This window comes from Sarcophilus harrisii, chromosome 4 (assembly GCF_902635505.1).
Source record: "Sarcophilus harrisii chromosome 4, mSarHar1.11, whole genome shotgun sequence".
NCBI lineage: Eukaryota > Metazoa > Chordata > Mammalia > Dasyuromorphia > Dasyuridae > Sarcophilus > Sarcophilus harrisii.
Genome location: NC_045429.1, coordinates 456,296,050 through 456,584,407, shown reverse-complemented (window position 1 = coordinate 456,584,407; position 288,358 = coordinate 456,296,050). Strand labels below are relative to the sequence as shown.

The window sequence follows — 288,358 nt, the reverse complement described above, 5'->3', positions numbered from 1 at the left end:
AACCAGGGAAACAAAGCATTCCATCCTAATCTGCCTATGGCACCAATGTTTAATCTTCCATTAAGGGAGAGGGCACCTATTTCTCAGTGCTCCCCAATTTATGATGTAATCCTTTATAACAAAACCTATAAAAACTGTATATCTTTACTAAATCTTTAGCCCTCCTACCATGAGTTTTCTTTCTTATGTTGTGATGGGATGGCTCATCCTCCAGAGGTTTTAATAAACAATTTTTCTGCTTTCTATTGAATGATCTCTGAGTAGTCATTTTGGGTAAGGGTCTTCTACATTCCTCACAGTTGGGGGCTCGTCCAGGATGGGGTCTTTGGGAGAGACAACTGTGTGCACCCCCGACAGGAACAGATGCCCACGGAGTAGTTTTCTCCATGGTCTCTGGCTCTGGGTGAGCAGCCTCCCTCCTCTCTTAGACAACGACCCAAGGCAGGGATACTCAGTGGAAAGCAGAATTGAAGATTGAAGGAAGTAGAGTCCTGATAGCCGCCTTTTGCAGCCTGAAAGATATGTACACATATAAACTCAAGGTAATGCTCTCGGGGGTCTGGAGGTCCATTGGCTGGGTGGGGGGAGACCCCAAGGGATTAGCCCTCCTAAATTTGTTTTTGGTATGGATTGCTGTGGACCCCAATGATAAAGGACTTTCCTGAGGAGGTTCTCAGATGGCTGTGGGGCATGAGGCAACGAAGGGCCTTGCCAACACTTGGACTGGGTCCAAGGTGGTAAAATGGGATAGAAGCAGTCCAGGAATTTGTATCAGGACGTTGGCTAGGGAATTCAAGACTGAGATGAACTTCCCAGATATAAAAGGGAAGAAAACTGGGAGAATGTATATCCCAGGACTATTTGGGTATATCAGACTTAAATCTGTATGTAAAAGGTGAAAATAGAGTTTTGTGTGTGTGTGTGTGTGTGTGTGTGTGTGTGTGTGTGTGTGTGTATCTGCTTTGCATTTTTGTTCTGTGTTAAAAGTTAGCAAACTCATAAGAGATAAAAATTCAGCCTCTGTGTTATAGGTTTAGAAAAATACCAGGCTGAATTGTGGGAATTAGAATTCATTCAGAGTAGTAATTCTTTCAGAGTGGCTCAGAATGTATTGCTCTTACTTCTCAAGAAAAGAAAATCTTTTTTTCTCTTTCTCTCCCTCTGCCTCTGGCAGCGGCTTTGCAGGAAGGGGGAAAGAAGGGGAAAAATAAAAACATAGATTGAAAGTTTGGAAAGTTTTGAGAAAATAGAACAGTGGCTATCACTCCTGTAAACAAGAGGCCCTGTTACTGATAACTCAGGCTTGTGGATTACTGCCAGAGGAAAAAAATTTTCAAGGTAAAGCAAGGATTAGTGCTTAACTCTTTCCTGGCTTACTAAAGAAAAGAAGTTTGAATGGAATATCTAGGTAGATTTTAGGAAATTTCACAAACTAAAGTACTGGTTAACTTTAAATAACTTTAAACTGGTATGTGTGTTAAGATTGGAAACTTAAGATTGGAAATAAGAAATTGCAGATATTGGAAGGGAGGAATAAAAATAGAGTAAGGGAGCTGAACTCAGGGGCTCTCTGACCTGTTGGACCTGTGGGAAAACTAGACATACTTCTAAAAAGAAAAAAACTGTCCCAAGAGGAGAAAGAAAAATCATTATTAGCAAGTTTGCTTTCACGGAATTAGAGAGCAGAAAGTTTAAGAAGGCTAAACTGGGTAAGTGTTTGTTTGCAACATTTGATTAAAAGTTTGGGAACTTACTATATTTTAAAGAGGTACCATAATTTTGAAATTGAAATAATTTTGAAATAATTTTACTGTTGCCTTGCACATGTTAGATTTATTCTGGGTAAAAATCTTAAGAATTATTTGAATATTGAGGCCTTTACAGCTGAAGAGAAAAACTTTTCTTTTTTTATTATTTGGTTGGGCTTCAAATTGAAATATAGGTTATTAAACAAAATGCCAGTAGCTTACCTTAAGGGAGGTCGTGTTTGTATCTCCCTACTTAAATGGTATATTGCTTTTTAAAAGTAAGGGATAATTTGTAAACTATATTATAAGGTTTATGAAATTTGTTTCAAAATTAATTGTGAATCTTGAATTTTAAAAACGGTGACTTAAAGAAAAGGGAAACAAGAAATTGATTTACAAAAGCAATTACTAGTTTAAATGGAGCATCTAGTCAGAAGGGTTATTGGTTTGGGAGTGTTAAAAGTATGTCAGAGAAGGTTTGAGCAAGTAGGCATTGGGAGGAAAGAGAGACAGAGAGATGCGACAGGAGAATGAAGGTGATTTAAGAAGGATTGATTAGTAGGAGCAAATGATTTCAAGAAGAAATCAGTGGGAAAAAGAAGGGACTGGTTGGAAAGGATAGTCACAGAGAGAAGGTTGTGAGATGGGATGTGTTTAAAGGGACAGGCTGCTCTTACAAGATGTTAATTGATTGAATATTTATTTCTTTAGATACATAATAGTTATGAATATTAAAGAATATGATCAGAAATGTGATAGACAGATTGAAAGGGTTATTTCAAAAAGTTTAATTGATGTTTTCAAGAACTTTTCAGATTCTTTTTGTGTGAAAATAGGAAGTTTTAATTAACTGTATTGATGCCAATTATCTGAAAGGGATGCCAAGAATAATAGTTTTTGCCTTTGTCCTTTTGAAAATATTTTTGCTGTGGACAACATGTAGTTTAGGATTTTTCTGTGTATTGGGTATTTTAAAAAGCAAAACGATTAGTATGATATTCAACTTATTCAAGATTCAACATCTACTTGGGTATGTAAGAATTGTGTGAATTTTCTGGGATAAATTTCTTATTGTTGCTGATATAAGGTTATGGTAAATATCTGTTTAGGATATGGCTGAAACTTGGTTAATAGAATTTGTTATTAGAAGTAAAATTCTTTGGACTTATAATTAATGCTATTTGGGAGTTTTAAAGCTCCACTCTTATGAGCTGAAGGTTGTTTTAATTGCTTATATTATGTTATAGTTATGTTCTTGCATTTTTTCCTCCTGTGACTGATTTCTATGATCAGAACAATAATTAATAATTAACTGTTAATGCAATTCAATTATGCCATACTTTGCTGTTGCCAATCTGGTTCTATGTAATCATTATATCCTAAATACTTAGGCAAATGAGTATTTACGCTAGTCATCTATCTGTTACTGAATATTTGTGTTTTGTTTTTTAAATGTTTATAAATGATAAGAGGACAATTAACAATGGTCTGTGAAACCTAACTGCTATTTATTGGAACTATAGTCGTCTGCCTGTCCTGTGAAGCAAACTTGTTCCTTCACATAGGAACTGCTGGCCAATCTATACTGGCCTCCATACATATTGTAGCAGTTCCAGACTGTTCTAATCTTTATCTGTTAGATTTGTTTTTTTGTTCCAGATTTTGATCACATTACAGCTATATTGACCTGCTTTGGGGACCTGATTCAGCCCATTAATAGTTGTCAGCACACCATCCCCATCCCCCTGCTTGGACTGAGACCCAGTTCTCCACCCCTTATCAGTATGAAGCAGTTTTTGAATGAGAGACCATCGCCCGTGTTCCTGATGTAATTTGGACGATATGGGGGAAGTGGAAAAGTGGTTAATGAATTTTTTTTAATTACAACTATATTACTATGTGTTTAAGATTTGAGATGGAAATTGTTAAAATTGGTAACTGTTGCTGTTAAGGAATTTATAATATGTTTATAATATCTATATTCACTTCAGAATATGTTATTGTTTGAGGGATTTTTTTTTTTTTAGGAAACTCCTATACTAGTCTGTTATGTATAGGAACTTTAATGCACTCTTGGGATTTATATGTGGGGTGGTTATTTGACTATTTACTCTTTTTTGGATGATTGCTTTCCATGAGAAAAAAAGGAGAGGAAGAGATAGGGAACCCTCAAAACACCTAAAAGAGTGGGAACCCTTAGTTTTCTGTTCACGTTGCCTTAGGTACTTCTACCCCACCCCCTATCTCACCAGTTCAGATTGAATTGGAAGTCCTTAAGCAGTCCTTTTTTGTTTTTACTATGCTTCAGCTTTGAAATCCCTTGTTCTGTTGGAATTACTCTGGCAGACTGTTCTCTGATTGCCTATTTTTAGGAAATCTCCAAGATATAGACACTCATTTTGGGACTGGCAGTCTCCAGCCCTGGAACCCCAGTTTCTTAATTGGTATCTCAGAATTTTCAGAGAACACTGCAGTTTTGAGATCAAGTCTCTAAAGTTCGGGGTTTGCCTTCATGGTCTAACTGTGCATATTCTGCTCAGAAATCCTTTCTGGATCCTGGAAGCAGCCTCCTGTTCCATCAGAGGGGACAGGTGGAGCTACTCTAGGCCCCACTCTTTCCCTCCTTTGGAATCCCCGACAGACTTGGAGAGTCCCTCCTAGCATGGGGCTTTCTTGAGCACCACTACTACTTATATAAGCAGAAGCTAAGTGCTCAAATGACTAAAGACCACGTAACACAGTGAACCGTCCATCTCAAACTGGATTCTTTGGCTGAGATGAAGGCCTTTGTACTGTTGATAACCCTGGGGTTGTCAGCAAGAGACTTGTCCTTGCCATAAGTCCTTGCATTTTCTAGTTTCATTTTGATTTATTTGCTTCACATGGGGTTGGCCGAAATTATGGTGCTGAGACCTCTCCGGTATCCAGGGGGAGGTGATTCAATAATTCAAATATTCAGAAGGAGAGTGTGTAATGTTGTGCCTCAGTTTCCCTAGATTGTCAGCTTTGTTGATTTATCTTTATATTTTTATGTCTGCCAAATGCCAATCTGTTCTGTGATAACTGTTTCCAAGCAATTTTTACAGTATGGGCTTATTGCAATCAGTGATATTAACTTGTTGCCACTATGTATACCCTGAATAATTACATTAGTAACCAAAATAGCTCAACTGTCCTTATCGAAATATTGCATACAGAAGATGCTATTCAAATGATGATTCTTCAGAGAAAAGGCTGGAATATATTAGAGAGGGATGATCTCGATGGTGAACTTGATAATGTTTAGATATGTTAACTGATTTTGAACAGTGTGTAAGTTCATAGAAATATGATAAAATCATTTATATATTACAAGGGGGAAATTGTGTGGAATAGAGAGATAAGGTGAAGGACTTACAGGAATGTATGAATTCTTTTTCTGTATTTTATTTTCATTATTTCTGTGTTTCCCCTATGACCTGTATAATATGTGCAGACCTATATTTACTTGAGCCTTGGCCAACTAGAAACATATTTACTTAGAGATGATGACATTTATCCTTGTTCAATGTTATCAATATTTAGACTATTAGTTTAAATGCCATCAGCTCAGTAATCTGAAGTTTGAAGGTCTGATGATTCCTCTCAGAACGAGGGAAACAAAGCATTCTGTTCTAATCTGCCTTTGGCACCAATGTTTAACCTTCTATTAGGAGAGAGGGCACCTATTTCTCAATGCTCCCCAACTTGTGATATAATCCTTTGTAACAGAACCTATAAAAGCTGTATATCTTTACTAATTCTTCAGCCTTCCTACCACGAGCTTTCTTTTCCCCTTATCTCATGATGGGATGGCTCATCCTCCAGAGGTTTTAATAAACAATTTTTCTGCTTTCTACTGAATCATCTCTGAGTAGTCATTTTGGGTAAGGGTCTTCTACATCCCTCACAGTAGCATAGTGAGCCACATATAAAATGTAGGTAGAATTCCTTTAAAGTTGAAAATGATTTTTTTTTTGGCTGAAGCAATTGGGGTTAAGTGACTTGACCAAGGTCACCAGCTAGGAAGTATTAAATGACTGAGATCAGATTTAAACTCAGGTCCTCCTGACTTCAGGGCTGGTGCTCTATCCACTGTACCCCCTAGCTGCCCTGAAAACGATATTTAATAGTGGGAGTATGAAAAGAAAAGTGGTCTGGAGATGCTCTATTGCTTCTGAAACATCGACTTTTTACAAATTAAAATAATTGAGAGTAAAAAGGTAGTTAAAAGCTTCTGTTTCTAATACAAATTAGTGGGTATATGGTGTTTTTTTAAGAAGCTCTTTTGCTGAATTATTTTTAGTAGCCATGTTTCAAACAGATTCCAGGCTGCGAACTTGTTAAATTTTATAATTCTTTTGCTTCTCAAGATGAAACTCAGAAATAATTTGGGTAATTGTGACCTTTGAAAGGTTATAAAAGGTTGTTTTTATTCCAGTTTGTATTTTTAGGGTGAAATAATAGCTTTTCCCGGTGATCTGGATAGAGAAAGAGAAGAAGTCTGTGCTTGGTTAGCTGGAGCCTGGCTATGTTCGCACCTGAGCCAGATCCATTAACCTCCCTCCAGCTTCCTTCTCTGTGAAGTGAGGGAGTCACACCGAGTGATCTCTCAAGGTCTTGCAGCCCAGCTTGGCTATGACGCTAATTAAAAGGCTCTTCAAAACATGGCTTGGGGGAGGAGGGAAGACTTCTAAGACTTTCCTATGAGCTAAAGCCGTGATGTTGGCTGGATACTGGCTCCTGGCTGCCCACGTTCAGGTTCTGGGATCCAGACCATGCAGAGAAGACCCCCCTAATCTCCCCAAAATAAGTGCTGTCCTCGTGTCCACCTTCCTCCCAACCATCAATCTCCTCTCCTGGCCAGTGAGATTGCTTCAGGCCACAGGAGAATAGAGCCAGAGCTGAGAGACTTTAAAGGTTGCCCAGTGAAGCCTCTTCATTTTATAGATGGGAAAACTGAGGCTTGGGGCACTTAAGGGACCCAGGATGACAGTGTCAGATTCAAATCTGGGAGGGGCCTTTAGAGGTTAGTTATTGCAGCTCCCTCATGGGTGGGGGGGAAACTGAGGCATGGGGATTTTAAGTGCCTTGGGATCATAGGGCTAACCCTGGAAGGGTCTTAGATACTGTCAGGTCTGGCTCCTTCCTTATCCAGGAATCTTTCCAGCAGCCCTCACATTAGTATCACCTGAGCCAAATGAGTGGGACCTGGGCCCCTCAAGCTTACCAGGAGCCCAGCTGCCAAGGGGAGCAACAAGAGCAGTGGCCCTGGGGTTTTCTGTCCCACAGAAGTCACTTAAAATGAGCAGAGGGCAAGCCCCATTTGCTGGGTAACAAAAGTTCCGATTACACGGGGGCCCTCCTTGCCCCCCAAGTTTTCAGAGACCCTCTCAGGAGTGCAGCCCTTACAGGAAAAGGTAGCCCCCCCCCCAGTTATGGGGAACATGCTTCCTTATGTGGCAATATGCCTAGATTTGAAGTCAGGGAATCAGGGTTCAAATCTTGGCTTTTTCCATGTTACTTCTTATGTGATCCTGGGAATCCCATCACCGCCCTGGGTCTCAGTCCCCTTATCTATCATACTGGGAGGTTGGCTGGCAAGCTGCTCTTCCCAGGGCCCTTCTTGCTCTAAGTCAGCAGTCCCAGAGGCAGCGCTTTCAGCTTTAGGACAATTGTCACTGTTAGGACTTGTGTCTCCTGCCATTAGTCCGGGTCTGCCCGGCTCTGCCCAGTTCTGCCTGGCTCTGCCCTCTGGGGCCATCTCCATGCCAGGCTGGTCTGAGCTGAAAGGCGCCCTCCTCTCAGTTAACACGAGCCCCTAATCCTTGGGTTTTTCAGCTCAGGAATATTTTCCGGGCCATGATCTGAGAATTCCAGGGAGCTACTGTGGCCCTTCCTGGTAGTGTATCCCAGTGAGTGGCTCTGAGCTCTCTGGGAGCCCCAGACCACTCCTTGAGAAGCTCTGCCATTGGCACAGAGACTGCTCACCCAGACTCTTCACCAAGGCTCTTGTTCTGCTCCCCAAGGGGCACCTCAGAGATGCCGAGACTTACCTCACTCCCAAGACGTCCGGTCAGCTCAGGGGCCGAGAGGTGAGCAGTGCTGACCCGCCAGGATGGCCAGGAATCAGGACGATGCTCCCCAGGGAGTCCTTTCATCCGGCTTAATGAGGCAACGCAAGGCCCGGCCTTGGGCCCCTGCCCTCCTCCACCAGCCTTTCAGGAATCTTTCCACTGGGGCTCCCAGCTTGTCACCCCATTTATCTGCTGGGACCCGGAGAAACAGGCCCAACCCCCTATATGTATTCCTGAGTCATCCAAGGCCCGAGGGCGTGATGCAGCAAGTGCTTCCTTCTGGGGCTGAGAGGATGAGATCCTTATGCAACCGGGGAGTCTCCTTGGTCCAGATCCCCAGGTCCATCCTGACCCCTCACTTCCTGCGGGGTCCTGATGTGATGGCAATCTGGGACCTCCCATATTCCAAGTGGGACGAGTGGGACTGTTCTGTACCATGGTTCCAAGCTGTCACTTACTTGCATTGAGCCCCCCAGAGTTCCCCCCCATAAACACCAATACCCAATAAAGCCAGAGGCTGGGGAGGGATCGCAACCTCTTTGTGAGAAATTTCTTAAACACAAACTTTTAGCCTGGGCTAAAGATTTAAGAGATTTGGGGCAGCTCGATGGCTCAGTGGATAGAACATCAGCCCTGGAATCAGGAGGACCCAAGTTCAAATCTGCCCTCAGACACTTAACACTTCCTGGCTGTGTGACCCAGGGCAAGTCACTTAGCCCCAATTGCCTCAGGGAAAATCTCCTAACTTTCTGGCCTCCCAGGGGCCACCGGGTCTCCCTATCTCAAGCCCATATTGCCAGCCAGCCCAGATATTTGGGCCATAGCTTAACCCCCATTCAAGGCCCTGAGAACTCTCTTTTTGAATGGGCCCCCAACCAGGGGCCAAACTGAAAGCCAAGTCGACTTCTACCCCTGCCCTGGCTCTTCCCTCTGTATAGATGAAAGGCGGGGGCAGCCTTTGGGGGTCTTAACTCAGGTTCCTGGACCCGATCCCAGCTCGGTTGCCTATTTCTCAAGGAAACTGGACTCAGTTTCCCCAGAATGGCTCTAAGTGCCTTAGAGCGGGGCTGCTCCAGCCCTTCTAATTGAAGAAGCTTCCAACCCCCCCCAGGGCACCGGAGCATTTTAGATGCAAAGGGCACCAGGGGCTGCTGGTGGGAGGCTTACAGGATACCAGGCCCTCCTATCAGACTCCCCGAGCTGACTCTCTGGGTGTGTCCCACTCCTCCCTGTGCCCTGCTCCCTGCACCACCCAGCCAGGTGACATCATTCATAATTGAGAGGAAGCTTTGGATTCTCTGCTCCAGCCAACCTGACTTAAGGGACGGTCCCCTTGATAACCCGGAGGGTGAATGGCTCACAGACGGGTCGAGCTTCCTTGAAAATGGGGAGAGAAAGGCAGGATAGTCTGTGGTGACTCTCAATGTGCCCTGGAAGCTGAGCCACGGCCCCCTGGGACTCCTGCCCAGAAGGCTGAGCTCACCGCCCTGACCAGAGCTTTCCCCTGGGGAAGGGAACGAGAGTGAACATCACACGGACTCCACGTCTGCTTTTCATGTGCTCACAGGGCTGGACGGAAAGAAAGGGGGCTTTTGACAGCAAAGAATTCTCCCATCAAACCCGCAGCCCCTACAAGCTGTCCACAAACCCAGAGAGGTTCCGTCACATTTTGTAAGGCACCTGGGAAGGGAGATTCACTTCAGGCCAAGGGGAATTTGCAGATTCAGCCCATTCCCCCTGACTGTGGCGCCTTTGATCCCCCAGCTCCCTGATTCTTGCACCCCTTCCTATAGCTCCCAGGAACAAGCCCCTGCAGAAGAAAGGGGCTACAGCCTTCTCCTCCTGCCTGGTTTCCAACCCCCTCAAGCCGACTCTTAATCCCAGAGGCAAGTCAGTGGAAACCTGTTCTTGGCCTTCGCCAGGCTGCCCACTTGGAAAAAATGCTCTTCAGTCCCTTGTACCACATTTTCACTGGCCACAAGCTGGGAGCAACGATCAGACAGGTCTGCCGGGCCTGCCCAGTTTGTGCCCGGGCAAATCCTGAAGGAGCTGTTGAACCTCCCCATCCCCTGAAGCCGGCTCAGAGAAGGGCACATGCCCAGGGGAAGACTGGCAAATAGACTACACACATGCCCCCTGGCAGGGGTTTCAAGTTGCTTCTGGTCTTTGTTGACACTTTTAAGCTGAGCCCCTTTGAACTTCTGTGTGGGAGGCCTTTCTTAACCACCAACATTCTTGTAGATCCAGAACAGCATCTGGTCACCCAGTTTGCCACACAGCTGGGGCGGTCCCAAAGGCCCTTTCTGAATACAGATGAGCATCTCCCTAAACCTCCAGATGCTCATGCTCAGACAGCCTCCCCTGTGAATCCGGGGGATGTGGTGCGCTTGAAATCTTAGAAGCCTTAAAATGCTGACCCTCTGGGTATAAAATGGAAAGGACCATATCAGGTCATTCTGACCACCCCAACGTCAGTCATACTGGAAGGGTCCCCCAGCTGGACTCATGTTTCCAGAACTAAAAATGCTGCTGCTATTACCTCTCCTTCAGATACCTCAGAATATCCCCATGAGCCCACAGAGGACCTGACGTTTCTGTTCCATAGGACTCCTGAAACACTCTGGAGGATGAAGATGAAATTGTCTGTGTCTTTCTCTCTCTCACTCTAGTCTTCTTCCTTGCCATTTTCCACTCCAAGGATGAGAATGTGGCTCCTAGCATTTTCTCTCCAGCTTTTCTTGATGTCATTTTGTGGCCCCTGCCCGGAAGGTGTTAATTCCTTCTTAGCTTTTCAGCTAGGGAGCTCCAAAAACCCATTTTTGGGTCTCGCCTGTGGGTCAGGACTGTGAATTCTTTCACAAAAATCTGTGACATCGTGTAATGGGCTGAAGCTCGAGTTGATGCACTGAGGTCCCAAGCACGTGAGGCTAAATAGTAATTGGACCATACTCTATTAATATATATGCTTGGAGAAAGAATAGCCCCCACCCACTCTTTGTGCAAGTCCTGATGTGTTGTATAGGAAATGACGATTTTGGTGGGTGGAGGAGACGGGCAGGAAGACAGGCGGGGAAAGACTGCCTGGCTGGCATCTTGTTGCAGCTGCTCACATTGCTATCGTGATCCCCCTTCACCTCTGATCCCCCTTCATCTCCACAAAGAATAAATATTGAAGACTTTCCCTTAACCTGAATTCCTGCCTCCGGCTGATTTTAAAATACGCTGTCATCACAACATCGGCCTGGGGACTCCATTGCTGTCAGGGTAATCTCTCACCCCTCATTTTCCAGACCTCAACATTTGGTGACCCAATACTGGGATCCCCAAAATTTTGGCCAAGTAAGCCTTCTCTTGCTGTTGTCTATTCTATAACTGGGACATCCAACCACCTGGGAATGTTTGGGCTGTGGGGAGCTCTATGCTCAGCACACTTCCTTGACTAGGGAGCCTAGACTAGGAATTCCTGCATTTTCCTTACCAGGGGAACTTCTGTCACCTGTCTCCCTCCCTAGGGATGCCTGAGAGGATGGGGCGCTATAGAATCTGGAAAACCTAAGATTTGTAGCAAAAAAAAAAAAAAAAAAAGGTTTATTATATTGCAAAACAACTTCCCAGAGGGCCAAATCCAGAAAGGAATTAGCAAAGATTTGGGGTACAGCCTTTGATAATAAGTTTCTATGGCTTAGGGACAGGGAGTGATTAAAGGCTATTTTTCAATACAGTAAAGGGTGGTGATTGTTTTCCAGACCAAAGAAATTATCAGATCAATTAGAAGTGGGAGATTCCCGTGGGAACCAGATAGCTTTCCCAAGGGACATTCAGGTGGGTGGGGATCATTTTTAGGAATTTCCCCAGGCCGGGTGGCCCACCCTCCACAAAGATCAGAGGGACACAATTCCCATTGCATCACTTGGGCTCCCAGATGTCCGATCTTAGGAATACTGCATCTTATCTGATATTTCATCTTATGCTTGTAACATACTGACTACAAATGGAACAATGGTTTTATTGGCTCAGTTTATGATCTGGATGCTGGCTCTGAAAGGAAGATACCTAACCCCCTCACTCCAACTGACCTTTAAGCCAGAAAATTAACATATCGGGGCATCTTGGAAGGGAGCCACTGGCATATCAGTAGTTTCCATAAAATTAGTATATCAGAGGGTTTTATTTTTAAACTAATGAGTTTAAGTTTATAATAAGTTATAAGTTCACTTTTGTTCCTCAACCTCTTCGTATTTAGCTCATAGTCATTGCTTAATAATAATAATTTGCTTTTTGATTTGGAGATGGTCCAAGCTACAAATTCTTTTGAGACTTCTTGCAATATTGGCATAGAACCTCAATATTTTGGGGGGGATCCATACCTCAAAACCCCAGCATCCCCTCTCTTGGGGGGAAGTCTACTTCATTTACTCTCAAAGGAGAGCTGGATCAGATGCAATAGAACAGCAGTCCTTGATCTCAAAGAGCACCCATTCTTTTTTTGATTTTAATATTATTTTTTTAAATGGATGTAAAGATAGCTTTCAACATCCATTTTTGTAAGACTATGTTTAATTTTTTTCCCTTCCTCCCTTACCTCTCCCTTCCCAAGAAAGCAATCTGATATGGGTTAAACATGTCTAATTCTTCTAAACGTATTTCCATGTTTGTCATGCTTCATACGCACACACACAAAAAAAAAAGATCAAAAGGGAAAAAAACATGAGAAAGTAAAAAACAAACACAGCAGCAAAAAGGGGAGCACCCGTTCTAATTAGAGGAGATAACAGGAAGATGGCAGGCATTTTCAGGACTAATGGAAAAGCTCAGGAGTCCTGAAGGGAAAATAGTGATTTCCATCAGCTCCATGGGAAAGTCACAACACAAATTTTAAAATTCAATTAAATTGAAAGGAATTAAACTGAACTGAATTGAAGCAAATCCTAGCAATTTTCCTTGGGGATCTTGACTCAGAAGATTCTAGCCTGCAGACTTTCCCATCCCAAAGCTCATTCTCATGGTCCCACAGCTGTCACCAGGGATAGAAGGTGAAATCCCAGAAAGCAAGAACTGCCAGGTGGATCCCACCTACAGACAACTCATCTGAATGAGGGTAGTATGAGTCTGAAGGTAACACTTATTATGATGTAGTTTTTCCTTTGATGTAATTTCCAGGTATGTGTAGGAGGAGGTGGGCAGTGCAGCTTCTGAGCTGCCAACTCATTTAAAGCCCTACAAGTCCAGTTTCCTTATGGGTACAATTGGGGAACGGCCTTGGTGCCCTCTAAGCTCCCCCAGATGTTTTCTCTGGGCCTCAACATTCCCATCTGCAAAATGAGGGGGTTGAAGGAGATGATCTCCGAGGGCAGGATGGGCGAGAGTTGCCAACGAGCCCTCACTTGGTTGCTGTGAGACAGGAAGTCCCTGTGTACAACCTGTTGGTACATACTGACTCTCTTCTTACACTGAGCTCCTTGGGAGCCAAGGCTGGCTCATGTTTTCCTTTGTATCTCAGCACAGCACTGGGCACATAATAGATGCTTAATTAATACTTGTTATATACATCAATTGATTATAATGTTTACATGGAATCTGGACTCTTGGTTTTCAGAGGAAGAAGTCATGTGATATGCAAAAATGTTTGCGGTAGCCCTTTTTGTGGCGGCAAGAAACTGGAACCTGAGTGGCTGCCCATCAACTGGAGAATGGCTGAATAAATTGTGGTCTATGAATGTTATGGAATATTATTGTTCTGTAAGAAATGACCAGCAGGAGGATTTCAGAGTGACCTGGAGAGACTGACGGGAACTGATGCTGAGGGAACTGAGCAGGACCAGGAGCTCATTGTACATGGCAACAAGATTATACAATGACCAGTTCTGATGGATGTGACTCTCTTCAACAATGAGACGATTCCAACCAGTTCCAATGATCTTGAGATGAAGAGAGCCATCTGCATGCAGAGAAAGGACTGTGAGAACTACGTGTAGATCACAACATAGCATTTTCACTCCTTTTGTTGTTGTTTGCTTGCATTTTTTCTCATTTTTTTCTTTTTTGATCTGATTTTTCTTGTACAGCAAGATAATTTTATAAATATGGGCGTATATATATATATATATACATATATATAAATTATATTTAACATATTTTAACATTTAACATATATTGGATTACTAGCCATACTAGAGGAGGGGGATGAAGGGAAGAAGAGGAAAATTTGAAATAGGGGTCAATGTTGAAAAATTATCCATGCATGTTTTGAAAATAAAAAGCTTTAATAATCATTTTTAAAAAGAAGTCATGTGAAGTCAGAAAAAGTGATAAAATTGGAGTGGGGAGAGGTCTGGCTCCATGTCTTCTTAGTTGTTCTCTGGCAGGCACATTTCTTGAATTCTGAGAGCATCTTCTCTCATCTACAAAAATATGACATGACCCCATGACATCTGTCTCCCAGGCTGGCCGCAAGGATCAAGGGGAATGGTGAATACGCAGGACTTGCAGACTTCAAAGTGCAAGGTGGACATCACTGCTTAGCATTATCCTGAGGAAAGACCAGAGAGCAGATGATTGACTTTACTCAATACTTCCCCACCTCTTGGCTTCTGCTCACACTTCCCTACACCTGAAGGCCTTCCTGGCATCCCATCTCTTCCTGTTGACACACTATACCCCTCCTCTGAGCCTGGTTTGAACTGGTGCCACCAGCCAGCAATGATCTCTTCTCTTGCCTTACAATTCTTTGGGCTTCTTCAAAAACAGGGATGGATCATTGGGGTTGGGAATCCAGGGAAGGAGTCGTAAGCATCTGGAGGGGAGGGGATCTGGATTAGAAAGACCCCAGACCAAATCCTGACTCAGACATTACAAGCTGGGCAAGTCTCTTACCCTTTTGTGTGACTTTTCTCATTTGTAAAGTTGGGGGTGATATTAATAAAGCTTTGATCTTGTTTAAGAGACTCAAATATGAGATAAGAGCTGAAAGGACCTTTGCAAATCTTCCAGCATTCTAGAAACACTATTTTAAAAAAAAACTTTTTTTGCTTTTTATTTGCAAAACATATGCATAGTTTTCAACTTTCACCCTTGCAAAATCTTGTGTTCCAAATTGTTCTGCCTTCCTTCCCCCACCCCTTCCCCTAGATGGCAAATAATCTAATATAGTTAGTTGCACAATTTCATGTGCAATTCTATACATATTTCCACATTTATCATGCGGCACAAGAAAAATCAAGAGGGGGAAAATGAGAGAAAAAAAGCAAACAACAAAAAAGAAAAATCAAAAGGAGGAAATGAGAGAAAAAAGCAAACAACAAAAAAGAAAAATCAAAAGGGAGAAAATGAGAGAAAAAAGCAAACAACAAAAAAGAAAAATCCAAAGGGGGAAAAATGAGAAAGAGAACTACAAGCAAACAAACAACAATGTTGTGGTCCATAATCAGTTCCCATAGCCTATGGGGTGGGGGGTGGGGGTGGGGGGCAGACAGCTCTCCATCACAAGTCAACTGGAATTGGCCTGCATAACCTCATTGTGGAAACACTATTGCGATGATGATAACGTCAGCCAATCACCAGGCAGATTCGCTTCCATGGTCCAGTGTAGTGTGGGCCAGGACTTGGGAGGGGAGCGTGGAGGGCTAGCCCACTCTTTCAGATATAAGGCTCAGGAAGGTGAGATAATTGGCCAGGAATCCCGCAGCAGGTCGGTGGAGTAAGGATTCATGGCAGGCACTATAACATGGGCTGCCTTGGAGGAGCTTAGAGGTCTCTCAAAAGCTCCGAGATATCTCGGTAGAGAGATTCAACCTAGAGTTATCCCGGTGTATGCACCCAATTGGAGACTATTCCAAGTGTTTTTGAGTCTAAGAAATGGCTTTTTCCAGGATCAGGGAGAGGCTGTGAGAGGAAAGGATGACTAGCTGCAGTTTAAAAAAACAAACATTTTTCCTTGATGATTTTTGCTTTTTACAGCCTCTCATTTCCAGATGCTTGTTCTCATTCCCCCCCCCCCCCCCACGTCTCTAATCAGCCACACCTTGGCTAGTAAGGAAAACTGAGCTTTTGGTGTCTGACAGAGCATCCACTATTACACATCTGTAGCCCCTCACCTCTCCAGAGAGATGGGAGCATCTTGCTTCACTTTTTAGCTTCCCTTTCTTTCCTTTTGTTTTTTTCCCTTTCCTTTTCCTTCTGTAATGCAATGAGGCAGCAGGGTTGGAAAGAAGTTCCCCTTGGGTACGCTGTGGGAAGCATGGCAGGATGGGCTCAAGGAAGGACAAACAGGCGACTGGTTTCAGATACAGTCTGTAGTTGAAGGCACCAGGTAAGCTCAAAATCCAGGTCTTTGTGGCATGACTAAGTCATTTCATGTCTAAGAAGTGTGGCAGGTTGGGGAGAGCCCTGGATTTTAAGTCAGAGAGAGGCTCTGTGTTTGAATCTTGCATCTTGGGTAAGTTTCCAGTTCTCTGAGCCTTCATTTCTTCATCCATAAGATGAAGGATTTGAAGAGATGGTCTCTGGGGTCCCTTCCAGCCCCCAAACTCAGGAGACATCACTTTCACTCATTCATATCACTCATATCAACTGGCAAGTGACAGGCTTGGCTCAGCTGCTCCCTATAATCCCACCAAAAGGTGGTCACCCAGCCGTGCTTGGCTTCCTCCTCCCAGTAGAATGTGAGCTCTCTGGGGGCAGGGACGTTCTCCTTTTTAGTCTCTGTTTTGCCCCCAGAACACAGGAGGTACTTAATAGATGCCTGTTGAACGATGATCACCTGGAATATGTACAAGTTTGATTAAGCCACCTCACCTCTTGAGCCTCAGTTTTCCTGCACTGTACAGTGGGAATAAGGTGTGTAAAGAGTTTTTGTAAACCATGGAGAGCTGCCTAACAGTAAATTCTTAGTTTTATGGATTTGAATCCCATCTCTTTTACTGCATAACCCTTGGCTAGTAACTTTCTTTCCTGGACCTTGGTTTTCACAACTGTAACATAAGGGAAGGGACCACTGAGCTCCCTCCTGTTTCTGAGCCTGTGTCCCGAGGATCAAGAGCACAAAGTACCATCTACCACCGGCTTGGGAAAGGCCCCGCCCCTTCTTGTCTGAGTCAGCTTGGCCATAAGGTAATGGGTAGAAGATGTCCCCAGCTGGGCCGCTGCACGGTTACCATGGATGTGAGTGTTTGGTCCAGAGCTCTCTTGCCTGACAGCCTCGATCCAGACTGGGCAGGGCATGACTTCACATATCCCGCCTTCTCTGGACACTCTGGCCCAGACCCAGGAAGTGACGCCTTGCATTCGCTGCCCACCCTTGGGTTAAACGTGGTGAGTGCTTCCAAACAGTCGGACCAGCTGGGAGGAGGGGGGCACGAGGAGGGAGGGCACGGGCGAAGCCATCACTGGCCGTGTTTATTTCCATTTCTTTGGGCTTCTCTCAAACTCCAAAGCCAAACTCTTTATACATTTCTCTTCCAAAGACAGGGACCCACCCCTGCAAGGAAGCAAAGAAAAGGTGGAAGCTCTGAGCACATGGATAGTAGTATTAGATCAGTTGTTTTGAAATGGAAATTTATTTCTTTATATTTTGAACCTTCTCATGTTCTGCTGCACACTTGGAAATTTTTTCTTTTCTTATTCCGTATTTAAGTTTAAAATAATAACTTAAAAAAAAAGAGTCAGGGCTCTAATTTTGCCTTCAAAGGAACTGGATGGGAAGGGCCTTAATCTAGGTCAGGTAGAAAGGAAATCTCAAAGAAGAGATTTGAATCCAAGTTCAAATCTCCCAGTTTTTAGCTGCCACGCTCTCCCTCCCCCTCTCCCTCTCAGCTGGAATACCACCTTTTACGGAGGACTTTCTGGTCCTCCTCAGTCACCCGGGGCCTTCCTCGATCCGGTTACTCTCCATCTTCTCCCTTTTTTATTTATTTTTGTTTAAAACACATTGTTTTATGAATCATCTGAGCAAATCTGAGAAAAAAGGAAAAAAAACATGGGAAAGAGAAAAAAACCAGAAAAAAAAGAAGTGAACTCTCCATCTTCTTTTTATGGAGTTTGTGTGTGGGTTGTATCTGTAGATATCCCAGAAGCAGAGGATCTGAGAGGCTGGCCCAGGCTGGCCCGGCACAAAGGGCCGGGACCCTGTAAGAAGTGCCATTGCTCGCACCATATGGTCTCCTTCTTTGGAGCAGAAGCTCCTGGAGGCCAGGCTGGCCTGTCTTTGCTTTTCTTTGTATCCCCAGCACTTAGCAAGTGCCTGGATCCCAGGGAGGGCTGAATAATGGTTACCTGGTGGATTGGCTCCGGGCCCGGAGAGAGTGTGTGACAAATGCAGCCTCAGACCCCTGGGCCTTGAGAAAGAAGGGCAGTGTTAGGGCGCAGGAGCAACTCAGATCCCAGAGGAGGGCATGGCAGCGGTCAGACTGAAGATGATGATAATTATAATAACCAGCATTTCCATAAACTTTGATGTTTGCAAAGCACTTAACAAAAATTGGCATTTTATCTTCACCACAGCCATGGGACTTGGTGCTATTATTATCCTCAGCTTAGAGATGCAGAAACTGAGGCAGATGTTAAGGGACTTGCCTAAAATCACACAGCTGGTGAGCCCCCCAGGCTGGATTTGAGCCTCCAGGCCAGAGCTCTATCCGTGAAGCCCCTTCTAGATACATGGCACCATATTGCAAGTTCAGTGGAACATCAAGGGAGGAAGATGGCTCTCTAATGTTCATCACCCTAGGGTACAGGTCTGGTTACTTCATTTTAGTAATGGTTTGAGCTCAGGCTGAGGGGCAACACCATGTTGTTAGGGCTGATGAGGAAGAACCATTCCATCCACTTTTTCCCTTGTACCTTAAAATTTGGAACAAAAATTAAAAAAAAAAAAAAGACCTGTTCTGACTCCTCTCTCTCTCTCTTTCTCTTTATTTCTGCCTCTTACTTGTTTCCGTCTGTCTCTGTCTCTCCTTCTCACTCTCCATCTATTTCTTTGTATATTGATACTATATCTATCCACCTATCAATCACCTATCACATCTGTCTTATCTATGAATCTATTGAACTTCAAGGATCTATAATTGGACAGGATGGATTTAAGGCCCCAGCTTCCTATGTCTCTGTTTCCCAGAACTGTTTTGGCCCAAAGTTAAGGTCTTGCAGGCAGTTTGATGAGGAGCCAGCCCTTCAGAACTTTCAGATCACAGGCCCATAATTTAAGGCTTTTCAGCTTGCAGACTGTGCCAGAACTTGGCCACCTTTTACTAGCCTAATCTTGGAAAACTTTCCTATCACAAGGAGACATCAAGAAAAGGTTGAAGCAGATCTCTGGCTGCAGCTTCCTTGAACAACAGTCATAAACAAATGTGACCTCAGATGGATCAGTTAATGTCTCTGGGGTTTCCTTATCCATAAAATTAGGGGTTCATCTGATTGATCCATAACGTCTCTTTTCCCCATTACTCTGTGATCCTCCCACCTTTCTCCTCCTGGCAGGAGCTGACATCGCCAACCCCTGCCTTGCCACTAAACGTACATATATGTGCTAGACATGGATGTGGCTTCCCAGGCAGTCCAGAATATGGATGAGGAGGAATTTAGGTTTAGGATTAGGGTTTTAACCTCATTTTCTACAACTCTTAAAACATGGAGCCTTAAAGAAAGGTTGGTTATAGAAAACTTCAAAAGCTTGCCAGTTCCCTTTTTATGATTTTTTTCTCTCCAAGAATGCCCTCAATTATTAAAAAATAGTCCATTCTATTAAAGATTTTGGAGAGATGAGAAGTCAGGCCTAAGAGTCTAAATAACTCCTGTTGTCACTTAGGGGGTGAATAGGATGGGAGGATAAAGTATCATTTTTCCATTCTTTGGAATCTTCCACACTCTAAAATTTTTAGAATTAATCTACAGTCATTTTAAAATTGTATCTTCCCCAGGAACAGTTTCTTTGTATGTTCAGTTCCATTCTCTCTATTTCCTTTAACTTAGGATAGGAGATTGAGGTAACAGAAAAAATTGTTCCCACTATTTTGTCCAAAGAGATTATATTAAGCTAAGAATTTCAGCAGATTTGTTCCATGTTGCAATTGTTTGTTGCCCTGATTTCATCTACAAATTAACTCCTGATGATTTGAAACTGGTTTTCATGTCAAATTCTGGGCTGGTTCATTTCCTCCTTAATTACTTTGGTTCCTGATATAATCTTCTCATTTTTTTTTTCTGTCATCTGCATCCCTAGGGCTTCAGAAATTGCTTTATCCTTACCTCCATTGGTTGCCTTTTCTCCTACAAAATAATCAAATGTTTGGGGATGGAGCTGGTTTGTAAGCTCTTTTGGTCTCATTCACAATAAATATGACAACAGATTTGCATAAATTCAATTTCTTTAAGAAACAATATTAAAGTCAGAGAGTATGGAAGCTCTTTCTGTGTGTGCTGTTTAAAAAAGAATTTGGTGACTTTCAGTAAAGAAGATAACATTCTCTTCAGAAAAACAAAATATAACACATATACACAAATAGTTAAGAAACACACATATAAAGTAATTAAAATTTGCCAAAAGAGAAAATGAACAAAGCAAAAAGGAGTACCAATACATTTAAAACACACACACACACACACACACACACACACACACACACACACCAGCACAACGCAGCTTTCTAAAATACCAGACAGAAAACATATGGGAAAAGAAACAAAACAAGACCACTCAAGAGATGTTCTCAAATAGACAGACAACTTGATTAAAAATAACACAATTAAAGAACTAACTAAAAGAAAATGAAAGAACTAGCAAATATTTAAAATTTCATGAGAGGGGATGATATGAGTGGATATTAGCAAATGTGCAGCAACAGTCTCGTTATTAGTTGTTTTTTGCTTAACCTATATATTATAGGGGAGGATTCAATTCTGGGACAGCTCTTGAGAGTGGTGGGGATGGTCAATTTATATAGAAGTATCCATGAGGTACAAATGAAGAGGTATCAATAAAATTTATTTTTAAAAATCCTGATTGCAGCTAACACTAAAATGAAAAATATTAAAGAGTGGGAGAAAATGACCAATGTGGATAAGAGAAAAGAAAACCTGAAATTCAAGATCAAAAAAAGAAACTAGTAATAAACTTGTGGCAAAATGCAGACAGTACAGATGAAGTAGGGAAAAAAGCTTAGGAAACAATTCACCCCTTAAGAGAGCTGGGAGGAGTGTTCAAGAGCCAGTAATTCCATGATTTCTGGCATCTCATATATTTTGGAAAAGTGAACTAATCTAGCCACCACATTGCTTGGAATTGTTCCATAAAGCTAACCAGAGCTATCAAAATACATAGTTATTTAAAAATAACATTTATAAAGCACTTAAAGTTTGCAAAGTATTTTATATACATTATCTCATTTGATCCTTACAAACCCTCTGTGAGGAAAGTGATATTAATAATTCCAGTTTTACCTATGAAGAAAGTTGCATAGCTGAGAAGTATCTGAGGCAAGACTTGAAACTAGATTTTCTTTACACCAAGTTCAATATCCTCACAAGCTTATTAATTTTTTTAAAAATCCACAGAAGCCTAACAGAGGAAAATCTAAAATTCAACTCTGCTTGATATATTGTTGTTAAACTATGACAACAAACAATCCAATGAACTTCAGGAAGAAAGACTACTATATGGCATGCCAAGGGAGTTTATTAAGAGTTGCAGAATATTTCACAGAAATAATCAGAAAAATTAGAATGTGAATGAGCAAAGGCCATTAACCCAGAAATCATCTCTCCAGCACAACCGAATATACTATTTGAAGGCAAGCAATGCATATCTTTAAATTATATACACTTTGAAAAATTCAAATAAAAATGTAATTCAAATTTTGAATTTTGAGAAATAGCCAAAAAAGATGACTACTTAGAGCAATTCACTCTTCTAAACAAAGATTAAGCCAGCTACTAAAACAAAAACTTTCAGGCTTTTTTTTTTTTTTTTTTACTGTTAAATCACTAAATGTTTTTAAAGAGTATTTCAGAGAGATTCCAAAAATAGGAGGTCACCTTGGAGAAGGGAGTAATCGCACAGGGAAACTTTTATGTTTTAGCTTGTCTTTTATAAAAGGAACAGCTAAAGAAACTTGGTTTTGTTTTGTTTTTTAACAAAGTGATGTCAGAATTTTTTAGAGTGACTTTGTCAAGTTTTAGTTAATAATCAATATGGAAAAGATTGTCGTTCCTAACCAAAAAAAGAGTAATAATTAAAGAAGAAATTAAGTTGATAAATTGTAATGTTAAACATAAATGAACTAAACTTTGCAATAGAAAGGAAAGAGTTTACAAAATGGATTAAAAGTAGAATTCAACATTTTCTTTATAGGAAACTCATTTAATGCAGAAAACTTGACACAAATTTCAACAGAAGGGTTGGTTTAACCTGAAGATGTGGGTTCAAATTCCACCTCTGATGTTTTACTACCTATGGGGAAAGTCACTTAATTCCCTTACCTTGAGCTTCCTTATCTGTAAAATGAGAGATTTGGATAAGATGGCCTCTGAGGTGTCTTCTAGTTTAAGGTCTATGATCCTTAACCTCTGCTATAATACATTTAACTCAGAGAAAGTGAGAGTGATATTGAAAATGTACAAAATCAAATTCAAACCAGAGCTGAACAGAGCATTAAACTAACAGAGATGAAAGAACTCAGTGGGAAAGCCAAGAAAACTATTTTCTAGGACATATAAAATAATTGATCACAAACAAAGGTACAAAGTTGATATAAATTTGAAAAAACAAATGACATATGGTTCATTTATGCATCATAATGAAAGAAATCTAGAAAGGAAGTCCTCCACATGGAAGCTAAATTCAATTTATTAAATAGTGCTTGAGTGAAAAAGAGAATTATAAAAACCATAGTTTATTTCAAAGATAATGACATGACATATACTATGAATAAAAATGTATGGATTTATAATCAAAACATTATTTAGAGACAAATTTGTAGCACTGAATGCCTATATCAGTAAGAAAGGCTTGTTGAGACTTATCATCAAAAATCAATAGGAAATAATCAAGATCAAAGAAGAGTTGAATAAAGTTAAAAGAAACAAAATATAGGGAATTATAGAGAAAGACAAGAACTGGATTTAAAAATCATAAAACTGTTAAGTAGCAAATTAAATTTTAAAAAAAGAAAACCAATATTAGAAATAAAAAAGTTCACAATAAAAACAAAATGAATTGAGAAAATTACCAGAAATTACACCATCCTCTTTCTATGCTAATAAATTTGACAATTTATAAGAAATGGATATTTTTAAAGAATTAAATAACAAAAAGTAAATAAATTAATAAGAATTTATCAAGCATTTACTTTGTTAGGCACTGTGGATACTAATTCTTCTTTTAAAAAAAGAGTTTACATTCAATGGGGGAGAAAGCAAATGTATGTTCTTATGTGTCTGTATGTGTGTGTGCACACACATTATATGTATATATACAGACACGTGTATTAAAATATATATATTCACATAAATGTAAAGTTAATAAAACTGTATCCAGGGGAGCTAAATACAGTGAAATTTGGGAGATAGGGCCTTAACAGTTGCAAGAATTAGAGGGAACTTGATTGGGAGGGAAAGCAGCTGTCTGTACCTTGGAAGGAGATGGTTAGTGCAAAGAGCACTGAATGGGTGTTGCCTCATCAAACCGTTAAAGATCTAAGCTTAAAAAATCCAAGGTCTTTTACTACATTCAGGACCATCTCCATTGGTTCCAATTTATATCCTGCCACTGGATCCAGATGCCTCTGGAGGTGAAAGGCGAGGCCGGTAATCTTGTCCAGTCCTTCCTCACTCAAATCCAATTTACTAGGATGTCATGGCATTGCCTCTCTGATGTCATGGTCCTCTTCAAGGACAAAGGACAAACAATAACAATATGGAGACAGAAGTGAAAGATCCTAGTTAGGCTGGACTGCAGATTATAGAGGGAGAGGAAGTAGGGGAGAAGGAATAATATTTATTGAGAGGCTTTAGACACTAAACACAGAAGCTTTTATTCTACCCTACTGGCAAATGGTCCTCTGAAGTCACAATTACTCGATCCTTGTCTTAGTTAGAGCTCTAAAGTCTAGCAATGTTTCCCATTAATTATGATCATTTTGCAGATTAATCCACTGGGTTTTTGTGACGGTTTTATTAGAAGTGAGTTGCTGTCTTCATTAGACTTGATTTCTGAGTTCTCTGGCTCATCGATCTATTTCTCTGTGCCTTCTCCAGTATCAGCTTTGTAATTCTTATGCTAGAACAGCTTCTGAAATCTGTCTCGGCAAATCACTTCAATATCTTTTTCCTTGTTTGTCCTGTCAATTTTGCTGATCTCTTTTTACACATGAGTTTTGTTATCAATTTATTTAATTTCATGAGGTGGCCTTTAGGTACTTTCACTGATCGTGCTTTGGAGTAGGATGAGCCGTGTAGTAGATAGAAAAGCAGCAGCAGAGTGAGGAAGACTTACCTGAGAAAAAAGGGGATAAGAGATAGACACAGAGACAGAGAGACAGAGTACTCTGGTCAGCTCTTTATAGATGGCAGAGAAGGTGCTAACCTGCTTTAGTAGAGGGAGTTCTATTGAATGGTGAAAACTTAGGTTCAATCTCTATCACCAGTGGTCACATTTAGGGAACTAGGTAGTATTTAAAGTAATCCTAAATAAATAAATAGAAAAATTTTTAAAAATTAAATAAAGTCATCCCAAACTATAACTTATTTTAAGTCAAATATTCTTTCACTGATGCAATGGATGGAGCACCAGGCCTAAAGTTAGGGAGATTCATTATCCTAAGTTCAAATCTGATTTCAGAAACTTACTAAGTGTGAGAGCCTGGGCAAGTCACTTCCCTCTGTTTGCCTCAGTTTCCTCAGCTGGAAAATGAGCTGGAGAAGGAAATGGCAAACCACTCCGGTGTCTCTGCCAAGAAAACCCCAAATGAAGTCAGAGTCCAGTGAACCACAGCTACAATCTTCCATTGGAGAGGTAGCAGATGTTAAGTAGCCAGAACATAAGCCTTGGAGTCAGAGGATCAGAGTTCAAATCTTGCTTCTACTGTTTTCTAGCTGTAGGACCTTGGAAGCCACCTCCATTCCATGGTTGGCTCAGATGGCCTCTGGGTCCTTTCCAGCTAATGAGCTGGAGTGATGGTATCACCTGCAACTGAACTTCTCTTGCCCACGAACCATATCTGACTCTGAGTTACAGGCCATCTGTCAATCTGCAATTGGGAAGGGAGTCTCCATACCAGGAACCAATGACATCACAAGTCACACCCATTTCTCTGCCCAGTTCTTTCCATCATGCTTTAGTGCCTCAGACTTTGGAAAAAAGTGATCTCTAGAGAATCAGTGGTTTGTGGAGTCACAGACCATAAGAGAAGAATCATTGTCATTTAATCATGTTCAAGTCTTTCTGACCCCATCTGGGATTTTCTTGGCAGAGATACTGGACCGGTTTACCATTTCCTTCCCCAGTGCATTTTACAGATGAGGAAACGGAGGCAGACAAGGTTAAGTGACTTGCCCAGGATAACACAGTTAGTAGAGGGATGGGGGTAGATTTGAGCTCCAGTTTTCCTCACTCCGGGCCTGGCTTTATCTCCTGGGCCACTTTGCTGCCCAAATACTGGCCTAACTAATAAATTGACTCTACTCATACCACTGTATCCCAGTTTCCCTTAATAGAAACCTATGTAAAATAGGGTATTAGTAGGCAATTTGGGGGTGCAGAGTGAATAGGGCGATGAGGAAACCAGAGGTCATAGATCTGAAGGAAGGGATGAGTACAGTTTAGCTCGGACTTTGGAAAGAAAAGGAAACTCTGGCTTCGCTCATTGGCCCTACCCAATGGAAGTGCTCCCCTGCTTAGCACTGGGTGTCTGTTGGCAAAGGGCCTCTTCTTCTGTGCTCTCTTTTAGGAAGTTCACTTTGTCCTTTAAAGCCAATCATGGGGTGGAAAGAATGCCAGGCCAGCTCAGCACCAACTTAAGGATGGAGCATGAGGCGCCTTCTCCGCCTTGCTTGACCAGCCTTTTTTGGGCGCCATCTGGCGTCAACACCAAAGCCCGTGGCCTGGCCCCGGGCCACTTGGGAAGGAAGTCAGGACGAGGGATTTAGACTTTTACAGTTGGGGTTCAGAGTGAAGTCATCTCTTCTCTAATCTGAGACAAACAGACTCTACAGACCATGTTTGGAACATTATTAGAGCCGATTTCTATATTTATCCGAGAAAGAACGGCGTGACTGAGTGGAGCTGGTGATGATTCCAGACATCTCAAGCCCACCCTGAGAGAACAGGCCTGGAAACTGGGTCTGTGTGGCCAGGCCATGGAGAAGGAGCCAACCTCTCCCAGGCTTTTAAGCAGCCTTCTTAGAGCTCTTCTCCCATGTTTACCAATAGTTCTGAAGTGAGGAGAGAGAATGGAACAGTAACCTGAGGCACAAAGCAACTAGGCATGCACCTTGGCGTGTTTGAACTCTCACAAGAGGGAGCAGGGGTAGGTGCATAGATGAATAAGGAGATAGATTGAAAATTTACCAACCCACGGATACAAGCAAGCAAACAGCCCCATTCTTGACTCAGAGGGATTTACATTCTAATGGGAAGCTAGTTTGGAAAGGAAAGGGGAAGGGTGTCAATTCAGGTTCAATGCTGCTCAGGAAGAGAAGAAAACCAAGAGACTCTTGAAACATGGCTCAAGTTCTCCCCAAAATGGTAGACCCGGGCAAGAAGTCACCAATGGGGAGAAGAGAATTCCAACTGGAAGTTTCTGAAAGGGTCAATATGGCAGGAAAGAAGGAGGTAAAATTGTGAGATATTTGGGGTAAAGGTGAGGCTGAAGGTCTGTTACAATAAATCCAAGTGGTTAGTTCAGGTTGGGTGAGCTGGGCTTTTAGATACAGTAGCATGTTCATCAGTCACAACCTAGTAAAACCATCTCAACAGACAGACCAAACCAGGTTGAGGATGGTGGATGAGTTAGAGCGTGTGTGAAGACTTCTGCTGGCAAGAATGAGTGACTGAGAACAATTTGTCCCAACGGCCACAAAAGTGACTGAAGCAGGTTCTGTGGAGCATTGAGATACTGATCAGAAGCTAAGATACCAAGGTCACCCACTGTATCCCAGTCCATCACCTGACTTTTGTCTTGTCACTAGACTTGCATGACTGGAAAAAAGAGTGAGGATGAGGACTTTGGGCAACTCTGCCCCACTTAAATCCATTTTACACAGGAGTTAGAATATTATACCACGATATCAGGGGTCCTCTTCAAAAAGAAGGACAAATAACATCAGCAGGGATCTCACTCAGCTTTGTAGGTTCTCTGTGGTTCCTTTCTCACTCCTCCTGGTGAGAGGAACCTTTGGATCCTTCCATCACCTTCATCCCCACTTGAGGCCACCAAAGACCAGCTTTACCACTTCCTGCCTGCATGACTTTGGACACTGTGGACTTCAGCTGGCTTGTCGCTCATCAGCCTTGGTTGGTCTGGATGCCTTGTGAGGTCCCTTCTTGTTCTGATTCCATGATCCCGTGATCCCGTGTATGGCTTCAGACAAAGACCCCAACCTTCCTACATCTGTTTCCTCACTTGTAAAATGAACAGATTAGACTAGATCTAGATCTAGTTCTAAACCTATGATTCAGTGATTTCAGTAAAGCCATGGTTTTTATAGAAAGAGAGCATGCTCTGGCCGTCTGGTGGATTTCTATCTCCAATAAGCCATCGACTACCATGGGATGCAAGGAAAGGATATGGAAGTTTTCAGAAAAGTCACTCTCTTCCACTCTCCCCCCTTTCCAACCCATCCTCCACAAGTCTGACTATTATTCTCCTTCTTGAGAAGCTTCAATGACTTTCATTGCCTCTGGGATGAAACATTAATGTTTATTTGGCACTTTAAATTCTTCATACGCCTTTCTGCCCCTAATATATACGTTACTTCTCCTCAAACACTGAAGTCTAAGTGGCTTGTTTGTTAATAGCGGGGACAATATTAAATCTCCCACCTCTGTGCTTTTGCACAGGATCTCCCCTGAGTCAGAAATGCTCTCCCTTTTCACCTCTGGGACTTAGCAGCCTGAGCTCCCTTCAAAACTCAGCCCAAATGCCACCACTTTTAGGAGGCCTTTCTTCATTCCCCTTTCGGTCTAACCCTTTAAATTTGCAGATGGAGAAACTGAGTCCGGAAGAGGGTAACATGAGCTGCCCATAATCACACAGAAAGGCAGTCCATGGAAGCTTCAGATGATCCCCAGTGGTTAGTACAGGGCTTGTACGCAGCAAGTGCTTAAAAAATATTTGTCTGATGAATGGATGAAGGGGTAGATGATGGATAGATGGAGCAATCCTTTCTTTGGAAGCTTTCCACCTCAAATTGATCATGTCCCTGGTCGGACTAATGGTGTCTGATAAAGCAGACAGGAAAGCGTTGCTCTGGTACATCTATTGCCTTGGGCACCGTGGCAGAACTGCGAGTGACAAAGAATGGATGAGCCCAGCTTGTTATTAAGATCTCCATGAACAAACAGCATATATGTGGCTAAATGTCCAGGTCCCTCTCATTTTAAATGAATATGTGCATGAATGAAGAAAAAGTATCTATTAAATGCTTCTTAGGCACCAGATGCCATGGCTACTAAGACCAAAGGAAAGACAATTCCTGCCCTTCAGGAGCTTATATTCTAATAGAGGAGAAAGCCCAGAAAAAGGCATCTTGATTTGAAAATTCTAGGAATGGTGAATGGAGGTGATGGAGAAGAGATGGACACAACCTGTCCTAGAGTAGAATGGAATTGATTATGGATCCTTCTGGAAAGGGGTGAGGAGAAGCATCCTGGGGATACTGGCTGGGGGATAAAGCGAAGCAGATCCACGGCAACCTGGCACATGAGTCAGGACGACAGGGACTCCAGGAACCCTTTGTCTAGGACTAAGGTGATGACAATCAGAGGATTGTAAGAAGATAGCTTTAGTGCTGAAAAGGAAGGGAGGGGTTAGCCTGAAAAGATCATGGCTGATCCACAGTGACATGGAGTGGGAGCAAAGGCAGGATTTGAACTCAGGCCATGGGATTCCAGATAACATAGTATTTTTGCAGAGCTTCAGAAATGGAACAGGCCTTCTCAAGAGGCATTTGGCTTGCAAACAAGAGATAGAAAATCAGAGGATGTAAAGGGATAATTTTGATTATATCAATTAAAAAAGGTTTTACATAAACAAAACCTAATGTAGCCCAAATTAGAAAGAAAACAGGAAAATGGGGGTGGAGGGGGTTAGAAATTTACAGTAAGTTTCTGTCATAAAGGCATCATTTCTCAAATGGAACTGAGGGAAATTTATGAAAATATGAACCATTCTTCAGATGATAAGTAGCTAGAGAATATGAGCAGGTAGTTTTCAAAAGATGAAATCATAACTATCGATAGTCACATGGAAAATTGCTGTTAGAGCATTAGAAATGCAAATTAAAACAACTCTGAGGCACCGCCTTCATACCTATCACAATGACCATGACGGAAAAGGAAAATGCCAACTGTTGAAGAGGACGGGGAAAAATTGGGGCACTAATACGTCATTGGAAAAGTTGTGAACTGGTCTAACCATTCTAGGGAACCATTTGGAACGACATCCAAAGGGTTATACTAATATGTATAACCTTTGACCCAGCAATACTACTACTATATGTCCAAGGAGATCACAGAAAAAGGAAAAGGATCTCTACGTTTAAAAATTATAACAGCTCTTTTTGTGGGGACAAAGTATTAAAAGTTCATCAGTAAGGGATTGGCTGAAAAAGTTTTGGTGTAAGGGAATTCTATTGTGCTAAGACTTCACAGGTATAATTGATGCTATATTTTTTTGTCTTCTTCTCAAGTGGTGGGAGAGAGGCAGGAAGGGAGGGAGGGAGAGAATTTGGAAATCAAAAAAATTTTTAAATGAATATTAGAATTTTCATGAGGAAGTGGGAAATATTTAATTGAAATAAAAATATATTTTAAGAGAAGAGGTACTTAGTTCCTTGGTCACTGGCCTTGTTTGATGGAAATAGGATGACCATTTATTGGAGATGTTGCAGATTAATAATAACAACAACAACATTAATAATAATAGTACCATGTCCCATGGCTGTGGCGAAGATAAAATGTCGATTTTTGTTAAGTGCTTTGCAAACATCAAAGTTTATGAAAATGTTAGTTATAATTATCATCATCTTCAGTCTGATCGCTCCCATCTCTGATTCTGGCACAAAGGAGCCTTTTAAGTGATTTCAGACTCAGTTTCTGTGATCGGAGAATCTGTGTGATCCCACCCTTCCCCCAATTGATCCCAATCATCCTCCTAAAATCAATTTGATTTCCCTCCTGAGAGCCATGAGCCTAGAGATAGGGGGAAAAGAATAAAAATGAGAAAAAATCATGGTGTTCAACTAAAAAAGTCCCCACAAAAACTATCCAAACAAGTCACCGATACGGATAAATAGGGCACAGACACTGAGTTCAGCAACATCGTATAGCATTGTGACCGATGTGAATCTCTTGACACAAGGAAGACATCAGTGGAGTCTGAATCCCAGCCCTGTCAGCAGACATTTCCTGCTCTCCAAGCCAAGATCATCACCAGTCTCAAATGTAAATTTGGCTCTTCAGTTTTATAGAGGAAGATGGATAACTAGGAACAGAGAAAAGCAGCAGAGATTAAGCTTGGTGCATGCACATAGTAGGTATTAATAAGTGCTCATGAAATTTAAGCCGTTAAGTATAGTGGAAAGAACATTGGCATCTGAGGGTCAGCTTCAAATTCTGCTTTTAGGAGAGTGTTGTAGGGTAATGTAAAGTATAAAATATATATAATGTATAAAAAGTGCGCACGAGTTCCTATTTTATCTCATCTGTAAAATCAGGGTGTGGACTCAGTCGTCTCTGAGGTCCCTTCAGGCTCCGAGATTCTATTAGTCAGAGAGTTAAGGAAAAATGTTGGTGTTGGCTCCGCTGTCTGCCTTTCTGGTGCTGTCCCAGCCCCACTCCATGAAGCCTGTGAGCAGAGAGGCCTCTGGGGGATCAGCTTGGGGATCCTGCTCAACCAGTTCCGTCTCCTTTGGGATTGCTTGAAACCTGAAATCCATCCCAGAATGGAATGTTCCTTTCTACAGGTGAGCTTCAGAGGTCAGAGGTCGACCATCGCACCCTTCTGGAGCGGACAACTTTTGGATCTGGCCCTTCCGTGCCATCTCGAGCGGTTTGGTTACAAACGGGACTGAAAGAAGTAGCCTCTAAGTCCACAAGTCCGGGTTCTGGCTCCAGCCAGCTCTGTGAACCTGCCATGAACGTGACTGCTCCCTATCCCAGGCTCCTTTCTCAGGCAGGGGTCCTTCACCTGGGGGCCATGAATTCAGATGGGCAACAAAATCCCTCTTTATTTCCTGGAACTGAAATTGAGCTTTTCCTTCAATTATTAAAAAAAACAAAACAAAATTAAAAACCCCGTGACTCCAAGAAGGCACCTTTAGGCGTCAGCAGTCCAGGAATCCATGACACAAATTAGGTCCAGAATCCCAAATCTAACGTGAAAAATGACAACGTCACAGTTGGGGTCACTTTTGCCTCGGCTTTCTGCTTGCACATATCCGGGTTTGCCCAGGGACAGATATTCCTGACTTTACGCGAGATGCCAATCTCCTGTTATTGACTGGACGGTCGGGCAGAGATACTGGCCACCTTCCCTGTGGCTCCTTTCTATTTGGACAGAGACAGACTTTGGACTGCCCAGAGACCTGGGCGAGCGGGAGGCCCTCCCAGCCTCTGCTTCCCAGCCAGGCCCAAAAAGAGACTTTTTTTCCCCCCCAATGGCTTATACTGTGTTGACAAAAGGAGGTAAAGGAAAAGAAAGGAGGACTTATGTCTCCTTGGGCAAAGGGCCGGAACCTGGGCAGGAAGCCGATTTCCACTCATCTTTTTCCTCCCCCAGCACACATTGGGGGGGATGGGGAAAGGCCTTCCCAAGACATCTACCCATAAAGACTCTTGTCTGTGCTCTACGGCAGGCTTCTTGGCTGCATCCAATGGGGAGCCCCTGGAGACAAGGCCTAGATTCTGCCAGGCTGAATGGGACAGAGCTGATTAACAGAGTTTCCAAGTGGCCCAAATTTGTTTTCCTTCAGGAGCCTGGTTCACAATCTTTATAGAAACCAGCAGGGAATTTTCCTTCTTTAAGGATGTAGAAATGCCAATCCATCGACTACTCGGCAAGCATTTATTAAGCATGTTTCAGACACTGTGCAAGGTCCTGGGCACACTGGGACAGTCCCTACTTGCAAAGAGCTTATATTCTTTTTCAAAAACAGATTTTTTAACTTTTACTTTGTTCAGCATTTTCCAATTACGTGTAAAAAAAAAATTTAACATTCATTTAAAAAAAAATCTTTCCAAATTCCATCCCATCTCTGGAGGAAGCAAGAAATGGAGCAATATAAGGCCTGCAAAACTTATTTCCATACGAGCCATATTGCAAAAGAAAATACACAAAAACAAGAAAAATAAAGGAAAAAAACATGTGTTCCAATCTGGATTCACCGCTTATCGGTTCTCTCTCTGGAGGTGGAGAGCTTTTTCATCGTGGGTCCTTTGGCATTGTCTTGGATCGTTGTTTTGATCAGAGTCGCCAAGTCTTTCCCAGTCGATCATGATAACATTGCCGTTACTATGGAGAATCTCTTGGTTCTTCTCAGTTCACTTTGCATCAGTTCATACAAGTCTTCCTGGGTTTTTCTTTTCTTGTCATTTCTTATAATACAATAGACTTCCCTCACCTTCATATACCACAAGTCGTACAGCCATTCCCCCGACAATGGGTATATCCCCGATTTCCAATTCTTGTCATCGCAAAATGAGGTGTTAGGAATATTTTTGTACATATAGGTTCTTTTTTTTTTTTCCCCTGAGGCAAGTGACTTGCTTAAGGTCACACAGCTAGGAAGTGTTAAGTGTCTGAGGCTAGATTTGAACTCAGGTCCTCCTGATTTCAGGGCTAGTGCTCTATCCACAATGCCCCTAGCTGCCCTGGTTCTTTTCCTTTTTCAAAGTTCTTACATTCCAATGGGAACAGAAGAGACAGTACAAATAGAAATAAAATCAATGCAAGTAAAGGAACATTTAGCGCCAATTTTGTGTATGTGCAAATGAGGAAGCACAATGGACCGCGCCGTATGCCTCATTGCTTGATGAATTAAGGCAGTAGGATAGCAGAAAGAACACACTTGTTCTGGAGTCAGGCAGAGGACCTGGGTTCACATTTTATACCTCTGACTGCTTACCATAAGACCTTAAATAAGTCAGTGCAGTTTGTCCACCTGTAAAACAAGAGGACTAGACTTGGTGAGTTCTCCAGTCCCTTCCAGCCCCATCTCCAGGATTCTATGATCCTACCCGGAGTGGGCAAATTCAGCTCTGTTGATTTTAACAGCTCTGTCCGGTTCAGCTGGAAAACCACGAGGATCTCATTAATGGTGTCTGAGCCCCATCATGCAAGGGAGCACTGGCACGGTCATTTACTGGATGGAAAAGGCTGAAAGCTGGGAGTTGGCGGTGGTAGCATATACAGCTTGAGGGAAAACAGAGCAGGGAAGGGAAAAAGCCCCACAGGCCAGCCCTCTCTCACTTCCTGGCCCGAGAGTTTGATGATCAGGCTTCCAGGCATCTAATTAAAAATTCAGGGATGATTTCTCACAGGGTTCCCTTAAGCTAGACCCAGTCTGGAATCATGGGGATTCCTGCCCTGTTCCTTATCATAAAACTTCACTTTGGGGCATATTTTGGTCTTCGACCAAAAGAACCTCAGATCCTTTGGGAGCTTGAAGTTCCTTGAGGGCTGAAACTGTTGCTTTTTTGCATTTATCTGCCCAGAGACTATCCCTGTGCCCAGCACACAGTAGGTGATCCATTGTTGATTGATTGGTCCAGAGCTGGAAGGACCAACTCCTTCTAACTACTCCATTCTACACACTGGAAACTGAGGCTCAGAAAGGTGAAATTACTCAGCCAGGATCACATAAGAATTGGCAAAGCTGGAATTTAAAGTGAGGGAATGATCATATTCTTAAATTCTTTGCCTCCAACATAGTCATGCTCTGGACCTCCATTTTGGGACTAGATGATTTTAGGGTGCCTTCCCATTCTAGAATTATGACCCTCTATATGTCATACTACTTCCCCAATTTGTACTCACAGTCAAGGGTCAGTTAGTACCCCAGAAGGTTTATTGACTCCTATTCCCAGGATTCTCTGGGAGCTGAAATTGTGGCTCTCTAGCTCTTGAGCCCCTACCAGTGTGCTTCCCATTAACAATCAGCCGTAGCCCCAATTAGCTTTCAGTGATACCATTTATTAAAATATAGATGGTACAAAAGATTGTCTACCTTTCCCCAAAGCTTCTAGTTACATAAAGCATTCACAGGAAGGATGGGCTCAAACTTTAAACAATAGTAGTGAGGCACATGCCCATGTAGAATACACATATAACAAGGGTAACTTAGTTCCTCGGAGCCTCTCAGGGGTCCTCAAACTATGGCCCTTGGGCCAGATGCGGCAGCTGAGGACGTTTATCCCCCTCCCCCAGGGCTATGAAGTTTCTTTATTTAAAGGCCCACAAAACAAAGTTTTTGTTTTTACTATAGTCTGGCCCTCCGACAGTCTGAGGGACAGTGAACTGGCCCCTAGTTAAAAAGTTTGAGGACCCCTACAGTCTAAATGCTCTTTTATGATAGAATCCTTACATAGCTCCTTGGGAGAAAACATCCCCAATAGCTGGTGCCATGAGGCACCCCTCCCAGGACATTTAGATCTATCAGAACACCATGTCCACCATGGGATCCTTGTTTGTCTAAGATCAGGAAAGAACAAATGCAAAAAAAAGTCAAGGAAGCCTGGTATTCATAGTCATATGGAGGCTGAATGGGAGACAGGCCAACTGCTACCTCCCCCTCCCCCGCATCTGACTCTCAGGACCAGCTCTGAGCATTTCTCATGCCTCATGTCCAGGTGGAAAAAAGAAGAGGTACAAAAGCAAGTCACCTCCTCTATATATTGACTGACTAGCTCAGCTGCCAGTTAGGAAACAGTGCAGGCTCCTAAAATGGCCAGAAGCAGAGTCCCCTGTGTTTCTACATGGTCATTTGGAAGCAGGTAGAATACATGAGCATCCTCTGAAGAACCCACCATTATGGGCAAATCTGAGCCCACCCTTGCTTTGTGTTACACATAAAGGGGAATTTCCCATTGCAAAACACAGAACATTTAGAAATCCTGCTACATCTTTCCCTTGGGGGGGGGGGGGACAGTGATCCCTAGGAATCTTTGGCTTCCACTTTGTGATTTTTTTCCCTCCCTTTCCATCTGAGAGACACCTATAATAAAAGATCTGCTGCTTCTAGTTATTATTGACTGATATGCTTCTTCTGCAGAGTTACCCAAGTCCCCACTCTACCAAGCAGCTGCAATGTGCTGGGCCAGCTTTCTTCTAGGGTTTTCCCACAAGAGAGTTCCTATTGGGATCTCCATGAGGTTCTCCTCTTGTTATCTGGGAACTGGGACACTATCCCTTTTTGCCCCAAATCTGAGCTTCCTCTAAATGATTTTGGAGGGCCATGCTTACTTACCTCCATGCCTTTGAGTCCAAAGGAGATGAACGAAGGAGAAGGTACCTCATCGAGACAATCATGGTCGACATCCTCGCTGACATCCTTGAATTCCATTTTGCCTTTGCAAAATAAATAATAAATGATTAATAAATATTAATAAATGCTGTTTCTCCCCCTTTGCCCATTGGATGTCAGAGCTGGAAGAGGCCTTAGAGTCCAATCCCGCTGTTCTTCAGAGAAAGGAACTAAAGTTCAGACAGATTAAATCATTGTCCCAGGGGCACACAGGAAGTCGCTGACCAGTTGAGGGTTAGAATCCAGACTCCCAATTCCCAAACCAGCCTTAACTGCACCTTCCTGTGCTGCTTCCAGCCCCTTGTTCCACAGATGAGGAACTGAGGTGCATCAAGGACATTCATCTAAGGTCACATCATAACCAAGCAGGGACCAGGCCCTGCCAGGAGTTGCTAAGGATTATGGGATTTTAGAAACGGAAAGAACACTGGATGCCATGAGGTTCAGTCTTTTGCTTTGCCCAGGAGGGTCAATGATTCCCATCATAGATTAGGCAAACACTGCAAGAGTGTCTGCTGAGAAGAACCAAATCTTTCATAGTTGATCATGGCACTTTCTTGCTATTACTGTGCACAATATATTCCTGGTTCTGTTTGTTTCACTCAGCACCAGTTCATGTAAATCTTTCCAGGCCTTCCTAAAAATCAGCCATCCAGCTCTCTGGGATTGAATTAATTTTTTTTTCTTGATCTGAAATGATTGCCAGGAAATACAGATCCTTTTTCTCAGTAAAGATGTGGTTGTTATTGAGTGGAATGTAATACTGGTTTCTTTTCTTTTCTTTTCTTTTGAGACATTTGGCATTAAATGACTCCAGGGTCACACACTAGAAAGTGTGAATTGTGTGAGGCTGAATTTGAACTCAGGTCCTCCTGACTCCAGAGCCAGTGCTTTATACACTATTGTGCCATCAAGTTGCCCCCGGAATGTAATATGTTTTATTATTATTATTATTATTAATTTTTTTTTACATACAAAACAGTTGCATGGGTAATTTTTCAGCATTGACCCTTGCCAAACCTTCTGTTTCAACTTTTCCCCTCCTTCCCCCCCCCCCAGATGGCAGGCTGACCAATACATGTTAAATATATTAAAGTATATATTAAATCCAATATGTGATTACGTATTTATACAGTTAATCAGAATTAGAGAAGAGATCAAGGAGGAGGACGACTACCAAGTACCAAGTACCAAGTACCAAGGCCAGTGGCCACTGTTCAGTCATGTTTGTGTGATTTGGGGTCATTTGGAAGTGATGAGAACCTGAGAAAGAGTAGTGAGGATGGCCTAGAAGAGGAGGCAGCGGTGTGGAACAGTGGAAGGAAGGAAGGGAGGAAGGAAGGAAGGAAGGAAGGAAGGAAGGGAAGGAAGGAAGGAAGGAAGGAAGGAAGGAGGGAGGGAGGAAGGAAGGAGGAAGGAAAGGAAGGAAGGAGGGAGGGAGGGAGGGAAGAAGGAATGAAAGAAGGAAGGAAAGAAGGAAGGAAGGAAGGAAGGAAGAAGGAAGGAAGGAAGGAAGGAAGGAAGGAAGGAGGGAGGGAGAGAGGGAAGAAGGAATGAAAGAAGGAAGGAAAGAAGGAAGGAAGGAAGGAAGGAAAGAAGGAAGGAAGGAAGGAAGGAAGGAAGGAAGGAAGGAAGGAAGGAAGGAAGAGAGGGAGGGAGGGAGGGAGGGAGGGAGGGAGAAAGGAAAGGAAGGAAGGGAGGGAGGTAAATATTGTTCTCTTTTCTGCTCTTAGGCACCTCCCTGTAGGAAAAAGTGGTAGATGAAGTGCATGCTGGCCTGCATGGAGCGCTAAGGAGACGGGAGGGAGAAGGAGGTAGGAGAGTTCGCATCCCTTTTTAGCCAGAGTGTGATTTCCGACTGGGGCCTCGGAGATGAAAGAGAGAGCTGCTAATTCATTTTTTTACAATCTCCAAAGGCAAGAGGGTCCCTCTGGACCAGCAAGAGCAGCTGGGTAGCAGACCTTCCCCAGAGAAGGGTTTGGGGATACCTTCAAAATACTCTAGAGGGGAGAAAATTGAGGGAGCGACCAGAGACAGCCCGCGGAGGTGGGGGGGAGGGGAGGGGTGGCTGCCATCTCTGGCCTGTTTGACCTCACTTACTGTCCTCCAGCTCACAGCGGAGGAGAAAAGGAGGCTCTGGATTTCGCTCCGGAGTTTGGTAATTCCCATCAGGCCCCAGGGACAGTCTAGCCCACTCAATGCCTGAGCTGCCACCGTCGGTCCCTGGCCATGGCACCCCTGCTCCTCTGGCTCTCCAAGTCTTAAAGCTTCCTATAGTCCCCAAGAACAGGTTTCCCATAGAGGGGGGATTGTGCTCCTTCCCCCTGGGGTGGTTTCAGACAGCCTCGGGCCAGCCTCTAATCCCAGAAACCCGTCTGAGGAAACTTCTCTTCAGCCTTTGGGCCTGGAAAGAATGGCCTCCAGTCCCTCGCGAAACCTATTTTCACTGGTCACAAGTAGGAAAAAGCTACTTGTCCAGCTCACCCAAGCTGCGGCCCGAGGGAGTCCCGAAGGGGCCATGGACGGCCCTTCCCTCTTTTAAAACCTGTTGGGAGAAGGGGCCGAAGCCAGCAGGGGATACCCCCTCAGTGCCCCCGTGCAGGGGGGTCCGACGGCTTCCGGCCCAGTCCGGGAGAGGCCTTTGCTTCTAGGACTGAAAAAACTCAGGGGGTATCAAAGTATCCACTAAGAGAGATTCTCCCTCCTTTGGGAGCCCGGCTGCGGCCCAGCCTTTGCTTACAGGTAATTCAGGCCGTGGCAGAGGCACTTAATGGCCTTTCAGCCTCGTTCTGCCCGGCACCCCGAGTCCCAGGGGAAGGTGGGAAAATGACCCCCACCTTCAAGAGAGTTCTTCCCAGGCTGGGATCAGAAACCTGGAGGACTGGCTGGAAAACCTCCTGCTCCCGGGCCCCATCACAACCCAGGAGAGCATGGAGGAGAGCACCGGGAGGCGTGGCTGTTAGCATCCCGTGGCCCCGGACTGTGGTTAGTCTCCCAACTTACAGCCCAGCTTGGAACAGGCCGGATTCCTTAACAGAATGTGCCAAGTGACATCGCCCCAAATCTCGGGATGGGAAAAGGAAAAGTCTGCTCCTCCACGACCAAGAGAACGGGTGTATCTGAAATCCTGGAAAATCCAGGAAGGAGAACACTTGGATGGCAGCTGAAAGGGACTCTACGTACTCACTCCTCCAGTGGCAGTAAAGCTGGAGCATCTCCTCAGTTAGTTGCATAATCTAGCACTAAACCAGCGGCATCTTTTGTTCTCCCCTCCAGATATCGAATATACTCCTATGATCTTGAAGGGGACCCCAGGCTGTAATGTAATTAGTTTCCTGCCTCAGTTTCCCTGAATTATTATGCTATAGTCCTCTCCCCAGATCGTAGCCCAGGGCCTAGAACAGAGTAACTGCTTAATAAATGTTGATTGATTGTATTGGGTTCAAATTCTGTCTTGGTTGCTTCCTGTTATGTGGCCCTTGGTAAGACACTTCACCTTTTCGATGCAGGCTCTCCCCTGCCAAATGGGGATTCTGCTACCGTGGCGTCTACCTCCTGGGGTGGCTCTGAGAATACAGTGAGATGATATGTTTATATATATATATATATATATATATATATATATATATAATATTGATTAATTAATATAAAATATTAAATATGTATCTATTTATATATTAATTTTTATATATTTAATAAATGTTTATATATACACTTGATATGATAAGACTTCATTATTGCTCTCATTATTTTTCAGAGTGGCCCAAATTCAGCAGATCCCCTTCTTAACCCAAAAACCAGAGAAGCACTCGGAGATCAAGTAGCAAAGATTCACAAAAGAAGCTCAGCGAGAGATCCAGTGAGTGGATCTGCTTTATTGTTCTTTCAGTTGGACGTCGTTTAAGGATGTTACTTGCTGGAGAAAGTAGGAGAAGGGGTTAAATTCTCCCCCCTCCCACCCTGGTCATCACCTTAGGCTGAGGGCATGTGATACCCCAAAGGGGTGAGCAGACACTGAAGGGGCGCTCGCACCTCTTCCGGGCGCCCCTTTCCTCTGATGTGTGTAATTGACGCCAACGGGCCTGGCGCTCCCTCGCCAGCCATGCGGCGCTGCCAGCTGCAAATTAAGATCTTAACTTGGGAACAAGGAACAATTGTGGGCTCTGCGTGGGCTGGGGCAGGTGCCCGTGCCAGGATAAGGGCCGTTGCTCTGATAACTGTCAGAGCCCCGTCCGTTTAGCGAGGATGAGTTTTTGATTCTTGGCAATGAGCCGGGATACAAGGCCACGGACTGGGGACTAGAAGGATCCGAGAGGTCAGTTAGTCCAATCCCTCCCCCCCCCCCAATTTCCAGATGAGTAAACTGAGGCCCAGAGAATGAGCGACTTCCCTTTGGTCACCTTGTAGTTGGCACAGAGCAAATTGGCTCTTCCCCAATTCCAGTAGACTTTCCCTGGACTAGCTCTCCATGATTATTCTCCTGATTCTGCAGACAGAGAACTGAGGTTCTGAGTGACCAACAGCATCAGTCAGTCAAGAAGCATTTATTAAGGACTTACCATGTGCTAAACACGGAGGACACAAGGAAAAAGTCCAAGCAGTCCCTGTCCTTGAGGAGCTTATATTGCAAGGAGAAGGGAGACCCATGATAGATAACCAAGTCCCCAAGTTGGTCCTTGCAGCAGCTCTGTAAGATTTAACGTCATAGATATCATTGTGCCCATTCTACAGATAAGGAGAATGAGAGTCAGAGGCTTGTCCAGGCCTTAACTGGGCCTTGCAGCAGTCCTATAAGACTTAATGCCATGGATACCATTGTGCCCATTATACAGATGAGGAAAATGAGACTTGGAGATTTGCCCAGAATCCCGTAGCTGAGAAGGACATGAGGCAGAATCTGAGCTTCGGCTCTTCTGTGATCCGATACAGAGCCCTCCGGTCAGCTTTTACAGCACTTACACAGTCCCAGGCTACCTTTCCAGGTCCATTCTAGTTTGCTCTCCTTTGATGTGATTCTTGCCACAGGAGTTACCTCCCACGTCTGCCCTTCCACAAGCTGCCCCCATGCCTGGACCGCACTTTCGCTTCACCTCTGCCTCTTAAAGCTCACCTCAGATATCACTTCCTACAAACTTTCCCTGATCCCAAATGCTGTGTCCATGCTGAAAAAAAAAAAAATAGAGTTTGTATTGTTTTTATCTAAGAAAGGCTGTGTGATGTAGTGGCCAGAGAACTGGCCTCAGATCCAGGAAGACCCGAGTTCAAATCCCGTCTCTGCCACATACAGACTCGGTCATCCTGACTAATCCATTTAGCCAGTGTTCCTGGCAATTCTCCAATATTACAATCACAGATAATCATAGTCATAGAGCTTCTACAGCATTTCTATAACTCCCTGTAGCCTTTTGAAGATTTTTTTTTTTTTTTTTTGGTAGGCCATGGGGAAGCACTGAAGGCAGCAGCATAACTAAGGTTGGGCAATTGGGATCTTATGCCAGGGCCAGAGAAGTTTAATAACTTTCAATAGCAATAGTTCAAACTCAACTCAGAAGTACCATCTGGTCCTAGAACTCTTTCTGGAGTTTGGAGGGTTCCTAGCAGAATCTCCACTTAAGGAGGTCAGTCATCTCTATTATTCACTGGGCTTCATTCCTCCGGACTTCTCCATCATTTCTCCTCCTCTCCAGACATTCCATCCCTCACTCCACTCCTTACTCCAGATCTTTTTATACATAGATGCCAACACTGACAGAAAAAGATTTCGTGAGGACTCATAGAAAGGTCCAAAGCTCGGGTGCGGGACTTTAGAGATCATAGGTATAAGCCCTCGTTATTCTAGACAGAAAAATAAGAGTTGGAAAAATGAAATTACTTGCCTTGGGCCCAGGGAGCAAGATCCAACCAGAGATTTGTGCATATCAAAAAGTTATCAAGCTGTGCATACCCTTTGATCCAGCAGTGTTACTACTGGGATTATATCCCAAAGAGATTATAAAGAAGGGAAAGGGACCTGTATGTGCACGAATGTTTGTGGCAGCCCTTTTTGTAGTGGCTAAAAACTGGAAACTGAATGGATGTCCATCAGTTGGAGAATGGTTGAATAAATTGTGGTATAGGAATATTATGGAATATTACTCTTCTGTAAGAAATGACCAACAGGATGATTTCAGAAAGGCCTGGAGAGACTTACACGAACTGATGCTGAGTGAAATGAGCAGGACCAGGAATATTAATTTTCAACAATAAACTATAGTGACCAAGCCATCCCAGCAACGAGATCAACCAAATCATTTCCAATGGAGCAGTAATGAACGAACAGCTAGCCCAGAAAAGAACCTGGGAGATGACTAAAACCATTACATTGAATTCCCAATCCCTATTTTATGCACCCTGCAGTTTTGATTTCCCTTCACAACTGTAACAATTTTCAGAGTCGATTCTTTTGTACAGCAAAATAACATTTTTATGTATACTTATTGGGTTATTAATTTATTTAATATTTTAATTATTTCATCCTGCCATCAAGGGGGGGGGGGGTTGGAAAAGATTTTGAATTTTAGGCAAAGTTTTGCAATTTGTTAAAAAAAGGTAAAATAAAAAAAAAAAAAAAAAAAAAAAAAAAAAAGAGAGATTTGTGCATAGGGCCCGCGCTTTCCCCACAGGCCCATTTTTCTAGTCACGGTTTTATTCCCCCCTTTACACAACTGTTAGGGGGAGAAGGGAACCCAGGACCTTGGGACCATAAATGTAGAGAGAATCTCATCCAACTCACTCATTTCATACACATTTATTGACTGTTTTTCTTAGGGTGATCTATTCAACAAATTTTTTTTCTTCTTTTGTCTCTCGTCCAGATCCTTGGTCGGGTCCTACCATCAATAAAGTCAGTCAGTCAACAGTCAATAGACATGTATTAATATAGGGCTGATTTTTTTCTTCTTTTGTCTCTCATCCAGATCCTTGGTCGGGTCCTACCATCAAGGAAGTCAGTCAACAGTCAATAGACATGTATTAATATAGGGCTGCAAAGATCTGAGTCCCACCATCACCTTCTACAATTGAGTAAATGGAGGCACAGTGATTTGCCAAGCAAATCACTTTCTTCACATGGGTTCAATGGGAAGGAACAGCAAATATCATCATACCCATTTTAAAGATGATAAAGTGAGATTCAGAGACAATCGTCTCCATGTTGTCACCCAGCTGATCAGTGTCAGGCTGGTGTTGGATTCCAGTCTTCTGATTCTTGGTAATTAGCAATGCAAAGTTTAAGGGGGGAAATAGCAAAGGCTTTAATGAAGTCTGATGCACAGAGAATATTCTCAGAATCAATGGGATCATTGGATCTGGAGATCTCTTCCCTGCCAGGGAAATCCAAAAGGGGGAGGGAAGAGAGGAAGGGCGGATTAGTAGATAGAAAGGGTGGGGAGAACCAGGGTCTAATCCAGCCTCTAATTAGCTGTATGTGAACCAAGTCACTGAAATATTCCTCCCCTATGGAAAAAAGGAGAGGAGGGGGATGAGATGCTTGAATTAAGGCTAGAGGGCAGAGGGGGGGCTGAAGGTGACTATGGGTGGGAGTGCCATGGGAAGAGAAAACATCGCCCTATTGAGGGCCAAGTTGTGTACTTCTGCAGCCAGACCAAAACAGATTAGGAGCCGGGATGAAGGGCTCCACATCAAATCCTACCTCTGATACTGGCTGTGGGGACCCCCACCCCCTCGCTAATTTCTGTCTGCCTCAGTTTCTTTATAAGCGGCCTATCAGGGATCAGGGATTATCCACAGAATGGCAGAGGCGTGAGGGACTAGGGTTGGCCCAGAGTAGTCCAAACTTTACCTGGAGAACAGTGGAAGAAGACTCGGAAGATGGGGGGGAATGTGCCGACAAGGGAGGGGATCTCACAAAGGAGATGGTGGAGAGGGAGGCTGCTGGGTGAGGAAGACTGAGGGCTCCAGAATTGGAGGGAGCTTTTAAGAGTGTCGGGGGTGCTATTTACCAGCTATGGGGTTGGATTATGGGGGAGGGGAGCCATCCACCTGGGAGTAGATTCATGGGACCCCTTCCCTCCAGAAGTGAAATTGTGTCGTTCCTGTGGCCCAGAGCTTGAGAGAGAATTTGGAAATGTTTTTCTGGCTCAGTGACCCTCTCAGATCCCTTCAGCTTCTTTCCACAGGACTCCCTACCTGAGCCCATGGGACCTGGAGGAGCTCTGCTTCCAAGCTAGAAGAGGGGTGCCAGCTCCCAATCTAATGGTGTCCTAACTTCTCCCAGTTTCTCGTTCTGGTTGTGAGCTCAGCCCTCCTCGGGTTTCCACCTCAGACAGTTAAACAAGGCAGTTTCAAAGCTCAGGCAGGGATAGATGGCCTTGGAGACTCTACCTCCCCCCATGTCCCACCCAGAGTGGACGCTTCACAGGTGCTTTATGTGTCCTTACCATGCTCTGCTCTGGAGCCTGAGGACCTGAGTTCAAATCACCCCTCTCATAGTGACCACCTGTGGGACTGTGGCTGGTTACAAGCTCCTCAGATCTGTGTTTCTTCATTTATAAAAGGAAAGGAGTGGACAAGGCTCCTCCCCTCTCGCTCGGAGACCGAGGAATCACTCTGGGTCTCAATCTTCTCCTTTGGGAGACAGGGGGTTGGACCGCACGGCCCCTGGAGCACGGGATCCTGGGAGCAGAGGCACATCCGGGCCTGGGAGCGCTGTGTACTTCTCTAACCCTGCAGATGCTCCCCTAGGATCACGCACCACTTCCTCTCCCTCAGCATCCCCCCGCCCCCTCCCCTCTGTCTCTCTGCCTCTCTGTGTCTCTGTCTCTCTCTCCCCCTCTCTGGAATATCAAACTACTGTCTTTGCCACGTGTAATCAGCCATTTTTTCCCTCTCACTTTTCTTCCTAACAGAAGACAGACAAACCAGTGTCTCTTCCCTTTCCTCCACAGCATCTTCCACACGTTTGGGGGGCCCCCACCCCATCCTTAAGGGGCCTGAAGGATGGGCTCCCCTCCACAGAAGGCACTGCTGGAGAACCATCTGGAGAGAGGTGGGAACCCCCCCCCCCCATTATTCTGTGCCTTTTAGTAGAGAGCAGTTGAGAGCCCAAGGACACTCTTACCCCTTCACCAACATTTCCTTTTAACTTAACGAGGAAGGCCCTGCTAAGAAAAGGGGACCATCTTCCTCCTCCCTGAATGACAACTGACGAGGCCGGGACCTTCAGAGGGGGGAGAGCAGAGACTGTTGGATCTAGAATCAGGAATCAATCCAGCTCTGAAGCCAGCATGCTGTGACTGTGGGTAGGGATTTAACCTCCCTGGGTTCCAATGTCCGCAAAAATAAGGAGCGTGGATAGAGCGCCTCAGAGTCCCTTCCTTCTCTCCACCGCAAGGGGTATACGTGGGTCTCTCAGGAGCCCAACAGGGCGTTCCAGGAGGGGAGTCTCTTGTGCCCTCTGGAGTCAGAGCTGAACGGAGTTTCAGGAGCCATGGGAGGGTTAGGAGCCACCTGCTCCACGTCCCCCAGGGGGTGTGAGCTGGAGCAGAGGCAAGACCAGTGTTTGTGACTCCTCCAGAATCCCTCCCTTCCGGCTGTTTCCAGAAGGGAAGGATAAAGTAACTCCCTCGAGCTGGAGGTGCAGGGGGAGGGGGTTGGGTTAGTGAGATGGTTCTGTTAAACTGCCCTCCCCTTTCAAGGGACATTGGGGACATTTTCCTGTTCTTCCTAGAGAAGTGAGGGACCTGAAGGAGACTTCTTCCTGCCCCACTTTGGAATCTGATCCACATTCCCCTCGTGGGGCACTTGGGACCAGGCAGCCCCAGCCCCTCCTGCCCGTCTCCTGCAGGAAGGGAGCGGGCATCCAGTGTGACCCAAAGGGCCCTGGCTTTGGAGACTGAGAACCTGGCTTCAGATTCTGCCCCGGAGACTGGCGACTGTGGCCAGGTCTCTTCCCCTCTCGGGTCGATTTCTTCTCCTAAAATGAGGGGTCAGAGCCCAATCCCACTGCGAACCTGAGGAACTGGCTGGGAAAGGGGCTTCCCTTGGAGCCTCGGTTTCCTAATTTGTAAAATTAAGGTGTTGGACTAGAAGACCTTGAGTCCTTCATTGGTGAAGCTAGCTAGGGAAAAGTTTGCTGAGCTGGGTCAGAGCAATCTCAGGCAGGACCTCATGAAAAAAAGCAGCATTTTCAACTAGGCTGGGTGAGCGAGGGTCCTCAGAACTGGACCTCCTATTTGACACCTGTGTAAGCTGGGGAGGGGGCAGCTGTGACCTGCCAGAGATTACAAAGGGGAAGTGGCAAAGCCAGGATTCAGATCCTGGTCATCAAGCTCAAGGGCTCCCTCGAGCTCGCCCAGCCCATCTAGCCTGAGGGGCAGGAAGGGAGACCCTGGCCCAGTCACCCGGCTAAGTGGGAGAGGAACCAAGTGTCACCTGCCAAAGCCAACCCGGTCTTCGTGCGGGGACATCTGTGCTCCCTTGCGGCAGCGCGGTCCTGCTGACCTTCCAGCTGGGGAGTCAGCCCCAGCCCCAGCCCCAGCCCCAGCCCCAGCCCAGGGCTCTGCGCTGCCCTGCCCAGCCCCGAGGCCCTGCTTTGCTGTCCAGCCCAATCCGCCCAGCCCCGCGCTGCCCTGTCCTGCCCTGCGCTGCCCTGCTCTGCGCCGTCCAGCCCAATCTGCCCAGCCCCGCGCCGCCCTGCCCAGCCCAGCCCCGCGCTACGCCGCGCTCCCTCCTCTCGGGGCGCTCCTGCTGCTGCTGTGGGCGCCGCGTCGCAGCCGCTGTGACCGCCGCCTCCCGCCTCCCGCCTCTCCTGTTACCGTGGCAACCCCCAGGAGCCTTCCAGGCAGCAGCAGCAGCAGCAGCAGCTTTGGAGCAGGGGCAGCGGCGGCGGCGGCGGCGGCGGCGGCAGCAGCGGCAGCTCGGGGTCCAGCCCGCGCCCCGCACAGCCCTCCTGGAGCCAGCCCGAGAGCTGCGCTCGCCCGCCCGCCCTCCCTAGCTCCCCGGCTCCCTCCAGCCCGCGCCCGCCCGCCCGCCGGCCCGGGACCCTCATGGAGCTGCTGGCTGCCGCCTTCAGCGCTGCCTGCGCCGTGGACCATGAGGGCTCTTCCTCGGAGAGCGACCCCCGGGACTCGGCGGGGGGGCACCTGGCCAGCAGGTGAGAGGACCCGGCTCCCGGGCCGCACTCCCCTCTCCTCCCCTGCCCGCCCACCCCGTCGGGGCGCCGCTGCCCACGTCCGCCAGAGCCCGCCCGCCGCCTCCCAGAGCTCGGGCTGCCCCCCCCTGCTCGGGGCTCCTCCTTTCGCCCCCCCCCCCGTCACCCGTGCCCGCGCCCCTCTGCTCCCGCTTCAGCCTTAAGTGCTGTCCCCGTAGCTCTCTGCCCATCTCCCGTCCGTGCGCCCCCGCGCCCCCTCCCTTGATTCCTTCTCCCGTCCGTGCGCCCCCGCGCCCCTCTCCTCCCGGAGCCCCTCTCCCCTCTCCTCTCCAGGCGCCTCCTCCCCCCCCCCCCCTCTTGCTTTCTCTCCCCTCTCCTCGCGGCTGTCCCCCTTCTATCCCGGTGCTCCTTCCCCCCTCTCCCCCCCCCCCCCCTCCCCCCCCGCAGCCCGAGTCTTCAGGAGGGCATGCGGCGTTCCCTCCCTCCCGCCGGGCTCGGGCTCCAGCCTCCCTTCCCACGTCCCGCCTTCCGGCTCGGGCCCCGGCCGGGGAGCTGCGCGCGGTCTGGGGACTCCGGCCCCTCGGGACAGGCGAGCAGAGCGGCCGCGGCCGGGGCCCCCTCCCACCCCCGCCCGGAGGCCTCGTCCCTCCGCCCCGCTCCCTCGGAGAAGTGACTTGGTGCGTCTCCCGCCCGTGGGAAGTGGAGGCGGAGGGCAGGACCGGCCGGGAGCGGCTCCCGGTTCTCCCGCCTCGCCTCGCCTCGCCTCGCTCCCAGGCCGACCTGAGTCACTCCTCCCCACCCTTTCACCTCCGAAGCAGCCCCAGCGCCATCCGCTTCCTCCGCCCTCCCCCCGGGGACAGACCCTCCGCACAGCCCTCTCCCTTCCCCGCCTCACCGAGCGGCTCTCACCTCCTCGCGTCCCCTCCGGCTCCGGCCCGGCCCGCAGTCTCCCCACGGGACTATGTCAGGGGGAGGGGGGGGGGCCGGGGGCAGAGGTGACAGCAGGTGAATGGGCTCCCCTTCCATCCCCCCCCGCCCACCCCCACGCGCGCCGCCTCGTCGGGGAGGGTGGCTTAAGTCCGGGGTGCAAAAAACTCTCGGAGGGGCCCACGAAGGGAGGGCCCCACGAAGGGAGGGGCCGAGTTTCCAAACCTGGTTCGCGAGCAGTGAAAAGCCGAAGGTTTGGGACCGGGCCATGTGGGGTTGGCCGGATGAATCACCGTCTATGGCCCTAGTAAATATTCCTCTCCTGGATTCGGAGCTCCTGGCCCGGGGGGAGGGCGGGGGGGCGGGCTTAAAAGTCGGTAACATTCCGCCCTGCCAGATGAGCAGCCCCCTCCCCCCCCGGACTTGCCACTGTGTCCATTCCCCGCTGTTTAAGGAAAGGTCTCTGGTTGCGTCAAAGTCTCTGTGTCTCCGTCTCCTCCTCAGCGACTCGCCGTCCACCCCCGGCACCGTGGCCACGCCGGAGGAGTACCCCGCGCTGGCCGCCGACAGCCCGACCACCCTCACCGAGGCCCTGAAGATGATCCACCCCATCCCCGCCGATTCCTGGAAGATTTTCATCGAACAGATAGGTACTTGGGTGGGGAAAGTTGGCGCGGTATTGGCTGCCGGGCAGGCCCCGGGGATTGTGGGAGCGGCCGGAGGACTTTGGCACGGGGCAGATAACCCTGGCCTGGGGCTGCCGGGGAGTGACTCCGAGGTGCCGTCTCCTGGCCGCTCCGCCCGAGGGGGCGGGGGATCGTGGGGGAGAATCCGGCCGGATTGCAGGACGAGCTCAGGGCCGCGGGGGCTGCCGGGGGGCTGCGGGGAGGCGGCCGTCGCCCAGTGGCTGGAGGTCCCCCCGGGGCCGGGATCCGTGCGCAGCAAGGTCTCCGGAGTCCTCTGGGACTCCCCGGGCGCAGCGCTGGGATAGCCCCGGCCCTTCGGTGGGGAAGCCTCCGGTGTAGACACGTGCATGTGCTTTCAGCCTGAAGCAGATGCTCCTTCCTTGCGGTGCTGCGTCTGCCAGGCCGGCCCAAAGTTCCCCTCTCCCTAGCAACTGTAACTAAGTGCGCTGAGTTTGCGAACCGCCCCCTCCGGGCCCTGGCGCTGGGCCCCTCCGGGCCGAGGCCCCGGGGGCTTGGGGTGGGGGCTGGGCAGGGTCGGGGTCGGTCCCCAGGCGGGCTGGGAGGAGGCCGTCCTCTGGGAGGGGCAGGGGAGGGGAGCGGAGGCAGCTGAGCTGGAAGAAAGGAGAGCTGTTAGGGATGGAAAGTTGGAGCTGAGAGAGGAGGGTGTGTGTGAGGAGCTTGGCTGGGGCTGCGGCCCTCCCCCCTCCCCCAGGCCCTGCTGGGGAGGTGTGCCTGCCCACGGAAGCAGCCCCTGCCGCTTCCCCCGTGGGGCATGAACGGGGGCTTGGCGCTGGACTCGGGGGACCTGGGCCCGATCTTGCCTCAGTTTCCCCCTCTGCCAAAGCAAAGGGCCGGGCTCGGGGAAATCCCTCCCGGCTTTAGGTCTGTGAGGCTGTGAAAGTTGTCAGGTCTGCTGAATGCAGGGAAAGGGGGGGAGGGGCTGGGGATTGCCCCAGGAACCGCCTCCCATCCCTTCTGCTCCCGTATCATGATATTTCAGGCAGAAAGTCCCGGCCCATGACTTAGCATAAATGGCCCCGAGGGCTGCCTTTATGAGCACCTACTATGTGCCGCGCCAAGCTGTTCCCGCTCTGGAGGAGCTCGGCCTCCCCCGGACTTTTAGCTATTGAGGTGAATGAATGACGCTAAGGGACTGCTCTGACCCCTGACCCGGCTTAGTTCCAGTGCAAGCTGCAGATTCCCAGGAGCGCCCCGACTGTGGCCGCCCCTTCCCAGGACAGGCCCCTCAGGCTGCGGCCTCTCCTCCCCAGGACGGCCCACCCATCCCCAGGCTGCCAGGCCGCTCCCCAGGACAGGCCCCCGGGCTGGGGCCGTCCCCTGAGCAGCTGGCTGGGTGACTGGGTGGCTGGGAGCACAGTGAGGGGAGACAGTCCCTGGCAGGGGAAGAGCTCCGCTCGGAGGGAGTCCCAGCTGGGAGCGTCACTCCCTGGGGGGCTTTGGACAAACCCTCCGTTTCTCGGAGCCTTCCTTTCCTCGTCCTCCATGAGGCAGCGGGGACATGAGCCCCGAGTCTCCCAGAGCCAGACCCTCAACCCTCGGCCAGACACATCGGAATCTAAATCTGTTAAAATTTAAATGGAGCCAGAAGCAGCCAGACTCTCCGGACTCTCCTGTCTCCCTCCCCAGAAACAGTGGCTGAGGTGAGCCATTTCCTATGACACAAGTCTTCCCCTGGAGGACGATTCCCTTCAGGCACAAGCTTTCTGCTCTAGGCACCCATTTTACAGATGAGAATGCTAATTACCTCCCCCTGCCATGTCTGTCCCAGCCCCTCTGTAGCTCACAGAGGGTGGAATTATGGGTCGTTGCCTGAGTCTTGAGGGTGGAATCCCCTCGGTCTAGGTGAGAAAGGGCACGGTGGGGAAGCAGCGGTGGTTCCCAGGCCTGTAGGCCCGGTGGGCAGGGGAGGAAGGTTGGAGCGGCTTCCTGAAGAAAGTAAGGAGGCGTCTGAAAGCCCCCAGCCCGCAGGTCCCTTCCCTGGTTTTGGCTGAAACGGCGTTGGGAACCCAGGGTTCCAATTCTGGCGCTGTCACGGAAGCCATGTGGCTTAAAAGTCCCTTCCCTTGTTTTCTTTCTGGGCCTCAGTTTCTCTATCTGTACAGTGAGTGATTTTGACTAGAATATCTCCAAGGTACTGCTAATAACTAGTATTTATATAATGGGCAATGGCCCAGAGGAAAAGCCAGGAAGACCGAGTTCAATCCAGCCTGAGATGTCTCCCAGCAAAGATTTGTGATCCACTTTGTGATCCAGCAGACTTGGAAGGTAGTGACTATAATAATGCCCACTTTACAGATGGGCAAACTGAGGCACAAAGAGATGGGTGATTTGTCTAGGGCCATCTACACTAAGTGTCTGTAGTTGGACTTGTTGTGAAGGTCAAGTGGCCTAGCCGTGAAGCGGTTAGCACAGCGTCTGCCACAAGCAGATGCCACAAACTGGAGCTGTGATTTCGAGTGTGATTGTGACTTTGGGAAGGTACCTTTGCCACCCTGGGCCGGTATTGTTTTTCTGTAAAATGGGTAGATTGCACAAGGTGGCCTTCGACGTCCCCTTCCAGAGGCGGCTTAGGGATGGCCTGGAGTATCCTGGCGGGGGGACGCTTGTCTCGGGGCGATCTGGTTCCGTCCCAGCTCGGCTCCTTACGGCCGGGAGATCCCAACGGTCTCAGGCTGCCCTTTCCAACTCTAAAATGCAAGTGGGGGCCAGTCTTCACTAGCAGAGAGAGCTTCTTCACTGGATTCTCCCACGGGGTGGAAATGGCAGGTGTGGACAAGCTGCCACGCTGACCGAGGTGGGCCCGGGTGGGGTACCCCGCAGCTTCTGAGAGGGAGGGCTTCCCTGGCCCTTCTCCCAGGGTGCCGAGGGCAGGGAGTGATCGAGAGCGCCCCTCCACAGCCCGACAGAGGAAGGAACTTTGCCCACTGGGTTTGGTCGGGCCGGGGCTGGAGGAAGGAGAGGCTGATGGATGCTCTCGGGCCACTCCTGTGCCCTTGGGGAGGCCCCTGGGAGCCAGAAATCCCCCCACATCTTTCCTCCCCCGGGAACTTCCAGGAGGGTGTGGACAGATGTGCTTCAGACATGGGACTGGCTGCGGCTGCTGGGACTCCAAGGCTGAGGGGAGCCGAGGCTGCCCCCAAGAGTCCCCGAGACCGGGGGGCCTGGACACGGCCTCTGGCTTTGGGGTGTGGGGGGCACCGCCCTGCTGCAGGGGTGATGGGAGTCCCACGGACACAGACACAGACGTGCTCCCCCAGACACACAGACCTAGACAGGCAGACACACTCCCACAGACACAAACCCTCTCCTGGGGGCCCAACTCTGCTTTGGAGTCTGAGGCTCTGGGTTCAGATCTCCCCTTGCACCCGACTCCCTGTCACTCCACAGGTTTGGGCTCCAATCCCCTCCCCTGTAAGATGGGACCACCTGGCGGGCGGTTCTGGGTCTCTGACCCTCCGGAAAGGGCACAGGCCCCGACGCTGCGGGACCGGGACTCCAGTCTTGCCTCTGCTGCTTCAGACCTTTGTCGTGCCCCCAGCCCGGTCACTTACTGAGAGAATACGCCATCCATGGCTGCCAATGCTGAGCCGGGGGTCCGCAGCTCCTCCGCTTGTCCCGCCCCGTCCCTGTCCCTTCTCATTATCTGATAAATAATAACAGACCCTGGGGTGCGTGAGGCGTGGCCTTTGGGAACTCTGAAACCAATGGCATTATTTGCCAGGAAACCAGAAATTGTGCTTTTTCTAAGGAAAAAGGTGAAATCTTTGGAAATAAATGAGTTTTCCAATTTTTTAATATATGAGTATTCCAGACAGGGAGTACAGGAAGTGTGACTCTGGAATCAGGACGCCATGTGACCTGGGGAGGGCTGCACATCACTTCTTTGGCCTCAGTTTCCCCCTTTGTAAAATGGGGAGGTTGCACTAGATGGCCCCGAGGTCCAGATCAGGAAACTCCTGACCCCCTGCGCCCCTTTCTGCAAATGGCCGCCTTCCCTGTCAAGGCTCTGAGCATCCAGACACATTTTCCTCCTTTAGCTGCTCGCATTTCAAGAACGCCAGGGAGATAAATATAGATCATTCTTGTTAAGGGCGGGGCTTCGGATGAGAGGGGGAGGGAGGGAGGAAGGGAGGGAGAGAGAGAGAGAGAAAGAGAGAGAGAGAGAGAGAGAGAGAGAGAGAAAGAGGGAAGGAGGGAGGAAGGAAAGGAGAGAGAGAAAGAGAAACACAGAGACAGAGAAAGAAGGAAGGAGAAAGAAACAGATAGAGGGAGGAAAAGAGAGAGAGAAAGAAAGACAGAGAGAGAGGGAAGGAGGGAGAGAGATAGAGAGAAAGAAGGAAGGAAAAAGAAACAGAAAGGGAGGAAAGGAGGGAGAGAAACAGGAGAGAGAGACAGAGAGAGAAAGGGAAGGAGGGAGGAAGGAAGACAGGGACAGAGAGGGGAGGAGGGGGAGAGAGACAGAGAGCAGGGGGAGACAAAGAGAGCCCAAGAAAGATGGGAGAAGTGGGAGAAAGAAAGAGCTGGAAGGAGGGAAAAGGGAAAAAGGGAAAGGGAAAAGAGAAGGGGGAGGAGAGAGAGGTTGAACTTGCAGAAGGGACGCCTGATAACCTGTTTCTAAAGAACTAAATGGCTTTTGAGAAAACATTTTATTGACGATGCTTTTGGAGTCTCTTAAATCCCCAATATTCCCTCTTCCCCCCCCTCCCCCGTTCCCCTCCCCATCCTGTGCCCCGTCGGTTTGAGGGTGCAGCCTTCATTGCTCATCTCTCACCTTTTCTCTGCTGAGATCCCGTCATGGCTGGTAGTGCAATGGCTAGCTCCCTGGCTTCCATTCAGGAAGACCCGAGTTCTGACCCCTTATTTTGTAAGAGCCCGAGCAAGTCATTTAATCTTATATTCTCATCTGTAAAATGGGGCCACCTGACTAGTTGTGAGGATCAGATCTTTATACATCTATTTAAAACTTTAAGTCCCAGAGAACTGGGAATTATTCTAGTGATTCTTGATTGTTGATGTGGCAACATTAAGGAGAGCCTGTGAGGGGGATGGAGCAAATATAATTGTCCCCATTTTTCAGGGAAGGAAACTGAGGCTCCAGGAGGGACAGCTAGTAAGAGCAAGAGCTGGGCTTCCAGGCAGGGGCCCCTGCTTTTCCTTCTCGAAGACCATTTGGCTTATTTTCTAGGTGGCCCGGACAGTGGGAGCGGGGCCCAGTCTCCCGGACTCCGTGTTCCACTGCCCAGAGCGAAGCTCGGTTTGCGTGTTTTACAACGTTTTTTTTACAGCGTTTATTAGAACCGTCAAACTTCTCCATATTAAGTCGGGAGCTGGTGCTCGGTCAAGGGAGAGCATCGTTCTGGCGTCGGCTCCCTGAGAAGGAGGGCCTCGGAGGCTTGCAGGCTGGTCTCCGGCCCAGAGGCCCTGGCTCTCCAGATCCGACCTCTGCCCCGTGGCCGAGTTCCTTCCCTTCTCCAGGAAGGAGGCTCTGGGATCCCTCTCTGGTCTTCCTTGCATCACCAGAATTTTTCTAGAGATCTGCAAATACCCGGCTCTGCGAGGTCCCTCGTTTTATACGGAGAGAGGGAGGAGAAAGCAGAGAAAGGTAACCTGGCTTTCCGGGACTTCCCGAGGAGCTCGTCTTCAAGGCAGACCCACTTTTGGAGGAGAATTTAACGGGAGAGAACACGGCCCAGTTCCCCATTTTCTACCTTAGTCTGGATTTTGAGGCAACTTTAAGATAATTTTTTGTGGATCCAGAGAGTAGCTTCTAGATTGACTTAAACACACACACAGCTGCAATTTAGGAATCGGGCCCTGGGGTGCAGAGCCCAGGGGAAAAGTGTCAGCCCTCAGCAGCTGATAGTCCAAGGGGGAAACAGCCCCGGGGCAGGGGAACATGCACGAATTTGTTCGAGGACTATTTCTTTCTGAACTCAGAAATAAGAGGAGGGATCGATAAGAATGATGGTGTCGGGCGGGCGCTCCTCCGCCTCAGAGGCCTTTTGCTGCTCTGTGCACCCCAGGGCTCAGCCCAACGACTGGGCACTCGATGAGGGTTTGGCTGAGTCGGGCACAAGAGCCGCTTCTGTGACCCCAGACCTGTGGTCGTGTCAGCCCTCCTGGCAGAACGGAGGCGGCCGGCCGGGCCGAGGTCCCGCTCAGCCTTAGGGCTCAGTTCACTCCGTCTCCCTGAGCCAAATTCAGGTTCTCCTCCTATGAAATGGGGCTGAATGACTTCGGAACGCTCCTGCTCTAACCAAAGACCTCTGGCCTCTGTCTGAGTGTGGCCTGGTCAGCTTCAGGGCCATGAACCTGGGGGTAGTCCAGCAGCGTGAGCTGGAAGGACTGGACTCGCTGACCACTGAGGGGCCTTCCAGCTCCAGAGCTGGGGCTGAGTGACCCTGTCGAGTCACCTTCACCCTTCTGGGCCAGGAAACAGCCTCGGTGGCCTGGGGACCTGGGGGCCTCCAATTTAAGGCAGGGGAGGAGCCTGGGAGGCCAATGGCCTCCTACAGTTTCAGGCCCAGAAGCTCAAGGTCCTGCCGGCACTGAGTGGAAAGGCTGGGATCTTGACTCCAAAGCAGGGCATGAAAGGGCTTTCTGGTGCTGGGTGGAGGGAGGGTTACAATCAAAATAAGAAAGGCTTCATTTCTCTAGGAACACCCGCCAGACATGATTTCCTACTTTTGGGCGGCCCTCCTGCCAGCTCCCAGGCTTGTCGGGGGACCTCCCTCAGAACCAGAACGGCCCAATATGGCCCAGTGTGGCCCCTTCTGCCAGCCACCCTCGTAACCAGTCCCAGCTAGGCAGTTGGCCAGGACCTGGATTCAAATTCTGGGCCTCCCACTTGTCAGCTGGGTGATGGGGCAATTCAAGGCCTCCCTCTCCCGCCTGGCCTCGGCAGCCCCCGATACAGGTGAGGGGACCCTTCTCAGCAGGGGGGCCAGTGGGAGCCCAGCCCGGAGGTGGGGAAGGGCCGATTCTCCTTCAGAGAGTGTCCCGGGCAGCGCCCTCAGCAAAAACCCAGACTCTGTGGGTCAGATACAACTTCAGCCACCAGGGAAGCGGGAAATCTCTCAGTTTCCCCCTGTTGGCTATTTCTTTAATAGCGAAGGCCTTGGCAATACTGTGGCCTGGCAGGGCCCAGTCGGGCCAACAGGGAGGTGCCGCCTCCTGGCTCCCAGGCTGGAGACGTGGGCTCTCCTCCTAGCTGGGCTATGTGGTCACACCCTTTGCAGACCATCGCCTCTCAATTCCTCTTCTGTAAGTCTATAAAAAGTGGGACCAGGCAGCCTCTGAGGTGCTTTCCAGGCCTAAACTTAGACAAAGTGAGTTAAATAAGTGAACTTGAATTGGGATTTCTTTGCTCTGTTTACATCGAAAGGTGTGGGGACGCCTTCTCATTCAGGGATTCTTAATTTGGGTTCCCAGAAGAGTCTTTGGGGATATGATTTTATTTTTATTTCATTTCTAAAAATAGTATTTTATTTTTTCCAATTATGTGTAAAGGCAATTTTAAAGATTCATTTTTTAAATGAGAATTTGTTTTTTATTTTGTTTTTTAAATATTTTATTTTTTCCAATTATGTATAAAGGCAATTTTAACATTCATTTTTAAGATGAGAATTTGTTTTTTATTTTGTTTTTTTAAGTAGTATTTTATTTTTTCCAATTACATGTAAAGACAATTTTTTAAATTCATTTTAAAAATGAGAACTTGTTTTTTATTTATTTATTTTTTTAACAGTATTTTCTTTTTTCCAATGCTATGGAAAGGCAATTTTTTTAACATTAATTTTTAAGATGAAAATGTGCTTTTTAAATAGTATTTTATTTTTTCTGATTACATGTAAATGCAATTTTTAACATTCATTTTTAAAATGAGAATTTTTTTTTAAATTATTTTGATAACTACAATTAAGAATTTCAGTGGGTAATAACACAGGACTTAGCGTAAGGAAGACCTGAGTTCAAATTCTGCCTCAGACCCTAGTAGTGTGAACTTGGACAAGTCACTTAACCTATTTGCCTATTTCCTCATCTGTCAAATAGCACCCACTTTATCAGATCATTGTGAGGATCAAACATGCCAAGAGTGTTTTATAACCCTTAAAGAGCTCTATAAATTATTATTATTTCAAAATAATTTGTTTCCTTTGTAATCGCATGGTCTGAGAAGGAGCCCTGGGCCTTCCCCAGATTGCCAAAGAGCTCTCACAGAGAAAGTGTTCCCCACTTCAGAAGGTCCGGGATCCTTGAGAACGAGACTGACAGAGTGTCTCAGGGTGGTTGGAGGTGCCTCATGATCCGGATCTTTACCCAGCACAGGAATCAGGGAGAGAAAACCTTCAGCCAATAAATGATCGGCGTGGGGAGGCGAGGAAGGATGTCTTCACTAGGAGCCCCTCTAAACCCTCCCCACCAGTGAAAACATCATCAGCCTAACTAGGGTTAGCTTGCGCTCACTTGCAGTTACACTGGATATAAATGAACTGTCACTGGTATTTGAAGGGAGAGAATGCCCTTTGTCATTTTATTAACAAGCGTTTATTAAGACTTTATTATGGTAGGGGGGGCATCTGAGAGGCCCAGTGCATAGAATGCTGGGTCGGCATCGGGAAGATCCAAGTTCGAATCCGACCTCAGACACTAGCTGTGTGAACCTGGGCAAGTCACTTCACTTTGCCTCAGTTTCCTCATCTGTCAAAGGAGCTGGAGAAGGAAATGGCAAAGAAAACCCCAAAAGGGGTCACAGAGTCAGACCTGACTGACACATGGCTGCAAATGTGGTAGGCCCTGGGCTTGTTCAGGGTGTAAAAACAGATGTCAAGGGCCTTCCCTTCTAGCAGGGGAAGCACAGGGACCCTAGATAAATAAATCTGAAAGGTTTGTAAAGCTAGAGGTGGGGGAGAAGAGACACTAGTGACTAGAGGAGCCAGGAAAGACTCAGTTCCAGAAGGAATTGGGAACAGCTTGGACAAAGGTGTGGAGGTGGGATATTGAGCGCTGTATGGGAGGGACCCAGTTTGGCTGAATCAAAAAGCATGAAGAGTAACCATGAGCACATTCTCTAAGTCTTGGTTTCCTCTGTGGCCGAGGAGACTAAAGTTCCTTCTGCCCCCGGGGCCTGCGATCTGATTTCAGATTTTCATCTGTCTATATTATGCTTTGGAGCAGATGATCTGACCTCTGGCCTCCCGGAATAAATGGACGCACTGTGCTTCCGACAGGAAGGCCGAAAAGCTGGCTCTTTTGGCAGTTCAGCGTTCCCCTGGTGCCGGGCTTGTTTATGCTGCTCTTTCTCGCGGCCCATCCCTCTTTTCCACTGTTGGTGAGGAAATTGGCCGGAGCGGCCCCTGCCTAAGTCATCACAAAATCTGAATTAGTGACGCTGGGATGAATGAGCCTCTATTCTGCCTGGGATCGGTTTTCTGGAGCTTAAAAGCCAGCCCCACTTCTTGTTCCTGGAATTCGACTAATCCTGATTTCTTGCGCCAGGGGGAAGGCAGTTGGGGATGGGAGATTTATTTCTAGTTCCCATTTCTCACTCACTGGAAGGCTTACGATAGCTTCATGAAACGGCTAATGCGAGTACCCATTTTAGACATGAGCAATTGAGGCTCAAAGGGCAAGAAAAATATTTCTCTTTCTCCACTTAATCCAGTGAGTTTTTATCCTCTTCATCATGTCCTTATGTGTGAAGATCGGGTTAGCCCCTGGGATGCTTTAGAATCAGCCGGAGTCAGGATAAGCAAAAGCCCTTGGTCTTTAGGGGGAGAAGTGAAAGGGTTGGACGCAGGACCTCCACGACCTCCCTTTTCCTCGTCCACCGCCAAAGTGACCCTGGCTAGTCTTATTCCACCCCCTAATCCTTCCCACAATTCTCTGGCTACACCAAAAAATCGAGCCAGCACAGAATAGTGGGAAGGGCCATTTTCCAAGCATAAGCTAATAGAGCATTGTCCAATTCGTAGTTGGCCTTAAGCGCTTGGTTGTCCGACCCCAGTGCATCGACTCAGAGTTTCAGTCCTTTACACTGATGTGTACAGCGCCCTCACTATCCCTAAGCTTCCTTTCCTCACCCAGTAAACATTTGTTAAGTATCCGCTGAATGTAAATCTAGAACCCTGCAGACTCCTGGAAGTGATAAGTCCAAATCAGCCAAGAGTTTGACTTAATCGTCGATATCCTGAAAACAAAATGGCTGAAGACTGTTCAGTGTCCCATTAGGACATGGGTAGCCGATCATCAGCACAGCCCTCTGGGACAGACCTTCCAGCCTGACAAGTCGGGTCCAGAATTAAACAAAGGAGGAGCCTGGGCGAGGCTGCCTTTAGGAGGCTACAAAGCTCCCAAGCTTCTCTGTCCCAGACCCCTCTTTTCCCCCTAGAATTGGGACATGGGGCATAGCTGTTTCTGAGGAATGAAACATGAGGATGGAAAGAGAGGGCAACAGAGAGACAAAGGAGGAGCATAATTAATATGTAGCCTATAGCCAGGGACCCGAATAAAGGAATAAAAATAGGAGGAATGTAGGAATGAACAATGGGTAGGTAGGTATATATTTAACAACCAGCTCCCTAATTAGGGGAGGGGGACATGTACACACAATCTACTTTAAAATTTAATCTACATTATCTCCATCATTTTCTTAAGTCAGACAATTAGCAGAATAATCAAGAGGAAAACGCAAGTCCTGACTTGAAACCTTTGCTGATTTCTAAGATGTAAATATTAATACTGAAAATTTAATAACTGGCTCTCCGGATCGGTCCCTACTGCCTCAAGCATACTCTTAAATGAACAAGGGCATGGGCTTGGCTCTTTTTGGGAGTGAGTGACATCCTGCAGAGTTCATTTGATAAGGAATTGAGAAAGACCCTTAGAACCTTGGACAGATCCCTAGTGCTTCTCTTATGGGAGGCCATGGATGAGCATTGCCCAGGATGGGCCGGCGGGGCTGGGTTGCAACCTGTATTAGCGGAGGGACTAACCACCCCAGTACAGACTAGAGATCCATTGGTGTCCATGCCAGGGATGGGGAATACAGAAACAAAAGTGAAAACGACACCTGCCCTCAAGGAGATTCCATTCAATTGATTGAAACAACATGTCATTGTGTTCAATCATTTCAATTTTGTCCAATTCTTTATGCCCCTGTTGGGGGTTTTCTTGGCAGGAATATTGGAGTGGTTTTCCATTTCTTTCTTCAGCTCATTTGACAGATGAGGAAACTGAGGCAAACAGAGTGAAGTGACTTGCCCAGGGTCACACAGCTGCAAAGTGTCTGAGGCAGGATTTGAACTCGGGATGGTGAGTTTTCCTGACTCCAGATCCAGTCTCTATCCACTGTATCACCTTGCTGCCCTGACATATGTCAATAAATAATCAAGGACAACGTGATTTCAGGCTGAGATGAGGGGGAAGCACAAATCAGGTCAGGATTGTAGGAGTCAGCCCAAGAGATGACTCATAAAGGAAACTCATGCTTTGGAGAGGTAGGTGAGGGGCGAGGGCCTTTCTGGCGGGAACCACAGCCCGTACAGTGGCACAGAAACTGGACACAGGCCACTGTGGGTAAGAGGGAAGCCTGGCTCTTCTGGACCTGATATTTCAGGGGCCGTGCTAGAACGGGGTCTCCTTTCTAACCCACCCGGCCAGCAGACATGGGGTGTCCTTCACCCCTTGGCAAGCGGGCTCAGAGCCGATGGCTTGGCTGGGAGGCGGGAGCTCATTTTTGCTGCTTCCAGACAAAGTGATGGGAATGAATGACCTTGAATTGGGCTTTCTCTCACAAACTGTGTCCTGTTTGCATTAAGTACAAAGCTGGCGGGCGCCTTCTCGTTCGGGGCTTCTTAAGCTGGGCCCATGAAGGTCTTTGGGGCTGTGGTTTTGTTTTTATTTTTGATGGGTGTGGGGGGGAAAGACATGGACTGAATCCCCCACCGCCATCACCATGCCCGCGAGCCCCAGCTCTGGACCTCAGTTTCCTCGTTTGGCAGATGGGACTGAGGAGCCTCCCCTGCCCCTTCTAGCTCTCAGTCCCGCACCTTGGGGTTTCCAGGAATCAGACTGCAGCAGAAATGCATCATGGGGATTTCTGGGTTACTAAAAATGGAAGCTGGCGAGTTGGCATCTGGGGGGAGACTCGTTCCGCACGTGGTGGCTCGGCCCATCTGGTTGGATTTCCAGCCGTCGCGGGTTCTTGGCTGAGCCATTGGCCACAGCTTGCCTAGGTCCGAACCCTCGCTGCTGTGTGGCAGGTCGGAGGGGCTCCAGGCGTTCTGGGCTATCCAGGAAAGGGGTGGGGGGTTTTGTTTGCTGTGTTCCTGGGAGGAGGAGGCTGAGGGGGGAGGTCTTCATGGTCTCGGTAGATTTTTGTGTGCATCCCAGATCCCACAGGGGCCATGGCTGTTCCTCTCAGCTGGGCAGACCCCAGAGCCTTCTCCCAGGGAGCTGACAAGGGCCCGGCAGGGATCCCCAGCCACGAGGCCGTAATGAGTAGTTTCAGGCTGAGATCCAGAACACAGGCGCAGCTTGTGCCGGAGCGACGATGCGTGTGCACATGTGTGTGGGCACGTGTGTGTGGGCACACGCCCTCGTATTCACTTCCACCCACTTTTATCGGATACCTGCCCCAAGTCAGGCACTGAGAGGGCAGAGCCAGGAGCCCGAGAGGCTTCAGCTCCATGTGGTATCATAGATTTAGAACTGAAAGGATTGTAGAGATCAGCTAGTCTTAACTCCCCCATTTTACAGATGAGGAAACTAAGCCCCAGTGAAGGGTTCTATGGGTAGGAAGTAGCAGAGGCAGGATTTGAACTCTGGTCTACGAGCTTCAGAGCTAGCGTTCCTTCCCCAGCGCCTCCCTGATGGAGGCTTGCGATGATCTGTGGGCACACACTGGCCAGTGTGGAGGAAACCGAGACAAAAATGGAGCCATCTCTGCCTTCCAAGAGCTCGCTGGTGACCAAGACAGCGGGACGGTCTCGGGGGCCGGGCCCCTGACCCAAGATTCAGAACTTTTCTGTCTGTCTCTAAGGCCTCTGGTGCTAGGGCGGACCTTCTCAGAGCCACGTCTTCAAATTTAAAAAATAAAATACGGAGGTGTGCAAAGGAAACCAATTATTTTGAAATACAACCATTAAATTTTTTATTTTTAAATTCAGAAACTCTGTTCAAAAACGAGCAAAATGATGAGCTTTACTTCCCCTTCCAAACAAATAAATCTAATGGATGATTGGATTTATGAGTTGGTGAGGTCCCGTATTTCAGGATCCTTGCAGAGCTTGCCAGGTCTCCTGAGAGAAAACTTTCTCAGGCAAAAAAAAAAAAAAGGTCATGAGTGGGAAGAGTTTAAGAAGCCCTGGTCTAGCAGACCCTTTAATCTGGAAATAGAAAAACCCTCAGTAGACTGTAAGCTTCTCAAGGGCAGGGACCCCTTTTTTATTTTTTGATCTTTGTAACTCAAATACAGAACACAGTGCCTGGCACAGAGTAGTGGGTATTTAACAAGTGTTTTCCGAAGCCCAGCTCTGCTCCTTGCTTACTAGACAAGTCACTTAGTCTCCTCAGTCTCAGTTTTCTCATTTGGAAAATGGGGGCAAAACTACTGGTGCAATCGCACAGGATTGTTATGGACCTTGAAGCATATATAAGTAGGAACTGAAGGCGCTGGGGTTAAAGACAAAAATGGAGCAGTACTACCCCAGAAGGAGCTTATATTGTCCTAGCAGTCAGGGAAATAAAAGGAAGGAGCATTTATGCAGCACCTACTATGTGCCTGGCGTTACTCACAGCAACCCTAGGATATAGGTCCTATTATTATTGGCTTCTTTTTGTAGAGGAGGAAACTGAGGCAACCAGGGGTTAAACGACTTGCTCCCGACTTTTCCCAGCCAGAGGGTGACACGGAAGATTCAAAATTCTGACTCAGTCACTTGAAAATGCTGATTTCAAAGTAGCGCCACGGCTCGCTTTCATCTCCTCTCCCTTGTTCCTTTTCCCTCGTGACGATTTCCCCTCCTTTCAGGACTCTTGTATCAGGAATACCGTGACAAGTCCACGCTTCATGAGATTGAGACCAGGAGGCTGCAGGACGCCGAAGTCCAGGTGGACACGGATAAGTCGCCCGACAGCGAGGAGACCCCGCCAGAGGAGGAGCCCGCCAGCTCCCCCGAGAAGAAGCCGCTGCCCCAGATCTGCCTCCTCAACAATGCCAACTCCAGGTTCAACCTCTGGCAGGACCTCCCAGAGATCAGGAGCAGCGGCGTCCTGGACATCCTGCAGCCCGACGAGATCCGGCTCCAGGAGGTGAGTGGGGCCGGCAAGAGCCCCTCAGCCCCGGCCTTGAGCCTTCCCTGGGTGCTGCCGTGGCAGAAAGGGGCCTTAAAGGAACTGGGGGGAAAGGGAGGTACAGAAAGAGGGGGCCCGCCCGAGATCTTCCAGCTACTAGCTGGCAGAACCAGGATTTGAACCTATGTTGGCAGGGGAGCTCAGGGCTCATCTGGGTCACCCTTCTTGCTTTATTTCTTTTTAATTTTGGGGAGACAATTGGGGTAAAGTGCCTTACTCATTGTCATATGTCTATTAAGTATCTGAGACTGGATTTGAACTCTGAACTCCAGAGCCTGTGCTCTGTACACTATGGCACCATCCAGGGACCCCTCTTCTTGTTTTATAGATGAGGAAACTGAAGCCCAGGGAGGGGAAGGGGGAAGTACATGGCATTTGAACCTGGATCCTTGGTCTCCAAGGCCAGAGTCCTTTCCATCGCACCACCCTCATTCAATACTCAATTGTGTTCATTCAGTAGAATAAAAGATAAGTTTCTGATTCTGGCATTCACAAGTGCTGGTCAGGTGAAGGAAAAAAAATATCCCTCTCCTTGGGGGTCTCACATTCTGTTTGGGAAAGTACAATATAAATGCAAATGGTTGTGGGGTGAAGGAACACCAAGGCAGGACTGTGCCATGACAACTGACCGGGATTAGGGAAATCTTTGCAGGGGGCCCAGCCATGGACCAGCCCCTAATGATCTCCTCCTGGGCAGATCCCCCGTGAAGCTTCCTTGGTGCCTTCCCAAGCAAAGTGACTTTCTCCACCATTGGTTTCTCAAAGCATTTGTACTTATTGTGATCTCCCTTGTATAATGGATAGAGTCTAGCTGACAAGGTCAATAGATGGCTAGATGGATGGTTGGAGGGACAGATGGATGATGGATGGATGGACAGATGGATGGATATTTGGATAGATGGATGGATGGATGATCTCCCTCCTTCCCCTCTTACTTTCCTATATTAAATTGTGTCTGGCGCATGTCGTATGTACTTAGTCAATGCTTGTGAAGTGATTGTGAATCTTTTGAGTTCAGAGTTAGTGTTGTATCTATTTTTGTGACCCCTTATTTTCTATGTATGAAATTATATGAAGTAGATACCTGATCAATGTCTTTTTTGGAGGGAGGTTATTCATATTAACAAACTATTATCACTTCATTGGAATATAGAACCACACATCAAGAGCTGGAAGGACCTTAGAGCTTATAAGTGTTGTAATATTCTTCTCTAAAAACATAATGTTCTCTGGGAGCAGCTTTCTTTTCAGTTCAATAATCACTTCAAATGCAGCCAGGAGTTTAAGTCCAAATCCTTTCTTGTCTCCTTCAAAGTCTTGTCTCCTTCACTCGGGGCTCGGCTAGTTTTTCTGGAGGCCTTCCGGAGTCTTGGTTCTGAAAGCTCCCGCTGCCTTCTCTGGCTTTTGAATCTCCTCCATTGAATCCTGGCTGAGGCTCCAAGAGCTTCTAGTGGGCTTGTCCTTCCTGACCTTCACAGCTCCTCCTTATAAGCTCCACACTGAGTATACACCAATCATTACATCACTAGGAAACCATTATTTGTTGTAGGATTAAACCACTGTCTCCTCGATTCCACTGACTTGGCACCTTGTTTCAAGTTCTGGCTCACAACAAAGTGTGACCCATTTTATAGATGAGCAGACTGAGATAGGTCACACAGCTGTCTGCGGTGGGATTTGAACCTTGCTCCGCATCAGCGTTCTGTACATTGGAGCCCGTCTCCCTCATCCCTAGAGGCAAGCTTTCTTCCCAGCCTCATTCACGAGCGAGCATCCTTGCCTGGGATGTTAGGGACTTCCTAGGTCATGGCTCCCTTTCCTTCATGGGGAAGACCTGACTCCACCAGATACACGCCCCTTAAAGGAAGGCCCGTTCCCTTTTCTGTCCCGCGTCCCTGGTGCCTAGCATCGTGCCCGGGGTGTTGAGAACGGAAGAAACGAGGATCCCTAGCATATGGCCTGTTGTGACCTACTTCTGAAATGTTTCTGAAAAGACATTTATAAATATATCATCTCAACGTCTCTATATAATTAGAAACTGCACTTAATACCACAAGGGCACTCGGCTTAAACATGAGAATTTACTGTCTGGGTTTCTTTTCAAAAGAAGCCTGTTGACTCCTTGGGACATTTATCTGTGACCGGCCGAGAGCAGGGGCCTCTTTTGGGACCCTAGAACTTCAGCAGATCCATGGCGTCCGGTCTGTGGGAACGCCGACCTCTGGAAGGCTGGGAGAGGAAGGCTTGCGTCCCAGGATTGCGGGGAGAGCAGGCCCTTGGGTCACCCAAGCTGGCCCCTTCATTAGTGACTGCTCCCCCTCCATGGGGATCCCACTCCCTAAACCCCTTCCCATGGAAGAAACTCTGCCTGCCCATGGGAATGCTTGGATTCTTACCAGCCCATTCCCATGATTCCATGGATCTGGCATTTCATCAGCACAGGCGCTCACTCAAGTGATGGAGAGCACAACCCATCTATCTGCTGCCATTACCTTCCACGTCATCTCGTAAATTCCCCAAGGGAGTCCCCCCAAAAGGTGGGAGGGCCACAAGAACACTAAAGCCCATGGGCTATTCATTGGTCACTCCACTTACTTGCTATTTGGCCACAGTAAGTGGAACCTTAACAATGGCTTAGCGGCCCCTTGTTGCTGGAGGTGCAGACCGCTCCCATCCCACCTGTACCTCTGTGCCCTCCGAGTAATCCCCTTTTCACCCGGCCCACCTTTTCTCCACTATCTGCACTGAGCCCTTCTCTCTCCACCAGCACAAACTTGGGCTTTGAGAGGGAAGCCGTTCCTTTCTCTTGCTGAGAGCCAGGTCTCCATGACTCTCGTCAGCCATCACCCCGCCATGCTGATACATGGGCATCGTCCCTCCTTTCTAGATCTCCTTAGGGACCGTCTTCCCCCATTAGAATATGATAGTGGCTGCTTGCTTGCTTAGATTTGTATCCCTAATGTTTAGTTCCTTGCATGATATACAGTAGGTGCTAAATAAATGCTCTATCTAATTCCTCACAGCCTTCTGTGTTCCATGGCTCCCGGTCGTCCGGTATCATCTACAAAATATCGGTATTAAAAAGAGAACCTTTTTAGGGGTCACTAAAAGAGCTTGGGGCCCCCTACTTCTCATTTACTTTTGAGTTGGGCTCCTGCCCTTGGCAATATTGGTCTTCTGTAGCTGTACACATATGTCTGTGCATATTTATACATCCACGTGCATATTTATACACACCTGCACATGAGATTTGGGGGCCAGGCTGTCGTCTGTGGGTCGTCCATCTTGCCCGACTCAGAAGCTTTCTTAGAGAAATGAGCAATCGAGAAAGAAGTCAGGACGGTCGAATGGAGGGGAGGAGGGAGAGGGAACTGGGAGGTAGCTCCTGGGTGTTCTAATGTGATCCTTGCTGCGTCAAGAGAAAGCGAGAAAAGCACGTGAGTGGAAGCCCCCCATCACAAATAGAATTAGTCCCATGGAATCCAGTATCAGAGCACCCCCATCTGCTCACCCCAGGTGACTCTTTGGGACCTCACGGCTGGGAGAGATCACCCAGGGGGTAGAGTTGGGATCCAAGTGAGAATCCCATGACTTCAAGGTCAACGCTCCCAGTTCAGCTCTCCTTGCTTGGATGGGGGAGGGGGAATGGGCAAGGCTTCCCCCAGCTGGGCACGCAAGAAGGGGCGACAACCTGCCTCCCTGACAGGGGCCATGGGAGTATTATTTATGGACTCTTCACTTCTCTTCTCCAGCCTTCTTCCTGGCCCACCATCTTTGCTGGAGCTTCTCTGGCTCTCATTTAGCCCCTGGAGAGACATACAATAAGCCTAATCTTCCTTCCCATTGCTCTGCAGGTCCTGTAGAGCTTGTAATGAGCTAAACCCTGCTAATTCTTTTACCCAAGAGCCCCTGCCTAAGCAAACCTCCCCCGGCCTCTCCTTATGCAATTGCCTTTTATTTCCCCCACCTGAACGCACAGTTTTACATCTTGCCTCGTGGGGGCTGGCCCAGTCCGACCTTTGGTTATCTTGTTTCTGTGGCTGAGCACATCAGCAGTCTCTCCTAGTTTCCCGGCCTCTGCAGGTTTGATAAGCAAGTTGCTGATGGCTCTGGTCCAATCAGAAATGTTGAGCAGGAATGGGTCAAGGTCGAAGGCCACCAGAGACCGCTTTCCTCCTCACCAGGAATCAGTTGGATCGTTTGCGTCCCGCTGGCCGAGCAGCATGACTCAAGTAACTAACTCTTGATTCACGTCTCCGAGTATTGTCCAGTAAAATGTCATTAGAGCTTTGGTCCAATTTTTATTGGACTCAATATATTCTAGGTCTAAGACAGCGATTCTCCAATGCTTTGATCTCAGGACCCTTTCTACTCATAAACATTATTGTTTATGACCAAAGACCACTTGTTTTTATGACTCGTATCTGTCGGGATTTCCCATTTAGAAATGAAAACCTCCAAGTATTATTGTGAAAATAGTTTTGACCCTGTGTATCCCCTGAAAAGAGACCCATGGGGATCCCCAAGCACATTTGGAGAACCACTGGTCTATAGTATTCCTCTAACCTATGTTCTGGTAACCTGGTCAAAAAAAATAATGAACTGATGTAGCATGACTTCAGTCAACTAATAAGTATTTATTAAGCTCCTACTATATGCCGGGCGCTGTACTGAATGTGGGGATACAAAGAACCCAGTTGTTCCTGCCCTAAGAGACTGTATTCTAATCTGGTCTAGAACTCTGGCTCAAATGGAGATCAATGAATTCATTAGTCTATAATCTGAGAAAGGATCCTAGATCTCGAGCTAGAAGGTGTCTTGGAGACTAATTTTACAGAAAATGAAACTGAGGCTGAAAAGATTAAAGTGATGTGCCTGAGGTCACATGAAAGGAGGATTCGAATCCAAGTTGTCTGACTCAAGCCTCTTTCTGCAGCGTCTTCCCTCTTGAAGATAGGGTCAGTATTTTACCGGTCCCTCTCTTCTGGCATCTCCTCGAGGACTCCCCAGAGATAAACAACCAGAAGTGATCTCAGTGCCCTGGTCTGAAATCTACCTCACCCAGGGGAGCTGAACGGTTATAGAGAACCCATCGAGCTCAGAATATCTATTGCCTTCATTATTCTTAGCTTTGCCTCCCTTAAGCAAACCTCCTTCCCCTTTTCAGTCTGAACATCATTTTCCTTGGCAGAGAAAATGGGAGAGAGAGAAAAAAATAACAACCGATCTTTTCCCTTCTATTCTTGCCCAAACGTGCTTCTGTGTGCTTGTCCCATAAGGCTGGTGGCTTTCTTTTCATACAGGAAAATGCACCTCTGCCCCTACCATCTTGCTTGCTTTTGAACCAAATACTGGTGGCCGGGTTCCATCCTACCTGAACCCAGAGATTCATGTGAAATTAAGCCAACTACATTATGTGAAAATCTCAAATTGGTCATATTTCATATGATTTCAATGACCTTCTTTAGAGTTTCCAGTCTTCTTTGCAATTACTTTTCCCTTCCTTTGCCATTCCCAAACTCTTTTGTGATATTAGATTTACAATCCTCTCTGGACATTTCCCCAACCCTCCATTTTCAGTAGGGATCTTCTTGTGAGAGATGCTCCTTCCAAATGTGTCTCATGAGATTCACTCCATCCCTGGGACGAGAGTCCATCTTTTTGATGTCTTGAGTTGTGGTCCAGAAAGCCAGATCTTATTCTGGGCAGCTAGCTGGCAAGTGGATATAGAGTGTCAGGCCTGGAAGCAGGAAGACTAATCTTCACAAGCTCAAGTGTAGCCCCAGACACTTCCTAGCTGGGTGACTTTGGAAAAGTCACTTAACCCTGTTGATTTCAGTTCCTTTTCTGTAAAATGAGCAAGAGAAGGAAATGGCAAAACCACTCTAGGATCTTTGCCAAGAAAACCCCAAGATGGGTCACAAAGAATCAGATACAATCAAAGTGACTGAACGATGATACCATTTTTCAATGCCAACTTTGTGGCCAGCTGCTCACGTCTCCTAATCTCACAAGGGAAGGGAGGGATGGAAGGCTATATGTGTTCCATAGTCTTCATTTGTGCACCCATAACTCCAGAACTTGTCTAGCTTTCTGCTAGAAGTGCCTTTTGCTCCCAGAGGTCATTGTGTCTTTACAGTCTTGGCTGATTTTCTCTCCCAGTTTGAATGCACATCTCCCAGTTGACCATGGCTGGTCTGCCTCTGGCTGCCATCACAAAGTGCTGAAATCACCACCCTCCACTAGTTTCTCTGCCAAGAAAACCTCAAGAGGGATCCCAAGGAATCAGATACAATTGAAATGGCTGATAGGGGAGATAGTGCCCACCCCCATAAAGCTTGCAGTCCAGTAGAGATGAGGAATGTTCGCCATAACCACGATCCTGGGTGGGGTGGGTTAAGGGTCTGGGAGGTCTGAAGTTGTGTCACTTGAAGGAAGAAGATATTCCCTGTGTCTGGGGAATCTGGCAATTCTCGATTGAAGAGGTAGAATTAGAGCTGGCCCAGAAAGGATGGGTCAGAATTAGAGGGTACCCCTATCCTTCCAGTCCCCCTCCATGTTGTCCTTCACTTTTCACTCTCCCCCATTGTTGACCTCCATTGGGCTGCCCATTCTTATTAGCATTCCCACCCTGCAGCATCTCTAGTATCTATCCCCTTTCCTCTACTCTCATGGCCTCCACTCTAGTCAGGCCTTTGCCACACCCTCCTGGATTGAGCACCAAGGTCAGCTCCATGTGTTGGGCCTCATGAACAGTTCTGTAAATTAACTACCAAGAGGATTATGTGAATGTCTTTGTCCAGTGTACAGAGAAGGGAAAATATGACTCTGCTTCTGACACGATGATGAGAAATCCCAGTCCCCCAAGGGGGTGCTAATGGCTGGTTTTTAATTATCCTGACATCTGTTAAGCATTAAACATATAATGCCTAATAATGACTCATCACCCATGGTCTTAAATGAGCAGATTGCCTCCTTAGTGACTGTTAATGATACAAACAGCAAAACAAGCAAAAAATATCATTCAGCCTTGTTCTTCATCAACTAAACGATGGCTGCAAAAAGAAGGGAGATAATTCAAGGAGTTCTGGGAATCATTCAGAGCCAGTGACCATAGTTTCATTCTTCTTTTTTTTTTTTTAATGTAAAACATGTCTTTATTAGTCATTTGTAAAAAGAAGACTTGAAAAAAAGTGAGGGAAATGAAAGAAAGTGAAAAATGATATGATTCAGTGTGTATTCAATTAATATCAGTTCTTTTTCTAGAAATGAATTGTATGCTTCATCATGAGTCCTTTGGGGTTGTCTTGGGGTGTTGTATTGCTGAGAAAAGCTAAGTCATTCACAGTTCTTTATCGAAAAATCGTGCTCTTACTATGCACAACATTCTCCTGGTTCTGTTCACTTCACTCTGCATCAGTTCATGTTAAGTCTTTCCGATTTTTCTGAAATCATACTGTTTGTCATTTCTTATGGCACAATAATATTCCATTATATTGTATACCACATTAGCCATTCCCCAATTAATGGACATCCCTTTGATTTCCAGTTCTTGGCCACCACGAAACAAGAGTTGCTATAAATATTTTTGTACAAATAGGTCCTATTTCCTTTTCTGCATGTCTTTGGGATAGAGACCTAGCAGTGGTGTTGTTGGCTCAACGGTACGCAGATTTATAGTCCTATGAGCGTACTTCCAAATTGCTCTCCAGCACGATTGGATCCATTCACAACTATGCAATAATGCATATTTTCCTTTTCCCCCCAGCATCGCCTCCAGCATCCCCCATTTTCTTTTTGTTAGGTTAGTCAATGTGATAGGTGTAAAGTGGTACCTCAGATTTGCATTTCTCTGATCAGTAGTGACTTAGAGCATTTTTTTTTCATATGACTACAGATAGCTTTGATTTCTTCATCTGAAACTGCCTGTTCATATCCTTCAACCATTTACCAAATGATTCAGTGACATCTAAGATCCTTTTGCACTTGAAATCCCTGAACTCAGGAAACTTCCCTCACCTCCCTTAAGCCTCTGGCTCTTTCTTAAGACAGTTATCTCCCCTCCATTTTTCATCCTTCTCTGCCCATTTCCTTCTTCTTTCAGAAGAGATTCTGGAAGAATTTTTGAGAATTTTTTTCTTTGGACAAGCTTGATCTAGAATTGGAGTCATGTTGCGGTGGTTGAGTTCAGATATATTTAACCCTGAAGTTTATAATGGAACTATAAAGAATCCTCATGGTACTTAGGCACACAAACTGCTATTTCTCCTAGTCTCAAGACTGGGGATTGAAGGATTTAGAGAGGTATTTTTAGATTTCAAAAGGAAGGCTTGATTTGAAAAATACTTTTAGAGAGCTCACTCAGTAAGCATTTATTGAGTGCTTTGTGTATGCAGGGCACTGTGCAGGGTGTCACAGAAGATACAGAAATGACTAAGAAGAGGTCACAGAATTCCCAAATTAAAAAGGTTTCAGCACCTTCTTCTTCCCATACTTAAGGAGGAGCCCCACGTGTAACTACCCCACAAAGGGACATCTAACCCTTGTTTGAAAAACTTCTCTGGCGACCGTCTTTCACTAGTTTCATCACTGAAACCTTTTTGGCTTGGTAGGAACTGTCCAAATTTGTTCCCTATGTGGTACAACCTTCAAGGACCTGGGTCATCACCTTTTCACAAGAGACTTCAGAGATAAACCTTAGCAGAGACGATAGAAGGTGGTGCTACTTGAGAGCCACCAAAAACCTCTTGAATGGCTAGGGGAGTCGATGCTAATTCATAAAATGTAGATCAGCCTAAATGAGTATGTTTCTAGGATCAGAATTTAGCTCATGCATAAATAATTGGAAGCAGGGGGCTGAAAAAATCCCACTGAATAGAGGCACATACTGGAAAAGAAAAGCAGGGTAGGTATCAGTTAATCAGTGTTATGGCAAAAACAGTCATCGAGAGCTGGGTTTGAAGCAATGAATTTTTGTGGAGAGGGAGTTTGGAAGGAGGGCACCTCAGTGGCACCCTGATTGAGTATGGGGGCAACTGAATCCCTTGCTGTAAGAAGCTATTGATCACTGGGAAACAGCTAGTCGAAAAGCACAGGGAAAAGGATGTGACAAACCATTGCATGTTTACAATGAGAAGTGTTCAGGAAAACTAAGATTTAAGATGACTAATGATCTATAAATAGGTGACAGAGAAGGATGTTTTTGAGCTGAATGCTAGTATCAAAGCTTCAGTCTACTCCTCATCCATCCATCTACCCATCTATCTATTTGTCTGTCTATCCCTCCATCCATCCACCCATCCTTCTATCCAGCCATCCAGTTAATGAGCTCTCCCACTTGGATGCCTGCTGTCTTTCAGAGGCTCTCCTCCCCCTCTCAAAAAATACTGGAAAATCTGTGCCAGGTCCCTGATCCAACTCTAGCTTTGTTCTAATTTTTTCTTTTCTTTTAAAGCATTTTACTGATGTTCCTCTTAGATCATTGTCATTTCCCAATGAACCTTCCTTATGACAATAAGTATAGTTCAGGTGATTATGTCTGCAAACACTGCCTCATTCTTCACCAAAAGTCCACTTCCTGTATCCCAGGAATGATTCACCAAGTCTGGTGGTCATTCCAATGGAATAATCCCTGGGGCTAGAGTCTGAAGACCCTAGTTTCAATCTTAACTCAGCCACTCACCCTGAGCATCACTTAACATCTCTGTGTCTCATTTTCCCCATCTGTAAAATGAAGGCGATTTTAAGGTTCAATGGTTTTTAAGGTCCTTTCCACCTTTAAGTCTATGATCTTATGAGTTTTAAAAAAATTTTTACTAAGTGCCTACTCAGTACAGAGACAAAAATCAAATCATCTCTACCCTCAGAGAGCTTGGATTCCACTGGGGAGAAAAGAACATAATATAAGAGTGTGTATAAAATATGGCACTTTGGGGTGGGGTGGGAGGAAGGGAGGGAATGAGGAGATGGAAGGAAATGAGTTGGAATCAGAGAGGAAATAGTAAATATTCGATGACCACCCCAAATAGAGTGTAAGTTCCTTGAGGGCAGGAGCTGTTAAAATTTGGTTTTTTTCTCTTTAGGTCCTACCTAGCACAGTAATAATAAATGATTTTTGATTGAACAGAATTAACATGAAGGGTAGAGTCAGGGCTGATGTGCTACTGCATTCTCAACCCTGAGCCACCACCATGGAGACATGGCCCAAGTCTTAAATCATGGCCCAAGTCTTGTATCTCACCATTTGACTACAGGGCAGAGGAGAAGGGTCTTTGCCTCCATATTCTCTTCTAGAAGAGAAATATAAAGGAGCCAGCATATGGACAGCAGCCCAGAGCTATGGAAGGGCATAGGGCTTGGGGTCAAAGGCCCTGGATTCAAATCTTGATTGTGACACTTATCTCCTCTGTGACTTGAGATAAGTCAGTATACTTTTCTAGATCTCAGTTTCTTCATCTGAAAATAGAGAAGTTGGATCAGCTGTTCCTTCCAGTTCCAAATTTGTATCCTATGTCCTCTATGGGTCATTTATTTTCAGGGTTTTTTTTCTTCTTTACCTATTTTCCCTGGTATCCTGCTTAGCTTTTTAGATATTGTAGGTTAGGACAAAGGTTGCAGTTAAAGAGAGAAAAGCCACTTTAAAATAATATTTTCACAAGAGAATATTTTTAGAAAAGTTCCAATATATTTTGTACATTTTTTCAACCCTAGGCCACATAGATTTTTATATCAATTATTTGTGTGTGTGTGTATACACACACACACACACACACACACACACAAATATTATGGTTTGTACATTTTTATTGCTTAATGTACAAAATGCACATTAATGTGCATCAAATCTCTCTTCTCCCCAGTCAGACCCAGTCTTCTCTCACATTTATCTGTATGTAGTAGTGAATTTGTTTTCCCACATGCCCTCCAACATTTGCCATTTTTAAGCTAATTTGATGGGTGTGAAATGGTACCTTAAAGTTGTTTGAATTTGTATTCTCTAATTATTAGTGAGAACAACTAGATGGCATTAGATGGAGTGCCAGGATTAGAGTCGGGAAGACTCATCTTCCCGAGTTCAAATCTAGCTTCAGACACTTACTAGCTATGTGACCTGAGCAAATCACTCAACCCTGTTTGTCTCAGTTCCTCATTTGTAAAATGATCTGAAGAAGAAAATACAAATCATTTGAGTATCTTTGCTAAGAAAATTCAAAATAGAGTCATGAAGAATTAAACATATTTGAACAACAAAAAATTATTGGTGATTTAAAGCATTTTTTCTTATAGGTATTGATTTGGTTTTCTCCTCTCAAAACTGCCTATTCAAATACTTTCCCTAATTGTCAATTGGGAAATGGTTCTTACTTTTGTAAATTTGACTTAATTACTTATATATTTCAGAAATGAGACCTTGATCAGAGAAATCTGTTGCAAAGATATTTTCTCAGTTTCCCACTTTTCTTCTAATTTTAGCTACATTGGCTTTGTTTGTGCAAAAATGGTTTTCATTTTATACAAACCCAATTACCCATTTTATCTCCTATGAACCTCTGTGTCATTAAAAAACAATAATAGTTTTTTTTTAATTTTTCAAAAGAGATGCAAAGATAGTTTTCAACATTCACCCTTGCAAAACCTTTTTTCCAAAATTTTCTCCCTCCTTTCTCTCACCCTCTTCCCTAGACAGCAAGCAATCCAATATATGGTAAACATGTGTAATTCTTCTATACATATTTCCGTATTTATCATGCTACACAAGAAAAATTAGATCAAAAATGAGAAAGAAAACAAAAAGCAAGCAAACAGCAACAAAAAAGATGAAAATCCCATATTGTGATTCAGTCCCGACAGTCCTCTCTCTGAATGCAGATGGCTCTTTCCATCACAAATCCATTGGACCTGGCCTGAATCGTCTCATTGAATTTACTTATATCACCCTTTATGTTTTGAGCTTATTTTGGTATATGGTGTGAGATACTGGTTTGACCTTGTTTCTGCCATCAGTTTTTGTCAGCTAGTGAGTTCTTGCTCTAATAGCTGGAATCTTTAGGTTTATCAAACACTAGGTTACTGTGTGCTCATTCGCTTCTATATAACATATACCCAATCTGTTCCACTTATCAACAACTATATTTCTTTCCCAATACCAAATTGTTTTGATGATTGTAGCTTTGTAATATAATTTGAAATCAATTAATGCTTGGGCCCCTTCCTTCCTGTTTTCTTTCAATAATTTTCTTTACATTCTTGGCATTGAATTTCGTTATTTTTTTCTAATTCTATAAAGTAATTTTTTGGTTGATTCTTTCGGCACTAATTGTCGTTTAGTTGTTTGCAGTTGTGTCTGATTCTCCATGACCCACTTGAGGTTTTCTTAGCAGAGATGCTGGAGTGATTTGCCATTTCTTTCTCCAGCTCATTTTACAGAAGAGGAAACTGAGGCAAAAAGGGTTTAAACAGCTTGACCAAGATCATACAGCTAGTAAGTGTCTGAGGCTGGATTTGAATGCAGTTTAGCATTCCTGACTCCAGTTTAGCATTCTATCCACTGTGCCACTTAACTACTCATATAAGTAAGTTAGTTTAGATAGTATCGCCATTTTTATTGTATTAGCATAGCCTATCAATGAGCAATTCATATTTCTCTTGTTATTTGGTTCTGTCATTTGTGAAACTTGTCCTATAATTGGATTCATATAGTTCCTGTGTACATTTCTTGGCAGATAGACTTCCAAGTCTGGTACTATCAATAATTATTATTTATTTGTTTGTTTGTTTTGCTGAGGCAATTGGGGTGAAGTGATTTGCCCAGGGTCACACAGTTAGGAAGTGTTAAGTGTCTGAGGTCAGTTTTGAACTCGGGTCCTCCTGACTTCAGGGAGTCCATAGTTATTTTTTAATGGAATTTATTTTTCTAGCTTTTCTTGCTGGGTTTTGTTGGTAACATACAGAAATGATGATTTGTGTGAGATTTTTTGTTGAGTTTCTAGGGTTCTTTGGGCAAACCATTGTATCATTGGCAAAAAGTGATAATTTTTGTTTCTTCGTTACCTATGCTTATTCCTTCAATTTTTTTCCCTTATTGCTATAGCTAGCATTTCTCTTGAATTAAATTATTCCTTAAATGTTTGGTAGATTTGCTTATAAATCTATTTGGTCTTAGTGATGAGGTTCGAATGATGAGGCTAATGGTGCAAGAATTGGGGTGGGGAATCCCTTCTGGTCGGCCCAGGTCCAATGAGAAAGAATTTGCAAACCAAAAATCTGTTAGTGGCAAAAAGGGATTTTTTACTGGCACTGAGAAGCTAGCTTTGCTAGGAAGACCGACTTCTTAGTGGGTAAAAGGTCCTGTTAGGGAGATAACAAAGGTTAACACTGAGAAGAGAATATCTTCACAGTGGACAAAAGTCCTGGCAGGTAGCCTTGCCAGGCAGAGCTCTTCCTTGGCAAAGCCAATTCCTGTTTCAGACTTCTGCAAAGATTTGAGGTTCAGAATTGTCTTTTATTAGCAGTCTGAGGCTCGGACTTCCATTCAAAATTGAATGAGATTCCTTCAATGTTGTCAATCCCTGGGGCTTAGATTTCCAGTTGAAAAGAGAGTACTTAGCTTAACTTGGAGAGGGTGTTGTCTGAGAAAAATATGCTTTTCCCAGGGGAGAACTTGAGAGCCTGAGTCACCCTTCTTTTACAGATTAAAGGGGATAGTTTTGGGGTTCACCACCATCATCTGGGGTTTTTTTTTCATGGGTTCGTTTATGGCTTGTTCAATTTCTTTTTCTAAAATAGTTAAGTATTCTATTTCCTGTTCTCTTAATCTGAACAATTTATATTTTCATAAATATTAATCCAATAATCACTGAGCAAAATAGCTCCTAATAATTGTTTTTATTTTCTTCTTCATTGGTAGTGAATTTACTTTTTTTTTTCATTTTTGATAATACTAATTTGGCCTTTTTATTTTTAAAAGAATCAAATTAGCCAATGACTAATTTTCCTCATTCCCCCACCCCCTCAACCCCCAGGAAAAAAAAACCCTCCTTGTATTAAGTTTATTGGGGGGGGGGGATTAATTTGTTAATTTTTGTTAATTTGTCCTTTGACTTTTAGGATTTCTGTTTTGATACTTAATTGAGCCTTTTAATTTTGGGGGGGCGTTTCCTAGCTTTTGCCCAATTGTTTGATTTTCTCTTTCTCTCTTTTTTTAATTTTTACTTTTGGGGATGCAATCAGGTTTAAGTGACTTGTCTGGGATCAATTAGTAATTGGTAATTATCTGAGATCAAATTTGAACTCTGCTCCTCTTGACTCCAGGGCTAGTACTTTATCTACTGTATCACCTCACTATCTCTTTTCTCTCTTTTTACTGATATAAGTACTTAGAGATATACAGTTTTTTCTAAGGACTACTTTGGGTGCATCCCACAGATTTTGGTATGTCATCTTATTGTTGTCATTTTTAATTAAGTTATTGTTTCTTTGATTTACCCATTTTTAGGATTATTTAGTTTCACATTAATATTTCATCTATGCTTCAAAAGCTTTTGATTGAACCTAATTTTTATCGCATTATGGTAAAAAATACATTTAATAGTTCTGCTTTTCTGTGTTTATTTTTGATATGTTTCAATACATACTCAGTTTTTGTAAAGGTTCTATGCACAGCTGAAAAAAATGCTATGTTCCTTCCTATTCTTATTCAATATTCTCCAGAGGTCTATACTAGCTAACTTTTCTAAAATTCTATTCATCTCCTTAATTTCCTCTATTTTATAATCAGATCTAAGAGGAGTAAATTGAAGTCCCCTCACTGATTAGTTTTTCCATTTATTTCCACTTATAATTCATTTAACTTTTAAGAATTTGGATGGTTTGCCATTTGGTACATACATTTTCATATTGATATTAGTTAATTTTCTATGGTACCATTTGGTAAAAATATAATTTCTTTGTTTATCTCTTTTAATTAGATCTGTTTTTCCTTTTGCTTTCCTTAAGATCATGATTGTCATCCCTGCCTTTTTTATTTCAACTGAAGTATACTTGATTTTGTTCCAATCCTTTATTTTAACTCTCTGTATATTTTTTTGTCTCTAGTGTGTGTCCTCTTTCATTTTATGAGCGAGTACATTCCATTCACATTCATAGCATTATGATTAAGTATTTTCCTCTAGCCCATTGTCTTATATTTATCCTTCAATTTTTCTAACCCTGTCCCCTCCATAAGAATCTATCTTCTGACCATTGCTTCTGACCTTACTTTACCCTCCTTGTTGTCCCTTGCCTTTCTTATATCTACTTTTTCTTCTACATTCCTGTTGGTAAGATGAATATCTAAGTTCAACTGTGTGTGTGTATTTATATTTTTCTCCTTGAATCAGCTCAGATGAGATGCTCATTCTCCCTTCACCCCACTAACCCTGCTTGTGTGTGAACTGTTCCATTAACTTGTTTCCACAGGGCATGGAATCAGGCCTTTTGCCTTCTTGGTTCTGCATCTCCTTTGTCCGCTTGCCAGCTTTTCAATGTTGAACTGTGTTAATGTGTTAAATGCAATGTGTTAAACTGTGAGACCCTACACAGAGCCCACTATCAATTTGCATCAATTTGCCTCTGTTCCTCCATCTTATCTACATCATAGTACAAAGGTCTTTGTGGATATTTCTTTAAAATTAAGTCATATTGTATTCTGATTTATTTATATGTTGTCTCCTCCATTTGAATATGAACTCCTTGAGGGCAGGGACTATTTTGGCTTTTTCTTTAGATCCATAATACTTTTTTTAAAATGCCCTGAAAAAAAAAAGGCCCTGCACACAGCAAGCAGTAAGCACTGTTGATAAATGCCTATTGATTGGTTTACCAACCAGAGAGTTTAGTATCACTGTCATGAAAAGAAAGAAGGTTAGTCTAGCCACTTCTTCTGGGAATTGTCTCCTCTATGGATTCTGTTCTCGTCTCCCATCTTGATTCATTTATACTGATCATCTCACATTTCTGAAAGACACTTCCTCCTTCCCCTTTATAGAATCCTCTCCCATTAACATACATATCCGGCACCATCTTCTGAAGGACCTTTTCTAATCCACCTCTCCCCAAAAGTCAGTGCCCTCCCTCTCAACGATCTTGTATGTCACTATTCCCTATATTCAGTTATCTCTTCTTCATCACACTTTTCCCCAGTGCAGTTTCAGTGTATCACAGGTTGGCATAAGAAATTAAAAGAGAATTTTTTTTGTGTGAGTTTTGCAGAAGCTGCAGATGATACATGAAGGCCGGTAGATGAGGAAGGAAAAGTTTAGAAACTCACAAGTGCATAAAATATATGAGTGGTATTGTCTAATAACAACATATTTTATATTTAATATCATAACAATTCAGACTAGTCTAGCATGAAGGGAAGGTCATAAAGTTTTATGTGCATTTTCCAGATCATGGAAGCTCTGTGTCCCTATTCCCTGTGATGTGGAAGGAATAATTGTATTTTTACTTCTTGTTCCTACTCTCCCCCATTAGAATCCTTTGTGAAGAGAGATTATTTCATTCTTTGTACTTGTATTTCCATTCCTGGAATTGTGAAGGACACATTTGTTATGCTAAACTCTCAGAATACCAAGGAGAGGGGGTGGGACACTGAGCCTCCCTTGAGGGAGATTATATTGTGATGGTGGAGACCACAAGTAAACAACTAAGTACATACAAGATGGATAACAATAGGCGAAGGTGAGGGGAAGGAGAAGGCTCTAGTACTTGTTAATTGATTGACTGACTGGATTAATAAATCATCCCATACTTCATGTTGACTGCTTCCTTTTCTAGATGTTTACTAGAATAATACCTTGAGTAATACCTGCTAGAATTTTGCCAGGCCCTGTGGTCAAGCTCATTGTCCAACGCTCCATTTTTTCCCCTTTATTGAAAATCAGGCAAACATTTGCCCTTCTTCAGTTCAGACTTACTTTTCCCCTCCTCCAACGGGTCTTTCAGAGATCGTTGATAGCAGTCACTCTCGTCCAGCCAGGATCCTGGGAGGCAGCTTGTCAAGTCAAGTGACTTGAATGCTGACAAGCAGCCAGGAGCTCCTTACTATCTCCTTCCTTATCTTGGGTTTGAGCCGATTTTCTTCTGTCTTTTCTAGCACAAAGATCGTTCTCCTTGAAAGGGCAAAGAGAAACAAAACAGAGTCCAGCAGCTATTCTCTCCGGGTGGAATTAGTTGTCAAAGTCCAGCTTTTTCTAAGAATACCTTTTCTTGGGCCTTCCCCTTGGGTGACTGAAAATACTTTTTTTCTTAGCCTTCATTCCCATTAAGAGTGTTAATATTCCTAATGGTATTTTTATAAGAACGTGCTATTTGGGGGTGGGTGGGAGGGGAGTGTTCATTCTCATGATCACCTGCCTTTGCTTTTATCTTCTGTACAAATCTTTGAAGAACTCAATATGGTGAGTTCCCTGTGCGTCCACATTGGTCCCTTTGCTCATTTTTCCTCAACAAAATTGCTTCTCCTTGTATCTTCAGATATTTCTTTTTTTTTTTTTTTTTCCAGGTCGTTCTTATTATAAGATCATAGATTTCAAGCTGGAAAGGACCTTAGAGACCGTTGAGTCCCATGCCAATGATGGCGTGAAATGGACTTTAGCAAAATACCATGTCCCTGGTAGCAAACCAGTGGCCCAAAGTGAGGAACGAGCTGACCTTGTGGAGATATCTGGACATGTTGAGACACTTCAGCAATGTCAGGGTCCCCAGGGCAGTGTCACAGGAATGGCGAAGAGTTCGCAAGCTCAGTTTGTCTCTGAGCGAAAGGGCAAAGATTGCTGACGCTGCTAAGTTCCGAAAGAATTTCGCAAAGAACCTGGCAGCAAGATACATTTATAGGAAAAAGATAGAAAGATCAGGTGCTTCAAATCCCTGGGATGTAAATTTTAGGGCTTAGATAAGACAGAATTGAGGAATGGTCTTTGTTGAGAGGTGTTGAATTCTAGGGCTCAGATTGTAAACCGACAGGTTATCTGACAGCAGCACTGTTTGTGGCACTCCCAAGGCCAGGGAGCCGTAGGGTTCTTGCTGCACACTCTACCCCAGAGAGAGCTACCCTGCACTGATGCCCATAATTACCAGGTACAATCTGGAGTGCAAGGATAGATGGCGACTCCCAGGGCCATCTGGTATAAACACGATGGCCGGGACTCCACCTGATGCACACAATTAGCACTTAGCACATCTTGGCTCCTTACCCACAGAAAGTCCCATCTTCCCTCTTTTTAATTGTGAGTCCATTAGGAACTTTGCCCACTTATTAAAGTGTCATAGTACAGCTTCGCCCCTTGACCTGGAGATGGTTTGAGCCTGTGAATTCACTCCAGAGGACTCTCCACATCCGAGCATTTTACAAATGAGGAATTTCAATGGCTAAGGACTTGTCCAAGGTCACACGGGTAGCAAGGGGTATGGCTGGGGCTTCAAAGCCTGTTCCTCTGAAGTTCATTCTCACCCCTCAGGAGCCCATCTCCCCTCTAGAATTTCAGTTCACAGTTTCCTATCTATCCTTTCACTTTCTCACGCTGACATCTCTTCTCAGAATCTGGAAGGCAGGGAAACCATTTTCTACTTACTTCTCTTTCACAAATGTAGATGCATCGGGAGCTTTTTGGTCTCCTCAGATTTTTGAATGGCTAGGACAAAAGACCCAAGCCTGCAGAGCCGACACGAGAGGCAATGAGCCGGGGCCCTGAGCACAGTGTTTCGAGAGCCTATGGAGGAAAACAGCCCAACACAAAGTGCTTTTTAAGACCTATCTGGGGGAAAGAGGAGGGTCCAAGAAGGAAGAGAATGGTGGTGGTGTCTGTGGGGGTCGTCATGATGACAGTAGATGAAGGTCAACATGTTATTCGTGCTTTGGTGTGTTTTTTTTTTTTTTTTGTTTTTTGTTTTTTGTTTTTTATCAAGGAGACTGATCCCCTTGTAGTACAGGATCACAATCAGTGTGGTGAGGAGGGACTTGAAACCTGAGATAAGCAAAATATACTGAGAGAGTTTTAGCTGCTCTTGATGACGTAAAACTGAGGATGTGGCAAATTGCAGGCTGCAGTTTAGGGGAAAAACCCCAAAATGTGATGGGTTCAGACCTTGTCAGTAACCTTTGAAATAGTCAATAAATATTTATTAAATGCTACTAAAGTAGAGACCCAAATAAGAAAAAAGAAAGAATCCCTGTCCTCAATCGAGAAGCTTATAGCTAAGGGGGAAGATGATTTGCAAACAGAAGTGGTGATGCTGGAGCCCAGGGGTTAAATCCCCCCCAATATAGTGGGGTTTCAGGCCAGTGGGGTCTCACAGGAATTTGTACCTTTAGCCTATCCCCAAAGCAAGAAGCAAGATTTGTTTTTTTATATTGTTGGCAGTGGGCTAGTGTGAAGGGCTGAAACTCTGAGGAGGTGCATTGCAGTCAGACAACCGGGCACTTAAGGCTAATTACTGATTGGGCAATACTCTGTTAGCATATGCTTGGAAAATGGCCCTTCCCACTCTTATGTGCTGGCTCGATGATTGGTGTATACAGAGAATTGTGGGAGGGATTAGAGGATGGAGTAAGACTAGCCAGGGTCACTTTGGAGGATGACGACAAGAAGGGAGGTGGTGGAGAGTTTGTGGCAGCTTCCTCCATCCCCTTCACTTGTCCCCCTAAAGATCAAGGACTTTTGCTTATCCTGACTCCGGCTGATTCTAGGGCCTCCAGGGGGCTAACCTGGACTTCACAGGCTAGTTCTAAAGGGACTTTAACCATTACCGAGGGGAAAGGCACAGGCCAAGTTCCCTAGTGGAACTCATTATCGAGGGGGGGAGACGCCATAAGGTGGGCTAAGTTCCTAATGAACTAGTGACAGTATAAAGCAGCCAAGTTCCTTATGCAGTACTCGGCCAATGAAGCTCGGAGAGCTCTCAGGATGCCAGGAGAAAGTTTACTCGGTTCTCATGAGCAGCGGCCCTCTCTCTCACCATAGGGAGGGCTGCCAGTGAGGGCCCTGAGTGCAGGCAGAAGTGCAATATATAGGTTCCCTGATGCAACATTAACACCCCCCCACACACACACACACTCCCCAGGCTCATCCTCATTGGCTGAGAATGGATCTTGCATTATCAAAAACCACAGAGCATGGGGAAGCAACACAGAGATTCAAATTTAAACAAAGACATTTCTTTTACTGACTCTGAGCTGGGTTAGGGTTAGAGTTGGGAGACATTTAGGGTAGATAAGGGCTGAGTCTGTCTGCTCTGCACTCTCCCAGAATTGCTCCTGCTCCCCATATCCTGGAAACTATTTGCCAGTGAGGAAAGGCAGGGGAAATAGGAACCTGATCCCATAGTTGGTTAATTTATAATTTTCCTTTTGAAGAAAGATCAAATTTTCCCTTCAGCCATAAGAAGAAGAAAAGCGCCATAAGACAGAGTTCCTAGGAACTTGCTGCCATAAGGCGGGCAGTTCCTAATGAAGCTGCGTGAATTTAGGGTTAGAATTATGTTGTGATGCTTGATAAGTGGCTAAGTTCCTAAAAGAAATGAGTGAAGAAGTGGATACCAGGAGGCTCTTTTATGGAAGAAAAATAACCTCAGCGTTGCCATGTATGGCTCGGCCTTCGGAATGGGAACCAAAATTATGGAATCGAGATAATTTTGTCAGTGCAAAGAATTCACCAAGAATTCCACCTTGGCCCCTGTAACAAAGGCCCGAGGACAATAAAAGGGCCCACTTTTAAGGACAAGATAAATTGCCTTAGGGGTAGCTTCAGCTTCTCCAATGGAATTCATTTTTAATGTCCTTCCTCCTGGTCCACCTGCTATCAGGAATCTGGGTCTTTTGCTGGGGTCTGTTCACCCCATCAGGGCTGGGAAAGGGGGCAACAGGACTGGAAAAGGGTAAATTCTATGCTGATTCTCAAGAAAGGGAAGAGTGGCATTTGTAATGCAGACTTTCCCTCCAGAGTCTGTGACTGGTCAGACCCTGAGAGCCGAGCAGTGGAAGTTCCCATCCCACCTCTGAGCTGAGCCTCCCTCCCTGGGCCTGGTTCCCTGGGCTCCCCATGAGGTTGGAGCCCCAGGACTCTCCCCAGGTGCTGGGTCAGCCCCCTAGCTCCCCCCTCTCCTTTAGGTCCATCTGCTTCCCTCTCTGCTGGCCCTCTAGGGCGGCCCCCTCCCGGGCCCAGGAGGACCCAGATCCCCGATTTCTTGCCCCTAAAACACATACTGGGTGCTTTGACATTCCTGAGTCTTTCACAGCTAATAAGTTCTGCTAGACAGAAGTGGGGGGGAGGGAGGGGCAAAACCAAAGGTAAAGGTGAAAGGTAAAAACCTCCTTTCAGACCGGTTTGGTCCGGACTTCTGGGAGTGAAGGAGATGCCCCCCAGAGGCCCTCCCGCCTTTCCAGATCCCCTTTATTTGTCCTAAACTCCCCAGATCAGGAACTCCTGCTTTTCCTGGTTGCGTTCCCAGGGCCCAGCGCAGAGGAGTGTGGCCTGGCCCAGTCCCTTTCCTTGAGCCCCAGATCAAGTATTAATTATAAACAGGGATGAGCTGAAGTGAAGCTGAATTTCCAGCTGTAGTTCCAGGAGCCTTTGAGGGCGACTGGGGCCACTCCATCTCCGGCTGTGGGGCAGAGACTTGAGTGGAAGGAATTTGAGAGACAAGGGAGGGACAATGAAGAGAAGTGGGGGGGGGGGGGGGGGGGGGGGGTCAGCTAACTGGCCCAGTGGATAGAGGAGGGAGGACCTGAGTTCAAATCCAGCTGAGACACTTAACACTTCCTAGCTGTGTGACCTTGGGCAACTCATAACCCCAACTGCCTCCCCCATACACAGGGACGAGAAGTGAGGGAAGGTGGGGAGCATCCGTCCTCTTCCTCTACCTTTCTCCCCATCCTGGTCCTACCCCTGGAGGCCAAGTCTTGGCCAGGCCCTAAGTAGCCACTGTAGGGAGCCGAGGAACCAGAAGCTGCACCCGCCTCCCCTGAGGAGTCCCTTGGGCGGCGTAACCCCATGGGGAGCATCTGCTATGAGCCGGCCAAGGAAGGATGAGTTTCATGAGTGAAAAAAGGGACAAATTAAAGATCTGGAGGTGAAGGAGATGGAGTTATCAGACTTGACCGTTGGTGGGCAGAGTGGGGAAGAGAACAGGGTCAGGATGACCCCGAGGTCAGGAACACAGACAGGCTGGAAGGATGGGATGACCCCGGACAGAAAAAAGCAAGGTCAGCAAAAGGGTGAGGGAGGGGATGAAACTTCAAAAGGGGGATCGTGGCTGCTGGTAGGGAGGAAATCCTGGCTGAGGGTCAGTGCCGTGGGCAAGCACAGGAGGGAAGCTGCCTGAGATCGTGCATCCCACTGCTGGGGGGCTTTAGGAAGAGGCCGGAGGGCCCTTGTCCTGCAGGATGCGGGAGCTCCCCAAGTGCTTCTGAAGGCCTTCCCTGCTCGGATGCCAGAGTTTAAATTTAGTTGTGTTAATTCCTAAGGATCCCAGCAGCTCCGAGCTGGCCGGGGCCTCTGTGAACATGACACTGTTGTGTGTCACGCGTCAGTACGTGGTCATTCAGGCCCAGGGAGGGGGCGTTGTTGCCTCCCTGGCCGCCCACTGTGACTGTGGGTGCCTGCTGACTGTGGGCTGCCGTGAATCCTGAGAAGTGTTTGCTCCTTCCCCCTGATTCCCCCTTTCATCTGGGGGCCAAGCTGAGTGAGCATGGCCGCTCACAAGCACAGGTGAGGGGCCGTCGAGGGGCACGGAGAGCGTCTCTCCCTGGGCCCCGGCCGTGACTTTGTCCTTTCTTTGTATCCCCCACCTAGGCCATGTTCGAGCTGGTCACTTCCGAGGCCTCGTACTACAAGAGCTTGAGCCTGCTGGTGTCTCACTTCATGGACAACGAGCGCCTGAAGAAGATCCTGCATCCCTCCGAGTCCCACATCCTCTTCTCCAACGTCCTGGACGTCATGGCTGTCAGCGAGCGGTAAGTCCCGGGCGTCCCGCCGCGTCTCCAGCCCACCCGGGCGTTTAACGAGCAACGCTTGAGCACTTGCTGGGTGCCAGGTGGAGGCAGGGAGCAGTCGTAGAGATGGGGCTGGTCTCGGAGTCAGGGAGACCTGGGAGGTGTGGGACCGAGCAGTCTCAGCCTCTCTCCGAGTGGGGTCCTTACTCTGGGCCCCACGGACCCCAAAGAGTCCTAAGTGGGGCTTGAACTTGGATGGGAAAAGCAGTCTTTCTTTCCATTACAATCGTTTATTTATTTATTGTTGCAGCAGCTGGGGGTGAAGTGACTTGCCCAAGATCACACAGCTAATAAGCGTTAAGTGTCTTAGCTCACGTCTAGAGGTGCTCTATCTATCCTAGCGCCACCTGGCAGCCCCTATGCCAATTTCTAAAAGAATATATTACAGAGAAAAGGCTGATCTTACTTAGGTTGGGAAAGGTCGTTTCCACCCTGGGAGTTCCACGGCAATAATTGCCTATGAGAAGGAGAGAGGGGCAGACGACTTAAGACTCCCAGCCTTGAAAGACCACACAACCCAGCAGGAAGGACCCTCGGTTTCAAGTCTGAAGACCTTGGTGCAAGGGTCGATTCTGTCATTGACTAGTTGTGTTTCCTCTCTGAGCCCTTCCGCTCCTCCCTGGGAGAATGAGGTCATGGGCGTAGTTGCCACCAACCCAACCCCGATTCCCCCAAAACACAGTGGAGATCGGCCGGTCGGCCAGCCTGCGTTTGCCCTGAGAGGGCCCTGGGGGCCGTGTTGGGTGGTACAAGAGAAAGCGGTCACGTGGTTCCGTGACACACTGGATCTGGGTTAGAGCCGAGCCCTGCGGGCAGAGTCGGGGACTGCCGGGGCCACGTGACAAAATCCCCGATTGCTTCATCTTCGAATGACATTTATCAAACAGGCTCTTGGGCTCTTCCATCACCGCTCATGGGCCCCAGTCACGGATCGGCCCTGTGTCAGTTACATCACGCCCTTTCCCCTCCCCCTTCCCCATTTTTAGCTTCTTGTAGGCAAATCGCTATTAGATGCCTTTATTTGATCTAAACAGACCAGAGTCAAATGGGCCCTGGTCTGGGACGGCATCTCAGCTGCCTGTGGGGTCCTTGGCCCATAGGTACTAGAATTATGCCCATTTTACAGACCAGGAAAATAGAGGTAAAGTCAGTCACCCAGTGTCTGAGGCAGGGCACGGCGCACATTTATGCAACTCTCTAAGATCTGTCCTTCATTAATATGGAACTAGGTTTGGCATGACTTCTCGGGAAGGGGGTGCTGCCGTTTGCCTTCACGGTGAGTGGGCGCGAGGCCCGATGAAGGAGAGAACTGGGGATTTAAAATCGAAATTGCAAAAGCGAATGTTTAAAAAAAAAAAATTTCCATTTTGCCATCCGGGCAAGGGATGGAAAATTAATCCTTCTTCATTGTTATCCCTGAGAAGTCCTCGGGAATAAGGGATAGAGCTGACCTCCTAGTGGGAAAGATTTGGAGGCGAGTCCCATCTGTGGCGCTTTCTGCCTGGCTGGCACTGCCCGATCCCGCTTCTCAGGGCATTAGGCCACTCATTTAAGAAATGCTCATGCTTTGGTGCAGTGGATAGAGCCCCAGCCCTGAAGTCGGGAGGACCCGAGTTCAAATCTGACCTCAGACACTTAACACTTCCTAGCTGTGTGACCCTGGCCAAGTCACTTAACCCCAATTCCTTTAGCCAAAAAAAAAAAAAGAAAAATGAAGGGAGTTTTCTCATTGGGAGTTCCCTGTACTAATGAAATCTGAAGTTCTGGCCTAGAAAAGCTCTCCAAAGTGCTTTCTCTCCATCGATGCAAAGGAACCAGTGCTAAGAATTATCACCTCCATTTTAACAGTTGAGGAAACTGAGGCTGGTGTGTTTAGGTGATCTTTTCAAGGTCACCATGTAGCAAACGGCAGAGCTGGGAATTCAGGGAATCGGAGAACTTCAGAGTTGGGAGCATAGTCCTTAACCAAGACACCCATCCAGCTATCAGATCACTCGGCCTCCACGGAGGCTGGCAACCTGGTAGGGGAGGGGTTCCTCTGCTCCAGTCTGCTCTTAGGCAGCTGCCCCCCCTGCCAAGAGGTGCTTTTTTTTTATGTTTTTATTTTTTTGCTGAGGCAATTGGAGTTAAGTGACTTGCCTAGGGTCACACAGCTAGGGAATGTTAAGTATCTGAGGCCAGATTTGAACTCAGGTCCTCCTGACTTCAGGGATGGTGCGCTATCCACTGCACCACCCAGCTGCCCCTCCAAGGTGCTTTTAAGGAGGCTGATTGAGGGGGCTTTCATGTTTCTGCTTCCCACCCAATGGCCTCTACATGTGTGACCGTTACATATATACCCAAACATATATATACAATGCCTTACTACTAGTGTGTAGATATGATATAAAGCTTGTGTGTACCCTTGTGTGTGTGTAAGAGGAGAAGCTGGAAAGCAAATAGGAGAGTGTGAAGGAGCCGCCGTCAGGTTCGTTAGATTCACGTGTGCACAGATTTAGAGACGGGAGGGATTTCAGAGATCATCTTTTCTAACACTGTTATTTTTACAGATGGGGAAACTGAGGCCCAGAGGGAAGAAGCGGCACGGAACCTCTGGTCATAGCTCTAGAATGGGAAAGGATCTAGGTCTTCTAGTTCAATATCTTTGCTTTTACAGAAGGGGAAACTGAGACTCCAGAGAGAAAAAGTTCATTAGAACAGAAAAGGATGCTTGGGATCACCCAATCCAACTCCTCCATTTTGCAGGTGGGAAAGTGGAGGCCCACGGCAGGAAGTGACTTGTCCAAAGTCACGCAGGTTACAAATAGCACAACCAGGATTCTAAGCAGTTCTCCTGACGCCCAGTCCTTCCCCACCCCACCCCTCCCATTGTATCCTACCTCCGTCCAACTTGGGCAACCACGGGCACTAAGGGAGCCCGTCTTTTATTCATTGTCTTAGATATTCAATCGTATTTTCCATGGGGCCTGATTTTCTAAATGCGCCTTCTGGCTCGTTTTCACGCTGTGGATTGTTTTAACTTTTGCTGCATCTTGAGAGGTGGGGGGGGGGGGGGGAAGGAGAGGCTGACAGAGGAAAGAACAAAAAACTGTGATTAGCAACTTCCCGGGGAGGCAAAAATTCCCCGCAGCCCCCCAGTGATTAGTCCCCAGGACAACAGAATCCTCTTTTCCGTGGCCTCCTTCCCGATAGTTGCATTCCCAGCTTTCTCCTTGATGGGACCTGTCAGCGGGGGGAGGGGGAGAGGGAGGCTCACGATGAGCAGCCTCCGGTTCCCGGGGCCGCATTAGCAAAAATAGCAGCTGACATTCCGTGTCGACCACGTCTCGTACGTGTGTTCTCTCAGCCGGTCGTCACCACGGCCCCGGCAGGTACCCGCGATTATTATCTCCATTTTACAGATGGGAAAAATAAGCATCAGAGAGAAACGAGCTGGCCAGGAGCACACAGCCGGGAAATTGAGTCTGAGGGAGATGCCCCCACTCCTAAATCAGTTCTGGTCCCGCCACATTTAAGCCTTTAAGTTGCTAAGAATTCCCAGCTCTGTCTGGGCTGGTTCTTGGATCCGGGGATGGGAGTTCAAATCCTGCCTCATCCACTTATCAGCCGCTCGATCGTGGGTCTCTGGGCCAGAAGTGATTGCAAAGCAAAATTTGCTGTTTTTCATCTGATTCTTCTAAGAGCAAGTAGGGGGAAGGAAACTGCCATAAGCCGGCACTGGATGGCCAGGACACATTATGCAACGATGGAAAGAGGTGAAACCCCGAGCTCTGCTCCACGGTACCATTGGGGGCCTCGGTTTCCTCATCTGTTAAAAGAGGAGGAAGACTGGAGAGCCCGGGAGCTCTAAAGCTACAGTTCCATGATCCTACCATCAAACGGGATTATATTGTGAAGTGCTGAGTCAAGAGAGTTTCCAGACCAAGAGTTCCCTACACAGATGATTTTAGATCTAAAACTATGGAAGGGATTAGAGAGATCATTCTAGTTGGACTCCCTCATTTTCTAGATGAGGAAACTAAAGTCCAAAGAATGTAAGTGACTTGGCCAAGAGTAAGATGGCAGATAGGGTATGGACTCTAGTTAGTCCTCTGATGTGGTGTCTTTTTCCGAAACACAGCCAGGTGATAAAAGTGCAGATCTTTTCTTGTGTCCTTCAATAGAGCCTGGTTAGCTCAGGGCCTATCTCTCTGCTTGGTTCCAAGAGCTCCCTCCAAATGGCTCCAAATCCGAAGGTTTGTCCTTCCGACTCCAGCACCAAGGTAGAAGATGCAATGACATCTCTCTTGCCTCGGAGATAGGGCCTGTAGGCTTCCTCCCAGAGTGCTCCTCTCCGACTTCTGGGAATGTTCCCAAGTAACTCTCCAGCTCTAAGAGCTTCCTGTATATATATGATCTTCCAAAGGTTAACTCCTCCTTCTGGGGAGAGAAGGATTCTGGGTTATCTCCCAGAGTGCTCTTTGGCCCTAAGAACTTCAAGGGAGGTGTGAATTCGGATATCTAAACCCTGAAATCTCCCAAACATATGAACTCCATTGAGGACTTAGATACTTATGAGCTCTCTAAAGGTGTGAACACAAGCATCGTTTTCATCAGTTGTACTTAGTACCTTGTTTCAAGTTCTGGCCCAAAATATCTCCTTCCAAGATCAAATCGATCATATTGAACCATGACAAATTAGAGAATTATTGTCTCTATCAACTCTAATGGCTTAACACTTTGTAAAGATTCCAACAGCTGAGCACAACACCTGACACACAGTGGTGCTTAATGAGTGCTTGTTCCCTTCCCCCTCCGGGACCTGCGGGTGTGCTTCTGGACAAGTCAATTAATTTCTCTGAGCCTCAGTTTCCTCACCTATAAAATGAGGCGTTTGAATGAGCTAAGGGTGCACTTCCTGTCCTGGGTCCCAGCCAGGCCTCAGGCTCCCAGTCTGAAATGAGGGAGTTGGATCAGACGGACTCCGAGGTTCCTCTCAGCCCTGGGTCTGTGACTCCACCATAGTGACAGGGAAGGGGAAACAGTCCCGGCCTAACTGGGGACTATTGGTCGGTGATTTCAGGTTCCTCCTGGAGCTGGAGCAACGCATGGAAGAGAACATCGTCATCTCCGACGTGTGCGACATCGTCTACCAGCACGCGGCCAATCACTTTTCTGTCTACATCACCTACGTCTCCAACCAGACCTATCAGGAGAGAGCGTACAAGCAGCTTCTGTGAGTTCCGTGGGGGGACCCCAGAGAGCTGGCTTTTAAAGCAAGTGTGTGTGTGTGTGTGTGTGACAGAGAGACACAGAGAGAGAGACAGATACAGAGACAAAGAGAGAAAAACAAAGCGAGAGAGAGAAACAGATAGACAGACATAGAAGTGGGGAGAGAGAAAGAAAAGAAAGAGATCAAGACAGAGGGAGAAGAAAGAGACAGACAAAGACAGAAATGGAGATAAAAATAACATATAAATATAGAGACAGAGACAGAGTCATAGAAAAAGGGAAAAGAGAGAAAGAGACAGGGACAGACAGGGGAGAGAGGGAGGACAGACAGAGATGGAGACAGAGAAAAAGAGAGAGAGACAGAGTGAGATGGGGGAGAGATAGAGGGAAAAGAGAGTGAGGGAAAGACAAAGAGACAGAGATGGAGACAGAGAAAGAGAAATAGAGATAGAGACGGGGAAGAGAGAAAGGAAGAAAGAAAGAAAGAAAGAGACCAGAGATAAAGAGACAGAAAGATTAGAGAGACAGAATTGGGCATCCTCTGAGAGGGGGTGATTTTTAAAGCCTTAGTAGCCCCTGAGAAACCCAGAGAGACAGAGACAGAGACAGGGATCAGAGAGACAGAGAGAGATCAGAGAGACACTGATGGAGTACAGGTGCTGAGAGCCGGAACACGGGACTAACCGGTTCTGACAGGGTGAGGGGAGGCATGGGGACATCTAATAACTGGGATCATGAAATGGGGAGCGGCACCCAACATTCTGATGATGCCTAAGATAGAAGGTCTTTCTCCTTATCTGGGTCACCATGATTAGGAGCGAGGGATGGTTGAGCAGAACAATTAGAAACCGAGGCAGGACAATTTAGGAAACTGAGTCAGGACAATAAAAGAGAACTATGGCATAACAGATCAGAGAGGCAGAGAGACAGAGGAGCCTGGAGGATAGCCAGGGGGCACATGAATGAGGAAGCCCACCAAAGGAGACTAAGGAAAATGAGAAAGGTGGGAAAAGCAGTTGGGCCGGGGACCCAGGGAAGAAAGCCCCCAGCAGAGAGGGTGATCCAAGCGTCCAAAGCCTCAGCAAGGGTCCGGAGGCCGGGCCTGAGCCCGGCAGAGCTCCTCCTTTCCTTTCGCCTCCTGGGGGCCGAGGGCACTGCCCGGGGTTCAGCCTTGGTGCCCCCGGGCACCCTCCCAGAGCGGGGCGCTCCGCGGCTAGAACTCTGGGCTGGAGGCCGCCTGAGCTTTGATGTTTAAGACTGGGAGCATTGAAGGTCGGAGCTGGGCCTGGACTTTTCCATCAGCCTCGGGAGCAGGAGCCGCGCCTTAGTGAGAAACGGGGGCAACAGGCAAGGGCGCGGCCGGCTTGGGGAGCCCGACTGGTCTCTGTCCGTCCCGGTCACGCCGGCGGCCCGTCCCGCCCTTGGGCCCGTCCCGCCCTTGGGCCCGTCGGGTCTCTGGGTGAAACGGGCCCTTGCTGGAGGGGCCCGCTGCCGGCTGAGCTCCCCTGAGGGGCCTGGGAGGCCCCGCGCCCGGCCTGGAGCCGCCTCTGCACGGACGCGCCCCGTTCCCGTTCCGAAACGAGCGGCTTCCTCTGGGCCTTTTGGACCCAAACGCGGAGCCGCCGGCGCTCTGGCCTCTGGCCTCTGCGAGACAGAATCAGGGAATCCGCGGGGCGGGGCCTGGAACCCACGGGGCGGGGCAGGAATCCGCGGGGCGGGGCCTGGAACCCACGGGGCGGGGCAGGAATCCGCGGGGCGGGGCAGGAATCCGCGGGGCGGGGCCGGGAACCCAGAGCAGCTGTAACGGGCTTAGGCCGGTGAGGGGTAAACGCGATCCCCGGCTGTGGGAGCGGAGGCTGCTGGAGCCGCCGGGGCGGGGCTCGGGGCGGGGCTCGGGGCGGGGCTCAGAGCGGGCTGAGGCGCACTGGCGCCTCCTGCAGGCTGAGAGCGGCCGCACCGCTCAGCTGCCCAGAGCTTTTCTGGCGGCTTCCGATTTCTGGCCAGTGCTCTCCGGGACTGGCACAAGGCGGGGCGGGGGCGGGGGCGGGGGCGGGGGCTGGAGCCCGGGCCTTCCTGGCTCCCCAGCCAGCCCGCAGCCCCAGGGCAGAAACAGGAACGGATTCTAATGTATCCCGGGGGCTTTGGGGCGGGGTCCTACCCACATCATAGGGTAGCCCCAGGGTTCTAGGGAGCTGGAGCTTTGGGGGGCAGGGCCCTCCTACCTCTTGTTTTACATTTAGGGAATACGGGCTCAGAGAGGAGACCCGCCCCCATCCACCGGCTAGGAGTCAGTGAGTCAGTCAACAAGCGTTTATTAAACACCTACTATGTGCCTCACACTGAGGCTATAACGGAAAGTAATTTATATATAAAATTGCCAATAGAGGGAAGGGCCGGGAGGGAGGAGGGGCCGGGAGGCTTCCCGCTGAATTGGGGATTGGAGCTGGGATTTAAAGGTCAGGGAGGGCAGTGGTCCAAGCAGAGGAAGAACAGTGGGGAGGTGGGAGGTGGCGCAGGCCCTGGCCTCTGGATGGGAGAATCCTGGGGAGGAGGTGTAAGAAGTCCGGGAGCACGTGGAAAGGACTCAAGCAAGCCGAGGATGTATGTGGGATCCCAGGAGCAATGGGGAGCCCTGGAGCTCCTTGATCCGGGCTGGGGGAGGCCGAGGTTGGGCCTGGGCTTTGGTGGGTAGGTGGAGGATGGGCTGGAGGCAGATAATGGGGTGGGATGGGGGGGGGCAGTACCGGGTGGGGGCAATACCAGAAGAGAGAAGGGGGCCTACATATGAAGGATGCCCCCCATGGGAAATCTTATTATAGGTGAGGGAGAGGAAGGGATGGTGGAAGTCCCAGATAACGCAGACCCCAAGTCGGGCTTGGAGCAGAGCTCTGACTCCACTTCCCGAACAAGCCATCCCACCATGGCGCTTGAATACCTTCAAAGATGATGTGATCACTACCTCCCAGGACAGCCCAGCCCTCTCTGAGAGATTCTGGTCTTTAAGATGTATTTCCAACTTTGAAACTTCATGGTCCGTTCCACACACACTCCCTCCAGGGATAGAAATCAGCTTTATGTCCTTTTTAGGCCGTCTCTTTCCCTCCCTGCTGGCCCCACACGGAATGGTCTTGGGCCCTCCACCATCCCTTGGCCGGGCTCTGGCTGGGGATCCCCAGCCAGAGGGAACGTGGCCAGGGTCGGGGAGCCAGGCTGACTGTCTCCTTCCCTCCTGAAGCTTGGCCCCCCTCAGGCTGCCTAAGATGGCCTCGGATTTCGGTTCTCCTGCCTCCTGCTCATATTGAATTTGCAGACCCCTAAGACCCCCGGCTTTTTTTCATGAACAAAATACACAAGTGCTAGAAAGACTTGTCCACACACTGACAAACTGACTTGGGATAAATAGCCTGGAGCTCATGACCTTTTTTTAAGTAGAACTGGTTAAGATTTTTTTTTTAATTATATACCAAAATTTCCACCTAAAGTAAAGATATGCTGGGAGAATTGGGGCTCAGTCCCTGGATCTACTACTTCCCAGATGTATGACCTTGAATCAGTCACTGACCTGCTCTAGACCTCAGTTTCCTCATCTATAAGGTGAGGGAAGTAGAGGAGACGGATCCATCAACCAACCTTTAAAAGCTCCTGCTGTGTTCCGGGTGAGCCTCCAAGGCAGGGCTCCTTCAGCGTGTTTGATCGGGTCCCGGACCCCCCCAGGCGGGTAAAACCTAAAGGGCCCTTCTCCGAATCGTGGTTTTTTGCTGCGGAAAAAAATTCAAGGTTATCAAGCGAAGCGATGATAGTGAAACGGGCCCCAAAATGTTCATTACAAAGGCCCCAGCCCCTGAACTGGGTCCCAGGGCTCTGATGCTATGAGATGAGAAGCAAGTCTTGTGGTGGGAGAGAAGTGGGTCTAAGCCCCTTCTTGGCAGGTCCCGTCCGCCCTTGGCGCACGCTCGCATTCTGGGCCCTTCCCGGCCCGGCCCCTGAGGTCGGCACCTTGGCCAGCCTGGGGAGAGCCGCGGCCCCGGGCCCTGGCCCAGCGGGCCTTGCAAGCCTCTCCGAGGCCGCCCCTCCCCTGGCACAGGCAGCTGGGCTCTCTTAGTCATGGGCCTGAGTCAGTGCCCTGTTCCCAGGCCTGCGGCCTCCTGCCCCGCCGGCCTCTAGTGGAGCCTCTGACTCAGGCCTTGGACTCAGCCCCGCTCTCCGCCACCCCCAAGCCCAGCGCCCCCTGCTGGAGTCTGTCCGTGTTCACGTGTGACGGGCTCTGGGGAGCGGACTCAGCCCCTGGAAGTGGTTTCCCATTCCCCCCCCCCCCCCCCCCCCCCACCCGTGAAAGCCACCAGAGTGGAAACTTCTCCCGAGGAGGACAAAGGACCTACCAGGGTTGTGAGGAAAGGCGGGATCTCCTGGAAGGCAGGGGTTCCCTTCGGTCCCCGAGCAGCCCCACGTGACATTCGCCCTCTGCCCCCCAGACAGGAGAAGGCCGCTTTCCGGGAAGTGATCTCCCAGCTGGAGCTGGACCCCAAGTGCAAGGGGCTGCCCTTCTCCTCCTTCCTGATTCTGCCCTTCCAGAGGATCACTCGCCTGAAGTTGCTGGTGCAGGTAAGCCTCTGGCCTCCTTCCGCCCTGCCTCTGTTTCCCCTCGCCGCGGAACTGTTCTCTGTGAACAGCCGAGGAGCTGGGGCTGCTGCACCCTCTCCTCCCAGGACTAGAGCTGTGGCTCTGGGGGGACCTCGGGAGCCCTGGAGTCCAGTTATCCATTTTCCAGGTTCAGCAAAGTTTGGGGGCTTCCCCCAGAGACTCAAAGGCAGGATTCGAACCCAGGCCTCGGGACTTCAAAGTTCTGTCTGCTCGGTTCCTTTCTTAGCTTACATAGGAGCCGTCCTCGCCTGAGAGCCAGAGAAGGGCCCATAGAGTCCATCTGGTCCAAGGCCTTGATGTCAGTCACTAAGTTCACGTTGGGAAGTTCTGGTCAAAATGAAGCGCCTTGGAAACTGAGGCAGAGCCCGCGAGAGGAGCTGCTTTGGAATGGAGGAATGGAGCATTTATTAAGCACTTACTGTGTGCTAAGCACAGGGAACTCAAACAGAAAAGTAAACCTTCCCTGTTTTCAGAGAACTCTCCCAATTCTTTTGACATCGCGGGACCTGGATTCAAATCCCAGAATTTACGGCTTTTAGTGACTCAGTTTCCCCCAATTTGGGCCTCAGTTTCCTTATTTGTAAGATGGGGGGATCGGACCAAATGTTCCCAGCGGTCCCTTCCAGGCCCAGCCTCTCAGTGATGCCATGAAGGAACGAGGCCGGGCTGGGGAATCCGCAGGTTCCGGGGAGGAGATAATTAAGGGCGAGAACTCGGTCAGGGATGGAGGAGCCCACAGGGAGGAGCCTGCCAGTAGGGCCAACGAGGGGGTGGGGCGGGGCCTCGGGAACATCCTTGGCCAAACCCCATTAGTGCCTTTGTCTCCTTTTGTTAGGGAAATGTGCGCAAATGAGAGTTCTCTCTGTCCCCCAAATAAACAATTGGCTCCTCTCTCTTCCCCTCTTTGTTCTATCTTCATCTATTTATTCATCCATTTTTCTATCTCTTTATCCATCATTTTATCTCTCCATCTCTTTATCTCTCCATTTTTCTATCTCTCCAGCTATTGAGCTATGTCTCCATTATCTGTGTCTCCCCCCTCCATCTCCCTGTCTCTCTTTGTCTCTCTGTCTCTCTCTGTCTCTGTCTCTGTCTCTTTTTCTCCCCCTTTCCCTCCCACATCTCACTTCCCCGAGTTTGCTCTGTAAATGACTCTGCAGCCCAATTGTTCTAGATCCCCCCCCCCCCCCCATCCTCCCCTCAGGAGAAGCTGAAGGGGTCCCTGCGGGAGCGGTTGGGGAGGGTAGCGCGCGGTCCCGCTTTGTCCTAACTCGGCTCCATCTTTTCTCCTGCTCAGAATATTCTGAAGAGGGTGGAAGAGAGCTCGGAACGGGAATGCACGGCCCTGGACGCCCACAAGGAGCTGGAGATGGTAAATGGGCCCCGTGGCTCCTCCGAGGCTCACCCGAGCCCTTCCCCATTCTCTGCAGAGCGCGAGGCCCGGAGCCTTCCTGCGGCCCCGCCTGTCCCCCCGCCCCTGGTCTGGGGGGACCTCTGACCTAAGCCTGGCCCCTGAGCCCAGGCTCCTGTCCTGGCACTCTGGGCCAGGGACCCAGGCAGGCGGGCGGGCTCATGGCTCCAGGGGAGAAAATGGTCAAGAGTTCTTGAGATTGGTCAGATGAAAATTCCCGTGTTTCGAGGTGCTTTATCCTCTGGGAAAAATCTTTGTTTAACGAGCTGCAGCTGAGAACTAAGAGTGGCGCCATTTCATCTCTTCCAAAATGGGTTGGGCTTCCTCCGATCCAATAATTTTATTTCTTTCTTCTTCTTCTTTTTTTTTTTTTTTTCCTGAGGCAATTGGGGTTAAGTGACTTGCCCAGGGTCACACAGCCTGGAAGTGTTAAGTGTCAGGTCAGATTTGAACTCAGGTCCTCCTGACTTCAGGGCTGGGGCTCCATCCCCTGAATTTTCTTAACAAGCTACTCCTTCTGAGCTGTGTGTCCAGGAGGCTCTCCGGGATCTGTGAATAATCTCTTTTCTGTCCAAGATGCATCTCCAAATCTCCTTGAAAGTGAGAAAACAAGGGGCCCTGGCCTAGGATGCCACTGAGGCTGCCCGCCTGTCCCAGGACGGTCCCCGGTGACCACAGGGGCAGTGGGGGTAACAGCCCCACTGGGGGAGGGGGGATCCTTGGCACCCTCACTCTCTGGTCTCAGAAAAGCAAAGAAGAAGTTATTTGAGGGGTTCCCATTCCCAGCTGCTCCCAGAAGAGCAGTACTGCCCGGTATTCCCGGCCACATGGAGCCATCAAGGGAAGGGAGAAGGGAGGGAACCATCCCCGGCTGGCCGGCGCTGAGGGACGACTTAGGCAACCAATAATGTTGGCCAGAACACAGAGGGCGCGGCCTCCCTTCTCCACCGTAAACTCCGATTGTGGCGCTGCCCTCCCCCAGATTGCTTCCGGTCTCGTGCTACACAAGTCCTGAATGTGGCCATCCACAGAATGAGAGATGAGTGTTCGCTATGTGTGTAGCGTGTATGCATACAATGCACATGTATGTTCATATGCACATATACACTTTATGTGTGTATACGCTTATATCTTTACATAGGCTGGGAACATGCGTGTGCGTGTGCGTGTGTGTGTGTGTGCGTGTGTGGGCACAGCTTATCTTGTATAGCCTGGAGATGTCATGCTTCAGGAGGTAAGAAAGTTCCTGGAAATGCATTGTGGGAAGCTGTTTTGATGAGCCCTTGAAACATCCTCCTGACTTGTATCCGGCATCTCGTAATTCGTTACAATGCGTTTCTATGTTTCCGTAGACGATCTATATCCATGTTAACCTGTGTAGACATTGGATTGTATACATTGTGTTACATATGCATGAATGAATCAGTACCGAGTGCTCCCCATGTACTAAATATTAAGGATCCGAGGAAAAAGTGAAACAGTAGCCGCTGCCAAGAGCTCCTACCTTAATTGGCGGAGACCTCAAAGGAAGCGGGCTTGACCGCAGAAGGCAGGATCCACGAGGGTCCAGCGGAGAGCGGCTGGTCAGGCAGGGCAGATGTCAGACGCAGGAGACTCTAGAATGAAGAGACAAGAGCAGGCTTAATGGTCCGTCCACCGTCTCCTCTGAAGGAATAAAGCCGTTATTTCCCTCCCATCCAAGCCGTCTGAACTGTCCAATAACCAGAAGATAAGGCCAGGGTTTCTCCAAGGGAATGTCTCCCTACTTCCTCCAACCTGGAATAACTTTGGGACAGGGACAAGGGGAGTGGGAAGGGAAGAAGACAAGAGATGTATGGATATGTGTGTAAATATGAATAATGTATATATATTTGGTGGGCATGCGTGTATGTTCGTGTAGAATATCTATGTGTATGTTATATCTACATGTGTATAACCAGAACTGTGCAGAAAGTGTCAGATATGAGGTCTTTGAATAAGTCTATGGGTATGTGTCTATGTCCCTATATACACATATGTCTATTAACATTTATCTAGCATTTTGCACAGTACTTCATACATGTTATCTCATTTGACCTTGATGACAGTCCTTTAAAGGAAGGTAAGGCAGAGATGAAGTGACTTTCCTATAGGCACACAGCTAGTCAGCAGCTCAGGTGAGATCTAAAATCAGGTTGTTCTGATTTCAAGTCCTGTGTACTTGCTCTGCCCACTGTGCCAAACTGGCTGTGTGTGTGTGTGTGTGTGTGTGTGTGTGTGTGTGTGAATTAATATTCTTGACATCTAGAAAAAAATGGAAGAGGAAACTTGTTTAAGTTAACTCCTACATCGGAAGTGCCCATTTGGCAAAAGTTTTTAGAAATCTCCTGAGTTGTTGGAAGAACGGTTGGTTTGTTGCCTCAGTCCTGGGAATTCTGGGAAGACCTTTGTTGGGAACATGACCTCAATTCTCACTCATCCATCACGGTAGCTGAACCTCAGCAGACTCAGCTCATGTGGGGGTCCTCCATTGTCTGAATAAGGTTTTCCGGCTACTATGAGTGCTCAGCTTTTCTATCTCCCTAGGAAATATGAAGAGCACTGTCTTCTTTTTTAAATCCTAGGATGTATAAGAATGGAATTGAAGTTATATTCAGAGTACTTTATTTCTTGTGTACGATCCACATATTCGCACATCCTCTCATTCACCTATTGAGTTATCTGTTCAACCATCTAGTTATTTACCCATTCACCCACCAAATATTGAGTTGCTAGCACAGTGTCCATTGCATGTGCTTGATATGAGGCCACATGATATATTGGATAGAGAGCTGACCTTGGGGTCAGGAAGAGCTGTGGTCAAGTCTTGCTTCTAACACATAAGGGTGAGATGATCCTGGAGGATTCATTCGAGCTTTCATGGGTGATCTTAAGGACCTTACTAGCTCGAAATCCTGTAGTCCTTGAGTTGTAAAAATTCTACATCGAATCAGGAAGACCTGAGTTCAAATCCTGCCTGTATGACCCTAGGCAATTCACTAACTCTCTTCTTCATCTGTAAAAGAAAGATTATAATAACACCTAAGTCACAGGGAGGATCAAAGCATCTAACACACATAAAGCACTTTATATAGAAATGCCAGCTATTAGACCCCTGGCAACTCCCTAAAGACTAAATTATGGAGGAGGCGCTAAGTGGATCAGTGGAGAGGATTTCTACTCCAGGAGCACTCCTAAACTGATTCAATCAGTTCTAAAAAAAGAAGAAATAAACCCAGCATTGTACCAGGCGCTGGAATAGATACAAACATTCCTCTATCCCCATCCATTTAATAGTCTGATTGAAGTGATAAGAAATAAAATTATACATTGAGAGACCTGAGACAAGCAGAACCCTTTCCCCAGCAGCTGTTATAATGGTCCAGGAATAGGTGATAGGAGTCTGTACCAGGGTTCAGACAATGTCAGAAGAGAGTATATGTTAATGATGTTGCAAAGGGAAAATCAAAGAGAGGTTTGTAAAGGTGAAATTGACCAGAGATGTTGCAGAGGTGAAATTCACAAGAAATGTTGCAGAGATAAAATGACTAGAGATGTTGCAGAGGTGAAATCGACTAGTGATGTTGCAGAGGTGATATTGACCAGAGATGGTGCAGAGGTGAGATTTACCAGAGACAATGCAGAATGGATAGATGTGAAATCGACTAGAAATGTTGCAGAGACAAAATGGCTAGAGGTGTTGCAGAGGTGATATTGACTAGAGGTGTTGCAGAGGTGATATTGACTAGAGGTGTTGCAGAGGTGAAATTGACCAGAGATGGTGCAGAGGTGAGATTTACCAGAGACAATGCAGAATGGATAGATGTGAAATCGACTAGAAATGTTGCAGAGACAAAATGACTAGAGGTGTTGCAGAGGTGATATTGACTAGAGGTGTTGCAGAGGTGAAATTGAGATGAAATCGACTAGAGATGGGGCAGAGGTGAAATCTACATGAGACATTTCAGAGGTGAAATTGACCGGCCTTAGCAAAGCTTGGACATGAGGTGAGAGAGATGAGGAGTCCAGGATGATTCCTAAGTTAGGAATCTGAGGGACTGGGAAGTGGGTAGTTCTAGCTACAGGAATAGGGAATATAGGAGGAGGAGTTCAGAGAAAGACAGTGAATTCTGTTTTGGATATACTGAATTTAAGATGTCTGCACGATGTCCAGTTTGAGATGGCTCAAAGGCAGCTGGAGATGAGATATCAGAGATCAGCAGAGAGATCATGGAAGGAAAGGGAGATGTGAGAATCATCAGCACAGAGACGGTAATTAAATCAATGGGGGCTAGTGAGATCATTGAGTGAGAGTGTAGAAAGAGAAGAGAAGAGGGCCCAGGATAAACTTCTGTGGGAAATCAATGATTAGAAGTTAGAAAGAGGAGGATCTAGCAAAGGAGGCTGAGAAAGAGCAGTCAGAGAGATGGGAGGAGAACCTGGAAGGGAAGTATCCCCCAAATTGCCAATCATTTCACATCTCTGAGCCTCACTTACCTCATCTGTGAATTAAGGGTCTTGGCCCCTCTGAGGACAACAACATCCCAGCCCCAACATTTTATAGTTCTAGATTTCAGGCCATAGTTTTATGATTGCCTTCAATGGGGCTAGAACATTTTCAATTAAACAAATGTCTCGTAAGCACCCGCTTTGTACAAAGCACTGTGCTAGGCACCAAGAATAAAAATGAAAAAAAATTTTTTTTTCTTTCCCCAAGCAGCTTATATTCTACTGGGAAGGCAGGTAGGGGAAAACATGACCTGCATGTAAATAAGATGAAACAAGATGGGTAATAGAGAGCCCCATCTACCAAGGAAGGGACCAGGAGATCTTCCAGGAATGAAATGGAATTAACTCTGCTCTCACACTCTATTTAAGGCATAAGGTCCACGTTTCCCACTTTACTTTCATTATCTTTCCTTGTCTTTCCAGTGACACTTATCATCAAATTGTATTTTTCTTCCAAAATGACAGATTAAATTAGCATTCTTAGCAGTAACTCAGGAATTTGTTATTTTTTTATATTATGAACTTGACAATCATCAACAAACATTTGTGTACAAAAGACAAAAAAAAGAGGAGGATTGTTTAGGAACGTGAGGATCTGTTACATACATTTGTCATTTTAAAAAATATTTATTTAGTTTAAGAAGATAGTGACAAAATTGCCTTTAATTGATAGATTTTTCAGCCTATGTCCTAGAGCAGCCATGGAATTGACTTTGAGGTTAATATCAAAGCCAGGAGCTCCTTCTGTTGGTCATACAGTCGTTCCTCACTATCCTGAGACATTAGAATCCAAATGGCCAAAGGTTGCCGTGACTCGTGATCTCCCTTTGGTGTTTTTTCCAGGTGGTAAAAGCATGCAACGAAGGTGTCAGGAAGATGAGCCGGACAGAGCAGATGATTAGTATTCAGAAGAAAATGGAATTTAAGATCAAGGTACAGTTGCTTCCGATATCCCTTTCCAAGTGCCACGTAGATAATATAATTTGCTTTGCATATGTTGGCCTGCATGTTGTGTCCCCAGTTAGATTATAAACTCCTTGAACACAGGGATTGTCTTTTGCTTCTTTTTTTATTTCCAGGACACAGTGCCTGGCATATAGTAGAACTTAATAAATGTTTATTGATTGAATAATCATACCTCCTAATGTGGTCAGTCTTGAGCACTGACTGTTGAGGATTTCCTAAGTGAACTCCATTCAACGTCTCGCATTATATCAGACTAAGCCGAAGGAATAGTCAGGATGCTAGCTTTGGTATGGTGCCCTAAAGAACCCCTTGCTTCCCTTCCGCTCCCCTAATTAACTGCTTCTCTTTTCATTTGGGCTGCACTGATTTTGTTTGTGTAATGCTTTTCAATTTTGTAAAAGCTTTTCGTAAGCATTATTTCATTTCACAGAAGTGAGGAAACTGAACCCTGGAGATGTCCAGTGGTCTGTACATGGTCACAAATCCCAGATGGAATTCAAATGCAGGTGTCTCCTGATTTTAAGCCTCGTGTTCTTTCCTTGACATTTGAAAGCAGTGAGTGATCATGGACTCCTAGGAACCGAGTTTGATTCTAGTTCTGTCCTTGACTACCTTGTGACTTGAATCAATTCACCATTCACATCATTTCTCTGGGCTCAGTTTTCTCCTCTGTAAAGTGGTCCTTTTCCAGTCTAAGGCCACGATCTCTATAGATGGAATCACTTTTTGATAACCAATCCAAGCTGACCTCAGCATAATGAGGTCATCATCTAGTCCATCTGCCCCCATCCCATGACATAAGGAGTCTGGGGCACCGACCTCTGACAGCACGTTCTAACTGTCCTTTGTCTCCTTTACTCAGTCTGTGCCCATCATCTCTCACTCCCGCTGGCTTCTGAAGCAAGGGGAACTACAGCAGATGTCTGGCCCCAAAACATCCCGGACTCTTCGGACCAAAAAACTCTTCCAAGAAATCTACCTTTTCCTCTTCAATGACCTGCTTGTGATCTGCAGGCAAATTCCTGGGTGAGTCCAAAGTAGGGAAGGAGGAAGACGGTAGATCCTGTAAACTCTAGACCAGTGACTTCAACATCCAACCCCAAGAAAACTATACAAAACGTGGTCAAACCACTGATTTGTAAGCACTTGGGGAAAGGAGCGATCGTTTGGAGCCACTGGGTTCACTGAGAAGAAATCACATCAGACTAAAACACATTTCCTTTTTGACGATCATTCAATAAGTATTTGTTAATCAGCTACGGGGTGCCAGGCATCGTGCTCAGTGCTGAGGACACAAAGAAAAAGATGTCCTTGCTGGAAACTTACCTTCTATTGGGCAATATGATGTGCCTATAGGCATAGGTAGCATGTTATCCATAACTACTCCATTATTTAATTAATTTCACTAGCTTATAACATTTTATTTATTTAATATTATGTCATCAAATTGTTTCTATGTAATATTATCTATAAAATAGGTGCCGCAGTAGGAGAAACCAGGGAGAGTGGACAATCTGGTCTGGGGTGGAGCTTGGACTGCTGGGAAATAAGATGGCGAGAGAAGGCCTTGAGTGCCAGCCTAAAGGATTTGGATTTTATCTAGGAGGAACTAGATCCCGGGTATATGGGAGGACTGCCTCCTTTGTGGGGAAGGGATGCGCACCCCGCTTTGGTGTCCGTCCAGCACCCGATCCTTTCACTGGCCTCCAGATTTGAGCGGCTTGGACAAGGGGAGGCTGGACAAGGGAAGCTCAACCATCAATGGACAAGCACGATTCCTCCCCGTGCACCTGCTCCTCTGTGCTCTTAAGTGTTGTCTACTCCCCTGTGGTTTGTTAGGTGTCTACTGCTCTGTGTACTTAAGTGTCCACTCTTCTATGTGCTTATTAAGTACCTCCTCTCCTGTGCTCTTACTGTGGATTCCTCTGTGCACTAAGTGCCTACTCCCTTGTGCTCTTATTAAGTGCTTCCTCTTCCATGCACTTAAGCACTTCTCTGTGTCTACTCTTCTATGTGCTTATTAAGTACCTCCTTTCCGGTACTTATTGTGTACTCCTCTGTGTTCTCCCTTGTGCACTTAAGTGCCTCCTCTTCTTTGCATTTATTAAGCACTTACTCCCTTGTGCTTTTATCAAGTACCTACTCCTCTGTGCACTTATTAAGCACTTACTCCCTTGTGCTTTTTCATTAAGTACCTACTCCTCTGTGTACTTATTAAGCACTTACTCCCTTGTGCTCTTATTAAGTGCCTCCTCCTCTGTGCATTTATTAAGCACTTACTCCTTTGTGCTCTTATTAAGTGCCTCCTCTGTGCATTTATTAAGCACCTACTCCCTTGTGCTCTTATTAAGTGCCTCCTCCTCTGTGCATTCATTAAGCATTTACTCCTCTGTGCCAGGCACTGGGGATAGAAAGACAACAGCAGAACAAGCCCTTGCCCCCAAGGAACTTGCATTCCCAGGGAGAAGAGGTGGCCATAGGAATGTACTTATGCAGTGGTTGGGGAGGGAGGGACGGCCCAGGGAGGACCGAGGGCACCACAAAAGCTCTCACATGGGAGGTGACCCTCGAGCTGAGTCCTGAAGGAAGCATGGATTTCAAGAGGTGAGGCGAAGAGGAAGAGGATTCTGGGCAGGGGCCCACAGTGCAAAAGCAGGACCTCAGTGAGTGATGGCTGTTATTTCCTGACCTCCCCCCTTCCCCCCCACCCAGGGACAAGTACCAAGTGTTTGACTCGGCTCCCCGGGGCCTCCTGCGGGTGGAGGAGCTGGAGGACCAAGGGCAGACTCTGGCCAACGTCTTCATCCTGAGGCTGCTGGAGAACGCCGACGACCGGGAAGCCACGTACATGCTGAAGGCCTCGTCCCAGTGAGTACCGAGGCCCCCTGGCCCATCTGCAGCTTGCCGCCCCAAGGGGCCTGAAGACCTTTCCCTTCAGACAGGGCTGAGACCCAGGAAATGGCTCAAGAAGTGGTCTGTGCCCCCTCCCCCCCCCCCCCCTTCCGCTCTCCCGACCCCTGAGGACTAGCAGAGCAGGGTAGGGGCTGGGATCAAGAAAGCCGGCGTGTGGTTATGGAATGGCAAGGGGAGGTGGCACCAATGCCTCCCTCTGCCCTCCTTCCATCCCCACCTGGGCTCATTCAGCACAGAACCGGCCTCCTGCCAGCTTCCCTCTAGGAGCGCTCTATTCCAGCCAAACCGGCCTCTTTGCCACCCCCTCCCCCCACCAGTCATTCCCTTCCCAACCTCCCTGCCTTTACCTTAGCCATCCCCTGTGCTGGGAGGCAATCTCTTCCAATCCAGCCGACTTCAAAATCCACTTTCAGGCAAGCCCTGCCTGGGCCCCCGGAGCTGGTGCCCTGTCCTGCCCCCCCCACACCCCCCCATCCTTTTGCAACCGCTGATCTCCACAGATATTGTTTCCTTCCCGGAGAACAAAAGCTTCCCTAGCACAGGAACTGCATCCTTCTTGTAGGCCATGCACAGGAGGAGAACTGGGGCTGGAGTTAGGAAGGCCCGAACTCAGATCCTACCTCAGGCTTTCTAAGAGTTAGTTTACTAATTAGCATGTGGGACACATCAGTCACCTCTTTGCGTAATGACTTAGGGCATCCAGCCTCCATTTCCTCAGCTGTAAAGTGGGAGTAATAATAGCATCTACTTCCAGAGTTTTCGAGATCAGGTGAGATGTAGCAAAGTGCTTTGTGAACTTATAAAGACTAGAGGAACTTTGCTAGTTCTTGTTATCGTCTATGACCCCCAGTGCCTGGGATAATGTTGGCAAAAAGTAGGTGGTTAATAAATGCTCAGTGAACTGAATCAAAGCTAGAAGAGCAGGCCTGCTTCACTTGCCTGCTTCAAATGACCTTAACTCCCCTTTCTTGGATGTGAGTTTGGGGGAGTGGAGAGAGCCTCAGACTTGGGTTTGAGTCTCAGCTTGGCCACTTCCTCCATGTGACTTTGGGCAAGTCCACTTCCTCCTCTGAAAAAGAGAGGGGTTGGGCTGGCTGTGGCCAAGCTCCCTCAGCACCTCTCTACAATCCCCTCCCCCTCCCATCCTCCCGCTCCTGTGGCTGGTCATGCAATGAATACAAGATGTGTCAGCTGGGAGGGACCTAGACCAGAGCTGTCGAGGCTGGGAGGGACCTTAGTCTACAGCTCAGGAAACATAAGAGCCCTTGGAGGCATCTAGTCCAGGGCCCTCACTTTACAGAGAAGGAGACTGAGGCTTTTCCAGATGCAGTGACCTCCCACAGCCCCACAAAGAGGAAGCCGCCGAAGCTGGACTTGAAGCCGGGCCCCATCCCCTTCCTCTCCACTCCCCCTGTTTCTTGGGCCCTCTGTGTGGGCCGCCAGGTGCCAAGGCCGGCAGCTTCAGGCAGCAGCCTCAGTGAGCACCGTGTGGGGGCCCAGTCTGCAGGAGCGCCTCCGCCATCTCCAGTCACTCCACATGGCGTCAGATACTGGGGAGGGCAGCTCCTGCCCCGGTGGGGAGCCCTGGGTGTCCCCCCAGCCCCAGGAGACGGCGGGGTCGGGCCTGACCCCAACAGAAGGCCCAGGGGGCAGGTGGGGGCCACGATCAGGCCGTCCCCTGCCCCCATCCAGAAGCCATGTCAATCTGTGGTGTCTCCGCCCTCACAGGAGCGAGATGAAGCGCTGGATGACCTCCCTGGCCCCGAATCGCAGAACAAAGTTTGTTTCCTTCACATCCAGACTGCTTGGTGAGTGCTCCCAGAGGCCCCTGGGCTCGGGCTCCTCCCATAGCCTTTTCATCTGAGCCCCCAGAAGGGCCCTGTGGGCACCATGTTGGATGTGAGGATTTCCAGAGAGTTTGTTAGGGGCCCTTGTGCTGGACAGCAATTCTCGGACAGCCCCCTTGACTTGGGATGGAGAGGGAGGCCGTTATTTTTCCCTTAAAATTAGTTACATTCATGACTGATTCTCCATCAGAGATGCCCTGGGGTACCCCCGCCCCCCTTCCTGCCAAGCCCCAAAGCCACGAGTCCGCCTTTCCACACCCAGCACCCCCCCCCATGGAAGGAAGGGTGTTTCACTTAGATCGGGGGTCTCCTTTCTGTGTCACACAGCTCTCCCTGGCTCCTAAGTTAAAGGGCATAAACCCGAATCTGGGGGATGACCAAGGAAACAAGTCGGTTTTTCCCAGTCCCAGGAGCTCCCTAATCCCTCCCCCATTCTCAGAGAGTCCAGAGTTCGGCTGAAAGCCCTTTCCCTCTCCCTGCCCTTCCCCCAGCAGACTGCCCCCAGGTGCAGTGCGTCCACCCCTACGTGGCTCAGCAGCCAGACGAGCTGTCCCTGGAGCTGGCCGACATTCTGAACATCCTCGAGAAGACCGAAGATGGTGAGTGGCCGAGCCGCGCTCCGTGGCTGTCTATATTGCCCCCATCCGTCTCTATCACCTGCACCCCGTCTCTACCACCATCTGGACCCCATCCCTAATACCCGCACCCCATCTCTACCACCCCGCGTCCCACATCTGCTCCGCCTTCCGGGAGGGGCCTTGGCCAGCTGATTTTCGTTTGGGTTGAGCTCCTTGCTTTCAGTGGGTAGGGAACTCCTAGTGTGTCCAGTCCCTCCTTCAGTCCCTCTCCGAGAGCTGCCCGGGCACTTACCTTCCATGTCCCTTCTCATTCTTCCTGGCACCGGGGCCGGGGGACTTGTGGGAGGCCAGGGAGTGAGGAAGCTGCCTGGAGGGTCCCCTAGCACCTCCTTGCCTTAGATTTCTTGGCCGGCTTCATCCGGGATGGGCCCCTGGATCCTGGCTTTTTCCAGGCGCCCTCCAAGCTTCTCAAGGTTCTTTCTAAAATGTGCTCCCAGAACTGAGCGCCCCCTCCAGGTGGGGCAGGGGGCCAGGGGACAATCACCGCCCTGTCCCAGCACCTCTGCCGCTCTCGGGCAGCTCCGGATCCACTCACTTTGGGGGCTGCCCTTCACAGGCTGGGCTCGGGCAGCGAGGTCGTTTTGTCACTAGTATCAGTATCAATAACATCAATAACAATCGGCTGCGCCATTCATATCCATGTGTTCTGGCAAACACTACCCCTTCCTGGGTTCAGTTTCCCTAAAAATTCAGAGTCAAACTGGCTGCTTCTGAGCTTCCCCCAGCTCTGGGTCTAGGATCCTATGACTTCTGAGCCTCAGTTTCCTTACCTGTAAAAAGAGGGAACGGTGTCCGAGCTGGCTCCAGCCCTATGAGTCTTTGAATAAATGTTGGTTGAATTAAGTTACCCATTTCTCAACAGGTGAGACCACTTAGTTTAATCCTCTCCTTCCCAATCCCCATCTTCCCTTACTCCTTCTCCTTCCTCCCTCCTATTCCGACTTGTCAGGAACTTGGGGTGAGTTTTGTTTCAAGCTAGGCTTTCCTCTCTGAACCTCAGTCTCCTCATCTGTAAAATGACAGGGTTCAGCTGGTCCCTAAGGTCCCTCCCAGGTCCGTATTTTGGGGGAGAGTGGTCCGGATGACGGCCCCCCCAGGGAGCTGTGAAGGTTCAGGTTTGGGAGGAGTGAAAGAGAGGGTCCCCGGGCAAGGGGCCGCCTGCTGGGTAGAGAGTGAGCTCCCAGCCTGGCTCATTTGCCAGGTGGGTCTGGGTCCCTCTGGGTAGTATTTCTGGGTCACCTGCTCCCTCTGCTGGCCATCTCCGGGAACAGCAGAAAACCTTTGCGCCCCCCCCCCCCCCCCCCCCCCCCCCCCCCAAGCGGCAGGGCCCCATAAGACCCCGGGGCTTTGTTCACTCTTTGCACTTCCCTTAACTTTTTGTTTTTTAATTAAGTTTTAATGGTTAATTAGAGATATCGAGAATTGTTACTATGGGACCCGGGGTTAGTCCAATCCAAAATTTGTAACTTAGGGGAAAGTCCGAGTGCTGGGGACACCTCGAGTCCTTTCTCTGGTCAGATCTCCTCATTTTACAGAGGAGGAACTGAGGCCCGGGACTAACTGGCTTTCCCAAAGCCCCACACGCAGAGGCCAAACATGTCTCCAGGGCCTCCTTTGGCTCGCGGCTGCTCGGCTCCAGGCTTACACCGGGAGCGTCTCAAAGCCCAGGAAACAGTCAGAGCTGGCGGCAAGCAGGGCCTGGGCCTCGCTCTTCCTCCGCCTCGTCGCGGGGCTGCCACAGATTCCCCCTCAGTTCCCTAGGTTTTCATGAAACACTGGTCGCTTTTTCCCTTCTCCTTCCCACCCCCAGGCTGGATTTTTGGGGAGCGCCTTCATGACCAGGAAAGAGGCTGGTTCCCGAGCTCCATGGTGGAGGAGATCATGAACCCCAAGATCCGATCCCAGAACCTCAAGGAGTGTTTCCGGGTACACAAGATGGATGACACCCAACGCAGCCAAAACAAAGACCGGCGGAAGCTGGGCAGCCGCAATCGGCAATGACCTCTCTCCCACCCGCGCCGGACCCCTGACCCAGGGACGCCAGGGCCAGTGAGCAGGACCGAGGGGGCCTGGAGGGAGGGGGAGGTGCAGACTCAGGGTGGGGACTAGAGAGGTCCAAGAGCTGGGGAGGGGAGCGGGGGAGGGTCTGAGCTTTCCAGCGTGGCCCGTGTCCACCCCGACCAAAGGGACGCTGCCGCCTCTGCCCTTCCCCTCCCCCCTTGTTAGAGCTCCTGGTCCCTGGGGTGGCAGAGCGGTGGGGGAGGGGAAGAGCGGAGAGATTCCCTCCTTCCCAGCTCCTGTGAGCCTGGTGGGTTCCTCCCGCTGCTTCACCGCCTTCCTCCCCGCCCCTACCCCTTAATAAGTGTGAGAAACCTTCCACTGCATGGGCATGAGGGCACCCGGATACCCCAAACACCCCCACTCCCATACCGCGTCCTGGGGCTCCCCAGAGGTGGCGGCCCCCGCCCCGAGGCTGGGAGCGCCCCCGGTTCTGGGCCTGGAGGGTTTCTGCCCTCGGCAGTTTGGTACCAGAGGGGAAGCCGGAGGCCCCGAGGGCGGTCCCGGTGAAGAGCAGGGGGAGCCTGGAGGCCTCTGGGGGGTCCCGGAGCAGGTCCCGGGGCTCCGAGTCACCTTGGAAGCTTGGGAAACCTCCCTGGGCCATTATCTGGGCAGAAAGCTGCTTCCTCACCCCACCCCCCACCCCCCACCCCCCGCCCCAGCATGCCATTGCCCCTTCTGCAGAGGGCGGTCCGCGTGTCCTGCCCCCACCCCACCCCGGGACTGCAGGCCCCTTACAGAACAGTCAGCCGAGGGCTTCTCCGGGCCCCCACGGGGGCTGCTGCCGGCATCCAGGAGCAGGGTCCCAGCCCGCTCCTCTGCAGCTCCCGCACTTCCGGCCACCTCGGACATGCAGCGGATGGAGCCCCAGAACTGGAGCCAGGGCGCCCCTCCCCTGTCCCCAGTGCAAAGGGCGGCCTCTGAGCCTCGGCCGGGGCTCCCCCGTCTAAGGAGCCGGGACGCAGGATCGCATGACCACCCTCGCATGTTCTGACCTTGGGGGGGAGGGAGAGACAGCCCCGGCCTGGGCTGCACATCCAGCTGCCAGGGCCCGGGCTCCGGCTGCCACAAGCCAGGCCCGCCCTCCCTCCCCTCCGGCGGTTCCTGCCTCTCTTTGCCCCCATGTATATTTTAAATGCCTTTTTGTTTCATAAAATATATTACATATGGTGAAACGCGTGTGAAGTCGGGAAACTGGGGACCCTTGGGCCCTTTTGGAGGCTGATGGGGGTGGGTGGGCGGAGCGCGGAATAGTGGGGGATTGCGTGAGATCATGGCCCCCGACCTGGGTTTGGTCAGACGGGTAAGGGGGAGGGTCTTTCCAATAAAGGAATCTCATGAGGACAGATTCTGAGGGAGAAAGGGGAGGACCTTGTAGAGGGAAGGGTCTCCCTGTTGGCTGCGCCCTCCAAAGGGGTCCTCCACCTCTACTGGAAGATTTCCAAGGTGGGGGGAGGGGGGGAGGACGGGGACTTCCACCAGCCCAGGGCACCCAGAGCACTTCCCAGCCTGCTCCTGGTCCATCAGGAAAGGCTTCTCCCCTTTGATACTGGGCTCAGGGGGCTCCAGCTTCTCCCCGGGCTTCCCGGTTCTGCCCTCTGAGCCAGTATGGCCAAAGCTCATCTTTCCGCGTTAGGGCGCCCTTCAAACACTGAGACACGTCCCCTGCGCTCAAGGCAAGACCCACAAATCGAGCAAAGAATCAGCATTTATTAAGCACTTTCTGTTTGGCTCATGCTAAGCACTAAAGACTGAAACAAGAACCCAAACCAATCCCTGCCCACAAAGAGCTTACATTCTAATGCGCTCCATTGGCACCTTCTGGATGCAGGCTGAGACTGTGGTCCACCCCCCACCCCACCTCCCAGATCTTTGTCAGACAAACTCTTCCCTAGCCCCATCTCAGCCATTTTTTTTAAACTCAAGGGTAGGAATTTCTATGTCTCCATATTAAAAATTGTATTACCAGGTTCAGCGTCCGATTCTGGCCCATCAGCCTTCTTGGGTCTCTGGTCAACAATAACAGTAATGCGGCTGATAATGACAGAGCGCCCTCCGTCTGGCCCAGCCCTTTCTCACCCCTGCCTGTCTCCCAGCCCTGGGACGGTGTTGGGCTCTCGGGATTCGGGGAACACCGGCTCAGTCCCCGTTGTCACCCACGGGGTCCTGTCGGCTGCAACGGACACGTGCACGCTTTGATCCGGTTCGGCCGGAGCCAGGGAAAGATGGAGGGCGGCTAGATGGCGCAGGGCCGGCCTTGAAGGCCAGGCCAAGGGTTACACTTTTTGCCGAAAGCGTTATGGCCACAAGACAATGTCACCATATTGGGGGCGGATTGCTGGTTTTTGACTTAGAAGTAGGTCCATAAAGCGGGCTGGGGTCGTCCCAGGCGGGTGAGGGTGGTCCGTGGGTACAGGTAAGAAAAGGGGCGGGGAGGCAGGACAGCTTGCTTCCCTCCACACTGTCCCAGGAAGAACTTGCCGCCATTTGTGACACAAGCTCCATTAGGGGCTTCTTCAAGAAATGAAAAAATGGGAAAAGAGCCTTGAAGGATGAACCCCCAGAGAATGGACATTGTCGCTGCTGTTTTAATACGGGTTTTACAAAGTCCTATCCCAGTCTGCTGATTCGATGAAACAATTCGAAAGACATTGACTAAAGTCCTACTCCGTGCAGTGGCTGCCCTGCTGGCGGGGGGTACAAAGACAGCCCGCAGTCAGTCCCTGCCCACCACGGGCTTCCATTCTAGCAGTGGGGAGGCCCTGGCCAGCTTTAACATGGATTCATTCGCATGGAGCAATACACTGAAAGGCTTGAGGACAGAACACCTTAGGGAAACGTTAGGAAGACTTTAAGGCTTTCCCCTTGGGGGGGGGGGGTCAGGGAAGGTTTTGGAAGGAGGAGGCCCCAGGACTGGGGACACCAGAAAGGGGAGGGAGGGCTCGGTAAATTTGGGGAGCAGTTCCTGGTCCATTGGGACTGGGATAGAGAATGTATGAAAAGTGACAGGTGAAAGCCGCTTGGGGAAGGGAGCCCGGAGCCGGCTTGTGGAGGACCGCAGCTTGATCTGAAGGGGACCTGGGCGGGGGTTGCTAGCTTGGGCAGGAATTGGGACTGGGGACATTTTGGACGTCATTGGACGGCCCCCAAAGTCCGGGGCTTCCCACACTCTCCCTCTGTAGCTTCAGGGGGACCAACTCACTCTGGGTCAACCCTTTGGAACTGGACTCCAGCATCAAAAAAAGAAGCTTCCCAGGTGAAAGCCAGTGCAAACCAAAGGCCAGACAGGTCTCCATGTTGGAAGGGTCTGTGGTGGACGGCGGTCCTAAATAGGACTTCTGGGACGCCCAGCCACAAATCTCAGGGGCTCCTGGAATGCCACCATTAGATAGTCATTCCTTTGGACAGCCGAGACTCCAGTCTCTTCAGGGGCATCGGGCAAACCTAGCTGTCTAACCTAGGTCCCCTCCTCACCCCACCCTGTGCCATGGGAGATGGGGCCACGCTATAAGACTGGGGCTCTAAGGGGAAAGGGGGAAACGTGCAGCCGGGGAGCGGGAACAGGAGGTGGGAGAAGGGTGGATTCTAACTCCTCTCTTCACATGAAACTGTGTGTGTGTGATGGAAAGGGCCCTGGCTTGGCAGTCCAAGGTCTGGGTGGAAATCCTGGCTGTGCCGTTTACTCCCTGGGTGATCACGGGCAAGTGGCTTCCCTTCTCTGGGCCCTCAGTTTCCTCATCTGTAAAATAGAGCAGATGCTTAGGGACTGGACCTGCTTTTTCAGATAACCAGAGTCAGTTGAGAGGGATTGTAAAGGTCACCTTGTCCAACCACCTCATTTTATAGTTGAAGAAACTGAGATCGAGGGACTTGAAGTTACTTGTCCAAGATCACATAGGTTTGCATATGACAGGATTTGAACCCAGCTCCTCCGGCTCCAAACCCATCATGCCACCCTATTATTTAAACTCAATGGAAATGTTCCCAGATCTTTTAAAAATCAGGCCACCTGAGGTATATGAAGAAAACAGAATCAAATTTTGAAAAACAAAAGCAAAAGTCTCCTTTTTCTTGTCATTATACCTGGGTGGGAAATCCAGGTGAATCCCCCAGACATGTGTCTCTTAGGTTTTTTGCTCCCCTCTGAAGGAGCCTCCTCTTATCCAGATTCAGGAGAAAACTGCTGAGGAGGGAATGGGTTTTGAGTCCAGCCAGAGCCTGAAGCATGCTGGGAGTTGCATTCTTCCTACTGGGAGCCAGAGGGATATTGCAGAGGCTGAGTAAGGGAAGCAGACATTACCTCTGGAGGCACTGCTCCCTTTCCAAAGTGAACAAGGGGACAAGATGCTCTCTAAGATTCTTTTTGATGGCAGGTCCCCCCAATCATGGACTCTCAGATTTACCAGGGCCACCTAGCCTAACCCACATCATCCCTCACCTCCAGGGCCTCCTCCCAGGCAGCCCATTCCCCTCTGGGGCAGGAGTTTTTCCTTGACAGTTTTGCTTGGGAAATATGGGTCCGGCCGAAGGCAGAGCTCAGTAAGCAAGGTTTCCCTCCACGGTGCTACAATTTAGAGGGCACAGATGATACTTAGGCTGAAGGAATGCCCGGACAACTGAGCTCAGGACGCAACCGGCAAGAACTGAGAATGCCAGGCTAAACAAGAAGCTGGGGGAGTCACTTTGGATGAGGGTCTACTCTGGAAAACGTGCTCTGGCAGTCAGGTTTTCCAGCTGGAGCTCTGCCTGCGGGAACTGGGGTGGAAGCCGGTCAGGGACTCTTATCTGGGGCTCTGCCATTTTTATAAAATAGCGTTATCACTGTATCTCCACAGAATTAGGCTCCTTTGTCACCCCACGCATGCGAAAACCCTCCACCGACAGAGGAGTCGGTGACACCAGAAGGGGAAAAACTAACCCCCCGGCTTCAGACCATGTCTCAGAGAAAAAGCCCATTTCCCTCCGTCTCCGTCCCAGACTGCAGTCTCACAAGAGGGCGCGGCCAGCCAAATATGGCTTCCTTTTTGACAGGCCAGGCCAATGATTATGGGTTATCACATCAATGAACACAATTTGAGGCTAACAGGAGACGGGCTCAGAATTATTAAGAATTATCGTATTTTCTATCTTGCCTTTCTGCTCCCTTTTGAAAGGGACTTTTGGGGGGAAATCCCGAGGTTGTGATCTCTCAGGTGAGTGAAAAAGGAAGCAGGACAAGTTAGGGCAGAACAAGTGGCTTTTTGGCAGCTGAAACAAGAAACAAGGCTTCTGTGTCTCCCCCACACCCCCACAATAATCCAGCCTTTCACTCAAAGCTGCTTCATCCTTGTGTCCAGGACCCCAATATATCTAGTGAAGGCCATGGACCCTTTCTCGGAATAAAATGCTCAATTTCAGTTTTCCCCCATCCAAGGTCATGAGTCCCCCTGAACTCTCTAGGTAAGGATTCTTGTTCTAGGCCAAAGCCAAGAAGAGCCGCATGTAAGAAACAATCCTACCACCAAAGGGTCGCCCATTCTAAGTCTACCCTTCACCCCGGGCAAGCTTGAGGACCCCAGGATGCTCTATGGGGCCAATCTCTCACCCTGGGACTACTGGGACCAGCAGGAGGCAACTAAGAATCTTGGTAAAGGGCCTTTGGGCCTTTCCTTATCTCGGGTTCCAGGGAGCAGCAGAGGAGGAGGAAGAGGAGACAGTTGAGCACAGAAGATAGGGCTGTGCCAAGTGAGCTTAGCCAAATCCAGATGTTAGGAAAAACAAGACCCTTTTTATTTCATTCAGGATGTGGAGAATTTTCGCAGAGTGATGACGATCAATGCCAGGACCACGGAGGTGCCCAGCAGGGCGGCGATCACGATGGCAGCGATGGCTCCGGGGCCCAAGGACCCTAGGGAAGGCAGAGGGAAAAGTGAGAGGTGGAGGATCCAGGCCTAAGCGCGGGATTCAAAATGTGGCCCAAAGGCCTGGGGTGAGGAGGGTGCCAGCACCGTGAACACAGAACTGCAGAGCTGGATGGGAGCTCAGAAGTCAGCCTGGCCCATCCCTTCCCAAATCAACATCTTCCCCACGGGATCATCCCGGAGCAAAATGAATGGAGGAAATACTGATTGAGGCATAAAACTATCGCATTAGGTGTTTCTGTCATTATTCTTCCACTTGGCAATCATTTATGGATGCACAAGTTGCTCTAGATACCTTCTTTCCTGGTCCGGACACTTCTAAGGCCGAGACTGAAAAGTCCGCCTCTTTGGCCAGGCCACTCCCAGCAGCCGGACAGGGCTCCACAAAAGCCGTCTCTCTCCTGTAGTTGTGCGACAGACTGACCTACCTGGTGCATAGGAGCACGGGATCGGAGAGGCGGGGCTGGAAGGGGCTCAGAGTTTATGTAATCCAGCTCCCACATTTTAGTGTGGGGACTGAGGCCAGAGACCGACAGCCAGCATCAAAGGTGCTTGGGGTTCTCTGACTCGAGAGCTAAGGGCTTTCTCACTGCACTTGGCTGCCAGATCAGAAGCTCCAGGATGACAACACTGGGTCTTGCTTCCCTAAGTGCCCAGCAGCGCTTTGGCTGCCCCCAATCACTGTTTGTGGAATGAAGGCAGAGGCGCTGGGGGTGCCAGGAAAGGCTGAATTTGAATCAAAGGAAGCAAGTCTGCACCTTTGTCCACCTATGAACCTTGCACAAGACACTTTCCCATCTCAGTCTCAGTTTTCTTATCTGCAGATTAGACTCAATGATCGCTGGGGTTGAACCTTGGCTCCGCGTCTTGCTGTGACCCGAAGCCTCCTCTGGTGCCCAAACTGGGGTCTAATGAGTAAATGGGTTCGTAAGGACAGCCCTAATCTTCCTCCCACAGACATTTCTTTCCTTCCCCTCCTGACTGGCCCCCGGCGTGGTAACAAGAAATCACACTGGGAAAGGGAGAATCAGGGAGTCAGTTCCTAAGCCTGGAATCCTCTTATCTTTGCAAAGATACAGCAAGGGCTGTGAGTTACCCAGGCCCTTCTCTGTTTCACAACTAGGATTCATGGGCACCCACTACACATGTGTGCCCACACGAGTGCATTTACATACATGCAAATACACATGCAGATGTGCATACATACATGCAAATACACTTGCACACAAGGCTCATGGGAAACTGGGTGACAGTAAAGGGAGTGCTGAAATCAAGAAGACTTGAGTTCAAATTCAGCCTCAGACACTAACTAGCTGTGCAGCGAGTCACTTAATCTGTTTGCCTCAATTTACTCAACTATAAAATGGGGCTAATAGCAGCATCTAGCAAGGGTCCTCAGACATTTTAAGTAAGGGGCCAGTTCACTGTCCCTCAGACTGTTGGAGGCCGTACTGTAGTAAAAACAAAACCTTTGTTTTGTGGGCCTTTAAATAAAGAAACTTCATAGCCCTGGGTGAGGGGGATAAACGTCCTCAGCTGCTGCATCTGGCCCGTGGGCCATAGTTTGAGGACCCCTGATCTACATCATAGGGTTGTTGTGAGAATCAAATAACATTTGTAAAACTCTTAGCATAGAGCCTGGCCCAGAGTGGGTATGTATATATTTATTCCCTTTACTTCCCCCTTCAATAGCCCAAGGTCACATAGGTGGTAAGCGGCTGAGTCAAAATTTGAACCCAGATCCCCTATCTGCTCTGCCAGTCAGCTTTCTCCCAGGCCCCTAATTCTGCTGAGGCTGGAGGAGGAATATTCTGACCTCAGGGGTCATAGCACTCCTCTTTTCTCTTCCTAGTAGCCCCTAAAGTCTCCCTTTTACAGATGAGTAGACTGAGGTAGTGAGGACTTGCTGGAGGCCCTTCCCTCCCTCCGGGGGTACTGGGGGATTTGTTCCTCTTTCAGAATGGGAGGGAAAGGTATGTGTCAGGAGTAAGGAGAAAGAAATTGATTACTCGGGGAGAGACGAACCTCTATTCGCCCCCCACCCCCCAAAGACCCCTGAGAGAATCAATCCCGTACCAGTCTCGTTGTCCAGCCGGTGCAGATGGGTGGTGTCCTCCGGCTCGTACTCGGAGGTGTAGACGGGGAGGTCTGTGGCGTCGGAGGCGTGGGAGTGGGTGGTGCTTTCGAAGGGGCCCACTCCCGATGGCAGCTCCCCCGGGTCGTTCCACAGGGTGGGCACAGGGCCTTGGGGATACTCTGCTGGAAAACAGAACAAAGAAAGATGCCAGGAGACAGGCGGCAGCAAGATCGGCATCGAGGTCAGGCACTGAACACCAGCAGCCCAGCCTGGGACTCACTAACCCCCTTCAGCAGACAATCCACCTTAAGAAGGCACGAATGGCTCGTCCACACGGGCTTGGCAAAGGAACACCACCGACCACTGTAGGCTACTAACAACTTGGCGCTACTGAAACCCTAGGAAGATGCAAACAGGTGGCCAGAATGATAGACCAGAATGCCTCGGATGCATCAGAAACTTGCAGTGGTGAATCCTCGTACAAGTACAAATCAAGCCAACAAGCATTTATTAAGCACCTACTGTGTACCAGGCATGGTCAAAAGTAAAAGCAAAAAAGCAGTTCCTCAAGGAGCCAGTGTTTTAATGGTGGAGATGACATACAAAGTACTACATACAAATAAGATGCAGAGAGGGAAACATAATCTCGAGCCCTGAGACGGGAGAACTGGGACAGGAAAAATGCAGTAAGTAGGACTCTAGCTAAGACTTGCAGAAAGCCAAAGGCAAACTCCAGAATATCAAAATGCCCTCCCAAAGAGTTTGTTTTGCTGAGGCAATTGGAATTAAGTGACTTGCCCAAGGCCACACAACCAGGAAGTGTTGAGTATCTGAGGTCGGATTTGAATTCAGGTCCTCCTGACTTCAGGGCTGGTGCTCTATGCACTGAGCTACCCAGCTGTCTCACCCACAGGCATTTCTTTCCCTTCAGCTACTGCCAAGTGAAACTAAACTAAACTAAAGAAACTAAATGGGGGAAGGAGACACTTGAGAATTTGACAAATGATCTCTATGAGAACTGGACCATTTCATGGATAAAACTGATGCCACAATTGCCTGGACATTCCACTGATCCAGAAAAACTGAAGAACAGCATTGTTACAGGTTTTGCCATAGCGAATACTCACAACCTCCAAGTAGATGCAATGAAAAACTCAAAAGATGGAGTCCTTGTGGAAGAAACTGAAAGGACATGGGAGCAGGACGAGGAATATGGCCTCCCCACCATCCTGTCTACTACTGGATCCGTCCCAAGGATGCTTCCAATGACCCTATGGAAGATGGGTTTCCATCCCACGGCGTTTATTCATCGACAAATAGCGGTTACTTGCCCCCTCCCCCGCCCAGGACAATCTAATGCATATTAAAATAAAGAACTGCAGCACTTTGGGCTGAAAATGCCATCTGCATCCAGAAAAAGAACCAAGGAGCCCGAATGTAAATCAACACATGCTGAGTTCACTTCTTTTTTCGGTGTGTGTGTGTTTTTTTAATCTCTCCCATGCTTTTTCCCTTTTGCTCTGATTTTTCTCTTCCAACATGATTCATAAAGCAATATGAATTAAAAATAAATTTACTAGAAAAAAATTAAAATAGAGCACTTTCAAGCAAAAAAAAAAAAAAAAGAATCGTAGCACTGCAACTGTGAGGTAAGAATAAGATGATGATGATGATGATAATACCTTTCATTTTTACGACTTTTAAAGTCCACAAAGCGCTATCCTCTCAGCTGACCTTTAAGGCAGATTTACAGATGATAAAACCAAGACAGAGACTCGTCCAAGATCACACAGGTGGCAAGTGGCCGAGCCAGACTTTGAAACCCTTTGAACACTCCACCTCCAAAGCCTTTTTTCATTGCATCACAGCGCCTCGATCTAGTAACTACCCTTGGTTATCGGTGTTCTCTTTGCTTCATTTTCATTTACAGATTGACTAGTGACCATGCTGCTCCCATCCCTCCCCTCGAAGAAGAAAGGGGCATTTTTATTTTTGTCTTTGTCTCCATGTCCTAATATAGCACCTAGTACACTTGTCTAGGTTTGGGATTTCATCAGAGAAGGGAACTCTTTAATGAGGAAATTCCTCCACCAGGGGAGAAGGGCTGGGCCACTTACTGGCAAAGGCCTTGCCTCTGGGGTCCGCCGGGACATGTCAGAGGGGACGGAGCTCGGCTTCTCCTGGCCATGATGCTCCTTGCTGGACAGGGATGGAATAGTTCACACAGTTCCTGTCCCCACACTCCCTTCCTTTGCCTTCCTCCCTGCCTCACACCCATAGTCTCTGCAAATTGTGATCAGTCCCCGTCTTCTTGCCCGCTTTCAGCCCTTGTATTATTTCATGTCCATGCTCCTCTTATTTTTTCAGTTTTGGGGGCACAGCAGGAAAAGCCCTCTCGACTTTAAATTCCACCTCCAACCCTTAGCAGCTCATAATCATGAGCTCACCCAAGTCTCAGCTTCTCCGGAATATCATGGGGGCTCCTCTGTCAGATGCTGGTTTGAACTAGCTTTCCCTGAGATGGTTGCTTCTAGCTCAGACTCTGGATCTGTAAAATGGGAGTGAAACTCTCTGCACTACAAAGTCGCTGGGCTGGAGAGGGGCTCCGGTGCGATTGTGCTGATAAAGCACCGGAGCATCAGCAGCCATAGCCGTGATTCCAGCATGCTGCAGTTTTTCTAGTCCAGTTGTACAAGGTTTGTTTCTGGCGTTTTCTTTTTTGCAATGAGAAACTCTGCTGTAAAGGATTCATTTTCCCCTTGTGATAGTTTGTTCTATGATTCTTTACTGATTCCCTCAGTGAGTCTCATTCACTAAAACAGATCGCAGCCCCTTTACATCATGAGTGAGCTTCTAGAGGCGGTGGGCCTGGTTTCCCCTCTTTGAGGGTTTCTGGGTAAACCTTGGTGTGATCTCAGAGGGAAGGCAGCGTTTGCATGTGGGAAATGCAACATGCTGCGTGTGCCGAGGGGCATACTAGAAAAGCTTCTGGCAGAAGATGGGGTTTGAGCTGACCCTGCAGGAAGCCGGGGAGCCAGGAGATAGAGGGGAGGAGCGAGGGCAGCCCAGGCAGGGTCACTGCAGAGGCTATGGGAAGAAGCAGGGTGGGGGGAAACAACACTAAGCCAACATCACTGGAATATTATGCCTTTGGAGGCAAATAAAACAAACAGGAAAGAGCTAAGATGATTTCCTATTTGATTCTGGGGAGAAGAGTGGAGTGAGTAATTTACCGTCTCCGTGTCCCTAAGGCATAGCAGGGTGTCTGGCACACAGTAGGTGCTTAAGAAGTGTTTCTTGTTTGACTCGAGTAGAAAGGTGCAGCACGCCCAGGGCAGTCACAGAGCTTTCTAACAATCTCTTTTGCTTTTCTCCTCTGGAGGATGCGGAGCATAGCAGCCTGGGGCTGCCAGCCCAGGACAATGGCATCCCCGGGCAGATGCTCCATCCTGCCAAGCCATCTGCTCAGAAGCCAGGGCCCTCTCTGGTGGGGCTGTCCATACCACCTCAGAATGGGAGGGGCCCAATCTGCTCCCAAATCTAGCTCCAGCCTGAGTCTTCCCTCCCATCCCTAAGGTGGCTGCCCATCTTTCTGAGCATCTAATGTTTTACGTGGCTGGCGCTCTGGGAGGTGGAAAGAGAGGGACACTGGAGAAAACGACGTAAAAAAAAATAGTTTTCATTTTAGCAAAGAACTGGGAATCTTGGTCTGAGAACTGATGTTGAATCATATTCTTCCTTCCTCTCAATCAAACATTACTTTTTAAAATCCAGTACCTGAGACAGGAATTTTCTCTCTAGGAAACTTGGAAGGTTTTACTATCTCGGAAATCCTGCACAGGGCACCATTCCCATCATGCCCAGCTCTGTTGCGTGCCATGGGAACCCCTACATAGGAGGCAGGGCCCCCGCCTTTAAAGGGCTCCTGTCCCATCAAACCCGCCTGGCTCTATCTCCATACTTGTTCCCAGGGCAACAGACAGATGTGCAATCTCCAGCACCTCCTCCTATCCCCGGGAGTCCTGCCCCCAGCAAAGGCGTCGCGCTGGGAGTCTGAGCAGGACTGATCCGTGTGGATGACGGACAAGAGGCTGACGTGGGTCACTCTCCAATCAGATTCTTAAACCCTCCTCTCGGACTGAGGCAGGCCCCTAGCCGTCCAAGGCTAACCCTTGAATTTTCTACAATGTCATTTGTAGAGTGAGAAATCAGGGCGCTAATACCCCGGTCTATATGTCCTGTGGGCGGCCTGGTGAGTGGCCATCCAACCTTTCCCTGGAGACCTCGAGCAGCCCACTCTGCTTGTCTGGATTTCTCTGAGTGCTGGGAAGCTTCTCGTTAAATCTAGCCCCAGTCTGCCTCTGCCATTCCCTGGCTGTCCCGGCTCCTCCGAGACCAAAGCAAACAAGGCTGATCCCTTTTCCAAAGGGCGCACCTTCCAATACTAGAATACTGTGCCCCCCAAAGCCTTCTTTCTGCGGCTAAACATCCTCAACTCATTCCACATAACCCTTGGGGCATGACTTGAGATTTCTAGCCTTGCTCCCATCCTCTAGACCAGGGTTCATGGACCCCAGGATCCTTGGATGGATTTCAAGGAGCATGTGACCATGGATGGAAAAAATTTTTCTGTATTGCAATAGAATTGGCTTCCTTGGCAACACTTTTTTATTTTATGCTTTTAGAAATCTCTAAGAAAGAGCCCATGGGATCTACCAGGCTGCTAGCCAAGGAGTCCATGGCACAAATACAGTTAAAATCTCTAGACCCCGAGATCACATCAGCTTCGATTGCCAAAATCTCTCATGCTCCGGACTCCTACGGAACATGCTGCTGTGAGCTGGTTGGTTTTCAGTTGCCTTCGACTCTTTGTTAGCCTATTCGGATTTTCTTGGCAAGGATACTGGTGTGCTTTGCCATTTCCAAAGCCGGTCCATTCGACAGATGAGATAACTGAGGCAGACGGGACTGAGGGACCAAGCCACACTGCTAGCTGGTATCTGAGGTTACATTGTCATTGAAGTCTCCCTGATTGCAGGTTTGGCACTCTGTGCCCTCTGGTACCACTCAACTGCTCCGCTACCGAGAATCGGAAACCTCTGCCTCTTTTTCAGACAAACTTTCTTATCCTGTGTCTAGGAAACTGATGTGACATTTGTCCCAATTAAATATAATTTTACTGGGATCCAGAAAGGTGTTACATTTCTTTCCAAGGCTGTTCTATTAGACTAATCGATAAAAGCAGCAGAAGAATTTCTGCTTAGGGTCCTTCCCCAGGACCCTCTAAGAGAGACTTCCTTACCTACTTCCCCGGGACCCTCTAAGAGAGACTTCCTTCCCTGCTTCCCCGGGACCCTCTAAGAGAGACTTCCTTCCCTGCTTCCCGGGGACCCTCTAAGAGAGACTTCCTTCCCTGCTTCCCCAGGACCCTCTAAGAGAGACTTCCTTCCCTGCTTCCCTCCAACTGAAACTTCCTTCCCTGCTGACATCAACATTCATGAACGATGACTTTCTAGGTCTAGTGCAACACGTCTCATACAGCCACTCAGCTCCAGGCTGGCCGAGTCCTAGATACAAGCAATGCAAGAGGCGAGCCCTACCCTCAGGGAGTTTACATCCTCCTGTGCCTGAGACATCACATCAGTACGGTTTTTATAGGTACAAAAGTCCCTTCGCTCTCGTCTTGCCCTTACCCTCTGCCCTGCGCTCTCTGATCCAGCAGCACTGGCTCCCCAGCCAACAAGTATTTAAGCTCCTACTGTGCGCTGAAGGCAGGCAGGGAAGGGATGAGGAAAGGCTGCTTGGGCCGAGCCTCACGGAGCTGGGCCGGGGCCAGGGAAGAGGGAGTGGGAAAAAGACTCTCTGTTGAACAGCAGACACACGGAGGCCACCGAGGCTCCCTCCGGCTCAGGATTGATGTTAAGATCAGAGGCCTCTCCCAGGTATCGGACTCTTCCCGGGGAGGCTGCGAGCAGAGCCTGGCCGGGTGGGGCTGTTTGCCCAGGGAGGAGCCGCCTGGCGGGCCCATCAATGCCTCTGTTGTGCGACTGGGACAAGTGAGAGGCCCCAGCGAGCAGGGGAGACATTCCACAGGTCCCCACTGAAACCACGCGGAATGTCACCCAGGGACGGAAAAGCCTTCGGTATTCAGGCCCCCGCGCCCGGGGCCCAGCACCTGGCTGCCTGGCTGGGCCCGGGCCCTGGGGAGGGGAGGCTGGGCATCTAGGATGGGAAGAAGGGGTCTGAGCGCCCCCCTGCCCTGGGCCTTATACACAGAGAGGCCCCTATCCCCAATTCAGAGATGGGATGACTGGGTAAAGGGCTGCGCTAACTGTCCCGAGCTCTCTCCCCTGGTGATAATCCTTCTGTTCAAAGAACTGGATGCGGCGGTAACGGGAGACCCAAGCCTCTCAGGACCCCGAGACTCGCAGCTGGACCCCAGAGACCTCCACCAACCCCCTTTTACAGATGGAAAACCCGAGGTTCAGAGGGAAGCATCCATCCCAAAGCCACAGCATGTGGCAAAGGCAGGACGAGAATCTGGGCCTCCTGCCTCCTCTTTGCTGGGCTCTTTTCTGAGCCTCAGTTTCCGCTTGCCGCCATGTTGGCCACACTGGACATCTCTAGGTGGGGACAGATGCAGATCTCAGCCACCTAGTGGCACACTCTCAATGGGGAGGCGTGAGGGGAGGCTGGAAGCAAAAGGGCCTTCGTGGTCCTGGGTGGGTGGGTGGGTGGACAGGGGGAGGTGGGAACAGCAAAACATACTAAAAATAGGGCCCAAGCACAAACATTTGGTCAATCAACAACGAGCTAGGGAAAGGCGCGCCAGACAGTTGTCCCCACCCTGGACCAATATTTACCCCTTCCCGCAACCACTTGGCCTGGAGGGGGCCACCCGGGGACAGAGGTCCCTGGGTTGGCCCCTCGCAAACACTGTGGGTCTGGAAGGGCCACGAGATGGGACATCTCGGCTTGGAGAACGGCTCCGGCTTCCCAACCTCCCAGTCCTGACTGTCAGGCTTGCCCCGAGGCTCCCCTCGGAATGAGGCTCAGGGGCTTCCGGCAGCAAGCATTTATCAGGGACCTACTATGTACTACAGGGGTCCTCAAAATTTTTAACTAGGGGGCCAGTTCACTGTCCCTCAGACTGTTGGAGAACTATAGTAAAAACAAAAACTTTGTTTTGTGGGCCTTTAAATAAAGAAACTTCATAGCCCCGGGTGAGGGGGATAATTGTCTTCAGCTGCTGCATCTGGCCCAAGGGCTATAGTTTGAGGACCCCTGTCTACATGCTCAAAGACAAAGGCTAAAACAGCGCCTGCCCCCAACATGCTGACATTCAAATGGGGAGGATGAGGAAATAATCACCTACCCCTAAGACAGAAGGCACCCAGAGGGAGGCAGAAGCTAATCGTGTGATTGACAAGGTCACCTAACCTCTCAGAGCTTCGGTTTCCCCATCTGTAAAAAGAGAAGCTGGATTCCATGGGCTTCACCTTTGCACTGGTTGTGCCCCCCCCAACCTCCCCTGCATTTATAATGTCTCTGATTCCACAAGTCTCTTATTAACGGTCTTAACCTTGAGCCAGAATTATTGGGCCGGTCTAGCTGGTTCATAATAAGCTGGTTCAACAATAGTTATCAATATTTTCTCTTGAACGAGTTTTGGGGGTTGTGTGTGTAGGGCTGCAGGCTACATCAGATCTGGGGGGATAATTAACAGGCTCCAAGCATTTCCCCCCTTTTTCTGGGTGATGAGGGGCAGTGGGAAGCAGGAGGAGGACACGGCAGCAGCCGCCATGAAGCCGACTGGCTCCACTTCCCCCCGACTCTGCATCCTCCCCCTCCCACTGTGATGATCCCGGGGACGCTGCTGGGTCCCACAAAGTGCCCCCTGCTCCAGTTTTCAGGCAAACGCAAGATCAAGAGGGATATGTGGGTTCTGAGGTGTGGGGTTCCCCAGGAGGCACCAGAGCCTCCTCTCCAGGCGGCCCCAAGCCTTGATTCGGTGCCTGGGGAGATGACACGGTCCCACAAAGGTGGTAAAAGCCTCTGGACTGTCATAAAAACTAAAAAAGGAAAAACCCTCTGGGCTGAAACAAGGTCAGAGGAAATACAGATCTGCTTTATCCAGGCCCCTCCTGTGGGAAGGTGTGACTGCCCCGTGTGTACACTGGTGGGCAGCGGGAGGGCGGCTCCCACCCTGATCCCACCTTAGGGAGGGAGGGCTCTGGTGTCCGTACCCCCCCCCCCCAGAGATGGGTTTCAGGGGGGTCAATGGCTTAATTTTATCTCTTGGAGAAAAGCGTTTGATCCTCTCAAGAGACAAGGCCCGAGTGTCCTCCGCGGGCCTGCTTGCCCGCAGCTCCCGGCTTTGGGGGCTAACAGACCTCCAGGCCCTAAAGGTAAACAAACAGCTCGTCCTGGCATACCTGGGAGAGCCCCAGACAAAGGGGCAGATTCACAGCTGCCCCATCTTCTCCTCCCAGTGGCAGCCGCGCAGAGGGAGGCCGGCCAGCCTGAGGACGCCCCTGCACAGGCCCGGCCCTCTCCCCAGGGCCAGTGGGTGGGGCAGGGGAGGACGGCTGCTCCTCCAATGGGACACGGGGGGGAGGGGGGGAAGGGGACACTTGGGGGACAGGGGGGAGGGGGGAAGAGGGAGGACGGCTGCTCTTCCAGTGGGACACTGGGGGGGGGCGGGTAGGAGGGGAGGACGGCTGCTCCTCCAGTGGTGGCTCGGGGAGTTTGCTTCTCAGGGCCCTCATTTGGAGACTGATTCATCTGGGCAAACAACTAGGCCTTTTGGGGTACCCCGCCACTGTCCCTGTAACCATCGCTTGGTCACAGAGGAGGGAACATTTTACAACAGAGTAAACTGAGGCTCGGATCTTGGATGTGGAGTGGGAGGGGAGCCTAGAAGGTTTGGAGCCCAAGGCCCTCATCCTATAGCCGAGGACAACCAGGCCCAGGGAGACCAGGTGACTGGACCAAAGCCACCCTGAGGTGAAGGGGCAGGGTTGGGTTTGACCCCAGAGCATGTGCCTCTCCCCTTCTGTCACCTTTGTACCTCACTAATGACCCCAAGATTCCTCTCGTTCCGGGCACCTTGGTGGTGACTTGGGAGTCAGATCTCACCCTTTCTGCCTCAGTTTCCCCCTCCGTAAAAAGGGGGTCAGCCTCAGTCCCAGGTCCTGGCCGAGTGTTGGATGGGAGTTAGGATCCCCCCTGACCTGATGCTCTGGCCTCTCCTCTGCATCCCTCCCTTCAGAATGGCTCCCCGCGGACAGGGCCTGCACCCCAAGAAACAGCTCGAGAGCAGGCAGAGACCTCGGGACATGCTTCATTCTTCCCGCCGCCCTGGACCACGTTGCTCCCAACTCAGAGGGTGTTAGAGCCAGGAGGTCATCCCTGAGTGACCACCGGGAGGATGCACCTGCCCCACGCCCATCCTCCCCATGGGCTGCGACAGTGCCCTGAGCCCGCGCCAGGACGGATGCCAGGGGCCTCCTTGGGGAGGGCAGGGAGCTCGAGGGAGGTCGGGCCCTCTGCATGAGGCTGCGGGGGAGGCCGGGGTCGGCCTGTCACAGGGAGGCAGAGAAAGCCGCAGGCTCCAGGTCCCCTCTCCCAACCGGACTCAGGCCTTTGGGCCGTCGGCCAGATTCGTCGGGGAAACGATAGCGGCATTTTAGTAAGGACGGTCATGGCCAGAGGCTGGAGAGAGCAGGGGGTGAAAGGGGTGAATGCTGGCTCCCGAGGGTGTGGCCCATGGTACCGGAGCACTGGCTGATGGAACTGGGGGGGGGGGGGGGGGGGGGGGGAGACAGGAGGGCCTTCCACATTTGTGGGGGCTGGGCTGTCCCTGGGACACGGGCCTCGAGGGGGCAACAGCCACTGCCTTTAGACATCTCGTTTAGGACAACGGGCATCAAGTCACTCCTGGAGCACCGGAGAAGAGGGAGGACGGGAGTCGGCTCAGGGACAGACTTTGCTCCCAACCAATCACAGAGGCCAGAGACAATTATCCCGATTATCCCACACCCCTTCGTGCTGGCTCATCCCTTCTCCCAACTCCCCGGGGGAGCACATGTCAAACACAGAAGTGGGAGAGATGAAGAGCCGGGGACGTGCCTGTTGGTGGGGCACTGACAGTGCAAGGGGGAATAAGCCCGACTCCTGCACAAGGACAAGATGGGGAGACACGGCTAGCTCTTCTGAAAAAAGATCTGGGGGTCTGAGGGGACCACAAACTTGATGATGGGGCCCCCAGGATGGTCATTTCCCCTCAGGGCCGGTGCTGAGTTGCAGAAGCCCCACTCTGGGAAGGCCACAGATGCGGGTGCGGGAGGCGTCAGCTCTATGAGGGGCCGATGAGAAACCGGACAGCTGCTGGGGCCGTCTCCAGGCACTTAAAGCTTTCTGGGAGGGGAGGGCGCTTGCTCGGTTCCCACTGGTCGGAGCCGCCACAGGCCAAGCGGGTGTCGGGCAACTGTGTGACGACAAGGCCCCCCAGGAGCAGGGCCGGGGGACCCCTTGCCTGAGCTTTGCCGGGGATCCTTGCTCAGGCTGCTGGGGGCCCAGGCAGAGCCGCCCCCGGGGGGAGCAGGAAGGACCCCCAGTTTGCTCCCTAAAATGGCGCCGTAGCCCCAACTCCCTCCCTCACGCCTGTTAGTTCTGGGGAGCAGGGACCAAGTGAGCCAGGCAGTGAGGAGCAGGCTGTCCGGCCCCAGGTGGGCGAGCGGCCAGGGCAGGGATGAAAGCGCCCTTCATGGCCAGCACAAAGGCCCCTCTGTGAGGGCCGAGCACGAAGGGGCAGGGAGCACCGCGGCCGGGCCCAACGTTAAACAAACTTGTTTACCCAGAGAAAGGGGCTGGGTGTGCAGGGGCGCCCGCCCTCCCCAGCCAGAGGCGGTCACCGGCTCCTCTCCTCCCCTGGCCAACGGAGCCCAGACCCGCCGCGGCCCCTGTCCTCACCTGCCCTGTGCTGCCCTCCCGCCCCCTGCCCTGGCCAGCTCAGGCAGGAGAGCCTAGCGTGGCCAGGGCTTCCAGGCCCCTCCTCCCCAAGCTGGCCCTTCCTCGGTCGCACCGGGGCCAGGGCTGCCTGGACTTCCCCTCTGCCCCTAGGGGCTGAGCTCAGGCCTTGACTCAGTAAAAGCTGGATTTGGCTCCTTCAATCATTCCTAAGGAAACAGACTATAGTAAAGTCATCATCCAACCGTAAAATCAGCTCCCAGGACTCAAGAGGAGAACTCCCGAGCCATGTACAGGAGAAGAAAATGAGACAGCCCCCCCCCCCCCCAAAGCAAACTGGCCGGCCCGTCTCCCAGGGCTGGGGTTTGCCCCCACATTCTCCAATTCCAGCCCCAGCCCTGTGGCCCCGGTGCCGAACCCGGGGGGAGGGCCGGAGGAAAGGGCCGGAAGCCAGGGGGAAGCATGCCCCAGCCCCTGCTCAGCCCGGGCCTCTGCGAGCCTCCAGCTGTGTCGGGAGAGGGAGGGAGGACAGTCTGAGAAGGAGAAATAGGAATTTCCAGCTGTCTACCAGAGGCCCAGTCCCCGGGAGCCCGCCAGGTGCTCCTGCAGAGGAACCTGGTTATCACTGAGCCTGGATACCCGGGAGGGGGAGAGGGGGGGAAAGGATGGAGAAGCCGGAGAAGCCTCCTTCCCTGCCTCTGCCCACAGCCTGGGCACCGAGGCCCACGACTTCCTGGGCTCCTCCTCTGGGCAAGGCCGGGCCTAGCTGCCCCAACGGCTGTCCCGGCAAGAACCCAGTAGGGACAAGTGGAGCCTGGGCCAAGGGGGAGGAGGAAGAGCAACGAGCCAGATGTGGGGAAGGGACCCGACTGCCTGGGTCTCCTTCGGGCACAAGGATACCCTCGACCCCGGCCAACCACCTGCCACATGGGAATACACAGTCGGGTCAAATCTGTTCCTTCCTCTGGAAAAACAGCCCAAAGCATCTGCCATAACCGAGATCAAGAGGGCGTCCTAAAAGGGAAGCCAGCCAGAGACAGGAAGCCCCTTATTGTTACCTGTATCATCAAACACTACATATGTATGGGAGGCCAGTGGGGGGAGGGTGATCTCACTGGGGCAAGAGCTGGTCCCAGAAGCCCCCCAGGGGCCAAATACCCCGCCCCCACCCCTGCATAAGCCCCAGGAACTCCCCAAAGGCCACGCCCTGGGAGTTTTCCTCACCTGGAAGGCTCCAGTGCTAAGGAAACCACCGACCAGCCCCGGGACCCTGGCAGTGTGCCCCGAGGTCCAAGGGACAGCCCTTCAGATCCCTATCAGCAAGACTGGAAGCTCTGAATTCTAATCCTGCCTTAGAGGCTTGGCTGGCTGCCTGGCCCCGAGCCTGGGGCTCTGAGCTGGGAGCCCCACAGGTCACTGTCAGACCTGGAGGTCACAGAAATCCCTCCGCAGCCTCACGTTCCATGAACGCCAGCTGTTAACATGGACAAACGTTGCCAATCTGCGCCAATGGCTTCCCTGCCAGAAACTGCCCAAACCAAAGCAATCACAGAAATGGCCAGAACAAGGCAAAGCTAAATGACAACGAGACCAGTAAAACGCAGATGGCACTTGGAGGGCCACAGTGTCATGGCCGGGAGAGCGTTTCCTTCAGGCTCTAACACTCATAAAGCAGGGACACAGGAGACAGGGGGTGCCCCCCCACCTACAAAGGCCAGTTTGCAGAGGAGAGGAACGTGGCCGGGGAGCGGGGCCTGCACTGCCCAGGTTGCCCCTCTGGGGGTCGTTTTTTGGGTAAACCGTTTCCCCCATTTTTTCATTCTGGGTTGTAAGAGCTTGCTCTCTGATAGGGAGAGACAGGACACGTGGGGAAAGGAGATATAAAAAGAAAAGATAAGTAGCAAAGTGCTTTACAGACGTTTTGAGCCTCATGAATCTCTGGGAGGTGGATGTTTTCTTATGCCCATTTACCGGCTGAGGAAAAGGTGACCCCACGGCCGCCCTATCCCCAGCCGCACATTTCCAGCTGCAGGCACTCGGGGGCTCAGCTGGCGGTCCCCTTGCCCCACCCTGGCCTGGCTGCTGAGGGCTGTGGCAGCGGGTCCCTGGACATAGGTGGGCGCTGTCTGAATAACTGGGAAATGTTTAAGGCTCTATTGGGGGAAGTACATGTGCACCTGACTGACACTGACTATGGCTCCTGCAGCTCCCTGCATGTAAACCTGGGCTCTGGGCGTCCCCGGGCCTTGGGAGCTTAAAAAACGAGGTTCAAGACTTGGGCCAGGTGGCTGGAGGAAGGTGTCCCTGCGGCTGCCACTTTGGGGCCCTTCTGTAGACCTAGGGCTTCTCCACAGACAGACTTTTCCGGTGAATGCTAAGACTGTCACCCTGCTACCCTGAGACCACCGGGGAAACTGACATGCCAGGGGGCTCCCCAGAGGGGGTCTGGGACCTGCCGTCTGGGAGTCGAGGACCTCAAACGATCGGTGCTGGAGGGAAGGAGGAGGAAAAGGCACTCATGGGCAAAGTCAGACAGAAACAAGCAGAGCCCGTCCATGAGCTGGAGAACTAACCACTAACTTCAAACCAATTTTCTGCCCTCCCTGGTCTGTGTGGAGGCTGAGGCGCACCCCCGCCAAGTTAAAAGCACATTTCCTCACATCTACTTAGTGGTCTTGTGACACAGGGTCCCACCTACTCGTACCGACAAAAACTTCTGCACAAACCTGCCTGCTCTCAGCCAATCTGCGATCTGCTCCTGCCCAGATGAGAATGAAAACTCGTGGCCCCGTCCCACGCTCCGGCTGCTCCTCCCGCCGGCCCCTCTTCCCCTTCAGCCAGTGGAGACCTTCTGGCCTCCACTTCTGACAGGCTTCCTACAGTAGTCACCCAGGGGCCATTCACCTCTGCGATGCAGCTGCTGCTCCTTCCCGAAATAATAATGGCAGCCGGCATTTACGTCGCACTTCAACACGTGTGAAGTACTTTCTGCGTGTCTTCTCTCGGGCTAGGAAAACGCCACTAATTACGATCCGACTGTGGAGAGCACAGTCACAAACCCATTAGGAGACACCCTGGAGCACTGCACCCCCATAAGAAGTTGTTGCCCCACCTTTCCCGGGGAGCCCCCCTCAGCTGAGATATTCCGGTCCGTTTCTACACTTTGTAACGTCCTTGTGAAACTTCCAACAGACGAGCCCTGGCCTTTTTCATCGCCCTCCAACATTTCCAGTCATTTCCCAGTCAGTTTTCAATTCGAGGGCCACAGGAGCCCCGGGAGGATCAGTCATCCCCTTGGAGGCTGGTGAAAGATTGGAAATAAAAAAAGTCCTTCTTACCTGTGAGAACAGCAGGGACAAAGGCTCCTGACAGCATGAAGAGGAGCAGGCAAGCCATCCTGGACTGAGCCATCCTTCTCCCTCTTCTGCACGGGGCTGGTCTGGCTTGGACTTCAGGGCAGGGGGAAGAAAGCGTAAGGAAGCTCGAAGAGTTTGCTTCAATGCAAACTCTGTCCAATTGGCTCACCACTGCCCTGCTCAGAGAACACACATGCGCACACACACAGTGCAGACACCCTCAACAGACCCGCTCCCTGACTGACTGACCAAGAAAACCCGTGTTCTTGGAGCCAGGGAGCAGCTCCACCCTTGGGATATTAAAAGGGGGGAGGAAAAACTCACACACACACAAACACAGACACACACACTCACTCCTTGAGCTCCAAGCCAGTTGAGTCATTTTGATGAAAAAACTTTCACAAAGTGATCAATTCAGAAGTCCTGGAATCCCAGGGGATACTATGTCTATTATTGCTTTGCCTCTGGGGAGAGCTCCTGCTAATCCAGTTGAATAGATGAGAACCTCTGACTTTCCCCATCTCCCCAGTCCCATCTCCAAAGTGGCCTGAAGAGGCAGGGAGACGGGGACCAAGCACCAGACCGGGTTAAAATTCCTGGTTCTGATTCTTAACTACGTCACCTCAGCACGACTTTACCCCATCCTTGACCGCGATCAGTCTTTGGCATTTTATTCCACACTACTCTGCTTGGGTCTCAGGTATGAAGATGGAAGGGGCCTGGGAGACATGGTGTCCCAGCTCCTTCCTTTGAAGGAAGCCCAGGAAAGGCGAATGACTCGACTGCAGAGGTCCAGGGGGTAGCTCTCACCCCCATCCTCTGTCCCACAGCACCCCACTGACTTCCCTAATCCACATTCTGCACCACGTAGGACCTCTGCGGGAGAACCGCCGGCTCCCACAGCCGGATCCAGCGCCGGATCAGCTTCTGGCACTCCTGCCCAGCACACAACTGTCGGCATGGCCACAGCGTTGCTTATGGGAGTCACATGCAGCGCCTAGTCTGAGCTCTAGAATTCGTCCTCTGGATGAGCGACTTAGAGATTTCCTTTATTCCTGCCCCAGTCCAACCACTGCTACTCCCCTTAACACGCCTGTCGCTGTCTCCTTATCTCCCACAAGGGTCCTCAAAGGCCCGAGCTCCCTCTTCCCTGCAGTCCCGCCCCTCACAACCCGACATCAGGACCCAAGGACTGGTCTGACAAACCTCTATCCACCTCCAAAGCATGGCCACCTTCCGGAGGCGACCCTTCCAAGCCCGGCTAGTGTCCTCTCCTGGAAATTCCTCCTTGCGGGGTTTGCATTAACTTACTAAAGACAATGTGCTTTTCTGGACAGACTAGGGCCTCGACTCTGCCTTTGGCCAGGAGTCCACCACACCAGTAAAACCATAGTTTGCCCAGCACTCGCGAGAGTTACTGCTAACCAGGTACTTGAGTTTAACTGAATTGAATCCTGGGGACCCCAACAGACCTAGAACTTCCATTCAGCCGAGTCATCTTCATGTCAGAAAACACTCCAACAACTGCCCGAAAAAACCTTTTTCTAACAGTGTGATATTCCTTAGCTTTCCCAAGCCTGCCCGGGTTACGCCAAAGCTGAGACACTCCCTCCCCTCGGTGGTTCCCCTTCAGAGGAAAGGATCACTTTTGTGATCGGTAGCATGAGCAAGCCCAGGACTAGCTGATTGGGCCGAAGAGACCCTCTGGCCAAGACCGTGACCGCCACCCGGGGCTTCTGTAGCTCAGTGATTCTGCTCAAGCCTTGGAGAAGAACATGGGTCTTCGTTGCTTCTGCCAAGAAATTATCGGTTTGAGGTTCCCAACTTAGAGAAGTGACCGCGACCCCGTTCTTAAATCTGAAAACCGTTCCCGACCTGAAGGCCCAAGTAAATCCTCTGTTCTTACTTACTGCGCCTGGAACGAGCGAGTCTGCTCGTCCTTTCTCCTGGGGCAGCAGAGCTGGTCTCACTACAGATTCCACACACAGTGGGTTTTGTACTTTTATTAACTCAACAGCAGAGAGGCGCTTTGTACAAAAATAAATATGTCCATTTCTCACCAGGTTAGAATACATTGCAAGGTAGGTCAAACGATGCATAAATTAACAATGATTTCCTTGAAATGAAAACAAATTGTAAGAACAACCCTGAAACATCCCTAACTGTACTCAAGTAGAAAACTCATTAGCTTACAGTGAATGAAGCTCCTCGACTGAGCCGAATAGACGCCTTTCCGCCCATGCCATGGCAAAGGCAGCGTGGTGTGGAGTACACGGAGAGCTGGCCTTGGAGTCCCAGGACCCACGTCCAAATCCCGGGCCTCCTGCTTTAGTCTCTAATGGGACACTGAGCCAGGCCCGGGACCTCTGATCCTGCTTCTTCATCTGCAAAGGGCTGGACTCAATGGCCCCCTGAGGTCCCTTCCAGCCCAGGTCTTAGGATTTCTGAGAGTTGCATGGGAAGTTTTTCCATTAAAAACACCCCGGGACAAACAGCAAAGAAGACGACAGAATATAAAATGGAAACGGAGAGTACGTTTGAGCTCACAAAGCGAGCGTCCCCCGGGAGAGCATAATTACAGACGCTGTGAGCTGGAGGGCGGGGGTTGTTCCAGACAAACAGAAAGACAGACATGAGCAGATGAGAGGCTGAACAGTCCAAGGTCAGAGTGGTCTTTCTCCAATGTCTGCTAGAAGGCTTTTCAGGTACAAGTGAGTTCGCTTGTTTTCAAGAGTGGAAATAAAGTGTCTGATGAGTTGAGTGACTCATTACTGAAGAACCACGTTTGTTTCCTAATTTTTCATCTGTTACAAAAAGGAGAGATGGGGGAGTCAAGTTTCAGACTTTCTTGGGTGAGTACACGCTGGAATAGGAGAGGCTAGAGGTAGGGGTACACTCACAGGAGTGAAGATGTTTGTTTGGTCAAACATTTCCAATCTGACTTACCAGTGTTTATTTTGAGCTCTCAATCTGCAAGCAGAAAAACCACCAACTTTCCCCAGAAAGGCAGCGAGTGGCGGGTGGTCTCGGGGTGCTGCGTACTGTTTGCGGCTTCTCCGTGAAGCTGAGAGGAGAAAGGGCCTTTTGGATCGACTGTACTCTTGGAAGTGATTGATTGCAAAAGTCAGCCTCGACAAAAGCAAGCACAAAATGCCCTCTGAGATATAATACAACTGTTTTTATTTATTTCTCTTTTTTTCCTCCACACTGGCAAAAGTTCCGAGGGAGCTTAAAGTTTTGTAAACATTTTAACTATCCCTCTTTCCCCCTTTATGAATTTACAAAGCAAAGGAGAACAGGAGCCCAACTGTGGATGGTGCCCTGTCTCCCCATGCCACTGGATCCAAAAACTATATACACGTTTGCAGCAGTCTCTGTAGAATTACTGTACATGTTCAGGAGGGGGCAGGGACAAGAGGAGCGGTGTTCTCAAAGAATAAAAATAAAATAAACCAAATAAAATCATTCAAAGCCAAACTGCTCTCAGAGCAGCTCTGGCCTCTTCTTCAGGCAATGATGGCGGAGAGGGAAGAAGAGAGGGGAGGGTTGGGGGGAGGGAGTGGGACGGGAGGAGAGGGGAGGGAAAGGGAAGAGAGGGAGAAGAAGGTGCCATCTTCCCACAGAGCCACCCCAGCAGCTGCAGCACTTTCTCCCACAGGCACACTCCGACCGTTCCCAAAATGTGGCAAGAAGAAAGGAGAGGTCAGAAACTAAGTGCAATGGGCAATTTCAGGGGGTGGGCCTGGTTCTGGAGGGACGGGCCTTGTGGAACTCTCGGCCGAAGCAAAGCGAGTCCAAGTGATGCCGATTCTCTCTGGGTCGGAAGAGAAGGCCCCACAACCGGCCAGGCTTCCTTCTGCCTGCCCCTCAGTGGTCTCCAGGAGCAGAAGCACTGCAGGCGGTCAAGTCGGGATAAAAATGCCAGTCCAGGATCTTTAACACGCCCTTTCCAGGGCTGGGTTGCAAGCAGACAGACGCACACACTGCCATGAATAACCAGCTAGAGTTTGGGGCTTGTATATTCAAGAGCCAAGGTGAATCCCCACCCAAAATGAAATTAGACAAATACAGACATATGGTAAAGATCCTAGTTATCTCTTAAACGAGACAAATTCTCAGTAGAAGGGCCCAAAACAAACTGGTCCTATTCCTCTGAAGTAAAAATGTTTATGGGAAAAATCAGTTTTTAACAAAGAAAAATTAAGGAAAAAAGTCCCTCTCCCAGATCATAGGTTTTTTTTGTCCAAGGAAGGAAGGAGTGTGCCAGAGGGAGAATTCGGCATGCTTTGATGTCACTGCCTGATGAAGAAAGATTTGAACTTTCCCTCCAAAAGAATGTTCATCAAAGGCAGGCCAAGGGTGTGCAACTTCAAACCAATCCAAGCTAACCCCCTCATCCAAGCCCTTGCTGACGTTATCCAAAAGTTAAGCTTTCCGGATGCCTCTCCTGGATGGGGAGGGCACCGTGTGGCTCTGTCCTGAAGGAACACGGAAGTCACAATCCATGGGGTGTGTTGTTATTGACCAACATCTGTTAACCATAAACTCTCTCCATGATTGCACAAGTTGGGTTCCCCTCCCTTGCCCCAGCCAAAAAAAAAAGAAAAAAAAAAAAAAAAGAAAAAGAAAAAAAAAAAAAAAGAAAAAGTAAAAGAAAAAAGAAAAAAAAAAAAAAAGGGGGAAACAAAAAAAGAAAAAAAGGAAGGGGAGATAGGGAAAAGGAAGCTGCTGTTGGCAAATCCCAACGGGCTTTCCAGGAAACAGCAGGTGGTCTCACAGCCCAGTGAATGCCTGCTGTCTACAGTTATCCTTGTTGGGGAGGAATCCCAACTACCACCCACCCAATAGACAGAGTTCAGTCCACTTGTCTATTGTCCGAGAGGCTCGCCAACAAGGACTGCTCAGAGTCCTGGACAGAAAGGGCTAGAAGATAAAGCCTGAGATGATAGGTTCTGTGATGGTTGCAAGGTGATCAAGAGTAAATGATAAAGAGTGATGTCCAAAGGTGGAGAATCCATGGTTAACAGACATGGGAAATGGCCAGACGGTGTGCAGAAGCTCAGTAGTCATCCAAAGTCTCTATTTCCCCCATATTAAGTCGCTCTGATGATGCATTTACTGAAAAACCTGCAGGGAGAAATAATCGGTGATCAGTGACTGAGACAAAACAAAATGGATCTTTATATGATAAAAGTCTACTTTAAGGAAAGATAAAGTTCTGCTATTCCCTAGAGAATCCCTGAAAAGGGGCTGTCCTATATGAGTTTTTAAGCAGGAGGAGGAGCAAGTAGAGTGTTGGCAGGAGTATCTGCATCAGTGAAATCAACCATCTTTTGAAAGACAAACACAATAGATCCACATCATAAGGAAAATTACAGATATGTAAATGTGTCCCCACAGAATCAGGAGTTAAACCAGGGCCAGGGCTTTCTTCCATTATGCATACTGCCTTCCAGGAAAAACACACACAGAAGCAAACAGATTGGTAAACAGCAAACATCCGATAACAGAATTTGTAGAAACTGGAAGGATATATTATGACCAAGTTTTCATTTTTAAAACTGCAAGGATTCTTCCTGGTAACTAATTTTATTAAAAAAAAAAAAAAAAAAATCCACTATGCACTCAGAGGCAATGCTTTTCATAAAGCAATTTATTGCAGAAGGCCCACATCCTTTTTAGGATGAAGGTTTTCTATTTTATAGTCTATTAATATTTCTTGCTACACATCACAAAACTCAGTCAAGGAGTCAAGTTCCAAATGTGTCTCATTGAGAAATGGAGGAAAAGGAAATAAAGGCTCTACAGCCTCCTGGTCTTTGAGGGGAAGCCAGGAAAGGGCCTTGTCCAAGAACCTCATCCAAGGCCCCTGCGCTCAACAGATTACAGAGTAGTCATGATGAACCTTCTAGGATTCAGAGACGGCATGGAGCAAGTAAGGGGCTGAAGGATTATTGGCCCCAGTCAGGAGCAGGGCTGGAACAGAGGCATTCCTAACTCTGAGGTCAGCTAGGAAGTAGTAACTTATGAGGAAACGGGTGAATGGGGGAAATGACTCCCAGGAAGTAAGCATCTGAGCGCATATGAACTCAGAAGAGGAGTCCCCCCGGCTCCTGGCACTATGGCTCCTAGCCACCCTCTACAAGAAAAGTAACATCATTATCTTCAGGAGTCTTATCGCAGCCTTGCCGCGCCACAATTTCCTGTCTCTCCTCTGACCCTTGTGAGACCCTCCCAGCCAGCACCAAAGAAGGCCCCGTGCTCTATGAGCAAATCCTGATGGAAGCAGCTCCAGAGAACCATGGGGGGCTCCTAAGGACCCTTGGCAGAGCCCACAGTGGTCTGAGCGGGCACTCAGCCCCATGTGGGGATGCCGTTTAGGTTTTCCTTAGGGAAACCACCTGCCTTCCAAGAGCCCCAGCCTGAAATATACACTCTGAAAACACAAAACTTAAGTTTGCAAAGTCAACACATGCCTGGACAAGAATTCTCAGTGCTTATATAGCTTTATCCTCTGGAATTATTCTTGTATCTGCTGTTCCCTAATTCAGCATCAATGGCACCCTCATATTTTGGGGGGTGGACCATGATAGGAAACATGACACTGACTCTGAAAATGTGAAACACTCTATAGAAATAGGCATTTTATTTTACATATTCCTAAGAGCCGTGATCTGTAAAGATCATCTCATGGGCCGTTGTAGGCAGTAGTGTCCATTGGGCATAGTGCGTTTTCCTCTTCTTGAAAAATAGGGACTTCCTCCCCCTTCCACGATCTCTGATCTGTCTCCAGCAGAACACTCACCTAATAAACTGGGGTCCGCTCGGACCATCTTCTGCTTCTTCTTCTTTTTGCCACTCTGCACAGCCTCAAAGTTTGTTTGCTGGTTGTTGCTCTGGTTGGTCTGAAACACCGAGTGCAGTGTGCTGTGGTTCACGGCCCACACAGAGTCCTGCAAAAGAACAATGTGAGCCCAGGATCACAGCACGGCCCAAGCCCATGCTCCACAGGGAGCTACAAGCGGCCTCCGCAGAAGGCAGAGAGAAGGCGGGGCGGGACGCACGGCCCCAACCACCTCCTCCTCCTCATCTGGGATTAAGCTCAGGGCCCAGACTTGGGGGACACGGGTGCCCAGGGAAGTGCTTTCTGGCTAAGTTTGGCTTCCTTACTGCCCTGAGCCAACTCTCCAACTGCTGGGTCATTTTAAATCTTGGTCATGTTTAACTTGGGAGTTAATGCCTTCTCTTCTCCTTGGGTTTCTAGAAGCTAGAGACAAGTCTTTGTGTTCCTTTGCAAAGCCCATGAGATGCAATTCGGTGCTGAATGAGAATTATTATTATTATTATTATTATTATTATTTTATTTATATATTTTGTATTTGTGTTTTGGGGAAATTTATTATAATAATACATTACACATAATACATTATTAGCCTAATAACGTGTTGGCAATAATATTGACAATAATAGCTTATGTTTTATTAGCACCTACTAAGTGCCAGGCACATCTGATCTTCACAGTCCTCAGAGGAAGGGACTATTTTTATCCTTATTTTATACCTAAGAAAACTGAGGCAAAGTGATTTGTCCAGCATTACAAAGTTCCTGTCTGAGGCAGGTTTTGAATCGCCGCCTTTCTTACTCTAACTGGTTCTCTATCCACTTGCTACCCCTACAGAGCCAATATTCAAAATAGCCTCTGCAACCAAATACGAATCTAACACAAGGGAGAAAAGGAGAACTGACCAACTGATTCCTTGCCAAAGACCAAGAAAAGCCTGAACTGCTCCTAGCCCCATGTACGACATTCTGTCTCATTCTCCCCGCTTTGGACCAGGAGCAAATATCTTTAGTAAATTGCTCCCCCATCTAACAAAGATTCGCTCATGTTACTACTGCTCTGCAGAATTATGTCAAATCGCTCCTTATTAATGCAATTCAACAAACCCAAACCGAATTTCTGCACTCCAGGAGCTCCTATCCTACTAGATTACACACTACATACATGGATAAATACAAAGCAGAGTAATTTCAAGGGGGACACAATACTAACACAATGAGGACGAGGGAATAAGCAGTGGGATTGGGAAAGGCCTTCTGGGGAGACCGGCAGGAGCCAGATCGGAGAAGACTTTCACCACCACTCTGAAGAATGTTATAGTAGAGACCACTGAAGAAATATTAATTTGACAGTTATGTGGAGAAGGGATCTGAGAAGAGAAACTCAGAGCAGAGAAAAATCCAGAAGCTTTTCTCTCAGTCTGGGTGAGGTGATGAAAGCTCTAATTGATGCTGGGGCTGTCAAAGAGATGAGGAAGAATCCAGAAAACATGGGAGGGAGGGGGGGAGGGGGGGCCGCGAAGGAGAGCAAAAAGCCAACGAGGAAGACTCGGAGGCAATGAACCTGGATGACCAGGTCTCATTCTCTGAAGAGTGAAGGCAAACTCTTGCAGCTCCTCCAGAAGTCCATCCATTCTTACTCCACAGAATTTGACTACCTCCCAAGCCCTTGAAGCCCAAGCCCATTAGACCATTCTCAGCCTCCTGAACACTGTTTGAGCTGCCCTTTTTCTAGGTCTCTACCTGTCCTTTCCCTTAAAGACCACAAGAACCAGCATGTGTCTAAAGAGGACCCTTTCCTCTTAGGCAGGTCATACACAAAGTAGTCATTAGGTCACGTACCGGCTGCTGCTGTGGCCGCTGCTGGTTTGCTTTCTGTTTGGCACGGCGCTCAAGAAACTGCTTGGCAAACTCCTTGGCCTCCGAAGTATCTCCTAAGTAGGCCCTGATGTAATCATGGACCTCATAAGGAGATTCCACTTCCTTCAGAAAAGAAACAAATGTGGGAACTGCAACACAAAAAGAAAAAAAAATAACAAAAATAAAACAGGTGACCGTGTGTGAGAGGGGGATAGATGCAAATTTGGACTTAAATAAAAATGTGCCTGGTGATTAAAAAAATTTTGTGTCATTACTGAAATGTTTACAAGTGTCTGAATGAGCAAAATATCAAATTACAGAAAACCTAGCTACACCTTCACTTGGGGAATAACTGGATCAGAGCTGACTAAAGTAGATTAAGTTGAGTTTCAGATCTCCCTGTGAATTTTCTAGCATCTGTGTAGTTAATGCTTAGACTATTAAGCAATGACTGTTCTCCAGCTCTGCTTTCCAAAGGAGGCGTCCCTAGCCTGCCTATGGTGTCCTGGTAGAACAACACTCCTTCCCTCCGTCCCAATGCCTCTGCAGTCGCTCCTTACCGTCTAAGTTGTTGGCCGTGTTCAGCGCGTGAAGCATCTGCTCACACCACTGGGTAAATCCATCCTGAGCCTTATTAACTCCCTGGAAGAGCTTTAGAAGCTTCTCTTCTTCCTCCACCTTCTTATTCTGCCTGCTAGAAACACCTATGGACTTACTAGAGCAAAGCAAAGAGAAGTTTGACGTTATATTCCCAGAAAGAGACACTCCCAGGCCCACCACAAAGCTAAGACAACAAAAGCTGGCTGGCTTGGATGGAGGACCACTGGGATGAGCTGAATGACAACCTCATTAGGCCAGGTACCCAGGGGGGCCCTCCTCACAAACAGCAGTCCTGAAGGCTTCAATTCTGAGGTAATTCTTTATGCCCCTTTAAGGTCTAGCTAGCTGATTCAGATTTCTCAAGGAGAAAAACTCCTATTTTAAAGACAACAGAATTCAAATTAGTGCTTCACCCAGGCACCATTTTAACTGGTACAAGTCGAGAGAACAACATAAATGTATTCACTCAATTTACATTCAAGCTGGAGAGAGGTTGTATAATTCATAGATCCGCTAAGGAAAGAAGAGGGAAGAAGGAACACGACACCAACTGATGGAAAAGGCATTACAAAGAACAGGGTCACACAAAAGTGAGCACAGACTTGTTCATCTTGGATAAATCCATCCCCTGACATTTGGGGAACCTGTTAGTTTCAAAGTTGAAACAAGAAAAAGGGAGGGAGGAAGGACATTTTTAAATCAATAGATAGATAAGAGAGAGACACAGATACACACCATACAATAGCAAAAATTTCAGTGAATTTCTTACTAAAGGGCCCACAGCTAGGTGGTGTAGTAGACAGTGGCCTGAGCCTAGAGTCAGGAAGATCTGAATTCAAATCTGCCTCAGACACTGACTGGTTGTATGACTCTGGACAAGTCATTACAGCCCCTATTTGACTCAATTTATCATCTAGGAAATGTGGATGCCCTGAAGGAGAAAAAGAGTCAACTCCAGTATTTTTGCCAAGAAAACCCCATGGACGAGTCCACGGGATCAGGCAGAGTTGGACACATCTGAATGGCTGGACAACAAATTTTATAATAAGAGTAATCAGTGGAACAAACATCTGCAACATTCAAAGACTCCCAATGGGGGAGACCTTGCGATTGTTTCACAATAGACAAGACTTGACTTTGACCTAAGATCAGCTGGGTCACAGGGTGTAATAAGGGTATGGAGAATGTTTTCAAAAATTCTGAAAGATTTATATTTGGAAGAATAACAAAGATCTCTAGTGTAGTAATTTAAAACCCAGAATAATCCAGGGAGCCCATGATTGTTTCTTCAAAAGATGATCGATGAGTTCAAATCCCACCTTGACAAGGCATGTGGGGACTGGATTTCTAATTCACTTGAAAACTAAAAAGGAAACCCATGCTCTGATGAAGTACATTGTGATGAAGAATTATATAACCAATAGCAAGCCACTGAAGAACCTTCCTGAAATGTTATCTTGAAGGTCCTTGGTTTGTTTGGTTTTTTGAAAGAAAAGCTTAGACTAATTTGCCATTAAGAAATACGAATTCACAGTTGGGACCACCAAGAGACGGCCGCTCTAGACAACACAGCCAGGTGGAGAATGCTTTCTTCTGAGATCTGCAAAGCAATCCTGGCAACGAGGGCAAGGACATGAGAAGGAAACCAAGCGTTCCAGGCCACCACCTACCTGAGGCTGGCGTTGCTTTTGCTCTTACTGGAATTCCTCGGGCCCATTTCTTTCACAGCATCGTCCCAGAATCCCATATTGGAGTTTTTGGTGTCGGCATTGCTCCAGATGCTACTAACGAGGTCTGATGCCCACTGGCTAGGGGGACTAGTGTTTAGAGAGCCCCAGACAGAATTCCCGATGCTGGTGTGCAGGTTAGAGTGCTGGGAAGAAACAAGAACAGATAAGGCTGGCGATACGCCAAGGACAGAGAGGGACCCAGAAGGCAGAGACAATGGAAAAAAGGGCCCCGCGAGGCGAGTGTCGAGAAAAGGGTTCTCACCGGGGTGTTTCGGACTCTGTTGGGTTGCTGGTGCTGCTGCTGCTGCTGCTGCTGCTGCTGCTGCTGCTGCTTCTGCATTTGCCGGGCCTCCTCCTGCTGGATTTCTAACAGTGACTTTGCAGTGCCCGCAGGTTTGCTGATGTTGCCCCAACCTGACAGTTTCTGCTGTTGCTGCTGCTGTTGCTGCTGCTGCAGGGCTTTCATCAATTCCCGCTGCTGTCGCCTTTGCTGTTATAAACAGAAACAGGATTCCTTTGGCAATCTGGTCTCTAAAAGATTGTGAACAAATCCCCTTCCCTTCAAAGACACAAATCTTTACCTCAAGTCATTCTTTTATGAGTCATAAAGTGGAACACAGCTTTATTTACTAGAAAAAAAAAGTTTTCTGGACAGAAGTGATCATGGAGGAAGATGGGATTAATATCAAAGTTTATTTTCTTAAAATGCTCACTTGAACAGCTGAAGTCACTACTTTGCTGACTACATTTTTCAACAGTTTTAATTTTTGTCACAATTTATGTGCATTTGTCACAAACGTTAAAAGCTGGAAAACTTTAAGGTATGGGGGCAAGAAGCAACACTCTTACAGGATAACAAAGGAGATAACACAGTGCCTGAGTTTTGCAGTGTATCAATCCGAGTTCCAGGCAGATACCAAGAAACCATTTCAGAACATTTCTGGGAAAAACTAGAAAGATGAAAAACCTCCCTGAAGAGGCCCGTCTGTTTCACTTGCTTTGTGAGTGCGCTTCTTCTGCTGCTTGATCTACTGTTATATTTTTGAAAACTGACAACTGGTGCTCATTACCATTAAGCATAAATTGGTTCTAACCCAGAATCAAGAACTGGTCCACGCCACACAAAAACATCTCTACTAGCATGTCCCCAACAAGAGGCTAGGAACCTTCTTCATGGTAGCCTTAAATCGTATCAGCTTTCTGGGACACTACAGCTGATTCACTCTGAACTTGAAGTCTAAATCCCCTTTCCCCCTCACTCCCTTCATGACTGATCATGCCCTCTTTACCCTATATAAAAGTGATTGAGTCAAAGACTTTTTATCCTTTTTGAATTCATCTTATACTATCAATAACCATAACAATAATCTAAATGCTCCAATCTCTAAAAATTATTGCAAATTTAAAAAAATCCGAGATTCTACCTCATCCCATCAGACTGGCAAAGCTGAGAAAATAGGAAGACAAAAATTGCTGAAGGGGCTTTGGTAGGACAGGTATTGATCCAAGGCTGGAGGGTCTGTGAATGGGTCCAATTCACGGAAAAGCCACTGATTAACACCCTTAAGACACACATTTCAGAGACAAAGGGATAAGAACACATTTTTTACAGTACATATTTTTGTTATAGCAAAGAAGGTAAGCTTCCAAGAACTGGGGAATAGCTGAATGAAGGTGGAAGACAACCATCTTCATGCAGTGTCACCTATATTCTAGCCTCCACCTTCATCATCAAATGATTACTCTGAATCCAATCATTCACTTGGTTTTGACACTGGAGATACAAAAGAAGGCAAAAAACAAACAGTTCCTCCTCTCAGAGAGGTTACAACACGCAAAAGAGATATGGACAGAATTAAGAAGTAATCTCAGAAGAAAGGTGCCAATATTAAAGAGGATTAGGAAAGATGGGGACTATATCAAAAGTGGAGCAAAGAAGATTAACTTGTCAAAAATAGATACAAGTTACTTTGGCACGACCTGTCCCTTTATATCTTGGGTTTGCCCATTTCACCCAGTCTGGAAAGGCAGCAGCCACTCACACGCTCGATCCCACTGATAATCAGCAGAGCCCAGAAGCTCTGACCTAGCCATTTCCAACCTAAGTCAGTCCAGATCCTTCCAAACATTCCAATAAAGTTCTAATGCCTCAAAAAGGATAATGACAAAGAAAACAAAAACGAAATAGTGGTCAAGTTCTCTAACCAGTCTAGGATTGCACAGAAATAATGCCAGAATCCCATGAAAGATCAGAGTTGAAATAAGTTAGGGCAGATGAACAACAAAGAGCTCAAGCAGACAAATGTCACAACGGGACTGAGGGAGTGAACAGTACCAGCAACCAACTGCCCAGAACAAGGCCCACCTCGAGGTTTGTAAGGAAACAAGGCCTGAACAGTGAGCAGAAAAACTCTGGCCTACCACCTACCTCTCATCTAGAGAGTCCATTCCCAATCAAGAGCCAAGTAGTAGCCTGACCTGAACCACAACAGGAGAGCAAGTCCGACCAATGACTGCTGGGCCTTTGCCCAAGACACAGAAAGGGTCAGGCAGTATTAGGAACCTTGCCAGAGGTCCACCAGCATAACCAAGAACATGTCAAGGACACCACAAGGTACTAAGCCAACTTTGGGTTCAAGACTTTGCAAGGACACAAGGAAGGCACCAAAATAAACTCCAAGTTGAGCCATCAGGAAACTCGGTTATAATCTAGGAATTCCTATAGAAGGTGGGATCTAGTCTTGGGCTCTGCATCCATACCATACAATCCAAGAAGGTGAAAGGAACAGAATCAGACCCAAACTTAAAACCCCAATTCAGAAACTGCTGGTGGAGATATGAGCAACAATGAGGAAATACCTTGGACTGAGAGAAGTCCAAGAGGTAAACTCAGAAGAAAAGAGAAAAGACTAACTCCACAAGTCCAAAGAGATGGTCACAGAAAAGAAGATCCTGTCCACAAGGACTACAAAAGTACCTGAAAGAAATGAAACAAGAAATACAAAATGTAACGTTAAAGAAAACGTTAGCCAAGGAGAAAGAATGACAAGGAGAATAAGCATCTTACAAGGAGAACTGTATTCCCTGAAAATGGGAATGAGGTAAACAGAAAGCAACACATCAAAGAAAGCAAGAAATACTATCAAAAAAATAAAAACAGAAGAAAATGTAGAGTATCCATTATCAAAAACAACATATCTAGAAAATGAATCAAGGAGTAATAATCTAAGAATCAAGGACTACTAGAAAATCTTGATTTAAAAAAAAAAGAAGAAGAAATATCCAGGAACATTGTGATAAAAACCAGAACTTTAAAGGTCAAAGAAAAAAATATGGCAAGTAGCCCCCAAAAGAAAATGTTCAAATACCAAGTAACTCCACTCAGAATCATACAGGATGTGTCAGCTGACATTAAAAGGAGGGAGAACTGGGATGAAGATATTCCAAAGGATAAAGATTTACAATCAAGCAGAGCGGTTTAGTTGGGACAATAGCTGGGAGTGCCACAACCAGAGAGAGGAAGACTACATTTAACACAATATTTAACATAACTCTAGGAGGGAGCGACTTCTTCCCCTCTATCCCACAAAAAGTTTCTATTGTTTCTACCTACGTAACTGGTTCCTCCTCTTTTGTTGGTTCTTCCACTTTTGAAGTATAAAATTATAAACCAAGTCAAAAAGCTATTATTTTTGTGTCTCTCTGGAACACATTGGCTGACTTAAGTCTCTCTTCACTACTGTTACCATGTCTCTTTGCAAAGCTTGAGATTTCCCAAACCCAGCTCTATTTCCATTTTCTGCTAAAGTGGTCCATAGTATATATAGGCTGACAGAATCATCTCCATTTCTTCTTCCACTAATCTTCACCAATATGCTCTCCCACCATGTTTCCCCACACTCATCCCCATTTTTACATATCATGTTTTTTCTGAATAAGGTCTACTCATCTAGAGGTTGCTATATTCCAGTCATGGATTTTATCCCAAATGTCAGCCATAAGATCAAATTTGCTTCCCTGTATTTTGGGCTTCCTAGACCCTTATTTAGCCCAAAATCTCTGCACATTTATGTATCTGGGGCCACAGGCTTAACTACTGGTCCCTGTCATGGATTTTGTCTCCTTTGAACTTCTGAGCATTTTAACCACAATTTTTCCTTGAAGCTACTCTCAATGGCTGGTTGTCATCCTTTATTCTCAGAGGATAAAACCTCATCAGTAGGTTGGAATCAGAGAACTTTGTATCCAATGGACCAATAAGACCAACTCAGTAGGCTTTATCACAGGTCGGGCACAGTCCATTTAGAATGGAGATGTCTCTAATCGAACACTTTGCAATCTGCTCTGTTCAACCCCTTTATGTGGACCTGCCACGCTGACCAGTCCTTTGCCAATTTCTCTCATGTGATACAATCGATCTCCAAATTTTTCAGAGGCTTTGAGAGTATTCTTGTCTTGCTTCTTCTGATCACCATGTAAGCTCCTACCTCATGTGCATTACCTGTTAAAAGTCTTTTAGGTATGTGAACAAAGGAGTTGTGCTCTCTGCAGTAGGGTTTGAATGCCTGGCAGCTCTGCTTGAGAGAGGACCTCAGCGTCCAGTGCCCTCTCCCACCAGGTGATCATCAGAATCTTCCTAAGACAATGCAGATAGAAGAGGTTCAGTTTCCTGGCTTAGCGCTGGCAGATTGTCCAAATTTCACAGGGAGGTCAGCACAATGGCTGTAGTACCTCAGGTTGGTAGGCAGTTTAATAACTCTCCTCTCCCAAACTTTCCTGCAGAGCTTCCCAAACGCTGAGCTAGCTCTGGCATCATCTCATGGACATTTCTGCAAAGTATTCTGCCAAGGTAAAGGAACTTATTCACAGCATTCTAAATGTCTCCATTTGCTGGAATCGATGGCACCATGTGTAAATGGGGTGGTGTTGGCTGGAGGAGGTCCTGGGTTTTCTTGGTGTTAATTGTGAGGCCAAAATGAGCACAAATAGCAGAGAATCAATGCAAAATCTGTTGCATTACAGCCTCAGCTCTCTCCACTTTAATCATGGCTTATGGCCATGGATAGTGGCACACTATCAGTGTGGTAGCTGATCTTGATGGTGTTTTTGTCCTTGTTGAAGGTGTCTGACAACAAGGTTGAAAATATGCTAAAAAGCACGCCTTGCTTCTCCTCACTAGTGACTAGGAAAGAGCAAGAACATTGTCTATTATCTATAACTCAGGATCATGATGAACTTCTCCAGTCCATCCATGATGAACTGACATAATTTTCCAAGCCCTCAAGGCTGACAGTATCAATGGCCTTGATCAGATCCATGAACACTGTGTACAATGTTTTGCTTCTGGCATTTCTCCTGAAGTTGTCAAGAAGCAAATGTTTTATCGGCCATTCCTTGGCCCGTTGTGAAGCCACAGGGATGGACTCTCAGGTATAGAAGAACTACCTTCTAGGTGAAGAACCAGCCTGTTGAGGAGAACTCTGGCAAGAATCTTGCAATGACTATGAAAGGACTCCCTCACGCCCCACCTCCTTTTGTCACAGGACAATCTATTTGCCTTTACAGAGATGGACAATAGAGCAATTCTTAAACACATGAGATGTAACCTCTTTTTGCCATATAACCAGAAAATTTCAGTCAGCTTTCATATGAGCAATAGACTCCCTTACCTTATAAATCTCAGCTGGAATAAAATCAGCACCAGGTCCTCCAACACATGACAGGAACCTAACAAAATTCAAAAATCTCTTCTTCAGTTCAAATTTTGGCTTAGAAAAAGGGAATAATTTCAACCTGAGGTTGGAACAGTCAGTGGTGTCGGCCCTGGATGATGATGATGATGTATAGAGAAGACTTATGAAAGTGTTCAGCAGGCTCTCTCCAGGATCATGTCCTCGTCACCAATTTGGTTCTATTAGGACCAAATGGCTGAAATGCACTCTATGTCTTTGGCCCATAAAAAGCCTTCAGGGCACCACAAAAATGCTTTGTATCTTTACTATCAATATACAACTGATTTTTATTTGCCTTCTTATTGAGCCACAAATCCTCATCTATCTAAGGTTTGCTTGCACTTTACTTTTGGTGAAATTAAACATTTTACAGGCATGAATTATCTGGATTTACCCTATGTAGTTCTCATTTTTTATTTAACAGCTTCTGAATTTCCTCACCATTTTTATTAAACCACTCTTGATGTTTGCCAATGTTCTGACCCAGATGAGCAAATGCAGTACTGTATGCCAGATCTCTGAAAGCTGCCCACTCCTTTTCTGTTCCACCATGGCCAACTGTGTGCTGGTTCAGCTTTCCCTCCCAGTGAGCAGCATACTGCTCCTACTCAGAGGAGCATCCTAAGCCATGGACATAAAAGTCTTCTGTCAGCCCCTTGGGGGCTGCTGCTTTTGCTGAATGTGAATGCTTAGCTCGAAGTGGTTAAGTCCACGATCAGTCCAGCATTCTCATATCCTGTCTGTCTCTTCTCCTTATTGGGACATGTCCCATTAAATGCCAATGTTTGCTGCAAGGGGGCACCCATGAAGTTTGTTGCATTTAGGTAAATAGAGGCAGTTGGGCTGATGAGGTCATGAGATGTACACATTTTCATTGGTGCTGTCGGCTCCATTCCTCCCAAGAACATGCTGCTGTTTCTGGTAGTCAGTGCCTACTGTGGCATTAAAGTCGCCCAGAATTATAAGCTGGTCCTCTTCTGGCACAATGTTGAGTCCTCTAAAATCCTTCTTTAATTTCGTCAGGGTTCATCTTAATGAAAGCCCAGACACTAAGGGTGACGCCATGGCTCTTTCCCACAAGTGGCAATGGCACTGCTGAGGCTGTCACTCCCTCCTTTGGGAGGCATACAAGCTTGTTGACCATTTAAATTTTAACTGCAAAGCCTGCACCAGTCTCCAGGGAGACTCCCCTCTTCACTGGGGCCACTCCAGAAAAATGCGCATCCAGGCTTGAGTTTGGAAGGTGACCTTGTTTCCCTCAGGGCTGCTGTCTGGATGAGTTCTCTCCCAACAAGTCTACTTGGCTTATATGTTGTTCCTAAGTGTAGGGGGCATGCATTCCATGGACTGATGGAGAGTGGAGTCACCTTCTGCAGAAGTCTTTGTAACAATTTTTGGTGTTCCCATCACAAGGTGGGATTTCTGCTGACCATGGTAATCAGGCAATTTTTGCAGTCCCTTCCTCCCACCGAAAAAGCTGCTTGGACACCCAGGAGGCTTCCGAATCACACTGCTTCAGTCCAGTGAGATGATTCTATGGCATGGGTTGCCATCATGCAGGAAGGATTATGACCAGGGCTGTGCAAAGTTATTGGCTTTCCTTTCTCCCCCAGTCATCAAAGTCCAATGAGGAACCAAAATCAAGAAGACTGTGGTAGCTCAGGAGGCAGTGGATAACACTCCTGTCCCCCAAACTTTAAGTGCCCCACAGCACCCATTTCAGCCACCTTTCTGGCCATTGGAGCCCCTTCTGCTGGGGGACACTTGGGATAGCCATGCTCCTAATTCAGTTTTTTCCTCTCCCCCCAGTTACCTCCAAATTCACTTAGCTCATCCGCCAAAATGATTTAGCACGGTGTGGCCACTGCATGTGTCACAGCATGTTACAAGAGAGTTGAGGAAGAGAGAGTCAGATGGACACCACGGGTAGAAAAGCAGCCCTCTAGTCTTCCTGAACATACTCTACATTCCAGTATCTCATTTAGGAAAAAAGGCAGCCGAACTAGAGGGGAGCTAGGTGATGTAGTGGATAGGCACTGAGGGGAGAAAGACTCAACTTCCTGAGTTCTAATCAAGCCTAAGACTCTTACTAATTGTATGAAACTTCATGCTGTTTAATTTTGCTTGCCTCAGTTTCCTCATCTGTAAAATGAGGTGGAGAAGGAAATGGCAAACCACTTCAGATTTTTTGTCCAAGAAATCCCCCAAGCCAAAACTAAGCAAAACAACAACAACAAAACAAAAACAAAAAACTCAAATGGCGTCACGAAGAGACACTAGGGAAACAATGAAACAAATTGTAAAGAAAGGCACTTGGCCCAATGTCTTGCACATAGTAAGTACTTTGGAAAAACTTAAGTTTCCTCTGGTATAAAGAGAGAATGTGGTGACTCTGGAATAAGAGAACTGGGGTCCAAACCCAGCGGGAAATAGAGATGATTGGTACTACACAAAGAGCATCAGACACATCAATGTTTTGCTATTGCAAAGATTTTTTAAGATGATATGGGAAGGTAAATATTTAGTATTAATTTTCTAGCAACATACCTTTATTATTATTTTAAATATATGTTTACGGTGTAAAAAAAAAAAAAATAAAGTTCTTAAAACAACATTTTCCCCTATCTGTACATTAACTATTTTTGTTTTTAATCACAAAATCTATAGCAAAATAGAAATTTTTTGAGCAGGTGATCTCAATACTTCTTGATAAGCTATAGTGTCATTTCATCTGCAATATTTATACCTCTAATGCAACTCTATTGTCCCAGGGCTATAATCTAAAGAAGAATGGGTTTAAGGGAGCTGGTTCAAATGTTCACCTGTGTGAATAAACAAACCACTTAGCCTTTACAAGACCCCCAGTTTCCTCCATCTATGAAATCCCGAGTTTAGACCAGAGGACCTCCAAAGTCCCTTCTAGCTATCAATCTTTGAAGCTAGAATCCAGTCCTGAAAAGCAGAATCTTTTTTGTCACTGGGGGTAAATGTAACCTATAAAAGCAAAAACAGGAACATGTCTCTATCTTCCCTAAAAGCAGGACACTATCCCTCTGTCTACTTGCGATTCTTGGTCCCTTCAAGTTTCTTTTGGTCTGAGAGAGGTTAGAAAATTATACCACTACATGAAGTTCCCACCTACAGAAGTCCAAAAATATTGTAATCCCAATGAGACAAGTTACAGCTTCCCAAAAGAACAGCAGAGGCAAGTCCCCACTCCACCTCAAACACTCACTCCCCACCTTTCCCTTGGACTTCCATTTCCTCCTCTGAAAAATGAGGAAACTGACCTGGAAGGTCTCAGAGGTCTCCTCCAACTTGGGCCTAGAAGGCTACAAAGTACCCTAAAGAATCAGGTTCCAAAAGAAGCTGCCATTTTTTAATAAAGAAAACACAGTCATATTTTAATGAGAAAGAAGATGCCCATTTCAAAAGGCAATGTATTAAATGATGTTCTTTGTGGTCTCAAGCTAAGCACAGGGGAGCCAAGACACAAAGGATGTCATATATGCTTCAAGTGCCAGAACTGTTTGAGGGAGGGCCGGCAAACAAGGAAATGTTTTTTCAATGAAAAAACATTTTTTCATGAGCAGAAGCCTTGCCTGGGAGCCAAAAGACCCAGAATAAAATTGTGTGACTTTTCTCAGTGATCCAGGTAGCTCTCTAAACCATGTTGAAGATGGGCAAACAGTCTGCTTAGGTGACAGGGAAAGAGGTCCCACTTCCTGCCCCTTATAAATATGGTCCATATTCCATGGGCATGAACATGTTCTAGACTACCTCCAGGAGCCCCAGATTTGGTTTGAAATGATTATTCCACCTCAGTCTATATCTCCAGGACACCTTATGCTACATAATCAGCCAGCCCACCACATACTGACAAGGAGCATTTTTAGCTTTCTTATGTACAAGTTCTTCCCAGGATCCCAGGTGGGACCATTCTGTATACATTTTCTCATGGAAATAATATAAGTTATGGTAAGTTCTAATTAGATATTATATAACTAGCCACAATTAAGAGACTGTAGTGCTGCCACCCTTGAGGCAAAATGGATTTTTGTGAATCAGAGACTCTAATAACACTGGTTTTATAGGAAATGTGTCTCAAGGTCTAAAGCAATTCCCAAATGCACTTGTGGAATATAACCAGAATAAAAATTCTGGTACAAAGATTAAACATTAATAAAACCATCTGGGAGGTTATAGCATGTGGTTATATGCCACACTGTACCTCAAGGTAAATCTAAATTATACTAATCTACATTCAATCAAGAGGACGTTTTGAAATCATGTAACATTTTTGAGCTCCTAGTTGTTGTGGGACAAATTATGGTAATCCTACCTTTCAGGGCTCTGCCAGTTTATAGCACAAAATCTGGCAGACTGATGGCACTGTCCATATGAAGAACTTACCTCTTCTCGAACCTGCCGCTCTCTTTCTTCTTCTAGCTTTTGAATTTCTGCTAACGATAGTGTTGTCTGAGACTGACAGGCCCCAGAGTTAGACTGCTGGCCCCATGTGGAAGAAGACGGAAGCTGAGCAAAAATGAAACAAGAACTTTTAAGACAGAAAACAAGACACCAAGGCTTAGATCATTCAACATAAGCTTCCTGTCATATCTACTTTATACCTGACACTGATTTAAAAGAGCATTAGAATTTAGTAGTCCAATCTCTCATCATGATAGAATCTCTTATAAGTCATTTTGACAAGTTGTGCCCTAGTCTTTTCTTCTATCCCCAAAGAAATATAATTCATTTTTTGGAAGCATTCTAATTATCAGAAATTATTCTTAATTCTTAGTCAAGATTCCAATGTAACTAAATTTCTCTTCACCGTCTATTCATTGACCTCTGAAGTCTCTTTACCAAGACAGTTTCTACTATTTGAATACAATATTCTCACATCCTCATGGTCACCACCTCTTAATTTTCTTCACATAACATGATTTCTAGTTTCTTTGCCCATCATAACTGTCTTACTATGAAACAGTCCAATTTACCATATGATCTTCCAAAAGTACATAATACAGGACATCTCATTTTTTTACTAAAGATCAAAATGGAGAATTTTTTGACTATCATTTTTTCATCTCAGGTTCAATCTGCAATCAGAGTCTATTAGTCTTTTTAGATATGAAATGCTATCAATGTAAGTCTCCTTAAATACAGAATTTTAGGGCTTTTTGTTCCTGATACTGTTTCATATTATTTCTATCCTGATTTTGTGTCATCTCCAGCTTTCACAAGTAGTATGCCTGTTATCTAGATCACTAAAAAACGCTTAAAAAGACAGAGCACAATAAAGAGTAAGTAAAGGCACCCAAATGGCACCAACTCTGACTCTTCAGTTCAGAAAAAAGTTAATAAGATGACAAGATGTAGAATTTTAACATTTAAAGTTTATAAAGAAATCAATCTTCTGCCAACACCCTGAAAGGTAGCTGTGAGCATATTAACATTTTAGATAAGGTAAACTGAGGCTCAAACAATGGTAGGAACAGCAGCCCACACACCGAGATGGTGTTTGCAAAATAGTTCCAAAATAGCTCAATTTAGCAGCTAAAATTTCATTATACCCCTTTGAAAGATGAAAAAATGGAAAGTCAAACAAATTAAATGACTTTCTTATGGGGAAATCAGAATCTGGGACTGGAAGGTGGGCCTGTGTTCTCCCAGAAAAGAACTTTTCCTACTGCACTTAATGCTACTACTATGGGCAGTCAGTCATGTACTTTTGTTAACTTTCTTTTCAAAAGCTGTACTATGTGGTGAGGGTGAGCAGAAGGGAAAAAATGTGTGAGTAAATGTGGCCATTGCCAAAAAAGTAAAACAGCACTTCATCATCACAAACAGTCCCCAAAACACGTATAAGGCACCTCTCTTCATCAGAAAAAAGTTCCGTGGAAAGCAACTCCAGGGTTTCACAGCAATTTTGCCCTAATTCTCTTCACTTTTCAAACAATCCCCCCTTCCCAAGTCTGTAAATGTACAACAGGTCTCACATTCTTTTCTAAAGATGTCCCTTTCTAAAAAGCCTTCAGATTATCCCTGTCATGTTCTTCCATTGATTCCTCACATCACCCAATCCCTTCTTCTCTTATTTTCTCTGTCTATAAAATGACACATACCATTTTATGATGGATAAAAACAACTTTAAAAAAAAAAAGGTACTTGAGTTCTCTGGAAAAAATGGAACTTTTCCTCCAAGGGGGCTTCAATTCTCCCTCCCACCCCTGAAGAGTTCAACCTAATCATCTCAATTCCCACCTCCATAGAGGTGAATCCAAAAATCAAAATCTGTAACTGTAGAGGGTCACAGTCAGTAGGGAACTCTGAAGGGTCTTTAAGACCCTTCAGGCCAGAGGGAAATGGCTGACAGTGCCTGGTTCGGCTCCCCATCTCCTCTAAGGGCTCCTGGCCTTCCTGAGAAGTCAGGGGGTGGTGACAACCTGTGCTGAGATTGAAGCAGTGATATCAGGTGGAAGAGGGATACCAGGTAGCAAACTACATACAACAGCAAGTTGTTTATGTAGTTTCACGTGCACAGTGTTGTTTTTGTTACATTATATAAAGGGGAGAGCCCATGAAATAAACGGACTCTATTTTTTCACTATCCTCAGGAGTCCCACTTTATCACTTCTCCATTAGGAAGGTATATTTTAATCACCCTGGCGTGGGGGCTCTAGAAAGTAGGACTCAACATGTAACCTTGAATTTCTTTCTGAAACATCAATCCCAAATCTCCTTATTTGTTAGACATGAATTGCAGAAAAACCTTTTTATCAGCTTGAGCATCTTTCCTTCTAAGTCAATGAGACAATAATTCTCCTTGACAATCCGAGGTGGAGAAAGTCTTAAATCCGTGCCCTCTCCCTTCATCTTTACTTATTTAACTGTACTGTTTTTCTGCTCCCTGCCCCAACCCTCCCTCAAATTAGCACCACAATCTTAGTGTAAGTTGAACTGTTCTCCCATTTCCAAACGTGCCACAGAACAGAAGCTGGAAAATCCCCTGCATGCCTCATTACCCTGCTCCAAAAACTTTAATGTTTTTAAACCACTATCAGCAGAATGTGCATGGTCCCTACCTGGCACCAAAGGCTCTCCATGATTTGGCTCTTATCTACTTCTCCCCTCTTTAGATACTACATTAAAAGAAAGCTCCCTTTAACCTATTTAGTTTATACATAGTTCCCTAAAATCCAAATCCCCATGACTTAAAATTATTATTAATTATTATTAAAATTATTTCTCTACTGAGATCACTGTCCCACACCTATCCCAGAGCTCCAAGGACCTAGCATCACTATTCTACTGTATTCTTTGGTACAGAAATGTTTCCTCCTATCTGCTCCCCTACACTGGACACTCTCTGATCACAAAGATGTGGCCCCCCCGACCTCCATCTTTGGGGGAAGCACAACTTACCTTCATCTGGGCAAGCTGCTGCTGCTGTTGCTGCTGCTGCAGGCGCCGCAGGGCCTCCTGCTGCTGCTGCCTCTGCCTCATCAGCTCCTTTTGCCGCTGGAGCTCCATCTCCTTACGTTTCCGCTCCTCTTCTTCATGTCGCAGCCTGGCTGCCTCCTCTTCCATCCGCAATCGGTTCTCCTCAAGCCTACGCTGAGCTTCCTCTTCTTCCCTGGCCCATTTGGCAGCCTCCTCTTCCTTCCCAGAAAGAAAGATAAAGGTATAAAAGCACCAGAAAAAAAAAAAGCCTCAGTCATTTTTAAGGGGTTCGTGTTGTCAAAAACAACTTATCACAAGGTTAAATAAGGCTTGTAAAAGGCTCAACTTGGAAGGTATTTACTCCTGAAAGAAATTTTATTTCAAAAGACTATATTCAGTTATGGCTTGAGTTTGTCTTTTTACCTGCTAGAAAACTGACTTACTGAACCAGCTGCAAACTTAGACTCACTTTCAAGCACTTCAACTTTTGCTCTGTCTTGATACTATGCAATCCATACGCTTATAGAAAAATGACGTCATACAGAATCACAGACCTGGAACAACTTTTAAAAGCCAAGCGACACCAAGCAGTATGTTTCCAAATAATATAAATAATGCAAATAACATCAAGTCAAGTCAGTGGAAGGATTAGATTAGAGCCTCTCTCATTGCTGAGTTGAAAGCATACTATGGTTTACAATTCAAATTTGTCAGGACCCAGGTAAATGCTGGTGATTGCACTAAAGGAATGATTTTATGATTTTAAAAGTTAATTTTACTTAAACTAATTTATAGATTCATTGTCATCCTAACTAAATTACCAAATTTTAAGAAAAAATTTGAATTGGAAAGAGTCATAAAATTAGTTTGGAAGAACAAAAGTCAAGAATATCAAAGGAAATAATGAAAAAAAAGTAAAGGATATTTAGCAGGTACAGATCTTAGACTATATTATAGGAAGTAGTTATCAAAACTATCTGCTACTAGCTTAGTATAAAAAAGTGATCAATGGAATAGCATAGACATATAATTTACAGCAGCAAATAAATCATCTTAGTAACTTTCTATATGACAAGTATAAATAAAGATTTAAGTTTTGGGAATGAGAATTCACTATTTGGTAAACTCGTTGAAGAAACAGTAGAAATAACTGTTAAGCAGTATGGTGGAACTTATCTTAACAAAGATAAGATCAAAATGAATATATGACTTAAGATATGAGATATTATAGAAAATTAGGAGAAGATGGAACATTATCAGATTTATGGACAAGTAAGCAATTTATGCATAAGCAAGAAAGATGGATAATTTTGATTACACTAAATTAAAAAGTTTTACCTAAATAAAATAAATATAGCCAAGATTAGAAGGAAAACAGAAAATTGGGGGGAAATTTTATAAACAGTTCATCAGTTAAAGGTCTCATATCTAAATAAAGAACTCTGTCAAATCTTCAAGAGTATGGGTCATTCCCCATGTGATAAATGGTCAAAGGATATGAACAAGAAGCTTTCCAATAAGACAGCAAAACAATTTATGGTCATATTTTTAAAACTGAACTAAATCATCAAGGGTTAGAGAAATGAAACCTGGCCATCCTCAGCAATGAGATGAACCAAATCGGTTCCAATGGAGCAGTAATGAACTGAACCAGCTACGCCCAGCGAAAGAACTCTGGGAGATGACCATTACATTGAATTCCCAATCCCTATATTTTTGCCACCTGCATTTTTGATTTCCTTCACAGGCTAATTGTGCACTATTTCAGAGTCCTATTCTTTTTGTACAGCAAAATAACGGTTTGGTCATGTATATTTATTGTGTATCTAATTTATATTTTAATATATTTAACATCTTCCTGGTCATCCAGCCATCTGGGGGAAGGGGTGGGAGGAAGGAGGGGAAAAAGTGGAAGAGGTTTGGCAATTGTCAATGCTGTAAATTTACCCATACATATAACCTATAAATAAAAGGCTATTAAAAAAGAGAGAGAGAGAGAGAGATTTTACATTTATCAGATTGGCTAAAATAATTTGAAGGTGAAAATGACAAATATTTCAGGAGAGGAAGGGAAGAGGAGGAGAAATATGGAAAAATTGGGGCATCTTCATTGTTGGTGGGTCTATGAGCCTGATTTTGGAAACAATGTGAAATTATGCCCAAAGAGCTACTAAACTGCCTATACTCTTTGACCTAGTTATATACCACCAGCTAGGTTTCCAATAATGATTAGGGAAAAAGGAAAAGAACCTATGTTATATTTATAGCAGCTCTCTTTGAAGTGGGAAATTGTAGGGATGCCCATCAATTGGGAAATGACTGAAGAAGCTGTGGTATATGATTGTAATGGAATACTACTGTGCTATAAGAAATGAGCACAATGATCTTTAAAAAACATGGATAAACTTAACACAAAATAACACATAATGAAATAAGCAGAACCAAGAGAATACTGTATAAAGTAACAGTGATACAGTTTTAAGAACAACTTTGAGCAACTAAGTAATTTTGACTATTATAAATGCCCAAATAAACTACAAAGAACATATGAAGGAAAATGCTATCTGCATCCACCAGAGAGAGGAATGAGACAAACAGAATTATGTACATAATGACTTTACACAGACATAGACAATTTTGTCTAGTAGTAGCAGTCTCAAGGGTAAAGTTGGGGGAAAGAAAAAAAAAATTTACCTGAAATTATCTTTAATTATACTATGTTATGCTTATTTTATTCCATAAATTTAAAGTAAAATAAAATAAAACCCTAAAATAAAAAAAAATTTTTAAAGTTACTTGCATTGAAAAATTCCTATTACAATATCTCCCAGAAATAATAAGTAAGAGAGGGAATAAATATGGGGTATATTTTTCTGGTCAAAAGAAAGGCAGGTACTGTGGTTGGTAGGGAGAATAGGCATGGAATTGGTCTGTCAATGACTATGAGACAGCTGAGTGGCTTAATGGATAATGCACAGGACCCTGAGTCAGGAAAACCAGAGTTCAAATTCAGCCTCAAGACTCTTCCTAGCTGTGGGACCCTGGGCAGATCAATAAACCTTTGACTGCCTAAAGCCATCACCCAGGGAAATGACAAAACCTCCAGTGTCTTTGCCAAGAAAATCCCATCTAGGATTAGAGTTGGAACAAACATACGTGTCAAGCACTGTGCTGATGTGATCAGAGGAGCCTGGTTCAATTCCTGGTTTTAATGTCAATTCTAAGACCAATGTGATCTTGGACAATTCCCTCCAGTTGTCAATCTACTGCCTTTAAGGAGTGTAATTAGCTACTGGTATGGTTTCCTTAATTGACAGCTTTCATGAGAAACCATTCTACTGATTCCTTCCTTTGAACAACCCTCCATTCCCTGAACTCTCCAAACACACCTGTTTGCGTAACAATTCTTCCCGCTGTCTCCTTTCTTCCTCTTCTCTCCTCCTTTCCTCAAGCCTTCTAAGCGCTTCCTCTTGTTGCTGCCGTTCCTCTTCCTCTCGCTGCCGTCTTAGGGCCAACTCTTGTTCCCTCTGACGTCTGAGGGCTTCTTCCTGAAGGACAAAAGGATGTTGATGGGAAGTCTAAAAGTCCAAGATGAAGTAGACTTTGTATTGGTGTTATGAGAATATGCTGAAGAAGTCTATCAAGTCCTTTAATGAATAACTGTAAATCTCACAGGAGAATTCTTCCCCCAATAAACAAACACGTCACACTACTAAAGAAGATCATAAAATTTACCCAGGGAGAAACTGGAGAAGCTACATCTGCCCTGAAAGTCCTGGTTATCTCCACTTGTGTTTTTGAAGCTCCCATTTTAGACCTAAGCAGTCTGGGATATTGGCACAAATTTGCAATATAAATGTGGCAGGAAGCGAAGGGTGCAGCCTGACTTAGAATGCAGATGGCCTCTGCCACTCATGTAGCCAGGGCACCCCACCTCCCTCCCCATCATTCCTGGCATCAGTGGAGCGTCTGACCTCATCACTCAAATCAGAAGTGCTGGCCCCGAGCTACCAAGTCTCTCCCTCCACAAATCAGATGGTCTTTGTCAGGCCTCAACTTCCTCGATTTCTGCGATGCATCTGACGCTACCACAGACTCTCTGGGATGGGGACAATGCTCTCCTTCGAGCCTCCTTCTCCAGGGATTCCTACTCCGCTGACTGCTGGTTTCACATCTGGGTCCCAACTCCCTTACTCTACGTATTCCCCAGGGCTGCACCTGGGCCACCCTCTCTTCCAATGACCTCATCAGTGACCAAGGGTTTAACTACCACCTTTTTGCCAATGACCAGACCCAGCCATAGTGTCTTTCCTGAGCCCCAGGACCATGGCATCAACTGCTCACTGGACATTTCAATCAGAATATCGCAGACACATCTCAAATGCAACATGTTCAAAGCAGAAGTTCAGAACTTTCTCCCCCAAATATTCCTCCTCTTCCAAACATATTCCTCTCTAAGACACCCCTACCCACCTCATCTCCCAGGTTTATAAGCTCAGTACTGTTCTCGATTCCTCACAAGTTCTCATCAGACGCCACATTATGTCCCCACATCCTAGTCACACAGCTGCGATCTAAGCTCCCCTCCACCCCAATCTGTATTGTTGCCTCTCATTGCCACAGCACCTTCTTTAAGGGCAAGTCTGACCTTATCGCTCTTTAGGGGTTGCCCAATGTCTCTAGGGTCAGATGGGAAGTCACTGGGAATCTGGTCCCAGCCTCTCTGCCTTGCACCATCATATATTATGCCCCTTTCCCACTAAAAGGGTCTTGTGTGTGTCCTTCATCCCCCACCTCAGTGCCCCCCACTCATCTCCCCCTTTTCTCCTCTCTTCCATCCATGCCTGGAAGAAATTTCCTCCTCACCACAAGCTCAGAGAATTGCTAACTTCCTTCAAAATGCAGCTCACACACCTCCAAGTGCTCATGTCCTGCCTTCTTGACAGCTTTTCAACTGTTTGAAATTCACTTGGAATGCAATAATATATACATGCATTCTCTCTCTCTCTCCTCTCTCTCTCTCTCTCTCTCTCTCTCTCTCTCTCTCTCTCTCACACACACACACACACACACACACACACACACACACACACAATTTCTGACAGAAAATGAAATGAGGTTTGTTTTGTTCCTTTGGGGAGTGCCTAGCACATCACAGGGAGTCACTGAATAAACGACTCTCGACTGCTGAGTCTTTATAAGGCATGGAGAAGGGCCCACTGGTGACAAGAGGCAGTTTTGGGTATTTCACTATGAGAAGGCACTCCGAGGCAGCCGGACAGATGAGTCAGTGACCGGAACTATGGAGGTGCTAACATGCAAGATGAGCTCGGGTCAACATGGCAATGTGGTGGAGGAGAAGCAAGGAATGAATCCCAGAATGGAATTATAGGAAGAAGGAGGGGGAACAACAAACATCTAGCAAGTATTTACTGAACCCTTAAAACATGCAGAACACAGAGCTAGGTAATGAAGGCAGGAAGATTCTCCGTACTGCTGATTCTCCATTTGGAAAAAAGACATAGACCAAGTTATGAAAAACATGGGGGAGTATTATGAGTGATCCTATGTCTCCAAGAACAGAAAAAAGTACTACAGAAAAGGGGAAGTCCAAAGTGCTGGCTCATTGGGGCACAGTATTAAAAAAGAAGACTAATTTGAACCAGAAAACATGACCGTGGGGTTTTCATGGCCTGTAAGTTCAACAAGAGCCAACAGGTGGGAGTAGATGCCAAAAAAATAAAGCCATGGTAGGTTCCAGAAAAGGGACACAAGAAAGGACAACACTATGCTTGAAACACAAATAAAGGGTATTCCTTTCTGAGGACCATATGACAAATGAAATATATCCAGAACAGTGTTCAGAACCATCAGACCATCAAAGGACTAGAAATCGTGTTATATGAGCAAAAGTTCAGCACGGGATAGTGAAGCCAGCAAAGAATTGGCTGTTACACAATATCTTAAGGACTCACATGTAAAAAGTGAGTTATCCCGTGGGGCTCTAGAAACCCAACTTACACTGAAGACCAGAAGCTTCAAGGATGTAGTTTTAAAAGAATTTTCTAAGTCACCTACGGTCACAAATGTGATCTGAAAGGTTTGGGAGAAGGTGGCTGACTTGTCCATTGGAGTGACACTGGACAGGGAGTTTATGATGGTTAGCTACAGCTTTAAGTCTGTTCCAGTACTATAATTCTATCAGGAGCTGAAATTGTGAGACAGAATCACTTTCCTTCAGGAGAGAAAGTAGCCATAAGTAAAAAACAGCTACTAAATACATTAGAAGGCTAAAAGGAAAGTCCTTGAGTGACTGCTAAGTTGCTCTTATGATCATGCTCAATGCTCACATGCTCACCCCTTTCACTGCTCTCTCTCAGCTGGCCATGATCCTAACGGTGCATCCTGATTTGTACTATACAAACAAGCCAAACGAATTACTCAATGCCATTCTAAAATGAGCTATGCTCTCCCACCTGCTTGTCTTTACTTATTCTATCTGGAATATCCTCCACTGCCCCTTCCCCCTAAAATTTCATGCATTCCTTGGCTAAATCTGCCCAACCTAAATGCCCACCCTCTTCCAGAAAGTTTTCTCTGATGCCACAGCAATTTGTTCTGTTGCAGTGATTTTTGTTATCCCATGCAGGAAGGACATTATCCAGGTTTGTGTATAATCCCCTTCCTGATCATGAGTTCTATGATAGAAAGGACCTCCTCTTACCCATATTTTGTCATCTTTCCAGCACCTAGCAGAGTCCTCTGGACATAAATATTTAATGATTATTTGTAGAATGGCCAATGTCAGATATATATATATATTTTGTAATAGTTTGCTCTAAAAAAAAAACTAGATTCCTGATATAAAGAATAAAATAATATTTACAAAACTCTCTGAACAATTCTAATGTTATTATTATTATTATTACTAAATCAAATCAACAGTAAAAATTAGTTATATGTAATATTGTTGTATGTCTAACTTAAAAACTTTAATTAAAAAATAATTTTACATCCAAGACAAAGCAAAAATTATCTTTAAAAAGACATACAACTTTAAAGGATATAAGTTTATCTACATAGCATATTTACAATCTAGAAATTAAGTAAGAATTCTTACTTAATTTAAACAGCTATTGAGTTTCTAATGATGCTTCCTCAGTTGTAAGAGGAATAGTCAAATGTGTACTTAATTCTGCCCTTTTGATTTCTAAAGCTGTGTTCTTTTTGGTCATCATTCCCTTTATTCCCCTTGTCTCCCTTAAAAAAAAGACGTAAGAATGGAATAATCAGCCAAACAATAAACGCTTAGTACCTATGATATGCCAGGCACATTGAACTGCTGACACAGATCAGACAGTGGCATAGTCCAAGCTGATTCAAATAACATTTCTGCCATAAATCCCCATTTTTGGAAAATGCAAAATTATAATAATTCAGAATAAACTTTTCTACTCTACAAGTTGGGTCAAAAAAAACTCTAGGTCTGCAAATAAAATGGAAACTTGTCTCTTTCTCATCATATTAATTTAGGAAGTTTCAGCTTTCAGGTGCAAGGACAATAAATGTATTCAACCATGGCCTGGCACCTCAGAGTATCCTGAGAGTGAGCACTGGGGTTCATCAGAGTCTTCTGTGGGTGCTCTCTGAGCACCCTCCTCACCTGCTTCCTGCGGGCCAGCTCCTCCTCTTCCCGCCGCTTCCTCTCCTCCTCCTGCTGCCTTCTAAGGAGCTCTTCCTGCTGCCTCCGGAGCTCCTCTTGCCTCTTCCTCTCCTCCTCTTCTCGCTTGGCCCTCATTTCCACCTCTCTCCGCTCTTGCTCTAGCTGTACACAAATTACATGAAGAAACTATAAAGAACTGAGACAAGAAAGGGTAGGTTCTATAATTCACTAGACAACTTCAAATTGGCACCCTTAGTCAGAATTCTCATGAGCTCTTTTTGGAGCCATAAATGAAAAGCTATAACAGCTTGAAGTTCTCCAACAATAATCGGCTAATCTTTCAACCTCATTTTACCTCCCCATAATTCCTACATCCACTGACTGTTCCAAAAATAATCATTTCCATTGCAATGTAGAGGCAAACTAGTTCCTCTGGGGTACTCTTCTAGAGAGCACAAAGGAACTACTGAGCAGAAAGGACAACTAAGAAGTATCCCAGACACGTATCCAGGCTTACATGGCAACATGCTCGACAACATCTTCGGGCACCAAACAAGACCAAACTTGTCAACAATGACAGTGATCTAAGGGGAATGAATGGGCTCTCTGGGAACCGAGCCATTCCAACACAGGAAGACTGAATGGCCACTTCTCGGCCAGGCCCGCGTTGGACAAGAGGAGTGTGGAAGCACCTTTGAACTCTGAAGTTCTTATCTGTGATGCTGACAACAATCACACTTTGGGAACTGGAGGATGGGACAAGCTAAGTTACTAGCTATGACCAAGCCAGTAGAGGGGTAAGGGAGAAATGGAACCCAGAAAGAGTTTCGGATTAATAGAGGAATACCCAACTTCTGGCAAATCACTACCATAATGTCAAATTTGCCTCTTTTGAGCATGCCCAGGATCCTATTATCAAGTCAAAAACACCATGATCTTCAAATTATTTTAAAGGACAAAGGTTTGTAGAAAACTATTAAAAATAGAGGCTCACTGAGTAATTCTTTTGTATTACTATGGTTTGTGATAATTTTTTCCCCTTGGGGCAAGAACATTTTATTTATATTTACAAAGTGAGAGATGCCAAGTTTCACTAAGATCTCATTAAAAAGTGATTATCTTTAATTCTACCAAGAGTTTTTTTATTGCTTTACTGGCCATAGTAAGCAGCTGGTGGTTAGTGTGTTTAGTTGTTCTTTTTGGTTTTGGTTTTTTGATTTGTTTTGGGGACTGGGGGAGAACCAGATATGTGAACTGAAAGAAGTGGACGAAGCACTAAAGAATGACAGTCTCTGACCTTGGCAGCTTTAGCCTTCTCAAGCTGCTGAAGCTGTTCAAGAGCTGGTCCCTGAGCCGCGGTGTCGAGAGGAAGATCCCAAACACTACTACCTTCCCAGACTGTAAAATGTAGAAAAAATGACAGTGATTACAACACACATAGATCAACTAAATCAAGTCCAGAGAAAAGCTACATGCCCCGTTCATCACACAGATCTGGCCTATATTTTGAGGAAAGGAAACCTATTGGCCAAAGGAGTCACACTTGAAATATTTAAGTAAGCTCCCGGTTTGATTCCGGGAAAGAAAGCTCACAATCCACAGTGGAGGACTCTGAAAAACCAGAACCAGTCTCAAAAAGAACCTGTGCCCTTGTGACTCCATGCTGGGTCACAGTAAGATGCCTCAGAAGGAACTGGGCAGAATCTTTCAGGAAACCAACAAGCACGGCTCTCCTGTTTTCCATCACATGATTTCCCACTGTATCAAATGTGCATCAAGGAACCTGCAGTGTCCCTTTGAGTAGCACAGATTGGTGCTGAGCGAACCTATTCCCAGTCCTTCAGAAAGCCTCCACAGGACCAGAGGCCTTCCACTAGCTGTGTTAAGCCAGTGGGGTTGCCAAGAGGGGTCACGGTCCATTCCATCCAACTTTCTACTCTCAAAAAGCAAGACTCTCCCACCATTCTCACCAGCTGCGGGAGGGTGACTGTTGGGACCCTCCTGGGCTGGTCTTCATTGGAAGATGGTACAGCATGCTCATGGCCACTTCACTGCCCACAACTTCAGGGACAGTGACCAACATTCTATGGCTCCCAACCAAGCAGTACATCATGATGCTAACAAGACAGATGCTTCCTTCAGGTACTTAAAATCACGCTGCATTTTTCCAATGCATCCCAGCTTAGTGTACACTTACAACTATGTGTGTCTGCTGACAATAAAGTAACCATAAGCACAAAGAGTTACCTTAAACTATCAAATGCCAGATGGGGAGAATACTACCTGAATAGTCTAATCTCTCTGAAAAAATAAAGTGGGATCAAGACCCCTTTCCACACTGCCTGTTACCTTTGTTTCCAGAACTGCTGAGCATATGTTACAGAGGTAGACATCCAAGAGCAACAATGTTATTATTACCAAAAGATATTCTTTTCTCATGTAAACACAGAGTTGGCCTTGATCTCATATTTTATTCAACATCAGTTCAACATCATCAAAACTAGCAAAAGGTGACTTATTGTTAAAAAAGAGATGATTTAAACACGTTTTGGAAATTTAAAAAAACTGAATGACCCCCCCCCCCCCAATTCCCCTCTCCCTTTGGCTTTACCAGCCCAGCACAATCCAGAAACAGCAACAACTATTTGGCATCTGCCAAAGACTACCATTTTACCTGTAGGTTGGGAAGTTGTTGACTGAAGCTCCCAAATAGAGCCAGTCTCTGGAACTGAAACAGACCTAGTGACAGATGGAATCAGATTCTGTTCTGATATTCTACAAAAAAGAAAAAAAATTAAACACATCACTGCTGACCATCAAACAAAGGAGTATCTCAATTTTTTCCATGCTCTGTAAAAGCTAGCTCTGACTTTCTCTTGTTTGTGACACTAAATTAAGCCCCTGTGAGAAGAGAAAAGCTTATGTCAATCTCGGGACAGTTTTAGCAGCAGCCCAATTCCAGAAGAAAAATGAGTGAGAGTTATCACTATGTAAAATATTTTCTTCCCACTGACTCCTATGAAGAATAATGGGAATTAAGTAACAGCAGTGTGCACAAGGAGAAACTAAATTTTAGATTGCAAGTTTTTGGTCTGGCTTGATTTAGCACCAAACTAAGGGCTGGCAGCACCTGAAAAGCTACATCTTTGCTTCAGAAGAGGGTTTGGAATTTTTCCAGGGGAAACTCAAAAATACTATCAGTAAATACTCCTCCAGCCAGGCAGGAGGCTGATTTGTGATCTAAATTATCCATCCACTGGCCATCCTAATCCCAAAACACTCATCACATGCTCTCCAAGTAAATTCAGATTCATTCTTTGTGGAAGTCAGTCACTGTTTTATCCCTTGAACCTCCTTTTAAGAAATAAAAGTGATGCTTTTGGATAGCACACTGGCACAAGCACTCACCTCATCTTCAAAGCCTGAAACTGCTGGAGAAGCAGGGCCAACTGCTGCTGCTGCTGGGATGACAGGGCTGCTTTCTGCTGCTGGGCCAACACCTGTGCGTACTGTTGTCTTAAAAAGAAGAGAAAGCTGAACTAGGCTGAACAAGGTTCTCCAGGAGAGGAGACCTGAAGCCCAGACACCCACCACTACCCACAGGGCACCGAGATGGCCCAAGGGGCAGAGTGCAGCACAGGGCTTCGGCACCAGCTCCCAGACCTTCCTGACACCATGCTGCCCAATGTTCTCAGGGTCAGAAACAGATTAGCTACCAACCCTTTTCCTCAGCTACAGGCCCACTTTCTATAAGAAAACTTTCCCAGTGATGCCTAATTTTAATGTCTTTCTTCCAAAGTTATCTCTAGTCTAAATGTTGTCCCCATTCCCTTTGGGGAAGAGACTATCATTTCTTTTTGCCCCTAGTACGTGGAACAAAATAGATATTCAGTAATGTTTGTTGTCCTGATTTGGCATAATATTATCAAGATACATGACAACTTCTGAATTTCTTTCCAAAATGTGGCAACCAGAATTAGACAAAAGAACAGAGTGTGAGCTGAACAGTAGAAAATATCTAATACCCTCTGGGTGTTAAAACTGACTAAATAAAAACTAAAACCACTACTAATTATTTTAGATGAAAACCCCCTGTTTCTTTCTCCTCCACTTTTTTCTGCTTCTTTATCCCAACTCTATTCACGACCCTCTTGCTTCTTTCCCTCTCCATGATGCATAAAAAACTTATTTCTGCTCACTGCTAATGAGGCTAGAAATCTCTAGTCTTGAACTAAAAAGCCTTTTTCTGTCTTGGGAATGCAATGTCTTTTTGGATCAAAATTCAAGCCCAACCAGAGTTTTCACTGAGCCATGGCAGAACTAAGTTCCTTAATTTCTGTAGCAGTATCTTACTGGATCAGGAACTGCTGGTATTGGAGATGCTGCATCTGGTATAAGGCATTGAGCTCCTGTTGCCTGGTCAGTCGTTCCTGGTCCAATTCTCCCTATAGGAAAAAAACTGCTATCAAATATTGGGAAAAGCTACCACCTTCTTTTTTTAATCAGATTGTATTATCCTAGAGAGAAGGCAAATGGTTGAACATAAGTCAGGGGTCAACTTCAAACCTCCCAGCAATAGCATGTAATAGCAGACTTCAATGAATTTTTCTCAAGAGGGAAAAAAAAAAAAACTCATAATTAGCATAGCTTAAGTTCTATTGTGCACTAATGTATGCTAGAAAATTCAACTGTGATTTCAGTTAGTTTTAAAAATTTGCTGGATCTGAGAATTTCTGAAATGAAGTGTCAAATGCAAAAGATAACATATAAAAATAAAAAGAAATAAATATAAAGAATATAAAAATAATCATAAAGAGATAATAAAACGCAACCTTATTTGGAAATAGATTCATAATAGAAGACCAAAAGCACCACATACAAACATGCTATCTTTCTCCCTTGCAAGGTAATACTCAAGAGTAGGTGAGCCTACATTAAGGAGATACAAGCTCTTTATGAAATTCTTATCCTACAACCACCTATTACAGGCCTAACTAGGGGACAAAATTGGTTGTTATACTGTATTCATTGCTCATAAGAGAATCTTAATTAGTAAAGGCAGCAGATTTTAACATGTTTACTACATAATATGCAGTATTCTAAGAGTGACACCAACTAGGAAAATTTGGTGATAGCATAATCCTTATTCTGAAAGGGCTTGTAATGCCCTGGTTAAGAAAAATACCGGGAACAAAACAATTTAAGGGAAGCCTCCCCGAAATGTACCTGAAGAAGCAAGGATAAAAAGAGATGAGGAGGAAGTAAACTAATGAACAGAAGATTTCATGGTAATGTCAGGGAACAGAGAAGCCCAGACTAGCAGGAAAAGCCTATTAAAGAAATGAACAGAAATAATACTTCAAAGATATTCTTTGATCAGACTAGGGAAGCCTGGGATTCCAGGGAACAATAAGCAGAAGATCGACTTTATCCAAGACCATTAAGGAATCATGGGAGATTTCTGATTTGCAAATTACTTGTTCCTCAAGGATGGAAGAGAAGGGACAAAGGGAAGAGTTTAAAACTCAACATCTTAAAATACGAATGTTAAAATCTATTTAGTGTAATTGGGAAATATTTAATGAAATAAAAAGATTTTTGAAGAGATCATGATCAAGATGATAATTTTAACAGCTTTGGGAAGAAAGGATGAAATCTTTTAATACAATAATCACAAAACAGATTCATAAGCTGAATAAACAGGGACATAACATAAAACTTTTAAAAGGGTAAGATCAAGCATTTTTCACAACTATAGTTTGCCCCAGGGTAAAATGAGATCATAAAAGATAAACCAGTTTTATTGCAAAAAAAAAAATAAATAAATAAAAGGTGTTTGTATGAATAATATCAATTTAAAAATCAAACTTATTTAGTTAAATAAGATGTAGCCTTATGCATCTGTGTTGGGATTTCCTTAAAAGCATTTATATTATATTCCACAGAGTGCTCTATACATCTATATTTAAGCAAGATAAGAGTTTAAAAGAAAAATATTTGCATCAAATATCATCAACAAGACTGATAGTGAACGGATAGTAAAAAGAAAATGTCAAAATAATTATAAAATCTAAAAGACATTGAAAATATTTACAATTAATAATAATAATAACCACACACAAAAAAATTAACTCAGATTTCAGCTCACAAAATGAAAATTAACAAAGAAGGAGCCAGTTAAGGAGGAGAAGACTCAGAGGACAGATCATGTCTACCAAGAAAGGAGAAGATAGAGGTACCACAGGATCAACTTATGGCAAAATATTTTTAAAAATACTTTTTGTGGTAGCAAAGAACTGGAAACAAACTAGATACCAACCATGTCAGGAAAGAAGTGGAAAAACTATAGCATAATTGAATATAACAATATTATTCTACAGTAAAAAATGACAAAAACAAAGAATTCAGAGAAAATATAGGAAGATACAATCCCTATATTTTTGCCTGCCTGCATTTTGGATTTCCTTCACAGGCTAATTGTACCATATTTCAGAGTTCGATTCTTTTTGTACAGCAAAATAACGGTTTGGTCATGTATATTTATTGTGTATCTAATTTATACATTAATATATTTAACATCTACTGGTCATCCTGCCATCTAGGGGAGGGGTGGGGGGAAGGAGGGGAAAAATTGGAACAAAAGGTTTGGCAATTGTCAATGCTGTAAAACTACCCATACATCTAACTTGCAAATAAAAGGCTATTAAAAAAAAAAAAAAAAAAAAGAAAGAAAGAAAATGTAGGAAGATAATTGAAATAGTAATGAAGACTCCAAAAGAAGAGTTAATGAAAAAAATGAAAAACAACTCCTTCCTCACTAAAGAATTAACAGCTCCCCCAACACACACACAGATTTCTTTATTTTTTTGGCTTGTTTTTCTTTGCCACAAGAGGGGATTTAATGAGAGGGAAGGGGTACCAGCAGTCAACAAAATGTATTTTTTTCTTAAAGGATGGATTAGACAGAGAAGAGAGTTTGAAGGTAGAGATACCAGTTCAGTAGGCCACTGTGCAGGTATAAAAAAGATGAGGGTCTAAACCAGCGTGGCATCAGTGCGTATAGGTGATGGCTGAGGAAATCTGACAAGATCTGGCCACTGCCAGAACATGAGTGGTAAGAGCAAAAGGAACATCCAAGATGACCAAGCCCAGGGGAATAGAAGGACACCAAGAAGGTTAGATAAGTTGGGAGAAAGAGGGGTTTGAGAGGCTGGAAGACAGGAATGGAGGCATGTACTGTTTGAGATCCTGAAGCTAGGAGACTATTGCCAAGAAACAAATGGCTTAAACACAGTGGGAAATCAGCTACATGGAAACTATAGGGAACAGTGGGATTGGTGAAGACTAAAGCTGAGAGAGAACAAAAGGAAGCCTAAAAACTGTCAGCCCTCCAGACTTAAAGTATACAACGACAATGAACCAGCAAGTTCAATTAAGAAGGAAAGTCAGAAAAATAAGGAGGTAACAAAAGCACAAAAGGCAACATTAAGAAAGTGCTGAGGAAGAGCGTGCATCCAACAATATGGAACAATGCCAAATGTCAAAGAAGGATGAGGGCTGACAAGACTAAGGAGCAAATGAGTAGATTTTTGGTAAATGAGATGAGATGCTAGTGAAGGCCTGAAAAAAGAGGGAGACCAGAATGGAACATATGAGTCAAACACCTGAAAGAGGAAGAGACAAAAAAAGATTCCTTTTTTATTTTTAAAGGAATTTAAAAGGGAGTATTAAAGAGGATATCTTGAGAATTGGGTTGAATATGTCTGATAAACTATATGGAAATAGACTTTTTTAATCTAGAAATTAAAACCTACACAAGAGTATAAATGACAACAACAAAATCCCTATATGAGGATGGTCATAGGGACTCCCTCAAAAGGAAAAACATTAACAGGAAATTTCTCAGCAACTAAAGTAGTTTATGTCAATCAACTATAAATTTAAGAAAAGATCTATTTTAAAACAGATTGACTAAAAATACTCATATTCTAGTGTGGGGGTGGGGGTGAACAATCAGCCAGAGGCTTTGTCCACCAGAGGGCAGCAATGCAGCCACATAACGAAAAAACATCCATGGTGACCTTGGCTAGCACCGCAGGGGGTGCTGGGTGCTAGGAAACCTCCCATCTTCTACCAAGACTGCAGGGCCACTAGGTCACACGTGGTAAGAGGGGAGGAGAAGTTAAGACAACAGGATATGAGGAGGAAGAGATCACGGTCCACTGAGAAGGCTTCTGGGAGGCAATGGAGGAAGAGAGGGATTTAAACTGTTACACAGGCACCGACAGGGGTTGATATGCTGAGACCTGTACATTATTAGGAGAGGTATTTTGACAGCTTTATCAAAGATGGATCCAATAACCTTAACAGAAGATTAAAATGGTATTCCAGGTGAGAATTGAAATCTGAAATGTCAAAGCACTGAAGTTAGTTAATCTAGCTTTTAAAAGCTACAAAGAACTATTACAAAGAACTATAAAGACTATTGAATAATTATCTTGTAAAAACTCAATGAGTATACTCGTTTCCCTTCATCTGATCTACTTTATATTCCAAGGATTCAACTAAATGATGCTCAAAAAAACCTAGTTTCAAAGCCATCATCTTCCAGAGTCAGATCTATTAAAGCTACCAGATGTTGTTTATTAACCAGTCAGTTATATGACACTTTTTTTTGTTGTTGTTATTTTTTTTTTAAAATTATAATAACTTTTTATTTACAGAACCCATGCCAGGGTAATTTTTTTACAACATTATCCCTTGCACTCACTTCTGTTCCGATTTTTCCCTCCCACTCTCCACCCCCTCCTATATGACAGTTTCTTAAAACAAATTCTTTCAAACCAGGATAGAAAGTAACTTTCTTCATTCATAAAATAATTCTAAAAAGGGCAGCTACATGGTACAGTGGATAGAGCACCACCCCTGAAGTTAGGAGGACCTGAGTTTAAATCTGCCCTCAGACACTTAACACTTCCTAGCTGTGTGATCCTGAGCATGTCACTCAACTTCAATTGCCTCAGGAAAAAAAAAAATTTCTAAAAAACTAAATATCCTGCCAGGATTAAACACAGTCAATGCCTTTCCACAAAACATAAGATACTGGTCTCTCAAAAAGGTCTGGACACTGGCAATAAAATGCAATAAAAGAATATGGTATTTAGAATAAAAATAACTGTACAGAGTTTAGTGTGTACAGAAATGTTTTTAAGTACAAAGTGATATTTCCAGATTATAAGCTTCCTTTGTCCATGCTATAAAGAAAATTGTGCCATAGGATCTTAACAAAGATTTTGGGTGAGAATGGGAAGGAATTATAAACCTCCTTTTAAAAAATGACTCTCTAGCTAATCTTGTACTCCTCTTTTCAAGAAACTAATTTCCCAGGCTTCCATTTGGAACCCGGGTAATACTAACATAAAGATTTTGGGTTATCAAAGTATTATGACTTTTCATTTACATGACTGAGATCACTGTATAGCTGTCCTCCTGGTTTTTACACTGTTCTCTATCAGTTCAGATAAGTTTTTGCATGTTGCTCTGAATTCCTTTTGGTCCCATTACATAATATTACATCCTACTTGTACACCACAATTTGCCTTCCCACTTCCAAATTAATGGGTAATCACTTGGTGAGTACTTTAGATGAATTTTAGGCTACTTACCAAATGTGGAGGGGGTGCCGGGCCAGGTGAAAAGGGAACTCTTCCCCACATTTTCATGATATCGCCAAGGGGTTGGAAACTTTCATCACACGCTCTCTTCACCAACAAGGACATAGTGAAATAGCCTGCTTGAAACCACTCTGCCATTTCTTGGTTATTGAAAGGACCTACAACATCACCAAGCAAAACAAAAGGACGTCAGGGATTCCAATACCAGCCATTTCCAGAATCTGACCCTATCGGAGACAAACTTCTTCCTTGATGGGTCACTGAGGTGGCGTCCTCTCCTAGACCTAAGCATAGAAGAGCAGTATAAGCTCAGACACCTGGGCTCAGGTCTAGGTTATTTGACTGTCAACATCTAACCAGCAGCTCAAGGGTTAGGGGCAGAAGGGATCTTCAACAGCATCTACTTAAGGGCCCTGATTTTACAGATGAGAAAACTAAAGGGTTTCAGGGGAGGTGGAGTGGTTAAAGTGATCTGTTAAGATCACACACAGTAGAAACAGTAGAGTGATGATGACAAGTAACTCACCAATGTCCTTTCTTATCAATAATTCCAGGCACAACTGGAAGAATGATAAAATCCAAATGCTCTAAATCTCTCCAAATTTTTTTATTTGTATTTTTTTGTCCCCCAGAAGCAAAGAAACTTAGGAAAATAAAGTATGCAACTTGAGACTTCTAACTCCAATTATTTAACCATTTCTCCATATAGCCAGTGACATTAGGATCCAACTAACAAAGTAAATATGGATAGGCAGCTATACTTTCAGTGATACAATTAGAACAGAAAAACTCTTTGGATAAGATATGAAACATTCAAAGGACAAAGATACTTTGGTGAGCAAAAGTGCACGAAAGAATAATCATTGTGCTCTGGCACCAACATCAGTGGCTGAATACTTCAGACAAAAAATAAGTGTCCATTTAGAGAAACATGTGGCACTCCAAGGCCCTGACAAAGCACAGCTGAGGATACTGCCGAATAACTCCTAAGGGGTGTTGAGGGTTCTGGCAAAGCCCAGCCCTCCAATGTCACAAAACGAGCCTAGCCATCACCATTTCTGCTACCCAGATCATCTATCCCACAGGATAAATGTGAGAGAGATGAGCCTTTCTAAGAGGAAGCCAAAGGACCCCACCATACCCTGAATTTCTCCTTGTGGGTCTTTGTAATACCACTTCTGCATGGCCTCATGCAATAAGGGGATGGAGACTCCTTTGGCTCGATGCTCCTGGAGCTTGGCAGTCAGTCTTTCATCGTCCAAGGCACTGTCCTGTAGGTAGGCCACCATCTTTTCTGCTTGCTGGAAGAGAAGGGGGAAGGGAGGCCTGAGTGAATAATGGTCATAAGACCAAGCAATTAATTAATCAATAAGCATTTATTAAGTATGTGTGCTTGGGGGGGAGAGGCCCAGACACAAACAAGTTCCTGCTATCACAGAACTGACATTCTTTTGGGAAGATCACAAGGACACACCCAACACACACAAAAACATCCAGATAAAGCAAACGGAAGTTAACAAGGAAGAGTGACTTGGCCAGCCAGGAGAAGCCTTCTCAGAGAACAGGGCCATCCAAGGAAAGACAAAAGGGAGAGACTTACAAATGAGGCGGAGTGGAACAGCACCAGGACAGAAGCTGTCTCTCCACAAATTTAAGAAAAAGACCTTTTAACAAAAGATCAATGAAAACTACCACTCTACTAAGTGGGTCAGAAACATAATCAGGGTTCATTGTTCAACTGACAAAACTAAATCGGGCATCTTACCAAACCTTGGAGAGAAAAATAAGTCATTCTGCAGAGAAAAAACTTTAAAAAGTGAATGGTCTCTTTTGAATATGACAAGCACAGCTACACATCTGGATAGAGGTGAAGAGGACTCCAGACCTGGAGTCCAGAAGATGCAAGTTCAAATGCAACCTCAGACATTTCCTAACTGTGTGATCCTGGGAAAGTCACTTAACAATGTTTGCCTCAGTTTCCTCATCTGTAAACTGAGCTCAAGAAAGAAATGGCAAACTTGTCCAAGTATCTTTGGCAAGAAAACCTCAAAGGACTGAATAATGAGATGAATACAATTATGTGGAAATCCATGGTTCCCTCAAAGGGGGATGAGAAGGTTCCCATCCTGACTGTTTAATGGTTAATTGTTTGATTTAACATCCAGCTACACTTAAAATCAAGACAATGGTACCTATTAGTTATTGCTGAAAGGGAGCTTTTTTTTTTTTTTTTTTTTGGCATTCTTAGCATACCAAAAGAAAAAAACAGCCAACGGCAAACTCAAAAGGAGCAAAAAATCCCCTGACACGGATGACCACTGCATAACAGACATTTATAAGCATGAAAGGATTGGAAAGAGAATGATGCTCACACTCACATCTAGAGACACAAAATGCATCTGTCCCTTTTGGCAATTAAACTATAAAAGAACATTCTATTTTAGTTTATTTGTGCAACGTTACTACAGTTTCCAGAAAATTTTTGGTTCTAACATGGCATAACATTTACCTGCTGAAGGTGTTTGAGACCATCTTCATCATCAGGATCTGCAGAAACACTGCTCATGCCAGGAGCACCCAGGGCTGGCGTCTGTGGGGGCCGGAGGGCAGGGCCTGGACTGGCAACGGGAGGGGGGAGAAGAAGACCAGAAGAGGATGGGTCTGAAGCGTTCTGTGACAAAGACTGGACAGCAGGGACCAGTTCTAGAGAAAGAGATGGAAGATATTAAAAGCCTCTGGAATACATACAGAGGCTGCAGGAGAACACACTTCTGTATTTAGGCTGCTGGAGAGTAAGGCCAGAAATTCTGCATTAAATTAGGGCAAACCAATAAAAGAAAAACCAAACATTTAAATGGAAGAAATGGTGAAAACAGTATCCATATTAACTAGTTATAAAAAAATTACAATTTCAAGAAAGTATTTCTAACCCATAAAAAATACACAGACTATTTCTGCATTTTGATACAGAGGGAGATGAAACCAAAGTTATGATTTTACTAGCAGTGAGAAGTCTTAAGGGAAAAAAACTAACAGCTTCAGTTAACACATGCTCCCTACACCTCACAGCCCTAATATTCTGCCTAAGACTAGGAGAAGTAAAAGAACTGACTCAAACATTAAAAGGTCAGAAACCTGTCAAAGACCACCACCCTTATTTTCTTCACCCCGAGATCATTTAACTCTGGCTTCATTCTGGACTCTTTCCATTTTGAGGGGAATATTAAGTGAAGTCAGAGCTCCTCACAAAAGACTACTGGGGACAGTCCAAATTACTACTGTGATAAGAGAATTCCATCACCCCACATTATTATTTTCAAATATCAAGCAACAGTTAATAATTCAATATAATAACTTTCTGATTACAGGAGAATTTGCAGTCTTTGAGTAAGAGGTGACAGGTACATAACAAAATGAACTCTCATTATAGAACTCTACAAATCTCAGAAGAAAATTACTATGGCAAATCCTTCAGATAATAGACATTTAAAGAAGAAAAGAGACATGGAGATTTGAAGACACTGGCCTCCTAATGAGTATCAAAATCCTGTGACAGAGAAGGGAGATATGCATGACAGTCACTGGCATTAGAAGCTTGTTGGGGCAGAACAAGTTCTCCCAGAAGGTTGAGTCTTTCCCCAGCATCCCTTCCTCCTGCCTCTCTAGCCAGAGCCAGTATACCACAGTCAGCTGCTTTATGACCCAAACATTATCAATAAAATGAAGTCTTGCCTGAGATAACTAGAAATAAATACAAAGGTAGCCTCCACTTAAATGTTAGGAATGTTCCCAACTGGAGATTTGAGGCAATTGTGACTGAACTCATACAAGTTTTTGCTTAAAATAAACTCCCAGAAGCTGAAGAAGGAGAGACCTGGTAGAGCAAAGGAGCTGTTATACTGTTCCCCTGGGCTTTCATTCTCTTTAAAAAGATACTATGAAATGGGAGATAGCATGGGGAAATCTAGAGCTTATTAAGTTCAAATTGGACCCTAGGTGTATTTCTTAACCTATGAGAATGAACAGCATCTACTTCACGTGGCTTTTGTAGTGTTGAAATAAGAGAACTACAAAATAAGATAGAAAAATAATGATTATGGTGATTAAGCAAAGTGATGACCAGATTCTAACAAGATCCTTAACTGTGCTTAGGTTATTTTCCCCCAAGTTTCCGTTTCCCAATCAATAATGGACAACATGAGGGAGACCCTGGGGTCTCAACATCTCAGCTTAAGCTGGTCTGCTGAGTTGTGCAAGGCCGAGTACCTTCCCCTCTGCTGGGGCCCTGGGTGGCCAGAGCGCTCTCAGAGCGGCTCTCCTCTTCTGGCTGTTCCACTTTGTTCTCTTCGTTCCTCTCGAAGAGGCTGGGCTGCTGGGCTTCCTGAGATGGCCGCTCTGAAGGACTAGCAGGCTGCGCACATGGAGACGATGGCCCGGCTGTTTCTTCTGAAGATTCTGTGACAGGGAAAGACCTTGAATGAATGATAAATTAATCATTAATGTTTGCAAAAGTTCCAAGGAGGCCTCCTTACCTGCAGCCCCTCGATCCAGTCGATCCCCATCTCTGCTGGCAACCTTATCGGGTTCTTTGGCTTCTTCGTTGTGACTCCCCTCCGAATCAGAGTGCTGCTCCTCCCCCTCCTCCACAGGCCGAAAGTCCATCTCCTGCTCTTCAGGAATGGGCTCTTTCTGTACTTTCTGTGACAAGGAGACATAGCCAAGCTCACTAACTCATCCTATTACCACTCTCCTCAACCACCAAAAAAGACCCACATGGTCACCTTTAAGGAAAGGAAGGCCCCAGAGGAATCAAAGGTCCCCATCTCCTCCTCAGCATCCTCCAGGCACCATTCAGGGAGGCTATCCCTGTCATCATCGATGCTGCCGCTGCCAGATCTCACTCTTCTGTAACCTCGCTCATCATCCCGCTCTCGAAAGTCAAATTCAAACCTCCGTCGCCGTTCCATGTGCTCTCGCCAACCTGCCGAGCGAGGACCATCTAAGACAGAGAAGGGAAAAATCAATGGTTCGGTCAGTCAATAAGTACCTAATATGTGCCAGACCCTTTACTGTGTAAGTGCTGGGATACAAAAAAATGCAAAGGACAGTCCCGGGCATCAAGGAACTCAATGTTTAACTGGAGACACAACAAGCAAAGAGATATGTGCAAAAAGACCTTTAGAGGATAAATAAGAAATAATTAATGGAGAAGCCCTAAAATTCAGAGGGATTGGGAAAGGCTTCCTGTATCAGGTGGGATTTTAGCTGTGACTTAGAGGAAGAGGAGGCAGGGATAAGGAGGGACCCTGGGGAATAGCCAGAGAATGGCTAAAGGCAAGGGTGCAGGTCTTGTTTGTAAACAGCCAAGAGACCAAAGTAACTGGATCAAAGAGTATGGGGTAGGGCATAAGGTACAAGAAGACTAGAAAGGGGGGTGGAGTGTAGGATCCTCTGCCCAAGGAGAGGGTTTTGTATCTGGTCTTAAAGATCACAGGGAGCTTTCAGCATTTATTGCTTGGGGGTTTCAATGGAGAATGAACTGGAGTCGAGAGAGACCAGAGCCAGGAAGATTTCAGAGCCAGCAGCAGGCTTCAGCCATGATCCAGGCCCCGCCAGGGAGTGGCGGTGTCAGAGAAAACTGGATGGGGAGGGAGGGTAAGAGAGAGGGCGGGGCCTCAGGAGGGCAAACTCATGGGGAAGGGGAAAGCCACCAAGAGGATGAATTTGGTTTTCAGCAGCAGTTTAAGACACTAATTACTAAGGTTTGAGGCACACAGGAATCGCTGCAGAATCATCAGCAGAAAGAGGAGATCGCCCAGAAGTCGTACAGAGGGAAAAGAGAAAGCAGCACAGGGCAGGGCAGTCAAAAGGGGGAGAAAGAAGGGACAGGGATGAGCCAGAGAGGGAAGGCAGAGAGCCCATAAGGACTGAGAACAGCCCACCATATCTTGCCATTAGAGAGAATCCTTTTGGTGAATGGTGACATCCGAAGTCAGACTGTAGGGGATGAAGAGGGAAAGGAAGTGGAGGCACAAAGAGCAGACAGCCTTAACCACAAGAAACACAGGAGAACAAGCAGAGGAGACGTAGACATGTTTACAATACATTCATCTTCAGAGAAGCAAAGAGAAATAAAATGGTGCAAATGACAACAGGGACAACCTGTCAGGATGGAAGGGGATCACCTCTTTATGCGAGATGGGGTGGCAGAAGGCACCACTTGAGGGAGGAGACAGGAGGAGGAGAGGCGAGGCAATGGGAGGTTTGGAAAGGTTGGGAAGAACCACTGAGAGCACAATAGGGAGTGCCTAATAAAATTTAGAGGGAAGGAGGGAAAGGAACATTTAAAATTCACAAGCATAGGGTAGACTGTTTGTTACTTCATATCTGAAAATGAAATGAATTATAACAAATGACTGTTAAGAATGTACCGTCATCAAGTGACTCAAGGACATGCTATGAACCATATGACCATTATTTAGTCAAAATGCAGACTCTTAAATATCGAATAAAAATGTTAAAATCAGAGTATCTTAAAGGCACTAAGTTAAAAATATAATTTGAACTACTGTTTATTATCTGGTTATTATTCAGTGTAAATATTTTGGCAATCAACTAACTACTTAACCTGAGGCATCCATTAAAACCAATTTAAAATATGTACATTTTCTCATGTTAAAATCAGCATACTTTTCAAAAACTTGAAATAAACAGTTTTCAGAAATTCTTACCATGAAGAATAAAAAATATGGTATTGGGCTATTAGTTTCACAGAAAAATCAAAATGTTCCAAATAATATTTATGACATATTTTATGAGCTAGATTCTATTGCTCTCAAGTGACAATTCAATACACAAATGACTGTGAACAAACTAGTCAATTCTATTATGGTTAACACAAAATGTAAGCCCATTGTACACTAAGGAAAAGCTTTCAAAAGAGAAAATGAAAGTTTATTGTTGGCCTTTCCCCAGTCTTGGGTGACAGAATACAACTGTATATGAAACAAAGTCAAAAACCTTGCAAATGTACTTTGTTTAATGCCCTTTAACAGAATCAACACTACAAAGACTGAGAAATGCCGTTTCTTATCCAAAACATTGCCTTGTTTGTTTTTAACAGCTGGAATTTATCTTTTCTCAACTCAGATCAGATCCATTCTTTCACAAAGTACTCACTTGCTGAGAACACATTCTACAAGCCCTCCATCACTCAGTTGGCAAATATAGCACCAATGCCATGATACCTCAAACTAGAACAATACTGTTTGGATGCCATAGGCAGACCAATATTGGTGAGAATATGAACAGAAGAGAACAAGATTTCGGGTGCCCAAGGATCTTAAGGAATAGCCCCAAAGACAATGTCAAAAACATCTACCCTAAAGAGAATTTAAATGATCAAAAATTTCTTAAAGTTTGTTTCATTTCTAATAATGTCAACAAAATAATTTAAATCCCAGCTAAACTGTTTAAGTTCTGGATAGCTATATAGGTCTAATATAACTTGGCTTTATATACTAAAACAAAGTTCAAATAACAAGTGAAAAAATCTTTACAATAAGTATTCCCCCAAAAAACATAAAATAAAAAGTATTCCATGTGACCTGAAAAATATTGGTCACACCATTAAAAAAAAAAATTCAGAATAGAACTATCCCTAAGGTTCTCTTAATCAAACCAGATATAGACACAATTAACAAGGACAAAAGAGATGATATTTCAAGTATAAGAAACAGAAAAACTTTTGAATAAACAAACTTAATGCAAGTTAGTAAGTAGTTGACTGGAAGGGAAAATCTGCCAAACCTCTCTGATAAGAGTCTGATATCAAAAATATTAAGGGAACTCGTCTCCCCAGTAAATAAATGATTATGAACAAACCACCAAAAAAGATCTATACTCTTTAAAACTACATGAAAGAATTCTTCAAATCATTAATAGTAAAAAGGTAAATCAAAACAACTGAGTTTTCATCTCACATGGAGAAAATTGACAAGATATGACTTACGGTAAATCAAGGTTGAAGGAGTTGTAGGAAGGTGGGCACACAGATGAACTGAATGGTGTGAACTGATAGTAATTGTGTGTTGCTCCAGCCACTTTGAAAAGTGATTTGAAGAATCAAGAAAACCTTTAGCAGAGAGATTCCAAATCTAGCCCTATATTCCAAGGAGGTCACTAATTTTAAAAAGGCCCCAAAGACACCAAATTATTTACAGACGCACTTTCCATAGAAGGAAAGAGTTAGAGGTGATATAGGTGTTCCTAGTCAAGGGTTAAACAAATACCAGTTCATTAATATAATGGAATATGACTATGCTACAAGAAACAATGAATAGGATGAACAGAGGGACTATGGTAAACCAAGTGAATTTATGGAAAGTAAAAGGAAGCAGAACTAGGGAAATATATACATAATGACTACAGTAATGCAAATAGGAAGAGCAACAACAATAGAAAGTGAATCCTGTGAAACTGCCATCATTAAACTTGGCCCAGAAATGGACCAGGATGTGGAGCTTATTCTTTCCCCCAAAGGATCCCTTTTCCATATGTTTGTGTTTCTGTCAAAGGCAACTCCTCACACTCCCCCCCATCTTCCTTCTAGAGTCCCAGCTTTATAACCCTGATAACATCCCCAGCCTCTCTCTTCTTTCCCCCTCTTCTCCAATTAGTCACCAATTCTTCACATTCCTACCTTCAAAATATCTCACCTCTGACCCTTCACATCCACTCACAGAATTCCCACCTTAGTTCAGGCCCTCATCACATCTCTCTTAGATTACTATATTGCCAACAGCCTCCTAATTAGTCTCCCTGCCTCTAATTCCTCCCCATATACCACTGCCCATGGAAATTTTCCTTAAATACTGATCTGATCATATGACTCTACTATTCAATCAACTCCAAAAGCTTCCTATTGGCCCTGAGTTCAAATACAAACTCCTTTGCTAAGCTTTGAAGCCCTTTGTGAAGGAGGATTATTTCATTTTTTTGGTACTAGGATCCCCAGAGCCAAGTACACTATTTGGCACATAGGAGCCATGTAATAAATACTTCTTCACTGACTGATATTAGACTTTTTCAATATGCTAGTTTTGCTTAGCTATTTTCTCCCCTCTGCTTTTTCTTAATTCTTTGTTATAAAGGATGGCTCTCAAGGAAAAGGAATAAACTGAAAAATACAAGTAATACAAAAATAAAGAATGTCACTAAAATTAAATTTTGAAGAAACAAAACCATAATGAAATTGGTATTAGCAGAGACAGGGGCTGGATAGTAATCTTTCCTAACACTGATTTTTTCCATTTTTTCCAAGATACAATACGAAGATATAAGAAAGAAAAAAAAAAAATCAAGTAATACATATTCCATTTATGATTTGGTTCTCTATATCTCTTTCCTAAGCTTAAGCCTTCAGTGCCCCCATGACCTACATAAGCTACAGTCACATCTGATTCTCATGCGCTGCTGAGCCAGCAGTTTGGTAGGGACTGAACTTTAACACAAGCACCAGTGTCTTCAATTACCAGCATATCTAATGTCAAAAGAAAGAACAAACTAAAGCATTCTCAGAGTAAAACAGAGGACGCAAAAGAATCAAAAAGTGCTCCTTATTCTTGCTCCCTGCTCTTCAAATGGAAAGAGGCAGAAAAAGAACATGTGACAATTCATTTGACCTGAGCTTGAAGCTTATGCTCAAAATAAACTACCATTTTTTCAGGGAAAATAGTAATATAATGTATTCCCTAACTTGAGAACCAGAGTGGCAAATGGGGCACATTGTTTTCTTTTCGACTTAAACAACAACCAAAAAACATATCATGAAAAGAGCATTGAGAAAATGAGGCACACAAAGGACACTTTGGGGATGATTTCATTAGCTCTCTTCATTTTCAGGGTGAGGAACCCAAGGCCTAGAAGTCAACAAGCACTCTTTGGCTCTCTTGAGACAATTTTTACTTCAGGGATTGGTCCTTCTCACCTGGACTGTGTGGACGCCATCTCTCTCCGTCCCTTCGTGACCCTGCAAGGCGCCAACCTCCATCTTCATCTTCCCCATTCTGTTCCTCTCTAAAGATGCGCCAATTTTCACTTTCAGAACGTATAAAGTCATGCTTTCTCCCTGCTACTGTTGTCCCACCTTCTTCAAAGTTTGGTCTCACTGAAAAGTAAACAAAATAATCAAATATTTAGATTTAGAACAATCAAGTAGATTAAATAATGGCAGATAAAATTTTCTTGATATAAAAAATTTCTGGGGATGGCACAATTTCCATACTAAATAACAATTAAAAGTTATCAAACTTACAAATCCACTAATAAACCAAGGTCATATGATCTCTCCCTATTTTGTCCCACAGATTTGGAGTAGTAAACTGAGGTCTGGCCTTGCCTGGTGAACATTGCTCCTACACAAATAGAATTATGTCATCATCCTTTCAAAAAGGTTTTACTGAGGCTCTTTGAAAATAAGATCAGTTATTTCCCAGTCATTTTTCCTCACCCTTGATAAAATCTTCCCTTGTAACAACAAAGTACAGTCATGCAAAACAAACCAGCACAGCGACTCTTGTCTGAAAATGTCTCATGTCCCTCCTCACTAAGAACCCAGGGACACAGACCCACCACCACCACCCTCGGTTTGTAAAGGACCCTTAGAACTCTGCAAGAATCTGCTCCATAATATCAGCATTTCTTCCCCTCTATGAGCCTATGACAGTTCTCCCCCAGTGGCACAGTGTCCACTTAGGGATTTATGCCCAGCCCTGGATTATTTAGCATTTTTATCAGTGTCTTAGATAAAGGCACAGATGTCATTCTCTTCAATTGTGCAGATGACAAAAAGGCACAATTAATATACAGGATGTCAAAGTAAGGATCAAAAAAGAGATCTTCAAGGACCAGACCACTGGGCTGAATCCAATATGATGAAATTTAATATAGTTTCAAATTTAAGAAATACAGACCGTTTCAATGCCATGGATCCTTGTAATTTCTATGAAAATATCAGATGCATAAATATAAAGAACTTGAAAAAAAACATCCATCATTCTGGCATCTCCCCTCCTGGACTTGTCCCCATTCCCCAAAGGAGAGCTGTGCACAAAGAGATTTTCAAACATTAGTTTTTGCAAAAAGGCCAAATCCTTTAGGATTCTTGAGTCAGGAAGACTCATGTTCCTGAATCCAAAGCTGATCTCACACGTTCACTAGCTGTGTGATCCTGGGCAAGTCATCTAAACATGTTTGCTTCAGCTCTCCATTTGTAAAAAATGAGCTAGAGAAGGAAATGGCAAGCTACTCCAGCATCTCTGCCAAAAAAACCCCAAATGGGGTTACAGAGAGTCAGGGACGACTGAACAGCAATAGAATCCGTTAATATTCTCTCTCCCAATTAGCCTGCACAGCCTTGGAAGGAAAATGACTGTGAAAGCATTCAGAAAACTATGAAGTACTATCCAAATGAATGGCATCACCTTATTTTATTGCTTTTTAATTCCTCACATAAAGTGCTCAACAAATACCATTTGGCTCAGTTCCAACCACCACTTGGACTACATAAGGCTGTTTTTTTCCCCCAATCACTGATGGAAAAAACCTTAGATTTCCAAAGTAAACCTTTCAAATATATTTCAATAGCCCAAAACTATTGTGGTGGGGAGCTGAAGGATTCACAATGGTACTATTAGGTGGAAACTGAATTTAAAATAATTATAAATCTGAGAAGAAAAATAAAAATTATGTCATTACACTCCTGGTCTCACTTTAACATACAGTGCTTACCTATCTTATCACCATCTTATTTTCCAAGAAACATAATGCTGCCCACCTTCAACTTCTGGTTTCTGATATTAAAACAATCTGTAGTAATACACTCAACTTTCTTATCTGAGATAAAGCATCATACATCAAGGATTCTACCTCATTCTAAAATTCTTATAAATCAACCATTCTCCATCACTTAAAAAGAGAGATTAACTTAGAGAGAATAAATAAGTTTCAACAAAACCAAAGCCAAACAGCAAATCCAGATAGGTTTTAAGTAAACCTAAGAGGCCAGAACAAAATCAGAATGGGTCTATGTGAAACCCCCTAAATCTGTCACTTCTAGAACAAAGGCAGAATGTGCAGTGCTCAGTCTGGAAACCCTGGGCCTAGATCCTGCCTTAGTGTGAAATACACTGAATTTTTCTAAAAACAATCTGAGCAAACCCAAAAAATCAGTTGAGAGAAGAATGACTTTTCAAGGGTAAGAAGAAACATCTTCAAGATTCTATGGCTTTTTCAAGAAATTTTTTGACTGTTTTACCTAGAGATATACGACTCTAAAGATGCAATATTTAAATGGTCCAATTTGGATACTTCTAGATTTCAAGTTAAAATTTCTAACATTAGTTTTAACTATGATCTATAAAAAGAAGTCTATGTTGATAGACTATAATTTGCATAAAATTCACAACTATGATGTAACTATTTTTTAAGTGTACAGTGGGAACTGTGATTCTGACTGTGGTATACAGGGGGTTTCAAAAGCTTTAAAGACTTACAACTGAAACACACTGTATATATCATGATATCTATATTATCTTTGCAGATCTTACAAAGAATAGATAAGCAGTACTGTAAACTTTCATATGTGAAAGCAAACAAGTCAGATTTCTGCCTGTGGGTATAAGGATGTTACTATTTTCAAAGACAGAAGGAATTATTCTTTTTTCGACTGTAGCCTGGCTCTTCTCTGTCCTTAAGATTAGGGCTCAAAACCCGAGACTTGAGTGGCTGCTGGGAGCAGACTCAACCATCCTGTCTCCCTACTGGAAAGAGTAATTTCCTTCTTTTCCTTTCACCAACTTTGTGTCCTAAAACAATCTACAGTACTTCCAAGTTAGGAAATGTTTTCTTCCCAATAAACTAAGGAAGAATTGGAAACTAAGGAAGAGTTGAAGGAATAGTGGAACAGGATTCAAATAGACACCAATCACATGCTTCCTCCACTTTTAAAACCAACAGGTTTTTTTTTTCCTACTATGTCCTGTTGAACCAACAAACTAGCCCTGGACTCCCATCCATTTCCCTAGGTACACATTTTAATCTCTCCTTAAAAGTCTTTTTATTCCTGTGATCATGAGATCCACAATAAAGCAGTACAATGAATATTTATTAAGACAATAAATATAAGGTTACAGTCTGCTGTTGAATGAGCTTTTAATTCAATCCATGAAGAAAAGAACAACAAATACACAACACAATATTATATGGGAAATTCTGAAAAATCAGGACACTAAACCTGATGGACTACAAAAATCCCCACTCGGACACATTATCTTCCAGAGCTAAGTGATGTCACTTCTCCTGAGAGGGATACCAAATTAAGGATATGTATTTATTTCTACTTTGCCCTCAAAAATATTTTTCTTCAACTTCTTCCTATACACTCACTGAAATGTGTTTTTGATGCTTCTTCAGTTCTACAACTGGCACAGCCCTACGCCATAGCCTCCAATCACCGCCTCGTGTACAACACAGCTGACAATTTCTCCAAGCTGTCGCATCTGGGCAGTTATGGTTCCGATACTCCAACTGCCCAGGGCCCCGCCTAGCCCCCTCTGGCTTTGACGTATTGCTTTCTGGAGGATGCCAGCTCAGCATTATGGCCAACCAACCAGCCCTTGTGGAGTTCAATGTGTCCTGGAGGCCATTTCTTAAAAACAAAGAAGGGATCACTGGGAAGGCTGCGCATGCTGCTGGCACCCACTGGGCAGCTTCTCTTTTCATTGGCTCTGGGGTCACCTGAAATTGAGTCTTCTTAGACTGCAACAAATCACAGTCACACAATCTCCCCAGAACTTTGGTGTTTCAGAGGCACTTCTGCCTTACATATTGTAGTTAACACTGGGCAGGGTTTTTCTACCATGAAAAATAAAATAAAATGTAGTGTTGACCTTGGCCTGGTCTAATTGAGTGGACTTCCTAAGGAGAAAGAGCAGTGAAAGGGCACCTGTGTGCATGTTTGACCCTCAGCCAACAGTGGTGTTTATGGAAAACTTCAGACAGAGCAAAAGAGGCCCTTAGCCAACACAATCTACAGCTGGGAAGCTTGGAGGCTACACTTTCAAAAAGCAAAAGAAGAATTATGGGACAGAGATGCATCAACTTGTTTGTACACTAGTTTTCTACCTTAGATGCCAAATAATCTCAGTTGTTATATATAGTGAAGTGTTACACACACAGACACACACACTCTCTTATATAATGTGAGTATATATATATATTTATTTGATGTCTTCCTTTTATATTCAATTACAAACCTTAATGTCACAGAGAACTGAGAGGTAGGGAGGGATCAAATATTCCAGAGAATTGTTACTGAATAATCTGACAAGCTTATTTGTTTTTGTTTTCTTTTTTTTTTTTTTCCTGGAGGAGGAACGGGAGAAAGGAAGAAACTTATGATTTTACAGCTATAGGGACCTACTTGATCAAAATAAAATCATTCATGTCACTCTTTTCTAATCAGCTTAAGAGTTGCAGGGGAAGTGAGGTGAAGGGATTTGCTGACAGTCTCATACTCAGTATACATCAAAGTCAAGACCTGAACCCGAGCCAGCTCTCCCTCCCTTCTCAATCTACTGCAACACAACTCCGGCAATTACTTTTAACAGTCTGGCTAGGAATAGTAGTGTGGTTAAATATAAGTTACTGATGGGGCTGTTTGGAGCTTGGATGTTTTGGTTTAAAGAGACTGGCTTTTGAGAAAGGGAAGCACTCTGGGCCCAGAGTGGACTCCTGGCAATTTTCAGAATCCTTTATGTTGGCAGGGCCAGAGACAAGCAAGCCCACATGAAGAAGGGTATGAATGCACACGTGCAAATATGGTTTTTGGGTCGATTCTACAAAGGAAGGAACTATTCAATAAGCCAGGACCCAAAAACCTTTGGCTTCCCAGTATAAATGCAGCCAATCTGGGCTCTTTGAGGCTATGTTATTCTCTATCATTCTGAAACACAATCAATCCAGAGAACTCAGGAGCTCACCTTGACACATGGCAAAAAAGAGTCTTCAGAACTCCTCCGACAGGATGCTCATGGATTTAAGAGTTATGCCAGGCCTGATGCAAACAAATGAAATGCCAATCCATGGTAGTGGGGAATCTCCTGAATGTGGCTAACAGGGATCCTTGGTCAGGAATATAGTCACATTTTCATCTCTCAGAAAACTGACATATACAGTAGATCTGGCTATCTAGGGTCCTGGAAGACCTCTGGCCGAGAAGACAATTATCTCTCTACTGAGGCTCTAGGAATACTTTCTCTTTGTAATACAGCATTTAGTTTTGATATGTCTGGGAATTTTCCTTAGAGTTTACTAAAATAATGTGCTAATTCTGTACTCTGGAAGACACCTCTCTATTATGTTTTGTCTCCCTAATTTGTCTTCCAAATCTCGTCATTTTTATTTGAATTTTTTTTCCTCTTCTTTTTCCAAATTATTTTTCTGAGGTGGGTTTTGCACCTTGATTCCTACTACTATGCCATCTTCTGTAGTAACTGTGCTCTCAACTGCTTCTCCTGATATTTTAACTTTCTTTACACCATTTCCATGTCTCTACATTGTAGTTGTGTCTATTCTTAGCTGTATTCAGATTCTGTGATTTCTCCATCAGCTGAGCACGTGGGTCTCTCTTGCAGTGCCTGCCCTCATGGCACCAGTGTAGATCACCATCTCTGGTGCTCTGATTATTGCTTTTCTCAATCAGCACTGATCTTTGATCGGTTTACTTTCTAGTTAAGGTCATTTCTGGAAAGTCTATTACTTTTTAGGATTTCTACTCTGATTTAGAAGACAGGAGGAGAAATTGTCCTAAGGAGGTTCATTTCATCAATTTCCACTTGCTTTCTTCCAAATAATCTAGTTCTTGGTCTAGACTTTAACAAGATTAAAAAAATGTCATTCAAAGAATTCAAAATCCTGTAAAATGAGCACCAGTTTCATAAAATAAATTTCTTTGTACCTCAAGAACTCAAAGTTTATGTTCTAAAACTCTAATATTTCTTGAATTGTGACTATCCCTATTAAAATACAGTATAAATCAATAATAAAAATCTAGTAGGTTATGATAATTATGAGTTTATTTTACTAAAAATAATTTCCAATTTCATCCTACTTCTATAAGATACTTACTTGGGAGTCAGAATCATAAAATACTGACATACATATCTCAGTCATAAATGCTATATAATACTCAATTAAAAAAAAAAAAAAAACAACTTGCCAATAGCTAATCATCATTTCTACTACCAAATGAAGGGAAAAGGAACGACAAAAACAATATCCCACAAATCCTTTTCCTAGGGTTTACCCTCCATAATTCAGAAAGTCACATAATATCTATCAGATTTCTAAATGCTATGCCTGAACTTGTACTGAAATGTTTGGTATTAATTAAACAAAGAAAGAATTAATTTTATGTTTGTTTCACAAAAAGAGCTAAAGTCCCCAAGGGCTGATTTCCCTCCCAAAGGAGTATTACATGGGTCCACATTAATAATTTTCCCAGCAGGTCTCCAATAGCTCGACCTGCAAGACACAACGAGAGTCTTTGTTCCTCAGATCCTCTTATATAGGATGTTGGACCAAAGTTCTCACATCAGCAGCTAATGGAGAGGAAAAAAGTATTGCACTGCAGGGTGTGCCAAAGCTAGCCCCACAGCTCACTTCAGTGTTGACACAAGTGAGAACACAGAAAATGTCCAGCTAAACACTACTACAGCACTGAGCTGAATTGTCTGTGCTCCATTTACCTTAATTTACTGAGATTTAATATATTTGCCACCAAAGCAAAATTCCCTTAAATACCCCCAAAGCTGCTTTTAAAACTGAATTCTTCAGTTCTACAAAGAAATCACTGAAAAGGCAAGGCCCTAGATATTACTACTACAATGAACTATAAATGTGCTTTCCCCAATGATATATTGCTAGCAGTACAATACTGGAACCTGTAATAGCTATTCTAAATGGGAATGGTATCTGACAAAGAGAGGGATTAATATCTTGGTCTATTTCTAACCCTATATTCTAGTTCTGGCTTTATCACAACTGTGTCATTCTGAATAGTGATTTTCTCATCTGTAAATGAGGAAGCTAGACTCAAAAGTCTCTTTCAGATCTCTGATCCTACCATTCTTCTCCAAAAGAAACCTTATCTAAATTGACAGGAAAAAAGGAGTTTTTATTAGTAGAATTATCTTATGCTTTAAACCTACAATAAAAGAGAAGACGAAATGGAAAGTTGTAAAGAATTTTATCCCTTTGGACCTCCAAAATCTTAAGTAAGATTATACAAACTTACTAAAGTCGGATTCTGATTAGAGAAAAAAATGCACCCCTTCTCCAAGTCAGCTTTGGAGGATTTCTCTAGAGCTGCTAAGGTTTGTGTTGGGTAAAGAAAGACCTCCTAATAAACCAGCATTCTTTTCCACATGATCAGAGCTAATTGGCCCCCCTGCAGACTAAGTGACCAATCACATCAGCTTCAGAGGAAACCAGCCCTCACTGCATTATAAACAGAGGAATGTGAACTGTAAACCCAGTTCAACAAGAGAGTCCTAGACTTGAAAACTAGACTTGTAGATAGGACTGTCTGCCTAAGGTGATACATCCCTCCTAGATTCCCTAAAGACCTACCTTTGCACATTAGCCAAAGCTTCAAAATCATTGGTAAGTATTCATCTATTAAAAACTATTAATTTTGGGGGAGGGGGGTAGGGTAGATAGAAAGGTTATGGTCACAATTAGTTATATCCAATATGGGTAAATCTATGAAAACTTAACTAAACAGAAAGGAGGAAATTAGGCTATTTCTTTTGAAATATTAGAAATGGGACAGACCAGTTGAAAATATTACTGGAATTTCTCATCACCTCACTGAATACATGCCTGTATCTGATTATGATTCATAAACTTCACTTGGAGAATAGAATGCGTCTCTGGAAGGAATTCCAAAGATTTTTTTAAAAGATCATGCTTTGCTTTTTACTCCAGTAGGGATAAATTATGAGAAAAAAACTCCTAAAATGGGTACTAGAGAATCTAACATTAAAGGATTTAAATGTTGTCATAGCTGTTATTTTCAATAATGGATACACACTCAATCTCCCTCTCTCTCCCTGCCCCCCCTTCCCCCACACACGCATTCTCCCCCCCTCCCTCCTTCCCTATAGCCCAATTCTAAATCACTATTTAAGCTGATGTTTAAGATTGGAATAAAAACAATTATTCCTATTAAAGAGGTAAAAAGAACATAAAGCTTATATGGTCTGAATGGGCTTATTTTATAAATTTGTCAATTACATAAAAAGAATAGTATATACTCAATAAATAATAAATATAAATAGTAATACTTAATAAAATCTTAATTGTACTGAGCCAGTAGCAAATGTAAATAACTGATTAATTGAGATGACATTTACAGTTATGGTTTGTCTTTCCTATGGTGTGTGAATTATTTTAAACTATGGCAGAGATTTAAAAGGGGTAATCTCTGAACTTTAAGAAAGGTCTATTAGACTTTTTTCTTTAAACTCATCAAAGTGGCAACATGTCTGTGTGTGTGAGAGAGAAAAAGAGAGCAAGAAATCTTGCTCTCATTAGATAAAATTCTCTAAAACTCTCCCTTAAGGTAATTTTTTTTTTTTCATTACGCAATTTAAGTTTATGGAAATCATCTAAGAACAAGTTAGTAATAACATCTATATCATATTCATTCATCCTTACTTATTCAAGCAAAATCTAATTTCGTGAATAGATCCCCTAAAAGATGAAGTACTCTACAGATAGCACAAAACAAGTAGTAATAGGAAAAGCAAGAAATAATTCTTTTCCCTGAAGTACTGGTTGGTGATTAAAAACTATACATGCCGACTGCTAGACGTAAATTTCAAAATAGTGAATGAAATATGCAAAATATGGAAAAGCAGCATATGGGCTTATGGGACATGAACATATCACATTGAGTTACAATAGAAAAAAATCCTAGAGAATGTGGTCCAGTCAACAGAATGCTTGACTCAGAGCCAGAATACCTGAGTAAGAGGAATCCTGGGACTCGACCACTTTCTAACTTTGTGAGCATAAACAAGTCTGCCTCATTTTCTTGAAATGTAACTTCAGAGGGGTAATTACTACTCGACTTCCCTGGAGGTATTATGAGGATGAAATCACTTTGCCAACTTTAACCTGTCTTCCACATATTCACTATTATTACTATTGTTATAACCTAAATCCTGCTCAATTCCTCCTGAACAATCTGGGGCTACTGAATACGCAGGTCCTATGCAGGGTTATACCACAGCAACACTGAAGGCCACAACCTCAAGTGCTGGAGTTTTCACAAATGAAAGGGACTCCTAGAACACAACATAACACAAAGTCTTTATCGTGAAAATGAAATATTTAAACCATGAGAAGCAAAAGAGAGAGAAGAGAGGGGAGTCGGATGGTAGGGGTCAAGAGCAAGAAGACATATGCTGAGGTAGGGGAGGAGGTGACAATTAAAATTCAAGTAGAAGCAACTCTGTTTTAAATACATTGAGTGATTAGGAGATGTTTGCAAGAAAAGGGGCTAAAAAACAGAGAAATTAAACTAAGCAGGATAAAATGCTTGAGCTATCAGGAATCAAAAGAACAGGGTGATCAACTAATACTGAAGCTGGCCCTCCAAGCTCTACAGGGTGAGCGAGATACCCAGCAGGTAGACAAGCTCCTTAAGTTACACATAACTTTAGTTCATAGATGATGCTGTTTCTGCTAGTCACATCTCATATATATATATATGCATGCATGTGTCTCACATCAGTCCGGGCACTTAAGTTCCAGACGATCAGGGACTGAGTCTTTATTAAGTAAACACTGGATCTCTCCTAATGCTCTTTGCGCACAGGAAGTACTTAACTGGCTTATGGTGCACATTTGTAAACCAAGGAGATCTAAGTGTGAAATTAACTAACTATGGTTCTTGTGGAGAAAAATTCCAATTTAAGTAAAACAGAACAGAGTTTACAAACTAAAGGGCCAGGGCAAAATCTAATGAAATTATGCTTACTAAAATCATATGCTACATTTGCAGCAGTCTCTTGAACTTCCATAAAAATGGTGACATATATATATATATATAATATATAACAGACTTATGTCTATTAAATTACGTCTATTAAAACACTGTGCCTAAACAAAATCAGTCATTAAATAGTTATGCAAAGGGAACAATATCACAAATGATATGATAGATATTTATAAACACTTTTATGTTAAGGCTCTGAGTACCTAACAACAAATTATTTCATTTGCAATCTTCTTTACACTTCAAAGACTTATTTTTAGGACATCAATTCAACTGTGTTAAGGACAATTTAGCATTAGAAATACATAAAAGTCAGGTAGCTGAGTGGTACAGTGGATACAGCACCAACCCCAGAATCAGGAGGACCTCAATTCAAAGACAACCTCAGACATTTGACTTGTACTAGCTGTATGACCCTGGGCAAGTCAATCAACATTGACTGACCAAAAAAAGTATAAATGTGAAGTTTAAGGGATCAGTTAACCCTAAGTAAACTTATGAGGAAAACTGGAAAACAAGGATGCTCTTTTTTTCCTTTTAAATGTTTCTGAAACATTTTAAATTGAGGATTCAAATTCAATGGTTCAATAGAAAGAAATAAGGTTTCAGAATAAAAATGACAAAAAGACCATTTATGTCAGAAAAGGGGACTGAATAACTAATCATCTAATGACCAGCTGTGATCTGCCCAAAAACCTACTTTTTGACTCTTCAAGTCAGGCCAATGGGTATTAAAAGCATCCTAAAAGGCCACAAGAACAGCGTTTCCATACTGCATGTATCTACTAGGATCCTTCTTAAGCAAACTCATTCCAAGTAAAAGATGTAGAAATAATGAAAAGGTTTCTATATGGAAACCATAACCAATGGGCTCCTGCTGTTTGGATATATTCTTTTAAGGGAAAAAGTAATCAGTTCATTTGCTGTTTGCATAAGCCCCTTAGTATACCAAAGGAGGACCTGAGCCACAGGAGGAGGAGTGCAGGTGAAACAAACTCCCAGTGAAAACTTGCAATTAAATTGTTCAAACTCTCACTTTTATTACATGGTATCTTACCATCCTTACAAAACCGACTATTCATTTTACTTAACTTTTGAAATGTGTTACTTTTTAAAAATAACACTTGTACAGAAAAACATACAAAAAGTTTCTAGACTATAGTTCTTTTATTTCCCCCTTCATATAAAGAGATTCTATAAATTAGAACCAATCCAAGCTCACACTCCACCCTTCAGTCATAAACAAGCATTTATGAAGGGTCTGCAACGTATGAAGTGCTGGAGAGAACAAGACAAAACAAAAAGAGCCGTGTCTATTCTAGGACTACTGAGGACTGGAGTGACATTGGGGGGGGAATGGACAAATAGCCCCTGAGACATGCACCTCTTGAGATCACTCCTATGTCTTTCTACTGGAAAATGACTCCAGCCCAGTAACTGCAGTTAGTTAGTCCACAGGCAACTCCTTATTAGGGGCACACTAGGAGCAGACACTGTGTGAAGCACAAGGCACAGAAAAAGAGGCCAAGATTAAGCCGACTTTGCCCTCAGGGAGCTCGGAGCCCAACAGGAAAGACAGCCTGCCGACAGCTCTGTCCAAACAAGCAAAGAAGGCTGGCCGGCATTAAGGGGATCTTGGAGCAGGTGGCATTTTATCTGGGGCACTAAGGGCATCAGGGATAAGGAGACAGGGAGAAAAAGGGTTCTGGGCATCAGAGGAACAGCCAGTGACCCACCTGGGGCAAAAAAACAAAGCCCCTTCAACAAGGATTGATGGTGTCCTTGGATCCCACTCTCCTTGTGGGGAGGAAAGGGTACAAAGACTGCAAAGATAGGAGGAAATGAGGTTGTGAAGGGCTTTAAAAGCCAAAAGGAATCTTTATTTGACCTGGAGGTCCTGGAATTTCCTGAATGAAAGGGAGAAGGGGAGAGAACCGTGGTCATTCTAAAATGACAAAATGTTAGTACCAGAAAAGCTTTAGAAGCTTTTAATCCCTTACTAAGAGTAGGCAACTCAGACCCAACATGAGGAAGTGACTTGCTCAGGATCACACACTTTCTCAGTTCAAGGAAAGGAAGGATAAGATTTCAGATCAAATGGCAGCTCTTTAGTGCTGTTCCCACTACACAATGAATGAACAGATGGAAGGAGGCTTGTTATGCTCCATTGTTACATGTGCTGTTATGTAACCCTTCTGTCTCTAGGGTAAAACCATCTAAAAACTTGGCATAAACATGAGTTTATGTTAATTGTACAGGAAAGCTACTTACAGAGTGTAGATGTGATAGAAAAAAAAAAATGATACTGTGTAGTAACTAGAAATTCCAAGAAATTCCAGCTTCTGACATCTAAATAATATAAAGTAAATAATAGTCTTAATTCATTAGTTATTTCTTTCTAGTCTCAGTCTTTTGCCAACTATAGGAAAAGTAACCTAATCAATATTAAATAAATACCTGTTATGCAAAAGACATTGTGGGAAATGCATGACAAGTTAACTGAATGGTATAGATAAATACTGTCAAGTTTTGAGGGGGAGGCGATCACTTTTAGCCATTGCCTTTCTATGTTAGTGCAAGGCGGTTGTCTACCCATCAGCTACCAACAGGTCCTTCTGATTTCAGAGCATAAGGGCCAACGAGTGCATGGCTCCAGTCCTGACTCAGAAACGTAAGAGGATGGTTACCAAAGATGGCCACAGCACCATGAAGATAAGCAGGTCCTCGAGAATTTGTCACACCCGTCTAGCCAATCTGTGGGGAATCCTAATAGACCTAAAATGGCGGTGGATGTTGGTGGTCTATCCCGCATCTTTTGTGATTCAATGGCTCGTCTTCGCGGTCTTCTGGTACATTTTAGCTGAAGTGAATGGCGATCTTTGGATAGACCATGACAACCCTCCCCAAAACCATACTGTCTGTGTAAGATATGTCACCAGCTTCAAAACTGCATTTTCCTTCTCACTGGAGACACAGCTCACGATTGGCTATGGTACCATGTACCCCAGTGGCGAGTGTCTAGCTTCCATTACCTTACTAGCTGCCCAAATGCTCTCGGGACTCATGCTGGAGTCCTTTATCACAGGTAATGTGTCTTTGTTCTCTCAAAATGTGATTATGAATTTTGGAAGGCTAAGAAATTCATGTAACAGAGAAAGATTAACTTCTGAGATGTGTTCTCATTAAGACAGCAGTTTCCAGGGGACAGGGAGAAAAAAAGTTTCCTTTCCTACTCCCAATTGAGAGAAACAGTAATAATTCCATGCTAAAAATGGCCTCATCAGAAATTCTCATCCTGAAAAATTCTCATCCTGCTTTGCTAGTAAATCCTTACACTTATCAAACTCCACAGGAATTCCACAACCTTTTCAAGAAAGTCAAATAACCTTTGTCTTCGTATCTACAGGAAAAATTACTTTGTGTTATTTCCAACATTTCCTCTAGCTTGAAGGAGTGAAGGGTCTATAAGAGAGCAAGCAATATAGCAGCTAAGGAGGAGGATTTCCATCTAAGTCACAGAAATCCAGGATCCCATAATGAGATACATTTCTACTTGGGAAGACATAACTTCCAAATTATGAAATATGCCTTCTGCATCTTAATGTAAGCAAAAATTAATTTTTTTCTCCAATTAAGTCCACAGTTCCCTCTCATTTCATCATCTCAAGCAATATTTACAGACTCCCCCCTCCCCCCCCCACTGAAGACATAGTACTAGAGTTAGGATTACATAGAAATGGACTAAATGCAGCACACACTCTAGATAAAAATCCACTAGAAACTAGGTTGCAAAATCATGTCACAGACCTATTAAAAACTCTTTGGGAAAGTCTCTCAGGTAAGGTGGAAGCCCTTAACAAGACTAACACTTTTTTAAACCTGGTTTTTAAGTCATTTTTCTTTTCTAAAGCATTTTCTGAGTCCCTCAAAGAAACACTGGGTAAAGAATCAGGAAAAATGAATCCAGGTCATAGCCCTGCTGTGATCTCTGGCTAATCATCTCCATGCTTTCCTTTGGCACCTAGGAGGCAATAAATGTACCTACTGAAATAAAGTGGTGACAAAGACTTGAAAAGTCTTCAAATTAATATAAGCTCAAAAATATATGTTTTCACATGTTGCCTTTCAGATGTGATAATGTATGCCGAGTTCATTCAAAAGCAACAAATACTTAAAAAGTATCAATAGAACTTGATACAAATGCCAATGATGGCAGACAAGATTCCTCCAAAACCTGTACTATTTCCAATACAACATATCCTTAACTTAGAACAGCTTCTATTTCAGCTTTAAGGGTCTGGCAGCTAACAAAGTGCATTTCCCTTTACCATGTACCCTCCTCCTCTTGACCCTACCAGTCCAAAACAGAGAGATAGGAACAAACCAACAGTTTCCTAAGGATAGTTTGTAAAATGCAATGGTCTTCAAACTAGGGTGTACAAAGTGGGATGTGTAACCAGTTAGGAGAACTCTTGTACAATATAACCATATTTGCCCTTATTCCCATCAATTCCTCTGCTATACAAAATACTTCCAAAAGGATCATCCCGATATGCCATGAAGTGTTGACTGTCAGGGCATAGGAAATTCTATCCTTGTCTCCATCCCCAAGACTACCTTTAGACTATAGCAAGAGCCAAACCCTTTTTTCTTCCAAACTTCCTGGCTACCATTAAGGGCACAACAATATTCCCAGTCACACAGGCTCTCCCAAGTTTCACATCCTCCCGGACACCTGGCATTGGCAAAAGTTGCCAAATCTTGTCAATTCTATCTCTCCATTAATAGTACCTGGTGTCTTTTTCTACTGATCCAGAGTTCACTCTAGTTTACACCTTATCACATCCTGCCCAAGCTAATATAATGGTCTCCTAATTGGTCTATCTGATGTCTTTCTCCTCTCTAATTCATCTTCCCCATAGCTGACAAAATGATTTTCCTAAAGCACAGACTGGATCATATCACTACTATTCTCAAAACCCCAGAGGCTCCCTATGATTCTAAGATAAAATACGACATCATATTTTTAAAAGTCCACTTGGGGGGCAGCTAGATGGCGCAGTCGATAGAGCACCAGTCCTGAACTCATGAGGACCCGAGTTCAAATCTGGCCTCAGACACATAACACTTTCTAGCTGTGTGACCCTGGGCAAATCACTGAACCCCAATTGCCTCAGCAAAAGAAAAATTCCACTTGGGGTTAAGTTTTATAACAATACATAATTGCTTATATTGTAGTACAAGTATAATTTATAAGTAAATAAATGTACACACTGGTAGGTATATACTCAGCAAAAGTTTTTAACAATTGGGGCACATTCTAAAAAAAAAAAAGAAATCTGACTATTTGAGGCTGCAATCAAAAAAAGATGTAGAATAATAATGTAGTACAGACAGTCCCAGTTGTGTGATCTTGGTCAAATCATTTAACTTGTCAACGTTTCAGTAATTCTCTAAGACTACAGTGAAGAGAGATGGTCACTATACTGATGAATCAGTGATCACCACCACCACCACCCCAAAATCTAACTAAAAAAAAAGGAATTTTCCCATTCCCACTAAATGAAAGCAATTTTATGCATATTTTAAAGATCTATGGGAAAAACACATATACCAAGAACACATTTTTTTCCTTTGAAAAGTTTTGTCCCAACATGCACTACTAATACACAGTTTTCATGTCTTATCTAAAAGTTTACATTCCCTAAAGAACTTAGCCAAACAATTCTAAGACAGTATGTGACACTTAGATACTAGCTCCTAATCTATTCTAAAAAACGATACCTAAAACAAAGAATTTAACCAGCTAACTTTAAAAATCATATCTAAAATATAAGCATTTTTGTATCTAACCTAGTCTTAGAAATGTTACCCAAAATATAACACTACACTATTTCATATAATTTGGTTACTATTAGTTATAAATAAGTCTGTAACAAAATCAACTCTTTCTAATCTAGGTGCCTTTGTGGCAAAGATCGCCCGCCCAAAGAATGGAATTTACTCCATCCGATTTACTGACTTGGCAGTAGTAGCCCACATAGGTGGTATACCAAATCTTATCTTCCAAGTGGCCAACGTTCAACCTAGACCACTCACCAACGTCCACGTCTCTGCCATTCTCTACGAGGAACGAGAAAATGATCAACTCTACCAGACCAGTGTGGACTTCCATCTTGACAGTATCAATTCCACAGAATGCCCATTATTTATCTTTCCACTGACCTACTATCACTCCATTACACCGTCGAGTCCTCTAGCTGCTTTCCTCCAGCATGAAGATCCTGGCCATTTTGAATTAGTTGTTTTCATCTCAGCTATTCAAGAGGTCACAGGAGAACCATACCATAGGAGGACATCCTACCTACCATCAGAGATTATGCTGAATCATTATTTTGCCTCTATAATTACTCGAGATTCTAACGGTGAATATATTATCAAAATGGAGAATTTTGACAAAACTATCCCTGAATTTCCAACAGCTGCAGATCCTAAGAGCTCAAAAAGGACTGACATAGGAATCCATATTAATGGACAACACATTGATAATTTTCAGATCTCTGAGACTGGGGTAGCTGAATAGATTCAAAACGTGGATACATTTAAAAAATATATTAAACTACTTAACTAGTTGCTTTTCCCCTCATCATCGCTATTCCATTATCTTTTTCTTCAATTACATCATGGCATGCAAAACATGATATATGATCACATGTGAGACTAGTGGATGAATTAAATGCAGACATTCTGAAAACATAGCATCTTGCAAAGTTTTCTACCAGATGATTTCACTAAGGTGATCAGTTACAGTGACTGAAAGAAAAATTATACAGACTTCATTACTGATGACATTTAAATATGATTTGACATTTTTTGTAAAAGTCAATGAATTAAAAAATGTGATCTCAAAACAAAAACTCACTCAAAGCAATTTAAATCTGTGAATTAAATTAATATATAAAATTCCAATTTGAAGTAATTCCATGCAATGTAAATTCTCCTTGGATATAATTAAGTATTTTATACAAATTATCACACTTTTCAGAAGCAATGAAGTATTAAGTATTGGCCTTAATTTTTAAGAACTAATAATGAAATTCACAAAGACATGAGATTTTAAGTGTTTAAAAAATTCTTATGAAAGCAAATCAGACCTAAATCAAAAAACTTTAGTAAAAGGAAAAAAAAAAAAAGACTCTGTGGGGACTGTTTTTTAAGTTAGTAGGAAATGATTTATTTTGATGTAAGAAATAATGATATATGTGCTTTGTATCTTTTCATAGAATAATATTTCTCTGACCATGCTATATAAAAATGAACCAGTTTTAGGGCCACAAAAAAAGGATTTTAAGGGTCATAAAAAACAAAGAATATAAGGTAATACTTTTGATTTTCTAAAAATATATAAGCCCACATATTTATGTACAGTATTTAAAATACCTAACTACAGTCTATATTTTAACACTGCATTTTTTTTAATAGAAGAGTTACTATATATTTTTTTTCCTATAGAGATTATAAAACATAGAAGGCAAGTCCATGTAACTTAAGAAACTTTAAAAAAAAATATATAACAAACAATTTTTTTTTAGGAGTAAGATTTCACTGACTTAACTGGTAAGAACTGTAGAGACTTATGTCTATCTAGTCCAACCACTTCCTTTGGCAGATGAACAAACAAAGGCAGAGAAAAGTTAACCAATATACTCCAAGCCACAAAGGGAACCAGTAGTAAAGATTCAAACATAGATTCTCTGGTTCCAAAACTTCACTCCTTCAACGACCTTACGAGCACTGTCTTGAAAAAGTCAAATTCAATTTCTCAAACTTAAAATGACATCATTTTCATTTTAAGGAAAACATACAAATGACTCCATACTCTAACTTAATAGGAAACATAACCAGGAAGACTCTTCAAGAATTTAAGGATTCAAACACACAAACAACAATTAAACATTGAACAGAGACTGGCAAGGAAGTAATCTAGCTTGAATATTTGTATATCAAAGAATTAAGAACAAAATTTCCTCTTCTAAATTCAAAGCACAAAGATTTTTCTGAAAACAGAAAAGAGCAGTAACAGGTTGGACCAGATGATATTCGAGATTCTTTCTAACTCTATTATTCTATGATAACTATATTTTAATCCTCTTTGTGAATGGATTCCTTACTTTCAAGCATATCTCTGTGAGTTCTTTCCAATGATGTATTAACTTGGTATTAGACAAGGATATCAAAATCTTACAAACTACATTAATGTAGAAAGGAATAAACTAATTAGAGGTACAATGTAGATCCATGAAAAGTATCAGAAAAAAACACAAAATTGGCGACCCAGTCCAAACTATCTGAAAAAGAATTGTCTCTAAAACCTGACTGCCAAGTGTCCTTTCATGACTGTTTGAAGACAATCTAGGAGAAGGAGTTCACCAAGTTTGGAATTTCTTCTATTATTGGACAGTGTTAGAAAAGCTATTAACTACATAGTACTGAACTCTCACTTGGCCATAGTTGCTTCTATCTAGTTAAGTTGTTAGCATACATGAAGAGTTGGAATGGACAGATCTCAGGAGCTCCTCCAATCCAACCCCCTTTATTCTACAGATGAGAAAACTACAGGATATAAATCCAAGTCTTGTGACTCCAAATTCAGCCTCTATAACACACTGCTGCCTTAAAACAGATTACAGTGATGAAGCAGCTAGGTGACGCAGTGGATAGAGCCACCAGCCCTAAAGTCAGAAGGATCTGAGTTCAAATCTGGCCTTGGACACACAATACTTCCTAGCTGTGTGTGACCCTGGGGTCACTTAACCCCAACTGCCTCAGCAAAAAATTAAATAAATAAAAGGCAGTGGTGTTTTTTTCATGACTCAGATTAGAAAAAGCATTAAGAGAAAAAATAAAGAGACCTATGTTTCAGTTCCAATTCTGCCATGTGACTATGAGTCCATTTTTCTCATCCATAAAAAGGATGGAGTTGAACCAGATACAAGATGATTTCTAAAGTTTCTTCTATCATTCTATGACTCTGTGATGTGCCAACTCAATTTTCATAATTTCTGATAAAAGACAAGGCAGAGCATACAACCTGTACTCTGTGAGCATTGTGTATGTTACATTGTCATATTATACAGCCTTCCCTTTGAGATAATTTTAGCAATTAGGAGAATCCATTTGTAAACCTCACTTGGATCTGATTCACAGTAAATACTTTCAGAGATAAAACAGAAAAGTCATTCTTTTTCTCAAGATACTAACTAACCTGACTTCCACCAAAGTCTGGAACAGTTTGCTGAGGGACCACAACCTATGGTGTTTGCATATTTGCATTGAAGGAACAGGGAAGAAGATATGAAAAACTAGTAATCCTACAACACTGAGTACCTTTGGAATGGTGAAGAAAAGCTCACGAAGGAGCTACCCCACAATATGTCCCTGGATTCTCAGTGCCTGCAACTCTAGATTGCCAAGGATATACTTCCCTGGTGAGATCATTCTATCCCATATTGAGCCAGAATTTGTCCACTCAAATAGCCTTTCACCTACTCTAATCTGTATGACTTTCCTGGTTTTCCATTTACTGCTTACTATGATAAGGAAGCTTACTAATCATTTATGATTATCTTTTTTTTTTTTTTAATTTAATAGCCTTTTATTTACAGGATATATGCATGGGTACCTTTACAGCATTAACAATTGCCAAACCTCTTGTTCCAATTTCTCACCTCTTACCCCCCCACCCCCTCCCCTAGATGGCAGGATGACCAGTAGATGTTAAATATATAAAAATATAAATTAGATACACAATAAGTATACATGACCAAAACGTTATTTTGCTGTACAGACTCTGAAATATTGTACAATTAGCTTGTGAAGGAATATGATTATCTTTTGTATAACAAGTTGTTTATTACAACCAGCCAAACTGGAGAGTATGAGTATAAGCTGACTGTTAGCCTCTCTTGGAGAGTGATAAAAGAGCTTTTGCCATGGACTCTAAAAGTTTCATACTTTTATGTTAGCATTCTTACAAGATACTAAGTCAGTGGAATTGATAAGAGACAATAATCATGTACCTAATTAGTACTTACTAGAGTTCTACAAGATTCACACCTTTAAGAGAACATATATAAGCTAGGAGCCTCAACCAGAATTCACCTTCTGATTCAGGATTCAGTCGGGGAGATTCACAAGTCAGAGAAGGCAGCTCTCGGAACCAAGACTACAGAAGACCTCTAAGAAAAACTAGCTGAGCCCCCAAGTGAAGGAGATAAGATTTTGAAGGAGACGACAAAGGATTTGGACTTTTAATACCTGGCTGCATTTGGGGACATTACACTGAACTGAAACAAAGGCTGCCTCCAGAAGCCCCTCAAGAAACCTGCTCTCAGAGAACATTACACTTTTAGATTGCCAGTATTCAAGGTGTGGTAAATAGAATATCCTTCATGGGAATTGTCCACAAAGGACTATCAGAGCCTTAGAGAAATAATGGGACAAGGCAAGATTAGCTAGCTGTTCACGCCACACTCAGGTCAGCTGTTCTATGCTAAAAGCACCAACATCTATAATATATATGGGTCAGGGAAGTAAGTCAATGCTAATACACTTTAATTGATAATCCATTTAACATAGTTAATCTCATAACTATTTTTCAAGACTGAAATTTTTAGAATAGAGCATAAGCTAATACAATAACCACCCTATTTGAAACAAGCACTTGAACCTTTACAAGAGAACAGCTAGATGGCAGGGGAACAGCTTGTGACAGCTAGACATAATCGGATCCCATTTTAGTCTTACAGTAGTGTTCAAATTTAAGTGAAACAAAATAAAATAATTTATTGATTTACACAATAAAATTTAAACTGTCTAAAAAATAAACAAGAAAAGGAAAGAAGGAAGGGAGAAACAGAGGGAGGAAGAGAGGGAGGAAAAGAGGGAGGAGGGAGGAAAAAAATGGGAGGGAGAGGAATGGGGGGAAGGAGGAGAGGACAGAAAAGTGGGGAAGGAGAAAGTTCTTATAATCGATCCTAAATGGATCTTTATCATAAGATTCTGCTCTAACAAGATTAAGAATCCCTTTCCAGGTGATAATCTTTCAAATAAAGTTACCCCCCACTCTCCTTCCCCCAACCTAAGACTTCTGGTCTCCTACTAAAATCATCCTTTAAACCTAACCTCATATGGCACAATATTTCAGGAAACTCATCAACCTATCAATGTCTGTTAAAACATGGTATCCAGAACTGAACACAATATTCCACCATGTTTTGACCAGAATAAAATGCAAGGGGAGTATTACCTCCATACTTCTTGGAAGATAAAAAACACAATGCAGCCCAAGGCCATATTCTGTGGCAGCCACATGACACTGTTGAATTGTACCACCTGCCAGTCCACTATCATTCTATCCCATGTTCTTCAGAGTCTTGTTCACTGTGTTCTTGTGAAGATTTTTTGATATCATGTTTTTATTTCTACATCATTTCATGTTACTTTATTTTGGTCCAATTGGTCCTAACCTATCAAAACCTTTCTGGATTCTAATTAGAATCCAGACTAATTAGTCTGTATGTTACCAGCTTTTGCACCATCTGCTAGTTTAACAAAGAAGACATCTCTTCTTTTATCCAAGTTATGGAGACAAGTCTAGATCCCTGTGGCAACTCACTGAAGGCTTACTTTTACATTACATGCCTTTATCTAAATGCTTTGGGTCAAGCTACAGAATTAATTCTAAAACTAACTGTGCTATCATCTAGCAATTTTCTCCCCTTTTTTCCTGTAAACATAAAAAACTTGATCAAAGCTTTGCTAAAATTCAGGTAAACTTCATCTATAGCATATCCCTGATTTACTGATTTGGGAACCCTATCTAAAAATTTACATTAGTGTGCCATGCTTAATAAAGTCATGATGTCTTGGATCATTACTTCCTTTTCCACTAAATCTGTCCCAAGCTGGATTCTCAAAGAGGATTCTTCAATTAGCCTAGTGACAAAAACCTTTTAGAATTTTTTTGAGCATATACTTTAAAACTTCTTTTCAACAGAAAACTATGACCCTTATAAAGTGAAAATGCACAAATTCTATCTGTTCATACTCTCACAAGGATTTATAATTTCCCCTCATTTGGAAGCCCCCACCCTCTTTGGTTTACATGGGAAAAGAAGATGGAGAAGGATGAATAGTGCATTAGTGATAAACAAGTAAAGAAAGAGGACATATTTAAAATAACACATGTCAAGTTAAAGCAAAAACCTATGAATATAATATTTGTTGTATTTTTTTTAGTGAAGGATAAAAATGGCATAAAGAAAAGGTCTTTTTTAAAAACCTAATAACTATCTGCCACTAAAAAGTTATTTTTGTTTTTGTTGTTATTGTTGCTGTGTTTTGTTTTAAAGATATAGTACATCAAGAGGTTTTCATCCTCATACAAGATTACTGGACCACAACTGACCAAAGGGAATACCTAAATAGGAAGCAGCATAAGATGCACTTATACTGCTTGAAGCCCAGAAATAGAATGCTGGGTTTAAAAGTCAGGAAGACTCCTCTTCCTCTGGCCTTTATACACTTACTACCTGCATGACCTTGGGCAAGTCACTTTATTCTGTTTGCTTCAGTTTGCTTAATTGTAAAATGAGCTGGAAAAGGAAATCATTGCAGTATTTTTGCCAAACAAACAAACAAAAAAAACCCAACCCAAATGGGGTCACAGAGTCAAATACAATCGAAAACAACTGAATGAAAATAAGAAACCAGATGCACTTGGGTTATGAAAAAATAACTGTACCTTGAGACTTACATTGAACACTTTCTCCCTAAAGACTTTCTTTGACATTATTTCCTTTATACTCAACCCATAACTAAGTCCAGGATCACAATCCTCATTTTTCCAGGGTAAAATTTGCAACAGACCCAAAAGAATGCACACTAGGGAGAGAGGGGATGTGGAAGAAGGAGCAAGATAACAGGATCACACATTACTTTTAAGGAACATCAGCACTGCCTCAATGTATGCTGCACAAGCAGGTAGTAATGAGTGGCCTGGAGCCCTCCCAGTAAAAACTAAGTGATCAATCATGTGTCAGACAGAACAGATAGGGAAGTCTTGTTTAGGAATAACTTGGACTCCACATAACCTCCCCTTCAGGTACCTTCTGATTTTGTGAAAGTGTCTTACAGAATTCATTATGAATAAAGAAGGGTTAAGAGTGGGGCTGATGGTCAATATCCTTATGTTTAGCTGAATGAGCCAAAAAACTTGCCTCTGATAGTAACCATGCAACATCTAAAACATTTTCAGTTTCTCAGTACTTCACATCAAAAAAGGGTTAATTATAATGATATACTCACATTACAAAATTTACTTATCACCTTACTCCTTGATATGTGTAATATTTAGTATCAACCAGGAAACTTGGTATAGAATGTAGTCTAGTACTCATTCCATGAGTTCTTAATATAATTTTTGTGGAAGCAATTTTAGTCTCTGCTCCACATCACAGAAAGATTTGTATACATTAGATTGCCTTCAGTCTCCCCACTTACTGTAGATTGCAATTGCTCACTCCCAGCCTCCACAGTAATAGGCCCAAACATAGTGACAGCTAACAGGAACTTGCAGTAGTCTTATTCTTTAACGTAGCAAGATTTAGAGAAGGGGAAGTCAGCCAGATTGAAAGTCAGAGAACAAGAGGGTCCATAGTCTACTCGGGGGCTTCCTGCTTCTTACCTACTCCCAGACATCAGAGCTCTCTGGACTATAGTTTCCCCATAGGTTAACATGAGTTAACTTGAAAATCGCTGCTACGTCTAAATCTGAGTTGTACAACCACAGTCTTAAACAACTATCAGGTAGATGAGCTTTTATTTTCCCCAAAAAAATTCACTCGAAAACCTAATACATTCTGGGAGGACTTCCTTCCCAATTTTAATAACTCAATAAGTTTCCAAACATCAGTATTGTAATGAAGCTACCTGTAAACTTAGACCTCTTGCTGTATCTAAAAGGAAAGACCCAGCAGGGAAAGCATTTTTTTTTTTTAACTGAATACACCCTTAATATACTTTATGTGGAAAATGACCCTCATGGGATTAATACAATATAACTGTAATCCACACACATGGTTTTCCATGAATTATTTAACTCATCAAAAACTACAGGCTTTTCCCCATATTTTATTTGATACTTAAAGTGGTGGCTATAACTTGTTAATCACTTTAGTAGCATCTGTAAATCATGTGGAACAATATGAATGGTATTTCATTATCTTATCAGTTAATCAGGCCAGATTTGAACTCATCTCCACACCCATCTAGGAGTATTATGAGCATTACCAATTTCACTTTACAATCGAAGAAAAAGAGGCAAAATGACTTCCCCAAGTTACAAGCTAGTAAGGGTGAAGGGTAAGATTTAAACTCAGGTCTATTCTCACTCTAAATCCAGCCTTCAGTGTATTCTACCACAATGCCTTTTCTTTCACAGCAGTATTTGGAATCATTCCTAAGACTTCGTTTTGCAAAAAAGCTCTCAGCAAACTCCCTGTCCTGAACTCTGGGCCATACTCCAAATCCATAATTGTTATCCCTTTTCTAATTGGAAATTGAAAATGTGCTGCACATTTGCCAAGTAATCTAAAGCAAGGCTTTCCAAATGGAAAAAACTTAAACCTCCAAATTTTCTGCCATTACAACCTACAGTCTGCTTCCTGCCCCAATCATCTTTTCCCACAAAGTGATTCAGATCAGCCTGGGATGCAGATAAGAGTCAAATACCCATGATGAAAACCTTGCCATGCCTCTAATTAGGCATCTACCATATCCCACATGTAGGGAACAGAAGGCAACTCTAAGAGAACTGCCTTAATTCCTTATATCCTAGTATACCTCAAAACTGAAAATAAGCAATTAGAGAATGCAAAGTCATAATTCAAACTTCCAAACAAACACCTTACCTGAATCTTTTCGCCCTGGTTTTTCAAACCGTCTGTCTCCCCTAGAAAAACAGAAATAAACTTTTGAACAAGGACTTTGATCATTTCACTCCGGTTTTGGTATACTTTCTTCTTAGCTTAGGACTAACAACCAAAAAGAGGGCTAAGATTTGCTAAAAAGTCTCATTGAGCAATCTGAAAGGACAAATATTTAGCTGTTCAAATTCACCTTTAATCCCAGTCAGCATTTTACTACAGGTTAGATTAGCTATCCTGAGAGACATTGAATGACTGAAAACTGATTCTACAGAGACTAGGGCAGTCTTCGTTTCAGGGAAAACCATGGGTTATGAAAAACAGCAGGTATCTTCTTAAAGGCAAGAGGCTGTTTCCCTCCCACGAATCAGTGATGAACCCAATTCACTACTGTTTCACACACAGTCCAAGACATATGTACTGGTGGAGCGGTGTGACTATCCACTATCCATCCGAGTGTAATGACAGTCTGGACAACAAGCTTTCTGCATTCATTTAGACCATCTCATGTGGACAATTAGGGCCATGCTCCATTAAATTCTATGGATTTGGAGAAGCAGATCATATATGCTATATCTAAGTAGATTATAATATAAAAAACTGAATGAAGGATATAAGCATGACATTTGAATTAAATGGAATATTATTATTTCATAAGAAATTTTCTAAATTAAAGAATTTAGAGAAACTAGCTAAGGCTGGTATAAATTCTCACAGAGTGAAGTGAACAGAATCAGGAAAATAATTTCTACAGTGATACATATAAAGGAAATATAAATATGTACATATATTTATGTATATGATAACATAAAGGAAAAGAACACTGAAAGACATCAGAACTCAAATTAATTGAGTGAACAATTGTTTCTTCAGAGGACCAATGGTGAAGAATGTCTCTAGCTTTAGGCAGACGGCAGGTAGACAACACAGACATTTTCAGACAAGGCCAATGTATTGCTCTGTTTTTCTTGAATATACTTATTTGTTTAAAAAAAAATAGAAAAAAAACTAGGGGAATGGGAAAGAAGAAAACCACTGGGAATAAGCAACTTTTTAAAAAAGGTAAGAATATCAACAAAACATTTTAAAAGGATATGTATACAGCAGAAAAAGCACTTCTGCCAGTCATGGAACAGCAAGAACAAAGGATAAGCAATGGTAAATCCCCATTCACAATATCAGAAGAAAATGAGGAAAGTCCCTAATCCATTGTTAGGACACCCTATAGAAAATTTACATGAGGACATTGACAAGGGCTGCACAGATATAAACCCCTAGATAGGGTGCAATCTATACAGATGGAAGGAGCACCCACATTGCTCAGAGATTCAACAAGCTACTGACAAAGTATGGACAGTCTTGCTGAGAACATATATGTAAAGTGCACAAGAATATTGTTTATCAGGGATATTCTTCCACTGGGTTTCATTTCATCTCTCCTCTCATAATATGAGCACGTTTTCAGCCCAGGCAGCTACGCAGACCATTGAGCTAATCCAACTTGTAGAGTGGCCTTGCCCCAGACAGAGGAAAGGGAAGTGGTCCCAGGGCCCACGTTTGAAGCTGCGGAGGCCACTGAGGCAGGGGTTACCTTTCTTCCCAGCTCTGTGATCGGTGCATTTCTCGGCCACCGCCACCTCGCCCAAAGCCACCCTCAATTTCGTCAAAACTTCTTTGGTAAAAACCACCTTCACCTCTGCCTCGACCTGCAGAGACCAAAAAACACAATAAGTGGCCATTATAGCAAGACATTCTCCTAGCCATCAAAAAAGAGGGGTTTCTATTCACTTTCTTTCTTTTTTTTTTTTTTTTTTTTTTTTTTTTTTTTTTTTTTTAACAAGGTAGTCTTGCCCAAGATCTCACAGCTGTTAACTGTCAAGTGCTTAAGGCCAAACTTGAAGTCAGGTCCTCCTGAATCTAAGGCCAGCACTCTATCCACTATGCCTCTTAGCTGCCCTTCTTTTAGTTGTCAATAGCCACTAAGTCTTCCTAGATACCAAGCTGTAACTACATGATAAAACAACTTTCCGTTCTGTATATGCAAATCAAGTGCAAGGTTTAAAATTTATACCTACTTTGATTTCAAGAATTTGTTCAAGTACCTCAGGCTCCAGAGCATATCTGAACTACTATCTCTTGAATTAGCTACAATTGTCAGATTTGCTGTCATTAGTTAAGTGCAACAGGGAAAGAAGGTAGCAACTTTATCCAAGCCATTGATAAAAATGTTCAACAGATCAGAAATGAGGAGAGGTCATTTAAGCCACTAGAACCGTCACTCTGGAAAAACAATGATCTATTAAAGTTTTCCTCTTAAATATTCAAACAGCTAGAAATGAACCCATATGCACGATAATCCAAATTTCATTTCCCCATATTATCTTCAAGAATAGCAGAAGGGAGTTCATGACTTTAAAATCAAACTGTATCTATGGCATTCTTTTGTTCTACAAATATAATCACTTCAGCAAAAAAGTAAATTAATTTGCTTTGGCATGAATGATGCAAAGCTAGATACTCATGTTATTTCCTAAGGCTCGTACTAAGGGACCAGAGATTGTCCATTGCAGGATCCATTCCAAAATTTTCATGAAAATGGATGTCAAGCTGACCTCCATCTTTTTGCCTTACAGTGCTCAACTAGTACTTTATTTCCCCATGACTCCTCAGAGATCTAGGAATGGTGCTAACCTATCTAAGTAAACAGACACTCCCTTACTATCTGCTCACCTACTTGAAAAAGAGGAAATATCTGCCTTCCCTCAAGTCTGATGATTTTGATTTAGTAAGAGTCAAATAATTATGTTTCTAACATATATCAGCCTTTCCACATAAACAACAGACCTGTCTCTAGATCTTCTTGCTGATTCAAACTCTTGTTTTTGTTCCTGTATCCTAAAAATTACCTAATTCTAGAGTGACACTATTGCCATAGGACAGCACAGGGATAATGGCTCCACACTTGTCCTTATTTCTCTGCCCTGAGTCTTCCATCTTTGCTAAGAGGCCAGTTTCCTTCTTATGATCTCAGCTCAGGCACTTGGGTTTTCCAATGTCCTTCCCCTGTCATTCCCCATATACATATAGTCTTAACTTTATCAAGTATATTTGTGCTCTTTTAGGCAGAAATTCTGCCCCCCCCCCAAAAAAAAGCTTTTGGAATCCCTATCAAAATTAATTAATCCTAACTTTAAAAAAAGTTTTTTTTTTTTAAACATCTGGAGAACATGTTTAAGTACAACCAGTATTCCCTTCTCTATAATTGGTCACTTTCTCCTAAGATTCTTATAAATTCCAAATCATTTTCCCTCTTTGATCGTAACAAAATTCAGAATATAACAGGTTGTTTTTGCTTCCTCTAGTTTCTAAGAAAGCAAATGTCAGTAAGTCAAAACTCTACCAGATTTTAGATAAATGAAACCATTCATTCTAAAGCTTGCTTATTTTCCAGTTTTGTAGCCTACATGAAGATAGCAACTTTCTGAGCAGCTCATAGTTTTGTTCAGTGGTATCAGTCGTGTCCAATTCTTCATGTTCTAATTCATTTGGAATTTTCTTTGCAAAAATTACTGGAGTGATTTGCTACTTCCTTCTCTAGCTAATTTAACAAATGAGGAAAGTGAGGCAAACAGGATTAGGTGACTTGTCCAGAATCATTCAATTATTATCGGAAGCCATTTAAATGGAGCTTCTTGATTCCAGGTTCAGAATTCGATTCACTATAATACCCAGATGTCCAATGTCTGTTTCTACAATTAGATCACTATTTTTTACTTTGTCCGCACAAATGCTTTCTATTGTTCTTATTACATTCCAAGATTTATTTCTACGCAGGTGTACATTTTATCCTGTAGTACATGCTTTAATATAAAAGAAAGGCAGTGCAATTAAATGGAAAAAGCACTGAAATAAGGCTGATTAGACTTGGGATCACCTGCTCATTAGCTACATAATTCTGAGATGTGAAAGTCTTGTGATCCAGTTTTCTCATAAGTACAAGTGAATAATAACTCCTATATAATGTATTTCACGTGACTACTACAATGATAAAGCACCTTTGAAAAATGGCTTTCCAAAACCTCCCCCCCCCCCCAAAAAAAAAAAAAAAAAAGAAAGAAAAATAACTTTCCACTTCTAGTCTTATTACTCCTACTCTCTGGGCAATTCCTTTTAAACCAAATGTTGCCAGACTCTTGTTGTATTCAAATTATAATTCCCATTCCACCAAACCTCACACACACACACAATTTATTGCTGGATACTTTTCTCTCTTCCCCTCAAATTTCAGCTTCTCTTAATCATGTCTTTGATTCCTCTATTATACAATAACATTCTATTATACAGTAACTCTTCTTCAAAAGCAGAACCTCTTCCCATTCTAGAAGCCTATAATTCTAGTAATAAGTCAAGAATCAAAGAAATCAAATCCTATGAATAGACAGTTCTCAGAAAAAGAAATCAAAACAATCAATAGTCATTTCACTTATGCTCTAAATCACTAACAATTATTGTTGTTGATTCACTCCACTTGTGTCCTATTCTTCATGACTCCATTTAGGGGCTTCTTAATAAAGATACTAGATTGGTTTGTCATTTCCTTCTCCAGCTTATTTCAAAAATGGGAACTGAGGCAAACCAGACGAAGTGATTTGTCCAGGCTCACACAAGTATTAAATGTCTGGAGTTGGATTTGATCTCAGGTCCTCCTGACTCCAAGGCAGTACTTCCATTGTGCCACCTAGCTGCATTCACTAATGAATTAGAAATACAAATTAAACCAACTTTGAAATACTGCCTCATATATATCGGATTGGCTAATATGACAAATGCTGGAGAGGTGTGGGGAAAAAAGGCACACTATATGAACAAAAATATTTCTAATAGCTCTTTTTGTGGTGGCAAAAAACTGGAAATTAAGGGAATGCTCATCAATTGGGAAATGTCTAAATAAGTTGTGATATATGTATGTTTTGGAATACTATTGTGCTATTAAAAATACCAAGGTGGGGTAGGTTCAGAAAAACTTAGGAAAACTCAGGAATTGATGCGAAGTAATATGAAGACAACCAAGAAAATACTGTACATTGTAATAACAACATTATAACAATGATCAACTGGAAAAGACTGGGTTACTGTGATCAAGACAATTCCACATGTGAACTTTAGTACAGACTGAGGAATATTTTCCTCCCACTTTCTTTACTTTTCTTACTTAAAAAAATAAAAAACTTTTTGGGAGGGGGGTGAGACTTCACATTCATAATAGGGATCACATCGCTTGCTTTTTCAATTAGGTGGAAGAGGGGCTGGATAGAAGGAAAGATTTTAGTCTAAGTTTAAAAATTTTTAAATGAGGGAGAAAAGAGAGGGGAGAGAGCAAGAGAGAGGAAAAGGAAGGAAAGAGAAGGAAAGATGAAAGAAAGGGAAGGAGGGAAGAAAAAGAAAGAAAAAAGGGAGAGAGGAGGCAGGCAGGCAAGAAAGAATTGGAAGGAAGACAAGCAGCAAAGAAGGGGATTCTCATTCATCCTATCTCCACCATGAACTTCTGCCACCATCAACGTAATGAGATCTAAGAGTACATTAGGAGCAATTTCTAATGAGAAGTAAGAAATAGGTATAAACGGTTAACAGTAACTGTCAATGCTTTTTTTCCATATCATATCATGAATTTCATTCATGAAATTTACAAGGAATTTAATAAATGTTTATTGATTTGATTAAACCTCTGAGTAAAGTAAGAAAAACAATTCCAGAGACCCGAGGAAAACAAATTAGAAAGTTAAGTCTTTTGACATTGACACAATGCCACAGAAAATCCTTCATGGACCTTTGTCATCACAAGTAAAGCAGAAGGGCATGAGGAGGACAACAGACATTAATTACACAAAAAAACAAAGTGGGATACTTAGTGTCATTCTATTTCTGCATTCAAGTAGCTAAATTTCTCTTCAAAGAATACTTGCTACTAAATAAATATATACATGTTCATTTTAACTCAAGATGCTCTCATATACCCAAATACTAACAAATTACAAAATAGAGTCAAACACAGCATCAAATAGGAAAAAAAGCAAAAAAATAATGGTCAACAAATTTGTCAGACTGCACATTACATTAACTGCTTTCTGTACAATTATTTCATGTTGCACTTTCAAGATGTCCCCACAGGAAAATACATTCCATCCGCCCTGCTGCCATGTATCTTGAGTGGCTGGGGTGTAGCAGACAATTCTACTAACATGGCCCTTCTTCCTAAAGGGGATCTGGGAGCCAGAGGCTGGTCAGGAAGCTAAGTCAGTTCAGAGAATACAAACTCTGCCAGGATCCTTAAAGGGAAGAGGATGCAGGGGAGAAGCCAAGGGTGCCAAGAAGAGTTTAAAAATGTAGAACCGGCTGTCAGGGTCTGCTCATGCCTCTAATTCTGGAGTAAGATTCCAGTTCAACTCCTCAGATTAGCCTCCAGGAAGCCCGGCCTCTGATGGCTTCTGATCAAAAATATTATGAGGGTACTTGAGCAATTTTTTTTTTCCCGCTGAGGCAATTAGGGTTAAGTGACTTGCCTAGGGTCACACAGGAAGTATTAAGTTTCTGAGGCTGGATTTGAACTCAGATCCTCCTGACTTCAGGGCCGGTGCTTTATCCACTTTATTATCCACTGTGCCATCTAGCTGCCTCCAAATCTTTGTATCCTGCTAACACAAGTTAAAAATCTTCACCTCCTTTTATCTTGAATGTGATTTTCCTTGAGCATCTTCTTGCTAGTACATCATTATTTTGTTAATATAAAAGCTCACCTCGACCTCTAGAGGAACTTCGACCTCGAGGAGCCCCTACCGCTGTTCCTCCTCCTCGTCCTGTCAATCGTAGGACAGCGGCACTATTTACAGACATGGAAAAGTTTCTCTGCCAAGGAAAAAAAGTGCAATTTGGGTAAAAACAAAAATTACATGAAATTGACCTTTCCCTCAAAACGTGCGCACACACGCATGTGCACACACAAATACAATCTAAAAGTAGAACAGCATAAGGACACTCATTGCTAATTTTGGCTAAGAATCAACATATAAACAATCATTTACCCAAAGTTCTGTGTGGTATGGCATGTTGCCCAGGATGGTGCTGGGGTCCACGAGTCTCTACAAGCCTAAAACCACATCCATCTCTGCCCTCAGGAGGCCTATCTTCAATGGGGCCCATTAAAGAGAGCATGTAGGGGTGTGCTTGGAGTGCCCCTCCTACAACAACCTCCTTGGGGAGGGAGGTACAACCATGTTCATACTATCCACATGTTATAGATGAGGAAGTTAAGTGCCATGTTTTTCCCTGCCAGAGACATCTTGACTCACAGTCAGCAAGGAGCCATCTATGACAGACTAAGACTTGAAGGAGTCTCTGAGCACAGTGCCCGGCACATAGGTACTTAATAATAAAAAAAATGCTTGTGGATTAAAGGGATCAGAGCATTTGGATGGTTGGAGAACACTCACTCCACACATGGAAAAGCGCATGATTCAAGGACAGAAACACGGGAAATGCTCTAGGTAGGAGGGCAGAAAGACAGCGCAGACACTGAGACTGCTCGGCTGGGCGGGCACTGGCCTTTACACAAAAGGGAAAGAGTCCAAATCAAGAACAGTTCTGTAAATACTCAACTCCTGTCTTTTCTCCTTCCTAACCTGAGGAACAGGTAAATGTTCTCAAGAGGCACGCATATGGGAAGGGTGAGAGACAAGTTGTCCAGGCCCAGAGAGAGCTTCAGAAAGCCAAATTCCATCACCATTAAACTTCCCCTTAATAAGCAATTATCTATCCCAACCTTCTGAAACAGTACCAACAAACACAAAAAGTAAAGGACGAATGTGACATTTTAAGTAATTCTTCTTCCACAAAGTAAATAAGCTAAAGCTCAACTTCTCCTCAGCTGGGGGATGGCAGGAAGATGACCATCTACAGAATCTATAGTGAGGGGTAAGAATGCAAGGGAAATATCAATACCAACACCATGCTTAAGTATGAAGGGGGATAGGAGAAGACAAACACAGGACTCGGACAAGGCAAACAGGAGGAAGAACATGCACAAAGTGGACCTAGTAAAAAACTGCTCATCCACTGACGAGATTTACGCAGCTCTAGCATATGATTGGCAAAGTCTTTGAAGAAAGTACTTAGAAGTGTCCTATTTCTTTACACAGATGCATTCTGTCCACATAGTGTCCTATAAATATTTAGACAAGAAAGGCTAAGATATCCTCAAAATATTCAAAAGATAACATTTAAAGGAAATATAAGGAAGGGTGGTTTAAATTGATTTTATATCATTTTTAGGTTCAAGTATATTTTTAAAAAAATAAGTGGAGAATATTTTACCAATACTTAAACTACAACTGGAATATAGGGAACAAAGGGAAAGCAACCCCCTCCAAAATAAATAAATAGCCCCCCCAAAAAAAGTCAGAAATAATATTGACATAGTGAAACAAATAGTATGTCTATGCCACCCTCTGGTTATTTTAACTCAGTATGAAAGTTTTGGCTTTGGAAATGGCAATGAAAATTACAAACTAGAATTTCAGATTAAGAGCACTTTTAACTAATGAAAAAAGTTAAACCAGAAATCTCAAAGCTTGCTTTTCATTCTGGACCAGCTACAAATTAGCAAAGAGGGGGTCTTAGTTTCTTTGTATCTTTTTTTTTTTTAAGTATTAATTTTATGCCCTAACATGTCAAAGATGTGTAGAAAGTATTACATATCCAAAAAGTAATTATCCAAACACAGGTGAGAAATAAAAAGCAACAAGATAAGAATACTACTTGGTTACTAATTTAACTTCCAAAAAAAAAAAAAATCACATAAAAGGAGGAATATAAAAGAGCTAAATGCCAATTTATGAACCTTCCAGCTCAAGGAAACAAACAGCTAATGAAGCATAGTCTCATTTGTTTAGTAAAAACACAGGAAAAGAGTATCATTTTCAAAGAAATATTTCTAACTTAAGAATACAAGGAAGGACCCTTTTTAACCTTGATAACAAATGCAATACGATCTCTCTGGTGAAAATATAAATTTCACTTTACCTGAATTAAAATGCCTTATTTTCTACATTTCTCTTTTTGCAAACTCATTTGAATCTTAAATAACCTTAAAATGGAAATGGAAAAATACTGACAGGGATAAAGCAAACCTTCAAAATAGCATGAAAACACCAGGCCTAAGGCTAGCTTAAGCAGTCAAGTATCTTGGCGAGGCACAAACAACCATGAAAAATGATCTGACTCCCCTATTCAAAGCTTCCCTGGCCCTGCCTAAGTTAATGGGTTGATAATATTCTGAAGTTCTAGTTTTATTTTTAATCCTAAATTAATAGAAGCCGAATATGGCTGAAAGCTATAGCAACACATAGGAGCATATAATCCTGGACACTTAATCTTTCTGGGTTTCAGTTTCCCCATGTATAAAGTGGAAATAATACTCCGAAGTAATAAAATTCCTAATCACTATCTCCTAAGATTATTATAATGACCAAATCTCCGAAAGCTTACAAAAGTATGAGAAAAACAGCAAATGCTGTTCTAACCAGGATCACTGACACTTTTGTTCTGCTAGGATGGCAGTGTAGAAGGACTCTGCCAGGAAGTATGGAAAGACTTTCCATGCTGTCCTGGTACCGACTCTGTGTGCGCTACACCAGGGCTAGATGATCCAAATTCTCCTCAAAGGCCAGTCACAAAAATTCCTGTCAACAGGGTACCCACACTAATGAAATCAAATGTACTAAAGTAAAGCTCCTCCTTCCCTCAAACCAATCCTATTTATCGAATTATGGTATCTAGCTAGGATTTTGTTTAGGAGATGGAGAACCACAGAGCCAGTATCAGATACAGAGCTATTCTGTGTAGGAAGCAGTTCCTGAGAGGTTGTCCTTTATTGAGAACTCCCCTTAACTCTTCTGTCAGAAGTGATCAGAAGGCTAAGCTGCGTGCAACTCCCACTGCCCAAGCCCTGGGAGTCTCCCCATTGAGGCAGGAAGAAGGGGAGAGTGCAAAGCCCAAGAAAAATCTCCTCCCGATTAAAACTGTGAGAACTCCAAGCCTATTTACAGGAAGAAATGGGGAAGGAATGCCAGGTAACTATTTGTGGCACTCCAAAAACTATGTCCACTTCCAAACCACTAAATACCAAAAAAAGTATTTGTGAATCTAAGGGAAATGAGAAAGCAGAGAGGTCAGTTTTCCCTGGTAGCTGGCTTGCTGTTCTCACAAATTCCACTAGATGGTACCCCTGAGGGTTCTCCCTAGCATGGAGCTCTTCTCCCCCCCCTCCTCCCCAGCCTCAGTGGAAAACTTCCCATGATTTGAGGCAAAAAAACAAACAAAAGAAAAAAACACAATTTCAGATATCCAACTTATCTTAGATAGTGGTACATTATGAATGGTCATCAAGAAGACAGTGACCTCAACAGGTAACATGGCAGTAACATCTGACAATTAAGGTTTGCCTTCTTGACAAAGTTGACAAAACTGTCAACTCCTCAGAACTGGACCCTTTGGATTTCATTTTCTTTCTGCTTTATCAGGATCCTTAATTTATTTATGAGCATATTCTAATGCTTTTTTAGCCTAGAATATATTCAACAGGATCTGTCATAGAAAAATGGATAAAAATTTACCTCAAATACAGGGTTTAGAACATTTTCCTCTCCATCAATCACAAGGGCTACAAACCCAGGGCATAACAACAGTAGCTGAGATATAAATGATACTTCCATTCTCCCATTTAATTCTCATAAAAAGCCTGTAAGGTAGATGAGACCATCGGAACTTCAATTTAGAGCCTAAAGAGACCATAAAGACCATAAAATGGTATACCCTCTTTTTTAAATAAGGCCTTTAGTCCTAGGTCACGTGGATAGCAAAACAGGCATTCAAAATTAAGTCTTTTGATTTCAAATCCAGCACTCTTCCTCTCCTGGGATAAGATATTCCCACTATACAGAAGAGGAAACTGAGGCAAAGAAAGCTACTGATTTGCCTATGTCACAAATCTATTAAATAATAGGTCTTCTGACTCCAAATCCAGAATCATAGCCATTTCCCATATAAAAGGACTCATTGCTGATAATCAATCCTGGCAAATCACTTCTGAAAAATGCTACTTTTCCCCTGAGAAGTCTGGAAGAATTAGCCTATCTTGGAGCAATCACAGCATTGCCTTTGGCTCTTGAAGATTGTTAGAAAGTTTCATTTTCATTTGATACATGAGGCAACAAGCACTCAATGTACTGGTTATGTCTGGTCCTTGTTTTACCAGAAAAGATTCAATGGGTAGGAGGAAAAAGAGGTCTATAGTCTTTTTTTGTTTTCTTCAAATGGTATTTATTTTTCTAAATACATGCAAAGATAGTTTTTGATACTCACCTTTGCAAAACCTTGTATTCCAAATTTTTTCTCCATCCCTCCCCTCTCCAAGACAGCAAATAACTCTATATAGGTTAAACAGTATTTCTAAAAATATTTCCCTATTTGTCATGCTGCATAAGAAAATTCCGATCAAAAGGGGGAAAACCACGAGAAAAGGGGGAAAAAGAAACAAACAACCAACAACAAAAATGTGAAAATACTCTGCTTAGATCCACATTTAGTCTCCATAGTTTTCTTTTCTGGATACAATCTAATAGACTATCCCAAGTCTATAAACTGCCTTGAATCAGGGAGTCTATATTCAAAAAAAAAGTCTAACTTAAAAATAAAAGGTTGTAATAAATTACATTTTAAGTCACTTGGGTCCATAATTGGCAATCTTCAAATATTCTCTGTTATGGCCAGAACTCTGAAACAAGGATTTTTACAAGGTGTTAAGTCAGTGGAATTGATAAAGAAGACAATGGTTATCTAGTTTAGAATGGGGATTAATAGTCCTCCAAATTCAGTATGATTGATTTAATCTTACAACAAATAATGGTTTCCTAGTGATATAATGATTGGTTTATACTCAATATAGAGCATATAAGCTGGGAGCTCAAGCTCTCAGAGCGAAGGAGATAGATTCATTTCCATCTTCATAGGCCTTATGGTGGCTGGCCTGGCCTCCTGCATTTCTCCACTGAAACCAAGACTCTGGAAGGCCTCTAAGGAAACTAGCTGAGCACCAGGCGAAGGAGACAATAAAGACTTTTGGACTTTAACACCTGGCTATTCTTGTGGAGATTACTCAATTGAAAAGAAGGCTGCCCCCCAAACCTCCAGAAAACCAAATGGAACTAAGAACATTACAATTCCCTCCAAGTCACACCACTGCTTACTATGGACAAGCAAATAACCCTAATCCACACAGAAATCAGCAGCAAGCCAAGAGGCCCAGAGGCTGACTGATGTGCACCTGGTCCCCTAGGCAAGGTCAAAACTGCAAAAAGGAGCTGCTTGCTCGGGGGAGGTGGGGGGGTTGAAGTCTAGAATGCTTTTTCCTCCTTGACATGTGGATCTTGCCCATTGCATCTGAAATGGATTCTGCTTCATTTCACCTTCTATATGGAAAGAGGTATTTGCTCAGCTGTTTTTCAGCTGTGGCTGACGCTTCCTGACCTCTTTTGGGGTTTTTCCTGGCAAAACTTCTCCAGCTCATCTGACAAATGATGAAACTGAGGCAAGCCGGGGGCAGTGACCCGGCCAGGCTCACTGAGCTGGTCGGTGTCTGAGACAGCGTTTGAACACTGGAGGAGCAGTCTTCCTGACTGGGGCCCACCACTCCATGCACTACGGCGCCCCCTAGCGGCTCAAGAAGACAGCCTGCAAAGCTTTTCAGCTACCCAGAAGCACTTGACAGATGGAATCTCTGAGCAGGATTCTCTCCCTTACTTGCTAAATGTGAACCAAATGGACACCCACCTGCTCTTCTTCTGTAAATGGTACTAGTGCCAGTGGTGGCAGGGGCTCCTCCTGGAGAATAGGCAAAAATTCTTTATCCATAAGATCTGAGGGAATCTGGGGAAGCAAGAACACAGAAAATAATCACCAGTCATATGCTGCCCGCTTAGCAAGATCACAGCGGCAGTTTCTCAGCTATTCAGTCTCTCCAATGCCCAGAGGTTTTTCCCAGAGGTCTTTACTTTGCCATATGAGTGTCTCAGCTTTTGTGAATTATATGAGGACAAAACTTGCCATTGACTTACTTTATTTTCTGCTCTATCCCCTTAATATCTTGACTTGACAAAACAGTATTATAAAAGTCTCTGAGCTCTACAGTGCTGGAAGTAACCATCAGCCCTTCCCTTCAGAAGGGAAGGGAGCTAACTAGGGGGTGGAGAGCAGTACATGTCCTATCGGGTCAATGTCTATGTAGATATGGAGGGTTAGGGGAAGACTGTAAGTGGGGGACACCTGTATGAACTGCTCTGTTTCTCTTCTTTTTACATGGGAAGGCTCACTGAATAGGAAACAAGGAAGGTATAGATACCTTTAGAAATGAATCTAACTTAGAAACAAAAGATATTAAAAATAAATGAAATTCTGAAACACAAAATGCCTGGTTCCAAAATTAGCAATCTTCAATTAAGCTCTAAAAGTCACATCATTGAATGCAGAAAAGCAAATAACCACACAGATAACAGTAGCTATGTGCCCAATTGGATGAAAAGCTAAGTCTACTTCAAATAGAGCTGCTTGTATTGTGGGCAGGAACCTAAGTAATACGTGACAGTCACTTAGCTCTCTCAGTCTCGGTCTGCTCATCAGTACAAAGGAATGAAAGAGAAGGCGGCTGGGAGATTCTAAGAAGTACCTGGTATAAAGCGCTGTGGGCCTCAAACTACCACATGCCAGTCTTTGCTGCTGCTGCATCTGACCAGAGTTGGGCGTCATTATACTCAGCCAGAGAAGGAAGGCCCCCTTGTCAAAGCTCCTGACACCTATCTCTGTGACTGCAGGGCCACAAGCTGCTTAAGAGGGGACCCCCTCAGAGGAGCAAAGAGTAACTGAGGACCAGAATCCAGGGGAAAATGTCACCTGAAAAAGGAAGCAGCCTAATGGCCAACTGCTCTCCCTTCCTGTGGGGCTGTGGGCAGAGATTAAAGTACTGAAAAGCCAAATTTCCCTTTCCCAGTCCTCCTGCTACCAGCGTACCGTGGTAGCTGATGAAAAAGAAGGAAAAAAAGCTGTCAGGAAAGGGGGAATGCATGCAAAAAGCCTGTTTTCCAATGTTCTGGACAGAGTCCTTTGCCCACAGCACTCTCAAAGACACAGACCATCACAAAGAGTTTTAAATAATAACAACAATAACAACAACAACAACAATTATAATAATTACCTTGTTATCCTTTAGAAAAAGTGCTAACATTTCCTCTCGCCCATAGCGATAGTCTGCTAATTTATACTTCGGCAATGCTGGAGAAAGAGGTGGGGACGTCACACTGCCACCACTGGACAGAGCTCGAAGCCTGGGGGAAGGTGCAAATAGGAAGGAAGACAATCAGTGGACACACACATCCTAAGACCAACAGGGCCCCTCCTCAGCATAGCCATCAGCTCCCTGATCAATGGCCTTTATCCTCGGGGTGGTGTTTGATGCTGTTGATGATTCCCCCCTCAAGCCTTGTAGGGACAATGTTCCATCTCTCAGGGCTCCTCTAAGCACCTGGATGCCATCTCCTTGGCTGTCCCAAGGTCCCTAGCCTGCCCTTTAACAGAGACCAACAGCCAAGACCAGTGATGTCCAGATGTGCCAGAAGTATGGCAAATTCATTCTTTCTCCCCCAACCCTACCCTCCTCCAAATGTTTCCCCACTCCTGTCAAGGTAGCCACCATCCCTGCCTGTCTACCCTATGCTCTCAAACTATCTCCTCCCAATCATACCCCCTTACTGTGAATCTAGCACTTCTCCACAGCTGACACTGTTCCCCAAACACAGTTCTGTCCCCATCCTGGGGAACATAAAGGGGCTTATGCTGTCCCTAGGATCATACCTAGCTTCTCTTTGGGGAACCTGGCTCCACCCTCCCTTTCCACCCAGCCACAATGGTCTTCTCAGCCATCTTTAGAGGGGACATTTCATTGACCATCTCTGCATCTCTTCCTTCCCTCCCTTGTTCCCCTCATCTCCACCTTCTTACACTTGGTCCTGTAAAGTGCAGCTCAAACATCACATTCGACAAGGTCTTTGCTCCCTCTAACTGGCAGTACCCCACTCACAAAGCCCAACATTAGACCACATTTCCATACGTATGCTCTATCTCCCAAAACAGAAAATACTTTTTCATTTTTGTCTTTGATATTCCTATTGTACACCTGAAACAGTGCCTGACCATAATGGTGTTTAATAAATGCTGCTTGATTCAATTCTATTTCTTAAATAAAGCTGAAATACTATGGTCTTTGAAAAATCAAAATTCCAGGACTCCTAAAACACAGTAAGAAAGGAGGAAATAAGTTATATGTTAATCAAAGAGAATGACTAGAAATGTAGATAGACTGGACAGGATGGGCGGCCCATGTGTTCGTTTTGTTTCATCACTGTCCAGAGATCACAGTATGGTCTTTAAAACAAGAAAGTTCAAAGAAAATATTAGAACTTAAATTTATTTTTATTTCAAGATGGTTCAAATATCCTATATGGTTTAAAAGGGTTCCTAAGAAAAGTGTGTAAACAGAGTGGTTGCCAGCAGCCCTTTCCTTCTTCATCCACAGCTAGGTGCCTCCTCAGTGGGTAAGCACCCTGGATCTGGAGTCAAGAAGGCCTGAGTTCAAATTAAAGCCTCACACACTGACTAAGCTCTGTGACCCTGGGCAAGTCATGTATTTTTCTGTGCCTCAGTTTCCTCATCTAAAGATAATAATGGCACTTCATTTCCTAGGCTGTTGTGAGGATGAAATAAATTGCTCCTTATAAAGCACTCCACAAACCTTAATGCTGTGTGTGTATATGTGTGTGTGTGTGTGTGTGTGTGTGTGTGTGTGTGTGAATTATTAGCTATTACTGTCATCTTTTAGAATACTGCAACCTATTTATTTATTTTTTTGTTGTTGTAAAACCAGGAAAGTGAATTTATGGATTACATGATCTAATTTTAAGCATAGTAACCCTCACAAAACTAACTAGCTTGAAATGTCATCTGCACCGGGAGATCATTATACACGGGAACAACAAGACTATATAACGATCAATTCTGACGGACGAGGCTCTCCAACAATGAGATGATTCAAACCAGTTCCAACTGTTCAATAATGAAGAGAATCATCTACACCCAGAGAGAGAACTATGGGAAATGACTATGGACCACAACATAGCATTTCCACTCTTTCTGCTATTGTTTGCTTGCATTTTTGTTTACTCCTCAGGTTTTTTTCTTTCTTTCTAGATCTAATTTTTTTGTGTGCAGCAAGATAACTGTATAAATATGTATATATACATATATACTGGATTTAACATATATTTTAACATATTTAACATGTATTGGTCTACCTGCCATCTAGGGGAGGGGGTCGAAGAAAGGAGGGGGAAATTTGGAACAGAAGGTTTTGCAAAGGTCAGTGTTGAAAAATAACCCATACATATATTTTGTAAATAAAAAGCTTTAATAATAAAGGGGGGGGGGGGGGAGGGGGAAAGGGAGAGAGGGAGGGGGAGAGAGAGAGGGAGAGAGAGAGAGAGAGAGAGAGAGAAAGAGAGAGAGAGAGAGAGAGAAATGTCATCTGCAAAGAAATTTCAAATTGATTTAACAATAATGTCAGCAAATGTAAAGAAGAAAATGACAGGGTTGACACTTCTATTCATAATAGGTAACAGTCTTCCTCATCCACATTATCAGGGAAAATCAATGCTAATCTAATCAGAGCTGATAAAAAGTCTGGGAAAAATTTGAAATTACCATGAAGATTATTAGAAATATAACTTCATAGACACTGATGAATAATGACCCTTTTCTTTATGAACACTGGAAATGAGATTATTGTGTGAAGCCACCACACAGTCAGCACAATAACATGAAATACACAGTACTGCATTGAAGAATTGGAAGATTGAATTTGAAACCCATCCCTCATCATAACTAGCTGAGGGGCCCTGGGAAAATCTATTTACCTCCCTCAGCCTCAGCTTTTTCATGTGTAGAATAGTTGATAGTACCCACACAGGGTTGTTGAGAAGGTCAAGTGCTATTATCACTATGATTTATAAAACACTTACAAAATACTTTATTATATGAATGTCACAAATTTAAAACTATCATATCTGAAAATTTTTAGCATTTTTATCCTGTTAAAATTTCCTCAAATAAAGTTTCAGTGAATGTTGAATCCACTTGCTTAAAAATGTAAATTTTTAACAATTTAAAATTAAAATTTAATTTAATTTAAGAACATCTTTCAGGTAGCTGTAAGAATCAATCTTCCATGGAAGGTGGTAATTGATTACCCAATCTTAACAAAAACTTTTATGGATTTGGTGGGACTGAAAAATGAGAAACATGATTTAGTAAGTAGAGTCGAGGATGCCTTTCTTCCTTCCATTCTGATCTATGTCTCTTTATGAAGTTTATATTTCACCTATGACAGCATTTAAATATTAAGCATCAACATAAAACTTAACTTAGAATCAAACTTATGAATCACTGTACCACAAGGGATAATAATCAAGATTTTTTAAAAACAATAAAGCATATTCAGATTGCTTTAATTTAAAAAGTTATTTAGAGGACATTTTACATATAAAATAAAAATTAAGGTATTTTAAAATATAGTTTATCTTTACATCTACCTTAAGTTCTATCTTTGTGCATTTTTTAAAATAATGTATTAGGATAATTATATCATGTATACATTTCATGAATAAACAGAACAGACTAGAGATGCCTGCTCACTGTTTTAAACTGAAAGATATACACAATCAAAACAATCTGTAAATCACTGATCTAGAGGAAAGTACTCCTTTAGATTGGGTGGCTACCAGGATTCATGTAAGGAGAGAGACAAAAGTACTAAAGATGAGAAAGTGTGGCCAAGCTATAATCCCTACCATTGATAGGGTTATTCACTTTAATGAGAACTACAGAGTATTAAAATGTAAGTAGCACAGAAAAAAAAAAAATCGTTTGCTGCTTCAAGTTCCTTAATTGAAATTATTTTAATTGAACAAGGCCCACTAGAATTAGGACATCTCTGACTTATCAACAATAAACACTGCAGCCAACAGATGACAAAATAGTGCATTTCATTTGAGATGATACAGGAGCTTGTTAATAAATAATCACTCTCAAATTCTTCATTAAAATAACAATAAACAAAATATTTAAAAGTACATAAAATTATCTTGTTTCTCATTTTAAGTAATAAAATTAGAGTATGGTTTCCTTATACAACTTTTAGAAAAGATCTTAAGACTTTAAAGGATTTGCTCACTCACCTTTATGAATAGACCTCTTAGCCCAGCACTGAGGCAGTGACTGATTTCATTAACAAGGCACTTTTCTTGCATCAGGCATTAAGCAACAACTTATTTCAAACTCACAGCAGTAAATCTCCATATAACAAATCCCAATTATTCATGCTACAAAAGTTGCCCAGCTGTGAAAGATGTGAAATCATCTATAACAGAAGAGTCCAACCTAGTCCTACCTTTGTCCTCTACTTAGGCATCTAGAAGTAGGCGCATCTCCTGCTTGGAAAGTGACTCATTTTCAACAATCGGGGAGATGACAATGTAAAAGAAACTATTTCAAGACCTCCATTCCTAATCTGGTAACTGAAAATTCTGACTGTGGGTTTTAAAGAAAGGCTGCTTATCACGGGGTATAATACAACATAGAAACTGTTAAATACAGTTCTGATTTTACCAATCATAATATAAGGCTGTCTGCAGTGTCAGTCTCACATGTCAGTAGATTTAAGTCAGATGACCTTCAAAATCAATGAGATACTTACTTCTGTCTCTCTCAGCCCAGAAAAATCTCTCACCCAAATCTCAAAGATATCAGGTACTTTAAGTATCTCAAAAAGAAAAAAATCATTTTTATGTCCTGGGCGTATGCACTGATGATGTCAATTTCAAAATCCAAAATAAATCCAAATGTGATAAATCAATCTAATCAATATCTTTATTAGATACATACTATGTGCCAGGACCTGTGTAAGGTGAAAGAATTCTTACATCAATCATATGTTGGCAATTCTCTGTGTTCCAGCAAAGAACTGAAGATTCAAGTGGATGGTGGCCCATCAACTAGGGAATGGCTGAGTAAATCACACTGCCTTCTGAATGTAATGGAATACTATTATGATGTAAGAAAGGAAAAAGGGGGATGGTTTCAGAGAAACCTGGAAGACTTCTCTGAACTGGTAAAGAGAATAGGGAAAAGAATCAGAAGACAATTTATATAGTAAAAACATTGGAAGTGAAAACAACTATGAAAGATTTTAGAACTCTGATCAATGAAATGACCAACCCCACATTTCCATAGGACCCTTGATGACACATGCTATCCACCACCTCCTAACAGAGAGGTAATGGGCAGGGTGAGGTTTGAGCCATGTTTTGTTGCATATGGTCAAAGTAAGAATTTGTTTCAAAGGAATGGGCATATTTGTTGCAAGATGTTTCTGTCTTTTTCAGTTAGAGACAGGAAGGAAGAGAGAAGGCATCTTCATTAATGGAAAAAGAAAATGTAAAAAAAATTTCCAGTCTGGAATTTTTTCTACAAGGTATAGAGAGTTTAAAATCATGTCTTCTTCCTGAAAATCTATTTTAAAAGTCTTAGATTGTATTGCCCTAGTATTTAAGCAAGAAGAGAACTGAGGAAATCTTTTGACTGATTCCAATAGACAATGATAAAAAAGATGACTCAATAACTGAGGATAACAGTCAAAATCTATGCCACTGATATTCAGATTTTTGTACTTTATTTCTTAGAATTATGATCTTCCTTGTGTAAAGTACTTTGCAAATTTTGAAACCAATAGAAACGTAATTATTATTTTCCTAGTCATCTCTCTTAACATTCCTTCTTCATTTTCTCCAATTCAATCAGCTGTAAAAAGCCTCTTCAATTTCACCTGAATGCTTCAGTCTCCCCCTTCTTTCCATCCTACTTATGATCATATATTTATTCTTTGACTCAAAGACTAACAGCACCCTAAATGATATCCAGAGCAAATCTCTTCCCATTTAATTTTTTCCTTCTATCTTAAGTGTGCATTTATAATTTCTTGAAAAAAGGAGCATCACCAGACTTTTTTTTTTTAAGTCAGTTTTATGGAAATCCAATAATTATTAAATTTTCTTTATCTGTTTTCCTGATCAGTGTTTCCAATATCTGATGAACGATCTTTTCTTCTATTTTTGCAACTCCTATCTTACTGAATCTAGATGAAGAATGCAGGCTGCATAATCAAATCCCTAGATAGCTCTGATGTCACAAAGGAAAATGACCTACAATTTGCTGGTAGGGAGCCAGCAAATTCTGGATTTCTGTGCAATTTTGGGGTAGAACTTCTTTACAGTATTTTGTTATTGGATTAACTGGTCATTATTAGTCTGCTGCAAACTTCAGTTTTTCTGATGCAATAGTTAAGTTTTAGGCAGTCTAGCATGAAATCCCAACAAGTATTTACTATACAATTTCTACATTAATACTTGGAAATACTAATAAAAGTAAAAACATTCCCTGCTCAACAAATGTTAACAAAAAAATCAGAAAAGTACTGGTCACACCAACTACAGATGAAAAATATCAATAGTGTATTTTGATCACTCAGACATTCAGCTGGACTCAAAGTCTTGCTGACAGCTCAAGATACACATGTACACACATATGTATATATGTATGTGATCATGTCTGTGTAATCTGTTTTATACATGAAAATGAGGATAAATGGAGGATGGATAATGGAGATTAAATGACTTTGCCAAAGTCACATGACTATTATAAATAAAAATCTTGGATTGGATTCAATAAACTGAAATCAATTTTTCTAACTAAAAATTCAATGCCCTTTGCCATTGCACACGTAATCTGCATGCAGAGACACAGAGATAGACGGCCTCAAATTTCTAGGACAGAGGGTGGCAATAATAGGAAGTAGACAGCACAGGGGAAGAAATGACCAACTTGACAGTCTGTCTGCTCCTCTCTCTCTATGTGGCCTCAGTCAGGTCCTTGGAGCCTTCCTTTCTACAAATAACTGACAAAGTGGTGGCTTTCAGGAATCTGCCAGGTGGGGAGGGAAGTGTTATATATTTATTAAAAAGTATCTTGTGACACTATTACTATTGATAAATTTTAAAAAGATATTATATCCTTAAAATAATTGTAAAGGAAGAAAAACTAAGATTTGCAAAAGTAAAACAAATCAGTGTTCAATCTAATAAAAGATGATTTTTTTTAACCTGACTTGATTTCATCACAGTTGGGCAGTATGTTCTGCCACTTTTGTAAAGACAAAAAACAGCCCTTCTTCATTTCCAGGTCTTTTTCCTATCCTTAAAGCACCTTGCCTCTCAAATATGAAAAATATAAAACTCCGACCCCACACAAAACAAAAATGCAGCACCTGGCGCCACAAAAGGAGTTGGATTAAAGACTGAATTGAGCAATGGATTATTATTCAAACCATGGAAAGGATATCATGATCTATTTATAGGTGGAAAAAACTAATCACAACCTATAATGGATTCAAACTCTATGATAAACTCTGTAACTCTGAACACAAGCAACTATGAAGCCAACTTAAAATTAGTAGTAATTTAAAATATTAAACCAGTGTTTATGAGCTTCTTTTTTTTTTTTTCTGAGGCAATTGGGGTTGATTTGTCCAGAGTCACACAGCTAGGATAAGTAAAGCTAGGACTGAGGTAGGATTTGAACTCAGGTCCTCCTGACTCCAGGGCCAGTGCATTATCCAGTGAGCTACCTAGCTGCCCCTGTTTATGGGCTTCTTGACCATTCAGGAAATGCAAACTACTTAATAGTTTGAGAATAACGCCTATGAAAATAGAATTGATAGAAAAATGAATCACATGCATTCAATGGTCAAAAAGACATCTTTTGTTATTAATCAACCTTTGAGACCTTCTAGAGTAGCACTTCCCTCAACAGAACAAATATCAAACACTGGCCATAAGATCTTCCTTAGTTCTTATAAAAGTGTATAATTTTTCATCTAAGTCAAAAGCATAAGACCCACATGCAAAAATAAAACTAAATACCTTATAAATATTGTGCTGCTTACAAAGTTCTCCTACACATTATATGCAAATAGTAGGGTTTTAGTAATAGTTGTAACAGTCCCCCGAAGGAAACCTGTTCCCCAAAAACATTCACTGTTCAATGAAATTTTAAAAATGAAGAAACTCACCATTCAGGCCCAAAGTTAAGTGTCTGAGTTTCTGCTGCCATTTTTTTCAATATCTTTACAGGAGATTTTTAAATGTGAAATACCTAGGAAAAAAAGATCATCACCATAAAGTTAGTCAGAGAGCTGAGACCAACCTCAAGTTCTTTTTTGTAGCTGAAAGAACTAGAAATCTACTAATATTTTCAAAAAAGTTAGAAACCTTAGAGCAGGGAGGGGTCGTAACCTTGGATCCAGGAACTTGTTTATTTACATTATTTGGTTTCTTTTATAACTGTATGTATTTTATTTTATGCATTTATTCTGAGAAGGGGTTCATGGGCTTTACTGCCAAAAGGGTAAGAAACAAAAGATAGTGAGAAAGCTGCGTGCATTAAGGGCAAGGGCTGCTGCTACCTACCCTCAGTGACTCAGATTTGCATTCCCCATTTATGACAAAATAGCAAGCACCATAAAATACAAGCATTCCATAACAGTTCAAACCTAAAATGAACTGGTTGTTATAGAAGTCAGAATCTGTTTGCCCCATAAAAATATTCATATCAATGGCTGTCAGGTTTCCAGACCAAAGCAGACATAGCTCCTTGAAGTGTGACGTCCCTACTGGATAGCAATGATGTCAAGGAGTCAGGGTTTCAGGAACTCTTAGAGCAGCATCAGTCAAATCCTTTCATCTTATGCCAACGACGCTGTAATCTAAAGCAGGGGACTCCTCAGGTTCTAAACCACTAGCACTGGCTCTTAGATCTATGGCAGGGCATTGAGGGACAGGAGAGAAATCTACTACTATTAGGAAGGATATAATTTAAATGGAAAACTGAAAGAAAATTCCATGGTGCTAAGAATAGAGAATTTCTACATCAGAAGCTCTATGTAAGTGACATGGGTCACTATGAAAGGATTTTAAAACATTAACTGTCCCCAATTCTAATTTAGGAAATATCTGTTATTGTCTCGGGTTGTTAGTTGTCCAATCACTTCAACTATGGTATGAGTTCTATAGTAAACAAGTAGTCCTTCCTGATTCCAGGTCCAGAGCTTTATCTACTTGATTGCCAAACTGTCTGGTATCTCCCTATTATTACAAGATCCTCTCTTTAGTAATTATGATTTCATATCTCAAACCTATTTTTATAATTTTCTAGCAGTTCCAGCTATTAAAAAAGGTTTTAAATGTATACGAGATCAAATTATATAAGAATGCACATGCCAGTAAAATATTATAAACATCAAAAATGAGACATAGTTGTTTCATTAACTTAGTCCTACTTTATATATAATTCACATACTTACCAAACTAGAATACTATAAAGCCCAATCACTATGCATGTAGAAAAATGACATTAAATTATGTAAGTTCAAATTCAAAGTAGACAACTTTTTGCATTAAAAAGAATACCTTTCAGTACATACTATATTTGAAATAGAATCAGGCTGAAATAATTATTTGGTCCTTCATTCATCCATATCTATGTTCTTATCACAAACAAAGAAAAACTGAATGATGTATAAAAAAGAATTAAACCAAAATCAAAAGCCCAGGGCAAACCAGCTGTTCTCCACCAACATCATTCCCCTAAAGAGGGAAAAAATTTTTAAGAACAAAAAGAGGTAGAATATAAGGAGGGAAACAGAATCCTTGCTCAACTCTTAGAAAACATATTTCCTGAGATCATTTTAATAGATAGAAGACACTGGGGATTTGCACTTCTTTAAAAAAAAAAAAAAAAAAAAAAAAACCTGCCAAGATGGCCCATATAATCTAAATTTAAAATAGACTTCCATTGTTTCAAATTACCCAATACTTAAAAAATATGGGATCAAAGAATTCAACTACTCAAAGCACAAAGCCACAGTCTGATAAATCAGCCCCTCCCTTCCTAAATTAGTCCAACTCTCCTTCAGTTTCTACTCACATCTCCTGGAGCAATAAGAATTAAAAAGGCAGTTTATTTATACTCTTAAAAGAAGCAGTCTTCTTTATGTTACTGTATAATCAAGAAGAGTATTCAGGCAGCAAATAACTTGTTCAGTAGTCACATATTGTTGTATTTCTCTTAAGTTACCAATAAAAGAAACCACCAAGGCTTCAAATTCCTCCTTTCCCTAAGGAGGATTTTTAAAGTATTTTAGTGATAAGACAGCCATTTAAGACATATAAATAGTTTTTTATTCCATATGTTCTTATTTCTAGTCGACTAGTTTTCACAAGCAAAATATCTAACTTTGTCATTTAAGAAGGTACGATGATAACATGGCTCCCAAAGGAGCCCCATTCTCCCACAAACCAACCAACAACACCAACAACAAAATTCAACAATATGCTTTAATATGTCTGTATGTCCAAAAGGTTGAAGAAGCTCTGAAAAGGACATACCAGTGAACCTGAAGCCAACCCAATCTCTGGCAAAATCTGAAATATAAGGGTGATAAAAGTGGGAGAAACCAGAGTGGTTAGAAGCTGTCTTGATCTCAAGGAATCAGGAGAAGAAACCAGATATTTATGAGATGGGATGTACCAGAGAAGCATGAAGCTAGCCAGTAGGAACTGTTATGCCCAGGATCTGAGAAAATCCAAGAGGATTTCTAAATAGCTGGAGTAGAAGTTGGGGCAGAATAGGCCCTGTGGGTCACTGTGTTAGGAGCAGTAAGAGCCACAGCAAGAGACAGGGCCAGCTGATCAATTTGATGACAGCATGGAATATCAGGAGAGCTTGTCTGAGACCACTGTGATCATAGGCAGATAGGAGAGTGGTAGACTTGCCATTAAGGAGACAAGATGCTAGAGGCCGCTAGGTAGTGCAGTAGATAGAGCACCAGACCTGAAGTCAGGAGGACTTGAGTTCAAATCTAGTCTCAGACACTTAACACTTCCTAGCGGTGTGACCTTGGGCAAGTCACTTAACCCCAATTGCCTCAGAGGGAAAAAAAGATGATGACAAGATGCTTAACAAAGATCATCTATGTTTTGCTCCAAAATTTCCCTAGAAACCACAATACACACATCCCTCCCTCCCTCCAGTCAATTGAGTAATAGAAGACAAACTTTGTAGGCAGTAGAACAGCCAGTAGTCAGGGAGTGATTAAAAATATGTCACAGTTAAGATGACAGGGGGACAATTTGCAGGAAAACAGAGGATAGAATGGATCACTTCTGCAAGGAGACTTCATTATATTAGACTGTGATGGGGGAAGAGATGATGGCAGAAAGCTTCTGTGTTATGAAATGAAGAAAAAGCTCTCAGTGTAGGGTAAGCCTGGGGAGGGATCAAAGGCTTTGAAAAGACCACTATGGTGAGTGAAAAAGCAAATGGATTAGGAAAGTATAAATGCTTTGCCTTGGCACAGTGAGAACCCAATTGAGGTTATGTAACATAACCAGTGTTATGATTGTGGAATCAGTCAACCTGGGTCCATGATTTTCTCTAGCTGTTTAGCAGCCTAGCACTGAATGTACTGAGGAAAAAAGGGGAGTATCCTTAATGTAGGCAACAGACAATCGAATTCTGACTGGCTGGTAGATTTGGGCTGAATAGACCTCCAAAGGGAAAAAGTTACTGAGGGATGGTAGTATATTGAGACACTAAAATGACAATGGAGAACAAGGAGGAATCCAGCTCCCTATTCTTGAACAGTGAGTTGAAGGCAAGGAGTAAAAGGGTCACCAGAGTTGAAAAGGGTGGCCAGGAAGGTTGTCATCAGGAGGGTGTCAGATCTTAGAAAGGGCCAGAAGACACGAACTAATACTGAGTAAAGTGAGCAAACACAGGAGAATACTGTGCGTGGTAACAGCAACATTGTACAGAGATGAAGAACTTTGACAGACTTTAGATCTTCTCAGCCAAGCTCTAATATAAAACAATTCCATGATGGAAAATGCTACCCATATTAAGAGAAAGAACTAAGGAATTTGAATGCAGACTGAAGCATACTATTATCACTTTTTTTCTTTCTCATAGTTTTCACCTTTTGTTCTGATACTTCTTTCAAAACATGTGGAAATGTTTAATATGATTCTACATGTATAACCCATAACAGATTATTTGCCATCTTGGAGAGTGGGGATGGAAGGAGAGAAAAAAAATGGAAATCAAAATCTGATAAAATTGCTTTAAAAAAAAAAAAAGAAATGATACAAAATAAAGTGAGCAAAACTAGAAGAAAAATTTAAAAAATTTTCTTTATAAAGAAAAACAACTTTGAATGATTTAAAAGTTCTAATTAATACAACTGACTGGAATTACAAAGGACAATGATAAAGTGTGCTACACAATGCACATCCTGAGACAAAAGTGATGGACTACTGGTACTGAATAAGAGAAAGGGATTGTCATATATAGTCAATGTGTGTGTGATTTGTTTTTTAAGAAGGCACGATGATAACATGGCTCCCAAAGGAGCCCCATTCTCCCACAAACCAACCAACAACACCAACAACAAAATTCACTAATATGCTTTAACACGTCTGTATGTCCAAAAGGTTGAAGAAGCTCTGAAAAGGACATACCAGTGAACCTGAAGCCAACCCAATCTCTGGTAATTGTCTAAATTTAAAATAGTAGGCTTACTCATTATAAGAACTGTGGTTTTTCCCCAATGAGGATGAAGAATGAAAAAAGAGAGTGGGATTAGAAATCCTAGGCAAAAAAAAAAAAAAAACTTTTTTTTTTTTTTTTTTTAGTGTACATAAAAGAGAAGTTTAAAAAGTTTAAAATGAAAAGAAAGCAGGTACAGGCTAAATTATACCTTCTTAAAAAGCAACCTATGTGGAACAGAGGTCTGAGTTACATTCATTATTTTTTTTTGTTGCTTTATAAAACGAAACGTTATTATCAAATAGTCCCTTGTAGCAGCTTTAAAAAATTCCCACCCTCAGGTTAAGAATATTATGCTAATATACTTTAACATATTTAACATGTTTGGTCATGTATACTTATTGTGTATCTAAGTTATATTTTAATATATTTAACATCTACTGGTCATCCTGCCATTTAGGGGAGGGGGTGGGGGGGGGGAAGAGGTGAAAAATTGGAACAAGAGGTTTGGCAATTGTTAATGCTGTAAAGTTACCCATGTATATATCCTGTAAATAAAAGGCTATTAAAAAAAACAAACAAACATATTTAACATGTATTGGTCAACCTAACATCTGGGGGAGGGAGTGGGGGAAAGGAGGGGGAAAAATTGGAACAAAAGTTTTTGCAATTGTCAATCCTAAAAAATTACCCATGCATATATCTTGTAAATAAAAAGCTATTTAAAAAAAAAAAAAAAGAATATTATGCTAAGACCTTCAGTTCTGTACTGTACCCATCCCCTGTGCTAGTCAGTACCTTTACTCAGGAACTGTTGAAAGCAGGAACAAGCCCAGATAACAGGGAGCTTGGCACCTGAGAAATAAAAATCAGAAAATTCAAATTAAATACAGTACAAATTCCTACCAAAAAAGCCAAACTGCACTACAAGTACCATCTGAGGGTTAACTCAATGAAAGCACCACCCTTCCCTTCTCACATGTGGATCATGGGGATCAAGAGGGTATGGAAGTTGCCCATTGCCTAAACCAGCACTTGAGGGAGCCTTTCTTCACAATTAGTTTGCGAGCAAGAAATAACCATGTACAAAATCCTAGCCCACTAATAATATACTTTGTATGACAGCTGGCATTGATAGAGCCCATTTTACATATTTGATTTCATTTGATCTTCAATTGGTGTACAATTAACATCTTCAGCATACTATTCCACTGCAACTGTAGAGTATCTGTGTAAACAAAATACTTTAACACACTCTAATACATGTCAATAGGTCATGATCCATAGAATGGTTAGGTTAAAAAATATCCAAGGGACACTTTGCAGAAAGCTTAGCAACTCAAGAAAGTTAAATGGTTTGCCCCAAAATCACCCAAGTCAAAGTAAGTGATTAAGTCAAGATGACAAATTAGTTTCATGGTGTGTTTTTTGTTGTTATTTTTTAAATATATGTATATTATTATCTTTTCATTGTATTCACTTCTAAATTTCTCTCCTCCTCCCCATGGAGTCATCCCTTGTTATCAAAAATTTAAAAATACCACATCATTGACATCTAAGAGCATTTTTAATCTGCAATACTCCACCTGCCTATCCCGTCACCAAATTTTGGAAAAGAAATGGGAAAATGCAAAGATATGAAATGCATAATAAAGAAAAGTAGCTTATTCCAATAAGCATTCAAAGAGAGCTGTCTCAAAATTTTAAATGACAAGCTGACCAGGCTATCAGTAAAAACATTAACAATTAGTCTTAGAGGTACTATAAAACTATAAGAAGCCAACAGTTTGGGGGCTTTTTTTTTTTTTTTTTAAATGATTTAACTGCAAAGTAAACAGAGACTAGCAAAGCCTACCCAGGTGTTTTGATATGATAATCACAACTCATTCTCTAATCATAACAGAAGCTACAAAATAATACAATATTTTGGTCAATAAAATAAACATTGCAATTTTTTATCTCTAAAAAAAGAAAAAGAGCTCCAAACATATACCATTATCCTTTTCTGTCAATCATTAAATTAACATTAAGGTTCAAATTTTCTACATATACACTTTCATTCTTCATCATGAAACTATTGGACACTGAGTATACCATCTTCCCAAATCTAGCCAAATCCATTTTGGGTTTGGAAATTTAAGAGATGAGTTCTCAAGACACTGAAACATGTACTTTCTGCATTTCTTGGGTAAACTTTAACTTTTCATTAGGTATGGCACAGCCCAAGGTCATGTTATAATATTCTAATTCCATTTGGGACTTTGTATAGCTCTAGAAAAATTCTACTTCTATTTCAATAGAATTCAAAAATTCCTGGTCAACTAATCATAAAATATGCCCAAAACATTTTTTGAATAGATGTTTACAGTTTGTTTTGGTTTTTTATTTTTATTTTTTTACTTTACAGTTTGCCATATCTTATGACATAACTTGGAATCCTGACAATAGTTTTAGTATATAGCTATGAATTAAAAGTCTAATTTTTATCATGAAGAATTATACTTCTCCAGGTTCTGACACTCTCAGTTTGGATATTATCTTACCCTTAACAAATGTTTTTGTCTCTCTTTTTAATCTTGTGAAATAAATTTTTAAATTACCATTTTAAAAAGAAAAAGAAAATGTTTCCATCTACACTCTAAGTCTATCTGAGATGGAGAGTATTTTTTTACCATGAATTCATTGAATCAGAGTGGGTCACTATATTGATCAGAATTACTTTCATGTTGATTATCACAATATTACTGTTATTATATACAATGTTCTGCTAGTTTTGCTCATTTTATTTTGCACCAGTTCATGCCAGTCTTCCCTTATGCCTTCATAATTTGTTACAATATTTCATCACAACCATATGCCACAATCTGATAGTCATTCCTCAATAGGTGGGCATGCACTTCATTTCTAATTCTTTGCCATCACAGAAAGTTGGCTATTATACCTGTTTTCCCACGTCTCCAGCACTGGTCATTTTCCTTTTTTTTGTCATCTTAGTAAAATAATGAGTATGAAGTGGTTACCTCAGAAATTTTTAATTTGCATTTCTCTAGTTATTAATGACATGGAGCATTTTTTTTAATATGACAATTGATAGCTTGGATTTCTTACTCTAAAACCTGCCTATTCATCAACTGGGAAATGGCTTTTATTCTTGTAAATTTGACTCATTTCCTATCTGTTAAAAATAAGACTTCAGAGAAATCAGCTGTTAAGATTTATTTTTCCAATTTTCTGCCCTTCACCTAATTTTAGTTGCTTGGTGTTTTATGTCATCAAAATTATTCATTTTACTTCCTATGAATCTCTCTTTATCTTGTTTCTTCATGGACTCCTCCCCTGTTCACTATCTGACCAGTAATTTTTTCCATTCTCTACTTTTTTTAGTTTAAGAATAAGTACTCCTAGCCCCCCTTCTACATTATCTTTTTTCCCCCACTGATTCACATGATAATGGAGATCTTTTGTACATCCAGATGAATCGTTCATTTTTTTCTAGCTCTATAAAGCTTTGGTAGTGTCATTAATATGGCAATAAATAAGTAAGCTAATATAAGCAATAATATCATTTGCTAGAGCTGTCAATTTTTTTTCTTTTTTCTTTTTTTTTTAGTTTTTTAGTTGAATCTCTAGAGCTTTCTAAGTAAATCATCAAACCATTTGTAAAAAGTGAGCATTCAGGCTCCTCATGGACTATACACTCATTCTTTCAATTTCTTTTCTTTATTTTATTGCTATAGCTAGCTTTTCTAGTAAAATACTGAATAGTAATGATGGCAATGGACATTCTTGCTTTACATCTGATTTCACTGGAAAAGTTTCTAACTTATATGCTTGTTCTTCATTGTGAGAACTAACTCCATCGGACTTAGAAGTGAACTGAATAAGTGGATATCCTATAGAACAGCAATACTTGGAATCAACACTTGTCTTTTTATACTCAAAGCACAAGTCCCTTTCCTGATGCCCCAGTGCCTGAGACAAGAGAGGTGACAACCTTTATCACTAATCCCTTAGCATGAGTGTGAATCTCCATGTCCAATTATATCATTTTTTCCCTTGGCATTAATCTAATTTCAATGTAGTTCAGCCCTTCTCTTGACTCCCTATTGGCTGAATACTATCCTATCTGAAGAGTCTTAATTTCCCAAGTGAATCTAAGTCTCTTCCTCTAATATAGTTTACAATGTGTTTCAATGTGTTTTCTTATTCTAAATCCTTGCCCCTGATTACTATTACAATCATTTGCAAGTCTGAATCCTCACACATCTGACTAATTTTCTTTTTATTAGTTTTGTTTCCTTGTTCCTCCATTTCTTGGGTTTCAATTTTATTTTTCTAATTTAAATTTCATCTCCCTGCATTCCTCTATCCATAATTCTGTGGAAACTAACTCCCCATCCAATCCTTACAATGGTTTTATAAAGATACTAGAGTGGTGGTGGTTTCCTCTGCCACCTGCATCTTCCAGCAAAGCTCCAACAGCTGTAGATGATTAATCTGACTCTGGGAGGTAGGTGCTCTGGTCAAGGTTCCAGAGAGAGCAAGAGTGTTTATGGTCACTCACAGACCACAGCATAGGCCAGGGAAGTGATGACTCCGCTTCTGCTTGGTTTATGCAACTGTGAGGCGTATGTGAAAAAAGATGAACGTAAGACAGAAGTATCTTTAAGATATTTCCAACCAATTAACGTGTGAGTCAAGGAACAAGCTATACAGCAAACTTCCTTACAAAGGGTTCCAGGCTTAAATTGGCCCAAACCAGCGAGCATCAATGACAGGACACAAGCCTTTGGCATATGGAATGGATGAATAAAGAAGATTGTAAATCTGAACAACTATAAATCACATCTAATTGTAATTTGGATTTTAAAGCCAACCAACTGTAACTAAATCTGACTGTAAATACAACCAATCCAAGGCTGGAAATTATGGTAAGGAACTGAATCAATAGTATAAAGATTGCGCCTGATTCCTCCTTGGGAGTATGCCCATTTCTTAAGAGAATCAAATAAGATTTTTTTTTTCACTCTAAAAGAACTTTGGTTGTAATACTACTCCTAGACTAGTTTGCAACTGGGGAAACAGTGAGTAGTGGCAGCTCATTCTGAGCTTACTCCCCCCATCCTGCTAAATTCCATGGAGTCTTTTAATGACACCATTTCAGAAGAACTAAGGTGTTGCCTTCTCCCAGAATTAGCTAAGAAAACATTCCAGATGTTTGTTCAGCCACTCTTGCAGCAACATACAACTCTGCCATATGTGGTCCCTCTCTCTATTTGGGATGTCATAGCCTTCTAAGTGAGTACTCTATCCATAAGAATATAATTTTTGCTGCTTATATTTTGAGGCTTGGGGGCTAGATATTTTTCTAAAAGCTGGGACAATTTGCTTTTTGTGCTGTGCAGTTTTCATTTATGATATCTTAAAATATAGCTTTAAAAACAAGCTTTTAAAATATATATTAATAATAAATGATTTTAAAGGACTCTAAAGAGTCTGTGGACTAGCCTTTTGTATTTCAAATGGAGTTACATGACTCTACTTTAAAATCTAAATCACTCTGGCTTTCCTTGAATGAACAATAATAACCCTCAACCCAAGCCTCTATGGCTTATAGTTTAGATTTCAATGACTTAGAAACAGTATCAGTAAAAACTTTGTAGGTTTTCACATTCCAGGTTGGCATTTTGGGGATGGCAAATTAGGCCATCCTTTGTCTCAATTCTCACATAGCTCTAAATCATGGTAAGGACATGACCTCAGACAAGGCCTGGGAAAGACCTAATTTAGAAAAGTCAAGGTCACCCATTGCATCCTGAGACACCCCTAAACTCGATGACTCTGGAAGAGTGAAACTGATGACTCTGCACAGCTATGTCTCACTTAAATTCAAAGACATCACCCTTGTAAGTACAAGGACCAATAACAACAGGCAAGTGATATCCATCACTTTAGAGACAGCAACATTTAATCCTATGCTTTCTAGTGTAATTTTTTAAAAATGGACAGTACATTTTATCAAAAACATTTTATGTATAATGAAATAACCACATTTTTCCTAATTCAGAAATAGTTCTGCATTTCTGCTATAAATTCAGTCTGGTCATATTGTATGACTTTTTCATATACTGCTATAATTCCTTATTAGTATTTAAAACTGCACCAATGTTCATTAGGGAAACTGATCTATAGTTTTCTTTCTCTATTTTGACTGTCCCTAGTTTAAGCATCAATAAAATATTTGTATCAAAGAAGGAATATGGTAGAACATCTTTTTAACTATTTTTAATGTATAATTTTATTATACACTTTTTAAAAAAGACATTAGTTTTATCATTTTTCTTTTAAATCTTGGGTTCCAAATTCCCTCCCTCCTTCCTACATCAACTAAGAAGGCAAGCAGTGATATCAAGTATACATGTGAAATGCAAAATATATTTATATATTAATCATATCTCTTCCCCCCTCCTCCAAAAAAAAAAAATTCAAGAAAAAAAGTGAGAAAATCACAATTCAATTTGCATTCAGAGTTCATTTATTCTCTCTCTGGAGGTGAATAGCCAGTTTTTTCATTGTGAGTTTTTTTAAATTCTCTTGATTTGAGAAACCAAGTCTTTCACAGTCGATCAGCATTGCAACACTGCTATTACTATGCACAATGATCTCCCAGTTCTCTCTTCCCTTTACATTAGTTCACACAGTCCTTGTCATGTTTTTCTAAAACTAATTTTTCCCAACCCCTTATCATTTCTTATAGTGCAGTAGTATTGCTGTTATTGTTCAGTCATTTTTTTCCCAGTCCTGTTCAACTCTTTATGGCTCCATTTGAGGTTTTCTTGGCAAAGCTACCAAAAGAATGGTTTGCCATTTTCTTTTCCAACTCATTTAATTCATGAGGAAACTAAAGTAAACAGAGTTAAGTGACTTATGCAAGGTCACATAGCTAGCTAGTCAGTCTCTGAGGCCAGATCTGAACTCAGGAAAAATTTTCTTGACCCCAAGACCCACCACTCTACCCAGTGTACCACCTAGCTACCCAGCACAACAGCACTCTATCACAATCACAAGCCACAACCTGTTCAGTTATTCCTCAATTAATAAGCATCCCTTTGATTTTAGATTCTTTACAACCAAAAGAGTTTCTCCAATTTTAATTTTTTATACGTTGAAGTCTTTTCCTTTTCCTTTGTTCTCTTTAGCGGTATAGACCTAGTACTGGTATTGGTATTGCTACATCAAAGAGTATGCAGAGTTTTATAGCTCTTTGGGCATAGTTCCAAATTGTTCTGCAATTGAATTGGACCAATTCACCATTCTACCAATGTACCTACTTATTTTCCCACATCCCTTCCAACAAATCATTTCTGATAGGTGTGAAGTGGTATCACAATTATTTTCATTAGGCATTTCTCTAATCAAGTGATTTCGAGCATTTTTTCATATGACTATATATAGTCTTGATTTCCTTTTCTGAAAATTGTTTGTTTATAACCCTTGACCAACTGGGGAATGATTCTTATTTTTGCAAATTTAACTCATTTCTATAGTCAGAATATATTTGAGAAATGACCCCTTTATTAAAGAAACGATGTCAAAAATTTTTATATTACTCCACTGTCTTATGGTACCTTTTAGCATATATGCTAAACACAAAACATATAGTTTTAAAATTATATCTATTTTTGCTTTTGCTTTGCCTCAGATCATGATCACTATTCCTGCCTTTTTATTACTTCAATTGAAGCTTATTAGATTCTGTTCCAGTCTTTTCTTTTAACTGTTTTTGTTTCAAACATGTTTCCTGTAAACAACTTGGATTCTGGTTTCTAATCCATTATGCTATACACTTTCAATTTTATAGGTGAGCTCATTCCATTCAGTTATGGTATCTGTCTATTCCCTTCCTCATATCCCATCTTCTTCCATTCCCCCAACCACCAGTAAATACTGATTGCAAAGAATCTGAAATCAAAGTCCCTCTTCAGAAATCTATTTTATTTTTAACCACTGACTCTTTTAATCCACACTGTATCTATAGGAATCCTCTAGCCTCCCTATCTTATTCCCATTCCCCTGCTATTTCCCTCCAAGTTATATTTCTAATCAAAACAAAGTGTATATACATACACCAATTCTGATAATGAGGTTCATACACTGCCCATCATTTCCTCTTCACTATAAAATATTTTCTTTTATCTGAGAAAATACCACCCCTTCTACCTTCTCCCCAGTGCATCCTTCTTTCTCACCCCTTCATTTTTGGGGAGAAATCATTCCAACATAATCTATTCACACCTATGTAAATTACTTTTAACTGCTGTAATAATGATAAAGTTCTAAGAAGTTACAGCTAGTTTTCCTATATAAAAATGTGTTTTATTGTTTCTTTATGTTTCATTCCAATTGCCCAATTCTAATTTTCTTCACTGAATTTTGTACCTCTTTTTCCACCTGACCAATTCTGTTTTTTAGGGAATTATTATTTTTTTCTATTTGGCCAATTGTGTTTTCTAAGAAGTTTAGAGGATTTTTGTGTCTTTTTTTTTTTTAAACAATTTTATTAATTTGTTTTTTAAAGGCATTCTCTTCTTTATTTTTCTGTGCCTCTTTAACCAACTTGTTAATCTTTTCCTAATTTCCTTGCATCACTTTCATTTCCCAATTTTTCTCTATCACATATCTCTTTAATGCTTCTAAAAATTCTTGTTAATCTTGGCTACAATTAGCATTTTTCTTTGAAGGTTTTTTGGTAGGTGTTTGTTAACCTTGGCTACAATCAGTATTTTCCTTTGAAGGTTTTTTGTAGGTGTTTTCACATTGTTGTCTTCTTCTGAGTTCATAGTTTCCTTGCCACTACAATAGCTTGTTATGGCTGAATGCTTTTTTTTGGTATTTGCTCATTTTCCTAGCCTAGATGTTCAATTTGAACTGTATGGTAGGCTCTGCTCACCTGGGGAGGCATCAGACTTTCTCATGATATTCTTTTCAGAGTTAATTTTGAGGATCTGCAAATTGTTTGTTTTTTTTTAATTGGTTTTTGGGAGGTTTTTTTTTTGTTGTTATTTTTTGGTACCTCTATGGTGGTGTGACCCTGGTGTGGTCACCCTACGGTGACAGATGTATGGTCATTGATTTCCTGGTCTGTAATCTGCTCTTTACCAAGGAAGGTCCCTGACCCCTGTAGCCACAAGCACTAGGGTTCCTTTTTTGCCTTGAAATAGCAACCTAGGCCCCTTTCCTCCCTTGTGATCAACCATCAATGATGCTATCTGCCTTTGGACTGTAACACAGAACTGTGTTTGGGCAACAGTTGCACACAGTGCCTACAAAAGATCTTCTGTGATCTCTTACTAACCAGTTTTTCATTTCACTTAGCAACGCTGGATTAGAAGCTCCCAAAGTTGTTACTCTGGCTTCTGCATGTGTGGGCTATGGACAGACCGCCACTCAATGTTACAGACCTCTCCTAACCAACCTTTAAGTTTTCTTAAAGCAGAAAAATCTGACTCTTTAGTGGCTGTGCTGCTCCAAAATTTGATTTGAAGTATTTTTTTAAAAGTAGCTTAGAACTGTTACAATGTTAGTAAATTCAGTTGTTTTGAGTTCCCCCATTTTGGCTCTATCCCCTTTATTAATATTTGTAGGAATACAGGGTTCTGTTGGAATACACGGGAGCCATCTGACAGTGGCTGATGGAGATCCACCCCAGACCTGAAGAATGGATCTCCTCTTATGAGAGAATGATACAAGGAGACTGAGAGGCCATTGTGTTGTCTGACCTCTCCCCTCTTCCCTCTGCCTCCAATTTATCTCATTCCCAGTCCGCAACACCTGTGCCAGCAAAGGCTGCCCTGCAACTCCCTCAAATGTTATGATTCACAGTTGTGAAGGCTGTCGGAGAATTGACCTGTCCCCTTAACAAGTATTGATTATTCTTCAAAATTTTTTTTTAGAATTCAAGAGAATTTACAAGAGTAAATTCATGTGGTCCTGGGGTTTTTTCTTTAGGAAGTACATTCTTGTTAAATTACTTTTTCTATGATAAGACTTCTTATTCAATTTCCTCTTTTGGTAATCTGGGCAGTTTATATATTTTTGCAAATATTTATCTACTTCATTTAGGTTTTTGTTTTACTTTGAATATAGCTGAGTAAATAATTCCTAACAATTGCATGTTTCCCCATCATTGGTTGTAAATTTGACTTTTTCATTTTTGACAGTGGTCATTTCTTCTTTAAAAACATTAAATTAGCCACTGGCTTGTCAATTTTTTTCCTTGAACAAATAAGCTCCTACTTGTATTGGATCAACTATTTTTTTAAACTTTCAATTTTGTTAATCTTTCTCGATTTTTAGTATTTCTATTTCTGTATTTAATTGAAGGTTTGTAACTTGATTTTCTAGGGGTTTGTTGTTGTGGTATGCCCAATTCATTAATCTACATTTTCTGTCTTGTATTGATTTATATTCAGAGAAACAAATTCTCTCCTTAATAGTTCTTTGGCTTCATTTTCACAAATTTTGATACAGTGTCTTACCATTAATTATTTTGAATGAATTTATTGGTTGTTTCTGTCCTTTGTTCTTTGATTCGCCCATTCCAAAGGATTCAGTTTAGTTTCCAATTAATTTTTACTCTATGCTTCAGTCATTTCACTGATTATAATATTTATTACATTATGGTCAGAAAAAGATGCATTTAGTACTTCTGATTTTCTGTACTTGTGACTTGTGTCAATTTCCGTGAAGGTATCATGCACACCTAAGAAGGAAGGGCTTACCGGAGCCAAGACAGAGTATGATATCTAAGACAGGACAGATAAAACAGACATGCAGGTAGGTCAGAGGGGAGCAACTCTTGGTGCCAAAGGTCTCAAGCCAAGCCCCCAATCTAGTGATAGTAGTGGCAGTCTCTCTCTGAATCTATTCTGTTTTCACTGGAGTTTTTTGTTTGTTTGTTTGTTTTTTAAAGAATTTGTTTTTAAAGGCATTTGAGAGGAAGAAAGATGTGGAGCACAGAATCAAGAGGCAGGGGCAGAGAGCACAGCACTACATAGTAAACACAGAATTTTTTTTGGAATGCAGATTTCTTTTACAATTCTTCAAATTGAATGGTCAAATTTGCATAATGCAAATTTACGTAAAGAACTATCTATACTTTTCTTTTGATTCCTTTCTTTTTCACCCTAGCCCCTGGCTTTAAGAGTTTGACTGACTTCTGGCTGCTGCTTTTCTTAAATCTACTAGCCTCATCTCCTACCACCCGTTTTCTTCTTTTCCCTTCTACTTCCCAAGTGTGGGCATATGCTTATTATTTCCTTTTTGAACCAATTGAGTTGAAAGAAATTCAAGTGCTGCCTACTCTTAGGTTCTTACTGCCTCTGTCATTGTATAAATTCCTCCTTGTATGCTACATTTATAAATTTCCCCATTCTTCCCCTTCAGCTAGCTCTCGGTCTAATTGGACTTCCTTTAAGATCTCTGAAGATTACGTTGTCCAGAGTTTGAAATATATATATATATATATATATCCTCAAAATATAAAAATGTAAACAGCTGAATTCTGTTTAGTCTCTTATTATTTCTAACTCATGTTTACCTTTTTATGCTTCCCTTGAGTCCTACATCTGAATATCAAATTTTCTTTTCATCAGAAATGCTGGAAAGTCCAATTCCCCTCCACAAGATTATACTGAATTTTCCTGGGTAGTTTATTCTTGCCTGAAATCCTAGATCCATTACCCTCTGGAATATCACATTCCAAGTCCTCTATTCCATAATCACAATAGATGCTCAATCTTTTGTGATCCTGTCAGTGCTTCCAAAGTACTTGATTTCTTTATCTCTATTTTCTTTTTATATTGGCGTTCTGGACTTTGACTATATATTCCAAGGAGTTCTCATTTTTTAGTTTCTTTAAGGAGGTGATCAGCAATTCTTTTAATTTCTATTATGTCTTTTGGTTAAAGTTATCTGGGCAATTTTCTTTCAAATTTTCTTGAAATGTTATCTAAGTTCTTTTTTTGTTCATGGCTTTCTGGCACTCCAATGATTCTTAAATTTTCTCTCTTTGACCTATTTTCCAGATCAGTTATTTTTCCTATGAAATATTTCATATTTTCTTGGGTTTTATTTCGTTTTTTGAATTATAATGCTTAAAAAGTTACTTTCTACAGTAAGATTTTGTACTCCTTTTGTAGTTGCTTATTCAGCCATGTCCAACTCTGCATGACCCCATGAACTTTGTCCACTGGGTTTTCTTGACAAAAATACTAGAATGGCTTGGGTGCCCATTTTACAGATGAGGAACTCAGGCAAATTGGTGTTAAGTGACTTGCCCAGGATCACACAACTAGTGCCTAAGATCAGATTTGAACTCGGGTTTTCCTGATTCCAGACCTGGTATTCTATCTCCTGTACCACCTAGTCATCCTGATACCTCTTTTGAAAAAGCTATTAATTCACTTTTCACGGTTTTCTTACACAGTTCTTATTTCTTTTCCCATTTACCTCCTACTACTCTGTGTTTCTTTTCTCGATTTAAGAAACCTCTTAATTTAACTCCAGGAATTCTTGTTGGATAGTGTCCAGTCTGCATTATTGTGCATCAATTCTACATTGCTTACATGTGCTTTCAAGTTCTCACCACCTGTATTGTCTTCAGTTTTTCTGTTCAAAGCAGTTTTTAATGGTCAGTTCTTTTTTGTTTGCTCAATTTTCTAGCCTCTTTCTTGATTTTGGACTTTGTGTTAGTTAGGATCTGCTCACCTCTCATTTGAGCATATATCCTTTTTGATTTCTTTTCTCACTCTGTGAAAGGGGGAGAAGTTTTCAGTGCTTCCAAAGTGCTGTGATCTGAAGAAAGGACTGTTAATTACCCTCTGCAAGTTCCCAATCCAGATTTGAGCTCATTGCCTTTGTGCAGTAGAGTTTTAGTAGATTTGATTAATTCAGTCACTATTAACCCATTAAGATGTTCTTGGGGTCCAGAGAAAATAAAACTGGCTTCCCTTTGGTCTTGGATGTCTGCCTGGTTATTTCATTGTTGGCTTATGGGCCTCTAAAGGCTAGAACAGAGCTGCCATTCCTGCTCCTAAGTTCTATTCCTAAAACTTATTTCTTGTTCAGTCCTACATAGCTAAGGTATCACTCACTTAAGATCCCTCTCTCTTCTCCATCCTAGAACTGTAATTCAGAACTGGGTAATGAGCAGCAGAATTGCTAGGTAGCTAGGAGCATTCCTGCTCCTTGTGCTACTTCTAGCAAGCAGCCCCTACAATCAATCTCTTTCTACCCTGGTGCTGACTCAGCCTCCTTTCTGATCCTGAATGCTAAAATGCTCCCCACCACTGCCTCTCTTGCACTGCCTTCCTGACCACCTCTTACCATAGCATTTACAAAGTTCTCTGTCTTCCTAAGCTACCTCACAATAGAAAAATGACTTTTTTTCAGTCTAGCATTTTCTCTAGGTTGTTTGGAAAAGGTGTGCTGACAGGAGGTGCTAGTGTTTCATCTAACTCTGCCATTTTACCTTCTTCGGCCTAATTGTTTTGTTCCTTACAGAAATGGTTGGTAGTTCATGTTTTTCCAAATTGTCTTTCTAGATATATTTTTTTCCAATTCAAGAAAACTATGCAACACTGTACAGGAATCAAGAATAATCTTACTGTCAAGTACTTCTGAAGGTTTCTGATTGTTTTCTGAGGAGTACTTTTTTCACAGCAACAATTTGTCAGTTCTTGGCATAGGCTTTCATTTTTCACTGGTTATTTCAGTTTGATTAAACCAGTTTCAGCGCAGAACTGAATGATCCTTGAAATATTTGATTTATACCCATAGCCATTATCTCTAAAAATCATTGGAGTGTATTCTTTAAAAGTTACAACTTTTGCAGGTTTCTTTATAATTCCTAAAAACTACATACACAATAAAACAGAGCATAGCTCAAATATAAATTCATTACTTTCCACATAATCTATTATTTATGATAATTCCAAATCAGTCTGAATTAGTAAAATATATTAAATATTTTGATGTTTGTCATCACTATCTCTATTAAGCTACAAGGATTTGGAGTGTTTTTTTATCCTCTTGTTCTGCTGTCGAGGAAGAATTGTTTCCTAAATCCCCTGCTATTTAGTGCCTAAATCTGAGGTCAGGGATTTTTCATTTTTTTCTAAAGGCAATAGGGAGTCACTGTAGATTTTTGAGAAAGAGATTTCCCTAGTCAGATCTATGCCTTAGTAAAAATTATTTTGGCAGATTTGTGAAGGATAGAGATTAAAAATGTGGAAGCAGAAAAACAAATCTGGAACAATTGCAAATCCAAGAAATAAGTGGCCTTATTACAATTAGAAGAGTGGTGAAATATGTGATGAGTATGGAACAGAATCAAAACATACTATGGCAGAATGATAAGGACTTGGTGCTGAGCAGTTAGGAAGGTGAGAAAGAATGAAGACTGACTCCAGATCTGGGTAACTGACATTATGGTGATTTCTCTTCCAAAAAAGAGGGAATGAAGGAGTTGAGAAAAGATAATCAGTTTTGGACAAACTGAGTGTCCACAAACAATGTCCAGCTGGGAGCTGATGTTGCAGGATTGGAGATTAAGAGAGAGACTAGCACTAGAGATATGGATTTGAAAACCATCCACAAAGGGATGAGAACTGAATTCATAAAGACAATGGCACCCCCATGAAAAAGAGTTTAGAGAGAAAAGAGGGTGATGGATGTGATTTATATTCCAAAGGAGACTGAAGAGTAGTCAAAACAAGATATAGAATTGAAGGAGACTGAGAAATGAATGACTGTTGAAAAAGCAAAGCGATTGAATATATGAATTCTACAAGTTTGGGACGAGAGATACAGGACTATAATTTTGCTGAAAGTTCAGGATAAAACCAGTAATTATTGCTTTCATAGCCACTCTTTCTTGATTTCCTCCAGTCTTTGTATTCTCTTCTCCTCCTCTAATTTTTCTCTCATCCCCTTCACTTTCTACTTTGCATTAAACTCGTCTCTGTAGATGGTATATCCTGTAATAGAATATAATCTTCTTGTGGGCAAAGATAATTTTGGGTTTGTGTTTCTAATAATGTCAAACTCAGTGATGAGCATCAGAGTTCAATGTCGCAGTTGCTACATATTGATGCATTTAATGAATCTTCTTTAAAAAGAATAAGAAACTATACCATTGTTGGATTTAAAATAAGCAAAAATTACCTAATTAAAATTTGAACTTGCATTCTGAAACAAAAATTAGAAAAACATGGCTTTTTGTTTTTACCTCTTATTCTCCCCTGTCAAACTACTCTTCCCTCACATGAATCTCTAAGCCTGTCATACTAGCATTCATGGCTAAATAGGTCATAAATTCTCATTTTACAGGACTAAGGTCTAAAGAAGAATAATTTGCTTACCACCAAGTCACATTCTCCCTTGGTGATCCATCTTCTCCCATATATTCAAGTATCATGCATATCAAATGTCATTCATTTGTTAACAAGATTAGATCCTGAAAGATCTGGATTGGGGTTTGGGGGAAAATTTCTAGTAAATCATTTGCCACAGTTTACTGTGAAACCCACAGAGTCTAAAACTGGATAAGTTGAATTAATTAGATTAAATTAATTAGAGTCTAGATATATAGTTGTGAATGTGCTAACAGAAACCCAAATAACAGCAGTCAGTAAAAGCATTTAATTAGAACAGAAAAGGTTAAAAAAATAAAAAGACAATAATAATATCTTCAGGGCAAAGTTTGGGCAGCTTCTGTCACTGCATCGCAGAGCCCAGCTGTGAAAAATGGATCTAGTTCACTATCTGTTCCCATATGCTCTAATTTGCTTGATATTCCATCCAGAGCAGTGTCTATCCAGCCTTTAAATTAAACTGGAAGATCCTGTCAGTATCCACACAGGTCAGAAGCTTCACTTCCTCCTTGCAGCTCAGTCAACAGCCTACTCATCTCATTCATTCATTTGGTTGTGTATTCCTAGTTGGACCTGCTGCCATTTCTACTGCATAGCTCAACTTCTACTTACTACCTCCTCTACCTTCTTATTGTAAAGACCACCGGGAAAGCAAAGTTATAGAATTTCAAAAGTCCATGTACAACAAGAATTCACAGGAGCTTCACAAGGCTTCACAGGAGAGATAGTGCCACGTTGAATAAATGTTTATTTGCCACGACACATTCAAACACACTTGCCCCTTTCTTGACAACTATCATACCTGTCCTAGCTCACATTCTTTCATCAGAACAAAATCAGTACCCCAGGCACACCAAAGTAATGATCCTATAGTTTTGATAATATACCTTTGAGAGCAAATACTTTTCCTAGGATTTGAATTGTATGCATGAGCCAGAGAGGCAGAGAACTTACAATTTCTTCCTAATTCCTGGCCAAATCACTGATTGCTCAAATGATAAAACATCAGACATTTGAATTTCAAAGTTCAAAAGACAAGTGTGGCCAGTTCCTGAAGATGTACTTGGTTTCAGAGAATAAAGGATGCTCTAAATATGTAATCCCCTTCATTTCATTCAATTTTCAAGGTCATTTTCAACACCCAAGATCATGTGAAAAACATACTTTTAACATTTTAGTACATATTGGTTTCACCCAATAGAATGTAAGGTCCTTGAGATTGAAGACTCTCTCTTTTGCTTTTTGCATTCTGAGCTCCTCGTACACAGCTTGGTGCAAGATATTAATAAAATGCTGTACCAAACCCTGGCTCACCCAACACTTGCAGCTCTTGTTCCCAATTAAAGAGCAAGCTCAAGAGTAAACTCCTTAAGAAAGGGTGTGTTTCTGACTTTCTTTGTATACAGCATATTGGCACACAGTAAATGCATGATAAGTGAATTATGGAATGACAGAACACTGACAAAGCTCTGACTCAATTCTTTGCAATTGCTTTTATTTTCCCTTTCTATCATTTCTCCAAACACTTTCCCCATTTCCCCACTGCCAATTCTTGCTCTTACCTTGACCTCCAAACTCCATGTTTTCATTCCAAAATTCTTTCTTCCTAGTTCCTCTCTTCTTCCCCTCCTTTTCAAGATTAAACCTTTTCACTGGGATAGTTTCATCTCAACTAATTATTCTTCTGGAATTTCTCTGGATTCCTCTGGAATCCTCACTCTTTAACCAAAGACAACTCAGAACTTCCTTCCACAGGCCAGATCAGCACAGGAGATTGATGGACATTCAGGACAGGGTCTGAGCTGTCCCTGGGTCAACTTAGAGACGGCACCTGGCCAAGGTCCTAGACTCATACAAAAGCATGCAGGGTCCAAAAACAGGTGGCAAATGGAAGCCAATGCCTACTTCCCAGTTCTAGGTCACAGACCCAGAGTATACCAAAAGTGGATTGGGTGACAGACCTGAGGCAATGTCCAGAGGCAAGGAAGTTCAGGACCCATGAGCATTCATGTGGCTCACCATTCCAGCTTCTAACCACTCTATAGCCTACAGAGGAATTAACCAAGGCAACAATCACAGACCAAAAGGGAGGTTGTGGTTCTGGCATTCTGAACCAGAAGGGCTTCCGAGCAGGCGGGGAGAGAATAAGTCCATCAAGCAACTACTGTTGTTCAGACCCCAAACCTCAAGTAGGGAGCCTGCAGGATTCAGACCAGGGAGGAAGTAGTCAGACTTGAGTAGCACTGAAAGCCTCCAGGTCCCCAGCCTGAGCTGTCCCTGATATCCTGGGAAAACATAGCAAGAGGATCAGCCCAGATCTTCCTTCAAGAAATACACAAAGCCTAGCCCTAACATCAAGTCAGAAGTCAGGAAACAGGACAGAAGAACAAGTACACAAAAAGAGAATCTCATCACTAAAAAAGGAACACTCAAGACACAAGCTTAGAAGAGAATGACTCCAAAGTTTCTATAAGCAAAGTCCCAAAATAACATAACTTGGACACAAACTCAACTAAGATTCCTGGAAGAGATGAAGCAGTATATTTTTAAAGAGTTATATATATATATATTTTTTTAATCAATGAAATGAGTACTACAAGGAAAATTATAAAGGAAATAAGAAAAGTATTAAATATTAAAGATAGAAATAGAAAGAAAATTAACAATTTGGCACAAGAAGTAAAAAACCTTGCCCAAGCAACAAACTTCCTAAAAATTAGAATGGACAAAATAGAGATAAGAAATACTAAATACAAAATCAAGACTGAAAATACAAGAAAATATATGGTATCTAGAAGTAAAAATTAAATGACCTAGAAAACAGAAGTAAAAAATGTACAAACTACAAGACTACCTGAACATATAACATCATAACCAAAAAAGAGCCGCAAGATCTTATTTCAAGAAATCCTAAAAGAAAAATCATACAGATTTCTTAGAAACAGAGGACCAAGACTCCACCAATCAGTCTAAATTATCCTGAAAGAAAACCCAAAATAAATCACTCATAACAATCATATTATGTAAATGATAGAGATTTAAGATAATTATCTTAAGCAACCTGAGGCCCAAATTATGAAATGGCCAAGTTCAGCCAGCAAGCTAGTGAAAAAGCATAAACAAGAACTGGATTACTTTATTCTTGTGAAAAGAACAATGGCATTTCCACAACAGACCGTTACCTTAACACACAGCATATGCCCTTTAATGTCGCCCAAATCCACTCTCATTAACCAATAATGACATTATATAACCATACCTTCTGACAATATTTTGGGGCCCACTACCGTGGCCTCAGTTTTCACTGGCACAGTTTTCAACAATCAAAAGCATAGTCACACCATCAAGAAGTACCAGAACAGGAAATCTAACAGAGGTTAATGTTTAATTCATTATAAAAATCCTTCTGAAAATGGATTCACCTGATCCTTTAAGGGGCAGTAGTTAGGCATCAATTTGAACATACACAAAGCATTGCTTTGTGGAACCTTGTCACTATTTGGTTCAGAAAGAGGAAATTAAGTCCTGCTGATCCAGAGGCTCCGAGAAATTAAACAGATCTCAGTAAAAACCTATTTCTTTTGCTTCAGCATGCTACCTTAATTCTGGTCAAAAAAAGAATTGTGGAAACAGCCTATACTTTATTATAAATACTGCTCTCAGCCAGATAAAAGCATAGATGGCATGATCATCAAAGTTCCAACCGACACAAGCTGGAAAAGATATCCAATATACTGGATGATAAGAATCAAAATGCAAAAAGATCTTTACAGATAATCGTACTGGGGTAGGCAAGAGCCATCTGCAGTCAGATTGAACCAGTTCTCCACATCCAATTTTTAGTGTGAACATTTATATCCCCCAATCAGCAAATGCTACATAATTAGGGCTTGATTTCTTTTGTTGATTATCTAGACTTAAGAAAATAATGGAGATGTTTAAATAGGTTTATTAAATTAATGTTCAAAATGCATATTAAAGTTTAAAAGTGTTCTGTGCATATATTTTCCCCAGAGGGCCAGTTGTTAAATCTTATCAGAATATCCCTGTTTCAATCAAGTAAGATTAATGAATCAATCAGTAAGCATAAGCAACCATATGCTAAGCACAAGTATTTCTTCTAGTCAAGGAGTTAAATTCAAAAAGGTGAAGGAAAATGCAAATAATACTTCCACTTAGGCAAGCAAATATATATACATATATATATATATATATATATATATACACAGACACAAACACATATACATATATATGCATACATAATTTCATTGTACTTTGCAGATATTGCATTTTTCACAAATTAAAGCTTTATGGCAACCCTGCCTAAAGCAAATCTATCAGCACCATTTTTCCAACAGCATATGCTTACACCATGGTTTTATATTGCATGTTGATAACATTTGCAATATTTCAAACTTTTTCATTTTTATTACATCAATCATAGTGATCTGCAATCAGTGTTTTTTGATGCTACTACTATAACTGTTTTGGAGTGCCACTAACTGCATCCATAAAATACCATGAATTTAATCAATAAATGTGTGTGTTCTGACTACTCCACTGACCCTCCAATCCCCTATCCCTCTCCTCAGGTCTCCCTATTCCCTAAGAGACAACAATATTGAATTTAAGTCAATTAATAACTCTGCTACAATGGCCTCTAAGTGTTCAAATGAAAGGCAGAGTTCACCAATGGGGCAAACTTTATTGCTTATTTTAAGAAATTGCCACAGCTATCCCAGCTTTCAGCAACCACCAACCTGTTCAATCAAGAACCATCTCCACCAGCAAAAGGACTCAGATGATAGTTTTCATTTTAACAAAGTATTTTTTAATTAAGGTATGTACATTTTTTATGAGCACTTAAAAAAACTGTAGAATAGGATAAATGTAACTTTAAAAATGCACTGGGAAACCAAAAATTTCTGTGAATCCATTTATTATTATATTTACTTTCTTGTGATGGTTTGGAACTGAATCAGTAATATCTCCAAGGTATGCTTGTACAAAGTAAAATATAAAGAGAGAATATATTCCAGGCATTGACACGACCATATAGGCAAAGCCAGAGATAGGAGATGAGAGATATCATGTGTAATGGGCAACAAAAAGAGTCATGTTGGCTGAACAGAAAAAATACATGAAAGGAAGTAATGTAGATTAAGTATGGGAAAGTAAATTGGAAGCATATTTAAATGCCAAACATTTATATTAAGAGGTAATAGAGGGACCACTGGAGTTTAATGAGTAGTCAGATGAATGCAACAGGAATTCACCTTAGTACCTACCAAAAAAATGGACTGGAGGGGGCAGAGAGACTTAAAGCAAAAAAGATCAATTAGGAAGCTATGACAATTATTCAATCCAAAGGTGATAAGAAATTTGAACTAGGTTGGTGGCCATTTGAGTGGAGAAATAATATGAATGTGAGCGATAGGGGTGTAGAATCATTAAGGCTTGAGAAGAAACTGAACATTACAGAGAAGAGACAGAGAGAGACAGACAAGAGACAGAAACAGAGAGAGAGAGAGAGAGAGAGAGATAAACAATTTACATAAAGATAGAACCCAGTGGAGTTAAGTCACCAAGTGAGAAAGAAGACAACTCAGGACAGTAATGGATACAATTCAAGAGGAATAAATATCTAGTCTTACACTTAAATTAAAAACCAAACAACATAATTATAAAATAAGGAGACATATTTAGACAGCAATCTGTCTGAATAAGAGAAGGTATGACAGGGGAAGCTAAAACTGCTGCTACAATCCTGGTTAGACACAGAGCTACAGCTTTCTAGGAGGACTCAAACAGTCTCTGCACTGTCTTAGGTCAGACCATATCAAGAGGTGGTGCTGAACTTGGAGAGCCACACTTTACATTTGTTCTGTTTGGCCCAGAAGGAAGAAATCAGAGTAAGGTAAGGAAATTCTGAAGAAGCCACTTTGGTCTTGATAATAGGATATTATCTTGATAACAGGAAAACTTCCTATTAACAGTAAAAAGTGCCCAAAAGAACAACTGCCTTGGGAAACAGTGGGCTTTCTCCAATCTTCCTCTCCCCAAACCCTACTTTAAAGGGGCCTAACAACCGTTTGCTGGAGGCTTTTTTTGGTTATAATTTAGATTAGACAGCTGCTGAAAATTCTTTCCAATTCTGTGGCTTAGTTACACTCTTCAATTTATAAAACACTGGTATTACTATAAAGATAAATGTTATCAATGAAGTTTTATTTTATATCAATCTATTCATTTGAAAAATAAAGCGACTTGGATAAGGTCCCTTGTGCCCAGATTCTCAAAGTTCACAATCCCATATGTAGGGAGTCACAAAACTATGGCTTATTAGAAGTAAATATTTGGTAAATATACCAAAATAGATTAAAATGCCTATTTTATATATCTATATATGTGAACCAGGGTTTACATAAAAATTTGTTGAAAATGATCTATGCATATTTTTTTATTAATATTATTATTATTTTTGCTGAGGCAATTGGGGTTAAGTGATTTGCCTAAAGTCACACAGCTAGGAAGAGTTAAATATCTGAGGCCACAGTTGAATACAGATACTCCTGACTTCAGAGCTTGTACTCTATCCACTGTACTATCTAGCTGCCCCTATGCATGTTTTGAAAATAAAAAGCTTTAGTCTCCCCCCCCAAAAAAAATTCCATATGCATAAACTTTTGTATTATAAATATAATTATTTGTTAGAGGGTCCTCTGATCCCTTGTGATATGTCCAACTTCATATAACAGGTGAAAAATGAAGTCCGAGAAAATGATATCCTTTTTAAATAAATAGACAAATTTCCCTTGGGAAAAAAGTTCCTCATTAAAAAAACAAAAACACACACACACACACACACACACACACATATATATATATATATAAAAATCCTCCATAAACCTTCCAAGGAAAGAGGTTTCCTCAGAAATACTGGTTACTATAACGTAATAAAGGCAGACTCTCTTATAGTCCTTAGAAGCCATCAGCAAAACTAAGTCAAGGGTCCCTGTGACAGGAATGACAACATGCAGGACCACAAGCAGTAATGAGGAAATTATCCATCCTATCCAAAATCATAGATTCTAATCAATTGATAGGAGCTTGAAAAGCACTAAGAACTAGAGCAACCCTGGCGATCAGAAAGATCTGATTTCAAGCACCGCCTTTGACACAGGCCGGCTGGCTGAATGACCCTGTCAAAGTCACCAAACTTTTCCATAGTTTAATCTGTAGAGGCCAAATAGAAAAGGTGCCATGCACTGGCCTCTACATGGGAGGAGCAAACACAAGAGAGCAGCTACTCTGGGCCCTCAAGCAGCTTCCATCTTACGAGGAATCCTTCACTGATAAATAATACAAGATGGGTACAAATAAGTAGAGAGACTCGGGCTAGGCCAACTGGAGAGGTGGCACCTGAACTAAAGCCTGAAGATCCAAGGGGCAGCAATCAAGGGCTATGCAAATGCATGAGGCGGGACGTGGGAGAAACACATTTCATAAGCATCTTCTATGTTCCAGGTACAAGAACTTGGGATCAAAATATAATCTGCAAGGGACTCAAACGTAGAGGACAGTAAAGAACAGATTATTTCAATAGTCCACCTGAGAAATGATGAGATCCTGAACTAAGATGACTGTGGCTGTTGTTGGAAGAGACAATAGAAGTGCTGAGAGAAAATTAACAAGCCTTCAGTTTTATCCACATTTTAAGAAGCTGGTGAGAGGACTATGGATCATGTCATATGAGGCTCAGTTGAAGAAACCGGATATTTTGCTTAGAGAGGTCACAGAAAAAGAAAATGTATTTAAAAGGCTATTAGGTAGAAATGTTATTTAACTTGCTCTGCTTGGCACCAAAGGACACAGCCAGGAGCAATAAAAATCAGAGAAGCACACATGTAAGGAGAAAGTTCTATCAATTAAAGCTATTTAAAAGCAGAATAGCTGCCATGATAAGTGATTAGTTCCCCATCAATGAAGGTCTTCAAAGAAAGGCTTGATAAATACTTGGCTTGAGATATTTTAAAGAGGATTCTTATAATTATCAGTTAGGCTTAAGGACTCTTTCAATGCTGAACTTCTCTATGAAACTGCCGCCTCGAAAATAATTTTCTACCTTAAGATGGTCCTAATTCTGAAATGTCCTTGTAAAAGTCACTGACTAAAAAAAATTACCACTGATGCTGCATTCAAGACCTGACTCTGGATTTATCATGGGTTTTATTACCATTTTTATAAATAATTCCTCAATTTCACACCAGCTACTTAACCATTCTTATATTAAAAAAGCAAAAAAAAAAAAAAAAAAAAAAAAGTCAGGCAATTGGTATTGAATCACCAAATCTTACTTTCCTATTCCTTCTCAGTACCTGTCTTGCACAGGCCTTCCAACTTCCACCAAATATACCTTCTCAAGATCTACCTGGCTTCCCACCTCCCTCCCCCCCTCCCACAAACTTTTTCCTCTTCTCATTGCCCTCCCTCTCCCCTCACACTTGCCAGCCCTGGAACAACCTTACCTGAGGATGCACCCAGCTGTAGTCACAATCATTCTATTTCAGTCATCTCAGCCAAGTGCAAAGCTGTCCTTACCAATGACCCTTTCCTTACTCCTCCTCCCATTCATTTCAACCCAACTTTCCACTTCATAGCTACCTGACTCTTCCGATCTGTTCTTTGGAATACCCATTTGTTCCACAGGTAATAAACTAGACTTTATCTTGATCATTTCCTTTCTTCCTTCATCTTTCTTGCACTTACTGTCGGTTCACCTGATACTTCACTTTCCTGACTACCCTTTTCCAGTAATGAATGTATTCTGACTCCCCCATCCTGGTGGGGAAGATGGACTCCTCCCTGCTTCCCACTGCCATTTCTAGTCTTTCAATATACCATTATCATTCAGTAACACCCCACCCTCAACCCCCCACCCCACCCCACCCCACCCCACCCCACCCCGGCCTCTGAGATTTACTCAGTCCTTATCTCCTACCCAATCAAAAATTTGAGAGTTGTTGTTTAGTAACCATCAGGACACTCACTTTTCCTCAGTATGTTCAGTGTCTGGCTCACTGCCTTTCTTTCCTCTCCAACTCCAGCCCGTTCTAAGGCTGGAATAAACCATACAAATTATACCATATGTACTGGTATTTCCTCAAATACTCTAAATTCTCAATTCTTTAATTTACTCATTTCCCATGACTTATTCTTCCACTCCATCTCATCTACACCCAAAGATATTCACATCTTGGATTTTGTCATCGTCTATAAATTATATTACACTTCCAAAATCATGAACAAAATTCCATCATCTAATCATAATCTGTTGATATTCCACCTCTCCTTTTATCCTGCAAACCCTGCTCTTCTTCTCACCATGACCTTCAATCCTTCTAACCCTTCTTCATTCAAAGCCGTCATCCCTGTAGTAGCTACTCTCTTCCCTTCTCATCCTGGCTCCTTAGTGAAACACTTCAAGTCTACATTGTTCTCTTGAATCCTGGGGCCCTTCATGCTATACCCCAGTTTTGGATTATTCCCACTAGGCAAGGGTTTCAATCCCTCTTACATACTCCTGAATAAAGCTGGAGAAAAACATGTATTACTTATCGGCTGTGTCCACTACAAGTTTATGTTACATAATCTCAAACAGGTTCTCAACATGGCAAGGCAAGCCTTTCCTACCTTCCGAATCCATTCACTTTTCCACTCTCCACAATGGCTTTCCTAAACTTTTTCATCCTTCCTTACTCTTCCAACAGCTACTCCACACACCCCCCATACTCTCTTCACCGAGAGCCTTGTCTCATAGATTACTAAGAAAAGAAAAAAAAAAACAAACACAAAAAAGAAGCCCTTCCCCAGAGCTCTTCTCCCACCCTTGTCTCACAAAGTGAGGTGGCCAACCTCTCCAGGGGCACATGATCCCATTCCATCCTGTCTTCTGCAGACTGTCCCCTCTCATCTCAACTCTGATACACCTTCACTCATTCCCTGCCTACTGGTTGCTTCCCTTCTGCCTACAAATATACCTCCATCTCCACCATCCTCAAAATATCCTCCTCCATCTCCCCCGTTATCTATCATCTGCCAACTCTTTTTCCTTTTGTGGCTAAATTCCATGAGAAAGCCATATGTGTCTCCACTTCCTCTCACCGTCTGCTTAACTCTTTGTAAACCGACTTTCAACCACACCATTTAACTGAGACTGTTCCCTCCAGTTACTAATGATCTCTTACTTGTCAAACCTAATACCTCACCCTTCTTGGCCTCTCTGCTGCCTGGGGCACGGCCTATCATCCTTCTTCCCAGGACACTCTCTTTCTTCTAGGTTTTTGTAAAATTGTTCTGCCCTGGTTCTTCTCCTGACTATCCGACCCATCCTTCTCTGTCTCCTCTGTTGGATCTGCATTCACAACATACCTAGTAAACAAACAAACAAAAAGCAAATATTCCTCAAGGTTCTGTCCCAGGCCTTCTTCTACTCCTTTAATATTTCTTTTCCTGACCTCATCAGATCCCAAGGTTTCGATGAATAATTCAACAGACAACTTTCAGAACTCTTAGTCCACCTTAATCTTCCTCCCATCTTGCAGTCTTGCATCTCCTACTGCTTTTTACACATCTGGAATGCCAGTGCCATAGACATCTTAAATGAAACATCTCCAAAACGGAATTCATTTTATCTTTCCCTCTGAGCGCCACCCTTTCCTTTCCTTTCCTATTATTGTGGAAGGTACCACCATCCTCCCAGGCACCACATTAAATCAGTGGCCGAATGCTGCCATTCCCTCCCTAACATTTCTCCTCTGTGTCCCTTTCACTTCTCAGACTGGGCAGACTCAACTGCCTCATGTTTGTGACTTGATCCTCCTGCTCCAAGTCTCTCCCTACTCCAACCCATGCTCCACTTAGCTCTCAAAGCGACCACATACCTACCTTCCCCCCACCTCACCCCCAATAAACAGTGGCTGCCTATTACTTTCAACATAGGGGATCCTTTGTTTGGTCTTCAAAAATCCTCACAACCTGGTCCCCTCCTCATTTTCAAGTCTTCTTATAGCTCACTTTCCCTCACCAATACCGTACCAGTGACAGTGATGCTTCAAGTTGGCACACACACAGAACACCTTCCATCTTCTGAATCTAAGTTTTCTTCTGATAATCCCTCATGCCTGGAATTCTCTCCCTCCTGGGGTCTGTTGCTTCTGCAAGAAGCCTCCTCAGCCCACCTTAACTTCGGTGCCTTCCCTCTGAGGACAGGTGAGGTGTACGGGACACAGAAAATGCCAGCATCTCTGGGCTGCTCATCTGCCTGGGTGGGGCTGCTCGTGAGTTATCCGCCTCTGGGGTCACCCAACTCCTCAACAAGAAGCTGCAGCATATAGAGTTGTCATCCTGGCAAAACCGCCTCAAGCAGAAGAGCCAAACAATGTCACAGGTAATCGACCTGCAGCCCACGACAATGATGGGATTGTCTACTCCAAGATGTGAAGACTCCCCCTGGCAGAACAGGTGGATGAAAACCATCTCGCCATTAGACTCAAGTGACTCAAGAAGAGAGGCAACTCTCCCTCGATGCGATCCAGTTAAGCCATCTTTCCTGAGGTTACCAGTCCCCTCGGAGATCGCCCTCCTGATTTACCCAGAGTGCATCTGGTCTGTCTGCAGCTGTTTGCTGGCCTCTTCTCCCTCAGATTGTGACCTCCCTGAGGGCAGAGCTGCTTGTTTTTGGCTCTTTTTGTATCCTGAGACTGTGCAGGTGCTAGCACACAGTAGGCACTTAATAAATGTTGACTGACTAGTCAAAACAGTCATCAGAAAGCAGGGCTTGTTTTTTGCTTCTCCATTCTTCAAGAAGTTAAATCATCATATAGCCTAAAACTTCCTGATGTAATGATTCCTCTATTATAACTACAAAAACATTATTATTGTACAAACAAAGCTCAACTTCAAGGACCCGGTACACAAAAACATAACTCCTGTAAAACTAGAAGTAAATGCCCAGAGAAGTAATCATATTTATTTTCTTAGTAGCAAAACTACAATCAATTTTTAGTTATCATTAGTACCAATAACTTGAAAGTCTGAAAGACTGATGAAGCTGAACAGGAAGAAGTATATTTGAATGCTGAACTAATAAGTTATTTTGAAAACTACAAATATCAAAGGATAAAAAGTGAAAATAATTTAAATAAGACCAACAGAACAAGTTAGAGAAGGCTACTTTCAACTTTTGATTTAATCATTCTACAGAAAGGTAGTCAGAATGTCTAGATCATATAATCTTCCATTTTATTTAATTAAACAAGTTAACATAAGAGACCAATTCAGGAAAACATATGCATATCTTATAATAATTCAACAAAATGTTGTAAATCATCACTGAAGGCAACTAAGTAGATGGTTTTATAGATAAAGCACTATACCTAGAGTCAAGAAAACCTGAATTCAAATTCTCTTTCAGATATGTACCAGTTATGTGACCCTGAGCAATAATAATAGCTAAAATAGCTAACATTTACATAGCACTTACTATATGCCAGGTATTATGCTAATCTGTTATACTTATTGTCTCATTTGATCCACACAACAACCCTGGAAGGTTGGTGCTATTATCCCCATTTTACAGTGGAGGAAACTGAAGCAGACAGTTGAAGTGATTTGCCTAGGGTCACCCAACTATTAAGTGTCTGAAGCTGAATTTGATCTTAAGTCTTCCTGACTCCAGGCCCAGTACTTTTATCTACTGTCCATCCCAGGTCATTTAACCTGTCTGCCTTCATTTGTTTGCTCATGTGCAACATGAAAATAGCTCCTGTCTCCCAGGGTTATCGTGAAGATTAAATGACATATTGGGAAAGTATTTTGCAAATTGTAAAGTACTAAAGAACCTGTTCTAATTATTATGATAATCATAACCACCGAGAACAGCACTTCTCAAAGTCTAAGGATTCAGGTGTCCCCGAGACCTTTTCAGGATGTCTACAAGGTCAAAACTACTTTTACAGTATTAATAAGATATTTTAATTTTTAATATGGTAAATATCAATAGGAATAACCACATAAACATAGGGCTGTATGGCCCCAAATATTTTTAAATGGTAAAAAACTCACTAGTTCATGATCTATAACAAAAAACATGATGAAAAAAATCATAGTAATTTTGAGTCATCAAGAAAGGTTAAACTGTATTAAGTGTACTCTGTTTTCTAAGGAAAGAAACAAACAAACAAACAAAAAAAAAAGACTGGGGGGAAAAATTCAGCTTTTACACAGGCAGCATTCAGATATCCAAAACCCAACTCATCAACACCTTCTTTTGATCGCTGATGGCAGATAATAATTCTTTAAGGGTTACAATTTTTTTCCTTTGCCATAATCCTTTAAGGCCAGCAACAAAAGTGTTCTCCTCCCAGTCTATAGATGAGAAAAACAAAGAATAGTAAGGTAAACTCACTTGCTGATGGACCCATCACTACTAAATGTCACAACTGTGACGAAAACCCAGGGTTCCCGCTTCCAGAGTCATGTTATACTCCTTCTGCTATTCCATGTAATCTACTGAAGTACCAATTTTTCAATCACTTAACCAATGGCAAGCTAACAAAGTAGCAAAACACAAAGACAAAAACAAAACAAACAAAACCCAGAGGGTCTGATTCTGACATGTAAACCACCAACTAAATGAACAACTGTGTAACATTGACCGAATAATTAATTCTTTTAAATATTTACTGAATGAAATTTACATACAAACCTAGCAAAAATACTCAGAACATGTTCTAGTGGCTCTAGTGTTCTAATCTCCACATTACACATTACATTTACTCAGTTTCCCTACTGTTTTTCTTGAAGTCAGTATCTCCTCCAACCTCATGAAAACAAAGTCGCAAAAACAACAAAAAAAGTTAGCTATGGAAAAGCATTCTGAACTGTCTGGAAAAAAAGGTACTCTAATAATCAGATCTCAAAATGATAGACTCATTATTCCAGTTCAAATTTTGTTCAAAGAATATTTTGATGTTGTTTTCTGTGCTTTTAGAAAATACCTAACGTTGTTGTTGTTGTTCAGTCATGTCTGATTCTTTAAGATCCCATTTAGGGTTTTCTTGGCGGTGGTTTGCCATTTCTTTCTCCAGCTCATTTGACAGATGAGCAAACAGGGTAAAGTGACTTGCCCATGATCACACAGACAAGTTCATTTCTGAGACAGGGTTTGAATTCAGGAAGATAAGTGTTCCTGCCTTTCAGGCCTGGCCCTCTTATCCAATCTAACCACTGGACTATCCAGCCATCCCTACCTAACAATTAAATGTGTTTTGACACAACTGTTACAGAGAGAATTCCCATAATACATTTATCTTAGAGAGTTAAGTTGCCTGAAGCAGTAACAGGCAAAACAATTTTCCTAGTTACACATCCACCCAGCAAGCACGTGTCCTAGGCTTAACTTGAAGCCTCTTCCTTAAAGAGGCCAACTTAGAGGTTATAATCAATACAACTATAGAAAGAAAACTTGTTATTGTTCAGTCACTTCAGCCAGGTCCGACTCTCCCTGCCTCCATCCGGGGCTTTCTTGGTGAAGCTATTAAGAGTGAGTGGCTATTCAGTGCCCGAGAGGATGTGTCCAGGCCCAGCACTTTGTCCACTGTGCCCCCTATCTGGGCAATAAAACTCCTATTAAAAACACTCGACAATGTTGCTACCAACTTTAAAAGCTCATATCCAATTCTTTCTTTTAACAGATGGAAAATATAAAGTTAGTATTAGTTGAAATCCTTCTGTTACATAATTTTTTTATTCTCAGGAGATAACTGGGCAGCTAGATGGCAGAGATAGTAGTGCCAGCCCTGAAGTGAAGAAGACCTGAATTCAAATCCAGCCTCAGATATTTACTAACTGTGTGACTTTGGATAATTTAACAGTTTCCCTCAGTTTTCACATCTGTAAAATGAGCTAGGGAAGGAAATGGCAAAACACTCCAGTATCTTTGCCAAGAAAACCCTAAACGGGATCACAAAGATTAAAAAACAATTAATCAACTAAACAACAACCAGGAGATAATAAATGCTTCTTGAATTCATTAGGAAATAAGAAAAGAAGATGGAGTGAAAGTAGCACTGGTTAATGTGAGTACAACTAAAGAAACTTCAGGTTGCCTAAAATAAATCTTAAACATTTTCAGTAGGCTGCCCTAAAGGGCTATCCCTATTTCTAGGACCCATAAAGTAAGAGACATTTACCTCTAAAGATGAGTGACTTATTCCAGAAGAATATCTACTTCCTGAAATCATTTCTATAACTCACAGAGCACCCTACATTATTTATTTGGCTCTGTTTATAAATAATAGGAGTTACTCATCAGCAATTTTGATTTAAAACTTGAACAACAGATTGTGTGTTTTAGAACCAAAGTATTCATGAGAAATGCCTGAATACCAATACACAAGAATGTTAAACCAATCCAGATTGCAAAAGGGGAAAAAAAAAGTTAATCCAGAATGTTAAAGGAGAAAGAACTGGGCACAAAACTCCCTTCCAAAAGACCTTGGTTTACAGTCTAGTTTCAGCCTAAGAGTAATAGTCCTATAATTAACCACAGAGAAACAAAAAGGAAAGCTTTAAGTATCTAATCACCAAGTCAGATACTTAAAAACAAAGATAAACAATGTGGAAATGATACAGATCTTTTCAGCCAAACTAATTACTATCAAGAGATATCTTTCAATAACAATGTACAAAAACAGTTAACAATTATCCAAGTTAAAAAAAAAAAAAGGGTTACCAAAAGACCATGAGAGGGGCGGAAAATCTGTATATATTGGAATTACAACAAAGTCATACTTTTACATTTTTAAACTCAATTTATCAAGTAAATAAGGGATCTTTCCGAATCGTTAATGCCCTTTTACTGGTATCTTTCATCCAAGAAGCTCCCCCATCTGCATGATGCACAATATCCTCATCTTTGCAAGCTTCTAAAGCAAGACAATTACTTTGATTTAGGTAATGGAAATGAAATGACAAAACAGAAATAAATGAATGAACTCTAATATGTGAATAAAAATAAAGTATTGATACTTTAAACCAAGGATTCTAAAATCTATCATGAGGAACAGAATACTATATTTAACACCAACCAATATCATGAAAGCCTACATTCACATGAAGGCAGCCAAATCAGCTGAAAAAAATCCCTAAAATCTTTAAAAGAAGATTTCATAAAAGCTATGGTAAAGAGCAATTCTTTACCAACTCAAGAAAGGCTACATGTGCTGAAATGCAGCCAACTAGAATGAACAGAAGATTTTCTGATTATATTCATTAAGTGTGTAATTTTGCAAGTCAAAAGATACCCACCAAATGCTTCACATTTTCAATATAATTTATATTTTGAACTGTAGAATTACTAGTGATTCTTCTTCCCAATACACCCCCTCAACAAGTTCCTTCATTAAATGGCTATTCTTGAAAAATACCAGTAACAGTATGGCATCTGTCTCATTAAAGGCACTTTTTATTGGAGACCAGGTAGCTTCAAAGAGTCTGCCAAACCAGTTCACACCAAATTTTTTTGATGTGTTACCTGAATTTAATAAGCATTCTTAGCTTTTTCCCCAATAAAAATTTTTGATAGTCAAACAAATCAATCTACCTAAAACTTGACAGCCCAGTAAAAGGACAGTGGGGAAAGAGAGGGTGAATTTAAAAAGAGAGAACCCTTCCTTCCTCCCCCAGCCAAAGAAGTTATAGAGAGAGGATCTAAGTTTCATATTGAAAAGAAAAGGGATAGAGTAGTTGAACTCTGTAAGTTTCTTCACCCTCCCATTCTCCCTAGACAGCTTCCACAACAGCCAATACATACCTGGCTATACAATATATGAACAACTTTTCACATTTGTACAAATACATCCAGTGGCTTTCCAAAACTCAACTCTTAAAAATAGGTAATGATTTCCAAATTGAAAAATACATCAATTGCCAAAATGATGTGGAACTCCTATTTCTAGTAACCCTGATACCATTTGCGAACACAATTCTCAGAATTAAATGTCAGTGGAATCATGTCAATTTTCCAAGCACATCCCACTTTGAAATTGTTTCCTGGTGTCAGGTCTGATGAGAAACTCCTGATGCAACAGCCAAGTTTATATACCAGTTTGTCCACTCTGCAAGCTGCTACAGTAACTGCTAAAAACACATAAAAATGTCAATGAGTAAGAGGAATTACTTGCGATCTATATAGAATGGGGAAATAGTGCAGAACGTAACGATGCCCAGAAAGAATTGTAAAAACAAAGGAAGATTAAAAAAAGAATATTTTTGAAAAAGGAGGCATTTTAAAAGGACTCCTCCACAACAGTGACTAAGTCCAATAAATAGAACTTGCTCTTCTCCAGGTTATTAAGTCAAAAGTGGACATCAATACCACATGCCCTCTGGCTTGGGAGGGACAGGGGCCACCACCAACAAGAGTTCCACAGGTTCTGACCCCAAGTCCAGGGGAGTGCGTCCCTTTGGGGGTCTATTCCCGGCTGCTTCTCAGGAGGTTTCAGAACGCGCACAAGTGACAGGATCCCAGGGAAACTCCTTCCGGGACTGAAACGCGGCTACCAAACTACTGGGAGACTAGTGCCGGCTCCGGGAAGGCTCCTCTCCGGGCACCGGAGCCGCTGCCCACGTGCCCCATCCGTCAGCTGGGGCCGCGCTCCCTCGGGTCCCTGCGCCTTCGGGGCCTCAGTTTCCTCACCTGCTAAAGGAACACTGGCCTCCGTGAGCTTGGCTAAGTTCCCCCCAGCCCTCGCTGAGAACCCTCGAGGACGCAGGGTGCAGGAGCCGGGGGTCCTGGATGTGAATCCGGCCACACTACCTGAAAGGGCCCAGAGCCGAGCTGGCCCTGGATCAGTCACCAAACCTCCCGAGGACCCGGGGTCCTCCGGGGCTCAGCCAATACCTAAGTGACCTTGGACTAGAGGCAACCGGCGGTCCAGGGAGCAGAGCTGAGGAACCCCGAGTTCAAATCCGGCTCAGACACTCCCGAACTGGGTGACCCTGGACGAGTCACTCAACGCCTCTGCCCGCCTCAGTGTCCCCATCTGTAAAATGGGGATGCCAGTCGGAAGAGACTGGGGGCGAGCGCGGCCGCGGCTGGACAGCGCCCCGGAGACAGCAGCCGGTGGGAGCACCGGCCCCCGGCCTGACTCCGGGGGGGGGGGGGGGTAGCGCCAACGGACCCGGGCCTCAGTTTCCCCCTCGGGGGGAAGAAGGGGCCGGTCGCAGGGCGGCCTCGCGCGGCTCCAGCCCCACGGCAGCGTGACCTTGGGCCAGCGCCGGCCCCTCAGCCGCCGGCCTCAGTTTCCCCGCCCACCCACCGCGGCCCAAGGGCCGGGCGGGGCTCCCTCGCAGCGCTGGCCCGGCCCGGCCCGGCGCTGGGCCCCGGTACGGTACAGTCCCCGGCGGGCCGGGCGGGCGGGCGGCAGTGGGCAGCACTCGGGCGGAGGCCCCGGGGCGGCCCCGGGCGCCTGACGTGTCCCTCGGCCGCCAGCCCGAGGCGAGCCCGGGGCTGCTGGGGCGGCCTGGGCGCGGGCCCGGTGGCAGCGGGGGCAGTAAAGGCAAGGCGGGCGCGGGCCCGGGCCCCAGGCTCCGGGAGGCAGCGGCGAGGGTGGCCCGGCGGGGCCCCGGGCGGCGGGGAGAGCGGGCGCCGGTTACCTGCGGTCCCGGACGGAGAGTCTCTCGGAGTCCCAGTCAGCCCTCAGCCCCGACAACACAAGATGGCCGCCACGTCGCCGCGCGCCGGCACGTGACGTGACGCGGCGCAACGCGACGCAATGCGAGGCGACGGGTCGAACCCGGACGCCCCGCCCCCTCCCCGCTTCCCTTAGGCGCTGAAGCCCGGGTACCCGAAGCCAGGCGGGGGCAGGCTGGCGCAGGCGTACTGGCGGCCTCGCCTCCGAAGCGGCCATCTTGGTAATTCCACGCCCGCCCTCGAGACAGGTGACTCGTGCTCCCTGGAGCCAATCGAGATTGGGCTCTCCTTTGCTGAAGCTGGGCTTCATTCTGGGGCTGAAGCGAGGAGAAGCTCCGGGAAACTGAGGCACGGGGCGGTCCATTGCGGGCAGCGGGCTCCTGCTTCTCCGCCCCACCCCCACCCCAATTTATTAATTAATAATTATTAATTATTAACTAAACGATCACACCCTTCCAGGTGGAGTGGGAGTCATCAGCGTTATCCACTGAGACACTGGCGGCGGACAGGACACGGATGCCAGCGGGCTCGGACCCGGAGCCTCTGCTCACATGCCCTTCCCGGCTCCTTCCTCCTGCCTGGGTCGCGGGCTGGCCGTGGGACCGTGGCCAGAGCGCGGGCCTGGAGGCAGAGCTCTGTGACCCTGCGCGAGTCACTTCCCCCGTGCCTCAGTTTCTCCATCTGTCAGTTGAGCCAGAGAAAGAGAAGGTCAATCCCTCCAGGACCTCCGCCGAGAAATTCTCAGATGAGCTGAGGGACAGTCCAGAGGAGCGAAAGAGGCTGCGGCAAGAGGAGGCTGGCGACGCAGTGCCCCCTGGGACCAAGCCAGACCCCGATCTCCCGGGCATCTGCCTGTCAAGCAATTATTAGGCGCCTATTGTGAGCAAGCTGATTTAATACGCGTTCGTTAACTCCCGCTTCTGTCCAGGCTCTGGGCTGGGGCTGGGGGTATTGATTCAAAGCTTAAAAACAATCCTGGAAGCCCAAGAAGCTTCCGATCTACTTGGGAGGCGACACATCCCTGGTACCAAACAGTACAAGGGAGTGTTTGTGGAGAAGAACGAAGGGCTCCATGCTGGAGCTCGGAGAGACCTGAAGCCTTCCCGGCTTGGGGAGTTTAAATTCACATTATTCAGGGCCAAACTTTATAATCCAGGAACTTCTTAGGATCTCTTTTATCACTTTCCCTTTTAAAAAGTGATAGTGTTTACATTTAATATTTTTAAAAGTAATAAAAGTCAACTGATGCCTTTTATTTTTCTATTACATCCTTCTGAGATAGTCTCTTCACCTCTGCCCACACCTTTACCCCAACAGGAGCCTTACCTTTTAAAATTTTATTTTTAATTTGTCATAAAACAAACATTTCCATAACATAGGACAACGGAAAGGATGATTGCCTATGAAATGACACATCTCTGAGGCATCATTTGCTATTCCTTTCAAATAGGCAACAAGACTAGCAAGTAATTTTCTTTTTTTCTTTCCTCAAAGGACTGTTAGACACAAATAGGTATACGTGTGTGTACATGTAAAATTATCCTATACATATTTCTATTTATCAGTTCTTTCTCTAGAAAGCTTATATGTAATGATGCAAAGAGAAGGAAGGAAGGGAGAGAGAGAGAGAGTGGGAAAGGAGAGGGAGGGAGGGAGAAAGGAGGTAAAGCAAGAAGAAAAAGCATTTTTGTCGGTTGCTATTAATAAATACAAACACTAGTGATACAGATCAAAAAGCCAAAAGAAGGGAGTGGAGACGTAGGAAGGGTATTTGGGTTGCAAAAGTTATTTTGATGGTGAGATAAAATTTGCAGAGTGCTTTATAAATCTCAGGTCATTTTATTCTCCCTGGATATCATTAATCTCCCTGGGAAATGGCTGAGACAAGCAACAGTTAAGTTATTTGCCTAGAGTCAAACGGTCTACAGTCACATTTGAACCAGGCCTGGTGCTCCATACACTTCAAGGTAATTTTTCCCCCTGAGGTAATTGGGGTTAAGTGACTTGCCCAGGGTCACACAGCCAGGAAGTGTTAAGGGCCACATTTGAACTCAGGCCCTCCTGACTTCAGGGCTGGTGCTCTATCCACTGCCCCACCGAGCTGTCCCACCTTCTGTACAATTCAAAACTAAACAAAATTAACAGCCCGACCACTATAGCCTGAACTGGGCCTCAGAGAAGAGGAGAGAAAGGGTTCCAAGCTCTCTGAAGTTTGCCAGTTTGCGGAGGTGGGGATCCAGGGGTGCTGAATAGTGCATGTTTCCCCCTTCTGGACATTGGTCGGTTTAGCCCTTCTTTCTTTTCTTGTCTTTGGCTAGCAGCTAAGGCAGAGATCATGGATCTATTCAGAAATAAATGTGTTCCAACGACAAAAAGGCATGAATTAAAATTTAAAAATAAAACCGAGGTACGGCTTTTTTAAAGGAAAGGAAAACAGAAGCCCGACTGAGGCCTCTGCCCAGAGTTCCACAGGAGACACTGTCCGGTGCGTGGACTCTTTCCTGCAGGCCTCCCTGGCCACTTGCCCTCATGTGCACCTTCGCCAAGTTTGCCCAGTGAACCCTCCTGCCCAAAGGAGGCTCATTCTTCCACTGTCCACTACGGAAATACTTACCAAGGTAAATATAGACTAAAAGAACTCCTGGTTTTTTCTTTCTCTCTCTTCTTCCCCAGCAGTGATTTCATGATTTCATTGGTGTGAGGAGCTCCTGGGGAGGAACTCCCTCCCCCTCGGCAGATCATCAGCCCAAGACCTGGGAGGGCCAATGATTTTGCCCAAGATTACACAATCAGGAAGGAATCAGGCTGGACTCGAACCTGGCCCCTCTTGTCTCTGAGGCCCGTCCTCTCAGGACCACAGACACCCTGCCTCTCTGATGCAATCTCTCAGCACTCCAAGCTTGGCAGCACTTCCATTTCTGAAAGAAAACTGAAAAAATGACCCCGGGTCCCCAGATCAAAGATAGGCATTCGCCCTAACGGCACAGGGCGTGAAATCTGGCCTGTTCTCTTTTGGGATGGCGTCAGCCCAACTCCAGAAGGACCTCGGAGGCCATCTTGGAACCCTCTAACAAACTTCCTACATATAATTGACATGATGCCCTAAGATGTCAGGTCTAGTCAATAATCCCCCTTCAGGATCAAATAGAAAATCCTCTGTTTGACCTTCAAAGCCCTTCATCGCTTGCCTCCTCCTACTTGTCCAGCCTCCTCCCTTGACTCCCCCAGCACACTACGCCTCCTAAGGACAAGGCTGACTTCCTGGTTGTTCCTAGAACAGGGCACCCCATTTGCTGACTCTGGCCATTTTGACCAGCTGACCCCGTGTCTAGAAATCTTTCTCTCCTCTCCTCTGCCTCCTGGCTTCCCTGGAGTCCCTCTAAAACCTCCCCTTCCTGGGGGTACAGGGTGTTCAGGGAAGCCGAGCACTTTTCAGGGCGGCTCATCCCCCTCTGGGGTTCATCTGGCACCCACCACTCACCTGTGGCCCCATGAAGCTGTAGCAGGTGTGGAGACCACGCCCCAGAAGACTATCAGAGACAGGCTAAGCCAGAGTAACTGAGGGGCTTCATACCCACTGGTGAGTTAGTGGGGTGAGATTCTCCCCAAGGATGAGAACATGAGTTCCAATGGCTATGAAGGTGGCTGACACAGAACTGGGTCAGATCCACTGCAGCTTCCCCATGACCTGCTTCCCATCAGCCCTTCTGTACTTTCTCTTGACTGCTTTCAACAGGCAACCTTCCCTCAACCAGGTGCAGCTATTGATAGACCCCCATTCTCCTTCTTTTTTGGGGAAGGTCAGTGTCTGCCCCACAGTTTTTCTCTCCTCGGCTCCCGTCCTGCTCCCAAGGAACTTCAGCATATATATCGTTGTCCCTTCAAAAATGTCAACCTCCCGGATCCTTACTCCATTTAGTTCCCACGACTTATTCTTCCCTCCACCAAAGTGCACCCAGTCACGATCACCCACTAATGTCATCTTGCACCCATGCGTTCCAAGCCCATGTTTACAAACATCCAATTTTTCCTATTTGATTATAATCTTTTTATCTTTTTCATCTGGCCCTATGTTTACAATCCACAACCAGTTCTTCATCCTTTGTGGGATTCCATTTCTCCCTGCCTTTGTTCTTCTCCAGGCCATTATCCCATTCCACTTATACTCTGCTTCCTCCTCAAGCTCACCTCCTTGCCAAACTAACTCAGCTTTATACTCTCCTCCGCCCTCAATTCCTTCCGCCCTTTCTGAGCTTCAACCCATGTTTCTCTCCCCTTTTGTACTAAAATCACACTAACTGGCACGTCACCAATTAAACTGAGCTGAGCCTCCCTGGGCTCAAAGGTTCTATTCCTCCCCAACCTCTTCAGGGCCCCCAAACCATCTCTTCTCAAGCCTCACCCTTTACTCCCTCAGCTAAAGCTCACCTCATGCTTCAATGAAAAAAAATGAGGCTCTTCCTAGAACTGCCTCCTGTCTCTTCCTCCTCACCTCACCTCATTTAGAAGTCTTCCTCCACTACATCCTCCTTCACTCTAATCTCAGTTAATGAGGCTGCCCTTTTCCCTGCCAAGAAAAACACTTCTATGTTCACCCTTGATCCTATCACATTATCCAGCAAATTGCCTCCAAAGTCAGTTCCACTCTGATCTTCTAGCTCCAGTTTTTTTCCATTCCTCTCCCTGCTGTGCCTTAAACAAAGCTAGAGATTAGAAGTGAAAGATATGAGGAGAGCAGTATAGTTTAGAGATGGGGAGAGGTAGTACAAACTCGGGGGAAGGGGGGTTAGACTGGGGACGTTTGCTGGAGGGAGGGCAGCGAGTGGGCCATTTTGACTAAAAGAGAAAGTATATGTAACTGGGGTGGCCGTGGCTCTTTTCAACAATGAGATGAGTCAGGCCATTCCCAATGATCTTGTGATAAAAAGAGCCATCTGCATGCAGAGAGAGGACTGAGTGTGGACCACAACACAGCATTTTCACTCTTTCTGTTGTTGTTTGCTTGCTTTTTTTTTCTTTCTCTCTTTTTTTAATCTGATTTTTCTTGTGCAGCAAGATAATGGAGGAAATATGTATAGAAGAATTGCATGTTTAACCTAAGAGAGAGAGACAGAGAGACAGAAAGACAGAGACAGAGAGACAGAGACAAAGAGAGAGAGACAGAGACAGAGAGGGAGGAGAGAGAGAGAGAGAGAGAGAGAGAGAGAGAGAGAGAGAGAGAGAGAGAGAGAGAGAGAGAATGAATGTAAAAGGGTAATGTGAAGCATTCCTGGAAAGGTAGAGAAATTTCGACCACATGCTAATGTCAAAGGAGGATTCTACATGTCCCTGCCTGCTTTCTGTGACCTTGTGAGTTGTAGGAGTCTGGTTCGGTGGGTCAGAGCAGATGGTGGGGGGGACATTTCTGCAGCAGAAATTTCCACCAAGGAGAAAATGAGCTTAAATGCTGCAGGCCCTGACTGGTGGATGAGCAGAGTTGAAGGGAAATATAATCACATGTATCATCACTCCTAGAAACTGCTTGATGTTCTGAGGAGGTTTAAGTCTCAGCCTCCTGGACAGGATAAAAGTAATTACAAGTTAAGTTATAATCCTCCTTTAAGTCTTTCTGCCAATGGATTTTGTGAGTCTCCAATGTTTAGCCCTTTTTTTTTTTGCTTATGGGAAATAAATTGCTGTCCCATACCTGATTCTTACTGTCTGAGCACTTTTCTACATTTCTTTTGGGAAAAGACAGAGTATGTTGGGGAGGCTAGACAGGAACCAAAATCTCAGCTATTTGCAGTTTTCTCAGAGACTTCCTCTGAGTTAAAGAATTGTGAGACATTAATTCTCCTTAGAGGTCACACTCCTCCCAGGATTGAAATCAGTCTGGCTTCCAGGGGGAACATCCCCTTAGTGAAGAGGAAGACGAGTTCTCCAATTGTCTTATGTGTAAATTGCATTGACATCATTCCCTTGATCCATCAGTCCAGAAACTCCACCAAACAAGAAAATGGTGAGTTATTCAGAGGCCATGTACCACATGTGCAAAAATGTTTGTGGCGGCCCTTTTTCTGGTGGCCAGAAACTGGAAACTGAGGGGATGTCCATCAGCTGAAAATGACTGAATAAGTTATGGTGTATGAATGCTATAAAATATTATTATTCTGTAAGAAACGACCAGCAGAAAGATTTCAGAGAGGCCTGGAAATACTTACATGAACCGCCGCTGAGGGAAGTGAGTAGAACCAAGAGAACATTGTACACAACAAGATTATAGGACAATCAATTCTGATGGATGTGGCTCTCTTCAACAATGAGATAATTCAGACCAGCTCCAATGATCTTGTGATGAAGAGAGCCATCTGCACCCAGAGAGAGGATTGTGGGAACTGAATGTGGATCACAACGTAGCATTTCTACTCTTTCTGTTATTGTTTGCTTGTAATTTTGTTTTCCTTCTCAGGTTTTTTTTTTCTTTCTAGATACTATTTTTCTTGTGCAACAAAATAACTGTATAAATATGTATCCATATATTTCATTTAACATATATTTTAACATTTGTAACCTGTATTAGATTACCTGCTTTCTAGAGGGGGAGAAAGGAGAGGAAAATTTGGAAAAGAAGATTTTGTAAAGCTCAATGTTGAAAAATTACCCATGCACATGTTTTGTAACTAAAAAAGCTATAATAAAAAAAAAAAATTAATGAGGCCATGTGATTCTGGGATTGATATTTCCTTTTCCAGCCATTCACTGACTGGCCCTTAAATAATCCAGGACTCTCAAGCTTCATTTACATAAGACTCTCCTCATTGGTGGAAAATAAATATTTGATACAAATAAGCATGGACATGAGGCATTGAATTGGGGAGAGCTTGGCAGGGGAGAAATCCTTGATCTTTTACTCCTGGCTTTTAGAGAAGAGACTTTGGTCTTAGATTCTTTTCAGGGAGAGGCTGGAGCAAAGCCAACAAGTGAAGAGCCAGAACTTCCATGATGTTTTTATCCCTAGTTTAGTATGATAGAGATTTGGGGGGATTTCCCCTTGGGTGAGACCTGAATCACACACACATTCACATACACCCATATTCTCTGTTTCAGTCTGTCTCTCATTTTCTGTCTCTCACTTTTTGAATGTTTGTCTCTTTTTATCTCTTTTTCTGTCTCTGTCTCTCTGTGTCTTTGTCTCTGTCTCTATATCGGTCAGTTAGTCTGTCTGTCTGTCTGTCTCTCTCTCTCTCTTTCTCTTCCTCTCCCATGTTTCCAGTGGGAAAGCTAATTCATTCTGTATATTGCCTGGCTTTCCCCCCCCCCCCCATCTATATACCTTCTCTGATTTTTGTTCGCTATCAGCAAATGGGATAAATGGGTTTTGCTATTCCCCATAGTGTGATCTGGCATTTGGTAGGAAGGGAGTCAGGCTTTAAATATATAGTTTGGGAAACTCTTTCCCCACTAATGGATAACAATCAGGAGCTCAGCTTGAACCTAAAAATTATTTTCCCTAGACTAACAATATTTAAGGGGTCAGCTAGATATAATTATAGCTTTGGACACCTCTCTGAGGAGGAGAGCATGGTGGCTATCTTCTGATGATCTAGCCTTCCCGGCAGGAATCAAAGTCTCTCTCAGATCGAGTGGTGAGGTGCAGAGGTGACTAGAGATTAAATCTGTTCATGTTTCCCTGGGAGCCACACCTAGACAAATACCACACAGACAAATCCTAGAATTGGGCCAAGAATCAAAATGAAGTTCACTGATATGCAGTTTGCTAATTATTTTCTTCCTTTAAAAATAATTCATGTAAACATTGTATTTCTTTAGTCATTTGGCATCTCTCCCATTCTCCACATTCTTTTAAAGCTCACTGAAAACACTTTGGCAAATATACTTCCCAGTTCTCTCAGTTTCTGAGAATTTGGCTTATCTGGACTTGGTGACTGAACCCCAGCAAGATCAGTGAGGTGCCCCCTTCTACCCTCCTCGCTTTACTTAGGTAGCAATGCTCCATAATCATCTTTTTTGTGTCTTCTCTGGGACAAAAGTCATTCTCTTTGATGACAAAAAAGAAGTAAAACAATAGACAAATAACCTTACCCAAATTTCACTGACCTATCCATATGAGCAGAGTACACTCAACCCTTCTCTTTCCCTCAATTATAATTATGATAAAGCAAAATCCTTTGGTTAATCCTGCCTTCTGAACTTTAGCCCTCCTGACATAAAGAAATTTTAACCCACCATGTAAATTATCAATAATCACTAATAATCAGAGAGATGCAAATTAAAACAATCCCATCTATCAAGGTAGCAAAGACACTAAAGGATGAGAAAATGTATTGTTAGACACTGCTGACTCATTACAGGAAGAACCATGAATTGATTTAACTGTTCACAAAACAATTAAGAGTTCTATTTTAAAAGCCTGTAAATCATCCACTTCTTAGAGAACACACTACTGGGATTATATTCTGATGAATCAATAAACCAATCAACAAATAGTGATAATTTGCCTACTATGTGTGCTGGTTAGCACATAAGTACTGGTCAGACAAACACAAGGAAAGCATCTCTGCTCTTTTGGAGCAACCCAAGGAGTCTGTTGACAAGAAAAGACTCATACAATCAAAAATATTTAAAGCAGCATTATATGTGATAACAAGAAACTAGAAACAAAGTCTGTACCTATTGATTGGGAAAGAATAGAACTAGTGTGTGACATATAGATGTAAAGGAATATTATTGGGATGTGAGAAATGAAGAATTCAAAAAGACAGAAACATTTATATGAAATGATACAGAGCAAAGAAAGCAGAGTCAGGAGAACGGTATACCCAATCACTATAACATTGCAATATAAGGTCAGCACAGAGAGGCCAGACAACTCTCAAAATCAAAGGGAGACATTATAGAAGCATATTATCAATCAATCAATATTTATCATATGCCTACTATGTCAGGCATAGTGCTAAGAGGTAGGTATACAAAAAGAGAGAGGAAAAGATAATTCCTATCCTCAAGGAGCTTACAATCTAATGGGGAAAGCAACATACAAACAAATACATATAAAGTAAGCTTATATAGGAAAAGTAGAAAATAACTAACAAAAAGAAGTCACTGGAATTAAAAGGGGTTACGAGAGTTTCCACTAAAAGATGAGATTATTTTAAATAAAGAATGGATTTAACAAAGAATGTTAAATACAAGGTAGTTAGGGAGAGGAGCATAACAATTGAGTGATTGGGAAAGAATTCATGTAGAAAGTATTACTTGGACTGCATATTTTTAAAGTACAGTTTCTTTGGGAAAAAAATTTAATTGCTTTGATTTTTTTCAATTAATCAAAATCTGTTTTCTCTTAATTCTACTCCACACCTCCCCCACCATTAAAAAGAAATAAAATATTTATGCCCACCTGCATTTTTGATTTCCTTCACAAGCTAATTGTACAATATGTCAGAGTCTGATTCTTTTTGTACAGCAAAATAACGGTTTGGTCATGTATACTTATTGCGTATCTAATTTATATTTTAATATATTTAACATCTACTGGTTATCCTGCCATCTGGGGGAGGGGGTGGGGGGTAAGAGGTGAAAAATTGGAACAAGAGGTTTGGCAATTGTTAATGCTGTTAAGTTACCCATGCATATAACTTGTAAATAAAAGGCTATTAAATAAAAAAAAAAAAGAAAAGAAAAGAAATAAAAACAGATCCCTAGTAACAAACACATACATTTTTTTTAAAAAAAAGGCTCAATCTGTCCCCTAAGTTCCATCACTTTGATGGGTAGCAGATGTTTTCATGGATCTTTAAGGATTGTGATCAGTCATTACGTCGCTCAATGTTCTTAAGTCTTTCAGAGTTGTTTATCTTTCCAATATTTTTGTAATTATATAAATTTTTCTCCTAATTCTGATCAGTTCACTCCCCATCAGGTCAGGTTTATTTGAAAATGTCCCCTTCATTATTATTTGTGGCACAATAATATCCTACAGGTTCATATACCATGGTTGGTTCAGCATCCTCCAATTGATGGGGATTGCCTTGGTTTCCAATTCTTTGCCACCATAAAAGAGCTCACAATAAATATTTTTGTACATATAGATTCTTTTCCACTTTCTTTGATCTCTGTGGGCACAATAGGTTTTAGGTTTGGTATTTCTATTAAAGAATATGTACAATTTAATGGGTATGGTTCCAAATTGTTTTCTAGAATGATTGCACCAGTTCACAGCTCCACCAACAGTACATTAAGGTACCTTTTTTCCCCATAGTCCCTCTATCATTTGTCATCTTTGTCAATCTGATGGTGACACCTCAGAGTTTGTTTTAGCTGTATCTTAATGGGAAAGAGGAATGCTAGGAGGTAGAAGTGAGAAGGGAGACATATGATGGCTAATTCAAAGACATACATACAGGAGATGGAGTGTTCTATAAGAGAAACAAAAAGTCAGTCAGTTTGGCTGGATAGTAGGATGTGGGGAGGACAGTAATGCGCAGTGAGGCTGGGAAGATCTGTTGAGTCCAAGAAGTAAAGAATTTTAAAAGCTGCACAAAGGGACAGTGGATAGAATACCAACCCTAGAGTCAGGAGGACCTGAGTTCAAATCTAATCTCAGACACTTAATACTTTCTAGCTGTTCGGCCCTGGGCAAGTCACTTAACCCCAATTGCCTAGGCAAAATAAATAAAATAAAATAAAATTGGATAAGTACTATAATAAGGCTATATATTGTCACCTAATTTAACTTATATGAAGACTACTTGATGGAAAATGCCAGGATGAAGGACTCAACAACTGGAATTAGTGTTACCAAGGAGAGAAATCAATAATCTCAGATATGCGGATAAGGTCACTCTGATCACAGAAAGTGAAAAGGAATTAAGAAGTTTCCTGATAAGGATAAAAGAGAAGAAGGGTTAAAGCTGGTTTGAAGCTTAACATAAAACAAAACAAAACAAGCAAAAAAAAAAAAAAACAAACAAACAAACAAAAACAAACAAACCTAAAATCTTGGCAACTGGTCCTATCACTTACTGGCAAAGAGAGGGAGGGAGAAGAAATGAAAGCGGTGTCAGATTTTTCATTTTTCATATTCTTGGGTTCAAAGATCAATGCTGACAATGACAGTAGCCATGAAATGAAGAGATGCTTGCTCCTTGGAAAGAAAACTAAGACAAATCTGACCGGCAGACTAAAATACAGAGACCTCACCTTGCCAACAAAGATCTCTATAGGCAAAGCTATGGTTTTTCCAGGAGTAATCTCTGGCTGGGAGAGTTGGACCATAACTGAGCACTGCAGAATTGACACTTTTAAATTTGTTGCTGGAGAAGACTTTTGAGAGTCCCTTGGACAGCAAGGAGCTCAAATCAGTCAATATTTACAGAAATTAATTCAGGCTATTCACTGGAAGGCGAAATGCTAAAGCTTAAATACTTTGATCACATAATGAGAAGATGGGACTCATTGGAAAAGACTTCGATGTTGGGAAATGTTGAAGGCAAAAGGAAAATGAGGTGGTAAAAAATGAGATGGAGAGTGTCATGGAAACAATGAACATGAACTTGGACAGACTGCTTCATAGTGGAGCATAGATGGACCATGGAGTCACAAAGAGCTGGACATAATTTAACAACAGAGGCTCTAGATTCATATAGCCCAGGGGCACGACAACAACACAAGCAGTCAGTGGACAGAAACCCTTAGTCTAGGATTGTCCGTATTTCTGATCTTCCTTCTGGTCTTCCCAGCACCACTCATAACTGCCAGCACTAACTGTCTGGGTTTTGCTTTGCCTCCGTACTAAGGACAAATGTTGGAATCTCTACTTATTATTTCACTAGGCTCCTTCCTTGGCCCATCTTTACCCTCAAATAACCTGCAAAGGATTTCCACAAAATGGACCAGCAGCTTTCCCCGTGTGTGTTCTTTTTAACTATACTAGCTAACTGCAACCTCGGGGAATGCTGAGCCAATTAGGCTGCCCTCTGCCCCAGCTGTCTCCTATTACATGACAGAGGCATCTTGGGGAATCTTCAGAATGCCCATCTTCCCCTCTGGGCCCTACTGTCCTTCCTTCTTACACCCAATCTATACCCTTGACCCTTTGTTGCCTTCTCCTGGCTGATTCCTAATTCTTTCCCAAGTATGACCCATTCTTGAGTCACGATAGTTTTCTCTCTTGAATTCTCAGCCTGACCTTAGCTGAGCTCTCCAAGTTCTTCCTTCCTTGCCTCAGAGGTCCAAAGCTGTCGGAGACCATTGATTGATACCTGGGTCGCCATTTTCACCTCTTCTCTGCTCTTCTGATCCCTCTGTGACATCTTTTTGCTGTGGTTCACCACTACCTGTCGGTCTTACCATGGCAGTTCAGAACTAAGGGAACCAGCTGGGGGCAGTAAAAAGAGTAGGATGGAGAATCTGAGGAGTCACCTTGAATCCTGTCTCAGGCCAAGTATCTTCAGTTCCATGAGAGGACTGGATGAGAGGAGCTCTAAAGTCCCAATTACACAGAACCATTGTCCACTAACTCCCTCAGTTGATCGTCTCCAATCTGTCCAATGTAGATCTCGTCTCTGTGGAGAGATCTTGTCTCTACCCACTGGACTGAGCTCCTTGGGGGCTTTTTGTTTGTTTTAATTTGAGCACAGTGCCTGGCGTAGAGGAGGGGCTTCGTAAATGCTTATTGACTTGTCAGTTCCATTCTCTCCTTGAATCTCATAGACCCCTCTGTCCTAATTTCTTCTGGGATGGTTATTTGGGTCCATTCTCATCCCCTTCTGCTCTACTGTAAGCTCAAAGAATGCAGAAAGGCTGCTCTTTCTCCTAGTTTCCCCATCCCTGAGCACAATGCTGGAACATGGTGGGGGCTTAAAAGTCAATGTTGCTTGGACTAACTACAGTAGCAAACATGCAATGAGCCAAGCTAGCTCCTGGCTGTCCTGACAGCCATGGTATTTAGCATGGTATTTAGGAATGATGATGTTCAGCTGTTGACCTTTGACCAAATCCCATCCGCCCATTCCACAAAGACCAGAGGCCCAGAGAGTTCAAGAGTTTTATTCCAAGTCACGGAATAAGTGGCAAGGGGAGAGTTTGAATTTAGAGTCAGGAATTTTGCAAAGGGCAACTCAAGGACTCAAAAGTGCACAGGAGCCAGGAAGAACTGAGTTCAAATCTGGCCTCAGACACTTCCTAGCTCTGTGACCCTGGCCAAGTCATTTCATCCTGTTTGCCTCAGTTTCCTCACCTGTAAAATGAGCTGGAGAAGGAAATGGGAAATCACTCTAGTATCTCTGCCAAGAAAACCCCAAATCAGGTCGTAGGGATGATATGAATAAACAGCTTAGTAACAAATACCATGCAATGGGCTCAGGTAAAGGAATGTCAAGACTCAGTCAGCAAGTAGGGAAACAAGCTGGGGAGGGGACGCGAAATGACCTTGGCCCCATGCTAAGGTTGTCCTGATTTAGTCCTTTAGGCTGGGGGAGAGGTTTTGGAAGGTTCAATCCAAGGTCTCTTTCCTGTATGAGTCGGGCGATTGGTCTGGATAGTCTGCATCGGGCTCCTGGGGACTATGGGTGGGGCTGGGGATGATTTTGGGGGAGACAAGGGAAGGGGGGAAGGGAAGGAAGGGAGGGGTAAGAAAAGCACATCTTCCACTCCCTGCTCCTTCTGTGACTAAGCCAGCCTTCCCTGGATAGGCTTGTGGTCTGTCTCCCACCTCCCACTCTGCCCCTTCCCCTCCCTTAGCCCAGGTCAGATCCCGCCCCCAATTACTTCTTCCTTTATAAAACAGACCTACACATGCCTCAGATGTTAGCACTGGAGCCTGAGGGATCTTAGAGATGAAGCAACCAAGATACAGAAAAGGGAACTCGCTCAGAGGGAAAACAGGAGAGCTGAGACCTTGTTCCATTCTGAACCTTGGCCATTCATTGACTACAGGCCTCAACCTCCCTTCTACCAACAGACACTGTTGATTTCATCCCTGCCCCTGGACTCCCAGCTGCCCCATCATTAACTCCCCCATTCAGCTGATTCTATCAACTTTCCTCAGGTCCCGGGCCAAGCCAGGACAGGAAAGCTTCTAATCCAGGGCAACAGGTGCTTTGAAAGGCTTGCTGTCAGGGGCAGGGCGTGGGCTCATGGGAAAGTGCCCAGAGAAGTAGAGAAGCAATTAGATCCACCCCCAGCATCACCCCCTACACACTCACACTCACACATACACACACACACACACACACACACACACACACACACACACACTCATTGTTGTGGCTGGAGCCAAACACAAAGAGTCTGGAGTTCCTCCCACTTGGCAGCCCTTCCTGTAACTGAAGGTGACTGTCCCATCATCCCCTTGACCCTGGACATGTCCCTTCACCCCTCAAGGCCTTAGGAAGCTGTAGGATTGCACATTGCTGGGAGGGGAGGACTTTGGCACATCAGTGAAACCACAAATCCAATTCTGGCCCAACCTCTTTCTTTTCAGAGCACTTATTGACCACCTACTGTGTGCCAGACATCATTCGATTCAATTCAACAGGCATGTAATAAGTATCCCCTGTGTGCCCAGTGTCTCTCAGAAGGGAATACAAAGACAGAAAGGAAATAGAGTGTATATAAAGGGACACAAGATGCCTTTTGTTCTCTAATAGCTCACATCCTGGGTCATATATATAAGGAGAGAGCAAACAATACCAGGCAGATCCACACACACTTACTGAATGAGGAAGTTTTATGAAGAACTGGACAATTAGGGGCAGTTGGATGGCCTAGTGGATAGAGCAAAGAAATGCTTCTCCAGCATCTGCCTGAATACTTCCAAGGAGCAGGAACTCATTATCTAACAAAATGGCCTGTTCCAGATTTGAACAAAGCTAACAGTCAACGGCTGTCCTTTTCACTGAGATGAAATCTGCCTCTCTTAGACTCATGAACAAGCCGAATCCTTCCCCTGTGTACTGAGGCCTTTGGAATCATGGACGTTGGGGCAGTGAGGCAGCACAGTGGCTAGAGCAGATAACCCTAGAATCAGGAACTGACTTCAAATCCGGCCTCAGACTCTTGACATTTAGTAGTTAACCCCAATTACCTTGACAAAAAAAAAAAAAAAAAAAAAAACTGGAATTATGTGCAGCAGAGGGGAGCCTGGAGACTGGGTCTTCCTTACTCTGAGGCTGACTCCCTGGTCCACTATGACAACTAGCTTCTTTCTGCCATCCTGAGGTACCGCCAAATGGGGGTCGGTCTTCCTGATTCTCTCAAGAGCATCAGCGATTCTTAAAATAAAGAAAAATGCCAGGTTTTCAGTGAGCCCTGCTCTAAAGTCATTATCCACTTCTTAGTGAAACCTTTCCATTCTGTGTGTATGTATATTTCATTGTATTTGTTCTTGTTATTGTTGCATGTAACGTTGTATTATTTTATATATACATATATATGAAATGTATCTATACAGGTGATCAATTTCCCCATGAAGGTTACTACAAATAAAAATCATCTTAGGTCTCTATATCCAGGTTGTTTCCTTTCTGTCTTTGTATTATTCATCCTTAATAGAGTGCCTAGCACATAGTAGGTACTTATTAATATTTTCCCAATTGAATGAATTGATTTAAATTGAATATGTATACTATACTACCTTAGTAAATTACCTCTTTCTAAAAGCTAGTTAAGATATGGTGACTAACTAATATCAATGGACAAACACACTAGTGGGGGCTCATGAATTATAGCTCATTGGAAAACCACTTCCAGCTCCTCAGGGCTACTTGTGTTATCCTGAGGGGAAATGTAACAGCTGCATTCTGGGGACCCATCTGCCCATGCACGATGGGAGAATGGCTCCAGAACGTGTGCTGCTACAGTGGGATCATATCTTTAAAGCCAGACAGGACCTCAGAGGCCATTTACCTCAACTACTTCATTTTATAATTGAGTAAATGGAGGCTCAGTGAGCGACAGTCATTTGCCCAAGGTTACACAGGTAGCAGAAGCAGGATTTGAGAACCAGATCTTCTGCTCTTTCAAACACTATCCTTCTCAAATGATCTATCTGCTTTAGCTTTTTTTTTTTTTTTTTTGCTCTGAAACAAAATAATATTTTAATTTTTTAAAAATCAGACACAGGCTAACATATGATTGTACCTTTAGTCCATGAAGAGTTTGATGATAGGAACTGCTTTAAACACAATGGATTTTATCTTTGCTAGGATACAGGAAGGGTTAAAAAGAAAGATTCCTTGACTGATGGGCATGGTGGGGATGGGGAAGGGATTACTGGTCAACAGGTCTTTATCACAATCCCCTCCTTCCTTATCTATTTCTTGCTCATTATCGTAGGTCTGGCACAGGGATTTGTACTTCACTATTTGGGGCCCAGACTCTTTGGCAGTCTGAAAAAACAGATGTACTCCTTCTCAGATTCATGTTGTCAAAGGCATAGAATAAAAGATAGAGGAATACCAAAAAAATCATTACATTGAAATGTAATGGCCAAAATATTTAAAGCATCAGCCAGCCCATCAAGCCCAGGAATCCCAGGTTAAGAAACTAGGTTAGAAGCAGAAAGCTGCTCCCTCCAGAGAACTTTACACCTATAGCTGTAGTCTGGAGGAGGCCTGCTGTAGGCAAATGATATCATCACTTTTGCCTACTCTTGCCACTGGACTAAAAGGAGCTTTTTTAACAAGCTCCTGACATTAAGAGAAGGAATAGAGATTCTAAATTTAAGTCTCACTTATGCTAAAGTGGAAAGGGCTAGATTTGGAATCAGAAAATTCAGGCTACATGTGGGGCATCAGCCAATTAATCAATCTTTCAAATAATATTTATTCAGTGGTTATCATGTGCCAGACATTTTCAGGAGCTGAACAAAACTAAAAAAAAGACAAGAATGAAGTAGCTTTTGCTCTTAACGTTATGTGTAATTGAATAAATCCTCCCCTCTCTCTGTTCCTTCCTTACTTCATTTCTAAGTTTAAGCAGTTGCCCTCGAAGGTGCTTTCAAAGGTCAGCTAAATCCGGGTCAATATCCATGATTCCTTTTTTTCCTCTTTTATTTCTTAGAGATAAACAGGGTTAAATGATTTGCCTGAGATGACACACCTAATAAGTATCCGAGTTCAGATTGAATTCTCAACTCCAGGGCCAGTTTCTACACAGTGCCATCGAGTTTCCCCAATATCCATGATTCCAAAGTCTCAACATGGAGAAAGAATTCAGTTTTCTTCATGCATCTCAGAGGAGCAGATTTCATCTGAGTAAAAATTTTTTTTGATTGTTAGCATTGTCCAAATTGGGAACAGGTCATTTTGTAAGATGGTGAGTTCCTAGTCACTGGAAGTATTCAAGAGAGTCATTTGTTTGAAATACTGCGCACGTAGAGGATTCACTCATTGTTTGAGTTGGCCAATGACCCTTCGGAGCATAAATCTGGGCTTCTGTGTGATTTCCTCCTCCGTGTCACAGAGGAATGTGCTGACATGCTTGATATTTTCCCCCTGGGTGCCCCGGACTCGACTTTCACATTTTGATAATTCCACTTCAGTGTAATTGTATAATTCAGCATAATTAAGGTTAAAACAGGGTAATTCATCAGGATAATTCCTCCGTAGCCCTCTGTATTTTATTTTAAGCTTTTAAAAACAATCCTCTGAGCAGGAGTTCACACCAGAAGCTTCCTCAGACTCCTACAGAGTCCATGACACCAAAAAGTTAGGAACCTTAAAAGGCCACCAGGTGGTGCCACAGTGCCCAGAGAGCACACAACTTGGAACTGAAGGAATTGAGTTCAAATGTGACCTCAGACACCTACTAGCTGTGTGGCCCTAAGCAAGTGACATAGTCTGTGACTGCCTTAGTTTCCTCATTTGTAAATTGAGGATAATAATAGCGCCCACTCCTCCTCCCCCAGATTGTTGTGAGGATCAAATGAGCTAATCTTTTCAGGTTCTTTAAGGAAGAAAAATGCTTTGCCAATCTTAAAGCACTCTAGAAATGCGAGTTATTTATAAACGCTTGCTAGAAACCCATAATCTGTGGCTGAGATCCACCCTCGTGTGCATGGCTTCAGACCTCACAGATCGCCAAATCTAGAGGATTAGGGATTTCAGGCTCTCTCTAGCCCAGATCCCTCATTTGGGAAACGAGAGAAGAGGCCCAGGGAGATTGTGGAATGGGTCTAAGGAGATAAGAGCAGAGCTGGCATATAAACCCATATGGATTTTCTCACTCTAAATACAGGGACTTAATCAATGGATACACAATAGTCTTTCGCCTCATCCCCTTTGAGATTTTTAGTGGCAGTAATAAAACATGAGGCCCCCTTTAGATGAAAAAGATGGGTGAGAGGAGTTCCAGTGTTTTCCAAGCTAAAAATAGGGG

At 43.7% G+C, this 288,358-nt stretch overlaps 5 protein-coding genes across 7 annotated transcripts in view; 2 read left to right on the top strand and 3 right to left on the bottom strand.

The window, feature by feature from the left end:
• NEU2 (neuraminidase 2) overlaps positions 1 to 7,984 on the bottom strand; it is a 15,132-nt gene extending 7,148 nt beyond the window's left edge. Inside the window, exon 1 of the mRNA XM_003770157.2 lies at positions 7,823 to 7,984. The gene's annotated coding sequence lies outside the window, so the exon portion shown is untranslated. The remainder of the gene's footprint in view (positions 1 to 7,822) is intronic.
• Positions 7,985 to 46,343: 38,359 nt separating this feature from the next.
• Positions 46,344 to 113,181, top strand: NGEF (neuronal guanine nucleotide exchange factor). Of its 2 annotated transcripts, none has more exons than XM_031968172.1 (13): positions 46,344 to 46,727; positions 48,156 to 48,301; positions 62,391 to 62,671; positions 85,543 to 85,703; positions 90,805 to 90,957; positions 95,426 to 95,555; positions 96,892 to 96,966; positions 102,376 to 102,465; positions 103,361 to 103,524; positions 105,211 to 105,366; positions 107,140 to 107,219; positions 107,750 to 107,857; positions 109,707 to 113,181. In XM_031968172.1, exons 1-13 carry the CDS (start codon positions 46,621 to 46,623, stop codon positions 109,895 to 109,897), a joined length of 1,842 nt encoding a protein of 613 aa, XP_031824032.1. In that variant the 5' UTR covers positions 46,344 to 46,620; the 3' UTR covers positions 109,898 to 113,181. The 2 variants fall into 2 exon arrangements, with proteins under 2 accessions (XP_031824032.1, XP_031824033.1); XM_031968173.1 differs by having other exon boundaries at positions 46,345 to 46,727; positions 107,753 to 107,857.
• A 652-nt stretch (positions 113,182 to 113,833) lies between these two features.
• On the bottom strand, positions 113,834 to 135,195 carry SNORC (secondary ossification center associated regulator of chondrocyte maturation). Its single transcript, XM_012549893.3, has 3 exons — positions 132,241 to 135,195; positions 117,931 to 118,113; positions 113,834 to 115,841 (listed from the first exon to the last, which is right to left on the bottom strand). Exons 1-3 carry the CDS (start codon positions 132,311 to 132,313, stop codon positions 115,732 to 115,734), a joined length of 366 nt encoding a protein of 121 aa, XP_012405347.2. The 5' UTR covers positions 132,314 to 135,195; the 3' UTR covers positions 113,834 to 115,731.
• Positions 135,196 to 135,421: 226 nt separating this feature from the next.
• Positions 135,422 to 231,316, bottom strand: GIGYF2 (GRB10 interacting GYF protein 2). 2 transcript variants are annotated; one of them, XM_031968171.1, is made up of 27 exons: positions 231,255 to 231,316; positions 223,218 to 223,347; positions 221,801 to 221,896; positions 215,713 to 215,821; positions 210,510 to 210,624; positions 208,904 to 208,944; positions 183,795 to 183,974; positions 178,588 to 178,805; positions 178,339 to 178,504; positions 178,073 to 178,261; positions 176,316 to 176,509; positions 174,948 to 175,107; positions 173,798 to 173,964; positions 168,486 to 168,577; positions 167,541 to 167,648; positions 166,807 to 166,907; positions 165,430 to 165,530; positions 164,133 to 164,294; positions 159,859 to 160,017; positions 156,452 to 156,688; positions 153,434 to 153,556; positions 143,551 to 143,778; positions 143,229 to 143,431; positions 141,519 to 141,673; positions 140,941 to 141,107; positions 139,064 to 139,211; positions 135,422 to 137,385 (listed from the first exon to the last, which is right to left on the bottom strand). In XM_031968171.1, exons 1-27 carry the CDS (start codon positions 231,293 to 231,295, stop codon positions 137,318 to 137,320), a joined length of 3,858 nt encoding a protein of 1,285 aa, XP_031824031.1. In that variant the 5' UTR covers positions 231,296 to 231,316; the 3' UTR covers positions 135,422 to 137,317. The 2 variants fall into 2 exon arrangements, with proteins under 2 accessions (XP_031824031.1, XP_031824030.1); XM_031968170.1 differs by lacking the exons at positions 208,904 to 208,944; positions 210,510 to 210,624 and having other exon boundaries at positions 231,255 to 231,295.
• On the top strand, positions 191,473 to 200,606 carry KCNJ13 (potassium inwardly rectifying channel subfamily J member 13). The gene is made up of 3 exons (XM_012549900.3): positions 191,473 to 191,530; positions 196,557 to 197,016; positions 199,892 to 200,606. Exons 2-3 carry the CDS (start codon positions 196,578 to 196,580, stop codon positions 200,512 to 200,514), a joined length of 1,062 nt encoding a protein of 353 aa, XP_012405354.3. The 5' UTR covers positions 191,473 to 191,530; positions 196,557 to 196,577; the 3' UTR covers positions 200,515 to 200,606.
• Positions 231,317 to 288,358: the final 57,042 nt, after the last annotated feature.

Coding starts and splice junctions, on each gene's coding strand:
- NGEF (XM_031968172.1), top strand. CDS start 46,621: ATGGAGCTGCTGGCTGCCGCCTTCAGCGCTGCCTGCGCCGTGGACCAT. Junction 95,556..96,891: donor GCCTGAAGTTGCTGGTGCAG/GTAAGCCTCTGG, acceptor TCTCCTGCTCAG/AATATTCTGAAGAGGGTGGA. Junction 105,367..107,139: donor ATGCTGAAGGCCTCGTCCCA/GTGAGTACCGAG, acceptor CCGCCCTCACAG/GAGCGAGATGAAGCGCTGGA.
- SNORC (XM_012549893.3), bottom strand. CDS start 132,313: ATGGCTCAGTCCAGGATGGCTTGCCTGCTCCTCTTCATGCTGTCAGGA. Junction 118,114..132,240: donor TGTCCCTGCTGTTCTCACAG/GTAAGAAGGACT, acceptor TCTGTTTTCCAG/CAGAGTATCCCCAAGGCCCT. Junction 115,842..117,930: donor CCGGCTGGACAACGAGACTG/GTACGGGATTGA, acceptor TGCCTTCCCTAG/GGTCCTTGGGCCCCGGAGCC.
- KCNJ13 (XM_012549900.3), top strand. CDS start 196,578: ATGGCTCCAGTCCTGACTCAGAAACGTAAGAGGATGGTTACCAAAGAT. Junction 197,017..199,891: donor GCTGGAGTCCTTTATCACAG/GTAATGTGTCTT, acceptor TTTCTAATCTAG/GTGCCTTTGTGGCAAAGATC.
- GIGYF2 (XM_031968171.1), bottom strand. CDS start 231,295: ATGGCAGCAGAAACTCAGACACTTAACTTTGGGCCTGAATG. Junction 173,965..174,947: donor CCCACAAGGAGAAATTCAGG/GTATGGTGGGGT, acceptor GTGATGTTGTAG/GTCCTTTCAATAACCAAGAA. Junction 166,908..167,540: donor TTTCAGGCTTTGAAGATGAG/GTGAGTGCTTGT, acceptor TCTTTTTTGTAG/AATATCAGAACAGAATCTGA.